Below are 243,793 nucleotides of genomic sequence, written 5' to 3' on the forward strand. Positions count from 1 at the left end.
TGATTTTATGGATGCCACTTGTTTATCTGTTGGAACTTCTGGTTAATCACACAGCTGATGGCACAAGACCATAGTCTAATAGTCAGTAGTAATTAGCTTGAATGGATGCTGGCATTGCATAGTTTGGTTTATAGAGGACACCTCAACTGCTTGTTCTTGCAAGGATTTTCAGAATCTTACTTGCTTTCCACTTTCTGCTGTTTGCTTGTTCCTTGACATTTCTCTCTGTTGGACAATGAAAACAGATGCATGGCTTTCACTTCAGTTTCAAGTCAAGTTTACTTTCTAAATTTCATGCACTAGCACAGTACCTTGTGTTGCGAGGCCCACAAGAGGGTTTGTTTTCCTTGTTTTTAAGAATATTTCTTTCACAGCTTTTTGTTTTGTTTTCTTAAATGAATTGCTGTGCAATTATTTTACTGGTCTGTGACATCTTGTGGGCAGGCTTATTTCCAGAAAAAGCTGTACTGGGGTTCAGCCTTGGTGCGTTCACGCATCTAAAACACTCATCACATGCTTCCTGTTTGCATAATAGAAGAGCAGGTATTGACAGCCTCCTTCCTCTATTTCTGGCCAGCCCTGCTAGGTGTCAGGGCAGCTAGCTCTCCAATTGCCAGATGAACCAAGACGTCTGCACTGTGTGACTCAGAGAGGCGTGCCAGAAGAAGAAAATAGTAGGTCAGCATTGGTCCTTCGGCACTGACCTGGTGATGTTTCCTGCTCAGGCATCAGCCTCATCTCCTGGGTGATATTGAACAGTCCAGAAATGAATCCAAACTCCTCAGGCTTTGCTCTCTCTGGGCTGGTGGTGCATTTCTCCCTTCTCCCATAACTGGTGAAGATAGACACAGAGTACTTGGATGTGAAGTTGAGAAGGGATCCCGGTGAGGCAGGCAACAGTTTGGCAGTTAAATTTACCATCAAAAACACTCTAATGTATTCTAGAGGCATTTTATATGCACTGCATTAAACATGACCGGTAATACAGAGTGCAGACATGCCTTTGATTTCACTGCTTGTGTTCTATAGCTCCACCACGTGCTCTATAAACCACGTGAACGTTTACATTCGGGCTAAGGCATTAGGCGACAGTGCAGTTCAGTGGGCAATGCCTTTACCCCTAGGCAGGATGGTCAGCAGTTCAGATTTTCCTTTAGGCTTACACCTCCTGGTAGGGCAGAAGCAAAGGGCTGGAGGGATATGTTGCTTTTTGGACCAAGCACTAAATGCAGGAACAATGTGAGATGCAACAGGGTGAAAATGAGGATGCACATCACTCATCTCAGAAACATTATAGCACGGTATGTACATCTGACACATAACAAAACTTATTAAAATGACAGTGCAAAGTCAAGTACTGAAAAATTAGGAAACCACAGGCATCTTCAGGCAACTATTTATTTGCTCCCATATGCATTAACTATGTGGCTGCAGTGTTTCCCCTGCAGGGCCCTGCTTTATTCATTGCACAAGGTAGGCAGCACTAATTTAATATATAGTATGTATTTCTGCTCTCCACGGTGCTTGTTCTGCTGCCTGTCTGGTTGGGTTTCTTGCCTTCTCTGCCCCTCTCCCACTTTTGCTCTTTTGCTGGTGCCTGTCCTCCCAGACATGCTCACTGTCTCCTGATGGCTCCTTTCCTCAGACTCAACCCCGAGTTGTGTTCCCACTTCCCATCAGCATCTCCAAGAACTCTGTTCTGTTAGTCTCAGCTTCCCCATATCCATCTTGTCTCCTCTCTTCCAGTCACCCCACTAATCTCCCCAGTCCTTAACACACACCCAAGGTGTTGATGTCCCCATAACATCCCACCATTATCCCCCTGTGCACCTAATGTAAGGGACTGAGGACCCAGCCAGCCATGATCAAGCCCAGATGAAGAGATGGAGGGAAGGACTGAGGAATCAGCAATAGGTCCAGTGACTGGGGGTTAAGAATGTGACATGGAAAGATGTCTTTCAGGGGGTTTGCATGTTATCATGGCACTGGGACACTGTGATGCAGACAGATGCCCAGTTCTCATCAGCCTCTGAAGGCTGAAAACACCCAGGGGATTTGTCAGCTGACGTCCCTCCTGCAGGCTGTGAGGCAGGGCCCCATCTGATCCTACAGAGGTATCCATCTGAGCTCATCATCTGATGAGCTTTTGTAGTCAAGGCAGAGAAATCAGCAATCCTGGGGCATGATTCATCCTAAACAGACACTTAATATAGGTCAGCTGAATTGTTCCCCATGACTGCCACTGACTGCAAATGGAAACAGAGAATATGAAGCTATGCAAGATGAATGTCACAGCGGTGGCCAGGAGAGGGAGATCACACCATCACCAAGATGCTGCTCCTTTATCTCCACAGTCCATGTCTCATTCTCGCATCCCTTCTCTCACTCAAGCCATTTTCCAAGCCAAGAGTCCTTGCTCGCTGTATCCCAGACTTCATTCTTTCACTCTTCTCCACAACCCACTCCATTTCCTTCTCTCTCTGGGACTCTTACCAGGTCCCAGGTAAAGCTTCAATCCCTGTCAGGCTTCTATGCAAATCTGCTCCCCTAGCGCCAGTGAAAAGCTGGTTCCACACAGCTACAATCAGCCTGCAATCTTCTTTGTACAGGAAATTCTGCCCAGCTGAGGGCATCAAACATGCCCAGGACAGGCAGACTGTTAGGGGGACACCACTTTTACAATCAAAGTGATTCCTAATAGGCATGTTGCAAAATGCTATTTGTGGAGGACAGTTTCATGCCAGGTTCATGAGGAGACATATGATGTATTCCTAACTCAGAAACTACTCAAGTGCTCAATTTCAAGTCCTATTTCCACAGCACTTAGGGTACACGGTGTTTGTAGTAAAAGGTCACCTTCATTTTTAACATAGACAAAGGTGCTTTTATTTTTTTTCTTTCTGGCTTCATTTTTGAAAACCGCCACATCATTTTGCTTGAAACAGACACAAATGCACGTACTCCCATAAGAAAGACTGATCAATCATAAAAAAATTATGCCCAGGAAACGTCTTACATAACTAAAATGAAGAGCTTATGATTGGAAATGCTGGACAATGCTAACTGTAGGTGAGGATAACACCTGCAGATCAAGATACAACGGGGTCAGAAATTGGTGTATCAAAGAAAACATGCTAGAATAAATAGATTACATTAAAGTGTGATAAATCACCAGTCTCCCATGGCCTGGGTTAACAAATTCTGAAGAAATAAACTTTGATGGAAAATACATAATCTCTTGATAAAATTAGACATCTGCAAGATAGCAAATGCCAAGTGAATCGTTTCCAGAGGTGCTAGGGTTAGTCACCCCAGGAAATGCAAATCAATAAATATTACTCTGATAACCAAGTTTTCTAATGAAAATTTAAAGCATAATTACAGCATCACTGATTGAGATAATGTAACAGGCAATTTTTCAACACAGCAAAGTCACGTTTCATTGGTCTATTGGACTTCTTTGGATAAAGAGGCAGTAGAGAATTGGTTGCTATAGGTTACTGGATTCCTACACAACTTTTGACAAAGTCTGCCTGAAGACAGAAATGCATAAACTAAGTAGCCAGAGGCAAAGCAACATCATAAATTAGAGCAAAAGAAAACGAAGAGGAACAAATGACCTATTTTCATTACAGTAAAGCACCGTTAGTGAGTTACAACAAGATTTAGTACCGGGAGATCATATTATTTAATATAGTCATCAGCGATCTTGAAATGGAAACAAGCTGTGTAGCAGCAAAATGGGCCAGTGAGGTCCATTTACTTAGCAAAGATCTTGTGAGGTGGGGGAGACCTGATCTGGGTGTCTGGACTACTCAGACCTCCAGTGGGGCCACCACTAGCAGCAGGTTGGGGTTTGAGCCTACAAGGCCTACTGAAGCCTACATGGTTTTCCCAAGCCTGCAGCTGCAATGTTGCATTTTTTCCCACTGTAATTCAAAGCACAGCTGGTCTTTGGGCAACAGCTTCCTTAAAATCACTGGTATTTTCTTAAGTTCAGCCTCTGAACCCTCTGCTCCACACCAGTATAGCTGGCTCCTGATGCCAGTGTCTGTTGTGTATGGTTCCCTAGTGGGAAGCCATTGTGCACAATTCTTACTGCACTCGCTCTGACTGGAAACCTTTGCTTCAACTCTGTAAAACTTCCACCACATTTTAAATAGCATAGTATCATGTATATTTATAGTATTATAAAAATTAAAATAGTCCTTTTACTACAACCAATGCACTCTATCAGGGGGTCAAGCCAGTCCAGGTCCTTTGTCCCGGCCCTTTTCAATATGAGGCTCCTTAACTGCCTGCAGGGTAGCCAAGTTGAAGTCAATTGCTCTGGAGGATGACTGCTTTAGTGTCTCACATATCTCTGCTTTTGAACTCTCTGCTTAAAGTTGCAGAGGACAAGGCACCTCGAATCCCAGCAGCTGGGCATGCATCCACACATCACAGTTTCCATGCTCTTGGGCCTGACTCTACTGTTTGCTGTGGCACAAATCAACCAGACTGTGCACGCAGCAGGTAATAAACATGCCTAGCACTCCCGGGTATGCATCACTGCTGAGCGTGAGGAGCATCTTGTTAGATTAGATGCTGTTTCCCTTCTCTGTTAGGATCGTAGAATCATAAAGATTGGAAAAGACCACTAAGATCATCTAGCCCAACTGCCAAACCATCATCATCATCTCTCTGCCCTGCTACGTGGAACTGCAACACCCAGCAACTTTCAAAAGCTCTTCACCAATAGCAGCTCCCTACAGCACTGTGAAAAGAAATACAGCAAGAGTTGGAGGAAGAAAAGGAGAGACATGAACTTGCCAGAAAGCAGAATCAGAAACAGGAAATTTTTCCAAGCCCTCACCTGCAACGCACCATTCACAGTGGTCAAGCTGGTTAAGTCTGTAGTACCATGAAAAGGTTTGGAGAGCGTTCTGCAAAGAGCTGGACAACTTGTAGTTTGGTCCCTGAAGTATGGCAGCAATATGCTCTGCAACCATTTATCCATGACAGTGACAGCCACTGGGTACATCTGCCCTCAGTGTAAGATGGGGCTGCAAACTGGGGAGGTGCTGCTTTCTTCTTTCTGTGCAGTCCCTTCCTTCCTTGCACACAGTGACAAAGGCAGTGACTGAGGCTCAGCTGGGGATCTTGATGATGTCTGCTCGTAATCACAATCCAGGAGTTGGACTTAATGACCTTTATGGGTCCCTTCCAAATGAAGATATTCTACAACTCTATGATCAACTGTACAAAACACTGTACAACTACAATTACCTCCTTTCCCCTCTCCAAACCTTCTTACCATACAAACTACCAGCTTTTCCCCCTGTATGTATACTGTCTGTATGCTCAGACTCCCACTTAGAAAGTTCTGTTAGATCCCCACAGTGGGCCTTCCCATACACCACTGTCTTAAGAAGAAAACATATCGGTTTGGTTTGGTTGGTTGTTTTGTTTGTTTGTTTTGTTTTTTGCTTTCTGCTAGACAGGAAAAGAAAAAAAGAAAAGAGAAAAAGATTTGCTGTCCTTCCATTTATTAAGGGTTGGCTCTGTCAATGAATAAGTGTGAGATGAAGTGAAAGCCACTCTCCAGGGCTCTTAAAGAAGAGCAGATCCACAAGGATGAATCAGATCACTCTGAGCTGAATTACAGTGAAGCTCCTTGCCCCTCACTCCAATCCCCACCCCCCACCTTTGCCCTTTCATCCCTTCCTCAACATTTCCAGATACACAGAAGAGGGGCACCGCATCATCAAAGGTCAAATAATGCTGTGTTGGCTTGCTGGAGCAGTGGAGCTTGGCGTCTGACTTGTGGTGCAAGGTCATTTTCCCTAGTGCTCAGGGCTCAATGACACAGTATTTCAAGAACGTCACCTCAGAAATGAGATGGATACTTGGGGTGTGAGTTAGATGACAGCTGTCTAACAATGAAAAGAAGTGTAAGAGGATGGTTGTGCAGATTTGGTGGAAAGGGACCAGCTACTTGATTAATAACATCACACAAGAGCTAGAAAGAGAGCTTTCCCCTCCTGTCGTCCTATCTGACTGCTTCAGAGATGAGGGAAGCATTTTCTGGTGCTCTGCTGGCAGAATAACATTCCTTGCAGCAAGGAGATAATGGTCAAAAGCAGGGCAGCTCTAGGATACAATGCACACAGGTCTCCCTGGAGTAATGTGTACAGGGCACTGGCCTGAATATGCACAGCAGAAAAAAAACTCAGCTGCCTAAGAGACAGTGCAAAGAAAATAATGACGCTTTTATGCAACATGTTTTGTGCAAGAGAGAATATTTCTGGGATCACATATGTCTGTGACTTTGTGCCTTCTCTAAATTTGTTGAGGTGTGGGAGAAGAGATGCGTAGCTGAAGATTTTGCTAGATAAAATTCCACTGGAGTTTGCAGGTGAGGGGAGGTGACAGGGAATATTGCATTTCTCCATGCTATGGCTTTCCATGCTGACCTGTTCAGTTGCAGTGATGTGAGTCATGCAGCTCACAAAGTACACCGGGCTATCTGCAGTTTCCTTAGAGTGAAGTGTGAGGAGAGCATCTGCTCCCTCCTGCACTTGACCCGGGGTGGTGCTGCATCTGGTCATCAGCATATATGCCTGCAGGCGGTTTTATTCCCTGCACTGATCATCCCTGGAGATGGCAGGTATTTCAAAAATACTCCTGGCCTCAGACAGCCAAATGAGGCCACCCAAGCCCACACCTCAGTTTGGGAAAAGGGTGCTCAAAAGGTGAGAAAATGCCTCAGCAACGCATAGGAAAGTGAAGGAGAAGAAATCAGAGACAACAGCGAGAGAGATCCCTCTCCTCAGTGGTAAATTAAAGTTCTTTGAATCCATTTACTTGGGCTTACTTTTTGGAGGGGTTGCTTTTAAATTAATGCATTTGATGATACAAGTAATTGAGATTACTGAGAGATAGAAACTGAGAGCAGTTCCTACAGATTATTTTTCCCCCATACTTTCCATTGAAAATAACAAGAACTAAATATATATATAGTTAGATCTTTCTGCATTAAGTTTATATGTTTGTGGGGAAACCCAAAAGCAAACTCCACTCAGCACAAATGCTGGGGCTGCACACATGGTCAGGTAAGGATCACGAGCAGAGACAGAGTGATTTTCTTGACAGTATCCTGAATCCAGAACAGCAACCTCGGGCATCTTTGTAAAGCAGCAGTGCCTCTTTTCTTTTAGGGGTCAGGCTGCCTCTTCATCCTGCTCTAAGTAATACCTCAGGGGAACTAAAATAAAGTTCCCAGATAGGCTCTGTCAGGCTGTCTTCTCTCCAGCTCTGCTGAGACTTTCAGCCCCGCTCTTTAGCCATACACAGCAGTCTTAGCTGGGCAAAATGTTCTGAGTGAGAAAATGGGAGAAGGTTTATCCCTTTTCAAACCATTTTGTCAATTGTTTTCTCTATTGGACTTTTTCTTCAATAGGAATTGTTTCAATTTATACCTCTAGGGATAGTCTACGCATAATTTTTCATATCGACTTAACTATATTAGCTTCAAAGCCAATGTAATTAAAGTAGTATTCCCTTCTCCTCCACAGTCACACTTTAACTGATATAAAGGGACTCCTAATGGCACCGCTTACATGAAAATGAACTGCATTAATTCTTCCAACTCTGCACACCTGTATTACCATCTGGACAGCTGCAATATCGCCAGAGGATGGACAGGGGATGAAATACTGAGAACCTTCTGACAAAGTTAAATGGATCCAAATGTAGGCAGGCAATACTAACAAGACAGAATATCTTACACTCTGGTGTAAGTTACACGTAGTGGAATGGACTGAGAATCAGCATCTATGGATTTGAGAAGACTGGGGGATTGGAGCTTGATGATCTTTTAAGGTCCCTTTCAGCCATCCTATGATTTCTAGAAAAGTTTGGTTTGTGACACTGCAAGGACAAAGCCCCCAAAACTGATAGTTCCAGCTTCTAGTCTCACATTAGGATTGGAATCTCTGCTCCTGACAGTAGAGGAAAATGTGAGGGGTTCAGCTACTGCATTTGACTGTTTAGTCCTACACACAGTCCCTTCAAGTCTCATAACTCCTTGTTTCGATGCTGAAGTTGACAGCCATCCCTCCACCCTCTCTGTCCTTTTCTTCCACCTCCCAGACTCCAGGTCTCCTTCTGCAGCAACGAGCTGCACCTCTGAGCCACCACAGCCATCTTCCCTGCACAGACGCCAAACAAAGTGCAACATCATTTCATATTTGTCACTTCCCAGGCTCCTTCCCAGGCTCCCTGATTTGTGATTTCTATTTCAGGAGCTCTGCAAAGGCGCTCTACTGATTAATCCTCCCTCTGTGAACTAAAAGTAGCTCTAATCCCAGGGCATGGGGGAGGGACCCTTAAACATCCCCGGTGGAAAGAGGCAGTATTAATTCTGGCATGGGAACAGCACTTAGCTTGCCTGCAGAACGACTTAATTTGTTTCTTAATGGACACAATGCTTTCCTGATAAAAGCCCTAAAGTGCCCTTAAAAAAAAATTAAGAAAGTGATTGTTCATTCTTTCCCCATTGGAGATTTCATTTGTAATGTTTATATTCCAGCCCAGAAAGCAGAAAGGGTCATGCTCTGGATGGAAACTTAACACCTGAGCAGGCACTGGTACTTTGTTAACTTTGAAGGAGTAGATCACTGTAGGAATAACTGTCCAAAAAGGACTCCAGAGCAAGTCAGGAGAGATGCCTATGATCCAGGGAAGTTTTTTACCTCTGAGAATGTATACCATGGGAAACAGAAATGGGATATTAAACCCAGCATCTAGATTTCCCTAAGCTGTAAGGAACCTGATTCCATCAAGAGTCAAGTTCCCAAAAGCTGGCACTAAACACTGTTCCCTGTGCAGAAGCTGCTTAGCTCTTCCTTCTGATGAAGCCTTCAGGCACTGGTATTTCACCATGGCTGGTGATATCTCAGAGTAATGGAGAAAGAAATCCTGGAGATGGGAGTAGGGAAGGGCTTTTTACATGATGTACTACATCAGAATACTGACCAAATGTTCAGAAACTGAAAATCAGATCATTGCCTGGCTATGGATTGTGGTAGAGCGCTTTGTTTCAGTTGTTTCTACAGACTGACTCTGTGCTGCCGGCCACTGCCAGGAACACAACATTGAGCTAAAAAGACCACTCGTTTAATCTAACATGACAGTTCCTGTGCTCTGTAATGCACAATGACCATTAAACTTCTAGAAATCCCAGGCTTTCACATTAGTCTCAGAATTCAGGTTTTGATACCAGCCTCAAGAACTGGGGGTGCTGCTTACACTCCCTAATGCACTTGCCTGAAGATGCTGTGCAAGTGTCCTTCCCAGCACTTTAATTTCTGCTCACCTCCATGGCAGGCAAAGAATTTCTGATGTCCCCTTGTATGTGCTGTGTGCCAGGCACGTTTCCTGGTAAGGTTAATAGGCCACCCCATTCCACCCCTCCTTGTCTGGGACCCTTTGTTTAGACGCACATTGGGTTTGCCGGAGATTCATAGTTGGTAGAACATACTCTCTTATTTCTAGTAGCCTCTTCTAATAGGATTACAAAGGAGGGGAAGAAACCCATTATCAGACCTTTACCCCTCTCTCCACAGGGGTTGGATTGTCCCTATGGCAGAGAGACACCTCCTTGCCCTGGAGATGAGAACAGAGCAGTGGAGCTTCCAGGTGTGGGGACTAATGTTGATGAAGAGCCAGTGTAAAACACCTGAGGTCACAGAGAGAACCTGATGATCCAGAGTATCAGGAAGATGAGGGAAAATCTTGCAGAGATCAGAGCTATAAGGGGTAATAATGCCAAAGAATGTGACTAGCTGCTAAAAATACTGGTTCTTGAGTCACTCTACTGAGTGTATTAGCCTATTGATTCCAGTAGGAAAAAAATACCATAAACAAAGTACAGAGCAACTAGGTATGGGAATCCAGCAATAGGGGCAAAGCTGAAAGAGAGGGTAGGTGCACAGGATTCTTCGTTTTGGTGTCTCCCTGTCATGAGTGCACACCAAGGTTCAAACAGTAGTGAAAACTGCATATCCTCCCACCCCAGAAAGGGCACTCTTGTGCCTGCAGAGCAGGAAGGATGAGTATGAGAGAGATGCAGGGATTTGGAACCAGGCAAAGTGACGTTCTCTCGATACTGGTCAAATTCAGGATGAAATTGGAATGAGAAGCCCTGTGCTTTCATGGGCTTCCATCCATCTAGTCCAGCAGGGTTCAGTTATACTCTTATTTATCTGTACAGAAGAAATCAAGGAAATTCCATTTCCTAAATGAGCTGCTTGCTGGCACTGAGCACCCAGCCCAAATCCTGACCTTACTTTCACTGGCAGCATCATCATCATCTGAGCATCCTCAGGCTTAGAGCAGTGTGTCGCCATCATCAGAATTGGCCTTTAGTCACTCCTGGCACAAGACTGTTTCTTTCCCACTCTTCTCCCCTTATAGTTTCTGTGGTCTGTAATACCAGTTGCTGAAAATAATGCAATTTGCAATTTACTTCTGGCTGCTTCTTCAGGATCTTCCTGTGCCTTCGCCTCTTCCCCAACCCTGCTTTCCACCTCTGTGAAATCACTGGACTCAAATCACTGCAGGCTGCAGCCCTCAAACATGAGGATATGCATCACCTAAATACCCTGTCCACAAACTGCTTTTCCCCTCAAGGGCAATAAAAGGAGATGCTCCTACAGGCTGCTCTGCTTCTCGCCTTTCAGAGGATGTGTGAGAAAAACTCCAGACGCAGTAGTATATTGATCTAAATTAAACATACGCACACAATCTAATTGAACTGACAGGAAACTGGTGTTTAAAGGCAGAAAATTAAAGCTGTTAATATAATAATGAACAGTTGTGCTTACTGTCTGTGCCTCTGACATTTCATATTGTCATCTCACAAGCTAATCACCGCCTCTCCCCCTTTTGTGGGAGTTAATGTGTTTTCATCCATTCACCCAACAAGGTAGCTCTCCAATTGCTTGACAGTTACTAATATATCCAACCTGCTAATGAGCCATGGAGCGGGTGCTGTGCAGGTGATGCCATAATAACAGCTGTGCATTGCTTGGGGCTGAATTATAGGACTCTGGAAGTGGCCAGCTGTCCTGACTGGGGGATGGCTGTGCATCCCCAAAACACCCAGCCGTGGCTCCACAAGGCACTAAGCAGTGCTGCTCTTTCCCAGAGGAGCCATGGAGGTTTGGAAGGCATCATGAAAAACAGTGATCCTGGTCTAGCCAGCAATTTGGCTCGCCTAGCAGCCATGTGAGTGCTGAGTGGGCTTCAGCCTGCAGATGGTCCAGGTGGCACGGCTGGGCCATTTCAAATGGTCTCTGTGAGTTTACTGGGCAGCTGCCACCTGCCCGCTCATGCTACTGCTCAATAGCATTTTTTTGCTTAGGAATTGCGCTCACTGGTCAGTAAATATCCCTGCTCCACAGATGGGAAGCCCAAGAGGAGGCGAGGACAGGCTTGCGAAATGGACTATTACCTTAGCCCCCAGTTCTGCCAGTTTCCAGCAGTAGAAGAGGAAGAAGAACGAGTCTTATCCATCTTTCAAGAAGACCCGCAAGCTGATCTCCTCCGCTGATTTTCCAATAAACTTGACTAAATTGCTTGAGTGCTTTCTTGACAGCTTCAGCATAACAGAAAGGGCACTGCACTCCCCTAAGGTGACCCCTGTGAGGACTACGCAAAACTCAAAACCAGAGGAATAAAATGTACATTATTCAGGCCAAATCCTGCTTTGTGCTGCCAACCAGTCATACCATGGGTGAGGAGTAATTACCTTGTTAATAGCAGAGAGATGAGTGTGGAGGTACTGAAGTGTTTGTACCTGTGGTTGTTTGTCATCGTGACCAGGAGACAACTGCTTCTGCTTGTTCTGCTTGCACAGTGTGTGCAGAGTCCTCTGTCCCTCTGGAAAGGAGGAAATCCAAAGGAAAGAATGAAAAGCCACTGTTCTCCTCATCTGTCACTGTAACAGACCAAGGAAAAACACTTGACAGACACTTGACATGACAGTCACCATGGAGAAAAGAGACTGCCTGGTGTTAAAGAGCAAGCTATGTGGACTCACACTTTAGACTACTGGCTTGAAACACGGGGCTGAGCAGTACCCAGAACTGGTCCTATAGTGACACCCCTACTGAGAATTCCAGAGGACAAGGGGAAAATCTCTGCAGTGTACATTTATAAAAGCATGTGTCTCTTGGGGAAATTTTCCTCACTACTCATCTCATAGATCCTGCCTTCTGCCTGGGAGCATGGGGATTTATAGTTCATCATATAAATTTGAGGGAATTTCCATTATCCATATTCATGCCTATTTTTTATTCTGGCTCCATTCTAGCTAATTTCTGACAGCAAGGAGTCCCACAGACCTGTAAGTATGTATTGCATAAAAACAATTTCCTAGCTTCTTATGTGCAGTTTTTCAATTTAATGTCTCATCTCCATGAAAGAAAGTAATTAGGAGGATCCAGTATAACTTCTCTAACCCATCTGTTGTCTTACACTTGACAGCCTTGTCCTATTATTTACCTACCTTGTTTGATAAAGACATTCAGTATTTTCCACACCCTCCTGAAGTCTTTCCTATCTGGTTATCAGTTCCTGAGCCACTTTTACTTCTCTTGTGCCTCTCCTGGACAGATCTCCAAAACTGAGATCAGAATTGAAGGTAAAGGCTATTACCAAATTACTGCATATTTGTTCATCACGTTTCCAGCTGTTCTTTGTATTGCTTTACCACCTTCCCACATGCTAGAGGGATTTCAAGGAGCTCTCTGTACTGGAAAGCTCACTTTTTTCTTCCCCAAAGTGAAGACACAGCAATGTCACTGAATGGCTTAAATGATCTCTCCCCACTCATCATTCATGATCACAGTAGAGTCTTTAGGAAATCTTTAGGAAAGAGATTATTGTCCTTGTTCAGGTTAGCAGTTTCCTACAGTCTGTATCTCTGTTTGTTTGTCACATCCTCTTTCAGCTCTTTCTGTGCATGGCTCTGCATAAACTGCTATGTCTCTGAGATATTCCCATATATGCAGACTCACAGCAGCCTATGGGAACAGCACTGATGGAGATAAAGAGACCTTTTGCCCCTACCAGTTCTCCCAGTTTACACAAATCATGCCCTGAAGGCTGGAGCTACTGGAATCATGTCTGAGAGATGAAGAGCAGAATGAATCTCAGTCCCCCCATGAGGGGAGCAGTATTCTTAGGTGATATTCAGGCTCCTGCAGTGAGCAACAAAGCACTCACATGACACTGCTGCCGTGCAGCTCTCCTGCCGGTTGAGCCAGGCAGGTTCACTTCAGTGCTTGAGATGATAAAATCCACAAGGTAGTCAGCAAAGGCCACTGAACAAGCAGGGACAACAGAAATCCTGTTTCAGCAGGCAGAGTGGAAGGATGGAGGCCATCCTGCAGAGCGGGGCTGACTGCACAGCCACCACACCACCGAGCATCAGCAAGCATGTCAGCCACCAGTGATTGCTGCTGGTCACAGGGGTGCTTGGTGGAGATGCTCCATCTCTGTGTGGCCTCAGCCTCTGGCATCACATGCTTCATGGTAGTCAGTGGGGAAGGGGTGGAGGACCAGAAAACCCAGGAGATGATGAATTGTAACTGGGAATCAGCTCTTAGCTTGGTCTAGCCCTCGTTGCCTGTGGGGACTGGCCATACAGAGAGAGGCCTTGTATGTGGCTGCTATGATTGCATTTCCTATCATGACTGAGCCCAGCAACACTCTCTTACAGGCAGCTACTCATAGGTAGCATCCAGGCTTGCTCTGCAATTTACTACTCAGATGCCTCTCTGGGGGCACTGTACTTCTTCACTCAGCCAACAGTGCAACAGACAGGAACACAACATCAACTAGCCCAGAAAAAATGTGTAATTCCCCATAGCCCAGACAGTAAAACAAACTTTCCTGTTTTATAGACACCTGCTGAGAGCCTTTCAAATAGGGGACATGATTTCCATTTTCATGGTGTTCCCTTATATAATATAAAGGAGCTTTAAATTTGAGTGATCTATATTCATCTCATGGCTTCTTTCCGCTACCAAAGTGCTGTAAAATTTGTTGTAGCAGTGTAAATGAAAATCAAGTCCAAAATGTTCCTCCATGGCACAGATTGGTGCTGACCCCTCAAGGGCTTTGAGCAAGGCACTGGGGAAGGGAGGGATTTCAATGTTTTAAAGAGGCCAGGTAGAAGTGGATTGGCATGGGCCTGGAAACAAGCACCATGCAGGCAACACCTTATATGTGCATGTGTATAAATCAATACATGGATAACCTCACGTCTGGGCAAATCTTCTCAAATTTGTTTCAAATGCTGCAGAGATCCAGTGGATTACTGATAATTTAGAGTTATCCTTCTTGTACATGATAACCAGTTTCATATGCAGTGTAAGCAAATATATCAAGCAATTTCTTGGTTCACTCATCTGCAGCTGCCAGTTATGCTAGGATTTATGTATTAACAGTGTTGGATCAAACGTCAGCTCAAATGTCGGATAATTTGAGGGGGATGCCAGTGTTCTTCCAGCTGAAAAGTGAATGTGCTGGAAGATGAACAGGACTGTGAGCAGTAGTGTAGCTGTACGTTTTCTAACTCCTAACAAATGCTTCATGAAGCAAGACTGATCACCTCTCCAGCAAAACGTGGGAAGATGACTGTGGTTTTGGTGTATAACCAAGTTGCACCAGAGTATCCACCACCATGGATAGAACTCCTCTCTGACCACCTCTGCCACTCCTTGTGGGTGCAGAGCAACATTTGCAACCACCATGCTTGAATGGGGAGGTAGCACAGTTGTCAATAGTCAGAGAGATTCAACTGTTCAGCAACAGGTTTCTATAACAACTGTCAGACTCAAACAAACAAAAACCAAAATCCACAAAAAAACAACAAATACCCCATCTTTTTCTTTCAGGGTGTCTGCTGCTTCTCTCACCTCTCATGGATGGGCTGGCACAGCTGGGAAGCATTTTGTTTTTAGGACTAAGATCCCTAAGGGTTCCCAAAACTCTCAATGCATTTAACCTCCAAAGCAATTGGTATACAGAAAGAACAGCAGTGCCCCATCCCTTGGACCAGCACTGAGCTCAAGAGACACTTTCCATTTTGTTCTGTGTGAAACTCTGTGGCCTGGACCAGACCAGTGACAGAATGCTGGCATGTCCTAAGAACCCTACAGCTCAAGAGGCTGAAGGACTGAACACAGGACAACCTCCCTGGTCTCCTTTGGGCAAAGGAGAATCAGCTTTAACAAAACTGCATCTGCAATAGAGCACTAGGGGGAAAGTTAGGTAAGGATTTCTGGGTTGCTGAAAGAAGGAGGAAATAAGGGAGTTTCCCAAGCCAGCAATGGTGAAAGTACATAAGATCTACAAGGAGCCTCCAGGCAAAAAGGAGGCTTTGTCTGAGGAGTTCACTACAGTGAAGAGATTGCAGCCTACAAACACTCAGGCTTCTCCTTTGCAGTGGTATACTCTCACCACAGCTAACATGACTAAGAAATACAACATTTGAACTGAAAGAAAGATGTGCATGAATGTCAGCAGCATGGGACCAGAACTCTCTCCTCTCCTGAATTCCTACTTCAAAACTAGCTGACCACTGGCTTCAGGCACCAGTTATTGAAAGCAGCTTCCTGGATTCTGTCGGTGGTCGTCCCATTGGCAAACAGCCATTGCTCCTCACCGTCACACATTGTCCTTCAAAGACATAGTTATGCAGCTATTCAAGAACAGCACAATTTCCAGACAGAAAACGAACAAGAGCTAAATGAAGCAAGTGGGTTAGGATTAGTGTAGGTTGTTGGTACCCTTTGTTGTACAGAGAAAGGCTATGGCATTTGCCAGGGGTTAAAAAAATTACTAACTGTGCAATTTCTCCAGATCTTGCTGACTATTTTGTTTAGTGTGGATTCAAAGGGCAGAGAGAACTGTCTCCTGCAATTGCAAACATACCAAAATACCAGTGCCGTTACCTGCAGCAGCTAAGTTTCCCATAGTGGAATTCTAACAGAGATTGCTATTGATTCCTTTGTAGGACAGGCCAGAAGCAGAGCTCTGAATTATGCCATGTCCTTGGCCTCTTCCTCTACCTTCCTCCTGCTGAGATTGGTCACATCTCTCTACAGCAGCCATACCCTACATACCCCAAGCAGGGAGGCTGCTGTTGCCAGCTGCAGTAGATGAGACAAAAATAAATCGCAGCACTCATCTCTTCCAGAGCAAGACCTGTCCACAGCCACGCAAAGAGATGAACAATAGTCAGGAGGAACTCTTTCTGAGCTCCCAGGCACAGAGCTCATGTCAGGTTGTTCTTCCCAGAGGACTTCTCTGGATGGGAATATTCCTCCAAGGCTTGCTTTGTTCTCACTGTTTCCTAGCTCATATTTGACTAGTTAAAAGTTTTATCAGCCAGGGCCATAAATTACCATGACAGCTTCTAGGGAAACTCAGCCCTTTCGTCTTCTGCTCATTTCCTCTCCGTCCCTCACCATTGATCAAACCTGCAGTTTTAGGCTTCTCAAAAGCAGAAACAAAGAGAACTCCAACCCTGTCTAATTGAGACGTGGCAAAATTAAAACGCAGCCACCACACACGTATTTGCCACAATTAAATTTGTTCCTTGATATTCCCGATAATCCCTTTTTCTTGTTTCCCTACTTTTTTAAAGCGGCTTTATGATTAATGGCAGCTGCGATGTGCTGACATTTCAGCTTTTCACATATCCCACGCCCCTGTTAAATGGCGGAGGCTCAAGCTCCTATTTGCAAGGACTGAGACACCACAAGTTGTACTATTAATCAATGCGGTAATGCAGCCAGAGAGCTCAGAGCTTAGCTTCTGGAAAACACAATACCCCCCTGGAACCTTGTAAGTGTTCATATCAGATGTGCTTTGTACCTGAGAGCAAAGCAGGCTGGCTGAGCAGAGGGCTCAAGGCAGTATCAGAGTACCATTTGAAGGTCATTAATTTGTGTCTGATGAGGAAGGAAAAAAAAAGCAAAAAAAAAAAAAAAGCAGTGAAAGCCAATGCTTTTCCAATGTGTGGATTGAGGGCTCTAACAGGCCATGAAGAGCTGATGCTGGAGAGCAGGAGTTGTGTTTCAAGCCATTAAGTCCTGGCCTGACTACCAATGTCAAAAAGGAGATGGATGATGGTGCTGAGAGCACAGTTTCCTCACATAGGAGTTTGGAGTCCACACAGTAAACTTTGAACTGGAAGAAGTGTGAGGAATATCAGGCTTTTCTGGGGGCTTTCTATGTAATAAAAAGTTTCAGATGCTGTAAACACTTCTGATCCTAAAGAGACCTTGACAAACTTGGGTACAGGGTTTGCTGCCTTGAGAATGGATAGATAGATGCTCCTGCAGGAGTCAATCCCAGCAGTGTCAGACAGGACTGCAGCCTGGGTCTGTAAGGTAGGACTGGTCAGGATCCTCCCCTGGCTCAGCATTTGTGCCTGCCCAGCACTGACCACATGAAGAAGCTGCCTACTTCAATAAAGCACTAAGCCCCTTTCATCTGAACGAGAACAGAACCAGCTGCCTTGTAGCTGGAGGGGCAGTTACACGATGCAGCTTGTGCAGCAGCAAACAGAAAGACACAGGTTAAAAATAACCCTTTCAGAAATGTCTGGAGAAGCTCAGCTTGATCTTCATAACACAACGCATAGCCCCATGAACAGTGATAACAAGACAACCGAGTGGGCCTCGAGATGTGGTGTGAGGGCAGGAATTCAAGTCTACTTTTTAAGCAAAGGAAAACATGATTACGCTCTGACAGTATGTCCAGTAGCAGCAGGTCTTGGTGTCTCCAGATTTCTGTTAATCCTTCAATGGGTGCAATTATAAGTAAAAGGAATCCAAGCAATCTGAACAGCTGCATGCAAAACAGCCATGGAAACGGCAGTTGAAAGCTTTGTCTACCATGGCAATATGTGTCTTGTGGATGATGTTCCCAGTACTAGGAACAAACAGTCAGAACACCTACAGTCACTGTGTTGCCTAACTAGCATGGAGATGGAAAAAGTTGTGCTTACTGGTAGAGCAGTAGCAGCAGTGCTGGGAACGGGCTACTGCAGAGAGCACTCTGGTTTGGCACCATTACAGTGATTATCCCACACTGGCTGGGCAGGGAACAAATGGCAACAAAGCAAAAATGAGAAACCCACAGCCTATTTCACTTTGCCTTCTCTTTCTGAAGCACCTGCAGAGACATACAAAAAAGTGTAAGAACCCTTTTTCAGGCAAATTGGGTCATACTCCTCTGTGTTTCCTGCTATCTTGTGAAACCCAGTGCTGAGATGGACCAAACAAGCAATCTTCAAGCTATCTGGAAGGAGAGATGAGCAACAGGTGTTCTCTCCGAACCACAGCAGGTCCCAAAATAGCCACAGAGATCAGAAGGTCCAACAAAAAAGAACTTAAGGAAGTTTTGGCAAAGGGTTCAGGGCCAGGAACATCAGAAGGGATGCTCTGAAGGGACACAGGGCTTGAATTGGGCATGTGTCTGCCTGGAGGGAACTGCTACCTCTATTGCAGTAGGAAGGTAGGCAATCAGATCTCATGAGGTCCTTTTTAACCCCATATTTTTGCTGCTGCTGTGGAAGGGGCCTCTTTGTGAATAATAATAATAATAAAAAAATAAATTAAAAAAATATTCTCATCTTAATTCTTCCATGACCAGAAAACAAGCTTAGACAGAGCAAATAGATTCAGATATAAAACCCAAGGGACCGTCAGCTCCACTGGAGGCAGTAGCTTTATTCAGAAACCCCAGCCACTTCCTCCCCTACTGAATAATTCAGAGCTTCATTTTCTTATCTGCTCTAATCTGGGCTTGTACAAACCAGCCCCGCTGTTAAGTAACATGAGCAAGATAAAGAACAACAAGACACATTTTTGCAGGGGGAGCCTCAGAAGGCAGCATACACCTCCTCTTGTGCTGCCACACTGCAAGTGAGGAATTGGCATCTCCCTCCACTCTGGCCTGTTCGCTTCCCTTCGTCTTCTCTCCTTTCTCTACAAGGATTTAATAGGTGACTAGCTGGGAAAGCCAAGCAGTGCCATGGGGGAAAGAAAAAAAAAAAAAAAAAAAAAAAAAAAAAAAGCCCCAAGCTCTGTAATAGATTCATGACATTTACTAAATCTTTTAGAAGTTTTCCTTCTTTCTGCACTAAATATCAGTTGCTTAAGATAATCTGCGAACCTGTAGAATGGCCATTAGGAGCTCCCTGGTGACTGGGTTAATTCACAGTAAATTACAGTCACTGCCAAGGAGATTGCAGGGAGGTTACGAGGAGATTAGAAGTGGCAGGCAGTAAAGTACTGCAGAATTCACAAAATCAACAAAAAAAATAACACCAATAATCAAAACTCTCCTTTTTAAGGAAAAAAAAGGGAGCCCAACAACATATTATGTAGGTTGGCTTATTGTTGTTTCCAAACTCAGAGATGCTGCTAGATACTCTGATCAAAAGCAGGCAAATCCTCTGAGTAACCAAGTGACAGGCCAGCCATAGCCACACCTGGGAAACGTGAGGAACAGCTACAGAAAGACCACTTATTTCCTGACTTTTTTCTCTCTCTTTCAATTTTTTTTTTTAAATGTGGTAGCACCCAGGAGTGCCAGGCAAGAACCAGAACCTCAACTGCACTGTACCTGAGATGTTCTTCAGAGAGACAACTGCCTATTTCACCTTGCTTTCTCTTCCTCTTTCCCTTTGCGTTCTTTCCATCCTCTTGCTTTTCACTGTTAAAATGCTGGCACTGACCTTTCTACAGCCTCATTGCTGGTGTTGCTGTGAGTATATGAGTTATTTAATAGCCCAATAATCACAGCTCGAAGGCAGGTTCTCTGTGTGCCTGGTTCTGGGCATTATCAGGTCTTTTTAAGCATAAAATGGTAAAGTGTTTCCCTATGTAAGCTACATCTCACAGAGCACACTTCACCTTCTCCTAATCAAGTTCATAGCCCATTCTCCTCCTCCCATTTCTCCTCCCCATTTGACTTGCAGAATGTTGACAATATGTACTCTTCTATTATCACACTTAGAGGAGAAAAACCCTTGATCCATGCTGTATTGCAGAAAAAGACCTTTGAGTCATATGCAGCTCCCAAGATGTGACAAAAATTGTGCCTGAAGATGCTAAACAGATGACTCCACTGTATGACCACCTCCAGCTATGAAGGAGCTATGGCGGTCCCCACTGCTAAACTTCTCAGAGCTCCCAAAACAAATGCATACATCAAAAATACCACTAGAATTTTCTCACCACAACTGCCAGAGACAAAAGACTCCATCAACTCACTTGTACAGCATCACATCAATTCAAGAGACCAATGAAGCAAGGACTAACCTGGCACAAAGCACTGATGAGTCCCAAGAACAAAAGGAAATGTGGCAGGCACCACTACCCTACTGTGGCACTTCTTTAGCCTCCTATTCAAGATCTCTTGCTCCAGTTCATGCTCTGGTTGCCAATCAACACTGATATTCCTCCATTCCTCTGCCTGTGGCTGCCTTGCTTACAAAACCCCAGTATTCAGAACAATCCCTGGAAGTAGGTAGTAGGCCATCCTCCAAAGTGCTGTGGACTCCTTCACAATTCAGCTGGATCCATACCTCCACCATCTATTCCAGGGCAGCTGTTTTAGAAAGGCAATGCCTTGACTAAACAACCTCTTCTCTATAATGGACAACAGGCAACAGGGTGTAGAAACCCCTGGAAATTCAGATATCCACTGTCCACACCCCCTTCCTTCCTCTCCAAGAGCCTCTGGTTCTTTGATTATGAAGTCATTTCTGCTGTTAGTAAAATTTAACTGTAGCAAAAACTAATTTGTGCTTTTTTGTTTTCTTCCTGAAAATATACATATTAACCTAACAGAAAAGCTTTCTTTCTGCTGCCAACTGGTATCAACAGTCAATCAGAATCTGTCAACATAGCAATTTTATCATCTCAAGCTCTGGTAGCAATGCAGTCGTCATGGGAACAAAAATAGTAACTATGGAATAGCTGCCTTAGTAACAACAACAAATGTGTTGGCATAAAATTGCATTTGTAGTAAATTTCAGTTAACACTTCAGAAATTAAACAGTCACTGTGTGAATCCTGGAGACTGTAAATCCAAGGGCCCTCTCCAGGGATACGGTGGCTTTCAGAGTTCTCTGAGATCTAATCTCACTGTTGGCCCATTGTGCTACAAGTTGAAAAAGGAGGGACAGAGAGAAACTGGTCTTTATTCTGATATGAGCTTCTGTGCAACGTGAGATTAAGGATGCAACAGCTTTATTCTGCTTGAAGAGGCAACCTGCATCTCTTCCGTTAGAGTGAAATTTGTGACACTGTGAAGAACTACTAACTGCAGAGACTTTAAAGGCAGCTTGCTTTAGTCTGAGAAGATCCGAAAGAACATGACCACGGGCAAGTAGAAGGAAGAGAAACATGGAAACTGATGTACTGCAACAGACCCGTGGCCCAGTACTCTGGGATGTATCAACATTTCAAAGGGAAAAAACGCATATTTTCAAAATGCTTTTGGTCACACATGCACAGATATTCAGCTTTGCAGGATGATGGGTCACCCTCTTACTCCATTTGATGCTCACGCTCTATTCCCAAAAGCAAGAGAATAAAAGGTTATGCCTGAAAGGGGCACTTGTTCAGCTTTTCTTTTCGGAGCCTACGATTCTATACACTCTGCGCTTTTATCCCCTTCAGAGCTTTCAGACCTCGAGTTTCTGTCCTATAACATCTTTGGAAATGGAAAAAGTCAATCCTAGCTCTACTTTGTACATAGCCTCTGAAGATTCTACCAGATCTCTTTGTGTGACACAGATGACCACTACTCTTTTAACAGCAAAGGTGAATAGCTAATTCCCAGGACTGCTTTTTAATTTCTTTGTCAAAGAAATGACCTACAGATGAACACCAAGACCACCCACAACAGCAGGTTAAATTCCCAGCCCTGTCTTCTCTTCCCTGCTTCTGGAAAATAAATAACATTCTCTATCACAGAACTCAATAAGACACTCCAGACAGTTGAGGGAGGGAAGTCATAAGAGTCAATATGTTTTTTACAAAAGGTTTTAGAGTTCTTTTTGAAATGAGAGCATCATTTAATGTAGTCTGTCTAAAATATGGAAACCACATCTGGTACTAGAAATGTTGAGCCACAGGAGACTGAAGGAGTTGAAGGGAAATATTGCTAGCTGCTAACACTGATTATATGATCTTCCTGAAAGGTCCAATTTTTGTTTCTTGACAGAGAAAAGATACTATGCTATATCAATCTTTAGACAGGCAGAGTTTAGGATTTTTAATATTCTTGCATACACATACCTAGTTTGTTATTGGCCTCCGTCCAAGGAACAGTTGCATGGAATTGATGCTCTATTAAAATTGTAAAACCATTCCAATAAAAATGAGACGGATAGGTAGTTAATATTAATGTTTGTCTTTTGAGAATAAGAGGTCATTTAGAAGTTTGTATAATTGATGCATCGTAAGATTATCATCCATCCACTTTACCTCCAAGACACCTCGTTTTGGAAATTGAGATTGTCAACATGTGACAAAGGCCAGTGACCCAAATACTAAACTCCTGTTCCAGCAGATGATGTCTCCAAATAAAGTACAATCAATGAATGGCACTAAAGGAGTACACAACTTAAGTGACCTTTTATTCGGAGGAGTTTTTCCTAGTTACTTGTTACCTAGAGAGAGCATGTCCAGAGAAGAGCGATGGTCAGAAAGGTCAAGAAAACTTTCCACTCCTCTGTTCTGAAATCTTTTTGAAACCTGAAGATGTGAGAGTGCCTTGAGAGGCTCAGGAGAAATCAATAAGAAAATCTGCTGGAAAAGTAACAAAATCTGTGTCATGTAAAGTGAATTTAGACCTAAGGTTTAATGTCATTATCTTAAAAGGGCATCTTTCTCCATTCTTCACAGCACTGTGACAGTACACTGAAGAATGGTCAGAAAAAGTGTTTCTCAAGAGGAGATCTGAGTGCTGGAGGGTTTAGAGGATTAACCTTGCAGTTCTGGACACCAGAGCTCAAATATAAGCTTTGGCATTAGAAGTGGCCATGGGTAAGTGAGGACTGCAACACTACCTGGACAGAGTTGACAAGGTTACAAAACAGTTTGTATGATAGGCCAACAGCCATGGCAGAATCAGCAACATAAGTGAAAACAGATTAGAAATGCTGCAGCTTTGAGGACAGGACCCAGGACCCAGTAAGGTTAGTTTGCTCAGAGGTGTTCCCGTGTAAATAAGCAGTTGCCAGGAGATGGGGAGGGAGGTGGTAAAGCTGATCCAAAAGCTGAAGGTGGGAACGGGATTGACATGCAAGGCATTAGTAGGTTATCACAAGGAAGGTTATTGTCATTATTTCTTTGCTCCACGTTTATACCAGTCTCTCCCTGTCACTTGCCCCTTCTCCCTTTCATCCTCACATACACAACCACTTTTCCAACCACTTTACCGTTCTCATTTCCAAAACAGACAAAAGAAACATGACTCCTTGTTGTGTCAGGGAGTTATGACTTGTTCTCAGTGTTAAAGGTGCCTGTCTACTGCCTACACAGCTCACATCTAATCCTCAAAAGGTTTCTTTAACTCCTTTATGCCACTATTAACATGTTCTACAGATAGATTTAACCCCAAGCAAAAAGAATAGGGAGCACTCCATAAGCCTGTAACAATCCATGAGGATGAGGAAGGTTTCAGGAAGAAAATAAAGCTATTCTAGGAGACAAATGGGGCACAGCATATGCCATGAGAGCCAGTTTGTCTCTGCTCCTCTCTGCCACCTCTGTCTCAGGAGGTCCCGTAAGGCAGAACAGAGGCAGCTGAGGACAGAGCACCAAGGAAGAATCATCACCTGATTGCTTATTTCTGATACTCTTCTCCAGGCATCAGCTGGTGCCAGATACTGGATTCCAAGCAAAGTCCCACTCAGAGCAGCTGTTTAGATGGTTGTGTCCCTACAAGACAGTTCTGACTACATGAGCTGGAAAGGAAATACCTCAGTGCTCAGCCGAAGATGAATCACAACAAGCAGCTCATAGTGACTGCTCTCTGAAAGCGTGTTTACTTTTGACTCTTCCAAGAAAATATTGCTGAAATCAGGTTTCCAACTTCTGACTTACTTTTTCTGTTATAGAACACGTGATTTATGAAGAAACGTGACCCACTGGCAATCATTTTCCCTTATCTCAAAGTAAGAACCCAAACTGGGAAGGCATCTCCAGCACACTCTGCAGCACAGTTGTGAGCAATAGGCCTTGTGCTGCAGCAACACTCAGGTGAGGGGGGAGGGCATGGAGTCTCAGCCATGAATGCTTTCCAGCAAAGGCACTGAGCCCAGCTCCACTTGGGTGACAAGCTTTCTGAATGGCACAGCAAGAGGAAACTCAGGCCTGAAATGATCTCCCTGCCTAGCTTTGTGCAGCACCATACTTATCATTTGATGCAATTATGTCATTAACTAATTTGCAAATTTGCATAGAACCATTAATTTAATCTTTAAATAAATAGTATGGATTTAGCGCTGGTGAAAGCGCTCCAGATTAACTGCTTGGTGAATGAAGCCCTCCGCTTATCTGTGAGACAGCAGCAGGATGAGCTTTATCCACACACTGCCCTGCCAGCACTCTGCAATGTTGATTTGACAGATATACGCACAGCTTCATCTGAGAACTTTGAGGCAGGAGCTCAGTTCCATGGCTCAGGCACCTCATAATCTCTTGGGCCAATTAGTGCACATAAGAGCAGAAAGTCTGTGATGAGGGTGGCTGGAACCAAGCCTCGCCACAGTTACTGCACTTGAATTTCAAGATCATCAGAATTAAATGTATGAACAACTTGTCACAGGAAGCCAGAAACATCCCCTCTACAAAATGATCATTACACAGCTGTGAGCAGCCCCTGCAGAATGCCTTCACACATTCTCCCACTGTCTTATTGTCCTATGCCACCCACCTCTCTGAAGCTGTTTATACCACACTCTACACCAGATGCTCACACCTCCTTAGAGATGGGGAAGACAGACAAGGCATCTGATGACAGTTCAACCAATTGGACTTACCTTGGTACTAGAGAGCTACCCCCACAGAAACTGGTCTCTTCCAGATGTTCTGAGAAGCAGTGGTTGGGTTGAGGAGGAGCTGGATATCCATAGATCTGCCTGCTGGTGGATGGAGCTGGATCCTCTCATCTATATGTAATAGCTGGGTGGAACGGCAGATAACAGCCCTTCTCTGTTCAGCTAGAAAATACACAGGGCCTACTCCATGCAAGGAGGAGGATCCATGCTTTGTGAAATTCCAGGGCAGTGGCATAACCATGACAACTGCTGCTTTACGTGATTGTAACCCTGAGGACTAGGAGACAGCTGTGGCCAGCCATGGGGGATGGCAGACAAAACCAGAGGCAGAAAATTAACAAGAAAGGAGTGAATTCACAGAATGGGATGTAAAGACAGACCTTGCTTCCTCAGGGTTGCACCAGGCAGCAGGGCACACCTGGACCAGACACTTGTTTCTCAGCTGCTCTTGTTATTCTCTGCAACCTTTCAACATGGCTCTTGACAGAAAAATTACCAAATGTAATGCACTTGTGACTTGGTTAATTTGCACCTGTGTCTAATTTCAGACTTGCTAGAATAACAGAGCAGTTCCCTAATCAGAATAAGAGGGGAAAAGAAGTCATGTCTGCTATTCACAAGCATTTGTGGAGGAAACTGCCCCTGCTATAAGCAGAGCCTGGTACAGGAGCTTTTCACTGCTGGTGGATGAGGCATAGGAGAGGCAAAGTGGGAACCCAACATCTGGACTTGGACATGAGCCCCTGGCTGTCCACAGTAGTTGCCAATAGTAGCCCTATCCTTTCTGGTCTCTGAGGGATGATACCTCTGAATTTTCATTCTGGGGTACTGCAGTGAGTGGTTTACTGTGGCAAGAATGTCAAAGCCACTTTGCTTCTAGCAGCTCCCCCAGGACAATCGCCTAGCCCAGTGTCAGGGCACTCAATCAGGCCCCTAAGTACTAGCCCCCAGACTACCTCTTTGCTGGTCCCAAAGGGTCTTGACCTAGCCTCAGCCCAATGGCCACAGCCAGCTTCTCCTTCAGTGCCTGGTGCAAAAGGGTGGGGACAGAAATGTTCTTTTAGAAGAAAGCCAACAAGGATGACCTTTTGTTTCCCCCTAGTCCAGATTCTGTTCCCAGCCCTCATCCAAGTGGGTCTGCCCACCTCACACTCTGCAGCCTCTTACTTGCATGGACCCCCTTCCAGTATTTCCAGACACCCCTTGCATCCCAAAATCCCCCAAATGTGTGGCCACGCTGCCCAGAGGCAGATGTGCCACTGTCATACTACATCCTCTCAGCCTCTGTCCAGCCTTCTTCCTACAGTCCACCTTCCCCCAGTGGCTTCTGTCATTCCTCCATTGCAGCCCCCAAAGAGCAGTGAGTATCCCCAGCCATGTCCTCCCTGCAAGGAGCTGGAGGTCATACAGACAAACACATAGCACAGGGCAGCCCGCACTTTTCACCTCTGAATGACCATTGGCTTACAGCAGAGTAACACAGGGATAGCAAATCAGGACATAAAACAATTTGAGATCTTCTGATGAAAGCGAACATCAATTAACATCAATTTCTTCGCCTGAGACACAAGTTAACCACAGGATTGGGAATGTGTAAGTCTGATGCTTCAACCTTGACTTTCTCACTGACCTCTCATCTCTAACCCTGGTCATGCATTTTAATACCATTGCCTCCATTTCTTGTCTAAAGGAGGCTGATTTTTGATGCCCTGCCTTGCAAGGCTGCTGTGATTCCGTAATTAGGCATGGCCTGTGGGTCACCACAAATGTAAAGAGAAATATGTAAGCATTATCTATTTATAACAGCTTCAAAACTCAGTGCCCCGTGACAGGAGGTGTGCCACTGCAATGTACTCCCTGAGGAAATCAATCGGTCCTTCCACCTCAGGGCCTCGCCTCTCACCACATGAAAGTGCTCATTTTGGCAGTCTGTGCAAGGAATATGCACCCATTGCACCTGAAGCAAGCAACAAGAAGAAATTTCCAACACTACCTCGCACCACAAAGGCATTTATCATGCTGTTATCCAAAGGGCTGTTTCTGCACTAGAATACAGTCCCAGGAGGCAGTTGCTCACTCACTGAGGGAGAGCCACACACAGCATAACCATTGACCCATGCTGATCTTCCCACTGCTGCTGAAATCTCCTCCCAGTCATATCTAGCAGCAACAGAGCTTGGAGTCTTCCAAGGAGTGACCAAGCCAGATCTCACACCAGGACCACAAGAGATAAAGACAAAAGGGAGCAAAGCAAACTCGGGGAACTACACATTGTAAACTGTAGACTTTCTTCATATGGCAGTATGCTCCAGCAGACCCTGCACTTTGGTCAGCTGAAGAACTGTTTCACATCCACAGTACCTGTGCACCAGTTCTTTCTTTTTGTGATTTCTATGCCAAATAGCCTCCACATGACACACTCTGTGTGTGTTCAGAACAACTACACAGAAATATTGGAGTCTTCTCAGGCCGCCATGACTTCTGCCGCAGGAATTACTACAGACTTGCTCTTGTGAGGTGAACACCTACATATCAGTTTGCATCTGTCAGTCCTCCTTCAGTCTTAGCAGAGGCCGGGCCCTGAATATACCAGGGAAACCAAACATCTAATCCCCAGAGGTTGTGCCTCCAGGGTAAGGTTGGAGGCGTATTGGTGATACAGTGTGGGAGAGCTTTAGTTTATCTCAGGTTCCAGAGCTATCAATCCAGCGCTGCGGTTGTGAGATGCAAAATCTTTAATTAACTTTTCCGCACTTGCTACCAGTGCTGGTGGAGGTGGGTGGATGTGATTGTCGCCCAAGGGAGGATTCTCCCCTCCCCCTTCTTTTGAATTCCCAGGCAATTAGCGCTCTGTATAGAGCAACATAAATAGAGTTCCTCAGACCTGGAGGGTTTCATTTGGTTTGGTTTTGTTTGGGGTGGTTTTGCCCTCCTACCCGTTCTCTCAAATACCAAGCAATTTATAGACCACTTTGCATTTATTTGCACACTCTTTTGCATCTTAACTGACAACCTACACGCTTTTTTAATTAAAACTTTATTGGCTTTTCCATAAGTGATATACCTATTGTAAGTGAGCACAGTTGAGTACAGATAACATGTGGTTTGTTTAGCTATCTTGCAGGAGATTATTTCTGTTATCATTGTAAGTTGATTATTGTAATTATTGAAAGAGAGAGGGCTGAGAGAGCGAGCATACAGAAGGAAAATGGGGGGAATTAAAAGATAATAATAAAAGATAATAACAGTCTCATTTGTTCTTATTTCTTTCTCTCGACAATGTACTGTACATGCTAAATTCCAGTTAAATGTTAAGAGTCAATCCCTCCTGTTGCTAACACACCCCCATCAATAACACAAGGTCTTTAAACCCTAGATGCCTGCAATTAACTTCAATAGCAAAGAATGCCTGGGATTGTCTCTCCCCTTAGTACTGCCAGCTTTGCCAGAGTCACAGAATGCTTCCTTTCATCTCTCTATTCTGAATTTACTTGAGTTTTTTAACACTCCTTTTAAGAAATGTATGGCTTAAACATACATAACATTAAAGATAAGAGTCATGTGGGGGGGAGAGGGGAAGAAGAGAAAGATTATACACTGCACCAGTAACCGCGCTATCCTGCCAGCCACTCTGAGGCCAGCGTGTGGGATGGGAAGGCTGAAAACCCTGAAGGCCGGTTGCAACACGGTGGGTGAAACTCGGTGCTACCTTTCTCTAGTCACAAGGGTCCTATTTTCCAGAGGCACCGAACATTCCCTACTCCTGAGAAGCACAAAGCAGTTTGTTGATGCTTGGGATCTCTGAAAGGTAAGTACCAGCTATCCCAGATGAGGAGACTTTTTTTGTACACTTCAAGTCACAGCTGACCAGTGCTTACACAGAGTGCTGGAGAAGGACACCAGAGAGCTGCCCTTTCCCCATCTTACCTTTTGCTGCAGTGGGACATGGAGAGACCCTCTTATAATTCAGACGGTGCTGATAAGGTGCTGTCTTAGAGATACAAGTCTTAGAGATACTAGTCAAGACTACTAGGACTTTCATAGACTGGAAATTTGAATTTGACTATGTGTCCTCTTAAAGCTTGAGGGGAGGGTACAGTACAATGAGCTTATGCTCTTGAAGTGGTTATGACTTCACCACTGTTCCCCACACCTTAGAATCACAGAATCATTAAGGTTGGAAAAGACCTCTAAGATCATCTCATCCAATCATCAATCCACCCCCACCATGCCCAATAACAGTGTCCTTCAGTGCCACATCCACACAACTATTGAACACCTCCAGGGATGGTGACTTTATGCCCAACTGGGTCAGCAGAAAAGGGAAAAGCATTGGGACAGCACCACAGTTAGCCATGAGGCATATGTTCACGACTCCAAACTAGGTATGTCCCACCAAATCATTCACCCCAGATGGCAGCCCCTCTCCTCATGGGGCCCAGCAAGGATTCACGGTCAGCAGAGTCAAATGCTGCTGAGCGATCAGTATCTCTTTGCAGGAGATCTGTCCTCTCGCCCTCAAAAGCAGCTTCATTTAATGTCCTGGCCTGACTCCAGCAGGAGCCCCTGTGTCGTTCCAGGAATACTGTGAGCATCAGGCCTCGCTCAGGTTGGGAGGTCAGCACTGAAGCTATTCAGCCATTCAGATGCTTCTCAGAAAATCCCCCCAGCAGACCTAGCCCTGTGAAAACGACCTGAAAAATAAAGCCCAAGAAATCAATGCTGTGCTCTTTACAATTTCTTTGCGGTAAATAAATGCTGCATTACCTACACCACGCTCACATTAAAGGATTTTCTTCACTGTGGGCTGTTACTCGCTTCAGAATATTCAGCGTTTGCTTCCCCTCTTTGCCAGAGGACCTGATCTGTGATGTCGCATGAAACTTCAATATGCACTGTAGCTCTCGACTCCCTCACACAGAAAGGGAGGCATAACAAGCTGTGTACCCTTGCCCACCTCTCAGGGAGAGGGAGAGCTACAGCCCGTGTTATTGCTTTGTAATGACACCACTATTTATGACAGCAAAACTTCTTGCCAAGGTTCCAATAGTGCGGAGGAACAGGCAGGGCAACACTTTGAAGGTCAAAACAAAATGGGTAGACCGAGACAGTGTTTGCTGTGGGGACATAAGCCCCTTTGAGAGCGTCTGTGAGCCACAAAAAGCGGTAGGGATCAAAACACAGTTTTCATTTGAGGGCTAGAAATCTGGAGATCAGACTGGAAATAACATAAGAAATGACCAATTTTACCATACTTCTTTACATAGCAGTACCCAGCCTGAGGTGCGTGAGGGAAGCAAAGAAGCTGAAGGGAAAATATTTTTAAAGGGAAACTACTTTTAAATTAACTCAGCTTCCTCAAACCATTCCAAATACTCAAACAAGCAAACAGGAAAGCTGAACCGTCACTCAGTTTCTGGATGCCAGCTCACATCAACTTTTACTTTCCAAAATTGATTTGCTTGTCTGTATTTCCTGCCATTTTTACGTCTCTTCGCCCCTGAAAATACTGTGAAAACCAACTAATGGGGGTACAAAATGGGAAGTTTTATGTTCATTGCAGAAACTTGTATATGATGCAATTTGTTAAGATCTTCGCCGCTCCCACGGCGGCGTGTCAGGATTGTCTAACACCCAGCTCTTGAGTTACAGTTTTACGGCACCGATTTACAGCGTTATAAGTTTAATATAGTGGTGCATTGTAAAAGGGCTTTTTTTTTTTAATTAATATTTTAGACCCCAAGGAAAATACCATGAAAGCGCATGGCAGGAGGAGTGTTATAATTTACACAACGCCTAGAGCACAGACATGGAAAATCAGTTCCTAGTGATGGATCGGGATGAGATCCAGGTATTGCTGGGCTCCGCACGGCTCGATTCGACCCAGCTCGGCTCGGCCCGCCCCGGCTCGAGTGCCCGGGGCAGCGCTGCCCCCTGCCGGCCCGGCTCGGAGCCGCGGCTCACGCTTCCAGCGCCGTGGGCCCCGAGGGCAGGGCTTGGCCACATCGGACGCTCGATGGCCGTGGGCAAATACACGCGAGTGGGGCTGCACGCGGATGGGGAGATGTAATCAGCTCCTCCTCCCCCACGTGCCTTCGGGGTACTGAGCTAGAGTCATTAGGAAGTAATAATAATTCAAAACAAGATTGCTCTCTCTCACTAATGAAGTTTCCACCCCCACCCGAGACTATGGCAACGAGAAAATAACAAAAACTTCCAGACACAGCCCCTTAATTCCCTTTCCCAGTGTTAGCATCAAACTATAAACAAGTGCACAATTTAAGATGTGCCATCCTTTGCATGTGGGGCATAAAACAAAAACCTCAGGCTCAAGAGTTCCCTTCTCTATGGCTCTGATGCTCCTGGGAAGAAGCCCTGTCACACACCCAGGCCACTTCTCTGAAGCCTTCACCTCCCCAGTGGAATCGTTTAATCACTGAGGTTGGAAAAGATCTCTAAGATCATCTTGTCCAATCATCTTTACCACTAACCATGTCCCTAAGGGCCACATCCACATGGTTCTTGATGCCTCCAGGGACAGTGAGTACCCTACCTCCCTGGGCAGCCTGTTCCAATGCTTTACTACACTTTCTGATAAAAAAAAATTCCAGTGTTCAACCTGAACCTACTGAACCCGACAGCTCTTCTCTAAGACACCTTGGAAAACCTGCATGACTCCAGGACAAGCAGCTTGCCTTTGAATTCGCCATTCTCCAGTGAGTCGTTTTCCCAACATACTAATAAGAAATTAACAGAATTGCCTGCAAAACTGAGCTGTGTTATCTTACAGCAGAGGTGGCAATGCCAAAGCAAATTGCAAATGCTTTAGCAACAAAGGAAAGAAGAGAGACTTACTTTGGCTCTCACCACAACCCTCTCCCATTGAGTGCCCTTTAGCCCTAGCAGCCCTATCATCAGTGCTGTCTGTTGTTGGAATCAGCTCCAGCTCTCTTCTCTTTGTCACCCTTCTCTATTACCCTAGAACATCAATTTGTTTAATTGTTTGTAATTAACTACTGATTATTTTGCACACAAGTCCAAAGAGGATAATTAAAGACAGTTCTACCAACAGCAGTGGAAAGAAGCTGCTGTTGAAGAAGAGAGAGCAACGCACAGCAAGCTCCTCTGCATGCACATAGGTCCATGGCAGCAGCCTCGAAGCCCCGAGCAATTTCCTCAATAACTCCACCAAATGAGTTGGAGAAACCCTGCCTTCTGCCTTCTCCAGCAGCATCTCTTTTTAGACAAATTGTCAGTGGAAAACCTTTCAAGAAAACGTCTTGCTGTGAAATACATTTTTGTTGCTTGAAATAAAGGACATGGGCAAGTGCCGGAGCTGATAATACAAAGTGCCCACTCAGTCCTGTGTCAACACAGATCATTTTTAAACACAGTAATAGACAACACGGAGCCTGGAGGAAAAGCCTGAGCAGAAGAAATGTACACGTGATAAATTTAAACCTTGGAGGACAGAATACTGAAAGTGGAGTTTTATTGAGGTAGAGGGTTTTTACCTCCTCAGTTACATCAAAAAGAATTGCGGGTCAATTAGAATGAAGAAAAGTCTTTCCAGTTGTATGTGCTAAACTGACTCTAAACCCAGAGCCTCTCTCTGATGCCACCCATGAACAGGAACAGCCTGCAGCTGTGCAAAGGAAAAGAGGGTGAAGAAGTACAGAAGGAAGCGTCTGCAGGGAGGACTGCTGTTTGTCTCTACAGACTTGTCAGAAATAGATAAAACAGGTTTTCCACATCCTAAATGAACCATGTATTCAGGAGGGCCCACTGAACTTGCTCCACCATGGGCAAGTTCAAGGCTTGGTACAAGGGTAGCTCAGGCAAAGCAGTTGTTTCTGGTGAAAAGAAGGGGCATTCTCCCTTACCTGGTTTGTATTTGCTTCTCTCTCCCCTTCTCCCACTCCTGTGGGTGTCTCTTTTCCCTTGAGACAATTCCTATAGCTCAACAAATCCTACAACGAACTATGCGAATCATTCACCCAGCAGGATATGATCCAATTTTCTGGGTTGTTTTTCTGCTATCTTGGGAATTTAAGGCAACTCAAGGTATGACACTGGTAAGGCAAGACAAAAAAAAGTCTTTCTCCAGAGGGTTGCCAAAGCTATGCCCAAACCCAGTAAGACAGTTCAGTATTTCGCTAGATAAATCTTAACCTTGACCTGTATTTGGGTGCCTATCTCATTTCCCTGATAAAACCAGCAATGCAGAAGTGAGCAAAAGAGAAGAATAAAAAGAATAATTGAACCGCTTTGATTTTCAAAGAGAGGTTCAGGGTAGCCCAGCTGTGAATATAATGAGCATCTTTTGTTTCCTCCATAGGAGATCTGTAGGGGTACCCTTGATATAAAGATACAGGCTCAACAAACTGATAAGGCATGATTAGAGGAATGCTGCTGTGACAAAGTAAATTCTGAGACATAGATAGAAAGTTCTTCCTGAAAAAGGTAGAGCTAATTGCAAACTCTTTTGGTTTTGCTGCAGTTCGTTTCTTGGCTTCATATCATAAAGCTGAAGCCAAGGAACTGTGAACAGCTGGGATACTGGGGGCAGAGTGGAAGGGAGCAGAAATTCTGTACCAAAGACAATGCAAAAATTGAAACAGAACAAGGCTTAATACATCAAGGATGAGCTCTGCTTTGACATTTAAAAAGATAATATCCCACACCCTGTAGACGTGATGGTAGGTGCTGTAACAAAATAGCTTTCCTCTGAATCTCAGCATTTTAAAAGAAGTAAGGCTTATAATCCCATTGAATGTTTAAGGACTAACATATTTAGCAGCCGTAAAAACCTAACTATAATGTATGGCTGTTTGTCCATTAAATCACATTACAGTGGGATGTATATTCTGCTATACTCTCATGCCTGTCCTCCAAATCAGTATTTTCTCACTGAATGAAACACTGGCATTGTGCAGATCTTGTTCTAGACCTTGTATTTAGGGCTGGTCAAAAAGGATGTAAGAAACATCTTTGAAAGATCTGACCTCCTACCAGGCAGTTCAGCAAGACTTGAGCTGAGGTAAAAAACGAACAGCTTTTCTTTTGTTAGAATTCAAGAAGCTAAAGGCAACTGCTGAAATACACAGCTGTGGGATTCTTATTGATCCCAGTGATGCAGCGCTTTCCCCATAGGTTACTGCTCAGTGCATCATGGTGTGATGGGAAGGAGAGCTCTGGTCATGGCTGGCACTGTCCTGAAGCCAAGCTCTGGCATCCCAATATTTGGGATGCTAAAAAGCAGCTGCTTGAAGCCTCAAATCTTCAGGTCAAGCTTTTCACTCACCCTGATCACTGACAGTCTTTCATCCCATCCAGAAATGCTGTTCTTGGTGCTTAGAAAGTCGTCATCCCAGTCCAGTCTTCAGCCTCTCTGCTTAACTTCATAGCTAGTTGACAATTTTATAGCTCTGTTCTCTGTGCCAGACTCAGAACTGACAGTCCTCAGTATTGAAATCAATAAGTGGTGCCCCAAAGTCCTGAGTTTTGTCCAAAAGTTGAAGACTCTAACAGACTACTTCGGGGTGATTTCAGTTTGCCTCAAACCCTGTTTCCCCATGAGTAGTTGGCCAGAGATTTGCTTTTTTAGACAGAACAAAAGTATAAAGGCTTTAATTCCTTCTAATCGCCTGGCCCCAGGAGACAGACCTTCAAGTCAACAGAGATCCAGTGAAATCCTGAGCTGGCAGTACCCCAGTTTTGAGGCCTCTGAAGTGCTGCTGGGTGAAACCAGGCTTCGTGGCTCATCAGCATGGAGGAAATACAAACTTTAGTATGCAGTCGTTGTCACTGGAAGAATTATCTATTCTTTATCTCAGTAAGAGTGAGAGAGATTAAGCTTGGAAGCCTATTAGCCACCACTGAAATGCCATTGTTATCACTCACAGTTAATTGTCACACCCAGCTCTAACACACTTCATAGAATCAGCTGACACTTGGGCTCTAAATGAATGTTGGTTAAGTAGGAGAGAGGAGGAAATTGCCCTAGCTGCTACACAGGTCTGGCATCTTCTGCTCAGGGCAGCTTTAATTTCAAACACCCCAATGGCAGGGTGGGAACTCGTGGTAGATTTTTCCACATCCCTGCCTGATCACAGCTGATCTTGGCAGTACCTTTAAATGGCATGGGGAAGTTAGCAGAAGGGCTCCCTGTCACAAAACATCCAACATGGGACTAATAGACACATCTAGGAAACCAGGCCCTGGCCAGAGATAATGCTTTTTAGGGTCTTTTTGGAAACTCCTGCCTGCCAGCTGTTAATGGATGGGGTTGAATTGCAGTCTGAATGTTAATGAGCTCATTATGAAGAGCATTTTATCTTGTGACAAAGGTGGATTTAATCGAGTTGAAAGGTTTCCCAGAGCAAATTTTGAAATGTCCTAATAATGCAATGAAAAGTCCATTAATGTATTTATTAATTACAATGCAGACACATTTCGGCAAGGCTGCTTCAGCAACCCACACGTGAATCTCTGTATTGGTTATTAATATACAGATGGTAGCAAATGTACAGAAAGTATAAGTAAAGGAAAACTCACCAGTGGTGGTACCTTGGCTGAAGAAGCTGGGGCAGTCCTCACTGGTGAGCAATCTCCAAGAGATACTGCTTCAGTGGGAGTCAGCCCTTAAATGAGGTCTCAGAGGGGATGGAGTCGAGCTCCACCCCTCCCGGGAGCACAGCTACATCACTCTCACCTGTGCTCCCACAGCTGACCCCACACTTGCCTCAGCTGATTAATCAGAGGTTCAGGCTGTGATTACCAATCTCCCATACAATCTCCCAACAGAGGAAGCTCGTGAAGAAGTGCCCTTCAAACTGAAGATGAGGATGTGAGCATTCAAATCAGAGCACAAAGGAGTTCCTCATGGTTCTGGGCCTTACTAATGGTCCACTACAGGAAAATATCTCCAAATATACCTTCAAACATTTCACTTGAACAGAGCACAGCAGAGGTTGGAAAAGCCCTGCACCAACATGTGGAATCTGAGGCCAGAAAAGACTATTAAACAGCACAGTATGACCTTCTAGAAGCCCTTAACAAAATGTTTCTTATCTCTTCTTCCAACTCTACTTCTACTCTGCTTTGTTTTGTGATGATTCTAGCTTTGATGTCTGTTGTGAGCTCCTGGTGCTTACCATCTAAATGTTTCAAAGCACTTGCTCAGCTAATCTGTCACTGATAAAGGACTGGAGCTGGATGAGTCCCTGTCTCATTTAGGCCTGCAGGTTAGGTCCAAATCTCACAGCTCCATAAGCATACCCATAGTTTCTCTGAGCTATTTTGTCAAGGCCTTTGCCTCTACCATGAATCCTCCAGCAAAAGTGACAGTGAAGCCAATCTTTCTAGTGCCTGCTTTTAAGAGCTAACACAACACAGATCACTTCTCATTTTGCACAGACCTTGGCTCAGATTCTGTAAGGTTCAGGTCAATCTCAAGGCTAAGAAGAATTCCTTTGCCTCAGGATTGATGCTGTCCTTTTGACCCTGATGGTCAGAGGCCTCTTCTCTCTTAGATGCTCTTGCCTGGTTTCCATTAGGATTGTCCAGAGGATGTAGGGAGCATATTCATTGTTTTACAGCACTGTCAGGTAGAGGACGTCTCTCTTTGTCTTTCAGCTTATGGTTTGGTTTAATAGTTAAGAGTGAATGACTGCAGGCTTTCTGAGAGTTTGCTGGAGTCGAGCTTTTGAACTCTTTCCTCTCCTAGGAACTAGCACTCTCAGAGGTGAGAAAAACAAGGCATGCAATTAACATAAAATTCTGGCACAATATCATGATTCACAGTATCACCCGGGTTTTCTTTTGTCCTCGTCACCTCTGTCTCTTACTGAATGCTTATGTGCACAGAACACCTATGTTGTCAAGCTGTAATCCTCATCTCATTCGGCAAACACAGACCAGTTAAAAACAGCAACAAGAACAAAGCCAACAAACAAACAAGCAAAAAACATTTTCAACTCAGCTTTTTCACTGACAAGAAAAATGTGATCTATCTCACTTCAACCAAAATCTCCAGTTAAACAACTCTACTTGCTGTAAAAGGAGTTGCACTGAACTATAGGAGGCACACTCCTTCATGTCAAATGGCTCATTAGTCACTTCAAAGTAGGGGTTTTAAAGGCTATTGCAGTTGAAAAAGGGAAGTAAATAGTCTTCTTCAACCCAGTTTCACTGCAAGCTCTCAGCTGCTTTGTAATTACCTTTACTATCTCCAGCAATCAAAGGGCATCTATTGTCAAAATAAGAAATAATACTTTTTCTTACTTCTGAGACTGCTAATAACCCTGAATTATTTCTCATAGCATCCTAGTAGCTATTGCATTCCTTTTGGAGTTAGAAGAGCTGGTACTGCTGAGCAGCTTGTATCCACCGATAAGGAACTGTGGCGGGGGGGCAGTCAGACTCCAGTTCATTGGCCTGGACTCACTTCCCATTCCTGCACACTCACTCTTCTGCCTCTCGCCTGAAGACACCGTGAAGAGGTCATGCACTGCAAGCCCATTTTGTGGCAATTTTCCAGATCTCATCCAAGCCCTAGCAAATATTAATATTGTAACTAGAAGAAAAACAGCTGCATTTTGCTTTACCAATAGGAAAATCAGTAATATTGGTAGACTCATGCAGTCCTTTCTTTACAATCTGAACATGAAAAGGACTGTTCAGACAATCTGACTCGCATGCCATCGCACAGGCATGTGATGAACTTCAACATCATTACAGAAGGATACAATTAGAGGAGATGTTCCTGTTTAACACAAGTGTCCACACATGTCTGAGAAGCAAAAGGGCTATGACACATCTAGGAATGTCTTATACAGTGCTCCAGGCGTAAATCACAGGAGCACTGGCAGATTTCATGAGGGAAACTATAAGCACCATGATGTTTGTCATACGTGGCCAGAGAGGCACATAAAACCACAAAGTCATTTGCGTTGCTGAGTCCTGAACACGATGTGGTGTTTTTTTTTCCAGAAAACGCAAATAATAGAAATTAATTTGTCAGACCAAGTTTAGGGCCCAGCCTGTTCCACAGCAAACCATGAAAAAATCTGGTTGAAATAATTATTCTTGATTTATGCAGTCATTCTTTTCATTTCTGAAGGCTAATGGAGTGAAAACACACTTTCCAGACCTTTGTTAATGACAGAGTCAGAAATAATGATCGGGGACCCTTATGTTCTTTTCATAATGAGGAAAGCAACATGAAATGATAGGGATGCAAGTCCTCAACAATAATTTGTTCTTTATTTAAAAGGCAAATGGAGCATTCAGACAAGTTCTTTAGGTTAATGGAGCCACAAATAAGCTTTGGGGCAAGTATTTTTCATAGGTAGCGCAACACGAACAATGTCTTCTCTAGAGGACAGAAATATTTACAGAAGTTGAGGTTTCATCAACATAGAGAGACAAAGTAGCCCCTCAGGGTGCAGAGGCACTGTGTGCCCAGGCTGGGTATCAGGACCAGCCTGCACAAGATCCCTGTCAAGAAGAAACAACCTAGTGACTCCCACCTCGATGGTGGTTGCTAGAGGTGACAGAATGGGCTCATTAAGCCCAAGAGGCACCTCCAGAGGAGACCCAGTGTCATGTACCCAGGTAGCAGCTCAGGCAGTTTTACCCCAAAACTGTGAGGAAACACAGGCAGTCATCCACAACACATTCAGTTGGTGATCAGTTAGCAGATGCTCAGATTGGATATGTATGACATCTGCTATAATAATAATAATAATAATAACAGCAACAACAGGAAGGAGAATCAAGAGCCCAAGAATACTTGTGCCTTGCAAGGTCCTTTTTGCTAAAGGAGACTTGTACCTGTTGCCTTCCTACACGCTGGTGAAGACAGCAGCAGAATGGAAACCCCCCAGCCTCGTGATGGCAGTTCAGATCCAGGTCTCCAGAGGGTTCTATTTTTTCGCTACATCACCACATGAAGCAGGTTCACATTTCCCTCCTGATTCTTTTCATACTCATCAGTTCTCCTGTAAAAAAAAGATCTGGCACAACAGCTACACGCTGAGGACTTTTAGACAAAGAGACTTTAACTCTTTTGTCACTACCACGTAGATTTACACCACTGCTTTTACTTCTGGTGTTGCAGTCAGGCTTAGGTATGATATTTGCCATGCAGTCCTGAGTCACTGCTCTCTTAAGGAAATATGAGAGGAAATACAATTGCTTCCTCCACTTTTACCAAAGCTTATCCCATGGGAATTGCCACAGCCCTTCCCAGCCTGCTGGTTCAGATAGCTAAAAATCCAAATGCCAGTACACAGATATCACTAATTACTCAGAAGCAGGAAGCAGATCATAATCCATCAAATAAGTTCTAAAAGACATATAGTTAGTGCACTTAACAGCACTTCATTCCTTTCAATATGAGATCAACACAGGAAAAAAACAAAATAAATAAATAAAAAACACCAACCACTACGATATTTATATCACAGTATGCATCTTGAAGCAGTCTCCTGGAAGGAATCAGACAACAATTCACATATGCATTAGCTGCTTTCTCAAAGCCTGTGCAACATCTATGCATTATAAAGAAATTCAAACACATTAACAAATTTCAGAAATTGGTTTTGATTCTCAGTCTTTATTTTAATAAAGCTAACTTCTCTCTTAGGCTACAGTCTCACCAGCTCTCACAAAGCCAAGGGCAGGAGCATTGCCAATGTATACATGTCTTGGGAAGAACCTTATAGTGACGGAGGAAAAGTGCCTTGTCCTGCAAACCAGGACTAGAGCCCAGCACCTGAGTGACATTTGCCTGGTACACTCATCCATCAAAACAGATGTGCAAACAATGTCCTAAAAATCTGTGACCATAAAAGATTCCATAAGGCTCGTTTGGGTAAGTGCTGTTAGTTTATAATGGGCAAAAAGAATCTCTCCTAAAATGGAGTATTCTATCAGTGGATTCAATCTTCAAATATACGAGTTCTCCATCAATAGGTTTTGTGGTTATTTTTCTTCCATTGGGAAATTCCTAGTATTTAACTGATTCTCCTTCTATTGCCTTTACATTGTTCTATAGAAATATGAGTCTTTGATACTGCAGAACAAACACCTGCTGCAGATACTATGTCTTTCTCTCCCTCTGGCCAAGAGGATATGAGATGCTAATCATCCTTCAGACCTCACAGCATGAAGATGGACTCCTGAGAGTCTATTAATGAAGACCCAGCTGCAGTAAGCTGGACTTGTCGTTAGGACAGATGGTATAAGAATGCCCAAATAATGAACTGGAAAGGGCAGTTGTCCAAGAAAGTACTTCAAGAAACTTCAACTGTACATTTGACTATGTGTAATTTATCAGCCAAAACATGAATCTTTAGACACAAGCAGAGCACCAAGCTTGGTGAAGATATCAGTCACTTAGATTAGCTTGCCCCTGGGCAGAAAAAGCACACAAGGAAAAGGGTATGAGTAGCAGAGCGACACATAATGAGCATACAATAGGTCTCAGCAGTCACCTACACCCCCATTAAGTCTGATTCACTGGTACAACACCTTCAGCCTCACCTGTAAGAGAACAGCAATGACATACACATCCAGTGAAAACAACCTGTCCTGGCAAAGACCACTGGAAAAACTATCTGTGGTAAGATCCAAATGCGTCACCCTCATGTAACACATATTTCAAGGGGGAAAAAAAAGGGAAAAGTTATGTTAGGGCTGTAATGAATTAGAGTTGCCCGTATACGAACAGCTCCGTGTTCCTGGAATTCAGGTAGATGACTTGGCATGTGGCAATTAAACATTAAAAAGTGTTTCATTTAAACAGGCACTGTGCCATCCTATCACTCTGCGCAACCACTCTGTTCCCATCTTTATTCACTACTCCATCAGTTTGTGTGTCATCCTCAGATTCTATCAGCAGCAATTTTATATTTATTTCCAGATCACGGGTAGAGAAATTGAAATAACACTGGACACAGGCTATTTTATAACAACCTTGCTCCCAGCAGTCAGCGTGCGCTCCCTCTTTTGACTCAAGCCAGTATGTTGTGCTGGGCTATGCTGAACACATTGCAAAAGCATATTACCGCTCTGCAGTCACTGTTGATAACCAAATTTGTAAACAGAAAAAAATTGAAGTTGTCCTTTTTAGTAAGCCTTACCTCCTTGAAAGCTACGTTACCTGGTATTAATTATATTTCTAGCTAGCAATCAAGTCTCATACTCTTCTGTGCATTATTTTGACAAGCACTGACATCAAGTTGCTCGGCATATAATTATCCTAAAAACTGTCATGCCCTTCTGTAATACTAGCAAAACCTAAGACCTTTGTGGTCCTCTGTAGTAACACCAGCAATTCCAGGTTCATTAAAGCCAGACGTTTCCTGAGCCAACTCTCTTAAGACTCTTAGGTTTATGTTATCCTAATAGATGATGTTTAACAGACTCTTTAGTTAACTCTTCATGGAAGTAATGACCCTTATCCACATCCATATGCTGTAGCTTTTAAAATACAGAATGGAAATCATGACACAATGCTTTTGACTCCCTGGCTTCATTATAATATCTTTAATTATTGCTGCCTGATAAAGCCAGAGTTTCTGCTGTTCCCAAGCCTACTGAAAGTGCTCATTGCCTTTACACAATCTTGCATTTCTGTACCATGTTTGCTGCCACCCTCTCCAGCAATCCCTTTTCATGTGTGTAGTGGGCAAGGAGCTCAAAGCACGTCCTGGAGGAGGATCCAGGTCTCCAAATAACTGCCTAGAGATCTGGAGGCTTTCCCATAACTCACCTAAAGGTTAACAGGGCCAAAAGCACTTCCTGCAATTAGAGGAAAATTGCATGAGGAGTAAAATTTGTTCCCTTCCTAAAAGTCCCCAGCCTGTTGTACAGTATTTGTACAGTACTTCTCATTTTCCTGACCTTTTTGTGAAAGGAAAGGCAAGAGTTGGCACAGAGCCCATAACAAAGGTAGGGGCAGAAGTGTTGTCTCTAAACTACTAATTTTGTGCCTTTTCCTCATTCTACTCCATCTTTTCTTCCACATTACCTGCCCCGTCTCGACTGTGCTGCCACACAGACAACTGAACTAAAAGCCTCACACTCAGAATAAATACCTACTATGGGGAGAAGCTTGTTATAGTAATAACACATTCACTGCACACACACTGCATTCTAATAACTATGGTTGTGCAGAGAAATCCTCTTAAACCAAAGAAATACCACAATGAATAATGAGAATGTTCAACAAAACTCTCTGAAGCAAACAGGGAATGAAGGGATTGTTTGACCTTTTAATACTGTAAATATATCTGTAGTGCCCAAGGAACGGCTGCATCCCACAGACTCCTGAACAAACCCTGGTCCTCCTAATAACACTATTTTCAGGCACATCTCTGTAACAGCCACACAACTCCTTTTAGAAGCAGAACAAGACAGTTGGGGCTGTATGGAGCAGCATTTTCCAGGTGTGGGTTTGGTGGGATTGTTTTGGTTTGTTTTTTCTCCTGCAGGAATTCTTCCCATTGAATAGACAAGGTCACCACTTTTGGGCAGCGTTTTGTGGAGCCCAAAGTTGGACTCAGTGATACTCATGGGATCCTTCCAACTTGGAATATTCTGTTATAATTCGATGAGGTGGAGTGTCCATTTCCTTTCTTCCCAGCTGCCTGCAGAGTCTGAGTTCTTTAGAGCTACACCAGTGGTTGGTGCTGAGCTCAATAACAGATCAATAGAGTTAGGCAGTAGCAAGATCCCAGCTATCCACATGTACGGCCAAAGTCTGCTTTGTCAGTAATAGACAGCATGAAGAACCAGTTGCAATGAAACACATCCCACCAGACAAGTCACACTCCACTAGGAGAAGCAGGATTAATGGCCTGATCTGAGAGATCTAACATTCCTGAAGGTGACAGAGGCTGTGAGAGGCAGGAGTAATTTTGATGAGTGCCTGGGGCACTCAGCATCTCCCTTGGCTGACAAGTGAAGCTGCCCATCTGGGGGTTTAATCCATGCAGAAGAGGTTGCAGAAAGACGGCTTCTCATTGTCTGATATTGGGGGTGAGCCTGTACACCCCCAAAAGCACTTTCTATGAGCTTCCAGATCACAGTAATAGACATAATGCATAAAGCTATCTGTTCCATGAAACCATGAACAGGGCAAAGATCATGCAGTTAATTCTTTTCCAGCTATCCCCCAGACTGCAAGGAGAATAGTGGTGAAGCGGCCTTGCTCTGCAGCAGAGCTAATTTGCTGGGCTCTGAAAGATCTATCGGATCTCCAGGAGCTGAATGTTATCTGCATAGAGCCACACTGTGCCATGAAGACTCACCAGCTTGTTAAGAGGTGTCACCGCACAGCCCTGGGTCAGATTTCCAAACAGGTCTGTGAGACTCTACTCCCAGGTACGAGTACTGATCTGTTTGGCAAATCAGCCCCTAAGCTCTTGAAATCTGCCCTTTCTCATGTTCTTTCAATTACTACCGATCTCATTTAAAAGCCTGGTAGTGCTAAGGGATGGCGTGATCAGCACTGTAATAGGAATAGGTTTTTGGAGTCTGCAGAGCTACCTCTGGTCAGAATATATTAGCCATTCTTTCCTGAAAATAACATTAAGAACAGGAAGAAAATAGAGTTTAGCATGATGCCCACAGAAAGCAAAATTGTTTCACTGATCTCTCAGAATTTGCTGTGTTAATAGGAAAGTCATGACTCCTTCAGACTGATAAAATGCTTTTGAGCAAACATGGCACAGAGAAACTAGAGAAATTAAGACATCACTAGGGAAGGGGTAAAATATATTTTGGATGTGACTTTTGGAAATAAGGAAAGTCCAAAGAAACGTGCTATTAAACAGCCTGATTTTCACCTTAGCAAACATCATAAGCCTCAGAGCTCCACCCTGGATCCCACACTGTTTAATTTACTTGTGTTTGTGAACAGTCTCAAAAGAGATCGAGCTGAAGTAACAAAAACAGCAGCAGACAATTTTGGAGATGAGTGAGTTCAGGAAGATCTTAGACAAAGAGTTGACCGGCCAGTGCAAAAGAGCAGTGCTGAAACACTGGGTGAGAGATGGGAATTTCAGATGCTATCAAAAGGCTGTGCATTACGATGTATCTGCCTTGGCCTCAGCCCTGCAGCATGCTCCTCCTATACCTGTAAGAGGCAACTCACAGTCAGTGCTCCTAAACTGTCATACAGCTCACCTCCATTGCAGGATGTGCCTGGTGCCTCTGGTGCAGAGTGCCGCCATAGTGCCCCCACAGCAGGACAACACCTCTCTGGCCCACCTCCCTCTTCCCCATGGCTCACAGTGCAGGTTCATAATGGGAACTCCTCTGCCTTTCACACATACACACACAGGCCCTACCTTGGGTGTTCCTCAGCCCCTGTCCCAGCCCAGAGCACCAAGAAGGAGAGAAAAGGCCATATGAGGAAAGAGATAGGTTGCAATTTTGTAAGAAGGAAGAGAAGAAAGGACATAGAGCAAGAAGAAGGAATGGTGAACAGATGGGACAATGGAGAGGATGCTGCACAGCAGGCGGTACAGAGATATAATGTAGGTAACACTATGAAATAGTCCAGGACATCACCATAGGTATATTCACATATACTATGCGCACAAATGATTGTAGAGAACCAAATGGAGCCAGAAATAAGAAAAGAGAAATGTTTGAGCTGTCCCATGCAAGCACTGAAGACCGAATTGAACTGACACGCACAGCATCTCTTCAGAGGCTCTAAAGTGCTCCTAAAATGTTCCTTTGAGTTACTGCACAAAATAAATAGGGTTATGACAAGCAATAAATAAATAAATAAATAAATAAATCTTAAAGGAAGATACTAAGAAGGCACTCTTGGAAAAAAGCAGCACATCCAAAATGCTTGAGGGTCTTCGGGAAGGCTGTGCTAACAAATTGGGAGAGAGGCGAGAACTACTGCTCCAGTTGGATGGGTGCAGGAAAGAGGCTGCCAAGGGACAGACTGCAAAAATAGCTCTGCTGTGAGAGCTTGGTCATCATAACTATGAGTAGAAAAGCTAGGACAAAAGCCAGCTGTGGTCTGCAGCCTGGATTAAGGTGTGGGTTAGGGTTAGGGCTGGGAATGGAGCAAAGCCTCTCTCTGTTTTTAAGAAGTGATGCTTAGGCTGCTGAAAGAACATACCCCCGAGATGTGTTTTTTCCCCACACTGTGATGAAGAAATGTGTTATCTTTAGAGTATATTGTTTATTCCTACTCCTTTCTTCAAAAGGTTTGTAATAGGGACAGACACACAGTGAAGAATAATCACAGGGAAATTATCACAGATATAAAGGAACATTAAATACTTTATGCAAACAGGTATTTAAACCTATGTACGCATTGCTGTAGCAGACCAAGGACACAGAAAGATTCAAAATGAAAACGTATTTGTGTGGGAATAACATTAGTTTCCAGAGTCATGGGAGTTAATGATAACAACAGTTTTCAGAGTGTATTAAATACCATACTGCAAGGCTTAATCCAAGCTTGAACTATTTAGGGATCAGGATGAGATCTAATGGGGCTTGAGAACAAGGCTGAAAGGATTGATTACCCTGCATCTGCCTGCTGTGAGGTTCTTACATCTCCCTCTGAAGCAGGTGGAGCCGGCCAGGGTCAGAGGCAGGATGCCGAACTGGAAGGCACCCTGGATTAGCTTGTTTGTTCTCCCTCTGCCTGGGCTGCGAGCTATGCAGAGGTTTTATGCCTGTAATCCACAGCTCTCCTTGAGGAGCACAGAGGGCCTCTGAAATGCTAAACAATCTGGGGAAAGAAGCTTACCTGAAGCCATGAGTAAACCCAGCAGTCAAACCTCTGGCACAGATTTTGGCTTCTTCCTCTTCTATTTAGCTCAAGGTTTGGACGCCTTTGTTTTCAGCCCTGTATCTGAAAGATAAAGGAATTAGTGGGATTTCTTTAATCTTTGTGTTCTCCCAGATAAGTGTATTAGAGGAATTCTGTAGGCGACAGAAATAGTTATTTTGAATTAAAATTAAAGCTGCACCACGCTGTGTTTTATTGTATCTCAGTGTAGGACACAGCTGAGTCATGCCGTCTCCCATATCCTGGCTGCAGCAACATCACTCCTCTTGCCCAGACCCAGATAAAGGAAATAAAGATGCTTTCTGTTCAGCAAAATCCAGTTTAGATCTGTTGTGGTGAAGAAAACACGAGGTCCAAGAAGTCTCCTTAAATTTGTATTTTTGTTTTCAAAATTTCATGGGGAAATTGATTTTGGCTTTTGAACAGCAAAGAACCAGAAGCATAACCTAGGGCACTATGGAGTCAGCATGCCCAGTTATTGACAGAGGAGAGCAATAATTGTATTTCTCTATAAACTTCTTATAGGGAACATAAAAATATCTCAATTGGTTTTATCCAAGCTCTCTCCAGCTACGGTTTCCTTTGACTTAACTGGTGGGAAGGCTGCTGTTTCCTTCTACCTAAAATAAAGAAGAAAATAGAAAAGGCGATAGTTTAAATTCAATTACCAGACAGATTCTTCCTCACTGCAATCAGAGCTGGTGCTAGTGCCTGCAAGTTTCACAGAATCACAGAACAGCCCATGTTGGAAGGGAGCTCAAAAGCTCATCACGTCCACCCTTCTGCAGGGAAAGTGAGCCTGGATCAGATCCTTTCCTTCAAAGAACATTGTGCTCAGAAAAGATCCAGCCCACAACATGCTCTAAGCCTCACAGGCAAAGATTTGTGAATGGATTGGATGCGTTTCTCAGGTACAGGGGTCCTACTCAGAAGGACAGAGGGTAACGTGGAAGCTCTTTTTGAGCACAGTTGCCCAACAGACAGCTCAACTTCAGCACCAGCTGAACTACTTACCTATACCCAAGCAACACTACCATAGCTTTCAGTGGACCTCCTTTACTCCTAGCCCACTCAGGGCAATTCAGTTCCATTAAACCTTTCTCACAAGAACAGCATTCAAATACAGCACCCTGATATTGACTCAGGTCCTGTCGCAGAGTATCTCTATTCTTTTTACGCCTCAGTTTCTCCTATCACACTTATTTTTCCCCTCCCTTCTGCCTTCAGTAAGCTCTCCAGATTCAAGCACTTACCTCAGGCCAATTTCTTTTTATTATTTCAAAGCTGGATTACTGCGTTAACTCCCTCTTCCCATTTTTCTACCACTTATCTCAATGCTGTCTGACTGTGAGGATGTAACACAGCAACAAAGAAACAGGAAAAAGACAAGGGATTAAAGTATAAATGGCCCTAAATACTTAATAGCTGCAAGGAAGAAAAGTGTGACCTACATTAATCAGAGGCAAAATAATAATGGGCTTCAGCCGGTTGTATACCTAACTTTAAAAAAAAAAACAAAACAACTTTTTTTCCTCTAAGAGGCCACATAGCAAGAAAAAATACTTGAATGTTTCATTTGAATTCAGACATAATTCGGAATTTTTCTACACTTTGGAAACAATCTGACAGCATTTGAGGTAAAAAAACACAAACAACACAACAAAACCAAACTGGAATTCAGTTATCACTTTTATAAGGACTGGCATTTCAGGTAGGAGACAGCAGAGAGTTGCAGATTTAATCCTCCTCTTTGAAAATTACAGGGATTTCTGTTTAATTTCACTATGAGAACCTTTACTGATGGTTCTTACAACTTTTCCTATACGCTTTTCAAACTGCAGCTTAAAGCACCAAGCTCTGTAGTCAAGAGATGCTATGAGTCTTTGCTTCCATTACAAACTAATTTAAAGCCCGGCCCTTGTCATAGTGAAGAGAATGTTGAATGTAAGAGAGGCTCAGAAATCAGGGAAAGCAACAACAAAAAATCCCAACATGCTCTTTCATCTTTTTTGACTTCCAGTTCTTGAGTCCATAGGCCAAAGGGATGGCATACCCACTTTTCATCTCAACTCACACAAAGCTGCTATAAGTATTCAGATCTCAAGGATGTTGGCTGTATCTTTGTATTTCCCTTTGCAGCTACTTCTGGGAGGAGAGAGAAGACACAGATGTCCAATGCGAAGAGCTGGGTATGTGCCATCCATTCCCCTATGGAAAGACTCTGCTGATGCTTCTTGCCTGGCTCAAAACAGTGTGTCTTTTTAGGGTCCCCAAGACTGAACAGTTGGAATGATGCATTAATAGCCTTAGCCTAAACCTTATTTGCTTTCCCCCTTGGAAACATTATGACTTGACTAGCTGACTGTACTCTTGCCCCAGCAGCCTCTCAAGCACTGAGCTGGATTGGGTTTCCTTTAACAAATCAGCCTCCTAGCTCCCATTTTAACATTAATTGATTGGAGATGCTTTTAACTGTTCCTTCTGGGTGTATTAATTTTTTACAGATTGAATTTGGTTTGATGAGGCAGGAAACATGAAACTATTCCTGGCATCTCCTGCATACTCAGAATAGCCACTCTAATGCATTCAGAGAAGCACACAGCAGCAGGGTGGTAACAGAGCGGGGAGGGGAGCGAGGTAGGGGGGGTTAGGTAGTCACCTATCCATTTCCAAAAGACATCAGTAAGTGATTGCTTACGCGTGTCATCTTTTATATTAAACATTTTTTCCCAGCAATGCAGGTATTTCGATCAGGCTGGGGCTGCTGACATTAACAGATATTAAATACACTCAGGAGAAATATGATCAAATGTTTGAAGTGTCTAGTAAATGTGCTGTTAGCTGCCCGCCCAGGGAGGCTTAGTGCAAGCTATTGTGTTTTGCTGAGAGAGAGAAAGGCTGGAATATTAGACAAGGAATCCAAAGGCAATTTTATCAGCAGTGTTATGCAGCTCTGGAACACATTGCTAAAGGACTGGAAGCTTTTCCATTATAGCCATCAAATTACTTGCTATTCTTAAACATTGAAATGCCATTTTGCATTTTAAACCCTTCCAGTTGGCACCTGGAAAGAATTGCCATGCCCAGCAACAATAAAACCTCCCTATTCTGACTCTGTGACAAGGCTCTGGATAGGGCTGGGCTTTGACACCCTATTAGACCAGGCAATGGCTTCATCCTCCCCAGACAGGAATGGAAGATGCACTTGGCCTAGCTTCACTCTCTTGTAACTCTGCTCAGTAAAGCACATTTAACCCATGGATAAGGTTGAAAAATTCCATTCTTAGACAGATGTCCTGAATCATCTGACAGGCCTTTTCCATCCTAGAGAGCTTTCATTTCTTCCTCCAACAAAATCAGCTATCACTGCACTTCCAGAGATGTCATACCACCAAATCCCATTGTCACAGCTCAATTGCTCTTCACCTGGAGCAGAGTAAATATCAGATGAGAAAGCAATTCACATAGAAGAACAAGAGTTGGTCACACTGAAAATTATGTGAAAAATCATCAGGAAAAAGGACTGAGAGCAGAACCTCTCTGAAAGTCTTTCACTATATTATGGCTATTTTTCTTCTATTTTTCAGATTTTGCTTTTATGAGAAGGAGCTTTAGGTTGCTCTTTCCTCTTGGCAAACTGGAGATACCATGACTGAGCCTGTGAGACTTCTAAAGCCTGGGCAAAGTAAACGTTCCCTTGCAGAGGTTTACTTATTCTTAAAAGAGCCTCTTGATCCAACAGAACTCTTCCAAAGGCTCATAAAAAAGAAACCAAACAAAAGTAAAAGGCCACTTTCTTTGGTAAAAGACCATGTTCCCCTGGTGAAAAATGGTTGTGGCCTACTGAAGAGATGCCATTTATTGCTATTAAATATGATATATATTAGTGGCATACATAGTATTTTTTTTTTACTCTGGAAGCGACATCAGTCCTTTAAAACTTATCGATAAATGAGAATCCATTAATCCAAAAACAGCTTTGTTTCAAACAGACAGAGCATATCAAAACACTCTTCTCCAGCCAAAAAGGGCTTTCATTTCAATTCAGCCAAATTAAAGTATCAACTTTTTTTAGTAAAGAAATTGAGTGACACGTTTCTAGGATACATCCACACCTTACCACAGGTCACTAATCCCAGGAGTATTCTTGAGGCCTAGCGCTACATATTTAAACACCCTTGCACATCATTTCACTACAGCCTGAACTCATGCTACATACAAATGCCAGCTGCCCTTCTAGCAGACAATGTTAGCAATGTTTTAGTGAGAACTATTGGTGACAGGTGGATGGTTGGACTGGATGATCTTGTAGGTCTTTTCCAACCTTGGTGATTCTGTAATTCTGCCCTGCTGGAAAGGACTTGGATCATCCTATCTACCTAATCCCTTATGTGACGCTGTCACAAGACAGAAGAGATGCATGAGGACGGCTGGACCATGATGGGTTCTCCAGCACTACTCACCCTTTAGGTGCCACATTGCCTTTCTCCCTTGCTCCTGCAGCTCCAGAATAAAAACCTGGATTACCTCAGGAGTACTCCAGAGTAACAGTTCAATAGGCTAAACAGTCAACACATTTAGCTTCTATCAGGGCTTTGAAACAAGTCATTAATCAGCCACGACAGTCAAGAGGTAATCATCCAATGCACTGCAGAAGATTTTAGCCTACTGTTGAAGCACTCAGTGTCAACTGCTGCTGGCTTCAGTGAACCAGGGGTGTCATCTAGCAAAGCAAGCCCTAGGCCCTCCTGCTTGTTAGAGTATCATGATTATTTTAAATTCAAACTTGCTATCTTTTTCCACCCTTCTTTTTCTATTGCTAAAAATGGTTTTATGACAGATCTTGATGGATATGAATTGTCTGCCATATGTTGTTTCCTTTCCTGACTGTTATCTCCATATGTCAAATGTACTTGCATCTGATGATCTCCGTACAAACGATAGCAAAACAAACAGACAAGAAGAGGCCAGACTGGAGGGGAAGCAGAATCCCAATCAGAGAGCTGAAATACCAGCAGACAGTCTTTCTACTTGAGACTGAATGGTCTATGTGCTGTCATTCAAACACAGTGATGAGCTACTCCTTCCAGGCATTCTTGCATATTAGCTGCTCTCTGCCTGCTGAGAAGGAATGTGTGTGAGGGGGAATTCCCCAGGGATCCACCACCCTGAAAAGGACATACATAGTCTAGCAAGAGACCTTGTAAATAAGGGCTGTTTTGCCTACAGTCAAATGAGTGCCAAGCTTTTTTAGAATGTGTTTTGTTTTTGTTTTTGTTTTTTTCACTTGGTAAATTGAGTAAATTATGAGAATCACCCCAAGTGTCTTCAACCTACAAGAGAGTTGATTTCATAAGACCTCTAGACATTTAAGAAAATTGGCTCCCATCTCTATTACAGTGATTGCCTTTCTCTTTCGTTTTCTCCTCACTTCCTTCACATTTTTCTCAGCCTCTTTGAGGCTTCTTTCATACTCAAAGAGATCCAAAATTAAGGAGTATTTAGAAAGCAGAGATTCATAAATGGCTGATAATCCAAGGTCACTTTTTTTGTATTGACTCCAGTTTTGTATTTTCAAACCAGACATGGTAATTACTGCTCACACTTCAGGCTGCTCCCTCCTGCAAAAAGCATCTGTGAACATGGGCGCACTAAGTTGGGCCAAAGGCTCTTTTTCAAGTCTGTTGGAAGGAGGCTGTTCCCAACAAGGCTGATTACAGTGAGGACAGGTGAAGCTATTCTCTACTGAATTCTCATCCTTGCAGTGGGCTCACCATCTTGGCACAGTATGCAGGCTGGAGACCTTCACAGAGAAACCACCTATCAGGAGGAAACTTACTCTAAGGCAGTGAGGATCCCAAGTCACACTATGAAGCCTCTGTGATAGTATCCTTGGAAAAGAAACATCTTCCAGGTGAAAAGTAAATTTGCAGCCCAAACTCCTCAATCGTCTGTCCCCTTCTGCATGAGAGCAAAGCTCAGTGCCATTGATCCTAGCTGAATTCACTAGGAGTGAAGTTCTTCATTACTGGCTAAGGTAAATCTGTACAGTTCCTGAGAATGAACTCACCAGCAATGTAAATATTAAAACATCATATGTTAAATATTATAGTTTCTCGCTTTCTCAGATTCCCCTTCTATGAATTCTTTCTTCTTCCATCCTAGAAAAAAAAAGCACTTTTCTTCTCTAGTTATTCCACAGTTACTGCCCTGCTAAACTGCTTAAAAAATGAAGCAAAGTATTGGAGTAGAGATCTCTGCAAGGTTAAAGAAGACACCTTTTACTTTAACAAATGATGGTCTCTATCTGCTTAGTATCCCTCTCATGTGTCTGTAACAGATACAGGCAGAATTGATTATCTTTACTTCAGGTATACTAATTAAAGCCCTTCTCTGATGTAATGGTACTACTAAAATTTCCACTTGGGTCATCTGTGTTATTCTGTGGATCTTATTATCTTCTCTATACTTAAAAAAATGTATTTGAGGAGATGCATTTTTTTTTTTTTTTTAGATCATTCGGAGAAGAAATATAAGAAGCCAATAAGTCAAAATAATCAAGACAGAAAAGAAGTTCCAAGATTTAGAAAAAATCAGGTTGGAGGGATTTCAATAGCCGATCTAATCCACGCGTGAGGTCAAAGTCAGCTTCAGAAATAGATTATGTCATTCAGGGCCTCATCCATAGGAGTTCTGAAAGCCTCCACAGATAGAGATGCCCTGGCTTCTCTGTACACATGTTCCAGCAAGGCAAAACACTGAAAGTAGGCTGGGTGTTGTCAGTACTTGCTTGGAGCTCAGCGTTTACCCAAGAAAACCAAGGCTGACAAAGGAGCCAGTAATGTGTTATTTCAGCCACCTGTTCAACTGCAGAATGCCCGGGATGACAACTCCAGGGAATTATGTACCAGCATTTGGTGAGCAATACTGGGAGAAAAAGATCTGTAACAAAACTTACATAGCGAGTCTGACACTTCCCAGAGTATCCCTCACTGGGGACTGGCTGCATTTCCCCTCCAAGCCAAGAGGATCTGTGAATTCCTTTATTCCCATATCCCTGATGCTACCAAATTTTCTGTTACTCTTTTAGCATCACACACTCTCACTTTGCCAATGGAAAGCACCTTAAGATTTCCCAGCATCTCCCACATTATCTTGTCAGGATTTTACTGAGAGGTTCAGGGCTACAATACAACCAAGGAGGCAGTCAGCTTCCAGGCAGAGAATGTCAGGCACTCTCTGAGGAAGGCAGAGATGGAGGGCCCAGACTGCAGCAGACTTCTAAATGCCAGGAGAAAACTGGAATTCCCCTAAGAATATGCAGTATGCATCTTTTGCTTGTCAATGTGGTAACACCTGAGATAACAAAGAGCTTGTTGCTTCTCTAATGAAATCAGACTTTAGCTGTTGCTTTAGACCAACTAGACTGCTTGGATTGGCAATGAACATTGCTTTTATTTTTATAAAATGAATATGATTCACACTTCCAAGCTAAGTGAAACAATGCCTTGAGCCAGACTGATTAGACAGAACAGCACCCTTGGACACACAGGAGTTTTCTTTTGTCTTAGTAATCCCAGCATCAACCAAGCCTTAGAGTCCAGGTTCCAGCAGTAAAGCTCTCACTTTTTAAAATTCAAATCTTCTAGGTCACTTGATCATTAGACACAAAAGTGCTCCGCTCAGAAATGCAGTATAAATAAATAAACGGTAATGCAAGCAATTCAATTTCAGCTCAAGAAAAATGAACCTGAAGAGAATTTTTCCTTTTAAAATCTTTCAGCTTTCCGAGGCTCTTGTCTTCTGACCGTGCTTTAACAACTGCAGTTAAAGAAACAAATAGTTTAGCAAAAGACATTGGGATATGGGAAGGATTGAGGGGAAGCGATACATTTTGGGGAGCTATGACCACTTCAGCATTAGCAGTGAAAGAAAGCAGCAATTTCAAACCCTCTTCCACCACAACTCCAGTTACAAGAAGCCTGTCTGTTAGGATTTATGTAGTAAATAACTCTTAGTTTTGTCTCTTGTACATCTCTGACCATTAAGTATCAGTGTTATTGCCCTTGGGGAGCACTTAATGTCTCCATCTATTTTAATTTCATATCATTTTGCACTGGTTCTTTAGAAATGCAATTGTATGCATTGCTTTGTTTCAGTCAATATCACCTAGACAGCTTGAAGTCAGTGCACAAACTCTTTAAAGATAATAATGCCCTGAGATGAAAAGAAAATATTTCACTGCTTCATACGCTTGAATAGGAAGGAATTGAAAGGATCTCTACCAACATCAGACAAGCTCACCATTTAATGTTATATTTTAAGAGTCTGATTATACGTTGTTGCCTCTTGTAGTTCAGATCAGTACAATTTTTCCCGACATACAGTGCACTTCCAAGCTGCTAGCGCAATTGTTTCTATTTAGATGATGCTCTTTAATTAACATAAGATTTAGCACTGCAGACAGCACGTATGTAGAACTCATAGAAAATCAGAGCGCATGAGCTTCTGCAATCCCCAAAACAATAAGCCTATTTGAGACTGGCAAATAATAGAAATCATAAAGCCTCCCTAATTAGTGCATTCAGTTTTGGTGCCATCTAAAGACTGAAGCACGTAAGTCTCTTCATTTAAAATTAATTCCACAAGACAGAGAGAAATCACAGAGTAGTGCACAATGCAGAATCAGAAAAGATGAGGGAGGAGGAACTTGACCAGCAAAATGGCAATTGCAATAGTGATTATGGCTAATGACAAGATGTCACAAGAGTTGAATTGTCCAGAGTGAGTGAAGGGGGTGTGTGTATGCAAGTGCATGGAGATAGGGGAAAAAAAGGGTAGACAGGCAAATCTCAGGGGAGTAAAGCAGATATTTAATGTACATAACTTCCCGAATTAGGTTTATCTCTTAGTCTATTTATTCTTATGAAGTGTGTGTTCACTGATTTGAGATTTTTCTGAAATGAGTTCACTGTCTGAAATTGTACCTGGAAACCTTTTAATTAATTCAAATGATTTGTAGTTCATTCACAAACTGTTGTAAGAATTCCATGGCTGAAATCGTGCTGGCTTAATTTAGACTTCTAAAGACCTTAATATTCTTGTCTACTCCTAATTCCTGCCCCTTGTTAGCTGTGAATGCAGGCTTTCAAAGTCTAATTCTATTACAAATTCAAAATTCATGCTCTTTAGAATATTCACACACCAGTAAAAATTGTTAGTAAAGTATATCCAAGGAAATTATTCTCACCAAGCTTTCTTCACACGTGCTCCTGGGAACTGTTGCTTCCAGCTTCCCTCAGGAGAACATGGGAAGAACAATGACAACTGAGTCCTGTATTGAGGAAGAGCTCTCAAACATCGCAGCTAAGAACTAGGGAAATCAAAATGAAGAGTACACTTGGGAGGAAAGCAGATGTTTGAGCTTACAGTGAGTGATGTCTCTTGGAATGGGAGGCATTTCAGATAGATGTTTTAGATACCCCAAAGAGACATTCTAGAGCAAAGACAATTCCAGTAAACTGATTCAAAACTACAAAAGTTGACAGCAAGTTGATTAAGGGAATCCCTTAAATTGTTGATTTTGCTCCTGCAGTAATGACTGGAGTCATAATAATACAACTACATTGAGTTTACTTTGTTTGTTTCTCTTGTACAAGAGAAGGATGATCAGATCCTCTCCACCTAAAGCAATATATCTCTGGATGATATGCTATCTGGGATAATTACATCAATAGAGATACTTCAGCAAGTGGCCACAACCCTGCTGATGTTGAGGTTTTTTTAACTGATACCGAAGGGGACCAAAATAACTGCCTGCATACACTCGAAGATTATTTATAGCAAAGTTGAAAAGGGACAGTATAAAATGTACCTAAATGTAATATATGATTGTTGTGCTAAGCCAAATATGTTGATGAATCCAGTTGTGACCCAATGAGGACTCATGCGTGCCATATGTTCTAGAAGCTTTACGGATGAGCTTCCTGACTCAGCTGCTTAGATGGGTTGTAAAACTAAAGTATGAAAATCCTACAGAGGATATGTAAAATGAGGTATCGGGAAACAAAGAGCTTCTAACAACGAGATCTGCCAAGGGACAGAGTCACAAAAGAAGGAATAGGAGCAACATTTTTTGAGATACAGACAGTGAGTTTGATAGCTGCTGTGCACGGAGGTGGCTGGAAGGATACTGAGCTGTTTTTTCCCATGTACAGCTGTGATTTTGTTTCTAGCAGCCATCATGAATAAAAAACTTCTGTTTTTCTCAGGATTAACCATTTCAATTAAGCAACCAACCATTCATTAATCAAGCAATTAACCATTTCAAATTCCTTATCTATGGCGACATTAGGGACTCCCAGTGAATGGGGGGGGGGGGAATGTATTCCCCTCCTGTCAGCATCCATTCATTAGGCAGTGCTTCCAATGCTGGACACCTAATTTTGGTACTTATTGCTTAACTGCTCCTTGTCACTGATAAACCTAAATCCGTTGCTGCTGCAGCTGGATACGTCAGACATCAGGCTGGACTCTCAATACGAGAGCTAACACATGGAAGCACGACTGACAACAGGCAAAAATTTGAATTAATTGAGATTTCCTTCCTCATTTGGAAACAACTCAGCAAAAATATAAACCTTGTCATGCTGAAGGATGGCTTAATACTGCACTTCTAAATGAGATGTGACTGAGTCTTAATCCCTCTGAGAGAAACTTGACTAGTTCCTATTAATAGTTTATTATTATCTCTGATTATTCCCCCCCCACCCCCCGCCACTTCAAATCCTTTGTGCATCATTTACATGGGATTTTTAAACAGCAAAGCAAAACCCATTTGGAGAGACATTTTAATAACACTCTCACACACACCAACTAAGTCAGTACTGTTTCAAACTCAGCCTCCCTGTGATCAAAATTAAATGCCAGCTGTTTACCAGGGAGGCTACAGGCTTATCCAAGCACAGCAAGCTCCTCTAGAAGAAACGGATGCTCTCAGTGAACCCACTCACTACTTATTAATGTGTTTAGTGGTAATTCAACACTGCATTTTTACACAAATCACAGGATCCCAGCCCAGCATCTTGAGCTGAGACTGTTTCTCTAAACTCTCAGACTCATCCTCAGGCTGCCTCCCTCCAACTTCATTACTTCTCAGTGTAAAGTTAGGACCTTTCTCCACATTGGATTAGGAAAACAAAAACAAAAAACAACCAAACAAAGGCTCTAAAAAGTTAATTCACAAACTTACAGCTAAACCCCATACACTTTCATTCTGATGCTAGCAGACAAAAAAAGATGTCAGATTCAGGCCCTGCTGTTGTGTGGACAAGCTTAATAGGAAAACTTCTCTTTTTCAAGGATGAACAGAGAATAACTGCTCTACTAGTGTTTATTTCTGCTCACTGAAAGAAGAGATGAGGGCAGAAATCTCCCTTTATTTTACCTTCCTAAAGAACTGCCTTCTGGCTGCCTCTGCTAGGAGGAGCTGAAAGAAGAATGAGTTAACATCCCTAATAGCCACCACCAGAACTATGTAGGATAATTAACCACAGCTGGCCAGGGCTCATCCAATAGGGCTCTGGGGGCTGTTAACATCAGCTGTGCCTTTGTGAAGGTGAAGTCTTTCTTCCTAAGGGCTCACTTAGATCACACTCATTTTCCTAAGGATGGTGACACGGGACACCAAATGATTCGAGAACCTGTGATTTCAGGACCTTTAAGCTTGTACTGGCAGGCAGTGTGTACTTGTCCCTCCGAGGACACCAGAGGGAGATCACCTCACTTGCAGAAGGAGGAAGTACGCTCATTCCAGAGGTTCTATATAGCCTGAGCCCAGCCCCTGTGCTGCTATAACAAAGAGTGCTCACCATGAGTGCAGTTCTTAAGGGTGGGAACGCTGTTGTCAGCACTGCCATCACCCAGAACATTTTGCGGGGCTATCAGCCAATCAGGAGAAAAATCTAGTGGGACTAGAGAATAACCAAAACCCTTAGTTCCCTTTTGGGTATGAAGTGAATTGGTTATAGAGGGTATTTTAATGGTAAGTGCATCATTTGCTGTCCATTTTGTGCTGCAATTACAGGTGATCACAGGACACCTGAAAGCTATTGAGGGAACAAACTGGCAATGCTATAATTCCCATATGGGCCCAGCTCTTAAAAAAATAATTTTATTTCCAGTTTGCAAGTGAGCAAGGCAGCAGGTAGTGCTGTTTTGTACTTAGCATTCCGATTTTGTGCCAGCTTTATAGGGTGAGGATTATGCCTAGATTCAGTGATCCTGTTTTCAGACAAGAGGCAGAAGAGCCAAGGAAATGTGCTGCTCTGTTTTACCATTTGCTAGTAACGTTCTCTGACTGGGACTATTGTAGTGTTTGAGCTAGTCTTACTTTGCACCTTGCACAGGCATTCATGCCTGAACAAAGAACATATAAAAATGCTGCTCTCTGGATTTGGCAGCACGTTTTAAGCATTTGGCACAGCCATACATTTCAGCGTAAAGTGCAAGAAAACAAAGAATCCAGTCCCATTCACTTCAAAAAGAGGAAACAAACAAATAAATAAATGAAAAGAGTATTTTGCACTTACCTAATGACAAAATTTGCCAGGTCTGACGAGTCCCTTTTTTTTAATGTTCCCGTCAGCCCTGCTTTTAAAACAGGAAGAATGGCAGCCGAGAGCAACTAATAGCATATTAGGGGTCAATCTCAGGATTTGAATGAAGGATGAAAGAGGTCTCAAGGGATTGAAATCTCCGGCCACAGAACTATGATCCTTTTGGGAATCATTCCCATGGGGCCACTTAGCAACAGGTCACCATCCAAGCACAATAGCCCCAGGAGCAGAGGAAAAACTTTCTTCTTTCTATTTTGCCCTTTCCGCCAAAGATACTGTTTCAGACTCATTCCCTGGGGAGTCCGTGCCTCATCAAGAAGAAATAAAGCTGGTCCATCTAAGAGTGATTGTGTCTCCTGCTCTGCAAAGGCACGCATTTCTCTTATCCCCAGGAAGAAAATTGTCTCATTTCATATTCAGAATCAAATGTACTGAAATTATAAGCGGTGGAATAATTGCGTTCAACACGACACACTGCATCTGACCTTAATAAGACAGCCTGGTGGCCTTAATGGTTATGGGACTGGCAGCTTCTATTCGTAGACCTGGGGACTGTTTCTGTATTCTCCCCGCAGTAAAAATAAGTTATGTGCTTCTTGCATTATGTCCGTGTGCTCTGTATGACCCTAGGGGCTCCAGCAATAACTTGTTTTGTCCTGCTGCAGCTCAGCGTTGACTTGGTCAGTGCCACTGACACAGAAACAAAGAAAGTAAACATTTACCTAGAGAGAGGAATAGACATGGCCGTGGAGTTGCTTTTAACCTTAATTTTTTGATGCTGAGTTTTAGTAATTCTGGAAGAAACTTTGGCTTTTCCGACATAATGAAGTTACCCCGAGTACTGGTGACACCAGTGCAGGAAGGACATGCTTCTTTTATAAAGGCATTTGGATCCAAATCTGACACAAAACAAAATCTGTTAGCAGCCCTCACTTCTGACCTTCAGGTCACATTGGTACTCAGGTGCCGCCCCCATACATCTCTGCCGATGCTTCTCGGTCATAACCTACACCCCCTACTATTAGAGCACCGAGCTAACCGTGCCATCCAGAAAGCAAATTTTTCTGATGGGGTAACTATATCACAAACCCATCACACAAGTTAGAGTTATTTGCCTTTTCTCAGAAATGTCCCTGCAATTTGATGATGGAAACCCACATGATGGGAGGGGAGGATCAGCCCCGTCCAGGACGTATCCTTGGGAGCCTCCAGATATGGTTTTTAATTCCTCTTTTCCTTGGGGATCAGTTAATCAAAAGCACATAAGAGATGAAAAGAAACATCCCACCTTTCTGCTGAGTAACAGCAGCAGCTGGAGAGAAATGTGTGGATATAACTGAGATCTAACAACTGTGTGCAAATTCTATTCTCCAGAGAGGTGCAAACACGAAAGCTGAGTGGGTACTTTGCCTTCCTTCCCTGGCAGAGAATGTATTAAGGTTTCTGCATCTAAATATCCAAGATCAAGTTGTAACAGTGCTTTCTCACAGAACTTATGCTATCATTATTTATTCTAGTTCAGCTTTCTCTGTAATCTTGGATTTCTACAAACCAAAGGCAATGGTGCACACCTTAACCCCTTGCATTGCTGTTCCTCAAGTCAAGAGACTTTCTATTATTTCCTTCATGGGGGTTCTGGAAAGATAGCGCTCCAAATGCTTGGGAAGGTGTTCAGGGCCTGTGGGTGTAGACACTGTACAATATATTGACATGGAAAAAAGAACCGATATGTGTCTTAATCAGAAAATAGTGAAGAAAACGCAAATGGGTTAGACTAGGAGACTTGAAGAAAAGGAATCTGCATTATTTTCCCAGGTCTGTCCTTGATCTGCTGTGTGACCCTGTCCATTTCCCCATTTATGGTACAGGAACAGTAATATTGACCTTACAAGTCTGGAAATTGGGAGAACTGAATTCACCTGCAGAATGGAATTGCTTCACAATTTCCATCACAGACTGTGTCTGAGAATTAGTAACACCCTTGTCCTCATGCAAACCTGATGCAGCTGTTTTCGAGCCTCTCACATTCCAGAGCTAAAGCAAGAAAAGCAGAAGTCATTATTGCCTTATCCACCCTTGTGCTGCCCTGATACACTCTCTGATACACACCTTGGATGACACAACACGTTGTAGACCATGTGTTGAGGGCAATCACACAACATGTCTCTGTAGCTACGCTAAGCCACAGCATACACATGAAGCCCCATCCTTGTTCAGTGAGCTCTGCAAAACAAATGATAAGCAAAACCAAAGGCTTTAAGAGAAACCAAAACCTCCATCTTACCTTTGTGCCCCTGAGCTCCCTCCACTGGCTCACCAGGCAGAGGTGAGCCTTTGAACTGCTCTGGAGAACCTGGCATCATAGCAGACACCTTGTGGCAGTTTGTTGCACGTCAGGGATGCACATTCACTACTCTGCAGAATGCCTCTGCCAGGAACTTTCCAAGCTGAAGAGAGTCCTTTTTCACTGAGGAAGATCCATAATCTGAAGTCAGAGAGGATCTTCAAATGGCAGGAACAGGTCAGTGCCACTTACCAGGGACAGGGTTTTTGCTCTTGGTGTTACTTAGCATGGTTGCAGCATTTATGGTCCATAGCCTTCTCTACAGCCCCCTCTTTGCATTTGTGGGAATGCCTGTGTAAATGTGAATTTCAATAGCCATTATACTCCCAGCAGCAGCAATCCCCGCTTGGTACCTCAGAGCCTGCTAATCTGTGGTAGTCATAAGGCTACTTATCTCCTGCTCTTTTCATATGCCTCAGCAGTGGATACAAAAGGCAAATGGCAGAAGCTATTCTTATGTGGAGTCTGAGAGGATTTTTTTCTCTTTTCCTTTTTTTTCATTTCCTTTATGCTCTACTATTGCTACATTACTAAATGTCACATTCAAAACTGATGACAAAGTTTGACGAGAGATAAGGGATAACAATCTTCCCAGTTTCTGCTCATGTAAGACTCCTAGCCTAGAAGAGCAGCTAGTTACAGGATGAGGTTGTGAGGGTACAGAGCTTTCTTCTCTGCTCACTAATCAAAGCACTGTGGCCTAAAAGCTTTGAAAGATTTAGTTCAGATCACCTTTGTGCTCATTTTTAGCTCCACTGTCTATTTGCTGGTGAATCCTCAGCTCCAGTCTACAGATGTTGAGTTACTAAAGGATGGTGGGGAAGGAGAGCTTGTACACTGCGGACATAGGCATTGTTCACAAGACAAAGAGAGGTAAGGCTTCAGAGGGAGTTCTAGTGAGGATAACAAGAATGAAATCTGTAATATTTATTGCCCATCACCCACTCTTTCCTCTGGTAGCCTATTTATCACAAAGAGTTAGTGAAAATAGCTGGTTCTCTGACCGCAGTAGAAAAAGATTTCAGGAACATATGCTAGGAGCACCAACACAAACAGCGACCTTTGCATCTTTCTGCTTGGAGCTGCAGGAACACTTTGGCACCGAGAGACCACCTTCAAACTTTTGGTGCTCCTCTACCTTGGAAATAAATTGGTCTTTCTCCACCTGCATGTTTTTTTCTAATCGTCCTGAAAGTAAATGGATCCCTTCACCAACAGCTGAGGAGAAAGATTGATTACTTGTACAGCTGGAACTGGAAATCTCCAAGACCTCATTGCTTGGAATTTGCTGTGGCAGAGAAAAAGAAGAGGCCAAGGCCAGTCAGTTGGTAGTGCAGCAACAGGCAGCCTTCCTGCCCTGCCTGATGTAAACAAGGCATTGCTCGAATGCTCCCATTTTCTCTACTTCTCACAGTTTTACACACTGTAGAAAATCTCATTCTGCAGCTTTTGATGGAAGGTTCAGTCTTAGAAATAAATCCTAGATTAGCAAAATGGGAAGTTTTTCAAGCCCTGATTGCCAGAGGCTGGGGAGGAGAACCAGGCAAGGCATGGACACTCTGTTCTGACATTTACACTGAAGCATTCACCACTGCCACTCTGCTAACGGCTGCTGGGCTGAGTGGGCTTGTGATCTGATGCAGCGTGGCTGTCTCCTCTGTTCCTCTTTATGGAAGGGTTCAATAAGTAAATTTATCTGTTAAAAGTTAATAGCTTGAAATTTCATTCCAATTTCCCTTGCCAAGACAGCTAATGATAAATTTAGCTTTTAAGAAAGAGAGCAGGCATATAAACCTCTCCTAATCAGAGGAATGGCAAGGCACGCTGTTGCTTCCACTTAATCCAATCTGCAAATCTAAACAAATACTCTGCCTTTCACAAGTGAGGGTCCATGTAGACCAATATATTCACAGAGCTGCAATGATCTTTATTTTTTTTTTCAATGTCCTTCACTGCTGTCACCTCTACAGTCCTTCCAAAAGCATCAGTGGCAGGGCTATCACAGACAGAGCAGCAGTGCTGCTGATGTCCTATTACCATGCTGTTTAGGCCCTCACAAATGAAATTTGGGTGATATTGCAGTGCAAATGTCAGCAGCTAAGGCTGGATTGTTGGGAAGCTTTGGAGAGAGAAAGCATGGGTTTCTGCTGAATTGGACTGGCATTTTACATCGGGGATAATAAACAACAGGATCATAGAGTCATCAACATTAAGGTTAGGAAAAACCTCTAAGATCTTTTCATCCAGCTGCCAATCTACCCCCACCGTGTCCACTGACCACGTCCCTCAGTGCCACATCCACACGGCTCTTGAACATCTCCAGGGACCGTGACTGCACCACCTTCCCAGGCAGCCTGTGCCACTGCCTCACCACTTACTTTCTGAGAAATTCTTCCTAATATCCAAAATGAACCTCCTCTGGTGCGACTTGAGGTTATCACCTTTAATCCTATCGCTAGTTACGTGGGACAAGAGGCCGGCCCAAACCTTGCCACATCCTCTTTGCAGAACTTATGTTCTAGACCCTTCCTTCTTCTTTTCCTTCTGCCTCAGGTGCAAGAATATTCAGTAGAAAATGCAACTGGGCTCCTTGGCCTGTATCTCTAATTCCTATTGAATTTTTTCAGGCACAGCCATACATAATAGTCAGGACAAAATAAAAGCCAAGACCACAGCCCAAAAAACTCAGATATTTAGGTTTTCTTGATATTGATAATCTTGATTCAGTGCCTTTGTTCCTCTGATGAAAGCAACACAGAGAGAAACAACTGCAAGATTTCTGAGAAAACAGGGCAAGTGCTGTATGCCTTAAAACAAAACAAAACAAAAAAGCCAACAGACCAAGAGCAAAGAAATAAGGTTGAATCAGAATTTGTCTTTCTTCAAATATACTCACTTTTTTTCTCATTGCTCCACTGAGCTGGAGGCTTCCAACATTACCTGTTTGTGGAAAGCAAAGGCTTCAGGCACCTGCCATATTCTATGCTCAATCACTGCAATTACATGAGCAGCCAACAGCATAGGACAAAGTCTGATACTCTCTTCATCGAGCTGGCCTCTTTGTATGTGCTGGAAGGAGTGTCATTTTGGTGCCTTTCCATGTACATTCACATGCATGGCACACTGTGTCTTTGCTGTCATTTGCCTTCCCTGCCCCATGGGAACAAATCTTCAGGAGGAAGTGGGAAAGTGCCCAAGGCACTTCAGAACATGTTTAATTTGCCTTCTGTCTGATTGCTGCCAGAAGCTGTGGAGCATTTCACCTCAGAGTTTGTCTCAGAAAGCCAGAAAATCCATTTGTTTTAAGATTTTCCACATGCCTGTCATTGTGGGCATGGTTTATCCAAAGGAAAGATCAAACATAGAATCATAGAATCACTTGAGTAGGAACGGACCCTTACAGGTCATCTAGTCCAACTGCTGCAATGAACAGGAATGAGATGTTCTTTTTTGGTTTGGAGCAGCCACACAAAAGCAAAACAAGCTTTTATAGAAAACAGGAATTTCATTAGAGTGAATGAGCCCAGATTTGCATTCAAACTTAACTTGCCATCATCAGAACAAGGAAAATTCAAGGTGATCTTCTCAGCATGTTTCCTTGATGCCTGTTGTCAGTTTACATGCATAAGTGCAATTCTGTGGTGCATGTACAGATTTGTATATATCTGCTGATTATTTTTGTGAATTCTGGTGTATGTTTTTATGCACATACCCGAGGCTTACTCATATCCATTTAACAATACTAGTAAACCTACTTTCCAGTGTTTACCTATGCAAAGTAATAATCCAATTGTACTCGCAGCACTTTGCAGCCAGGACACTTGGGGCACTGTAGAATAACAATAGAAACAATTCAGAGCACGATACAAACATCGTATTAAAATCATCTTAGAATTCAAACAAAGCATGCTGAGTTCCTAAGTGGCAGAGCAATGGAGATGTCAGAAAGAAATAAGAGTGTGATTGCAATGGCTTTGTTTCAAAGCACACCAAGAGAAAAATGTGTTTTAGATGGTTTTAGTTCTGACCTGACAGTGGGGTGAGCCCCCAGTGCCAAAGTCCTTCCTGACAAAGACTGACTCTAAAAGATGAGCTGTGTCTGGGCACTCATGCATAGTCACATTAAGCTTGAGGAAAGCAAGACTGGAGTATTGCAGGGACCTGTGTCATGAAGGGCTTTCCTGCTGCAGCAAGTGACAGTCACTCTGCCCTGTGGAAATATGACATTGCAAAGGGCATGGGGAGTTTCACCCACCAGTGGGGCAGGGGGAGCGACATCCTAATGAACAGTGAGGGTTGCTCCACCAAACAGCAAAGCATGTGGCCTGTTGTGGGCACAGAGTAGATGCCCTCCCTTCTTTTCATTATACTTCACCTGTATGTCCCCATAACTTTGTCTATGGGAATGCCAGCTGCTCAGCTTGCCTATCAAGGTGTCCCAAGAAAATGCTGTGGGAGCTGTTGTTGTTCCTCATGAGGTTCCAGAAACAGCACAGAGATACCAAGCCAGCAGGAGGCTCGCAGATGAGAGCCCTGTGATTTGTTGAGTGCCTCCTTCAAGGCTAATACTTTGCAGGGGGAGCTGTGGCTGATGATAAGCGCCTGGCTTCAAGGCTACCAAGAGCTAAACAAATCTGTGCTAGTTTTGCAGAAAGCAGAGCCAAAAGCCATCCTCCTACTGCATAATGCCCTGTGCCTTCTCCATGTAAATCAGGGATTTCCTGCTCAGATGACCAATGTTAGAGCTGCCTTTAAGTGCCTGACATTGATTGCAATGGGATACAATCAGTACAACTTGGTTCTTGGCTGAATAGAATGAAAGTCCTAAGCAAAGTCATACCTGGTGGATCTGAATGTGGTGTAGCCAGAGGAAGGCTAAACACTGCCCTCTGCCTTTTCAGCTCTGTGCAATAGGCGTTTTTCACACCCCAAAATCCAAAGTTTCCCATAGCATCTACAGTGGTATTTCAGGAAAAATTCCAGAACACTCACAAGGATGTGGGGTGAGGTATGAGCCCTGCTGGTGGTATGCAGTGAACTAGGAACACTGGTGGGAAGAAAGAGTACTGAAGAGGAAAAAAGCACCAGGATAGAGATGCTCGTGCTGGTTTGCTCTGGGAGGTACTGGGAGGCTGTGGATCATGCTGGCTTTCTGACAGAAGTCCCAGTGCCATCATAGCAAAAGACCCCATAGCAACCTGTCTGACTGTCTTGACAACTATGTCTGAGAGTTCCACAGCATGTGAGACTTCATGTAGTCTAAAAATAAAGCCAATAATTTAATATAATCACTGACATAAATACAATCATGGATTTCTTGTACCCATTCAATCATGAATGCGACATACATATTTCCTCTCTAATTTCAAGAATATCAGATGATCTTGGTTCAAACTTTAATTTAATATAATGAAGTAGGGAAAGAGCCTTCAGTGTATAAATAAAATTACTTGTTTGCTATATCAGAGTAGAACAGAATACAAATCAGTTACCAATATTTGTACAGTGCTTAGACAATACGGTAACTCAGTCCTTGGGTAAAAGTCTTCTTGGAGTATCCACTTGAGAAGAGGAGGCAAAAGATACCATTGTACTATCCTTGTGTTATTGTGTGATGGGTTATGTGTTTGTGTGATGGGTAGGAAGTGGATCTGGCTGGCAGGGGTCATAACACAACCTCTTTTCTTCCACAACTGTACCCCAAAATGCTTAAATTTTACAGGAAAGTGCATTGACCAGAACTGGTACTCCCAGTGAGGTCACTGGTGATTGAGAGAATGAGACCTTAAGGTATTATTGACTCAGAAACCAGAATATCTTAAAATTTACAGTATTGGAGTCATTACTGAGATTCTCCAGAGAGTGCTTTAGCTAGAAAAGTTGCTGTGGCAGTAAAAACAGCATCCCTACAAGACTTAGACAGCCTGAGGCTCCAAGATGACCAACCCTATTCTAAGTTTATTGGGCGAGGCCATACAAGAACAGGTAAAGCATCACTGTCCTTTCAAGGTTAAATGTTTGAAATGACCTAGTATATCAAAGGAAGTGATATATCAGGATAAATTAGGCCAATTGTTGGAATTAACTCCCAAAGGAGGACTGAATTTTGCCTGCCCAGAATCTCTTATGTGCTGCTTTTCTTCTCAGAGACCTCCTGGTATGCTGCCTCATGTATTATTAGTGACATTAGACCTACATCTGTGGCCTCTCCCTGTCACAATTCTTACACATCACACACTGACATTGTCCTTTCCTCACAGCTTTCATAAAGAATGACATTTTTGACATCACCCTATGAGGAAGAAGTAAAGAAGCAGAAGAAGCAAAGAAGCATGCTATTTCAGGATGAAAACATACAGATTCCACTAGATAGTGATCTAAGAGTTTAGAAGACAGGTGATGTCTCCTGTAGATTCCTTCTTGTAATGGAAGGAAAAAGGCAGGTGAAGGATTGCCTCTCACCATCCAGAGCACCCGATGAGAAGGTGACTGAGAACTTCCAAAGTTTGTTTCATTCATGTAGGGCACACTTATATTTTGGGGATATTTGAATTAAACAACCTCCTGCGGCTTCCTTGCTCAGTTTGAGAAGGTCCTTTCTTCTTCTTCAGGTATTTAAGAATGAGGAACTGTGGAAAATGTTCAGCATGGGAGAGAAGACCAGAAAGGCCAGCTCTTCTAGGAAGAAGTTTGAAAGTGCTGGAACAGACCACTTATATCTCAGTACGGATAATTCTGCCTTTCTCTTCTTTTAGTCTCTTTGTTGCCCTCGTTTTTCTCTAGAGGAAAAAGGGGAAGGGAAAGGGAAAGAGAAAGGGAGAGAAAAGAGAGGAGAGGTGAGGAGAGAAAAAGAAAGGAGAGGAGAGGAGAGGAGAGGAGAGGAGAGGAGAGGAGAGGAGAGGAGAGGAGAGGAGAGGAGAGGAGAGGAGAGGAGAGGAGAGGAGAGGAGAGGAGAGGAGAGGAGAGGAGAGGAGAGGAGAGGAGAGGAGAGGAGACATTAAAGTTTAGTGGCCAGGCACTGGAATGACCTGCCCAGGGATGTGGTGGAATCGCCATCCCTGGCAGTGTTCAAGAAGTGTCTGGATAGGGATCTAGGAGATATGGTTTAGTGGTTTTACTGTAGGTATGGTAAAGGGAGGACAGTTGGACTAGATGATCTTGTAGGTCCTTTCCAACCTTGTGATTCTATGATTCTATGATTCTACAATTCTATACTGTTCAGTAATAACACAAATAGCACAAGATGATGATATCCAGAAACTAATATAGGAAGCACTCTTCTGGGACTGATCTGCAGTCCATAACAGTGTTGGAATTCACTGCAAAATCTGACTGCTATATTGCCCAAATCTCTTGATGTCACTTTCTCACCTTATTTTTCCTTGGTGTCAGCACTATAACTGCGTGATAGTATTATGTGTAGATGAATAAACAGAGCATATAGTGCTGCACGAATTTCTGAGGTCGTAACTCAGTTTTGACTCAGTCTTTTCTCAGCCTCCTTCTGGAGAAAAAGCTGAATCATGTAAATAAGGAGCATGTAAGTGGCTTCTAAAATAATGGAATTTCTCCTAAAACTTTGTTCATTCTTCAGCCATTATTCACCATCTATTTACAAACAGGTATAAGGGTGTGTGCAATTGTCTTCCAGGTTAGACAAAGTAAAACTGATGAAGACTACAGATGTCAGAGAAAAGGAGATCTCTGAAGGGTCCAAAAGAAACTCACTGACACATCCATTCAAATGATCATGGCTGCAGGGGAAAACAGATCTCAGGTGAACTCAGAAGTGTTTTTCTGTACTTGGCAAGTCTAGGTCAAAAGAGACATAACTGGACAAGGGATGCAATTCATTATAATGACACCTTCTACAACTGATGTTTTGGAGGACTCCAGCTTAATGATGTTCATCTCTCATAGTTACACCAGTGATGCAGTGTTAACACTTCAATAACAGAGATTTACCTATAAATGCAGAATCCCACTGACAAAGGAAACGTTTGACTCTACCCGCCAGCTAATAACAATTAGGATATATTATGGTTCTGGTGACTATAAATCTGGAATAAATCCACAGAATTCCTTTGGCTTCTGCAGACTTCCAGTAGCATAAACTGTTTCACATATTCAGTTGTGGCACTGCAGATTTATATTGATATCATATAGCTTATGTCCATTTCATTTGGAAAAAGAAGGTAACAAGCAACTAGAGTCAGGGTTATCATCACCCCCCTAAACATGCATAAAAGCTACAGTACAAGACTGACTTTTCTGGTGAAGGTGAAGCAAACAATGCCCTTTGCATTATAATTATGAACAATGCCTCACCTCATCGTACTGAGCCATATTGATGCAGTCAATGGCAATAATGTCTTACATTTCTGTAGCACCTTTCATCCCTAAGGAACCTGTGAGGGATCCAGTGTAGAGGTTTCAGTGAAACACTTTGATTCTCCTTCACTGCATGGAAGCTTATTAATTAAAGATTTCCAAATTGGTATTTGTAACCTTACTCTGCCTGGGGCCTACACAGCTCAGCCTGAAGCTCTTGACAAGACCAGCACCAAGTGACCACCCAGCCAACAACTTCAAAAGGAATTCTAAATAAATGTGAAGGACTCTCAGAGAAGAGCAACACTTTGTAGGTAAAAGTCCTAATCTCAGACTAATCCCACTGCTAGAGCTTCACTGTGAAGTATGAGGTGGGTGACAAATCTGCAGATGATGAATATGTAGCCTGACCTGTCAGAAACAAAATTCAAAGAAGCACATTCAGACACTCAGTCTGAGAGGGAATCTAGGAGGCCAGGCAAAAGTTGTGCATTTCCGTAACACTGCATTCTCACATAAAGCCATGAACTCCTGGCATGGAAAATAATCATGGAATCATAGAATTATTAAGGTTGGAAGGACTACTAAGATCATCTAGTCCAACTACCAGCCTATGCTTGTGACTGCTCTAGATGATGCTACATGCACAGGTTTCTTCAACATCTCCAGGGATGGTGATTCCACCACCACCTGGGCAACCTGTTCCTCACTACAGAAAACCTTTCATACAGGATCTGGCTGTCCTCAGGCTCCATTTTTGGTAACAACTCTCATGGCAGTGAAGGCAGAATAACAATTAAGTGGATTTGATATCAAACTCTGGAAATAAGAGAATTAGAGCCACTAGTAAATATTTCCACCTCAGAACTTATACAAACAAGATGAAATTGCTATGTGATGTAATCTAATTGAATTCTGTGAATTTACAATCAGAGACAAATTTAGCCAATAAAGAAAAGAATATAAATGTTTTATTCGACATTTGTGACATCATAAAGTTAATATAGCTATGCAATGAGAGGAAGATTTTCTGAGCACATTTCTCTAATTTAGGTCTCTTTTATAATAGAAATTAATTAAATACATTCTATGAAATTGGAGAAAGCAGAAGAGAATGCTGAAGAATGTCACTTCACTCTTGGGACTGAGACATTCTTTGTTATTTCCTGCTGTTTATCTCTCACTTTGCAAGCAGGAGATCCCATTTACATCCAGCTATCAGCTGCCAAAACAGAGCCCTCTGGAAGATGCATGACTTTTCCAGAAGGATCTTAATAAACACCACCAGTAGAGAGACATTTCACACTTGACAGTTTATATGTCAGAGCAAGAAATCAAATAATTTCTATGAACATTCTGCAAGTATTTGTGGAAGGAGGCTGAGAAGATAATAATTTTGGAAGACGCAGGTTAAGGAGAACTCATTGGCTTGATTAGGAAAGAACACAATTCAGCGAGCTCGAGGGTATTGCTCATCTCCACCACAGATCTACTGCACCAAGTTCATCAGGCCAGTAAAGAAAATAGAAATAACATGTCACTGTAATACACAGAACAGTACTAACAGTATCCCAGAGCTTTTGAGTACCACTGCCAAAAGTCCCTTAACAAGGAGCTGAATCACATCACAGAGAGCAGAACGTCTGTAGGAGGAGGTAGGACTCAGATAAGTGCTTGCATTGTGCTAGAATGCTAGACCTATTTCATCAGATGGGAAATGCAGCTCGTACTCCAACAACACGTGGACAGTGAGGATGTTTTGTTTTTCTTCTGTTCTAGGAAAATGATCTTTCCACCAGCTTGCCCAGCTCATTTCACTTTTTTTCTGGACAGTTCTATGAGACCCATTCCATTCTACTGAGAGTGGAATAAGTACAAAATATATAGACACGGGAGGCTGACAAACCTGGAGGATACAGAGCAATATCTGCTCCTGTGAAATAGGAATCTTCTGTACTTTTTGCCCCATAGCTAATTCTTGCCCTGAAGACTCAGAGACTGGTAGAAAGGAGAAGCGCAGGGTCTTTGAATGTGTTAAGGTCAGCAAACTGCAACAAATTATGGCTCAAAGGGGGGGGGGGGTTTGTGTTCCTTCCTTAAAGTCAGTGCTAACCATGCTGAAATGCAGTGTTATTATACAGCCTGGCAGGATTTCAGTGATTTTATTGACAGGGTATTTTGTTATGTTTATTAGATTTGTCAAAAAGGCATTTTACCATGTTTATGAGATAGAATATAAATTTATAGAGCTTTAATACTTTTGTCAAAAATAGCCTTTACTGAAAATCAAATAATGCAAATAGTGAAACTTCCTACCAGACAAATCCAGGAAAAATTTCTGCCAACCAACCTATGGACTCATCCACAGAACAGGCTGCAAAATACTGTAGGCAAAACCTGTACTGCCAATCACTGGAATAGCTGCTGGGTGCACCCAGCAATGCCATGAGGCTCCCAGGTGGGTGCTCGAGCACTTCTTCAAGATGTGTCAGTTCTATCTCATGTCTTTGCCTGAATAGAATCATTGGAGTCACAGGGCATTGGCTGGTTTTGTCGCTATAGCTTTTGCAGGAGGAAGGAAAAAGCTTCTGGATTACATTTTGGGAAAAGTACTGCTGTTCTCAAGAAGAGCTTGTCCCTATGGACTCTAGAGCATAACAGGGCAGGGCTGATGTACTGCACAGGAAGGAGCCACAGGCATATCCTCCTCCTGCTCTCCATTTCTGTCTCCACTCCAGAGGCTCCTTCTGCAGGATTGTTTCATTGTTGTTGTCGCTTTTAATTTTCTGTTGTTTGTTTCTGTCTTCCCCACCTTTCAAGCAAAAATAAATAAAAAAATAAAATAATAATAATAATAAAAAAAAGCCTTATATTTCTGCTCAGAGATCTTCCCTCTGCTCCTTTCCTTTTTCTATTCTTCATCCTCTACAAAACTGTCAAGAGGATGTGAACACACTGGATCTCTTCCCTGTCTCTTTCTACCTAGGAGATTTATCTGGCAGTTGATACTCTCTCCATTCTTGGGAACTGTGATTCAGCAGCAAGAAAGGCTGGAGAACTAGGTCATTTCTATGTCAGTTGGGATCTCTGCATCCTCTGCAGCAGCTGTGATGACATTTCCAAGATAAGAATTCTGGAATGCAACCTCCAAGTCTCTTTCCCAGTCTTACTAGTAATTAAATGCTTCCTACATTGCTTCCCTTTTGCTAAGGAATCCTAAAAGGATGGAAAGGTGAAGGGGATGAGAAGCATTGGGAAGTTAGGCAGGAGAAACCTGTAAGTAAAGGGCTGGAAGAAGAGTGTGTGTTAAAGCAGGTTGTCCTTATGCTGGAGGAATTTACTCTAGCATGAAAGGCCCTAAAGAGCAGAGAAAGGATCAATTCAAAAAACAAGACAGGTGACTGAGAAGCAGTGACTCCATTTGGCAGAATAGCCTTCCCCATATAGGTAGCACCACTGTACCAACAATCTTCCTGGCCATGCTTTGTCTTGTGCCCCTGGTGAGAAGCAGCAGCACTGCCTTGGCTTGCTGCTCTCCCTTATTGTATAAGGGGATGTGTTCAAAGCACAGTGCCAAGCAGGGTGCTGCAACAACCTTGTTACACATAAGCCCTGATGATAGCAAGAGTGTGACTGTGACCAGCCAAGGGGCATTTAATCTCCTTCCATTTTCACATATCTTGTTTTGGGAAACATATCTCATAAAACTCTGTGGGAGCTGAAAGCTGATAAAGCCCATCAAATAGCAAAGTGTGTTCTTTATTGCCCAAATCGCCCTAACTGAAGTATCAGTAGACTTGGACGCCTTTCTTAAGCATTTATCTGCAAGTGCTGCACTGTCATTAGTTTAATTGGGGTGGAGGCATGTGCTGCGGTGATTGACTTGGATAGCACGAAAATGAAAAAGGCTGGGAGAATGGAGATGGTGTACAATTACTATGCAAATTTCAAGGGAATAATCATCACCAAACAAAAATTTCCATTGTGTGGATGCTACTTGTAGCAAATATAGTAACAAAACTGGAGATACAAGCGAACAGATTGAAGAAACTTCCTGACACTTGTTCATCTAAAATGACATCAGCTTCAGGGCTTGCAGAAGGCATTTAAGTGCCTTCTGTCATCCATCTCTAACTCCAAAATGCACCCTAGCACAATGTCTGCTACCACCCTCTTTGGAACTCTTTTACTACAGCGGTTGAGCAAGTTTATGTTGTATTCATGGAGCACCACTTTGTCTAGGTCTGCACTGGCCTAGTTACAACAATTCTCCCCTTTACTGTGAGCACATGCCACAGCCTGCACACCCCATTCTGTACCAAATATCAGATCCAAAGCCCTGGAGAAGGAATAGGTATATGGAGAATTGCCAGAGACCTTGTATATGACCTTGGGGTTTTTCTGCCGTTTATGAGATAGTTTTGTTCCTTTATTGTTGCAATGAGCTAAATCTTAAGGGGATCTTCTCCACTCATTCATTTTGGTATATACTCCTGTATCTTCAGATCACAGGGATTAAGATTAAGGCAAGTCTGAGCAGCCTGCTCCTCTCCCTGGTCATAGGATGACCTATGACTTCTAGACAGCACTCCATGTACGCTGTGCAGTGAGAGCATAAGGCACAATACAGTATGTAGGAGTATTTATTTATAGCCTGCTTTTGGGTAAACATACCATTAGCTGAATCCCATTAGCTTCACCCTTGATCTGGAGAGACCCTACAGGTAAGCAGATGAATCAGCCTTAGTATGAATCAGTATTATGTGAGACATCAGCAAGATGCCATGTGGAAGGGTTCAAAGTATAGATATATCCACACGAACCTTAATACTCTGTAGATCATTCAAAGATTTTCACATAAGCCATTTTTGTACTGAATCCAATCTATGAAAAATGAACATTGACTTTCTGTAGTTCACTGTGAGAAATCAAAGTGCTTCAGGTTTGTAAGAAGAGGTTAGTACAAAAGCATAAATAGAATAAACTGGCCATTAGGTAGTGTTTGTCATGTGCCTGTGAATAACTGCCGAAAGCATACGAGCAGCACATCCAAGATAGCTGTACAACAAAGGATTTGGGAGAAAGGAGGATTGGAAATAAATGCTAGAGCTTAGTCCTCTTACAAATTTATTTAACCCACTGAATGCTTGTTTTTTAAATCAAGATTGCTGAAGGACATCCATGATTCTTGAATGATATATATACTCAGGATACCCCAATCAGCCCACTCTGTGCTGGACCCATTGAACTGAATGTGGTCTTGATAGAATCCTAGCCCTACTTCCCTCTTCCTTCCTCATGTGCTGCCCAGATATCTGTCCATCCCTTCCCCGAGTCTGCTGAATCCTCTTTCTGTATATGACAAAGCCCTTGGTATAACTGTAAATAATACAGAATGAGTATGCAAGAGACTGGAAAGGCTCCTAACTACTTCCTGGGCTGGCAGCTTGAAGCAGAGCAGCTTGCATGGGAACAGACAGCAGTGTTCTCAATGCTTGGGTTCCCCAGGGCCAGAGGTTTGAGTCCTCGTAGGGCCAATACAACTACTTGTTCCCACTTGCTTTACTGCAGTCCGCATATCTTCCTGTACCTAATGGTCCAGATAAGACCTTCAAATCCCGAGACTCTGTCTAGTTTGTGTGCCTGCAATACATATTGTAGTACTCTTGATGAAGGCTGGGGTTTCCCCAGTGTTTTTGGGTAATGTTTGCATCAGAAATGATCCAAAAATCTAATTGGCAGGAATCCTAGACCTTCTGGGGAATATGTTTCCTGGGGAGGCATTCAATAGATAAGATGCTCTGCAATACATATATCAATATTTACAATTTCTAGGACTGCATCTGAAGTCTCTTCCTGCATAATTAGAAATCACACATATTTTGACAGTCCTAAGTAAGCACTTTGGGCCTCAGCTATGATTTATAATGTGCTTTGGGATTAAAGGTGTCCTATAAATGTAAGATTATTATTAATAACAATATCATTTCAAATCCCAGAACAGTGAGCTGGGAGCAGATATAAGGTATTTTGCATGCTTGTTAAACCAATACAACCACTACAGGAGACCGAATTATTCTCACCTTTTATTATACTGAAGCAGAGAAGCAGTGTGAACAAATATGATTAAAAAGACCCTCTGGATTAAATGTACCCTTGATTGCTCTTGCAAGCCAGATATCAAATTTTGCGATGTTTTCTAGAGGTTTGTTTTATGCTACAGTCTTCAGCTGATTTTACAGTCAGCATTACTTTAGGCTTATTGCATTTGTAACAGGATACAAATAAAGCACCATCAATTTAATATTATTTACATGTCAGAGTTATTCAGATAGAATAAATTGAACTGGATTTGATTGAAACTGTCCTGCAGGACTGACTTTGAGCATATTCACCAAGAGTGCTCTGTAAATAATGGGAGCATTTAGTACACAAAAGACACCCCCTTAGACAGAAGGATTTGCAGGAGTCATTAACAGATGAGAGAAAAGAAACATTGCCAAGAAGACAGCTAAGCTGAAAGCTTTCCTTTTGAAGTCCAGTTTGCACTGCGGCTGTCTTTGGATGAGAATTCTACATATATATGACTTTCCACATATAGCTCTGTCTGTGACCTGTATAAAAGCAGTTGCTAACTTTGGTATTTCACCAGCACAACAGCAACAGTACTCAGGTAAACTCAAGTGAACACTGATACAAAATGAATGAGAAATATCAGTACTTGTTTTGCAGTGACTCGTGGGAATCCTAGTCAGTGATGAAGAAGCTGTTGTATAGACATTTGGCAGAACCAAAACACATTCCTGACCCTCTCGATGCAAGAATCAAAGGAGCGATGGAAGAGTCTGGGCAGACATGGAATTGGAAAGGAAGAATGGGCTTCTGTTTCTCAGCATGAGGTGGAATGGCCAAACCACTGCCAAGCACTTCATAGGCAGTGTGGTAAAGATAGGGCTTTAGCAGAGGTTTGGAAAGAGATAATGAGGGGATTTCACAGCTCTTTACCAAGATTCCTGCCAGTAGCACCAAGGACTAGAGCACAGAAGTGTTTCTATAAAAATGTTAACAAGTGAGAAATAGACACTGACAGAATGATGAGAAGGGAAACGACATTGTCATAGCAAAGGAGAGCTCTTTGGCAGGATGGGAAGTGCTTTGACAGGAAAGATAAATAGGTTGTGTTTGACTGGGTAAAGAAGAGGAATGTAGTAGAAGAGCAAAGAATGTGTAAAATCCTCGAGCTGATGGATTAGGAGGATGATCTTTACAGCAGTATTTTGCAGGGATGTGCACAGACTGAAACTGCACTTGGCAAGAACAAAGAGAAGGGTGTTTCAGTAATCAAGATGCAAGACAGTTTAGTTTTACCCAGGTTAGATAAGGCCTTCTGACGCATTTCAACAGGATGATTAGGCTACTGACAGAGTCTTTCCTATCTCCTCTGGAAGTTGAAGGCAGAATTCTGATATATTTTTTTTCTTCTGATTATGACTGTTTTATTTTCATATGAGTAGGTTTTCTTTCAGCTCCTGACAGCCTGTAGCATCCATGGGATAATCCCAGTCACACATGTGGGAGAGGGATACGTTCTCAAAATCTGTTGGCTGTGGAGTCTTTGATGTCCAGCCATCCCCTCAAATTGATCTCATGTAAACCCTGCAGGAGAGTTTGACTGTGTCATAGGTAACATAGATATGTGAGATTTGTTAGTGACTATTTGGTGGTGCTTAATAGATGGGCACTCCGAGGTCAACTCTCTTATAGAGCTAGTGACAAAAGAAAGCATTCTGTTGTAGACTGCTGATACTTTCGTGATCTGTCATAGGAGGATGTCTGGTTATGAAGAAACAGGATTGCCTTGACATACCAAACAAATGGTCCATTCAGTTAAATAATCCCTATGTGAAAGTGCCTTGTGGAATTGTTCATATTAAACATAAGAAAAGTAGCAGAAGATGAGTAGGGAATGAATGATTTGCCAGGAGGGGAAGTCTCTTTCTAATTCTTATCAGTTAGTAACTGGCCTAGGTCCTAAAGCCAGGGTGTTTATATCCTTTCATAACAAAAGAAAATATGTATTCTATTTAATAAGAACATCCCCAATTATATTATCCGCACAAATGTCTAATCCTTTTTTTGAATCCTACTAATCTCTTAGGCTTAACGTTATCTTATGGGAATGAGCTAATTAGGCATTGTATAAAATGTATTTCTTTTTAACAGTTTTATATGTGCTGCCTTTTATTTCCTCATCCTTGTATTCTGGGAGGGTGGAATAGGAGTGTCTATTTTTCTTTATTTATACCACCTACATATTCCACATCCCACTGGGACCAGCCTCATGATTTACAACATTCAGTGTTTTCTGACCTTCCCCATCCAAAAGCTGCATTCATTCACATCCTTCAGCAATCTCTGCCCCTTCTATCTGAGAGCATTATTAAGTAAACTTACTGAAACAGGAAAACAGAGCAGGACAAGATGATTTCATCATTGATTTCAGCAAGAGTGTTAGCATGATTGCACACTCTGTCCCATGCTCTGTATTTACTTTATTTGTATATCTGATCACATCATCATGCCCTGGGCAAGTGAATTTGCTAAGCTCTCCTTAATGTCAGTTTGTTCCCTAAGGCATTATAGCTCAAGCAAAACTTGGTGACATGCCTGTGTGGTTTCCACAACCCATCCTGGAAGTGTTGCTTCATGCCTGCTGGTGTGGGAACTGCTCACCACCATTGCTTGCTCCTGGGGCTGCCTCTGCCGCTCCTTCATTCCCTCCAAGATGGAGGAAACCCAGTGGCAGTGCCAGATCCACCTCTCACACCTCACATTCCCCTCCCTTTTCCAAACCAGTTAAGCAGTGACCACAGCAGGGATTCAGAAGGTGTCCTGCTGTGAATCATTGCCAATTTAAAAACCGATCGCTTGTTCCTACGCTTTGCTTCCAGCTCTTTTGAAGGTGTCTGATGGCTCCTCCTTTCACCTTTCACATATCTTGCTTTTTTAATAGTGTCATGGTAGGGGTTTTGAAATGTATTTTTAAACATCCAAATAAAAACTGACAGTTTGTTCACATCCTATAACTCTGCAGTGTTGCTGGAGTCATGATAGCAAAGCTTAGTTCTCACTGGAATATAAAGAGACTGTATGGAGCGGAATACAGAAATAGTGAAAGCTTTCTATATTCTGGGTTGAGTGCAGCAATTCTGGCTTTCATCCAAGCATCCTCACATCGATTTTTTTTTTTTTTCCAGAGCTTATACAGGATGCCAAACAACCTTTCCATTGAACCTGGGAGTAAACTGATCGCAAGCCAAAGATGAGTCCTCTCTCCGCAGTTATCTGAACCATTACAGCAGCATTTGTTGAGTGTGCCTTTATTTTTCTGGTTTTAATCTGCAGTGTGCTGACAGCCTCAGAAAGATCCTTCTTAATGGACTTTAATAGCAATGCGTCACTAAATGTATATAGCAACTGCTACACCAAGGCATCCCAGTAGACTTCTCAAATAATGGAGTTTAAAGCTCCTGTTTTCATGAGCCAAAGGCAAGGCTCAAGAGAACAAAATTAACTTTGGGTTTTAAAATATTGACAAGCTTGCCATTATTAATTTCAGGAGGAGAATTCATCACCGGTGGACTGGATTGCAGGGGAAGAACCAGAGAAGGATCAGCAGAGACAAGTGACAAGAATCTGAAGCTGTCCTCATTGTATGTCATTTTCAGCTTTCATGCAATACCTTCCATGTAATGGAAGCATTCTACAACAGAGAGGTTATGCTTCTCTGGTAGCAAAAGAATTATAGCTATTGAAAACCAAGACAGATAAAGACCAAATGATTTGTGCAAATTAATTCATAGTAGTACCATCAGTGAGAACCTGGGAGCTCTGGTTCTATTTCCTTAACTGCCCATTAGATGATAAAGCTTTCTGAAACTCCAAGTGACACACGCATGACTTCCCTTTCTCTTTGATCCCAATCCCAGGAAAGGTTCTGTTGAGGCTATTATAACATAAATAATGGTGTAAAACGAGGTTCATACTTTCATCACTAGAATCTTGTGGTTTTAAAGCCAAAGAAGCAGAAGGATCAAAAATTGTGCTTTCCTGATCTGCGTGATCCTTCAGCAATAAATTAAAAAATGTTGGAGATATCTCGCAGACTACCTGTAACAAGAATATAAGGGGATGTTGAAACATTTGGAGCATTTATGAACACTATTTAACAAATCCTGGTAAGAGATTTTACCCTTTTCAACAGAATAGGCAATCTATTTCTTAGCTATCTGCATGAGCTGATGAAAGCTGCTTCTGAACTATGGCTGCAAAGTTTAAGACAGGTTACCCTTTCCAATGGGAAATAGGGCTTTCTGAACATTACAGTGAATATATACACTTTTTGGTTCCATATTCTTAAAAGTTAAATGCATCTTCAAATGATTACAGCTATCTTCTTATTCTCAAGCTGCTTATCACACGTCTAATAAATCTGTGAGCACCATTCAGTGCATCAAGCTACAAGTTCCTATTTGAAACTCCTAAAATATATGCATTTTTATAATGGCAATAAATGATTTTGATTCAGGCAGCATAAGTAACTGCAACTTATAGATAGTATGCAGAACCGAGCTTGGAAAAAGGCATTTTTATTTCTCTGCTATAAGATTGCCCTCCTTGATTTTCAAACCATTCTCAGACATTTTGCTGCCAGGCAAAAGGTGACATGTAAAATAAGTTATTGGAAGGAAAGGGTATGATTGAGCAAAAAGCATGCACAGGAAAGGCAAAAAGATCCTTCCTCTGAAAAAGTTTATAACTAAACTCAAGCAGTACAAAAAACAACTGTTCTGTGGTTCTGATTCAGACTGTTCTTTTCATCTGATAGATGAACTTCACCCTTCATCAAGGTCACTGTCCTCTTCAGTCCCCTCAGAAACCCATTCACATCCTTTTCTACAGCCACTTAGTATTTCTTGTGAGGAACAACATAGCTCTGACTGAGCTTTCTGGATAGGGACCTGCTAGTGCCCTGCACCTTACAAACAAATCTGCAACATGGCTTCCTTTCACCTGGAGAACATTTGACTCTGGAAAGCAAAATGCAGAATAGATGCCCTTGGGCTCTGCTGAAGTTGTTTGGTGTCAGGTGAATCCAGCTGGGTAAATCAGGTAATGGTATCAAGGACACACACCTAGGACTTTGAGTTGGAAGGAGATGATTTTTGAGGTCCAACCCAAGTCATTCTATGATTCTCTGATTCTGTGATCATTCATACTCACTTCAAGGAAATACAGCACTGTCAGTGCTGTTCAAAGAAGAAAGTACTTCTTTGAGCAAAACGGACACAAAATAGGATGTGTTAGTGTTAATTCTTTCCAGCATTCAGATGAGAAATTGGTGATAGGACATGTGTTTCTCTGAATGCCTCATCACCACAGAGATTCAGCACAAAACATGAGGCACACTGCATGGCAGGGCTCCCTTGGTTCATGCATCAACCTGCATGATCCAGGAAACAGCCAGAAGCTGCAGACTGTCCTTTCCGTAACCACCACATTCAAAGGTGGAGCAGACATTGAGAGCAGCTGGTGATGACACTCAGCAAAGCAGGAAATCAATCTGAGACGGACTGCAGACAACCAAAGGGATTAGATAGCAGAAAGGACAAAGAAAACTCATAGGTATTGCATTGGAGTAACATGTCTGGTTGGCTGGCCTTTCCCAGGTGATGCTGGCCTTTGGGCAGGTGGCTCAACAGAGGATTGAGAAGCAGCTTTTGCACCTTGAGAGAGGAAAAGAGATTCTCACCAGCTTCCCTGGGGAAAAGCTGAACTTTTTTTTAAGGCTTTTCCATGGCTAGTATGGCATGGGAGGGGAAGAGCAGGAAGGATGAGTTTAATAAGTGTGTGCTTTATCCTCTTTTCTTTGATGGTTTTATACATGTAGAGGATTGTGTATGCTTCATTCAGCAGCCCAGTACTGCCAAGCGCTGTCAAAACATAAAACACCAAGGCAGTTTTGCCTTGATAAAGTTACCAGCCAGGAACAGGGAGCACAGAACAGATCAATATATAATGTGGGAGTCATCGGCAAACCACCTGCTTAAGTAGCATCTGGCAGCCTGTCTCCAGAAATAGACTACATGAGGCAAACATGGGTGTGAGAAATTCTGCAGTAAATAACTTCAGATGCATCTAGAGCTGCCTACTGAGAGTTTGTCCCTCACCCTCTTTTTCTACTGCCTCACCTATGACTATAGTCCTTACGCATTTTGCTTCCAATTTTGTTCTCATCCTCATGAAAAAAGGGAGACGTTTTTCAGGGGTATAAATTAGCTGAACTCAAACTGGACACAGCTGAAACTCAGAGAGCAGAGTTTAATTTCAGTTGTCCTTCAGTGCCACCACACAGGCTCCTAAGCCTGTATTTTCCCATCCCTCTATGGGCACTGCTTCCGCACACTAGAAGCCACCTGCCAGTTTCTAGTTTGGGTTCTTCTTTAAACTCAAAATATCACAACTTGCTCCAATTCTACACTGCTCAGCTCTCTACAACAGCCTAGAAGTATGGCCCTGAATGGGTTGCTTGCTAGGCTGAATGCACAGCTCTGGGCAACCGACTGGTGAGAGAAGGGGGAAAAGCATGGCTGGGGTGGTGCTGTGACACCTGCACAAAATCAACAGTGGAAGGCTGGCAAAAAGAAAATCCTGGTGGATGGATGTATCGCATGGAGTAAGTTAAATACAGTAAGTTCATCCCACTATCTGCTTTTGTAGCAGCAAGAGAGGCCACCAGGCTGTCCCACAGCAAGAGGCTGACAAGGGGTACAGCCAGGTGCAGATATGGGATCAAAGACAAGAGAAAGCAGACTACCTTGAGAGAGACCTTGGCAACAGGGGGACCAAAAAAGCAGGAACAGACCTTGGGACAGATTGTGTGATTAAGTGGAGCTGCAGATAATTGTATTTTAAAGATCTCCTGGGGAATCGGCTTATAATAGAAGCAGCAGCAGGGCTAGATCTGTAGCTACATAAATAGCTATAGCCACATTTGTTAGCATGGAGAAGGAAACAGAGAGCTAGGGTCTACGTGGGGACATTTGTTTTTAACAGGTCAGTGCACTGTTAGACAGATGTGCCAGTACCAGTGGTGTAACATTGTCCCACTCAGGCTGTTATAAGTCCCACAGCTACACTCCATGAAAATGCTGACAGAAATACTAGTCTCCAGGGCTTATTTGTTCACAGCCTCACAGTTTGGGAATAATATAGGAAGCTGGAGAAGACATAATTTCGTAACCATCTTCTGGTATATCAGCTCGACGCCATCTGGACATTCGTGCCAGTTTTTCCCTTTTTCAGACTGGATGCTTCAGATTTTATTTTTATTTTTGCAGAGGAGAGGCTTGCTGCAAACTATGATATCCATAAGCAGGAAAAAAGCCCCAGCAGCTGCCAGCAAGCTCTCCCAGTTCATTCACTCAACAGGTGCCAAAATCTCCCCCTGGAATTAGTAGGTGGTTTTCTGTCAAATGCCCAAGATAAGTCATGGAATCGCAGTCAGATGGGATTTTAAGCCCATCCAAATCCAACCCCCTGCCATGGGCAGAGCTGAAAACCACCAGGTCAGGCTGCCTGGGACCCCATCCAACCTGGCCTTGAAAACCTACTGTTTCTTCTTCAGGGTTCTATGTGAAGATGGCATCCTGTAGGGTTTCCACAGGCTGGAGAAGCATTGGAGAAGCAGTGGTAATGAGCCTTACATCTTATTTCCAGCTGCTTCCCTTTCTAGTTTTCCTAAATTTTTTAAGGAAACCATTTGAAATCATAACAGTAGCATATATGTAACTAGGTTACTAGTACCTTTTGAACAGGCTAAGCAATTAAATGAAGGCATGCCTAGCAGGCAGAAACACAAAATAGTATCCAATCTATGCTGTTGAACTTAAAATAGGACATTCCTTATTTCTTTGGACAAAAAATAGTATCGCCTTTCAGTGTTTTTGATAGAACTTGTCACCTCAAGCAGGTGGAAGTCCTCCCTCAGTGCCCTTTCACCTTCTTCCACCACAGGAGCAAGCCCTGCCACCACCCTGCAAGCCCAATGAAACATCACTTACTGTCACACAGGTTTTCACACCAGGAGAACTCTTCTGCTCTTTTTCGTGGGTGTTCCCACTATTTACTGTCAGATTTAAAGATTTTCAGTATCACACACGTGTGCAAGCCAGCATGGTTCTGAACTGCTTGCTGGAGGGCCCTTCTGATCTCCACACAGATGTCAAACAGATGCAGTGCGCAGCAGCAAATATGGGCTGCATGCAGCAGGCTCTGCAGGCAGCACGGCCATGCCTTCAGTGCACCAGATGTGTGCTTCAGTGCTGGCCCAGCACATATGCTCTGCTTTCTCCTGAACGCCTTGATGTCAGAGTTAAACCTCTTGAACCACAGCAGCACAGCCCAAAGGAGGGAGGTGATGTGCCCACTGCTAAGCACGGTGATGGCTATCATGGCCTACTCAAAATCTGAAGGACTTTTCTGACCTCCTGATCAGGGCAATAAATGAGCTCAAGGCTCAACTCTTCTACTAATTGCAGGTAATGATAGCACGTCACTAATTAGCACAGTTGAGTCTGCCTCAGTGCTGTTGTGTATAAATGTTCTCCAAAAGCCAGCATAAATTCCTGGATAGGGTTTTTTAAGTTCTCTTTAAAACTAAGAAAGCGGAGTACTTTCTTGCTTGCTGGAAAACTGATTAAAAATAGGCAACAGAAAAGGAAAACAAAGCTGTTTGACTGAAATTCCATCTCAGGGTGTTAAAGAGAAACTGCTGTACTGGTTCAGAAATACACATTATTACACACAAAGCCACTGTTCCAGCTTTTCCCTTGTCCTCCTTGTGCCTCTCACATCCCTGCTAACCACTGCGAGGTGGGGGAGGTGGGAGGGGGGTTAATAAAGCAGTGAGTAAATACAGCAGCAGTCCCAGGAACGCATATCAGCGTCAGGAGGCTAATTGCAACAGCAAGGGCTTGAGGATCCCTGCTCAGAAGTCTCTCAATTTCTGCATTGCTTACCAAGCACTCACTGATATCTCTACTTTTCCTGTCCTCCTGTGACTCTTTTCTCCATTGCTGTGGTTTCTGCCTGTGCTATTTCACCAAACTGTTTTCAGCTTGTTAACCAATGACCTGTTCCTATGGCGCAACTCTTCCTGTCTCCTCCCTTCAAGATTTACCTTGTAACCTGTCCCTCTGTTTAAAAGTTGCCTGTAAAATACCAGAAACCTCCCGTGAAACCCATTAGCCTACCCAAACAGTGTGACTCATGTTCTCTGCTGTACAAGGGAGAAAGGTAGCTAGACATACATAACCTTCCAGTTTGTCTTTCCTGTGCCAGCCCTCAGCTCCAGATACCCTAAGTGAGGGTATTTTCACCAGACTCCTGGCCAAATGTAAAGCCTTACTCTCCTCACACCTCATTTGTCCTATGAATCTACACACTTGTAGTGAACACAGCCTGGAACCACTGGCCTGAAATCTCTTTGAAGGCAAACAATGGCTTGGGAAGCCAGAGTGTTGAGTGCATGCTCAGCAGGAAACGTTAAAAATTCAGAGTCCATTTCTGCCTCCTCTCTCACTCCAGGACCTTTATATCCCCTACCCATGCACAATCACTTACTGCCACTTTCCCTTCCACTTGCTTATAAACAATCCCTTCACTTGCTGCATCTGACCTTAGAATCACAGAATCATGGAACTGAGTTGTGGGAGGCTCTAAATGTCAGCTGGTCCAGCTTCCCTGCAATGAACAGGGTCATCTACGGAAACATCAGAGTGCTCAGAGACGTGTCCAGCATAACCTTGAATGTCTCTGGGGATGGAGTTTCCACCACTTCTCTGGGCAACCTTTGACTCACTGCCCTTTTACAATAGGCCCTTGCCTGTTGTAAAAAACTTCTTCCTTATGTCCAGCCTAAATCTCCACTTTTTTAGTCTGAAACCATTTTCTCTGTCCTATCACAACAGACCCTGCTAAGGAGTGCGTCTGCTTCCTTCTTATAGCCCCCCTCTGGATACTGAAAGGCCGCTCTCAGGTCTCCCTGGAGCCTCCTCTTCTCCAGGCAGAACAGCTCCAGCTCTCAGCCTGTCCTCATTCTCCCTCTTCACCCTCTGCCCATGGCAACCTTCGAGAGTGCCCAGAGCCTGCCTAGCTGTTTGCAGCCAGCAGCTGCTCAATGCTTCTCAGAGGTGACCCGAAAGACAAGAGGGCTGAGGACAAATGTGGCTTCTCAGTCGTATGACATAAGGGAAAGCTTTAAGCATGCACATAGCAGAGGAAGCTCTGTCATGGGTACAACTGTTAACACTTTAAAGTTGTTTTATAACAGCGTCAAACAAATTTGAAACAGCTGCTCTATATGCTATTCATTTCCAGAGGCGATGTCTGTTTTTTTTTTAACTTGCTATAAAAGAAATTGGTGCTGCTGTTGTTTACAAAATTACACAGGCTGCACTTATGACTTCTAACTACCGATCTTGCTGTGCTCACATGGACACCAGAAATTACAAGATTGGGATTTTCTCAGCTAATGTTGGTGCCACGGCTCCGAAAAAGCTAAATGTTCAACATGTTGTGGAGTGGAGTGAGCAGGGGAAGAAATGGAGAGCGGTAGGCTCCCAGTCCTCATTTTCCTCAGACCTTTTGTCATTGAACTAGCGGGCACTTTCTCATGCCGCTAAGCAATTAAGCCTCCCTGACACTGTGGCGTTTATGAGGGAATTACTGCTCGTCTCAGCTGTGCTCAGAAAGCAGCAGGTCAGGAGTCAGAGAACAGATAAACCCACTGAGATGCCTGGAAATGTGTTCAGATGCAGATTCCCCCATCTGACATCTTCTGAGTAGCTGAGGAAAGAGCAGAGATAGCTCATCTCCAAATAGATTGCCAGGGGCAGGCACCTTCCATTTAATGAAGACTGGGTTGCCCTATATGCTTTATTATGCTTGTTTGTCTCTGCTAACATTGGACCTAGAAGACCTTGGTTCTGACAAGGACCCTTTGGTCTGATATTATGAAAATGCTGGAGAGAAGCCAGGTAAAGGAAACAAAAGAAATACATAAATATCACTAATCTTTCACCTTTGCATTTAACTATATTATTTTACCTTAAGCTCCATTTTAAAATGGAAGGATGTTTGTAGTGCTCTATTTATTTTTAACTCTTTAATTTATAAATCAAGGAGATGGTTTGGGATGCCACTTTTAAGTGATCCTGTACCCAGGACGGAGGAGGGAGGTCGTGGGGGCAGCAAAGGGAGACCCATGACACAAGCTCTGAAAGAAGACTTAGGCCCTGGGTGAGCTGCTATACTGGGAGCTCAGTGATGTGACTGCTATTACTAGATCTGCAGGTGACTTCTTGCGTGACCCCAGGCAGTTTGCTTCACTTTCCAAGTCCGATTTTATCCTGGTAAAATTGCTGTGACAATGCTTACCTTTTTAAAAAAGTGCTTGGAGATCATTTGCTAAAAGGAGCTCTCGAAGTCTAAGAATGGCCTTTGCTGAGTCTGCTGCCCATCACCAGGAAATGCCTAGCACTATGTGATCATCATTACACATTCATGAGTCTCACAGTTTATCATAAGAAAAAAATAGCTTATACAGAACATCTGCGGATTTATTTTTCTGTGAATGGTTTCAGTCTTAGTCACTGTCACATCTGTGTGGGGTTACTATCCCATTTTTGTCCTAGGCATCCCCTCTTCCCTTATTAAGTGATGCCAGATGTTTTCCCTGTTTAGTTTTTAGCATTTTGTCTGGCTTTTTTTTCTTTTTTTTTGGATTAGCCTAGAGAGTTTTAATAAAAATATAAGTATTATTAATAATAATTGCCTCTGAGTTAGTCATATCCTTGCAAATTGCAACTGGCTGTTTTAAGAGTTATCACTTTCACCTTGGACCCTTCATCCAGCCATGAATTGCAAAAAAATGTCACTCTTTCAGTTTCAATAATAAGAACAACAGCAATTTCTCTCTCTCTCTATCTTTTTTTTTTTTTTTTTTTTATTTTTTTTAATTTTTTTAATGCCACCCAATAAAGGTTCTATTTCCAGGCTGTCCATGAGTTGCACAAGCATTTCCATGTCAGAAAGCAAAACTGAGTTGTGGAGAGATTTAAAACGTCAGAAAAGAATGTCAAAGTCTTGACTTCAAACTCTGTTCTACAACTGTTTACTTCTCCTTTAGTGTTTAAATCTCTGTCATATGTTTTAAAAAGATGTGCCAATGAAAAGATTCTAATCTACATTACTCATAAGTTGATAATTCACAGATGATTCTATTCCTTTTGCTTTGTCAACACAACCAGAATCAGAGCCAAGATGAACTCAGCATGCCTACTTTAATTTGGAGGCCTTTGGAGCAGCAAAGAAGCCCATAGTCAGATTCATTGCGGCCCACACCCGAGGCTAGGGAGTGGGCATTTCTGCCTACAGGTTGCTTGCACTAACACCTAACTCAAACTAAATGAATAAGCAAATCTTGAGGCATTCAGCTGATCACACTTTGCTGTGCCAGCTGCACACAAAGAACCAAGATATGATTTTCAAATGCAGAAAATGAGGCGAACTAAGCACCAAAGAGCAGGCATTTGAAAGGCTGACAGCCCTGGTTCTCATTCAGCCAGAAGAATATGTGTCAGTCCTGGGCATGGTTCAGTAGCCTCCCTTGGGGATCCCACCTGTGATGCTGACTTGCTGCAGGTTAGTTTCTTCACAGACTACAGCCTGTGCTCCTAGGCTACAGGGAGTCACCATAACTTTTCACCTTTATAGCTAGGTACAACTGCAGCTCAGATGTCCTCTCCATTGCTCTCTTCCACACACCCATTTTATTTCTGAACCTCAGTAGAGAGTTTAACAAGAATGATCTTACAAATGAAAAAAAATTAACTGTGAAGAAGATCAGCCTACTGGAGAGGAATAAAAAGGGGTGATTATTTCAATCAGCTGAAGAGTCTCTCTAACAGATTGGCACCACATGAGTCACTTCTATCATTTTATGGTAATTTAGACCTCGAAATGAGAAGGAAGATGTACAACACTTGTGACATTCTCCACCTGCTCCACTTCATGGTTGTGCACGTGTATCTAAATCAGCCAATCGTGTTTTTAACAAAATAAACAGCCCAAAATGCTCTGATTATACACAGGTACAACTCTTTCTAGTATATATGAAGACAGGGAACACTTGAGAAACAATGGAACTTAATTGTCACTTCTAAATCTGGTAGGACTTTGCCTCTCAATCTTGTGAAGTTACCTCATCTAATCCTGCAGTGCGGCCCCACTGAGAATGAGAATGAAGCACCTCAGTGAGAGGTAAAAAATCAGACTCCACTGTGAGAACATTTTCCTTATTTGACTTGCGTATGTGTCACTTTCCATAGAAACACCTCTCTTACATCTTTAACTAAACTCAACATCTTGCTGGAAAACACCTCTCATTTTTGTTTATAATTTTCAATACGAATAAATGGTTGTACCTTTTCCCAAATGCAACTGTTCACTTGCCAAACTATAAACATTACACTTTTAAAGGTTTTCATTCCCTGCAGACCGTATTTTGCTCTCCTCTGGATTACTCTGGATTACCACCCTCTCATCCATCCCCCTTCTGCCCATAGAATTCAAGCACAGTTGAATTCCAAAGATTTTCTACCCTTCAGATTATTCCTCCACAGGGCATCAGTACTGGACAGAGCTGAAGTTGTTTAGATGCCTCCACTGCCATGTTAAATATGCTTAGACTTCCTGTAATAATAGTAATAAAAAGCCTAGTTTGGGGATAACGATGTTTAACTTTGAAGTGAATTACCACATCACCATAGGCTTTCAGTGTTCATTCTTAATGAACATCAAAACCCACTCCACGCATAAGATAACAGCATAAGAACCTGCTCAAACCCTGCCTGTCCTAACTGCCACAGCAGTATTTTTCCATATTCCATTTTTTCACTCAGAGATCAGACAGCAGTTTCTAGCAGGGGCTCAATACCACTCTGACTTCACAGACTAAGCCATGGTACAGTAAGCAGGCTTGTTAAACTGGCTGAGGGCCATTTGCTAAACCCACGGCAGAAGCACGGTCCCCATTACACAGCTCTCAAGGCAAGATGCTGGAAATTCCCTTCTCCTTTCCTGTCTGTAGGGCAGCAGCCTTTAGGCCTGCATGAGTGCCATGCTGCAGGCCTCTCTGCTCACCACGTTTTAATTCTTGCATCTCCCCTTCTCCAGGGCCCAAAACATGAGGCACAGGCCTGTCAGCCCTCAGTGCTGCTTCCTCAGTGCTGCTCAGCACAGATATAACGCCCCAAAGAAGAAAACTCAGCGTATTTCAGAAAAACAACCGATTTTATTTCATACTGAGGAAGGAAGAAAACCAACGCCTATTAAAAAAAAAAAAAAAAAAAAAAAAAAAAAAGCAGGAAAGCAACAGCGCTGTTCGCAGCGACCTCCAAAGCCCGTTCCCAGCGGAGGTCCGGCACGGAACCAGACGGCAGGGCCGTTCCGCCCCAGCAGGGCTCGGCCGGGCGGCGCAGGGGAGATCCCAGGGGAACCCCTCCGCCGCCGACCCACTTCCGCGTCCGCAGCCTACCGCGCATGCGCCGCCACCGCCGACAACCACCCTCCGTCGGCTGTCCCGCGGCGGTACCAACGTGTGTGTAACGCGCGGGTAGAACCGAACGAGGGCGGCGGGCGCAGCTGGCTCTGCCAGGCCCCGGACATCCCTTTGCCCCTCCTCAGGGTTACTCATTACGTCCTCGAGTCTGTAGGTGCCTTCTAAACTTGTTTCTGTCCCAGTTCCAGCCCCTTCTCAATCCTACGTCCCCCCGAGGCTGGACTATGGTACAGCCCGCTCCCAGCTGATCTGGCGGCTCGGCGAAACCATCCCGCTCAGGACGGGGGGGAGGCGAGGTGCCGGCGCAGCGGGGGGCGCATTGTTGAGTCACAGGCTGAGCGGCGCGGGAGGGCGGGCGCGCCTCGAAGCCTCAGCGGGGTCGCCGCAGGAGCCGGCGGGCGGGAGGGGCTGCCGCGGACAGCGCCGCCTCGGAGCGGGCCCGGCCGGTAGGGCGCGGCCGTCACCCCTGCCGCGGCCTCCCCTCCGCCGCTGCCCCGGTGGTCGCGCCCGGCTCCAGCTGACCGGCCTGGAATCCCGGCTCGAAGCCCCGAGCCCCCCCCCCGCTCGCCCGCGCCCCCGCCCGCCGCTGCCGCCGCCCCGCGTCCCGGCCCCGGCCCCGCTATGGGAGACGCCGGCAGCGAGCGCAGCAAGGCACCCAGCCTGCCGCCGCGCTGCCCCTGCGGCTTCTGGGGGTAAGCGGGGCCCTCGGGCGGGAGGGGGCCGGGCTGCGGGGGGCGAGGCGGCGGGGGCCGGGGGCAGGGCCCGGGCCTTGCGCTGCCCTTGGGGGAGAAGGGTGGCCCCGTCCCTGCGGACGAGCGGGGGAGGCGACGACGGCGGCTGTGGCGCTGGGGTTGCGTTGTTCTCCCTCGGGGAGCCGGGTGTGGGGGGCCGCACGGCCTGGGCCTCCCTTGGGCTCAGCAGAGCAGGCCCGGCCGCCACCCCGCACGCGGGGCTCTTCTGAGGCGGTTGCCGGGGCCGAGCGCTGCGCTCCGGGCCTTCGGCTCCGCAGGGGAGTGGCGCAGGGGGAGCAGGGTAGGAGCGGAGGGACCCCCCGCTGTGCCTCGGGCGGGCAGGCGGTTCCGTGCGGGTCAGGGAGCGCGCGGCGAGAAAATGCTGCTTTTGTCACCTTGCGGGATGGGGAGGGGGGGAGGGTCGCGCTGGATGAAGTCCTGTCGTTTGGCTGAGCCTCTTCTGGAGACGAGGGAGTAAGGGTCATGTCCGTTAGCTAAAAGGTGGTGGTGGTGGGGGGGGGTATATCGGCCTGTCTCCTGCTGAACTCCTGTCATCCAGGGTTGTGTCTGCTGACTGGATTTCCTTTTTTCAGAAATCAGATGTATCATGGCAGATGGTGTGCTGGCAGACACACGTGATCACAGAATGCCTGCAATGTATATTGCAAAAAAATATATCAGTTCCCAACCTTCGTATTTATGAGGTGTTCCAAGAACGTGTGACTCAATAGGCTTCTGAGGGCCCACCTGAGCTCTACATTGTCTGAGATGGTTCCTTCTTGAGATATTGGTGTCGCACAGCTTATAGTGCCCTGGGGGAGTGGAGGCTGAGAGGAAGGAGATGCAATAACAGTGATTGATGTGCCTGAACATTGGGGTGTTTTATTGAGTGGCAGGGTTTTAAATGAAAACCCAGTTTTGAATTATGGTGGAAACCTGAACTGCAATATGTGCAGTGGCACTGTTGGGAGTGATTAGGCAAAATATAGTAACAGGATACAGCAAATGATTTTGCTAATTTTTGTTTTGTTTGGCTCCCATCTTTGGTCCTGTTGCTTCCCACAGTACAGTGGCAAACAAATTGCTGTTATCTGTAAGGCAGTGTACTGCCTGTGTAACGTGACGCTGGCATGAAAGTCACAAAGCAAGGAAAGGGAACTTTTTCTCTGGGCTGAACTTTTTGACTGGTTCAGCATGTTGTGCTCATGAGAAGGAAAGCTGGTGCCTCGTGTTTGAGGAGCTGCTTCATGGTGACAGGAGGCTTTCCAGAAAACCCTCTGCCTTTAATGACTCCACTTCTTTCCTAAAACGTACATTTCCTTGCACAAACAACCATCATAATAAAAAAGTGCCCTGTCAGCTTGCATAGTCTTATTGTGCTTCTCTGTCCTGAAGAAACTCAAGTGTTGCCTTGTCATGGCTTACTTGGGTCCTGCCACTGCTTGAAGAGATGTGCAGGTAAATGTGCTTGGACATGTCATTGTAGTGAAGCTGCGCTGGCATGAGTTTTCATGAAGTCGCGGTTTTATAGCAGCTTTCTGAAGAAAACAAAGAGTGCTAGGAAAAAGATTGGTGTGCATGTGAAGCTGGAATTCTGCCCTCGTTGTCAGAGCTATGCCAGCAGTGTATCATACAAAAGATATCGTTTCCTTATTGATTTCTGTTTTGCTTTCACAGTTTAGAGGCTGTATTTGCCCTTTATCTGCAGGTTTATAATATTCAAGTTGGGAATAATAATTCGTATGAAATTCCTGAATAAAGTTATGTAAAGGAATAGTTTTCCTTTATGTATCAGTGCAGTGATTAAGAGTTCTGGAATGCCTGCTCTTGAGTTCCTTGAACCACACAGGCATCAGAAGAGTTCCTTATCACTGAAACAAACAGAAGGGCCTAGGTTATGCTCAGTAGGCCTCGGCCAACTATAAAAGATAATGTTGGGATTTGTGATTGTTTTTTGTTGGTTTTGGCTTTTTATTTTTTTTCCTCTAAAGCTTAGAGGCCCCGTTTGCAGTGAGGTGAATATTTTGCACAGATAAGCCACAATAATAGAAAGCATTCTGGAAGGTACCAAGGGAAACATTAAAATTGAAGTGAGCTGTGAATCTGTGGGCTGAATTTTACCTACTGGTGCCTAGTCCTAGTATAGCTCCTGAAATGTACCCTGGTATAGTGCTGGAGTTCAAAGAGTTTACAAGAGAGGACTGTATATGCTATTGCATTAAAGTTGGAGGGATTCTTCTTTTAAAATGCTGAGGTTTATATTAGAAATTCAGACCCTGTCAGTTGCAGGAATCTCTAGTGACTGGAAAACTACTAAACTCTTGATGTTTCAAGATCTGAGAGACTGAAAAATGAACAACTGAAAGAAGGGACTCGAGTGAAACTCTTCAGAACTTCTGTAACATCTCCTTAAGGTCAACAACTAACGTTTTCTTACCTTTTGTGGGAGATCATAGAAGCCATCTTTAAACTTCTGCAGACTTCCCTTTCTCTCCAGAATGTCCAGCCTGCTGTTTTTGCTCTAGTCAAGTTCAAATGGAGCACTGGATCTCTACATTTTACAAAAACTTCTTTCACAGATATTGATTTATTTATAAGAAACTCACAGAACTTACTGTGTGGAAATATTTTACTCCTCACCCCATCCCTTCTCTTTTTATTTTTGCGTTTTAAACTTCAGTCGCTTGCAACTATCTCAGTTTTTCTTGGAATAGTCTTAGTGTACAAAGGTTGGAAAGGGCGCAGAATGCAAGTTGTTATTTTAGTTTACTTCATTTAGAGTTTCTGCTGTGCTTGTCATTCTTATGATCTAGAAAATTCTTTCTTTCCTGATTAACAGACAGTGTAATTCTTTTTTTTTTCTTAGATGAGTGGATTTCAGAAACCCATTTTACTTTATGGCATATATAAAATCTTCAGCTCTAAGTTAATAAATACATGAAAATATTGCTATATGCATGTATTCCAGTTAAGCCACTTTGCTTATTAGAGATGAGGCATAATCCTTTAATGAACTTCATCTTGGCAGTTCCCTGTTGGCTTTTGGAGCACTCCACAAAGGTTTCACTTGTGTACAGCTCATGAAAGGGCTGAGGTTTTATTATTACGCGTTATATGCATAGGTGAGAGTTGTAAGGTAAAATATTCCTTGGCTGCTAGGCTGTGGAGGGGTAAGTCAGAGAAGGGTAACTTCTACAGTGGTAGTGAATGCTGTTTGGTGGTTTCTTTGTTGGGTTTTGTTTTTTTCCTTAATAGTCCAGACTGAAAGCAGAGCATTGCATTCAGTGACTTAGAACAACAACAAAAAACAACAACAACAAAAAAAAAGGAAATATGTTAATAGACATAAAAACAAATGAATTCCACTCTTGAAATGGTGGCAGCCAGCAGGAAGTTGATTGAAAACACAGTATGATTAGTTTCATCTCATCTTATTTCTGGCAACTCTAAGGTACTGTAGTCAGCTAAAACTGATGGCAGTGTTGTTTGAGAACATGCCAGCAGGGTTTTGTAGGGTAATGCCATTTGTTCTGCCTTTCTCTGACACTGCATACATCATAAACGTGGTGAGACATGGTGCCCGAAGCACTGAGTACTGGCCTAATCCCGAGTTTATTTCTGAGTCTGGATTTTCCAGTTACTTATGTATCACCAGGTTCCTGCCATGCCAATCTAACTCTTCCCTCAGTTTTGTTTACTAAAATTATACACTCGATCAAATGGTGAATCATTTAATGCAAGTGCGATTTGTTTGTGACTGTATATCACCAAAGCTTGCATCTAGCTTATAAACAAATAGTGACTAATTTCTTTGTGCCATTAGCAAGCCTCTTCTTTGGGTAGTCGTCTTCTTGGTGATTGCAGCTGGTTGTTCCATATGTACTGTCAGTGACTGCCTGTGTCATAAACGCTTTATATTCTCATAGGCCGTGTACATTGTCCTGAATGAATAATACCTTCATAAATCTAATTTTGCTGTTGAAACAGTATTTAGGTGTTCCTAAGTAACATCTCCAAGGAGGCTTGAGTACACTGTAGAAATACATGAAATACCTTTCCCTCTGAGAATTAGTTTGTCTCTTTGCTTGGATCATGCACTTACTTAGCCAGGGTTTCACTTACAGTAGCTTTGGAGCAGGTATTAGAAGAAGCAGTGAAATATCAGTTTATGCATGACAATATATTTTCTACCAAATAGGTTTTTGTGGATTAGACCTCGGTGTTCACTGAGGTCCTCGAGCAAGCAGTATGTGATGAGGTAGAAATAAGGTGCCTTAGGATAGTGCTGTGTGAGGGAGCGGCAGGGCTTCTGTGTGGATGGCAACAAATGTCAGGTTTTTTCCTCCTTTGCTTTAAATCAATAAGGTAATGATGCTTCTGTTTTAAGAAGGATAATTCTTACAGCGTTGTACAAGACATAAAACATTTTCAAATATAAAAACTTAATTGCTTTTGTTACTTTCAAATTTGCTGTAATACAATAAAACTAACCGTTGTAGAATTACATTTCCCTAGGAAATGCTATGGAGGATTATAAGAGAATTGGAGAGTCATTGAAATTCTTGGATTTAAGTTCTGGAAGATATTGAGAATTGTGAGACATGGAGTAGCTTCCATCTAAGGAAGGAGTAGGGAGAGAAATTGGGCTTTGTCATGTTCACTGCTTGAATAAGAAGGTGCAGAATAAAGAAAGATGAACTGGGAGGTTCTTGGGGATTCCCTCAGTCATAATACAAGCTGCAATGCTTCTCTACTACTGTCAAAAAGTAGACTTCTTTTGTTTCTGAACTTTTCTATACAGTGAGCGAGGAAGGTTGCACAGTTGCAATGAAGGTCTTGCATTTGGGATCAGGGCTAAGCTTTCTGTTTGCTGCAGAAGCTGACCTTTAGGAACAGGGGTTATTGGCACTTGAAGTAAAAGCAGATGAATTGGATTTAATATTTTAACAGTAATAAACTCTTTTCTAGGAATGCAAAAACAATGCTTTCTTTTGTGGTACTTAATAGAATAGGCAGGACAGAAAGGAGATTTTGTTATTTAATAAAAACCAGCTGTTCTGGATCATACCAGGGATGCATTCAGCCCTGTCTTTGATTTGCGTGATAAGCAGTGCTAAGGGAGTAAGTGTAGGAACAGAGCAAGCATGCAGCACTGCTTATCTCCATACAGCTCTTTTGCTTCTGGCAATCTGACATAAGGTTGTCCTTTGCTTTATAGATTTATGGCTTAGCAGAATTAATTATATTTTTTTTTTATGGATTTGTGTAATGATTTATTGAATCCATATGCACACTTGACCCTCACAACATCCTGCAACAAGTGGTTCCATAATTTAGCCATGCTGCTTATGAAAAAAGTAATTGGTTTTGTTTCCTTTAATCTTGCAGTGTGATAATTTTAAGGAGTGAATAAATTCAAGCAGCTGGTGTGTGAGGGTGTTTTGTTTAAGAAGATCCAAAAATAGGCCTGCTTGATTAAAACTGTCTGTTTACTTCTTCAGGGAAGCCAGAATTTGGGAAAACAAACACTTGCTTAAACCCGTGAATTTATTCAAAATCTTTATATAAAATATTGTAGAAATACTTTCTAATTATAGACAGATGCAGTGCTAATTACAGGCAGCTGTACCCAGCACCTTTTAATCTAACTGTAAGTTCCATACTGGTCAGAATGAAATTCAATTTCGTAGCTGCTCCTACCGGTGGAACTGAGATGAACGGAGTGGATGTTGTGTGCTGCTTTTTGAAGCTTGCAGGAGTTGAGTAAAACGTGACGTGTGTGGGTCACCGCCCAGGTTTCCTTCAGTCTTCCTGCCTGTCAGTACCTCCTGCCTTTCTTTCGTAAACTGTGATTAGTGGAGGCATTGCAGTTTGGTCACTGCTAATGATTCCAGGTAGTGCTCCAGAATAGCTTTCAGGCTATTGAAGTCTTCAACTGTTGTGCTGCAGCACAGATGCATTGCGTTTTGTGTATTGCTATGTTTTACTGACAAAATGCTTTGGGTCCTCCTCAGTTTCTAGTCTGGTCTGTTAAAAGGGTATAACACAGGTATCGGTTTAAAGGAATTACTGCTGTTTTTGATTGCGTTTCAACCATTTCATCATCAGGCTTCCACAGAAACATTAATGTTGTTGCTCTGTGAGCCTAATGTGTAACATGAAATCTCAAGGCGATGGAAGCATTGTAACTCAGTATTTCCTTTAGGATGTTGCAATCACAGTGCAGCAAAGCATTAACTCCATGATGGATATATTCATGGGAGCTGTTTGGTTTTGATTTACATATTTTCATTAACGTGCTATGCCAATTATTAGTGGATTTTAGAATATTTTAATATAGTAGTTTGTGCATAAGCATAGGCTTTAGAGGCAGTTGGTGGACATTATCAAAGTGATGACTTCTCACAGTAAAACAGTGCTTATATTCTTTGAAGTTTAAAATGTCACAGTGTTCTTCAGTGTTTCCACAAATATACAACCTTTGGCGGCAGGCTTGGGATCTTTAAGACTTAGTTTTGGACAGTATTTGATCTTGACTATGGTGAAACACTTATTTGGTTTTCAGAGATGGATGCCCGGTTTAGCAGGTCAATCAGACCAATCTGTTCTTTCTCCCCTTTTGCTCAAATGGCACTTTATATCTGAAGTGGTTCCTGTCTGTTCAGGGTTGGCAGAGCTCTCTAGCATGATGTCTCATCTTTGTTTCTAGAATTAAAAATCAGTCATATTTGCAGCATGAATTTACTTTTTTAAATGCCAGATTTGTGAAGTAACTTAGGTTTAAAATGGGTATAAAATTGGTATATACCTTTTTTCTTTACCTGTACTCAGGAAAATGTCCTGGGTCTACAATTCATGGAATATTAAAATCATTTCAGACAACTGCACTTCAGTTTCTCTTCTGATAACATCTGAGCAGTAGCACTGTAGCAATTGAGGTAATACCTGTACAGAGAAGTTGGAAAAAACCTCATCAATTATTTCCTATCACATCTGATGTGCAGCAGGGACCGCTTTGCTGTATGCCTTGTGCCAGGATCGAAGGTGTCCTGTTTGCTTCCTGCTGCTCAGTCTGCCCATCATACAGATGCTGTGAACTTTAACGTCATAGGTCAATGCGAGGAAGGTGAATCTCAGTTTCTTAATGACATAAAATTTTTACTTGTGCTTTAGGGAGATTTATTTTTAAAATGGCTTCTACTGACACTGTGTCATTTGGCTAATGTTTGATTTACAGTGTTTATTTGGTGCAGTTTAGGGAGTAACTAAGTAATGAAAAATTTTGGCAGGAGATAAAAACTGCTTCTCCTAAAATTTTAGTGAGCAGTCAGACAAACTGTGAGAAAAGGAGGTTGTGTGATGATTACTATCTTTAGTTCCTAGCTTCAGTGTGTATGACGTGGTACTGGGTGAGTTGTTTAATTTGAGGGCCTAGTTTTGTAATGTACATATTTAACTTCTGTTTGTTTGAATGTGGAAGTTCTATTTAATTTCCAAGCACTTAAGAGATAGGGAGAAGAAAGGAACAAAATACCAGATTAGAAGCAGTCTTGATAATGGGTTTTTGAGTGTTTTTTGTTGTTGTTTTTCCTCATGATGGCTCCCTAACTCCTTTGAAAAGCAGAATCCAAAGCCACGTCATCATGGACTTTCTTTGGCTGAGATCAGCCCTGTCGCCAGAACAGCAGCATGTTGATCTCTAATTATATGTTGCTGGAGATGTCTCAGAGGAAGTTGCTTATATTAGGTAGGTAAGTGCTGCTTTTTAGAAAGGAACCTTCGACACTGGAAACTGTATTGGCCTTCCAGCTGTCGGTTAGATTGCTTTTGGTCAAAGATGCTGTCCATACTAGTCTAGGTTGTTGGTAACTCATTTATGTGTCTACAGAACTTTTCTTTACTAATATCCAGTGCTGCTCTATAAAATGCATTTTTAGCTGGAGAAAGGTGAGTCTTAGGTCAGGTATTGCTGGTAACATGTACAAGAGCAGGCAACGATGCAGTAATGCTTGCCTGTTGTTTCATATCCCAGTGTTATCTTTTTCCTTAAGTCTCCTAGTAGATATTAGTGACTTCTGAAATAGTCTAGGTGTTGCCAAACGCTTGCTTATTCTAGTATTCTCTTGAATTGCTGACATATTAATAAATTAGAAATCTAATATTCTCTATTTTTAGAATCAGCTTTTGACTGCATGCATCTTTGAAGGAGTAGAACTTGTGTGATTCAATTATTAAGGTTCTCTCTATTTTATAAGTGTGTAAGCCTAATTCAGTTTTTAATAGCAACGTTGTTGTGGAAAGTGGTGTGATTTCATTTCTTAAAAATGCTCAAAATGTTAAAAAGTTGAAAATACAGTCATGAAATGAGCCATGAATTGTGCTATAATTGATAAAGTGCTTTCAGGAATAATCCATATATGCCCATAACTTACCTGACTAACTTAGGCGTTAATTCATTTCTGAGCTTTCAAAAGAAAGCAATTAACAATAGTATCTGAACACTTCAGATATCTCTTCTTGGCACTGGGTCTTTGTGATTAATACTTCATTGCAGAGTAATTGAAATTAAAGTTGCCTTGCAAATAATAATTAACTGAAGATGGAGCAAATTGACTCCTCATTTGATTTAAGGAAATGACTGATTCTGCTCATAACTCCTAGTGCTGTCAAGTGCACAGAGTATTTGTGAGACTTGCAGTGTATGTATTTTATATTTCTTCTCTAGATTAGTTACTATAAATGAGAGTGTGGAATATTGCTACATTCCCTCTTCTTTTGCCTGTAGTCTTGAATGGCCGACCTGACAGCAAGGAGTATTTGCAGGTTCCCAAGCTCCGTTCTTCATAGAGAGATGTTTGTTTTAAATCAGAACTTGCCATAAAACAATGTTGACCTATTAACATGTTGTTTCCAAGGGTATTCATGTTGAAGGAAGTGCTTGTGGTGGGTGGAGGAAGTTTCTTTCAATCATAAGGGTTGCTATGCAATTAGCAGAGCAAGAACCGCCTGCATTACACATCTGGAAGTCTCAGGTGGTTTTGTAGCACTCTCTTGATGAAGATAGGAGCCCATTATTATCCATTATTCTACGATGCAGTATTTCCTTTTATTATTAATGTTCTCCTGTGACTAATTCAAGCAAGACCAGAAATCTTTCTGGTGAATAATTAACACTTCCTGTACTGCTCAAGTGGCTTGTAAAGGCAGATTCAAGTGGTAAAAACCCGATGTATAGAATAGTATATAGAATTGTATGGCAAATTAACTGGTGTAACAAGGGCTTTAGTATTAAAGATCAGAATTCAGTTGCCTGAGCTCTGACATGTCCTCTGACATGCATCCAAAATGCAGATAACTGAAATCCTGGTTGCTTTTCAAACTACTGTAAGTGGAAACTCAAATAAATAGCGTTAGTCCAAGGCTGTAAGAATTGTAAGCCTGCACCTTTCAGACTGCATAGCAGAGGTTGCTGTAATTGTATTTTCTTGGTGTGTGTCCTCAGATCAGTTTGCCAGCATATTGCCAAGTTCTAGATGCCTTTGAGACAAATAGTGAATTAGTTGATCCATGTTATTTCTGTCATTATTTCCATTATCCGAGTTGGTGATAAGTTTCTGGCTTCTGTTAGTGTTTGTTGCGTACTTTAATGCAGAAGTTCTACTGAAACACAGAATACTGCTCAGGTGCATCTATCTATTTTGAGGATGGAAATAGCTCTAGAATAAGTTCCTTTTGTTTGAGCGCAGCTTTGACTACCTATTGTAATAATGTTTTTCCTGATATGAGTAGCATAAACTTGTGAAGCTTTGGGGGTTGTTTTAGTTATTTGAGAGCAAAAGGAAGGCCACTCAACTTGTAACTACCATACTGAATTGATGCTCCAAGCACATTTGAGCTGCTAAGTTTTCTCTGAGATGGTGATGCAGACAGGGTTGCTCTAAAAGCTTGTGTTCTCTGGGTGGCTGTGAGGGCAGATGGAGAAGAAGGTAGGGGGAATGGTGTAGATGGTCCTTCTCTTAGGTTTTATTGTTATCCAATTAATGAACAGTGCCTTCCCTTCTCCTGCTTAGCTTTCTTGTCCCTCATCATCTGCAGGGTAGATAACTCTGAAGGCAGATTGTGCATTTTTATTGGATCAACTGAATGCCTAGCAGGCCAGCTTTTGGATACACAGGCTTCCTTCAGTGTACAGGGAAACTTTGCTTTTTCTAAGTGTTTATCTAGGTATTACCTCTGTCTCCAAGATCACTTCTGTGTGTATGCCTATCTCCTCATGGCTAGCAGGAATCCGAAGATGTCTGTCTTCTGCCATCTATCTGGACAAATGACCCCAGTTAATGTTTGTGTGTTGGTTTTCTGTTGTTGAGTTGTGGGTATGGTTCAGAAACTGTTGTTTCTGCTGAAGTCATGTAGCAAGTGCTGAGTGTAGTATGATCTTTATCACAAAATATGTGCTATGTATTGAACTGCAGACTTGTTTAATTCACTTAGATTCTGGTTGAATTAGTCAAATATAAATGTTTTCTGTGGATGCCTAGGTAGCCTTTTCCATTCCTGTAACAGAGAGAAAACATCTCCCTATATTGTGTAAAGGAAAATTGGTGCTTTAATAGCTGGAAGATCCAAACTGTTTATTTGCCAGTCTGGTGTTGAAAGGGGCAGTGCATCAAGTACAAGTAGTGAGAAGTAAGATGAGGAAAGAAAATCATGTCCATGAAGGCTGTAGACTGTGTCTGCTGTTCATAAGTTTCCTAGTTGATACAGGCCAAACAAAGATATCTATAGTTCCTCAGACTACTGTGGTGAAAGTGGGAGGATGGTGTGGTCTCCTTATAGAAAGGGCCCTCTGAGAATAAAGAATGCAGCTGAAGAATGTTCAAGGATATATGATTAAAAGCTGTAATTAAGTCAAGCGCGATCTTGGTGATGTTTTTTCTCTTTTGATTTGATCTTTCTCAGAGATATGAGATGACTGCAGAGTTATGGGTCGATACTCTCCTTGCTTGCTTAAATTTTTAAAATGCCTTTTAACTTCTGCTCCTATTTAGAATTCAACATCGGCATAGTTGATGGAGCAGTAATTATTTCTTTGAAAGGATAAATAACAGCAGGACAAGGGGAAATGACTTTAGGTTGAAGAAGGGAAGATTTAGGTTGGGTATCAGGAGGAAGTTCTTTACTATGAGAGTGGTGAAGTGCTGGAGCAGATTGCCCTGAGAGGTTGTGGAAGCCCTGTCACCGGAGGTGTTTAAAGACCATGTTGGATGGGGCCCTGGGCAGCCTGGTCCAGTATTAGATATGGAGGTAACCCTGCCTGTGGTGAAGGATGGGAGGGGAAGGGGGGGTGGACCTTTGTGATCCTTGAGGTCCCTTCCAGCCTGTGCCATTCTGTGATTCAGTAGGCTTGCAGTGTGTAGCAGAGTCACAGTGGTGGTTAAAACTTGTGTCTTCTCCTTGTGTACTGACCAAGTTACGCAAAGCTTGGATGAGTGTTCAGAATGAGGTAATGGTATGGGGTTCTTTCTTATTACCTGCTGTTAATGACCGCTCAGTGCTTGGTTACCATGCCTTTGCCTGAGATTACCTCCAGAAATGCATGAATAGCTGATCGAACGAAAGGGCCTTTGCTGTTTGCTCTCTGCATGCGTGTGAATGAAATATTTAACTTGGCTCTGATTTCCCACAGCCTGAATTAGATGCAGTAAGTGCTGATTGTGATTTTTCCCTTCGGTACCAATTAGCAAAGGAAAATACTAGGAAGTTGGAGCACTTTCCCACGTTTTCTCCATATAATTTCAAAACAGGAAAATGATGAGGATAACATGATGGTGTCTGAGTGCTGCACTACTCTCATTTTTGTTCATGTAAATAAATATATGCTGTCTGCTTTAAACGCTTAGAAAGTAAAAGCTACCTTGTGAAAATGACAACTGTGAAGATTACAGTTTGTGTTTGCATTAATCTGGATCACTGAAGATGGAAAAGCCAAAATACCAATCTGCGTAAAGGTTTCCTTCTCCTGTCACAGGATGAAGGATTGTTTTTTCACTAGGTGTTTAAAACCCCTGAACTTTAGAGCGGAACACGTGCACTGAATTCGTTCTACGCTGGTAATTGAAATTCAATTGCCTGAGAAGTGGGAAGTGTGCTGTGTGAGATATGAGCAAGGCTCAATGCACTGAATAGGGGGTCTCATTCGAACTTTACATCTGGCACCCTTTCTGGAAAGCGCTGTTCCTGGCCCTGTCATCCATCAGCATGTGTGTGCAGCAGTTCATTTCTCCTGGCTAGCATGCTGGTGTGTGGTGCCAATTTATGCTCTGTAACCAACATGGAGTTAGTGGGGCAGAGTGTTCAGCGGGCCCACACTGTCTGCTCCAGCAGTCACAGCCTCACTTAGGGGGCAGCTCACTTCCAGTGCAGCTGCAGTGGGATGAGAGTTCCTTACAGAGAGCTTTCAAGGCACAACGTGAGAGACTGCTGGGAACGTGTACCTTAGGGAATTAATTGAGGCTGCGATAAAACTTTGAAGGAGGTGAGAAGAGGGGAGAGTGAAGCACGTTCACATTTTGATTATTCATTTAGTTTCCTCATTGCCATTTCTCTTAAGTGCTCACCAGCAGGGAAGAAATAGTAGGGTTGTTCTTTTTTGTTTTGCTTTTTTTTCAGATAATAAAAACTTACTATTTTAGGATGACCTTGTTCTCTCTGTCCTCCAGCCATTTTTTTTACATCTGCTGTGCTTGCATAAAGGCTTTAGTTTTATAAGGAAAGTGTCAAGTGGCTAGGCACAAAATTTCATCTCTCTTATTAATTCTATAGATGCTGCAAACTTCCCCACATATGGCTTTAAAAATAAATCTCACTGCATATATGTAATTGTATTATGACAAAGTGTTTGGATTTGAGGGAGCTGGCAGCAAATTGAGGGTAATGCTTAAGATTTTTGTGAGATCCTGATAATTAATTTTCCTAAGGTAGGCTGCTAATTGACTTCATGTAGTAGAGAAGAGTAGGCTAATGCTTGTCTTGAATTAGTTGTAAGAATTAAAAGAAGTTTCATGTTTAAAATGCAGAAGGGGACTTACAAATGCAGGTAGCTAAATTTGGGAGTTAAGACTTGCCGCTCACTGATTACCCCCAGCGGATTTGTTCTACCAAACTTGTATCCATGCAAGACTTATTGCTGTTGGTAGCATGTTTGTTATAAAGCTAAACACTTCATTAATCTCCCTGTGCCGTAGTATGCACGTTGGTTACTTAGTTGCATTTATCATTAGTTAGATGCTGGAAGTAGAGATGAGCAGGTTTTGTGTTGTCAGATTATTGTGTAATGGTTTCTCATACTCCTGCACTGCTGAAGTTATAAAATCAATGGGATTTTTTTTAAAGGCTTCCTCTGATTTCTCTGGGCTTTACCTGTTCTGTTCTTTGTTAGTGCTAGCCATGTACACCCTGCCTTACAGAGCTGCCACAGAATGAAGTGTAAGATAAGTATGTTTTAAAGTAAAACTTACACTTGAAACAGCAATTGCATGAAAATGTTAATTTGTATCTTACAGATGCAAAATGCCCCATAAATGTTGTCATTATGCAGTGTTGTCATCTGTTAATTCAGGATGTTCAGTGCTAGAATTAGTTTAAATCCCCAGTGGAATTTTTCCCAAAGTAATTGGGTAAAAGAAAAGAAATGTGACATGGTGTAGACCAGGAAATAGCTGGTGCTAGGAGGGGTTACAAGTAAGTTCAACCACAAGAGCCTGCTTATATTGTTGGGGGGAATGAGCAGAAGATTGAAACCCAAGTGCCTTGTTATCTTATAGCAGACTTAGAGATTTATGACTGAAAGGTGTGTATGGAACATGCTGAATGCTCGCTGCTGATTGTGCCACTTGCTGCTTGCAGGAGGAAATTCTGAGTTGGGGACTGGGATAGAGCGCTGGGCAAAGGTTATTTGTGTGCTGTGTGACCCAAGTGTTATTCACTGGAACCAAATACCGGGGAAGTGTGGAACAACTCTTTGTGGCAGCAGATAGGTACAGGCAAACTCCAGCTTTCTGGGTGCAATCAGACAGAAAGGACTTGGACCTTATCACTCACGTGCCATCAAGAGGAGTGAGGGTGATACTGAAGTGCAGGAGGCTGAAAGAGATTTGTGAGAAAAGCAGCAAAAACAACATTCTGTACCTTACAGCATAAAAGTGGATTTTTGTTGCTGGTTTATTTTTATTTTTAGAAAAAAGATCATGTGTCAATAGACATTTTCAAGCTAGGGAGTATTTATAGTCCCAGCTTCCTAGGTTTCACTCACTGACAGGTTTATTTAGACTTTTTGTAGGCTTTCAAATATTGAAAAGCCTTGGGAATGAATTCAAACCATCTGAATTATCATCCAATAACATTGGATGGAATCTATTTCTTTGTGAAAGTGGAGTTCTGGTTTGTTCACTGGTGGGGCCTGTTAGAAGCCCTGGAAGCGATACGATTGGGTTAAAAACAAAAAGAACTCTTTATCATTCATGTAACAGGGCAAGCATAGTTCCTGTAATGGAGTGTCCTTCGCTGAAAGTACAAATATAGGAAGTGATTTCAAAGCATTTAAATGAGTTCTGTATCAAATCCCACTGAGCTTTTGAAAACATTATGTTGCCAACCGTACTTACATAATATGATCAAGCGGTGTTTGCGAGCTTGTAGGACTGAATCCAAAGCAGAAATGCTGTATCTTAGTGGGATGATTGCTTAGTCAGCATATGATAGGGTTGTGTGTGCTGACTTCTCTTAATTGCATTTCAGATGTAATTGCTTAGTTCTCTTCTTCTATAAAGCATATACACATTTAACAGTGCAACAGTTGATATCAACTTTGGAATGAGTTCTGTGTTGGAATGAATAATACAGTTTTACATTCAGATATTTTCACCAGCTGGCAGGATAACGGAGCAAACTGCTCTTTATTTAATCAGTAGTTAGCTTTCAGTGATGTAGTAAAATTTCAGAGCATTCAAATGAGAGGATGCCATAAAACGGGATGAATAACTAACCTTAGCTTGATCTGTAGTTCACAAATGGGAAAATGGGTCATAAACACACGGGCATTTATTAGCGTTCTAAATATCGGTGTGAAATGTTTGTCTGTGGACAGAAATGTAACTATTTTCATTGTACATCTACACTGACCACAATGCCATAGCGCAGTGGTCTTCTTATTGGTAACTCTCTTGTCTGTGTCTGCATCACTTCACTTCACATTACATTATTATTGTTCCTGTGCATAACCTGTTTGGGGAAAACACGTTCTCGGAATGACGTTGGTGCAGCATTTGTTTGGATTCTGTAGCAGTATGTTGCATTTTCTTGTGCTGTGTGACCTATTTCCAGACAGCTTTCAGTTGGAAATAACTGCTTTCAAGTATTTGTTGTGCTTTACAAAGGTGGCACCGTTATTTTCCATAAGGGACAGACTTCTTGCGCAAACATTTTTAGAGCACGCACAGTGATTTACAAGTGTAAGGAAAAACTGGGGAATCCTGAGACTTATAGGACTGTAATCCATGTGTTCTCCTGTTTCTGTGCAGTTCTGTTGTGCAGCGTTTAACTTTCTCCTGCCCTTAACTCCTTTTTATGTGCCTCAGGAATTATGCTGCATTTGTGTGTCAGGAGCTTTGGTGGCAATAGGATTTTCCCTGAATAGAGTGATCAGGTGTATTGCTTTAAGTAGGGAATGAGATAGGATTGCTGAGCACACTGGCGGTACTGTGGGGAGCAATTTAACTGTGGTAATGTTGGGGTGGGAGTGATATAAAACTGAAGTTCAGGTGCCCTTAGTCAGCATGACTCAGATTCCCGTACTTTCCTGTTAAATTCAGATGAACTTGGCAGAGCAATAGCCATCATTGGTACGAATGTTTAACATTCAACACTTGAACTCAAAATTGTAGTATCGGTCCTTTTGCCACCAGTCTGTCCCGTAATAAGCAGTTGCTCTCGCACCAAAAGGAGCTTTGGTTTCATAGATATCTGAATGTGTATGCTCTGTAGGAAATAAGCAAGCCCTTAGTCCAGAACAAGCTGTAAGCTCTCAAATTCCAGGGCGTCATGTTTGGTATAGGACAGTTTCAGCAGCATCAGTGACTTGGATGATGAGTCAGTAATGAAAAACTGAGCTATTCCATCCACACAAATTCTACTTTTATGATTATATGCATTGTCAGTAAGATGTAAAGCCTTCATACAACGCATGAAGTAGAAATGGTACGAGGAAGGACAGAGATGGTCTCCCATTGGAGCTGAGAAGAGAGAGGTGGTTTGTTCAGAACCTCTTCTTCTCCCCATAGACCGTTCTGTTCCTGCTGTTGAGGAGGCATCTGGGCTTTTCTGGATGCTGTGGGATGAAATGTCCCTGGTGTGTTACAGAAACAAGCCCTGCCACCAGAGTGCGAACACTTTTATTATAGATGGTGCCAAAAAAAAAAAAGAGAGAGAGAAACAGGAATGGAGTGTATTCAAAAGTTTCTTACATGCTAAAAAAAATATAATACAAAAAGGAATATATCCTTCATTCCTTTGAAACTGTCAACACAAGGGTGGTTGTGTTGCTGTAGTTGACTGGAAAACTGAGTTACTTAAATGAAAGAATTGTGTTTGTCAAGAAGCTGCTAAGAAAGTGTTATTCACATATACAGCGAGTGAGAAAACGTAGTCTTAAAAGTAGTGTGAGATGAATGGGAACGTAGGAGGATTTAGGGTTTTAGGGAGCATATAAACAGGAAGGGGAATGGCTGTTGACGAGGATGGACAGTGTTAGGACAAGAGGGAATGGTTTTAAACTGAGACAGGGGAGGTTTAGGTTAGATATTAGGAGGAAGTTTTTCACACAGAAATTGGTGACCCACTGGAACAGGTTGCCCAAGGAGGTTGTGGATGCCCCATCCCTGGAGACATTCAAGGCCAGGCTGGATGTGGCTCTGGGCAGCCTGGTCTGGTGGCTGGAGTCCCTGCACATAGCAGGGGGGTTGAAACTGAATGATCATTGTGGTCCCTTTCAACCCAGGCCCTTCTATGAGTTTATAATGCAAAGGCGTTTAATTTCAATGTGGGGGGTTTAAAAGCTCCATTGTTTTGGGAAAGTGATGTTTAGAATGTTTAGAACTCTGTCTAGAGCACAATTGTAGAGTGGTGTATCTTTCCTTTGTATTTTCTGCAAAGCCGACTGCATGACTTTAATGGCTGCAGTGTGTTAGGTCTCTTGTGCCACTCCTGTGGCGATGTGCGGGGGCTTTCAGACAGCTTGTTTCAGAAGCCTTAAATTGATGATTATACCAGTCTCTGTTATTATTGCACTTATATCGAAGCAGTGAGCCTTAGCTTTGTATTTTATTTTTTTATCAATTCAAACAATTAATTTGTATAATTGACTTGAAAGAAGGTAACATGGGTTCTTTGCTAAGCTTTAGAATTTAGATAGGGTAGCAAAGTTTGATCATTTCATGCGTGATGCATAGAAAATGAAAGCTTGAATTGGTGTTCAGTGGACTTGGTAATTCTACTCCTCTGACAGTGTACAACTTCCTTTTGAGGAAAGCTTAATTCTGAAGTGTGAAGTTGCAGCTCATTGAAAGTCTGAGGTCTTCACTTAAGTTACGAAGGGGACTTGTGGAATAATAAATCTTTTCTGTGCTTTTTCCTGTTGCTGTTTTAACCTTTATAGAGGAACTTACAAGCTTTGGAATTTGTTTCATCAATAGACCTGTTGGGACTGTCAGGCCACTGCTTGGTTTGGCTGAATTTAATAAAGTCTCAAGAAGTGAGAGCTCTCTTCAGCCTTTACTGAGGGATCAGGAAGTGAATTGAATTACACAGTATTGTTCGTTTTAGCTTTGCTCAAGCATTCTGAGAATGCCTCTCTTATTCCTTTAAATAGATTAAATATTCATGTTGCCTTTGATTTCCTGGGTTAGTTTTTTTTATAATAATACTTCCCAATGTGTTCATTCTCCTGTGCTGTAAATTACTTATTCTTATGCTGAAAAGAGAAGCAGAAAAAGAGCCCAGAATTCCTGTAGTGTAAAAAGGAAGCAAACAAACACATTTCCTCATTCATTACTTTTACTTTAATTGCTATCAAAGTGTTCTGGGTTATTTTTCACATATGACACTGAATAAGATAAGACTTATTTCTGTTATCAGAGCAGTCTGTTTCCCCTTGTGTAAATAAGACAAGACCTGTGCATCAATAACTCCGGTTATTATACATGACTGATACGATGTCAGTCATACATTTCATGTCTCGATGAGTAACCTATGTTCCCCGTAGATACATTTTCAGATCTCACAGGATGGATGGTGATTAGTAGTGCCCACCACAGCTGAATTTCACTGTGGCCTTGCAATACAACTGTAAGCAGGCTGTGATTCAGATTTTCCAGAGTTCAGGGATGGTCTTCTGAATATGAGGCAAGACTTAATGTGATTCATCCGCTGATACTGAAGCGTGGTAATGTGTTCCTATGAAACGTTTCCTTTAGGTAGTAAATTCTCACCAGTGCTGCTACTAGTTGAGCTGATTTGGTGTTAACAGCAGCAGGAACCCTTATGCTTTGCAGATGTGAGAGTACCTGGAGAGTTACAAATGTTCAGTTCAAACTGGTAGAGCCCCGCAGAGTACAGGTTCTGTAGCACTGTTAAAAGGCTACGAACATTTTTCCTGTGCTGGTACTGTTCTGTAATGTCTTATCATCTTAGTGGCCTTGCACAGAGCCTATTAAGTGGTTCTATCTGTGGTATGCTTTAAGGTATACAGTCATCAGAGTTCTTATTGAATGAACGATTAATTTAGTTTGGCTTTGTGTGTGTGCAGACTTTGGATGAGTGTGAGACCTGATGGGAGGTTAGCATCACCTAATAAAAGACAAGCAATCTCTTCTTAACTTCCTTTCCTACTTTCCTGTTGCCATGTCTATTGTGTGTATGTTATATATATATATATATATATACACACACACATATTACTTTCTTTTTTTTTTTAAAAGTTCTGCAGACGATTTTGATGCCCAGAGCTAACCTGAAATGTGGAGAGCAGAACTGAGCTTGTCAGTTATACAATGGAATAAGGGACCAGTTCTTCACAGGATGCACTCAGGAAAAGGAATAGGTGGAATACTGACTGTCACATACCCTCCTGTTTCAACTCCAGCTTGTAGATGAGTGGTCTAAATATGGAGCTGTGCGCAGTGTTTCAGTCCTTTCCAAAGATAACAGTAGTGACATAAAAGCTTTCACTGTGATGAGTGTGAGATAAAATTATTTTCAAATGGGGAATCTTTTAAGGCTTTGAGATATCACACTAAAATGGTAGCTCTTCATTTTTGTGTTGTTTTTTTTCTTTTTTAATGTCCATAGTTTCTAACTTTTAATTTTGTGCCCTGTTTAGAAGATCATACGTAAAACTTGAATGGAAAAGTGAGCATCCCAGTGTTAGTTATGACCTACTAAATCTTCAGTTTGCGTGATCTCGTTAGTAAATAATTTGGGAGCTATGTAATCTGGGGTGGTAGCACATTCAGTGTTCTTGTAATTGCTTATTTTGCAGTCTCTCAATCTTCAGCTGGTAGCACGGGGCTTGCCCTGCCTCTGTTGTCGTCATCCACCTACACAAGCATGTTGGATAGGTGAAAGCAACTTCTGAACAGTTTCATGTGATGGACTCATTACATACCAAATTTGAGAAGCAAGTCAGGTTTAGATTGAGGACAGAATCCTTTCTGTAGTCATGATGAGGGCGTTAAAAGCAAAGCAGGAGTGCTTGTCTATGATAATCTATTTAATTTTAGGATTCTCCCCTTCCCAGTCATTTAGTTAAATAGTTGTCCAAAATGTGTAGACTTGAATAGTTTTTTTCTTTTGCATACTGTATGGGAGATTGGTAATCACAGCCTGAACCTCTGATTAATCAGCTGAGGCAAGTATGGGGTCAGCTGTGGGAGCACAGGTGAGAGTGATGTAGCTGTGTTCCCAGAAGGGGTGGAGCTTGACTCCATCCCCTCTGAGACCTCATTTAAGGGCTGACTCCCACTGAAGCAGTATCTCTTGGAGATTGCTCACCAGTGAGGACTGCCCCAGCTTCTTCAGCCAAGGCACCACCACTGGTGAGTTTTCCTTTGCTTATACTTTCTGTACATTTGCTACCATCTGTATATTAATAACCAATACACATACTGTTTAATATTTTGTCTTATCTTTTCTGGTAGTCAGACTTGTGAGTGAAGAGCACTAGAAGTAGAGAACATTCCTGATTCTTATTGCTATGATGAGGAAGACAGGCAGTAAGGGGAAAGATATCCTGGGTCAGTCTGTTTCCTCTGTTCTTTTCTACTCTTCCCTAGGAGCTTGTGCTGATACTGGAATTATGAAGCATTAGTTTTCCTGCATGCTGCAGTTGAACATGCAGAGGAGAAAACAGCTCTTGGTCACCATCAGAACAGTTGAAATTTTTGCCATGGCACAGCTCTTGGACATTTGAATGATGAATGTTATATTGGGATTGCTAGAATAACTACGTTAACTACCGCATCCTGAATATTTAGAAATGAATTGTTACTGTTTCCTTTTGATGTTTTGAGAAGTACACTGTTCTACACCTTTTGAGGAGATGAAGGCAGCATGAAAGATGGGGGGAAAAATCAGACAGTGTGGGTGTTTTAAGACTAGTGTGTAAATGCCAGTGAAACTCCATAAGGAGCAAACATGTTGGATTTAATTCAGCGTGGGTGTATTTGGTCTGAGCTGATTTTTGTGTACCGTGCTTAGTCTGTGAGAGTGTCAGTGGAAGATAACCTCCTACTGTGGCCTTGTTAGTGTTAGTAGCAGTGTTAGTAACCATGCAGTTAGTAAGGAACTAAGAAATTGATGTCTTGGAGGTTGTTGACTTTCTAGACTAGAAAGAATACAGTTTGAAACTCGTAGAAATATGGCCTGATAATTTTTTAGTTTTGATTGACATAATGAGGAAAGATTTGTCCTCCTGTGTGAAAGAGAAAAGAGGAAAAGCGTCTGTATTATTGTTAATAGCATTTATGTATTATGACTCAAAATACTTTCATTTAACTTTATCCTTTCACTTTGATTGTTTTTGTTTTATTTACACTTAAATTATGCAGACATCCATGTAGACAGCTTTCACATTACTGAAAATTATTCTTTTATCACATGGTTTTGTTATTTTTCCAAGAGTTTGTTTTCTCTGTGGAGGAAATTCTTAATTGAATCAATTTGTTCAATGAATCAGGATACATATTGTCTTGCATTAACTTGTAAGAAAATAAAATGCCCAAGACCAGAATGCTGTGTTCTAAAAGAATGCGTAGGGTGCCCTTCATCTGGTTTTTGGAGCAGCTTTACTGCTCCTTGAGTCTTCTCTGTTTGATCTCAGTTGCGTCGTTACAAGTAGACAAGGACTATTAGCTAGACCGCTGCCTATCTATAGTAATGAGAGGATTGAGGATAACTTATTATTTGCTCTCAAATCAGAGAGGGCCAGATTTTAAATGCATATTTTGAAAGTAACTTTTTTCCTGGGATTGGGGCATCTATTGTAGTTCTTCTTTCTGAAGATAGTTGATTACTGCGTCTTTTATTGCATTTGCTCTCGGAGATACTACATTTGCATCTCGAGCGCTTTAAAAAATTACTTTGACATCATGAAGCACTAAGTTGTTTTAAAGGTGTTTCCTGTTTTAGGTAACATGAATTCTGGACACGAAAGCTGTTTAATTTCAGAATGATTACTATGGAGGTTTTATGCTTTTTAATGTATGCTTAAGGTGTTAAATTAAAAAAAGGCACAACCAACCAAGAACAGTGAAAACCTACGCAAAAATAGCAGTTAAGTGTCAAGGGGGGGAGGCTCTGCTGAGTGTGTTGATCAGAAGTGACAGGGGAGGCGGTGATTCCTCCTGGGGTTATCAGGGAGAAAATGAGCATAGTGATGAACTGTGTGCTCTCTTGTGGAAAGCATTCAAAACTTGTATGGTTGCAATGTTCCTTTTGCTGCATGAAATGGAAGTGCTTGAAAGGACATTTAGTATTTCTTAACTGTGCAGACTTATATTTTGATTTTTCATTTCGGCATTTGTCTTTAACGAGATGGTTTGGGAAGGCTTATAGAGCCATGCATCTCATACAAGTGAAGGGTTTGAGGGGTGGCAGTAGTCATGAACATCATCCACTGTCACAGAAACACCGGAGAAGGGAACACTGAATAGAGTGATTCTCTTAAAAGAAGGAGCTGCTTCTATGTGCACTATCAATTGATCTGTAGTGGACAACTTGTGATTGTGCCTGGTTGCACATTTATGAAAAACATCTCAGCTTCTAGGAGTAGTTTAATACCTTGCTTAGCATGAGGATTTCTGTTGATCACTGTCAGCCTAACTCTTGCTCATAGTGTTTTTTATTTTCTTGAGGGCTTGTTCTCTCTTTTTAAGTGGTGTTGCCAAAGATTTATGTTTATATTGGTTTGTTCCTTGAACTCTTTGTTGTTGTGAGTTTTACCTGATTTATTTTGTTTTTCAGAAACGTCAGAAGTTGAGCGTTTAACACAAACATCTCTTAAGGGCTATGTTTATACGCGGTTTCTTCTGATTAGAAAATGTGTTCCTTTAAATCACACTAAACTCTGGCTCCTGGTTTTAAAAAGAAAGAAAAAAAACAACCAACAAACCAGAAGTTTGACTTCTTCTCAAGTTAAAATATCCAAAATGTTCATCTGGACTAAAACTTTGCATAAGGTGTTCAGCATGGGTATTATGTTGCCCCTTTGCTGCAGTATAGCTAGCAAGTGGAACTCTGTTTCTTTACTCCAGGACAGTTTTTTGAGGCTGAGAATCTCTGTTCACATTCCAAGAGATGAAAAAAAATGATAAAAACTTCTTATCTGTGAGCTATTAGAAAGTGAATCAAAACTTCTGGGGGACAGGGTCGTGAGACCTGGTTACATTTTCCCAGGTGAGAACCGAAAATGACTGCCTCTCATCAGGTGCAGAGACAGCACTGATCTAAATAAGAGCGGTGTTGCTTCCTGGCTGATGATTGGGAGCAAGGTTTGCTGGGGTGGAAGAATGTGGGTTTCCCTCAGCTCACCCTTTGAAGATTTCACTAAAACCTGGTTTCAAAGAGGAGGAGGAAATGTGCCCGTGAGCTTGCATACTGGTGATTTCTTTTAGACAGTTTATGAACAGTAATAAGATAGGATTGCAGGCACCTCATTGGAATCATACATGTTCTTTTCAAGAAGCACTTAAATTCTGCCCTGATATGGAAATCTAGATTTAGAAACATAACAGAAAGAAAAGGTAGAGTATTTCTTGAACAAAGCAAGAAAGCATTCCTTTTCCAAGACTGGTAGGAGCTACATTGTATCTTGCTCAATGATAAATACCTTGTGTTCTGTGCTTTTTCTTTTTAACTTGTAGAAATAAATCATAAAAATAATTCTTGGGGTTCTGACTCTTCTTGTCATATCTTCTGTGTATAGCGAACCTTTAAGTGTTTTCTCTTTTGGTGCTTGGGATGATTAATATTTCAAATGTTTTTTTTTGCCTGTGTAATGTTAAGTATTAGAAGTATCAATGCAACAGTGGTGTTAGTGTACTTAACAAAACGTGTTTATGAATTCTGGCCTAATGCTGTGCAACAGCATTTTTAAGTAGTTTAAATAAGCTGTCTTTGTAAAGGTTATTTGTGCATTTGTACAAACAATCAAGGTTTTTGAAATACTTTGCAAGGCATTTTTTTGTTGTTTGAAAGTTCTACTAATTTCTAGGGTATTATAATACTGATAAGCATTTTCAATTGTCTTCAGTCAGAAAAATAATTCTGGTGCAAACATAAAGGTACCAAGAAAACCTCTTGCATGTGAAGATCCATTTCTTCTATTCTCTTGCTTTCTTCTTCTGTCTTCCCCTGTAGTGGTTCTACATCCTTTGTATTGTGCTGCTGTAGTAGTAGTGCTGTCTAATAACAAACGATGGGTTAAACCTGAACTAGTTTTATATGTTGGGTTTTTTGGGGGAGGATGGGGTTGGCTTTTGTTGCTTCAGGGTTTTGTTTTGTATTCCATGCTTAATTTTGACTTGGTAAATAACTTTCTTCACTGTTTTGAAAATCTAGGTAGTATCATGTTTTTTGCTTAATGCAATAAATGTCAAGTGTATATATGATAGCTAAGGTGGATGAGATGGTTTAAAAGCAAGGCCTCGTTAAATTACAGTAATTTCCACAAGACTATTCAACTACATAAATTCTGGAAAAGAGCTGACTAGAAGATAGCAGCTCTCAGGAAAAGGATATGGGAGTTAAAATAGAGAGATGAACATGAACCGTTATATCATCTTGACTTAAAAAAAAAAAAGAAAGAAAACAAAAAAACAACAAAAATCACAAAGCCAAAGAAAAACCCAAAATGAAAACTGAAAAACAAAACTAAGTAAGGTATGATTTTGATTTATAGCCAAGAATACTGGTAGGCATACTTGCATTAAGGTTTCAGTTATCCTCAGCTTCGTTAAAGCTGCTGTTAGGAATTCTGATTCAGTATGACAATTGTAGTTGGACGAGGAATGGATGTGAATGGGAAGAAATGTAGGAAAGCTCAAAAATGGTCAAGGTGTTAGAAAATTGACATAGCTCATTGTTTTGGCCTTACTCATGGTGGATGACTGTGTCTTTGAGTCTGTTTAATAGCTTTGCATGCTGAAAAGATGTTATATCCTTAAAGTGAACAAGAAAGGGAAGGTTTTATATTTTTCTTAATCTAAATAGAGTTGTTGGAGTTGCAGAGTGTTGGAATAACTGTCTTACGAACGTTTAATGTATCGGTGTGATGCCTTTAAGTCAGGGGATGAAATAGATGCTTTCTTGATGTGTTTTCCAACTGATTTTTTTTTTTTTTCTAAGAAAGTTCTGATACTTATTACTGATCCCGTGATTTAGGTTTTTGAGTTCTGCTTATCAGTGGAGCCTTGGAATGTCTGATCTGAAGAAAAAGATGTACTTACTACAATATAATATTGTAAAATCTGAGGAAGGTGCTTGTGTTGTCATAAGGCAAATTATTTATTACTGGAAGTGCATATAAATAGTGATATTATTGAGGAATTGGTGGAAAGTAGGTGGATCAGAACATTCTAATTTTATTACTTTTTCTATTGATGACCTCTCAGAGTTGACTAATACAGAATCACAGAGTGGTTGGGGCTGGAAGGGACCTTTGGAGATGATTTAGTCCAGCCCCTGCTAAAGCAGTTCCTTACAGTAGGTCTCACAGGTGGGTTTCCAGGCAGGTTTCGAATATCTCCTGAGAAGGAGACTCCACCACCTCTCTGGACAACCTGTTCCAGTGCTCCATCACCCTTGAAGTAAAGAAATAATTTCTCATGTTCACGTGGAACTTGCTGTGCTCCAGTTTGTACCTTTGGCCTTTCTCCTGTTGCTGAGCGCCACTTAGTTTTTCAACCTTTTTACTGTCCTTTAAACAATAGACGGTACATCTTTGTGAAGAAGATCCAAAGAATTTCTAGGGGAATGTTTGGTGCAGGGTTTTGCTGCTGAGGTGTTTTTTTTATTCTTTATTTTTTAAGTGAATGTAGAGACTTGTATTTATGGAGCATTTATCTTTGACTGGAGAGCAGCAACTCTGTACGCTGAGCTAGAAACTGAAATGAATCTGTTCTGAGTTGTTCCAACCCTTCTTACCTAGTTTAAATGCATTAGATTCTTTGCAGTTTCTTGTATGAATTGTTTGGATAAGGCTGTAAATTGAAACTCCATCAGTGCTTTTGTCAGAGCCCAAGATACATTTTGTAAGAATAAGGAGCTGCTTTGTTGCAGTGTTTTCCCTGTTTTCCCTCTTGTGTATTGGTGCTGTGCTCTGGCATTATTGTAAACAAAGCATTTCAGTGTCCCTTTATATTTAAAATATAAAAAGTGCTTTGGCCATGGAGTTTTAGAAGAATTCTTTAGCGTAGCCAGTAATAAATCAGAGTTCAGGTACTTCATTGGGATGCACTGGCATATCTTTTGACTGTGGAAAGTTGCCAAAAGGGCAACTCTAATATTCTGTGCTGTGCATAAAGTTTCTTCTCTATTTCATTTCAAATTGAAGTAGGATGATGAGGTCTGTGCTGGCATGTGACTTAACTTTCTGCTGCTTACCAAAAATCTAGCAATGGTAAGGAATGCTGTGTTGCTTATGATGAAAATGAGGAATCCAGGAATCAGAAGCAGAATATTCATGTATTTTCCAAGCTAGAGGAACTGTTGTGGTAATAGTAATAACAACAGAATCTTACTAATAACACTTCCTAACTGAGCTGGTATTCTTACAAGTAAATACCCCAAGCATAGGGATGTAGAACAGCTCAGGAAGGAGAAACATTGACTGCCTTTGGGAGACGTTTGACTTCAGATTTTAATTGAGTAAAAAATCAGTTTGAGTCTGTGCGGACGTTTGTTTGCCAGGTTCGCTGCGAGTTCATCTGCATTTGACATGCTTCACTTCTGCTCCTTTATGTGAAAAGAATTTGGCATACATAATTCTAAAAGAATTACTGAGCCGCCTCAGTCTAAAAGCATGAATAATTGTTTAAACTGTCCAAAAAAGTCTTGTCTGTATCCTATTAGCAGGATTATAAATTAAGGAGGAACCAAAACATCAAATATGCACCGTATACTAGATCTATGAGTTGGCATCAGATTTAGAACAATGAAATGGCTTTCTTGAGAAGCTGGAGGATATACAGAAATTTCAAGAGGATGATTGAAAGTCTTATTAACTCAGTCTAATTAACCTCCTTTCTGTACAAGGTGAGGCGTTCTATGCTCCGAGCAAATGATGAGAAGTGTAAGGGAAGTACCGAATTGAATCAATTTTCTTTTAATGATAAATAACCCTTCTAGTCTGGTTAGATAAAAGTAAACACATGTGGACTGCGGTTCTGCTTATACTGTGTGCCAGGACTCAGCTCAGAGTGAATTCTTCAGCAGAGTTATAAACCTTTGAAAATTGCTTTATAATGGAAACAGTGACAGACCATTAACTACGGTAGTATAAATGCATTACTTTAACATATGTTACAGTTGTCCTAAGTTGCCAAACACATGAAAAAACAGCATGCGCAGGAAATTCAGGGAAGAGGCTTCTGTGTAGTTTTAACTAATGAATGGTGTGACTGAGTGCATGCTAATGTTTCTCAGACACACAGACCTCGACATGCTGGGCAGGTATCGGTCAGGGACTGGGAATGATTTGACTGTGGTGACACTGACATCCCATTCTGAGTGCTGTACTGGAAGAGGACCAAGAAGGGCATGATGTGTTTAATCACCAGTGCAGTTATAGTGCTACTTGAAGCAGATACGTTTTCTGACTGCCAAATCATAAGAACTTCTAAATTGGGAAGATATGCTGGGTATGCTGGAAAGTCTTGTTAACCAATAAAAATGCAAAATCATACTTAAGCCACAAGTGCAAGCTACATTCAAAATGAAATGTCTAATACATGTGTCCTATATTAAAGCTTTTTTCTCCAAATTCCTTATTACTCCAGTTCCAAAACACAACCTAGAAAGAATTATTTCCAGAAATTACTGCTATTCTTGTTTGTTTGTTTGTTTTCTTTTATAGGTATACGGATTATACGCCTGTGCCAGAATTAGTCTTTGGTATAGTGCAGCTGTATGAATCTGCCCATTGGTGGACGTTTGTATTCATAATACTAGTTTACTATTTAAAATGTGAAGGAGTTCACATACTATAGACCAAACGGGGTTTTTTCTGTCGCCCTTTAGCACTTGTGTGAGGTATTAGTTTTTAGCGTTTCTGGTTTGCTTTTTCATCTTTCTTCTTCAAAATGCGATTGGGGAAGCTGGGAAGTGCCTGACTGCTGGAAAATGTAAGGTTTTGTTACAAAACCTTTGGTATTTATTAGGTAAGCCTATCCAAGTTTCTTGGCAGAAAATTGTTTTCATTAGGAAGTCTGAGGATGCTGAGATGAAGTGGATTTTTGTATAATGCTTTTAAACTCTCTCCCAGTGCTCTGAGTTTCGGCATGTAATTTATTCTAGAATCTTCAGGCTGAGATTCTCTTTTACATTCTGCCTATTAGAATCAAGTATGATACACCTATCAGCCTGAGATTTTGGGGTAAAACTCTATCTTTGTTCTCTAGCTGTGGCTTTGTATTGTTTACTAGGGGAAGGGAAAGGACTTGAGTGGAGACAGAAGAGTAGAATGGGCAGTACCTCACAGTTGTATACTGCCAGATGGCAACAATTAAAAGGAATAATTAGAGTAGGGTATAGAATTCAAGTAAATAATTTCCAGTGCTTTCAGTGGAATAGGTGACACCATGCCTTCATAGGAACGTAATGAAAGTAATATATGAAAAGGGAAGCAGAGCAGAGTGGCTGAATAAGAATTTTAGTTCTTTTGATTTTGCCAATTAGATGCAGTGTATCAATCTACAGAAGTGGAAGAATGTTATTTTTGGTAGTCAGTTCCTCTCACTTTCTGTCATGTGCATTTGATCTGAGGTGTGGTTGTTGATCATGCTGAAGTTAAGCCCTGGTGGTGGCCTCTGTGTGCATCTATTGATTCAAATAGTTTCATTTGCTTTGGAAATTTGTATGTGCAATAATCCAAGTGAGGGATGATCTGAGTATCCCGAAGTGAGCTTTTTTATTTTTACCTTTACATATGATTTTTCACTTGAAATATAAATGAATTCTGGGATGACCTATTTCTGCAGTTTCTTCCTTTTCAAAGCCTGTGTCACTCACTGTTACTGCTTTCAAGGCTGTGTTTTTAAGGCAGGTTTTTTCTGGCTTTTTGGATTTTTTTTTTCTTTTTTTTTCTTTTTGGAAGTGGAAGTATTTTTAAATAGCTGAGATTTTTTCAGACCGAGTTTTGTCAAATAGTTGTGTGCAATACTTCAGAAGCCTCTGGGATTTTCCAGCTGGTTTGAAGCTCCCCTGCCTATAACTTGCTCTGCCACTTGACCTTCCAAGCGTTGTTTCACCTTGTGGTTTCCAAATCTACATAATTTTTATCACCCGTTAGTTAAATGGTTTCTTTTTGGCAGATGGAAGTACCTTCAAGTAAGGTTTAGCTTACATCCTGCCTCTAAGATAATGCAGTTGTATTTAACTTGGTTTATCCATAAATATGAATGTCTTTCTGAATACCAGCTTAAATTATGTGCAGGTGGAGATGGTAGAGTACTAATACAAAACTGACTTCGTAGGGAAATTGTTGATATAAAATATATACTGCAGTAGCTCTGAACTAAATGCTGTTAAGCGTGAAGCTGACTTTTATGAGGGAAATTCTGGGAATTACCGTAATATATCTCATTAAAACCAGTGATTTGATGACTAATTCATAAGCATGTTGAGTATCCCCAACCTAACTGTAAGAGGAGGGTATGAAAGCGTTGGCTATTAGTCCGAAGGCTTTCAGTCCATTCTTGCCAGGGTTAATTTGGACTTTAATCTCTCTGTGCCTTATTTACCTTTACTCTCATCATTGTAATGAATTTTCCTAGAAATCAAACATGTTCTGCATTTCCTAGAAATCATCTGCTTCTGAGCTGCCTTTTGTGTCTGTGAAGTGGAATTAAAGAGGCCTGTACCATGACCACCTTATGGCATGACCCTTTTCTGATATGAGCATTTCAAATGAAATTACCTTGAGAAATAACCTGTATTCCAGATGTATATTTGAAAAGACTGTCAGGAACATAGAGATAAATAAATCTATATGATTAATATAAAAGAACAGTATGGATAGGAAGATTTACATGGGGAGAAATAGCACATGCAGGTTCGCTCAATTTTAAGGGGCTAGTGAGAGCAAGGAGGAAATCCTAGGTAAGAAGGGAGGGATTTGCAGTGTAACAGAACACCATTAAATGTGTGCTTTACTTGACAGACATTAACACGTCTCTCATGTTAATACCTCCTAAACTTGACACATCTACACTGCTTGATGTTTTTGTTGTAAAACTTTGGCTCTAATTAAATAGTGCACTTTCCACAAGGGGTGATGGTTAATCAGCACTGTTACTATCTTAGTAGTGGTTTATCTGCAGCGACCTCTGTGTGGAAGAAACTAAACAAAAAAAGCAACAAAACAAGACTTTTCAAGGAACAAGAAAAGCAGTCAAGGTTCTCATCCAATGTTGCAGCCTCTGACTAATCTGTATGCCTTAGAAAATAAACAAATAAAGGCATCTGAAAATGAACCTTGAAAGAGTAACAGTGAGCTGAAGTTGTTTTGCTTGCCTGTCCAATAGCACTGTCTTTAAAAAAAAAAAGCAAAAAACCACCCTGTGTTTTTGTATCGAGTAAATGGCAGCCCTTTTTATTTCTTTTTTGTTTTGGCACAGCTGTATGTTATATTTGTGCATTTGTGTGTGGTTTTTCATTGTTGGTGTGTGGTTAAGTAAATATTATTACGAGGATTTGGATTGATATTTAATGGCTGAGATGGCTGATGGAAACATATGTCGTTGCCCGTTCCGATGTCATCAATATGAACCATCTGAACTCTACCTTTCTTTTTCTTTGCTTCCCCTGGGGTTTAATGGCTTTGCAAAGAAGCTCCTGCGTGGCATATTGAGCTGCTCCAGAAGCAGTGAGTACTAATCCATAAGCAGTGCGTACTGAACTGCAGCACACTAATGCTGTAGGTGTTGACTCACCGTGCTGTTCTTAATTGTAGTTCTTTTGAAGGTAGAAAGTCTGTGCAGACTGTCAACATAGATATTGAATCTTTGGGTATACACCAGTATGATATGTACTTATATGACTACAAATGCTGCTCTTACTTAACTTTTCTCATGTGCACATACTGTGTTTAAAACTAGCTTTTATGTGTCTGTGGCTCTTGCTATAGCTGGCAAATGCTTATGGTCTCATATCTGCAGTGTACTATGTTTTCCTAGAACTCTTGAGCTTGATGTAAACCAGCTTTCAAAAGTGCATGAATTGAAAAGCATCTGTAATGTTTTCATGTGACTAACGCTAAGATCTGATTGATTGAGTCTGGATTTACTTTTTAACTGGGAAGTCGTTCCAAATGTTCATTTGCAAGCTTGGGGGAAAAACGATATAGTTCTAATAGGTGTAATCTTTTGTGGTTTAATTCCTTTGGAGAAAAAAGAAAACAAATATTTTTGCTTTGACTCTTGATTCTTAGAGTTTTGTATTGTTCAGTGCAGATCTCGTCTCAAAATTTTGTCCATGTTTGGCTGGAATTGGAAAACGGTGTAGGTAGTCTCAGTTGTTTTTAAGTATACATGTCTTTATAGATAAATACACAGCTAATTTGCCTAAGTGAGATCTTCCTGATAAGAGGCTGTCCTGAGGAGGGTTAAAAAGATCTTCTGAACATGAATGGCTTTGGTAGAAACTTACCTGCCAATGTGTGCTTTCAGGCCTACTCAGGATGATGCTAATACTTATCATGGCATTTAGGGAATGTTGAATGAACCAGATATTGGGCAGTGTACACAAAAAATGGGCTGTACTTGCCTAAAAACGTTTCAGTGCTTAGAGACTGTGAGCATGTTCTCCAGGTCACTTTAGTAAGGGAGGTGGGATATTAGAATTCTTTGTAAGCTGCAGGAAACTTTGTGCGATTTTGTTGTAGTTCTTGAGAGGGCTGTTGCCTTAACTTTGTTTTTGAGCCTGCTGACTTTCTCTGAGGTTGAACACTTGTGGCATAATTGTGCGAAGCTTTGGAGACATCTGGGAGACTTAAGATGTTGCTGTTATTCTCCAGCTGTTTTTCTCTGAACTGAAGGTTACTGCCCTGAAAGTTGAGCCACATTAACGGATCGTATGAACTGTCCTGGTCCATGTCAGTGCAAAGTTAGCCAGGTTATTTTAAATTACTGCTGGGTGCAGCTGAGGGTGGTGATGAACAGCTTGAGGTAATAACTCCTTAAACCATTCCAGCTAGAATTCCAAGAGCACATCTGTCTATGTCCTTATAAGTTCAGCATTTAAATCTCTCTACTGTAATACTGTATCCAAGATTTGTCCCGACTGCAAAGCTGTTGCCAAGGAGTGCTTTAATATTAAAGCAGAATGTATCTGTTCTTCCTGTCCATCATTATTGTCATATAGCAATAGATAAGTTTGATAAGCGTGCAGTATCTACCTTAGAAGGTAAACTTAAATATGAAGTAAATAAATGTAAAAAATCTGTTTTAAAAACTCTGTAAATTGGGAAGAGGTTGTCAGATGAAATCTCTTCCTCATCCCTGTTCCTAGTTTGGCTACTTCTAGCCTATTGTTGTTTTTGATTCCTAGCTGTGTAAGTTACCCTGTCTGAAATTCTCTGTATTGATTAGAATGATAATGAATATGTTAGCTCATTATTTATTTATTTATTTTTGCCCCAGGTCCAGCAAGACTATGAATCTCTGTTCCAAATGCTTTGCTGGTAAGTGCACTAAAAGGCTTTATGGTTTTTGTTGGGTTATTGAAACCACATTATTGATGTCTCCTGCAGGGTCTTTGCATGGGTTTTCCTTCCTCTGATGTATATGCATAATCAGATTTTCCTCACTTTGGTTCTTCATTTATTTGCCGATCAAGAACCTCTTGCGTAGATGCACCAATCAAACCTTGCTGTTGAAGGTCATAGAAGTCAGGAATAGCTTTGAACTACAGTTCCACTATTAGCACAGCACCTATATGAATAATACTGCTCTCAAAAATGCATATCTGAATTGCAATTCAGAATTTTGTAGCATTTGTTTTGTAATATCCTCTGAAATGTGATACAGATAAAGAGCAAAAAGTTGCTATAGAAAAGCTCACTTCCTTTTTATTTTTATTTTTTTTAATTTGTAGCCTCAGAAAATTAAATCATCCATAGCTCATTAGTAGGCTACTTACCATTGGTACATATTATTTTCTTTTATTGCTACCATCTAAGGTGTTAGGAATTGCTATTGACCTTTTTCTGTTAGCATCTGCTGTCTTTGTCTTCCAGATTTTTTTGTGCTATTGTTTAGTAATGCAAGCTTGCTTTAAATTGTAATTAAAGTGGTATCATTGTTCATGATTCTAATTTCTCTTGGGGAAACAGACACAGTATTAAAAAGATGGGGAAAAAGAAATAATGAAACTGCCATTGGCTTGTCTGTGAAAGATTTGCTTTTAGAACTGAAGTTCTAAATATTGAGCTTATGCATTTTGTGAATTTATTTTATAAAAGTCATTGATTCCAATGCAAAAGTGGCAGAATCTTTGCCCATGCCCTCCTCCTTCTTACTCTCATCCTTCTGCCAAAATAAAAACTGCTTTTACAGAGGTTTGGACAAAAGTGTATTTTGACTTGTGGATTTCAAATCTTGGATTAAACATCACTTCCTCAAACATTGACATAGAATATGAAGATTGTCAAAGATTGTTCAGCAAAATGTTGTATAAATTCCTCTGGCTGTTTCCTAAAGCCATGGATCATGGGAAGAAATTGTGAAGAAAGTGCAAGCCCTTTCATATACTCTTTTCCTCCACACCATAGAGAGATATAAATTATTAGGTCTTTGATTTGACTCAGTACTGTAGTGTTCTTCCCAGCACTGGAAAAAAACTCGTTTGCATAACTCAAAAATGTGGATTTGCTGATTCTGACATAACAGAATGGCCCATTCTTCATATTTTGGGTTTACTAGTGTACCCAAAACTTAGTAACCATCAAGCCACTCATTAAACAAAAGATGTTTGTTTTATTGCTCTTTATTTGCTTTTTGAGAATCAGTTTTTGTTCCCTTTTTTTGACTTTTATAATTCTCCCGAAAAAGCTGTTCCCTCTAATCAAATTTGTTTTCTGCTGCAAAAATACGAGGTGATATCTAAACGTGTGTGATTTAGGAAAAAAAATCCTGAAGTTCTTCAAGATTTTATTTGCATTTATTTTAGCTTGTTTATAATGAAAATATTTTTAGCATAGTTTTACTGAGTTTCCAACCACAGTATTGAAATAATGACACATACTGTTGTTTCTGTAAACTGAACCACCACAGATAGCAAGAATTCAGGCAAGAAAGCTATTGAAATATGTTTTGAACCTTTCCAGGCTCTCCGAGAATATAATGTGGAAAAGAAATTCTGTTTGTTTTTTTTTTTTTTTTTTTTTTTTTTTTTCCTTATAATCTGATATTCATTCAAATGCATTGTAGTATATTTGTATGCAGGGTAAAATTGGGAATTATTTCTCCTGACCATCGTTTCCTTTCTCTTTTGTTGTAGAAAAAAGAAATCCACACAACGAAAAAGGTTAGTGACTTCACTAAATGGCCTTTTTACTTTCCTATTGCAGATGTAAGGGATCTAATCTAGCTCGTTGTTTTGTTTTAATAAATTTAGGACATATGTAGCAGTAAAGCCTTTTGCATTTGCGTAAGCTTTATGTTCTTATATAACTTATGAGGAAAAAGGTCAACAGGTCAGCATTGGGTGAAAACATTGTTGGGTTTATATTGAAATATGAGTTATTACATGGAACCTTCCTGTCTTTACTGTTTTCTCAGACCTTCTGAAGCAGAGCAAAGGGCTGTCATGGGCTGTCAGCGTACCTTCTTGTTTGACCAAGTACTAGTGATGTCTCCTTTCTAATCAAGATGAATTCACTAGAAGTAGCGCAGAGACTGGAACTCTTTGTTTCAACTATTTGTATATCTTAAGTGGAACAGGAGAATACTTTTAAGGTGTTTTTACAGAGATAAAGTTGTTAAACTCCTGGTGACAAGAGGGAGCTGGTTATTTCAAATACATAGAATCATTTGTCCAGAAGGCACCAATGTATTGGTTTATATCTTAAAGGGGCATTTAGCTCTTTCGTACAAGGACAAGTCTGTTGTTCCTTGTCCTGAATTGGCTGGTGCATAAAGATACTTAAGTACTGGAGAAGAGCTTGAACTTAACTGTCCTGTTCAGCCCTCTTTGTTTCCTTCACTCCATTTGTCTGTTCCAAGAAGGAATAGCTGATTCGTTTTGTTTAAGAGCTTTTCTTAACATCATTTCAAGTTAATTGTACTTCTGCAAAGTACAGTGTTCTGTTGAATTCTGTGCTGAACATGTGCTATCAGTGTTTCAAAATCTCCAGGTACAGTGCAAATGTAATCTTGCATATTAAATTGCATCAATTAAATTTACTTTCAGATGGTTGAGACATAGTTGTTTCAGACTTCTTGCACATTCCAAATACAAACACAGTAAAGTGTAGGTTTTACTTAATCAGAATTCAAGCTGGTAAATGGAAAAAATGGAAATTACAGACAGAGCATCTGCTTTAGTGACACACTGCCTAGTAGTGCAACCTCTGTACTTTCAATACAGGCTGCTTAATATGAACAGTTAAAATGCAGAACAGCAATGAGTGAAATTTTTCAAAAGTGTTGTCTATTAATCTAGTTTTATTCCTGTTATGCTTAGGGAAGTTGTGGTATCAACTTCAGATAGGGACATTGAATGCTTATGAAAAGCCACTTCTGTGAGGCCTACCTGCTTTCAGGTAGGAATTCTGCAAGCATTCACAAAAACAGCACCTGGTGCTACAAGAACTCAATTTTAATTGGAGCCTGTGGGAACGGTTACAGAATAAACTATAACAGAATAAATATTTAAATACAGAAAACTGTAAAACTAGACTTTCTTCTTCAGTAGCTTGAAAAGAAACAACAAACCTGAGTTCTGACTTTAATCCATTTGATCCATTGGGAATCTGGAAAGTTTAATTTTTGTGATGGTGCAGTTGGCATTGGCCAGAGGGATGCAAGAAGTAGGGTTGTTCAATAACGTGTGAAGCCAAAGGTAAGTGCAGCACTGGATGGCTTGATGGGCAGATATGCCTGTAAAACTGGGAGATTGTGAAATGGTGATTAGGATATTCATGGATTTGTGAATCAGTTTCATAACATTCCTATTTTTATGTGATTGAAACATTCTAGAAGTGTATGTTCATGTCTGTCTTAATCCAGCTGTGAGTTATGTTCTGTGAAGGACTTGTTAGATAAAGAATTTTAATCTTCCTTCATCAAGGAAGGAATCGGTATTGCTGACAGTCAGCCATGTGCTTGTCTCCATGCCAAGTTTTGTAACTTGAATGGTATATTTTTTCTTGTGTTTGGAGATCTAATGGGAGGAATAAAAGTGAGTACTGATATCTCCGATGGATCATCTGATTCTAGAAGTAACGCATTTGCTAATCTCTCCGGATCCTGAGCGCACTCAGAATGAGGAGTTACTGTATGCTTTTATTTAATCCTTCTGTTTTGATCAGCAGCTATTTATTTTGTCATACTCAAGTCATACACAATTTTCAGAGCTTACAAAATCTTGTTTCTTTTCTGTGACTCAGAGTCACTTGAATAATGGAGTTTCTTCTTTTCACTTTCTTTGTAAATCCTGGGACGGATTCAGAGTGCTGTATTATGTGGTGGTGACAACACCTACTCTTAAGGATGATGTGGCCAAAAAAAACAACCCCTAAACATTCCTGCCTTGCTTTTAATGAGCTGCTAACTTGCAGTCAAACTTTCAGGGTACTGAAAACCCTTTCAGAGCTTGCATGTTGTATGTTGCTAGTTCATGTTTTGTAATCTTTGCTGCATGATCAATTATACTCATTCAGCCCTTCTCTGTTAATTTTTTGCTCCTAAATGAATAATTAATCTGTCACGCTTTCATTTTCCATATTCTTGTTCTATCATGTAGTACTTTATTGTTGGAAAAAGAGTAAGAATTTTCAAAAGTTTAAAACAAACTCGAAAGAAGCGCACAGTAGTTCTCTTTGCCTGTAAACAAAATGCATCTTTTTGCAAAAAGGCAGCAGGATGTTTTTTTACCTTTGCTGGTTCCTAATGGAAGCTGGTGCCTAAATCTGTTTCTTCATTAGGCTAGAATTTGTTGCTGTAGCCATTTCTGGCTTTGTATTTTGAAGTACAGAGACTGCTTGTTACAAACAGCAGCTCTCACTAACACTTGAGACTGGTAAGGATGCATCTTTGAATTTTATTGTATGTTCAGGCTTGAAGCTGAACAGTTCTTTGGAAAATTGTGTTGCTGTTTGAAGTAGCAATAAAAACACTGCTAATTTCTAGAACACCTGCTGGTAAAGAACTGTAGTGTTCCAGATACAAGCATAGATGATGCTTGGCGTGTACTTAATTTCCCTTACTCTGTGCCCAAGGAATTTTTAAGAGGGGGAAGACTGGTAAGACATCTTTTCCCTAAGATAATTAGTCAACTTGACAAAGTCAGATGTATGCCGAACATTTGGATTAAAAAAAAAGTTGTCATTAAATTAAGCAAATAATTGGATGAATAACTTCAGTCTTCAGCTGGGCCTCACATATTTATAAGCTTGATTTACACTGCTGACCACAAAGATTATTTCTACTGCATTATTCTGCAGTTTTAAGTGTGAAAATCTGAATAATAGCTGTGTTTGGGTTTTTAGAACACAGCAATATTTTTATCAAGGAATGGGAAAAGATTTTGGTCTTTACTTCTTTTGCCATATAAATATACTAACTTAAGGGGGTTCACCCAATGAGAGGTTTATTTCATTTCCATCTGTATCGACGTGGCATGGAAGTATCAAAGTTTCTAAGTTGTCTTGTGTCGGTATTTAATTTTGCTAGGCATTCAATGGAAGGTCTTTAAAGGCAGCCTCATGTGCCCAGCACTGGACTACGTGAAGATGTTGTGCACAGTGTTGGCTGTCAGTAGGGCCGATGCTTCAGCTGCTGGTTTGATTTCCTCAATTATTATCTCCTTGGTCTTCCTCTTTCATCTTCCCCTATATAAAGTAGTGGGAGAGTTAGCACTGATGGAAGACAGAGCCATGAAGCATTTTCTGTTTCTGTGTTTACAGAATGGTCAGTGGAAGGAAGATAATTTCTTCTGCATCTGGCACTCAAATTGTTTCTCAAAATAGTTCAACTTTTTCTTCTTTCAGGCCGCTACTAACGTCAAGTTAGTAGAGCTTTTTCCAGTGACATTTGAAAGTGTTTTCACCATGTAGCCTAGGAAAATTGAATGCATTTTAATTAAGAATTTCACTGTTTTACAGACAATGAATCCTGTCAGTAGACTATCCTGTAGGAGATTACGGGCTGTTCCATTGGATTGCATCTTGCTAATGTCATAGCCCAGTAATCTGGGGTTCATTTACTCCCTATATATACATGAATTACAATCAAGAATGCAACATCTCAGTGCTGACTACCTGAAAAGACTGCCGAGTTATACCTAAGTAAAATTTTTCCTCTAATTTGATTAGCTAACATTGATATTTTCTTTATCTCAAAAGGTTGCTAGGCCCATTGCACAGACTGACAAGCAGACAAAGAGCTCAGTCCATTATTTTCTTGAACTTCTGTTATTTTTTGTTTGCTCTGTAGTTCTGTTTTCTCTTTAGTCTACTTTCCTCTTAATGGTGAAGCTGGTTTCTTTCTGTTTCTTTAATATCTTGTTCACCTTCTAACTCATAACCTTTCCAAATGACTTGTTGAAAAAACAGCTGTAATTTAGTCCCATGTGTATAGGTTCTCTGATTTAATATATATATATATTTATAAAAAAAAAGAGATATGATTTAAGTGCCATGATGTTCACACATTGTCAGCATGAAAACGGAGTTACCTATACAGACTGTGCAACCCACAGGTTTCATTTATTAAACCTGTGTAATTCCATTCCCTCTCATATATTATGTATGCATTTATAGGAGAATATTTTTCTTTCTTTCCTTTTTTTTTTTTTTGTTTTGTTTTGTTTTTTGTTTTTTGTTTTTTCCTTTCCACACTTAGCAATTTATTTGAGTTATAGAAAAGTCTGTGTGCTGTTTTGTTCATTTGCTCGTTTGGAAACCTTCTGTAGTTTATAGAGACACTAGTGATTTGTTCCTTAGCCTCCCTGTGGAGTTTGTTCCATATTACAATCTAATTCCATGTCTGTGTCGTGCACTCTTGAGCTGTTAATTTGTACATTTCGATGCAGTTTGTTTCATTGTGTTTTTGTAATCCAAACTGAATGTAACGAGCTGTGTGCTTTGGGGACCCAGCCTTGCCTTGCCAATTAGAACAAGTGGTTACTGAGAGAGTGCATGTTTTAAATAAAACATGGCACTGCTGCGTGAGACCAGCAGGCTTTGGGGAATAAGGGAAGCAATTTAACTCTTTCTCTCTGAGAAGAGAGGTCAGTATCAGTAATCACATTTTAGAAATGTTCAACTCATTCATCTGAGAAGTCTGATCCAGATTCATGTTTTGTCTTGCAAATAAAATATAATTTGTCACCGGAGACAGTGTTGTGCAGTACTGCATATGGAGTATTTAGAAATGCACAAGGACAGCTGTTGAGTTTACTGCATGTTTTTTGTGTAATCATTAATGCCACAAGAAAATAATACAATGCTAATAGCTAACCTTTCTATTTCCCTTTGTACTGCTACTCAGCAGGCTGAGGTTTTGCAGGAAAACTGCCAGGTTGTAAAAGAGGTAGTTTAAAAGGGATTTTACAAGTGAAGTAGAAAATATGCATACTAAGGTTATATGCTAGGTTCGGTGACCATAAGGGAGGGTTCAGTGGTGTTCTACCATTCCAGGGTGCTGTGGGAAGGGATACCGCTATGACCACCAACATTAACGTTTGTTACTTGTAGAAATTGCCCACCATTCAGTTGTTGTTTACACAAAACTTGATGAGTTCAAGCTAAATGCAACAAATATTATGTATGTTCATTTTATTTTTAAATACTCTTCTTTCACACATTCCACCCCAACATTTTCATTACTCTCTCTTCACTTGAATTGGCATATCCTTTGTGCTTGTACACCTTGGAAGAAAGAAGCTGCTGTTCAGCAACAACCTTCAGCTAAGGACACTGAGGAAAAAATTTAGGTGAACAGTCGTGGTGGTTGACTCAGACAACATTTCAGCAGTCATTGCATACACAAGCAAGGCAAGGCCAAGAAAAACCTCCCTTGTGAAAACCTTCTGGCTCAGCATCTAGATGCAAGGGGAAGTACAGCTACTTGTAGAGACAATTTAAGCTGTTAGGTAAGCAGACATACAGGAAAAATGTGATCTGGGTAATAGAACAATATGTAACTGATGACTTCTAAATTGTCTATCCAATTTATAAGAAAGAAATGTAGTTCAGCAGCTATACAGCTAGCCAAGAGCTCGAGATCTGATTTCCTTTTCACAGCCAATGATCATTTTGTAGGTAATAGTCATAAGAGGCAAGTCCTTTTGTTTTTTTTTTTACCTTCCACTTCTGTGACTCCATTCCTCATTAGTTACTGGGGGATGGTGATATTTCATTGCTTTACTGAAGTGGTCATGAAGTTTAGAAAAAAATAGTAGTCTAGTGTTTGTTACAGTAGTAGTGTTCATCTAAGGTTTGTCGAGAGCTTCATCTTGGGAAGTAACAAGTGATTTTGAGGAACAATATTTTTATTTTCCTCTTCCAAATTGGCTTGAAGTAAGCATGCCATTAGTAGATATTAAACTGAAAATTGGCTGTCTTCAAAGTTAGTCAGGCCTCTCACAGTGATTAAATTGCTCGAACTGAAATAGAAGCTCAATCCTTCATTCCTGCGCTGCCACTCTACATCTTAACTCTGAGCGTAATGCAGATTAGTATAACAGAACTCTGTGTCAGATGTTATGGAATAGAAAGGCAATTTGATTGCACAAAATCTGTAATTAGATTGATTTGGTCTATTTATGCTTTCACATCCACATACTGGCCCCAAGATTCATGTCCAAATAGTCTGGCAAAGATAAGCTGTGCGCTACATGGTGAGTAAGGTGTTACGGCTGTTGAATCCTCGCTGTGATAACAAATTGACTTTCTTTTAATACCTTTAAGGAATGGATGCTGTGTTGGACCTTTTGCTTCGTTATTTTGTCTTAACCCATAAGATGCTGGTGAGGCACTGCACTGGAGCAGGTTGCCCAGATGCCCCATCCCTGGAGGTCATCCAGGCCAGGCTAGATGGAACCCCAGACAGCCTGATCTAGTGGGTGACAGACCTGCCCACGTTTGTCAAGGTTGGAAGTGCGTGGGTGATCTTGAAGGTCCCTTCCAACTCAAGTCATTCTGTGAGTCTGTGAAAATTCTGGAACTTCTGTTCCTTCCCTTCAGAGGCCACCCTATGGTTGCTGTTCTGATCTTCTTGACACTTTTTATTGAGTATTTTTTCCTCTTTATTTGTGAAATCATGTAGCACTGTTAGAATTAACGCACACTTTTAACTCTTGTAAAACTGCTTCATCTGGAGCTTTAAATGTTCTACTCATTCTGAATTCGTACCAGTCTTCATATGTCTATTACAAATCTTGTATGTTCTCAGAGTTAGTCAGCACAGGGAGAACTGCTCATGCAGTTATACGTATGTAATTCAGCAGTAACCATTATTTTTTAAAAAACATTGTTTATGCATGAGTTTTTACTTAATAGTGCATGTAAAGTAAAAAGCATAATCACAGAATAATTTAGGTTAGAAAGGACATTTAAGATCATCAAGTCCAACCATGCTGTAATTTGTGAGCAGGCTTAATCTATGTGAAAATCTTCAGAGGTGTCTCATTCTGAGTTGTGGTGTTTTCCTGAAAATGAAAACATTTGTAACCACATGCAGCTTAAATGATACCTATCAAGGAATTTGTGTATGAAAGACACTTGGGGTTGGTTGATTTTCATTCCGATGTTTGTGTTGATTCAGGCTCAAAGACAAAATAAATAAATATTCAGTAGTGTGTGGGGACAGGACTAGGGGAAATGGGCTGAAACTCCAGCATAGGAAGTTCCTCACGAATGTGCGCAAGAACTTCTTTACAGTGAGGGTGACGGAGCACTGGAACAGGCTGCCCAGGGAGGTGGTGGAGTCTCCTTCTCTGGAGATATTCAAGACCCGCCTGGACGCCTACCTGTGCAATGTGGTGTAGGGAACCTGCTTTGGCAGGGGGGTTGGACTCGATGATCTCTAGAGGTCCCTTCCAACCCCTACAATTCTGTGATTCTGAATTCCTGAAATCTGGCCCTAAAATACCCATGTATCCCACAAAGTGCAGAACCATGAAATCATGAGTCAAGAGTGTTGATTCTGAGCTGCTCTGATGCTGCCAGGTCACAATATTGACCTAAGCCTGCTGTCTCTGTAGTGACCAGCAGAAGTGCCGAAGTGTAATGAGCAGTCCAGTGGCATCGTTGTTTACAGAGTCCAGCAAGAAAATTTTAAGTGTAGCTCTAATGATGTTCTTCAGTGCATAATACAGATTTTTTTCTCTCTCTTCCTTTCATTAAAAATTCCACAGGACAAATTGTGAGGGAAGCAGTGGTTTGTGTAATTTTAACCACAGCACCACTGTAGCTTACTTGTTAATTTCATTTACTCACTTATTCAAGTTTCTTGAACTTAGCATAAGAGAAGACCTGGGAGATTTCTAAACTTTATCTATTTATGCATATTCACATATGTTAGCAGCTCAGCAAAATTAGTAGCAAAGCCACTTGATCTCAGTTCCCAAATAGCATGAGATTTTTCTTTCTTTTGGGGTTGAGGCATTTATGATTAGCTCCCGGGGGAAGTCATAGTGAATTACAAGCAGCCAGTAGATCATAGAATCATAGAATTGCTCAGTTTGGAAAAGATGTTAAGATCACTGAGTCCAACCACAACCTAACCATACTACTCTAACTAAAAACCTTCCGCTCAATCATGTCCCTGAGCACCACATCCAAACGATTTTTAAACACATCCAGGGATGGTGACTCAACCACCTCTCTGGGGAGCCTATTCCAGTGCTTAACAACCCTTTCTGTATAGAAGTGTTTCCTGATATCCAACCTATGGGTGGCTGAAAGCGTAAGCATTAGAGAAGAACAAAAATAAGCTTATTTTAACAAAATGTGTCTCAAGTACTTCTGGTTGGTGTTTGCTTGCTTCCAGTTGAATTCTCTTTATCTCAGGTAAATCTTGTTTTCAGTGAACTAAATCAGGAATGAAAGATTTACTTCTCTGTTGGTTTTTGTGTACATTCTTGGCTTTGCACTTCTATACAGAGTCTGGGTTTGTTTTGCCCTCCTTTTACCTGCAACCCTCCCTCCCCCCTCCCCCAATTAAAAACAAAACAAAAAACCTCCAAAGCAACAGAAATCCTCAACAGACTCCAATCCTATAAAAGGTGTCTTTAGAGGTAAGTGTGGGTGTCTCATGAATTTTTAGGCTGAAATTGAAATATACTGGTGTTATTTCTCACTGTGTTTTATCTATGTTTAGTATAGTTTTATATGCCTTAATAGATGAGCTGTTGTTCACCTTTATTAATGTGTCCTGCCCTGTAGTATGTGAAGAGATAGTTGATCTCAGTATAGGTGAGTGCACTATTTCACAATGGCATTTTGTATGTCTCAGCAGATTCTGTGCATCACTTCAAGCCCTCGGCGTAACTTTCTACTGAAAAGCTTTGAACAGCAATTTAAAGCTACATTTTGACAGCTGTGTTTTGTTTGTTTGTTCCTTTCTTTTTAATGGGACTTACTAATATATAGAGGAACTTGTGATATGTATAAATAGTCCTAGAAATCTGGAAGGCTTTAATGGGTGTTTACATCTATCCAGTTGACAAATACGGTGTTTAGAAATATTCAAGCATGCATTATTACTCAGTATTATTATTTGTAATTACTATTTTTGAAAAGCAATAGTTCTAACTGTAAATATTTAAGTTGATATAGAAGCTTTTTGATCATCAGCATGTGAGAAAATCAGAGCCTGGTGTGCGATTGTTAGTCATAGGTGACTGGATGTGTACCAGAATTAATAACTTTTTCTTTTCAATTGGGTTCTTGAATCCATGAGCACCTGAAACAAAGGTCATCTCTAAATTCAAAACAAAGATGGCTAGCACTGTTTTCCAAATCAGTAAAGCTGGTTGCCATGGATATCAATAGGTCTCTGGTACATTTCAGTGTCTTCTTTCCCCCCCCCCCCCCCCCTTTTTTTTTCCCTTTCCCTTCAGAAAGTTCTTGTTGGGTCTCAGATGAAACAAAAATACATAGGAATATTCATCAAAAGGGTTTAGAAATGTAGAGTTCCTGGAAGCTTTTGTAACAGAACCTGGTTTTCTTGGTGGTAACCCAAGACCTTTTTTGATGTAAAGGTCAGATTTCATGTATTTGTTCTCTTGAGCTTTTTCTGACAGAAGGAAAGCTATTTTGCTTGTGATTTATAAGATATTTACTGTGAGTTAGTACTGCATAAATGGCTGATGTGAGCAGCTCTGTTATGCTGACCATACTCCAGAAAATGGGATTTTAAGGTATTTATTGGGACCTTTTCAGTAGGAGAATAGCAAAGTACAGTGTATCTGTTTACAGGAGAACAGAAATAATTGTTTTGTTTTTAACTTGGAACCATTTTCTCTTCCAAACAGCAAGCTGCAATGACCAGATCCCTGTAGAGGGCAGATGAATAGTCAGTTATGATTCTCTCTGCACATGTACTTAAGCCTGAGAAATTAAACCATACTTCAGCCTACGGGGAAGGAAAACTTGCAGCTAGCTCCCTTTTGCTTCTGAACATGTTATCAGCGGTACTTGAAATTGTACCTCTTTCTTGAAAACATCAGAAAAAGCCAAACCGTAAGCCTTATATAATATTATGGCATCTTGTTCTGTAATTATGCCTGCAGAAGTATTTATAAGGAAGTCTGGCTATTTAAAAAAGTTAAGCCAATGGTCTTACTGGTGTGAGGGCACTTACTTTATGTAGAAGTCCCTGCTTAACTCTTCTATGGAAATTCTAAGCTATCTCTTGTCATAGTAACCTCTTCTTGGAGGTATGGAGAAAGTGTTTTATTAATTTTGGTTTGTTTTGTTATTTTAATGGTAAACTTGAAATTCTGAAACAGAGAAAATGGGAACAAAAATATCTCCCTGTGAATAGGTGCTTGGGGAAGGGATCAAGAAATCAGTTTTAATTTCTTTCTGAATTTTCTGTTGAGTTCCAGTTTACATTCAAATGTGTTCCTAAACTATGACTAGAAGAATAACCTAGCAAACGAGAAATGTCCAAGAAAACAGGACAAATTCTAAGGTGAATTACTGCATGAATGCATGTAAATATTCTTTTGTTTCTTGGATAACAAAAGGAAGTATCAACCTTCATATAAAACCAGTTTTTCTTGCAAGTAGGTGTTTAAATGCAAACGGTGACTAGAAATCAACCTTTAAACTCTGACCTCCATTTTAAAAAGCATTTTGCTTTCAATCTGTCTTTTGTGAAACAGGATTAGAATAACATCTGCTGAATTTAAGATCTCACAATCCTTGCTGAAGCTGCCAGGTTAGAAGTAATTTGTTTCTACTTTTCCTTTCCCAGTGGAATGTTAAGGAATTCAGGAACAGAATATGGAAGAAAAGCATAAAGTATTTTGATGTTGTCTTATTGAGCAGGTGAACCAATCCTCTGTTTTGTTCACTCTGCTTTCTGCAAAATCTTAAGCCAAATGGCTGTTCAGTCTGTGTAAACATCAAACTTCAGGGTTTGAGGAGTTCAGTGTTCTCTACTTAATCTTTCTGTTTGCTTAGCTGAAAGGGGTTGAGGATTTTTTGCTTTTAAACTTTGGATGGCATCCCTTGAACATGTAGCTTTGGGCAGTCTGGGGCACAGTCATCTTCCCTATTCTCAGACATGGTGAGGGCTGGATAGGGGAAGAGGTTACAGAGGCATGGCATTTGTTGGATCCACTTCACACAATTAGGTAGCTCTTCTTCCCTTTTATATTGTGTAATGCAAATGGCTGCAACCTAGTAAGGATATGGGCACCTCTATCAGTAACTTTGTGCATAATCGCATTAGTAAAGTGAAAGTTTCCAGGCTGAGCTGTTTGAGTGAAGCTGAGTAGCAAGTTACTGTTACCAGGTTTTTTTGTTGTTTGTTTTTTGCTTTGTGCTGTTCTGACTTTTCTAGTTACAATTTTATTTTCTGAAACCTCTGATAGTACTTGGATCATGTACAGTACTGTCTAGTATCATTTATTAGATAGCTTTTTAACATAGAGATGAATTTACACTCAGTTTCTGCCTTTTGCTTGAAACAAAACAAATAGGAGACCTGCTGCATTTTCTTCCAGTTTAACCACTGATTAGAAAAACTGAGATGCTAAAAGCCAACTTCAGCATCTCTGTAACTTGATGAGTTTGCATAGCAAGGTCTTAGCAGACCTTCAATTGTCCTGCCCTGTTACCAAGAAAAAAAAAGCACAGTGAAATGAGAATGAATTTGTTGAGAATTTTATGCCTCCATGACCTATTGTAGAACATGATTGTGCTGCAATATTATAAACTGATTTTACATCTCCTCTTAAATTAGCGTTGACATCCTATTACTAGATTTGTTCTTGTCTTCTGATTAGAAGATAAAGGAAAAAATCTTACTGCTTATTAAAGTTAATTGTTTGATAAGCCGTGTCTTGCTTGAAGTAGAATTCTCCTAGAAAGATGATAATGTAAATATCAATCTGCTTTCTGTTTGCTTTCATATATGGAAAAAGTGCTGTCAGGTCATCAGGAGAATGAGGGAGGTAAGGATATAAGAAAAAATGGTGAGAAAGTGCAAACTGCAGAACAAAAGTGTGTCCATCTATGGTGGTATTACAAGGTTTTAGAATCTTCAGAGACTTTTGCCTTTAATGAGCATTATAATGCTTTTTCAGAAACTGCATTGTGAGAATGTTTTTGATTCAGTGATGTGAATTTTATGTGGCACACTAAGAAATGGGAACTAAATTACAGTCCTGTTTGCAACTGGGCTTTTTGTGTTTACAAGCAGCTTTTTTGCAAAACTGGATGCGGGTTTGTAACTGATGTTGTTCAAGTGCTTTCATTACAGCTATTCAATCTCCTTCAGGTTGGATCAGCCCTTACTAGAAATTTCTGTTGAAGAATAGCTGTTTTTCCTGTGGAAGACAAATTGGCTTTATAATCCAGTTCCTACTTAATAATTTTATCAGAAGTTTCAGAATACTCCAGAGGAGACATTTGCTTCTAACCTTGGGAAAAAGGTAGATCTACAGAGATGGAGTGGTCAGCATAACCAGTAAGAGGCAAGGGAAAAGTGGAAGGAAATTCTTTGTTTTGCTTTTAAAGTAATTTCTGCACCCTACTTTTGGGGACTTATGTCCTTCAGATAAAGCTGAGGCATGAATGTAGGTAACCTGGTATTTGATAGAAGTGGAGCACAGACTTCTGCCAAGAGGAATGACTCAACACTTTCACATACTGGAGGGAAAAAAAAAAAGAAGTAACTAAGTAATTAGCAGACCTAGACAAAAGAGCTCGATTTTTCTAGGAGACATTTCTTAAGACTTACTAATTTAGAAGCTGTTAGGTTCATTAGGCAATTAATGGTTTATTTTTCTCTTGGTGCGATGGCCGGTAAAGTGGTAACTAAAAGCATGCTCAGTTCTTTCAGGGAGATGGTTGTATTATTCCTGATTTATTTTTTTTCTAATGTCTTCTCTACTACCTCCTCTAACAGTAGAGCCATGTAAGACATGTGCTTTTAACCTATTAGGATAAAGTTATTGTCTTCAAATTACGTTCATCTGTCTCATGTGCAAAAATGAAGCTGGTCTAAAGGTGATTTTTCTGCCAGTCTTCAATATCTCAAATGGATGTGCTCCGCGCTACCAGAAATGAGTTGATACATGAGAGAATTGGCTTCTTTTGACTCAAGTTGTTGAATTTAGATTGGTAAAGGGAAAACTGGACATCTTTCTACTGAAAGTATGAGTTGTGTGTCCCACCAGGTAGGACTGACTCTTCCAGTAGTGGTACTTGAGGAAAAAAGAAAGCTTTGGTCTGCCAGTAACTGTAAGCTGGTGATGTAAAACCAGTTTGATCGCTGAGTTCCATCTACAGATGATCCCAATTTTCTGATTTACTTCCAGTGTGTAACATGGGCTGCAGAAACGGCTTTCAGCATAGAAAGCAAATAAGTTAATGGAATTGTTTCATCTTTGCAAGGAACAAGGGAAAAATACTTATTTCCCACATATACCAAATGAAGTACCAAGAACTGAAATACACGTACTTCATTGTTCTTCAAGTAAATAACATTTTTTTTCTTTTCTATTTCTCAGCACCTCAAATGTCATAATATCTTTACACTTGAGCTAAATTTGATCCTAGAGGTTTCTAGGGAGTTTGTGAAGTAAAAGCATTATGTTTGTGTGTGTATGTTAGCATACCAAAAAATGGTGCAAGGCAGGAGTGAGCTTCCTAGGGTTGCAATAAGTGCGGGTAATGCTGATTTCTTTTCATCTGCTTGTTTCTCCTGAGAAATGAGGCTGTCACAGGATGTCAGCTGTAGTTTGGCTATCAGCAGATGTGAGGCATCTCATAGGTGCTCGTTGCTTTGGAGCATACTCGGGCAGTGTTCTCAGTCCAACCAAGCATTTCTAGCAGCGCATTGTAAGCTTCAGACAGTCCTTGTGATTGGACACAACTCAAAATGAATTATTTATTATTATTATTTTATTGTTGCCATTTAAGGTTTTGGTGAATATTCAGATAATAATACTCGTCATCTACAGAAATGCACAGAAGAACGTGGGGGAATGCTTTGTTGTTGTTATTGTTGTTTATTACCATCTATCATGAATAGAAATTGTGTGCGTGCTTTGCTTGAAATTAATCATAGTAGTTCACTATCTTCTTTAGTATGTGGCGTGGCATGTTTGCTGGGATGATTTAGATATTCTTGAATAGGGCATTTGGAGTTTTGAAAGTATTCTAAGAGCTCTATAATTTGTCAGAGGTCAAACCAGATTATAAATTGTCATGGCTCTTGCTTTTTAGGCAACCATAAAGAAGAATACCATATCTGTAGATTAATCAGGTTTTATACTTTTTATAGTATTTCTTTGGACTGTCTTTAGCAGTGAAAGCCAGGAACTGAATAAAATTAGGCTTTGGTTTAAAGCATACTACAAAACTCAGTATGAAGGGTATCTGCAAAGTAGGAATCCTCTTCCATGCCTCAGCACTTGTTTACTAAGAGCTTTGCTGTATAATGAGGAACCACATTGGATATTTCTGTGTTCCAGATGCCAGTGATTTGTGCTGCCACTCTCTGGGTCTACGGGTGTTTGCTGGAAATGGCTTCCTATTAGTAGAGAGTGCTCTGGCTTTTTTTCTCTTCCCCTTTCCCTCCCCCCCCCCCCCCCCCTTGGCTCAAAAGATGAGTGAGAGATCCGCATCTGTCTGTGTTGCAGTACCTTACAGAAAGTACAAGAGTGTTCAAGGGAAGCGTCTGTATCTCTGATAGCTTTTTGAGAAGCAGCTCTAATCCCTAGAGTGTGCTTCGTTGCCTGTCTTGTTTTATCAGCAGTAAGTGTTCTTTACCAGGCAGGTGTTCTGGGGCAACCTTTTTACATTCCTGAAATCAAACCCGAAGTGTTCAAGAATTGTAAAACCAATATCATGAAGCTTCCCTAAGAAGGAGATGCGTATTAAAAGTGTTAAGTGACATGCTCCTAGGTGTCTTTCACTGAGAAAAAATAAGTGAAACATTAACAAGTCTTATTCTTTGTCAACGTAAAGTCATTTATGATGATGCTTTTTCTCTTCCTTCTGTCATCATCTCTAGTATATATATATAAATAGTGAATGTATGCTACATTTTAAAGCCATTTTCTGCATCTGTGCTGTTTGGTGTTTAAATTGATTGGGCCTCTCCTTTTTGCTCTTATAATGAGGTTTCAAAACTGTTTTAGTTTGTGATCAAGGTTTTCAAATACATTCATGGTTGAAGTGTACTGGATTACGAGTAAGCATTTTTCTATATATATGCTTATTACCTTTTCAAAGGAACTGGAAATAAATCTTAGCTAACTTGGCACATTCGTGTGATTTTTGGACTCTTCCATGATTAAAAATTCAGAATAAGGTTAGGTTACTTTATAGTAGCAGACAAATTGTGACGCGGCAGCTAAGTGGAAGGGAATCCATAGAGAAACCGCTCGCTATTAATTCTCCTTTTTATTAGGAGCGTGTGTCTGACTCTCCTGTGCAGTAGCTTCTCCTATGCATGCGATGGCCAATGAAGTGGACATATGGAGCTCCATCAGTGGGGAAGAAGAAATGATCAGTGTTTGTGTGAAGGAAGGATATGAGTTTTGAGAGTTCATATTACATCTCCTCAGGGTTCAGTCAAAACATCTCAACAGAAGTCTGAGTCGCTGTTTATTTTCTACATGTCAGTAAGCCATGCCTCTCCTATCAGATTTCTTGAAAGCACTTAACAGGAGTGCTGCACTTGCTTACATGCAGTTGTAGCTGTGTTGAAGAAATCACTGCTTCTTTGGAACCCATTGAAGCTATTCAGTAGTCAGTAAATTTTAAAATAATAGAATCTGCACAATGGTTGTACCATGTGGTGCCAGTGATGAAAAACATATTAGCAAGCTTGAAAAAATGCATGGCTACTTTACTCCCTAATGCTTTAGTCACTGCAATAAATCTTCTAGATGATCTACAGTAAAAACAGTTCTAAAAGCTGTATGCTAATTGCAATTTAACTTCAGTTTAACTTTGCAATAACAATGATCTTTGTGGAATTTCATTGTGGGTTTTCTTTTTTTAAATTATTATTATTATTTTTAGACCATTTCAACAATTGGCTTTTGTAATTTTTCTGATTCAGTCAGTTTCTTCACCTAGAGATCACCATGTATGGTATATTTTGTATTCTTTGAAGTAAGATGCTTTTAAAAGGTGTATCTTAATGCTTGCATTCTGAACACTGTGCCCTTTAGTATGTGTTTGAATTCTTTTGCATGGACTGAAACAAGAAATTGTTAGGGAAATGGAAATGCTCAGCATAGGTGATGGTAAGTAATAATTCACTGCCTGAGGCAGCAAAAGGCTTATATGTATATGTGTGTGTGTGTATGCGTGTGTGTGTGTATATATATATATGTATATGTATATATATGTGTGTGTGCATGTATATGAAAAATATATTTTTTGCCCCTGGCAAAAGGTTCCTCAAACACAGTGTGTCATGTAATTATTTAAAAAGAGAGGAGAAAATGCATTGGGCATGGCCTGAAATAAATGTCGTCTACTAGTCATTCCAAGTGAAAAGTTTCTCGTGCTGCGAGTGAAATAAGAACTAATCAGCTTCGTTGAATGTAACAGTGAATGAATGGGACAGAGAAAGGTGAAAACAGCAGAGGAAAGGTGACAGTATCGTAATGCTGGAGATATTTTTAAAAGAATAGTAGGCCTATTGATGTACTGTGCTGTGTCAGGGCCATAGAGGAAGCTATTGACTCTTGTGCAGATTCCATTAGCCAGATTTTGCTCAATTTAGGAAGCTTCTCAGTGGAAATTTAATTTGTTAACCTGGCATAGACCTTTCCCTTTGCCTCTGTTGAATTGGTGTAAGAAAATTAATTTATATCAGATGCTTTATTCAGAGTTTTTGTTCAAGTTCTTGGAAATAAAATGTCTATTTTAGCTGCATTAGGCAAATCAAGCTAAAAATTTCTTCAGTAAATTCTCACTGGTGCTGTCTCTACTGTCTATTTGTTCTGCTGTGCATAAATGTAGGTCCTAACTGCTAACAGGTTTTCACTTCTGGAAGTCATGTTTCAGATGTGAAATGCAGAGAAACGTACTCATCAGAATTGTTTAATCTATCAGAATTGTTTAGTGAGATAGTAAAACCAAGCAAAATACAGTTTTATTTGTATAAGAAACATGCAGTATTATGGTTACAGTACAATAAATTGGACTTTCATACTCCTTTATGAAAACTACAGACATAGAAACATGCATAGTTAAAGCTGTTTTTCCATAGATGATGATATAATTTAAGCTGTGCATTTGACTTCTGATTTTGAGCTACACGTTTAAAGACAGAACTTATACAACTTTTATAGCGTTTAAATCTATTTTGTTTCTTAGAGTCTCATACATATAGTGTGTGTTTGGTTTTGCACCTTTCTTTTACTCCTTGTATTTCTAATCTAAATCATCTACCCTATTATTATTAATAAATATGTAGCTCTTATACTAGATGAACAATACAAAAATGTTAGCAGATTAAAATTGCTAAAAAGCCAAAAATATCATCATTTTAAAAGTGAAATGTGAAAGCGGTGGTGGGAGAACATGGCATCAATCATTGTCACCACAGATGCAGAAAATCATAAAGCAAGATGGCAGCTACTAAGAGTGATGATGAGCTGAGTCTTGCTGTGTGCTGAACAAAATCATGTGTGACTTATTTTATGGATATACATAACATAATTTCTATGCTACAATGAAGAGTAGAAGAAAACAGAAGTTCTTGCCTGTTTGGAAGACCAGAGATTCTTAAATATAGTTTTGCTTCCATTTACCAGTTGCCATACCCTATTATTAAATGCGGAATATGGGATAGAGTGTCTTTTGTCATGATATATATAAACAAGCAAATAGTTGGCTTTTGAGAAAGCCTTTCAATTCTTACTCTTACACTCCATTCTTACTCTTATACTCCATATGTTTTTACTTCTTGTCATTATTACAAAAATGGGAGTTAAATTAAAAAGATACACGTAAAACCCCATTTTAACAAGAGAGCATAAACCAAAGGAGAACAACAGTTTCAGATTTATAATGAGAAAACGTAAATAGTGTAATGTGTGTTTCAGAGTATTCCAGATACTTTCTTTAAAATGAACTCTGCTCTTCAGTACTGAAGCAGGTGGATTTTTTTTATGCTGTCTTCCTTTATTTATTATGGAGTATTCTAGGAATTATAATACTCTTCCCTGTAGTTTTTGAGTGTGTGCATTTAAATATCTACAGAACAATGCTTCCAGACTGTTGGCAGTCATTCATGCTAATGTTCTACCCAGCAAGACCATAGGTACTATCTTAATTCTCTGTGGCTTTAAATGATCTTCTGGAGGATATCATATTCCTGTGTAGCTACTTGTCTGCTTTGAACATAGAGTTTTAATACTGCCCAGACCTGTTAATTTTGTTGGCTCTAATGGGGCATTTTCATATAAATTGTTCTCCTTGGTCTTGGTTTTTGTTTCACACAGTTTTCCATATTGCAATGGCTGGATTTAATTAAGCAACACAATTAACATCTGCTAAAAATATTTCATTCTTCCTTTCCCTGAAGTAAATCCTGTAGGATTGTTATTAAATTATTTATTCTATATGTTCCTGGCAGCCAGATCACAAAAGAAAAGCTGATATTTGCAGTGGTTTTAGTTTCAGTAGAAATTGATTATGCAGCCAAACAGGATTCTCTTTAGATGCTTCCTGGTACCATGTTGACAGATAATACCCATTCACAAAGACAGGGTATGAGATCTCACATGAATTTGTGTCTCTGAGAATCCAGGGTAGAGCTATGGACAGTTTCTGTGTGCTGTTTTGTGTATGATGACAACTGTAATTCCTTGTGTGTTTTCACTTTCAGCATTGCTGTAGTGTGTCAGAATATGACAAAACTGAATGTAGTTAAGGCCAAGTCCCACCAACAGGTGGGATGCAGCTTTTCCCTGCAGGCGTCTCTTAGGTATATTTACCTGTAGTTGCAGGCATACAGATCACAGTCTTCTTTAAGCTGGCAGTGAGACCATCCATAGTTCTTTGTTGGGCCACATTTTCACAAAATCTCAGAATGGCTGAGGTTGGAAGGGACCTCTAGAGATCATATTATATTTCTCAAGCAGGGCAACCTAGAGCCAGTTACCCAGAACCATGTCCAGACCACATCCAGGTGGCTTTTGGATGAAGATCATTTGCTAAGGATGGGAATGCTCCATCATCACTCCGAGCTTTACTGTGCCACTGCTCTGTCACCCTCACAGTGAAAAAGTGTTTCCTAATGTTCATATGGAGCATCTGTTGCTTCAGTTTGTGATTGGAGAAACACAGTTGTTATGAAGGAGAAGAATGGGAGAGTGGCCTGTCTGAATATCCCTGCTCTTCCAAGCCAAGTATTTGCAAAGTAGGAGGAAAAAATACAATTCTTAATTGTTCAGGATTGCTTTAAGGAATGCTTATTGTTTCCTTGGGCTGTTAAGTTTTCAAGCCATTATGTGGAAAGAACATAAGTATATCGAACTTCTGTTCGCTTTGATGTGCTCATATATCTAAATGAATAGAGGTATACCAACCAAATACCCTGAATCTTTTTTTCTCTGTTCTATGGCAGTTTTCCTTTTCTCCTAATATTCTTTGTCTTGGAGCTCAGTCAAGAAGAATGGAGCTCTTAGTTGCTGGAAAGTAAGTAATTTCTTGAGATTTCAGATGCTAGAGGCCATTTAATAGTAAGCATAGAAGAAGTTTTATCCGTAGCTTTTGGAAAGCAGTCACTGAAAGCAAGAGAATTTTTACTTGGGGTTTTAATAATAACGATCAGTTTCAGCCCCCATACTTTATGGAGATCTGAATGTATTAAATAATCATTCTAGCTGCAATATTGAATTTCAGAAGCCATTTTAATTTTCTTACCGTTATTGTAATGTACCTAATTAATGTTGTGGCTCACCTTAAGGCAAGCTATTAATTTTTGGAAAAATCTATGTTTGAGAAAGTTCTCAGTCTTTAGATTTTTTTCCAGGCAGAGGATTAAAAACAGTGTCCCCATTTTGTGTGCTGTCATTTCCAGGAGCTATTGAACTATATTTAGAGGAACAGGCGAAAGATGTCATGTGAATTGCATGCAACAGTTCCTTATGGCAACAGTGTAAAACAGTATGTCTGAGTTTTTTTCCTGGTTTCACACTATTACTTTATAATGCCTTGATCTGTCAGTCAGCTTTTTTTTCCCTCCTCTCTGTAGCGTCCATTAACTTCATAGTGATGGTAATAAAGAAACAATAAGGTGGATGACTGACACTCGCCAGCTCACCTATTAAAGATATAACTGTAAAATTTGACACTAGAAGAACAGCTAATATCCTTTTAACTTTGTGTTTGAATGGCTTTGAGCAGGAATACATCATGCCCTAGAGAAAGGTCAAGTTAATCCTCTGCATTGGTGGGTACTGTGTAATTTATATAGTGTTTCCAGTAGAAAGGCAGTTTAATGGAGCTGCAGGTAATGTTGAATAACTGAGGATGTAAGTTAAATTGACCATCTGTTACATGTCTCTGCACTTGCTGCAGTGGCATGTGAGATGATAGAAGAATTTCACACTCATTTTGTTTCAGATTGTTCTAATTGTTTCTTTTTCATGCAAAGCATGGAAAGGATCTTGCAATTAAGAAAATACCCTTTGTGAATTAAATGGAAACCCAGAGTTTTATTCAGACGAATTGCCTAAATATATTCACTTCTCTTCAGTGATAGTCCACGTAAGGATTGCATGTAACTTTCTATCTGCATTGAAACGGGATGTCATTGCGTGTGATGCCTTTGAAGTCACGAAACATAGAGGTTGGAAGGTATGTCTAGGGATCATGTCCAACCCCCTGCTAAAGCAGTTCCCTACAGCAGATCTCACAAGTAGGTGTCCAAGCAGGTCTTGAATATCTCCACAGAAGGAAACTCCACAGTTTGGAACTTCTCTTTTTTTGACCAATTTGCACTGAATAGCATATTACATCTTGTCCTGGATTGTTTTGCTTGGGATAACTGCATCACATGTAGTGTTGTGTGGTTTGTTGTTTTTTTTTAAATCCTTTTAATTTCCCTTTATGTGGGATTTTTGGACCAATGTTTGAGGTCAGATGGCTAACGAAAGACTGAGAAAGAAGGCAACAGGAATTAGAGTTCTGAATAATTCTGTCCATGTACAAAAAAACTGTTATGAATGTCTTCATTATGGGGAATTTAGGTAATTAGAAGATAGCACCATCCCTTAGGAGTTCTGTGTTGCTCAGTGGGCAGCAGAAAGGGTGCTCTGAATGCTAGCAGAATGAATAACACTTCCTTGTTATGAGAACCTGTAGTGTTTCAGTGGCACATAATTTGAAAAATAGCCCGAATGATGTCATACACCACAGGCAAGAACCTTCTTGAGGTGGCTACAAACTGCAATACAAGAACAATTTTTAAGATCAAAGTTACTTCAGGGTCAGATTTGTAACTGAGAAAATGGGGTTTTGTTAGGAGGTGAGAACGCAGTTTGTTTTTCTGTGTCGTGGAATCAGGGTCTGAGGAGAAAAGGGAGGAACAACAACCGAAGTCCATATTCTTGGTTAAGTATTAGCTTTTATAAATTATTTCAATGTATTTTTCGGTTGGTCAGATGATTATTAAATTGTCTGCATGATACAGAAAACTGTACCCAAGTGGGTGAAATGTCAGCTGTATTTGGTTCAGAAACACTGATATTACTGGAAGTAAATAATTTTAAAGCAAGTGGGCTGTTTTATTTTTGTTTGTTTGGGGATTTTTTGGATGAACAAAATAAAGCTACCCTTCATTTAAGGATGCTGATTAGGGCGTTTGTTTCTATCAACGTTTTTTCCTTGCTGCTCCCCTAGTCCCCACCTTAGCAGCCTGTCCACCGAAGGAGCAAACAGAAGTCACAGTATGTTGCTATCTTGGTTCAGAGCTTAAAAGCATTAAATCCTGGCTGCTTGGCATACTTAGAAGCACTTCAGGGTAGCAGTGCCACCAAATAGCCACTGGTCACAAATGGTGTGAAGTGCTAGCCTTGTTTCTGTCCAGAGGCAAGCTGAGGTTGTGTTGGCCGTTTGTCAGAAAAGCTGATGATTGTGTTAGTCAGATGTAATGTAGAAGGAACAGGGAGCATTTCTGCTGGTTCCCAGAACGTGCTGAGTGCTGTGAGAAGGAAAGTCTGCTTCATTTCTTAATTCGTACTCTGATGATTTATATGTTTGTTTACCTCTGATGTCTTCTGACTGAGCAGAACTACGGTACAAAAGAATCTTGAATGTATTGGACTTCCTGTATGTGAAGAACAGAAAAACAGGAGGCTTGTTTAATACCTGCCAACTCCTTATTTTGAATACTCCTTTTCTGCAGAGTGATATGAAGCAATTCTCAGATGTGTCTCCCATTTTTATTTTTTTGACCTTAGAGAAGACATGTAGGTGCTCCAGAAGCTGCCTTTTAAGGCTTTTGTCAAGAATGAAACCATGTTTATAGTACTTGATTTACTAGAGCCAAGATTATCAGCTCCTTAAAGCAAATTACTGTTGTTTCAAACCTGTCCAAAGTTTTTCTGTTAGTGCACGTAATATCATAATACAAGAATGAACAGGAAGCAGCTGCATCTCTACCTTCTGAAATGAAACAACCAGTGAGCTCCCATCATTGGTATGAGAATTCTTATTGTTTATTTGAATTTCTTTAATATTATGCCAAGAAAGGGAAAATATTTTCCTATACCTGGTGTGTAAATGACAGAAGCGATGTCATGTATACTCTTTCTTGCACACACTAGAATTTATCAGTTGCAGATAACATTTCCCAATCCATTTCTATGGAGCAGTATCCCTTCCAAAATGCAGCCACGCGTCTGCTGAGAACAGCATGCATCTCCCAGCTCAGGTATACTGCAAAATGTAACAGCGAGTGAAGCAGTATAGCATTTCTAAATCTCTATTTACATCTGTTGGTTTTACAGCAGCCTGCCAAAACAGTTTTCTGTGCTTTGAGGCTTCTGTTGTGGTTGTTAGTGTCCCGTAAGCTTCTAATTCCATTTAGGAAACCCCAGCTTTCTCATCTGTCATCATTCTTGATACTACTAATGCAATAACCGTTTGAATGGTTAACAAAAACTTGTAACTCACACTGCTTTCCTTTCATAAATTTTTAATTTCACGTTTTGCTGAGCGCCAATACATTTCACCAGCTATGGATAATAACAAATCCTAGAATTCCTGTCACTGCTTGAGAAGACGTGTCCTGTATGCATCTGAACCCCACATTTTCTCCTGGAAAATGTACTTTTAAATTTGAGTTACAGCCAGTGCTGCACTTTGTTCCAGAATTCTAATTAGCATGGACATGTTCAAGAGATTATCCTGTTGTTTTCCCTGCTAGCTGCTAATTCTCTCTTCTCATATGCCTTCTCATGGCTGCCCTTCACTCTTAAGCACTATGCATTTTTTGAGAGCAGGAATGTTAAGGAGCTGAGACATGTTTAGGGTTCTGCTGTAATCTGTGCAGTATTGCATCTCTTAATTCCCACTACTCTGCAATAGTTGTTTGAAAATGCTTTTTGCTGATACAGATACAGACTTGATAGTTGGAACGTGGGGTTTGATTGTTTCTGATTTTTGTCATGTAATGCAGTCAGGATTGTGTGATTGACTCTGACTGGCAACGAGCTGGAGTGGTGGACTCGCTGCACTGTACATAGTTACAACATGCTGTGATGTAGATATATCCCAGATTGTTCTTCAGACTGTGAAATTCAAGACTGCATCTGTGATTGATGACCCATATGAACATGGAAACACTAGAGGAAGGACATTTTGACCTTTTCAGACACAGGGAGAATAAAAAGCAAATTTTTACTATAGTGCTTCTAAATTTAAGTAAATGTGTTTTAACTGGGTTCATTTCACAGAGTGGCTTAGGTTAGAAGTAACCTTAAAAATTATCTAGTTCCAACCCACTGCTATGAGCAGGGCTGCTGCACACTAGATTGGGCTACCCAAGGTCCCAGCCACTCAGCCTTAATGCCATCAAGGATGGGGCATCCATAGCTTCTCTGGGCCTCCTGCTCCAGTGCATTTGTTCCATGATCTTCCCAGGCTCAGAGGTGAGATTCCACCAGCCTCTAGCTCCATTGCTCTTTCTTTCCCTCTTTCTTAAAAATGGGAATGTTTTCCCCTTTTCCAGTCACTGGGGAACTTCACCTGACAGCCATGGCTTTCTGCATATGCCGGAAAGTGGCTTGGCAACTATATCAGGCAAGTTCCTTTCAGAATCCTGGTGTGGATGTTATCTGGCCCCATAGGCTCGTATACTTTAAGTCTCATCAGGTGGTCTTGTTCTTTGCTTACAGTGGGAAGGATTTTGCTCCAGCACCTGGAGGTTCAGGGATGTGAGACATGGGAAGCCTAACTGCCAGTGAAAGATGAGACAAAGAACTCATTGAGTACCTCAGATTTCTCAGTCCATTTCTCCTATCTTTATTTATCAGAGGGCTACACCCTCCTTTGTCTCTTTCACATTTCTTGCCAGATTCAGTTCCATCTGTGCATTGTCTTTCCTGATCCTATCCCTGCATGTCTCCGTGGCATACCTATATTTTCCTAGGCCACCCATCCCTGCTTCCACTGCCTGTACTTCTCCTTCTTTCCCTCAGTTTGACCAGTAGGTCCTTGTTCAGCCATGCTTCCTCAGCATGATTTATGTTAAGGGGAGGAGAGCTCTTGTGCTCTCAGAACAATGACCTTAAAGAGTAACCAGCTCTGTTGTGTTCCTTATGCCCCAAATGACAGTTTCCTAGGAGATCCCTCTCAGTAATTCCTTAAACAGTTGGAAGTTCTCTCTCCTGAAGTACAGGGAGTTGACTCTGCTCTTTGCCAGGCCCATATTGCTTGAGATTGTAAACTCAATGAGGGTGTGGTTGCTACAGTCCAGATGTGACTTTATTTTTGAAACAGTGGGTACCGCTTTCTAAAGCAACCAAAACAATGCAGTGCCCTAGAGTACTCTTTGAGATGTATAACCCAAGTCATTAGCCTTGTACACTGAATAATTCTGTCCTCCAATTACGGAAAGTTTCTGTATATGCTTTCAATATGATAAATTAGGTAGAACGCAAAGAGTAGAGACTTCTATTGTGGGGTTTGTAAACAAGGAGTAATGGCAAAATAAGTTGTTTTTCCTGCTTGGCATTCATTTAGTTAGGCTGTCTTTCCATTATAGAGCTACTTTAGCTAGTATTTGAAGTTGGCTATTAGTGTGCCCAGTCAACCGTGTATTCAGTGCTTTTAAAATATAGTCTGAAAGCTTGATCTGCTTAGTTCCACTACATCAGTGATCCTGTTTTTGAAAATATTTAACTGTCTCTCTTCACTTTGTGCATACAAGGAATCAAGATAAATTCCAAAATGTATTTTTCTTTTTAAAGCTTTTTCTATTGTCTAGAAGCAATAAGACCAAAACAAAATTCCACGTCTTCATGTTTATAGCTTAACCTTCAGGGAAGTACTAAATTGCATAAGCTATGGAACTTACTGCTCAGATTTCTCCTGCCGTTGTCCTTTGTGATGGACAGATGATGAGATGCAGATTTTTCAGCTGATTCAGGTGATGCTATGATGTGTTCAATGTTTTCGTTCTGTCTTAAAGGTAAAACCATTCCCTCAAGGCATAATGTTATCTTTCAGGTTACTACTTTTCCTAAAAATCACTTTCAGAAGGCTTAAGGTGTTTACAGATTTAATAGTTGCTTTTATCTAGTATCTTTCCACTCTATGCTGAATTTTTTTGAACTTCTTCTAATTCTGGGTATCATCTTTTCATGAAAAACTAGACATTCAGACTACTTTATTAGATCTTATTAATTCTATTGCTCTTTTACCATTTTTTACCTATCAACCAGTAACTGTGCCTCAAACTTTTGGACCAGTCTTCCTTTCTTCTGCCCACAGCCCTCACCCCCAGGTTGCAAGATACAGAACTATAGAATCACAAGGTTGGAAAGGACCTACAGTATCACCTAGTCCAACCAACCTCCCATTACCATAGCTACCACAAGCCACTAAGCTGTATCTCATAGCTCCTCTTCCAGATGCCAACAGGCATAGTATTGGGAAGTTTCATCCAGTGTTTATATTGATACGTGAATTAATTTTGGTCATCTAAACACAGAAAGCTTAAGCTAGCTCAAATCTGACTCAAAATCAGAGTTTCTCTTCAGAGATCCGCCAGTAATATGAACAGGTGTAAATAAGCCACAAAGTAATCCATCTAACACAAACACCTGTAGGGGTTCTCTGGGTCGTATCACTGTGGTCACAGCACTAGTTGTGAGGTGGTAAAAGGTAGGGACGGTCATGTATTGGTTGTACTGGAAAGGTAGTGGAAATTAATAAACTAATATCAAACTAATGATGTATTGTCAAGAAGTCTGAAAGTCAAATCAAGGGTATCTAGAGATGTCTTGATTTTTGTGATGTCCATATTACAGAAGAAAGGAGTCCATATTGATTACATGTACTAAAATGTTGTTTTGGACAGGGTGATGCTTAGAGGTACTTAAGGGATGAAAGAAAGAATATAAAAACAAATTCATGAATTCCCTTAATCACTGCTGAGATAAATTTGGGAATGTCATGGAAATTACTGCACTGCATCAGACTGCATTTGTTATCTGGAATAGGAGGTGTCCAGGACTTTCCATAGGAAAAGGAGTAAAGAAAATGACCCAGGAGCATGAATGGACAACCATCTAATAACTGATAGCAAAGGAAGGCTTATTTTTTTTGACCCTTGCTGGTGGCTGATTTCCCTCTGGAGCAGCAGGGAATTGCATTTGTAATTTGTTTATTCTCTTAGAAGCAATGCCAGTGTTGCCTCTTTTAAATCTTTCTAAAACTTTGGTTCCCTTAATACTTCTGGCAAAGACATGCATGGTTACCAAGAAAGGAATTTTGTCCTTTAGTTAAAAAAATGGAAGAAGGGATATTTGTGGAAGGTGTGTGCCTGCTTTTAGAATGTTTGTTGCAAATACTTAACTCTCTCCGAGAGAGAGAAATACAAGTGTTTTGCAGTTACTTCTAAAAGCATATTGAGATATTAAGATGTATCAAAATGTGAGTGGATTCTGAAGTTTTGTTATTAGAAAGCTGATGGAGCTAAATGGAGATGGGACAGAGGGGGGCAAGTGTGAAAGGTACTGATGCATTATTTCAAAGTGTGGCACATTCAAAGATAATAAAATTTGTATGCCTTTACAGGACGAAAACTTTTCCATAAAGATGTTGAACAAAAGATATTAAAAGAAAGGTAACTGAGTTACTGGATTTTGTATATGTGGCTAAATGCTTAGAATGTGACTGCTCTGAAAACTGTGGTGGAGCTCACTCTAGGATATGTGCAACTAAAGCTTGGCTCTCAGGTCCACTTGTACGATGGATGCTGTCTTGAGGGCCCGTTGCTTGCTCCCTTGTTGGCATTGCCCCTCAGTTATGATGTGCATTTGGGCTGGGAACTCTGTGCTGCTCATGGGAGTGAGTTTGACAGCAAAGCTGTGTTTGCTCTGATGTATGAGGTTCTTTGGGGTGAGAGGGGGTGTTGTATATTTCCAAATTCAGCCCAGTCTTTGGTGTGGCTCATCGCACCACTGATTGGCACAACTAAGGCACAGTGTGGGCTGGTTGACTGAGGAACAGGCAGCAAAAGCTGCTTAAACTGTCACAGCTGTTAGAAGAAATGTTCTCCCAAATGTGGTGTGTTTCTGCCTTCAGCATGAGATTTTTCAATGATGCAGTCATCTTGCTTTGGATACGTTCTAGTTGGAAGGCGCTCAGGTTATTTTTGCATTGGACAGTACTTTAGAGTTTTGGCTCATGGAAGTAATTGAGTGGAACAGGTTGAGGGTTCTTTTTTTCCAGCTTTTGGAATAAGAACATCCTCAGCTAGAGGTCAGAAGAACTGTAGTTGAAAAAAATGAGAGGAAAAAAAAAGGGGGGAAGGGAGTTTTGTTTTTGCTAAGGTTTGAAAACGTTTTTCATTATTGCAGCATGGAAACTTTTTTGTGTGTGTGTTTCATAAGACGTTGGAAGAAAATATGGGTGCGTAACTTGAAAATTTTGCAGAATGCTGGATCTATGTACCATTATAATACTTGTGGTTGTACAAACTTTTTCCTAGCTCTTGCTATGCAGCTACTTCAGAGAGGAAATCTGGAGGAGGAGAGCTTGCAGTGGATATACAGGTCGCTTCAGGTGTTTGTGTTCTGTGGTGGGAAATGTCAGATTCCAGAAAACAGGCAGCTTGACATTTTCCTAATCTCAATTAACTGCAAAGGATTCGTGAGCTTGAAATGTTATTACTCGTTAATAAAAAGTATGCTCACGGTGCCATGCACAGAAAGATGCTTAAAAATGCACCGATTGCTTTTATTCAATCATAAAATAACGTAATCTGGTCTTTTAACTTAGCCACTGAAACAGTGCAATCCTTCAGAAGTTTTGTGGAAGGTCTGGACCTTTGTGATCTCATGACAGTATTTGAATTATGCTGTAATAATCCAAACACACTTTTTGTGTCTTGTCCCTGCATGTTCTCCTTTGTTTGCACGGTACCTTACTCTGTAGCCCTATTTGTACTGCTGCGAATTGATGCAGAATGAATAGATAAATAATTGTGTTCTTCTTTTAAATGAGAATGAAGTAAGGATCTTTATTATTATTATTATTATTATTATTATTATTATTATTGACAGATCTTCCTGTAGTTTCCCACTGCCACCAGCAGGTATCAGTTTGCTGTTCTGCCAGTAACTTCAAGCAGTAGGTCTGACAGTGGTTGAAATTTCGATTTTGAATGTGAGAGGGACCATCATTTAAATTACAGCCACGTTCTGAAGTGTCTGAAGAAAACATGGTATGGTGGTGGTGTTATTAACATGAAAATCTCCTTTAGACTCAAGGAAGCCTGTGACATGCTCTATCCAGAGAGCTTACAGATCCGTACAAAAGCATTTGCTTTGCAAAGCGGAGGCAAGGGTTTGTGCACTGAAGCAATAAGGCTAAATAAAATGACTTGTGGAATTAAAGACTGCCATCTCCTTGAAGAAATGCATCTTCTTGTTTTCCCTCTTCCAACCTTTTCAGTCTTATTTTGTCCAGATTGCTGTGGGTTTCTTTGTTAAATGAGCTTTGTATCTCAGTTAATTCTCTGCCAGTATTGCTTTGGGTTGATGACTGGGGGTGTTTGTGTATCCATTAAGCGCGCTGCCAGGACATGTCCACTGCTTTCTACCTCTCTCATTAAACAGCTGTCAGCAGGTTTACAGAGCAGCTTTCTTGCTTTGCATTAATTGCTGCAACTCACTACATGCAGTGAAAAGCACCTATAAGGAGGGCAGACAAAGTGTTATTTGAAATTTCTGAAGGTAAATAGAAATGCTGTGAGCGCTTAAGTCAGATTTCATATGTAGTCATATCAATGTGATTAACAAGAATGAAGTGTCACTTCTGCTAATGTTCTTTTTTCAACTAACCTTTCTCCTTGTGCTCCCACCCCAGTAAGGAAAATACTGCAAATATAAACAAGTGAATGTCTGTGATTCACAGATGAGGCTGTCTCATTGAAGTTGTATGTAATCCCATGCTGAGATTTACAATTGGTTCTGAAATGAAAATATGCCAGAATTAGATCAAACGTTATCCTCACTGCACTAAGCGATGTAGGGAGGATTGATGATTTGTCCATGAAAGGCAGGCTAGAGCAGTGTTATTGGTGAAGGCTTTCCCAGACAAATACTGAAATAGAGGAGGAGTGCTGGGTTGATCTGTTGGGCTGCAGCTAGTTTGCCAGTCCTTTAATTAAATATTAATACTGTATGTTTGTGCAGAATAGGAAATTCTGATTCTAATTCTTTAGATGATCTTTCTGGAAGAAAGGGTGTTTTTTTTTGTGCTACTTCAAGCAGTAAAAGGAATAATTAATAAGTAATGAAGCAGTTTTGTTTTGTTTTAATATCTAGGTTTTTATTAAAGCAGTGTTTGTAAATCTGTTGGTATCTATGCACAGAAGGCCAATGCAAGACATGGGAGAATTTTAAGTGTACTGACTGGAGGTTTGAAGTTGAATCTAAAGATCTGGTATCTCTGGATGAGAAATTTATGCGAGGCTTTGCTGTACTTAGCTTTATGCTCAGTGACTCCAAACTGATAATTTGACGAGACCAGCAAATGGAAGAAGTTGAAAGGAATTCAGCTGAAGTGACTTGTGTGACATCACCCAGAAAGGTGGTTGGAAGAGAGCAGGACAGGTCTTGAGTGCTCCGACACAAATCCGTAGCCTGTGTGCTGAGCAGTGCAGTCTTGTGAAAACAACTGCAATCAAACATTTCTTCTGTTCAATTTTCTGCTCATTCTGCTTTCTCTGCTTTCCCACACTTTGTAGGGCCATGAATTTTTCACCCAGCTCTCTTCAGAATCTGTGTTGTGTTCCTCATCAGGTATCATCAAATTGGTCTTCTGAGGGTTCTTTTGTGTTGCTTTTCAGTGTATTGGTTTAATAAGCACTTTTTAAAGATCATAAATGTATTTAATACTTGATCATATTTTTGTTTTGTCCCAGTGCAGTGTTTATATCCACCCGTGTCTCTATGCTATGTGCAAATACAGAAATATAGACCTAATTCCACTGTAGGAATAAAATCAGCTTCGTCACCAAGTATTGTTCTGTTCTCAGCAGTTTCAAAGCCTCTAGGGTATGCCAATTTAAAGCCATGTTCATCATCAGACTTAGATATTTTGAGTTCCTTTCTGCTCCTTGCTAGTTTTATACAGAGTTTAGATGAAAATTCTCACAGTTGACCTCACTGCTGCATTGGTTGGTACGTTTAAGATTCACAGAGAAAAAGAAAATACTCTTCCTTTTGAACATCATCCCTTCTGAAAATATCCAGTCTCTCCTCCTTCCTTCTGTACCATCCCATCAATTCTCCCCTTTCTAGTGGGGCTGGTTCTGCTAAGAGAAAATAAATATTTTCTCCTGGGTATTTTTCGTAATTTTTCTTGGTACTGTGGGTGAAACATGACAGGTAATGAAGAAAAATGTTTTTGCAGCATGCACCAATTTGAGCATCTTATGAATGTTATATTTTGGTTTTTGATATAGCGGAAAAAAAAAATCCACTTAAGTTTCTAGATCCTGTTGGACTTGCTTAAAAATGGTGATGTACTCTACTCCCATGCAGATGAAGAACGAAAATACGTTTAAGAACTGATTGTGTAGGAACTTTTAAATGATCTGTATTGCATCAGTCTTTGGTGTGCCTACTTTGTCTTGTGAGCACTAGTTACAATTAAATGAGCTGTAAAACATGTTAGGATGACAATTTATTTTACACAGTCTTCTCGCTGTTTCCTTGTCTTTTTGGGGGGAGTAAAATCACGCAGGTGGTGTAAGCAACTTTGACTTATGTTTGAAAGGCTTTGAGGAAGGTGAAGCACAGTGCTGGGCAGACAGAGGGTTATATGTGTGTATTACCTCCAATTGAAATGAAAAAGGAGACACTTTGTATATGCTGCATATGAAACTAAAAGGTAAAGGTTTATGGTTTCTGAAGGAATTCGTTGTGGATTTTGGCCCCAAATTTTCCCCTTCCATTTCACGTGTCTGATTTTTTTATTATTAAAATACACATGCAGGAGGGGACAAAGGATAGTGGTGTGTAGTAGGGAGAGAGAGAGATCCAGTGCCGAGTAAATGTATAATCACAACCAGGACTGTTTTCTGCTGAGATTGGACAAATTCTGCTATCCAGTAGAAAATTAAAGCAACAGTAACAGTTGTTTCTTGTTGAGATCTCTCAGAGATGAAAGCAGAGCTCTCCTAAGTGCAGTCAAATAGTCGATTTAGAATTGAAGAATCATATTTTTAGAAATGACCCTTAAATTTTTAATTTTTTTTTTTTTTTTTTTTTTGCATAAGAGATGCTGGGCTGTGGTTTTATAGTCATTTGGGGTCTCCAATTTTCATTTATTTATTCTTTTACTTTTGATGTGAGTAATGTGAAGGTGCGTGTGTGTGTGTACTCACTAACTAGGACATGATCAAAGCTCTTAAATCTTTACAGTGATGTTAAACTCATTGTAGTAGAAGGAAGAAATGTGAGTAGGAAAGGAAAGAGATTTGTAGATGTAGAGTCAGAATTGGATTTCCCATAAAAGGACTTCAACCTTGATATATATATGTTCTCAGCTATGTGGAGATTGCATCATTTTTTTGAATGCCATTGGGGCCGGAAGCATTTTAGACCTTTGGAAGCTGTAAGGATTAACAGGCCATCACATTACAGACATGCTAATCAGAGATTCTTGAGACTCTAGCACAAGGAAGCAAACTACTTCATGAGTACAGTGACTGATTGTGAAGTCCTGATGAACAAACTCAAGCTGAGCCTGCCTTTGTTTAGGTGCTTGAACAACAGTGGTCTGAATGCTGAAGTGATTCCAGTAGGGGTTTACTGATCAAGACTTGAAAGATGATGTCAGATCTTTGAGCAAAGTATTGGCTCAGAGTGGGTTGGGTGCATTGTGTAATCTGTCCATTCAGAGGCTTCTGTCAGTACAATCACTGTTCACATATTGTCCAAATTGTGTTTTCTTCTATTTTACTTCTTTTCCAACAGACCATAACTTGTGAAATGCTGTGAACATGTTACGGCTATGCTAATTGTAAACATTAGGAGATGTTCTGACTAGTTAAGTTATTCTCAGATTTCAGATATCTGCAAGTGAACATTGGTTTTTAATATGTAAAAATGCATAGCTTTTTTTATCTTACTGTTAAGTATTTTAGTGTCAATGAACATAAAGACTAACATCTTGGTGGAATCTTGAAGCTATAGTCCAATTTATTTAATTTGGGTGGAGCCACAGAATATCAAAACAAAGTTCTGAAGAAAAACTGTTTGTCAAAGCTGGCTGCCTTTGTGGATACAAAGCATTAATATTTATACTAAGCGCTGCTGTTCTCAGTGGGGACTATCTAACTGCTAACTGGTATGGATAGCTGAGGGAAAAGATTCTTAATCAGTGAAAGGAAGATTTCATGAAGTTAGCTCAATTAGTAGAGCCTTCTGGATCCAAGCAGAAGTTGCTACTGTCCTGCATGTTTTGCTGCTGCTTCTTCTTCTTATTATTATTATTGCTCTGCCTTCTTATCTTTTTTTATGGAGACATTTGACGTTTGCAGTTAAGTATGAAGGTGGGTTTAAAAAAAGACAGAGTAGCATCTCTTGTTAGTTGTACTTTGTGTGGTTACTGAGAGTATGGCTTGGAAGCATACTGTGCATTGCAATCTCTGACAATAACTGCCATCACAGTACTGGATTAAAATAGCTTGATTGTTTTATTTTGTTTCTCTTTTAATGTGTGGATTAGAGGAAGCAATGCTGCACTGGCTGGAGAACTCAAGACTATTACTTTCTTGCTTAGTAAGGCCTTAATTAGGATGAACAGTGGTGGAAAAAAGATGATGAAATAGGGAAGATAAAGGTAATAGTGTGCCACAACAGAAAATTTTTTGTCATTGTGACCGAATTCTGGCACATGAAAAACATTAAGAGGATTAAGCAGGGGAGCGACATTGTTAAGTTGTAGTTCTGTTCCCAAGGCACCCTTCCCATTTGAAAAGAGGGACCATGGGTAGACTAGGCAAGCAGAGCTGTCCTGGCCAGCTTTGAATCTCCACAGGGAAAACAAAAGATTAAGGACCAACTGGACCTTTTCATACAAAAATTTTTGCTTGCCAAGTCATTCTGTAGGAGAGCAGCAGATATGCACAATCTTAATGAAATTTGAGAGATTTTGTTATCAATTGAACTAGCCAAATTAAATGGTTTTTTTGGAGGGGGTAGTGTAGTGAGTGCCTAAAGAGCATACTGTTGTCATAATTTTCAGTCGTACTTAACCCAGCATTTTTTAATGCTTTCTTAAAGATATCAAATAATAAAAGCAGGATGTAAGTTGTTGTATCCACAGATTTGTTCTGGGTGAATATTTAAATCAGAGAATAATCAGTAATCTGAGTGGTGCCGTTAAAGGGTATAAGGTACCTGCTCTGGACACTTTCAAGAAATAGCAAGTGTTCTCAAGTAGCTGTATGTGTGTTGCAGCGTTCTTTATTTTTCTGATGTGATTTTTAGTTATGTGCTTGAAATAATGCTTCCAGAAATCTCTTGTGCATATGTTTCTGTTTTGCATCTGTTGTTTGCAGTTGCGTACAGAACAGATGTTATCTTTTGCCTAAAAAAGGCACGTAACCTCAGTTGAAAGATTTCAGAAATTCTCAGCTGTGGATTTCCTACTTCCTGTTCTTTGCTCCAGCCCATTCTGGAAGAGTGAGCGAGTGCAAGCAGCAAGCACAGGAGCTTAGAGGAACTCCTAGGCAGCTGCGATAGGTCCGTGACATAACCTGCTGTAGACAGTTCGACTCTTGTGAAAAATTGCAATGTAAAAATAACTTGTAGCTCGTCAGTGAGGCAGAAATTTGCAAAGTAGCTGTAACTTTGCAGTTTTGGATCAATTTCATTTGAACTTCAATTAGACAGTCATTTTGTGTTAGAGAGTTGTGCTTCTAACTTCTATTTTTAACAGATGATGTTTTTGAAGATATTTTAGTGCTAATCAGACATCCAGGTGAGAAGCTGCAGCTTCATCATATGAGATTTGATGAAAGCCTTTCAGTCATCTGTCATTGAGCAGGTAGTGATGATAATAGAAACTCTACTTTTTCAGCATCAGAAGAGCAGATTGTGATTTGTTCCCGTGTTTGATTTTTAAAGAAACCATAGAGATGATTTCAGAATAGCAGAGGGGATAACTCTGTACCTTTCCCAACTTTCATATCTTCTAAAGTTGTTACTGTCAACATCGTCTGCTTTTGACAGCATTCAGGTGCATTGGGACTGCTTTCCATTTACCCAGATCTAATACACTTTGTCAACACGGCATAGTAAGAGTAAAGTTGTTTTTACTTGCTTCTAGCCTTCTTTTTTTTACTTCTGAAGGCAGAAGAGAGTAGAGTTATGTTTCAGTGAGAAGACAAAGCAGATACAGCTATGAGAAGCATGCCTTGCAGACTGACAAAGGCAGTCTGGCAAGTAGGTAATGCAGAAAATCATAAACATGAATCTTCAGCCTAGAAGATGGTGTTGCATCATTCGTGGACATACAATTACCACTGTCCGCTGACCTGTGCCTGCATCAATCTGTAGCATGAATTAAACAAAAAGCTTCTGAGGGTTTAACGTTACAGTGAATTTGACACACCGGTCTGTTTGTAGCATGGTCCTTGTGACTGTAATGCATTCTAAAAAATCATTACTTTTCTGCTACTTACTTTTGATGTGGGAACCACTCTGAAAACCCTTCAGAGTAGCGCCTCGTTTTCAACGTGAGGGATTGCTGTGAATTTTCAGACTCGTGCAGTTATTTTCCTGATATTGCAAATCGATATCATTTTGCGGTTTTCTTGTAAAGCAAGTTTGAGGAATACATCCTATGGATTAAATCATCTTTGAGTTGTTTCTGAAGCTGGGTTGTTGGGTTTTTTGTTTTATTTTTTGAGGGAAATGGAAAAGAAGGGGACTTAACATTTCTTAATTAAGCATAAGAGTGTGGTTATTTTTGCATGTCTGATGCACTAATTTGGAATCTTCTGAAAAAGAACAGAAAAAGTTGAGGACTGAAAAACTCCCGTAAGCAAAATAACAGGCTGCTTAAGTGTTCTGGAAGTTCTGTTTGTTTTCTAGAGGACTGGATGATTTGTTTTTCTGAGATGGTCTTAGAAAACAAGTTTTCATTAGAAGGGTTGGTGATTAAGCAAGATGCAAGTGACAAACCTTGCAATCTGCAAGTAAAATGGCTGGCATCAGAGTATTGAGGTTAATTATTTGTGGCATTAAGTTCTTCACAGAGATTACTGTATTCATTGCTGATTTTTATATTTTATTTTTTGTTCTTTCTTCAGTTCTGTTCTCTCTACAGCGTTCCTTGATGTCTTCAAGTGTTTTCTTAAGCACAAGCAAACTATTCCTAAGTAATTCATGAAGCTGATTAAGAGAACGTCTGTACAGGGCCAACCAAAGCTCTGATGGAGCGGCATCCTGTCACCAATAATGGCTAAGAGTGCAAGACTGTAAGAAAGCAGGGCAAAATGTTCTCACAGCTTCTAAAAATACTTGTGCACACACACACAAAAAAAAAGCTTCCCGAATTTGAAATGAATGTAGGCTTCCTGACTTCGTCATGCATCTCTCCAGCATGAAATTGGACAAGTGGTTTAATTTTCTTCACACACAGCTTTTTCCTATCTCTAAAGACAGTTGGATACCTTTACAAAATGGTTATGAAAATGTTACTAACAGTATTCAAAGTCTATTTGCAAATTCCATAAAGATAACTTGACAGTAAACAGAGCTTTACCTTCAGACATAGATTACATGAGACGTTTTGCACTGTAAATGGTGTACAGTTCAGTATAAAACAGCTTGAAATATTCCAATTGAACATACTACAGAAGCTTGGATTTCATCCACCGCCTCTGTCACCGTGGTCTCTTTCGAGTCACTGATTTATCTTTGTTTTTCAGAACTTCTTTTAAATGTGCAAATTGGAATCTGCTATTTCAAGCGGGAAGCATCACAAGCAGGGCTGAGTTTAGTGGTGATTTATTAATGCAAAATTCAACTCAGGACAGACCAGACAGAATTAGCACAGCTGTGAGTGTAAATGCCTGCAAAATAAAATGTATTCTTCCTAATATTAAATATGAGGTAGAGAAATCTTGTAATTGAAAGCTGGGCTTCTGTAACCTCACTGTTTATTGCAGATGTAGCTGACAAGGCCTAATATAGCCTGGGGAACTTGGAAATGAAAGAATAAGCAGGAAGTCAGAACAGCATTGCAGCCCAGATTGAATTATGTTCTGAGCTGGGAACTAGAAGAGACTGTGGATAGATGTCCCACTGTGTGTTGCAGGGGTCACAAATTAATTAGCAAGGGAGTATCTTGATGAAATAAAATGCATGGTTTTCATATCAGACTGTTTGTAGAGCTGATGTGTTCTTAGTCATTGCTGAATTTGGCAGGAAGAAGATGGGAAGTAACTGAGGACACTCTTGGATCTCTGTGAAATCGGATGTAGGAGACTTGAAGTAGACTTGCCTTTGAGAAACAAAATTTAAGATTCAGATTTTCATATTCTGATATATTTGAGATTCTGCAAGATATCAGCATGGCTAATACATAAATCTACACATTAAATTCGTAGTTAAAATCTTGGAGAGCAAAAAAAAATCAACACATTAGGCTCCAGATGGATGTAATAACCTGGAATACCTCCATTTTAAACCACTTTTCAGTTGAGCTGCCACTGTTACGAGGAAAATCTATATTAACTCTTATCATCTACATAAACATTGGACAAATAAGAGAAACTCTTAAAGTTGACTTTTAAAATATTTAGTGTTGCCCCAATTTTCTTAATAAATAGCGGGTTTGGTTTGGTTTGGTTTTTTGTGCAAGTGGTTTTTCTAGAGATAATGGAAGCCCAGAGTATGAAAAAAAGAACTGATTCTAGTATTCCTTTCTAATATAGAATGAAATGCTTTTCTTCCAATGCAGCCTGCATTAAATAGACTTATTTTGTTACATTTTATTTCATACATAGGCATAAATATGTAATGCATGTAGTATCTCACCTGCCACAATGGTCCTAAAGTGATTAGGAGAATAAAATCCATCCTTTAGAAGATCTTCTGAAGTTGCTTGCCTCAAAGATATTTCAATGTGAAGACAATTTGACAGCATTAAAGTGGTACCTTAGAGCATTTTAGATGAGGGAGAAAGTCATCTGCAAAGTGTTACCTGTTAGATTTACTAATGCTGTTTACAGGCAAAACACACTTAATAGGGAGCACCTTTTTTCTTAGATACATTTTTGCTTTTTCAGCAAGATCAGAGCATTGGCACGGGTGCATTTAACATTAAAATATGCCCCTTAAAGTTCTTACATCGAAGAACTTAGACTTCAGTTAGAGATGGCCAGTGCAGTGGATGACACAGTTGTGTTTTTTTCCTGAAAAATGGAGTTGGTGCACCCTATATTTATAGTGATATACATAAAAAAATAAACGGAAAAACACTATTATTCCTTTTTTCTTGAATACTTCCACTTACTGTTGTTTAGTCTTGCGAATATCAACTGTAGGAAGCCTATATGTCTGTTCTGAAACACAAGGGATTTGTTTTTATTTCTCGCCTTTACAGAATGGAACTGTGGAATGCTTGTGGAATTTTTTTCCCATGCATTACTGAGTTGCTCAGTATAATCAACAGAGGCATTTCAAGAGAGTGATTTAGATACCTAATATCGCAGCAGTTTTTCTCCTAATGTTTGTACTCTGAATCTTTTCCCAGAGCTGTCCGTCTGCTCACAGTCACGCACAAATTAAATATTAGGCATTGTTCTCACCACTCCTTTGTCTTGTAGAAAACTAATACTAGTACTGATAATTTCCACATATTTTTACAGCAGAATGTAGCAAAGATGAAAGGCATTAGTAATGCTACTGCAATTCTCTCTTTCCCTTTTTTAATTTATGTGTATTTTGAGCTTGGTGGTTTGCTGAACTGATCATGCAAGAGTGCAGGGTGATGCCATTTCATTATCTTCTTCCCCACTGATGAAAGCAGAAGTATCTTCTGTTTTGGAAGAATTCTCTTTAATATCTCCTGATCGTAGGGAAGATGAAAATTTCTTTTGTGTTCCCACTATGGGTCAGAAAGAGGATGAAGGGTGGGGTTTTCAGCTGATAGTTTACTTGAGATGGAAGTGTTGAATTAGGGACTAAGTTGCTTCTGTTAGATAGAAAATCAAATTTTCCATAGCAGTAATTAGTCTAAAGTGGAAATGCATAACAAGAGACACTTGAAAGTGTATTTAAAGAAAGAGGGAAGTTTGTTCCCCATTGATGATGACTGAATAATTTTGAAATCGGTGCTCAGGGAAGGAAGATTTTGCAAAGTGCAATCTAGTAGAACACCTCCCTCTGCTGGTAGACTTCACGTTGTTTAATGTGCTGTGTTACACTTTTTACTAGTAACTTCGTAGTGGGTGATACCTCTTAGACTGCTCTGGAAGACCAAGTCGAGCCTGCCAAATGATGATTGGGTTGTATGAGGCTTTCCACTGTTCTCACTCTTTGAGTACAATGGCAGGAGGTTGGCTGCTAGTCCCAGGTTTATTCCAGTGTTGTCAGTTAACTAGATTTTTCTTCTACTTCCTCTCTTGCTGCTGGAATTGATTGCACTTTGCTGTTCTTGCTTGGCTACTGGAGATAGGCTCTTGGATGTTTGTGCTTTAATCAGGTAATCAGAACAGCATGCACAAAACAGTTATTAGCTTCCAGTAATCATTCATCTCTTCCTGAAAATTTATGTATTATTTAGTTTATTTATGCTTTCTTATTTGAACTGAATTTTACGTGCTGATCCTCAGTTTCTAAAGTAGTGTCTGTAATTACTTGCTCTTGAAGCACAACTGGCCGCCCTAACTGGAGAAGCACGTTACCGTTAACTATTTATCCTCTAGTTTACTAATACCACAAAGCAGAAAACTTAGATATTTTCTCTACAAGCTCTTCAGTATGGGTTGAATCTGTCAATCATATGCCATTTCTGTACAGCACAAGCACCTGAAGAGGCTATACTGTGTAACTGCTATTTCTAGCTCTGTTGAGGCATAACAAAAAATCTCTTGAAAGAATGCTTTCAAACTCTCCTAGAAAACACATTTTAGTTCCTTGCTTTTCTTGAGTATTGCACTCCAGAAGTGAGCAAACTAGCTGAGTATGTGCAGATAGCATTTTTGCCCTTGCTTTCCTTCTTTTGGGGGAGGACTTTTGGCATGTTTTTTCCTGTTCTTCCTCCTGAGCATAATGAATATTGCTCTTTCGTCACCTTCGCCCCTAGCTGAACACTCAAAATACATTTTTCTCTGTCTTGCGTGTTATTAATAGAAGAACTTGTGTACTCCTGTAAATTTTCTCTAAGGCTCTCATCTAGAGAAAGCAAAACAGCTGGAGCCTTTATGTGAGGAGGAGTCCTGGTTGTTAAACTCCTTGAAGCAAGTCTTGGAACATGAAGGATTGGCTGCAGGATCCATTTTCATTTTCAGGATCTTGTTATTACCAGCATTTAATTAATGGATTGTTTAAGGACGAAACAGAGCTGCTGTGATATAGACTTTTGTTTTTTGTTTTAACTTTGGAGTCTTATAACCTCCTGCAGCTCAGCCACTGGAATCAGTGCTGGCAAGACTAATTCTCACGTGTGAGTAATTTTCCAGTGGTGGCATGAAAAGTCAGAAATCACAGATGATGGATTTAGGAAGTGAAAGAATTGTTCTTTTTTTGTTTGTTCTTTGGTCATTACGCATCATTTCTGTATTAGGTCATAGATGAGATTGTTTTAGCCATTTTCAGCAGTGCTCTTCTGACACTGAGAAGTACAAGGATCACTTCATCATGGCAAGAGATACTTTAAGTTCACATGTATTTTGCTGTATAAAAACAAGTGTACTTATCCATTTTTTCCACTGGGGGGACCGTATCTTACTAAAGACAGCAGTCTTTTTTTCATTTCTCTTCCTTTTCTGCCCTTCTTTGAATGTATAGAAATCAGGGAAGCATCTAAATATTGAAGTAGTCAGCATTTGTAAGGGGAAAAAAAAGTTGAGAAAAATCCCTAAGCTTTAGATATGAACTCATTAGGTGACTTATCTTTGCAACCGGCTTATACTAATTCCGTACTTTGAAATGTGTTCCAGCTATGTTCTTTGGGATTAACTGGCTAATAATGAAAATGCCTGTTGCCATTTACTTATTCAGAATTTCTCTATTCTTCTAGATGACAATTTTAATAAGTAGGAATAAAAAGAATTGTTTTCATTAATTCAAAACTGTCACGTTTTGTTACTCACTGAAAAGCCGAAGCAGTGTTTATTTTATGAAAACAGTTGTCTGATACCTGCATATTCATACACTTTTTTTTTCCATGAAAGACTGCAAAGGAAAATACATATGAACTTCAAGTACATACAGAAAATATGCAAAGGGAATGTGGTGTTGTATTCCCGAGCTGTTGTGTTCCACATTCAAAATTTAACAATAACAGGGCAAGTTGTAGCAAGTGCATCCAGTGAAAGTCTGCTTTGTTTGACCTTTTGGATTTGTAAATCTAGATGGCTTTTCCTTTCCTTGTTCCTTGATCAGCCTCACTTTGGCTCTTTTTGTTGTCGAACTGAATGCTGCTCTTGTACATTTCAGTAAGATTACACGATAAGATAGAGAGGATGATCAGGGGGTACCTAAGGGGGGCCTACAGGAAAGCTGGGAAGGGACTTATTGTATATCGTTACAGGATGAGGGGAAATGGCTTTAAGCTGGAAGAGGGTAGGTTTAGACTAGATATTAGGAAGCAGTTCTTTACTGTGAGGGTGATGAAGCGTTAGAACAGGTTGCCCACAGAGGATGCAGATGCCCCCTCCCTGGAGGTGTTTGCAAGGCCAGGTTGGATGGGGTTGTGAGCAACTTGGTCTAGAGGGAGATAGCCCTGCCTGAAGCAGGGGGTTGGAACTACGTGATCTTAAAGGTCCCTTTTATGAGTGGGGAGCCTCCAGCTACTTCCTTAAGCTTCCAAGCTGCTTTGGGAAGTCATTCAAATCATATCATATCATAGTATCATAGTATTGTGCGAGTTGGAAGGGACCTTAGAGATCATCAAGTCCAACTCCCGGGATTCGAGCCCTCTGTGTAGCAGAGCGGCACTTCTACCCCCTGCTCCCACAGGGGGGATTCGAACCCGGGCCCCCTGGTGTTGCAAACGGGAATTCTACCGCTGCGCCACCGGGGCACACAATGTGGAGCTTTCTCAGGTTGTGGTAAAACACCTATGGTTGGCTATTGCCATAGAATATTGCAATCATAAGCTGCTTGTGTGGGCTCCAAACCTAGCAAGGTTTATGCTGTCACTACTGAAGGCTGTCACATTTCATGTACCTCTCTCTGTCCATACTGTTCTCCACTGCTGTTTGTGAAAGACATGTATTTATTGCAGTGAGAAGCATCAGATTCTACTGAGATTTAAAGGAGAAGAAAGAAACTCCTGATGCTTTACTTTGCAATTTATAGGTTTGGTGGTTAAACCTAAATAGTGATAAAGTATTAAATCTTCTTCTCAGACAGATGTTTCAAAAAGGGAGAGAGAGAAAGGCTGTAAAATATAGGATGAGATCTGCCTGGTTTTCCATCATGTAGTGACTGTGGTGGCATTTTGGAGCCTTTAGCTCTGTGCTGCTCAGGATGTGGATGAGTTAGTGGGATGGAAATGAGACAAGGGAGTGAGAGCTTCTTCTTGTTCTTGGGAGAGCTTTTCCGGAACAGCTTCCCAGCAAGTACTGGGGAAAAGGGTCCAAGAAATGAGTAATTCTGAGGATTGTTCTGATGATGGTAGCTTTTAAGATGCCTTCAACAGAGATGAGGGAAAATGGGACTTAAGGGAGATGGACCGTAGACTAGTGCTAGAAAGATTTAATTTGCTGTAAAAAGCCTTCCATCCCTGGTGAAAATCTTGGGAACTTGTAGGCAAATTCTTGAGAATGTTTCAGCTGTACAAGTGACTTATTGACAGAAAATGAGACGTACACACAGTTTGATTGGAACCACATAATGTGGACTGAACGAATTAATTAAAAAATAATAGACACGTTTTGAAATTGGAGGGCTCTCTCTAGGTGTTGGAAAGGGCGCGATAAAATGTGTTACAGAGATAGCTCCGGTACAAGAGAAACTAACTGAAGTATTTCTTTTATTAAAAGAATATTAATTCCTACATGCCTCGTGAATGAAGTGTCCAAAATAAATGTGAGTGGGAATTAAAATCTATTTCTATCAGTTAACAGTCATGTTTTCAAGATCTCTCATTTGAAATAAAAATGCCTCAAGAAGTTCACTTCATTAGTTTACTTGTTTTATGGGTTTACTTAACAAAGTGAACATTTCTCCCCCTTTATGAGCATGGTAGATTTTGATGTACCATCAATCTGAATTTAGTTTGAAGTGGAACATTTCTTACTTGTTCGCTCAATTTCGAAACAAGGTTCTACTGCTAAAAATTCAAGCCATGAAGATGCAGAGGCTCAGGGCAATCGCAGAGCTGCAATGTTTTGTTACTGTTGTTCTTCTCTTAGGCAGTTCAATACTTACTTTTATGCCTTTTCTAGAATTCTGTCTTGTCTGTTGTTAAATGTTCATGTTGCAGATTTTCCAAGCCTGCTTTGGGAATAAGCTCTGTAGATCTGAGCTTCTTAGATGTTTTCCCCAGGTACTTTTCTTCAGACTCTCTTATATTTAATCCCCACTGTTGTTTTACCCTCAGATTGCGTTAAATGATCGTCCTCCTTAAGCAACACATTGATCCTTCAAATAACTGCGTCCATTTAGTTTCACAGACTCATTCTGTAACTTGATATCTATTTAATTGTCCTGGCTGTAGGATACTGGGCTTTCTCATGCTATTTCTCCTTAGAGGTGCTCAGTGTGTCGTCATTGCCAACTTCTGCAGTGTCAGCATGCAAGGCTCCATGGCAAGCTGCCCTCTGGGTGATTTCCTAGCAGTCAGTTTTGGTAGATGTTCATCCAGATAAATGCACTCTCTCCACGTGTCATTAAAGAACAAAATATTTCTCACGGTGATGATCGAGGAGTGGTTGCTTTATGTTTCCACAGTCTATTTAAAGCTCATACTTTCACTATGGGTTGAGTTAGTACAGATATCCTTTGACACAGGCTCTAGAATCCGTGCAGTTTCAATTAGTCAGGTAATAAATTTTCTTAATCTCTTGGTTACACTGTCAGGTGCAGGTGCTACATAGCTGCCCTCCATTAGCTACACTTCTAGCAATGCAGTGATGTCTTTATTTAGTACTTGTCCGTGCTCTGTACTGTATTAAAGTACAAGTGCTAGCCACAGATGGGAGGGATTCTGTAATAGGAAACTTAAGGGTAGATTGTTAAAATAATCCTTTACTTTTTTATAGGTTCAGTACTTTGGATCCTGTAATGACAGGCAATAATATTTGTTCTTAATGTTGGCAAGTTTTATGAAATAATGAAATTTTATGTGAAGTAAGGTAAGAGTGCTACTTAAAGTAATAGTAGGGAATGTGACATGAGGGTTTTGTGGGGGTTTCAGTGACTTGGTTACTGTCCAGCAGTGAAGTAGCTCCAATAGGTAAGCTGTTAGGTCAGTTCAGTATTTCACAGCTATTTTGGGGATAGTGGGATCACCTGCTGCAGAAATGGTGGGTTTGTCCATAACATCCTGGAAGGTGTTGTCAGCCTGGTTAACAGAGTTGTTGTGCATTCTCCTACTCGGATACAAAACTGCATTTCTCTTAAAAGATGTAAGCACGCGCATTCATTAACAACTTGGATTCTGAATTGTAGATCGCTTATAATAATGCTATGCTTGTTATCTAACTAGCCTTTGTTTATTAGTTCCTTTTGAGTTTTCTTGATAAGTAGTGGGCAAAGTTTGGTCTAATCCAGACATCCTGTGTAACTGTGGGAGGGAGTCCTTTGCAGCCGGAAGGATGGCCTCCTCTGCAGTGTCACCTTTAAGCAATGGTTCATCTCTTTTGAGGTGGGACCTAACTGAAAACACAATGTTGATCGGGTTTAATTAAAAAAGAAATGAACGGAAATCAATCACGTTAAATATCCTAACCGCTTTTCAGTATGAAAGGTTGTATGTGCTTTGATTCTGGTTTCTGAATGATAAATACAGGCAATTGCTGCTATGATCTGTCTGCTTCCTGCCTTTGTAGAATCTTTTTTTTTTTTTTCCATTTAATTTACCCTTTTTCTCATATTTCTGCTGATTGAAAAAGAAAATGAGATGTATATGAAAAGCCCGGCTTCTGTAACGTGCAAATCACATTATCTGAAACTGCTGTTAATAATCTGTTGGTCTTCTTAGAGGTGCTCCCAATTCTAAAGTTCAGTCGTAGAGAATATACTCTTTTCAGTATTTTTCATAGATTGTTAGTTCTTGCTGTACTTGGGGTTTAACTGTGAAAGCGATGAGCTCTGCTGATAACCTCTGTATTTTTACACAAACTATTTCCTGTCATCTCCAGTCGATGTCTCAGTTCATTCACATATTATTGCTATTATGTACTTATTAAGAAATATCTTTCTGAATGTGTATGCATTATATTTATAGATAAATATTTGTACAGCTCTTAGCTCTGATTCTATGTTATGGTTTTGGTTGTCTTCTCCAATACAAATGCTTGTTTCAGTTCTGTAGTGTATTCCCCGTAGGGCAGAGTCTTTACAAGTGGGCTGCTGCATCTTTGTTACCTAAAAGAGGAAAATCTTCTCTTCCATGGAGTTTTATTCAGTCTGTTGTCAGAGCTTTAGATTTCATTCAGGTATCTACTTAAGGGAAATGTTTTACCCATTTCACGCTAATTATGCAAAATGCAGGTATAAAGGAATGGCACTTGCAATGCCTGCAGTAGGCTATGAGCCAGAAAAGTCCAGTGAAGAGTTTAAAAAGGGGGTAGGGGGGGAGGGAAGTAAATAAGATCTTTAGGACTTGGTAATATACTGTGGTTGTCATGTATGAGCAGTCACACAAAGAATAAGAATGATCCAATAACTCAAAACAATCAGTTCACTGTAATGCTTCCAGTGTCATAATATTTGTGTTACTCCTCACAGAATACTCTCCAAAAAGCACTTTCTCTGAAGCGTGAAGCTGTGCTCTGCTTAGAGTAAGGTGAAAATCTCTTGTGTGCAGTGTTGTGATTCTAATGAACATCTGATGTAACACTGCCATGTTAATTTATAGTCTGTATAAGAACAAGATGCTCTCATTAGAAGAATGTGCAGCCTGCACATTTAATGCAGTGTACGAAGCAAAAACTCTCCAAACACCATTTTTGCTACTTTACAGTGCTAAGTTATGGGAGCTGCAGGGCTGGAAGGTGACAAAGAGGTGTATTATAGGCTGTCAACCAAAATTACTTTAAGGACTCTAATTTTTTCCTTAGCATTCTGTTTACTTTGACACTTCTTACAACATCCATCATTTATTTGAATGAACCCATTCTTTATTGATGACAACATCTGTTATAGACCAGAGAAAAAGAAGTGTTTGTAACCTTGATCCTTGAAATAAGCTGAGAAGAGAGTTTAGTTTTAAGACCACTTGTGAACGTCATAAATTGGATGATTATTATGCCATAGCATCAGTGCGAATGGAGAAAAAAAGCTCAGGCTTAGTATTAAGTCATTTTGTGTAATATTCTGAGAAACTTGTCTTTTTTAGAATTAAATGCTTAATGATACATTCATACAGCTCATATTTGGTTGAACCTCAAGTTTCCAGTGATTGTAATTACAGGAGTTACTTATCAGGAGCTATAGGGATCTTCCCAGTACAGTTATAGACCCTTTACACTTAAGAAAAAAAGTCAAGAACTCATTATTATCTTAGATATTTTGTCAGATATTGATGGTTTTAATATCAGAAGATATAAACAAATGGTTTTCACTGTCAATATTATTATGAAAATACAAAAAGGCAAAAGATTGTCTTACAAAGGAATTTGTTCTGTCTTTGAACATATCTAGTTTCTTCCTTTCCTTTCCATCAAAACTATCTGAATGTACTGTATGGAAAAAGCATGAAATGTTTGTATCAGTTCTGTGTGTGCACATAGGATTTGCTTGTAAACGGCACAATGACTAAGAGCCTTATTTTTGTTTTGCTACTTATTAACATCCAGTGCATCAGAGCTCTACCTGAGGTTTCCACCTCTGTGAATTGGGATACTGGGGGCAGCCCTTTATCACAGCAAGGCAAAAAGATTTTGGAACTCAAAAATTATTGTTGCTTGCTACTAGCAGCTTCTCAGTCCATGGAGTAAAATCCTCCTTGTTTGATTTCTTGTGTTGTTTCGAGAGCTCTTTTTGACTGTTAATCCCCCATGTGAGAAGCAATTAATTGTCAAGTTGCATTTGGGCGCAAGCTCCACCTGGTAACAAATGAAGCCAACAACAGGAGAGAGCATTTTTTGACAAGTGGAGAAACCTTCCTAACCTGTGTGCCAGTGTAAGGCTGTATAAAGTCGTAACACTGCATTGTGTTAACTAGGAAAGCGGAATGTTGAGTAATTTCATGTATTTTTTTGGTCTGTTGTTATGCGTTTTGTCATTGGTTTTGCTAGCATAGTGAAAGCCTCAATAAAAAGGAGACTAGTTAATGAAGGTGTTTTGCACGGGTCTGCGGTTAAATGAAAAACTTCTGGAAATGATAAATTACGTGCCAACTCTTGTTCTGCTTTGGTTTCTTTCCCACTGAGGCTGTTATGGGAGGTCATTGTTCTCTCAATAGAATTTACATTCTGATCTTAATCGGAGTGAAACCTCCCCTTCAGAACTTGCCAGGATCTTGCCTGTTATTGTGTTCACATTTTTGTTTTGTTTTATTTGTTAAGCAGCTAAGGCTTAGCTGAATTCATTCAGACACAATTGCTGCTGTAATTGTTGCCTACTCTTACTGCCTTTAAGGGAGATGAAGGTGGTCTGCCAGTTACATGTGCTAACAGGTGTTCTGGCCAAAAGAGGCCAAATGCAGTCTGCTCTTACTCAGGAAAGTGTGACACGGCTAATGCATCATGTCATTAGGTGCCTATTTGCAGCAGTAAAATACTGGACCTCAAATTGTAAAGCAGTATTTCAGAATTTTGTTGAAAATGTGAGTCAAAGTTCTAATATAGATTATACTACTGAAGAGGTTGCATATTGCTGTCAAAATTGTGTTACTAAGACAACTTTCAGTAATTTTCAGTAATACAGCCATATTTACTAATAATTCAGTGCATGTAAATGGTACAACTTCAGTTCCAGCTGTTGTGTCATAGGCATTTAAGAACAGGAGTTTAGATATTTTCCTCAAGTACTCTTGCCTGCAGTGAAAAAGTGTTTAAAAAGAGGGGTTGGGAGATGTCCCCGGGTCCTCCCAAGCATTCAGGTTGAAACATTTTTGAAAGTTAATTGATCTGCAGACTGGGTAAAAGTCAGTTCTGAATAGAAAGTCCTGGAGAGGGAAAGGCAAAAGGCATTTGGGTACCATGGTGGATTTTGCTTTCGTGTTGCCACTCAAGTTATGTTCCTAGGAAGCTTGTTGGGAAATGCAATTACAGCATGATGACTTCTGACAGCCTTTTATGCCCTTTCGAGTTGGTGAATTTATCCACAGGTTGATAAAGTCAACAGTTGTTCAGAAAAAAGATAAAGTCAGTTTATGTGCTTATTAAAGATAGAGCTTTAGGGGGCACAACTGTAGCGCTGGTATCTACTGCACTGTCTTCAAAAGGCTGTCCGGACTTTTGTTATTTAGGCCATTTACTTAAAAAATGTTCTGCATTCATCTGTAAATGCCCTTAGTGGATGACACCGAACTAGTCTTACCTATGTATTTGCATCTATCTAGGAAAAAAATAGCATGTGAATTTTGAGCTTACCAAATTTTAATAAACTCCATAGCACCTATTGCTGTTTCTGTAATGCTGCACTCACTTTTTTTGATGGATTTTGTAGATTCCTCGTGATGTATAATATTAAGCATAAGCCTTTTTTTGTCTACTCCTTGAAAATGAGGTTACTCCCATTTCTGATACACATACACAGTACAGCTTTGCTTTTGTGTGCTGCCTTGGATGCAATCTCATATAGAACATTTTGTCTCTGCAGTCACCTTTGTAGGAAAGTTGTACAATTTTCACTTATTTTCTCAACTGTTATTTGTAGACCAGTAGTTCTTCAAGTGTCTCTGGCTGCGAGCTCTCCTGCCAGAACTGTTGTCTCACTGTAGGTGTGAAGAACTGGAGAATTTCTAAACCGATGGTTCCAGGTCACATTGGTACACCTATTGGATTATAGCTGGTGCTGAATTCCAAGTACTCAAAGCTTTCTTGATTTTCACAAGCACACGAATAATGATCCTGGAGCCAACTTACATGAAACTTTGTAGATAACTAGTGAGGCCCAAGTTAGGTCTGTTACCCAACCCTGACAATGAGCTTCCCACCAGACTGTTGTCGAGGCAGATGAATTCCTGTCTGCTGCCACCTACTCTTCCCTGGCTTTGAGCTTGTGCTTACCCAAGCTCAACTTCTGGCTGAGGCTTCCGCAGCAGAAGTTACAGCTTAATTTTACTGGCAATTTACTCTTGAATCTGAAATCAGCAATTAGGGACTGTTCAACTGCAGTGCTTCCCAGTCCCGATGAGTCATGTTGGAGACCTGCTTCTGATGCATCATCGTCTGCAAATATTTATAGACTGCACAGTTTCTCTCTTTGTCATAACAAGCAACCTTCACTGATACATGTATTATGCTTGCAAAATGAATTCATTCTGCCTTTGTGGTGGTGGTGTTGTTTTGTTATATTATTATTACTATTTTAAAATGTATTTAAGAATGTCAGCAAGTGAAAGCAGCTCATCCTTAGCTGTCTTTACTAGGAAGAAATGCTTTGCATTGTGGGAATAACTGGATACTAAGCAAACCAAGAGCCACTTGGCTGGGAGAGGGGTGTTCTTGAGGGGTGTTTGAGGATGTCAGGCTGAAATTAGTGGTATGGCTGGTAGGAATTGAGACCTGTGCTATGGCTAATCCACTATTCATGGGATATGGAAAGCCCTCAAGAGGGGCTTTGCACTTGAAAAGATTTCACCTGAATCTGGTTTGGAGGTGAGGTAAGCCTGAGGATGGGACCTATCCAAGATATGGAGTTCGGTATTGGGGGCATAGCTGTAATGTTGTACATAGCATAATGTACCATAGTGATTTACTCCCCTTGTCTAGTCTTACTGCCATGGATCAGTGAGCAGCTTGGAATGCCGGTGCTGGAGCAGGCAGTTATATTCAGGCATCCTGCCCTCCCCAGCTTTGTTCTGTCATGTGCTGAAGCAGAAGGGGTTTGGAAAGTGGAGAGGGAGCTGCCTCAGTTAGCTGGAGAAGTACTGCTGCTAGCACTTGCGTTTAGCTGTCTGTTGTAGTAAAGGTCTTGTCTCCCATGTTGCAGGGCTCCTAGAATTACCTGTCTGATAGGGCTGATGGAGGAAGCCTTGATGGCTGGCACATTTGAAATGCTTTTTAAACTGTTAAATCAGTGTCTGGAAACTGGTAGAAATGTGTTCCTTTTCCCAGTCCAGGGAAGTCTTATTTACAAATAGATGCTAAACAATGCTGCAGAACATGCATTGGCTTAGATTGTGGCTGTCCAGCCTTTTGGCTTACCTGGTCTGCGTTAGGCTGGTTTGATGGCAGTAGTTGCAGTTCTCAGTGAATTCTCCAGGTGTTCCTCTGAGATTTTTGCTGTAAGTTTACTCTTTCTGTACTTCATCTTTGAAAACAGTTGTTTACAAACGTATGTACTCCCTTTCTGGAGAAGCTGTTGTGGCTTGAGTGGGAACCTGGGAAGGAGTTTGTCCTGTGGTTGGTATGGATTGCTGTGTTTTCCTGAACCCACTGCTAAAATATTTGGAGATATAATTTTCTGCTCATAGTGCTCTGTTCTTTCTCTTTCATTAAGTCATAATGTACTGATAATAACGTATTCTATTGCTTAAATGGTGTGTGAAGTATTATTTCATTTTCGGTCTAGCTTTAAGTTAAGAAGTACGAAGGAGAGAGCGGCTTTTCATAAATAACTGCATTTAATACTAAAGGCAAATATGACAAACTGGAAAATTAAAAATTATAGCTTTTCCCACAGTAAGAAATTTGTACTTATTTTAACAGAAGCTACAAATGTTAGCAAAGAATTTTCGCTTTCAGATAACTTAGTGGGTGATTTAACTAAAAAAAAAGCAGACATTGCGATGTTTGTGGTGTTTGAGATTAGGAACAGTCAGAATGATAATACTTTTGACAGTGTTTGGGGGTGATTTTCATTGTTCTGGTATTTGAGTAAAATGTATTAAATGAAGCAAATGAGATGACTTATGGAATCTTGTTTTTGATAGATTTCCAGAAGAAGCAGCCAGATGATGACTCAACTCCCAGCACAAGCAACAGCCAGTCAGATTTGTTCTCTGGAGAAACAAACAGTGACAACAGCAATACCTCTCTAACCACGCAGGCCGCTAACTCCAACCAGCAACTTTTGACAGAACTGAATGTAACTTCACCGAGCAAAGAGGAATGTAAGTGCACAAGTCCTAAGTGAGAGCAAAGGAAACAAATATGTTTTGCACCGTTCTCAATGTTATGTTCTATTGACTGGTGTCAGGAGATGTGCCTTTTGATGGTAAAGGGGGACATTAGAAGTGATTCAAGAAAGGCATATTGATGGTTTTAACCAAAGAGCAAAGGAAAAGGGAGTCACATTAGTTTTTGACAGTTCACATTGTGTCTGTATGTTTAGTTTAAAAATCTGCATTCTTTAAGTTAAGCTCAAATGTATAATTTATAGTTACATGTTGCTCAAACCATAGCTTTATTTTAGAAGATTCTCTCTGTAGAGAGAATACCAATTGAGCTATGCTCACCTATGCATCATGTGTAGTAGAATGATGTACTTGTTGCAAGAAACACACTCATTTTTTATGGAGAATCTGCTAGAGTTGCATTTATTTTTCTACTGAAAATAAGAATGCTGACAAAGCACAAGGATTGAGAGGTCTTTGATACGGCACAGTTGCTTTCAATTGCGTTCAGTGTTTACATAGGATGATTTTACTGAGTTTCAAAAGTATTTATTCTGTTTACAGGTAGTTAGACTCTGCATTTATGTTCTTCTTACTTATTCAGAATGGCTGTGGACAAAGCAGTAATTGTTTTTGTAGGATTGCAGTTGCTTAGTAGACTAAAATGCTTAATTTAAAATTAAATTAAAAATTTAAAGTTAAAATTAAAATTAGTTTAAAATTTAAACTAACTTTTCTATCTGTGTATGAGAATATTTTCCGAAATAATAATAGGTAATAGTAATAGTAATAGGTACATCCCATTGTTTAAGCTTGAACCTTCTGATTCCAGTCTTAAGGGTAAATTTGCTGTGTAACTTGTTGCTCCTTCACACGCACAGTTACTGCAGAACACCCATCACTTCCTTCTGTCCAGCATTTGTCCAGGGGAAACCTGTAGTATGCTGTAAAAACAAACAGCAAAGCTTTAAAACACCCTTCCAGTGAAATGTTGTGCTGTAGCATCACATTTGGGCATTCACAGGACAGTGGGATTCAGCATCTCTGCTGCCTTATTAGCAGAGATCTACTATCTGGCATTATAGGGTGCTTTTCTGGTGCTTATTGGGTCAGATTTCATGAATTGTGTACAGTGACGAATTAAATTGTGTTAAAGTGTTTCTCTTGTGGCTGAGAAGGACTTGGGGGTAAGTAGGAAGGTGATTACAGAGAGGGAAAGAAGGGAGGAAAATTAAATCATGTCCTTCACCCTGGATCGCTGTGTGCTTGTGAACATACACTCAAGGTGATGGATATTAGGCAGTACAGCCTGCAGAGCATTTGAAAATACTACCTATAAAAAATTCTTTATGACTTCCTGCTGGGGTGATTTTAAGTGAAATACAGCGGAGAGATTTATTTAGAGCTGGAGCTCTTTCTGTCTTCTCTCACATCTCCACTACCTCTTTAATGAAGCTTAATACCATTTATCAGAAATAATTATGCACAGATGGAGCTTTTCTGATGGGTAATGGTTCCAGAGTGGAGGAGTCTTTCCTGTAATGAAGAATGCAAAAACTTTAAATGTCTTCTTGATTTTAATTTAAGGGCATTCTTTTCTGTTCAATATTTATTTTTCAACAAGTTCTATAAGGCATGCGCTGCTCTCATTGTAGCTGTGTCCTTCAAAGACTGATACTTTGCATTGCAGTGTGATGATGTACAGCTATGGGCTGTTCTGAATAGAATTGCAGTACTTCACCAGAAATCAACATATTGGGTTATTAAGGTAATCCCCATCAGAGAATGGAAAGATGAGAACGCTCAGGAAGGATTCTCATGGTGTCCCCCATTTCTGTCTCTTCCCTGTCGTGCTTCTGAGGAGAATCTCACTTGGAGGCATTTCTTATACTAGTTTAGTTCCCATAGTAAAGAATTTGGATAAAATTGTAGCGGGTTGTTTAGGCAGTTTAGAAATTCCACTCATGTTAAGACATCTAAAGAGAATCATAGAAAGCTCATGTGGTAAAATTTATATTCTGTGTTGGAAAGACAGTAGTTTTTTTTTATTTGTTATTTCTAGTAGTCATTTCCTTTTTAAAAACTCAGTGAGTGATGGAGAGGAAGTGTTCCCTGCACTGAGTTTTGCAGGAGTTCAGTGTGACAATCATTGAGCTTCTGCATACATGCCCAGGTTACGGTGACTTTTTTGCCCAAACCCTCAGTTCTGAGTAATGGCTGCTTTGCTGATGAATCTTCTACATGGAAGGCAGTTCTCAGTATTACAGTTGCAGTCAAGAAAAATGCATTACAGATTTATGCCAAGAGATGGTGATGCAAAGTTCAAGATGATTTTCCCCCCTCACTTATGTTTGGTTTTATGAAGTATTGCATATCATGGTTTGTTTAATTGATTCTTAAATGCTCTTAGGGAAATGAGGAGCTTTAGGGGAAAAGACTTCTAGGAGTATATTAGTTGTTTTATTTTCCATATATACTACTCAAGTTGGTTTTTTTTCCATCTCAAATTTTCCTGTCTATTATATTGTCAATGGCAGTAAGTTTTCTGAAATGAGCTTTTGCAGATAAGGAATATATTGATGTTGGTATTGCTTTACTAAATCTAGATTTCCACGGGTTTTAATGATCTGTTTCTTCACAGATTGTTAAATCAGTCTAATTTTTTTCTCTGCTTATTCACATGCAGATAAGTTTCCGTGTGTTGAAGTTCTGCTTAGTTCTGATGTATTCTTACCTTTCACTTTGGCTCTTTTCATTTAGGAAGTCAAGGCAGAAGTTAGTTTAGTGTTAGTCACAGCATCAACTGGGTGCGTTGGTAATGGTTTCCTTTTTTATTGGGAGGGAGAGCTGTTTATTTCTAACAGAGGAAGAAGGTATTTGTCAAAGGCCGCCTGCTTCTTTCTAACCCTTGCTCCACTTTAAACTACCCACACTTTTAAAAAGGAAAAAAAAAATAGGCTTGTTAAGGAAGGTTTCTATGTATTTTGGTAAGGAAAAGGTCACACTGAATATGGAATAATTTTACTTAGTTTCAAGTCTTCATTGCTTTCTCTGGGGCTGTCACATTATTTTTCTGTCACTGTGTGAGTAGACCTAAAGTTGACACTGTGCAGGTTTAAAACTAACCGTGTTGTTACGTGACAGGAGAAATGTCAGCGTGAACAACTCCAATTCTGGCAGCTGGATCAGATTTGATATTTCAGTAGTTCTTAGCTTCAGTTGACATTATTTTATTTTAATTATGCGCTTAACTCTTCCTGGCCTCCTCAAATTAGCAAAAACCACAATTGAAAAAGGACAGAAGGAATATCTGATGCTTCTAGAACAGCTAAATGCCCTGCATTTCTACAATGAAGACTTTGTAAGAAGATACACAAAGACCTGAGGTATTGCTGTAAATGTCACAAAATAGATTGAGATTTCAGCATGGAAAGGGTGACAGTCACTGTCCACACCTTAACTCTGTGTGTACTGAGTTTCTGAAGCCTCAGTGTGATTGTCAGGGCTAAATGCCTGTAAATTTTCTCTAGTTATTGTATATCTTCCAAGATTTGAACTGTTGCATATCGAGCTTAAGCATTTTCATCAATTTATTTCAAATGCTTAAAGATATGATATGGAAGACAAGTTTAAAGAATGCTTTAAAACGTTGTTGATTTTTATTAAATGTTTGCATGTGCTGCGAGCACTGAGTTGCAACCAATTATGAAGTTATTTTGGTGAATGTACTTTGTGTGCATAAGGGACACTCCAGCTGGCACACAGATGCAGCAGGCTCCCATGAGAGATTGTTGGCAGAAAGGTGAGAGATTGAGTTTGTTTTGTTTTGTTTTGCTTTTTTCTGCTGCACCTTTTGAATGTTTATCCTCTAAATTTCATGGCTTATTGAGGCACGACTGTAAAAAGCAACACAGCCTACAGTACTAGGAAAGTAATAATTTCTTTCTGATCTTCCTAGTAGTAATAGTGACAAAAAAAACCCAATTATTGTAATTTTTTTTCAACATAACCTCATCAAAAGTGGATAAACAAGCACGCACATATATATATATATTTTTTCCTTTGTTGAGTAGTCTTTTCTCTGGCAACGTGTGAAAGATTTCTTCCAACTTCAAACTACTTCAGGTTTTGTATTTTGCTTGGACTTGTTGAGAGAGTCAGAGAGGTCAGCTTTCCTATGCACACTCTGAAAATACTTGAGAAATCACCTGTTCATTGCCATGCAACTCAGTTTTGTATATCCTGTCATTTATAGTTCTGGCTATGGGGGTGTTCTTCTGGCTCATCTTTGATTGAATGTTACGTATGTACCTGCTTTTCTAATATGCTAAATATACAAACAAACCAAGCTAGAATTTATTTTTGTCTTGCTATAGATGGTTGTAGAAATTAGTTTGCTTTGCTGATGACCTTTTTTTTCTGATACCAATTCATAGGTGTTTCTTCCTATCTGAAAGAGTACAGTAACTGCTGAAGTTGTGCTGGACTACAAAACTAGCCTACTTGACCCATGTGATTTTAATATTGCAATTAAACTCGTATAACTAACAAAGATAGAGAGTTGTGTCATAGCTAGATAATGGTGATGAGTAATTCTGTTTTTCCTTACAAACTCACCAGATCTATGCGTTCTTTCTTTTAATCACGTTTGTCTTGTATCAGAAAAAAAGAGAACATGCACCTCCACTACAGAAAATGCTTCTGGTTGTTGTTTGATGTTACAGTCATCTTTGGATCTATATGTTACAAGGACTAACTGTTCTCTTAGCTTTTTTATATTATTGTTAAGTTAGGCAACAGTAGATGCTTTTCATCTTATGAGATTATTTTTAGCTTTATTTTCTTTAAAGGTACTCTGTACAAAAAGAGCCTTTTGTTACCGCTTAATGTTAAATTAACAGTAATTCAGTTTTTCATTCTGTTTATCAAATGTGGGTTTTCTTGAACATTTATCACAAAAGATGCTTTTTTATTTTTAAGTATCAGATTCAAGCAAGTTTTGTCTGGAGATCTACAACAATTCTTCAAAATACAGAACTGTTTTGAAATGGATGCTATTGGAGTTAACTTCTGAGAAAGGCCGCTTAAAATTTGATGCCAGTACAGAACATTCAGGAGTTAGAAATTTGAAAGAAAAAAACACACCATGTCTGGTAGAAGAGTTGCCTTCAGCATTATTTGAGGGTTTTTATCTAAGTTTTAATCTGATCCTTACAATCCCAGTGTCATCTGTAGAACATTTCTTAAACATACAAGTTAGAAAGATGTGGCACACAGACTGATGAAATGAGCACTTTTTTCCCCGTCTGTGACACGATAATTTCAAAATGTAATGAAAATCAGCAGAATAAGACCACTGTTAATTGTTCCCTCTGATTTACAGTCACTTTGCACTGCAGAATAGACAGTGCATCCTAGGGCCCCACTTATTAAAGTGAATGGACCTCTTGGAACATGAAACAGAAACAGCCAAATAATACAAATGTGGCTTTAGAACTACCTACTTATCAAGGTTATATACAAGTATTTTTAATAATTTAACTGCCCATTTCAAAAGCACATTTTTACACTTCAAATGTTATCCACGAAGGAAGGAAGTATCACGTCTACTTTATAAATGGGGAAACTGAGGAAAAGCAAGTAATGGAGCCTGACAACTGTCAAATGGAATCTGAATCATGGCATTTTCCTTAGGTTCTGTTGTTAAGTACACCAACAGCACCACTCCAGTTTTCATTTCCTTTCGTGAAAGCTGCACATAGATAAAAATCCACAGAATAAATAATGGCACGTTTGTATGTTTGGATGTGGCATAATCCTCTTATCAACTTGGTGATGTCGTGGCACAGATTACATGTTCAGCAGCAGCTAAGTAGTGAAGTTCTCTAAAATGTCTTGTTTTTATTTCCGTAGAGACTATCCTGTCTGTGCAGACCAAATTTAGAGATTTACATCCCCATTTGTTTATGTATTTGTGTTTGTAATCAATGAGTGTTTTCAAACTCAATTGTGTAGATTAATTAGATTAGATTTCTACCGATTCAGCAAATGTACATTACCATATTACTGGTTTTGACAGATTTTCAAAGATATTTCTTCCTGTATTGCAAATAGCAGCAAAATTCTCCTTCTCCTGGCAACAACACTGCCTTTCAAGAATATTCTGCTCTTTTATGGTCACCCTCTTCATCCCTGTTGCGTAGGCAAAGCTGGTCTTCTTTTTCTGGAGAGGAGGAGCCATTGCAGTGCTGAAGGCTCAACAAACCTTATGAAGCTTCGTGCTCTTTCATGTTCATTCACTATCCAGCTTACAGATTTTGTATTATCTGTAGTTGTTTCAGTGTATGTTACTCTTACTTAAGCACAGTTTCACTCCATTCTGCATCTTTCCTCTGGTCAGTAGATACCATTCAGAATGCTGTGAAGTACTGTACACCTGGCTTAAATACTGTGGGAAAGTTTGCCCAAGTATTTTGCTTCTTTTCAGTCCCAGGAAAGGCTGAATCACTTCACTTCCCCATTTCTGAAGGTTCTTTAACAGGTTATGCCCACTCAGAGTATGTCCTGCAAGATGGATGCTGCTTGGTAGTTGTTAATCTTTCAGGAGGGTAGGTAAGCAATGTGGAAAGGCATTCTAAAGGCTGATATAAACAGGGATAAATAAATTAGAACAGACTATAATTATTAATAAAATATATCGAAATATAGGCAATACATAAAATCTTACTACTTCAGAGATTTTCCGGAGAAGGCTTGTTTTTAAATGCTTGCTTATTCATTGAGTTGCAGTTCCTAGTAATTTGACAACCTGTTTTTCCCAATTGATGTATTTAGTGCACTGTTAACAGTACCTCACAGAAAGCCAGTTGTATGTGAAGCCAAAAACATAGCAGCTGCATTAACAAGACCCTTTCTGTGTCATATAGTGTTCAGTTTAAAGGATTTTGTTTTGTCCTTTCTTAATTCTGTGTTTGAATTTGCAGACTCGGTGACTGTCACAATTATTTCTTCAGTAGCTTTTAGTATTTTTGCATTTTTAATCATCTGCTCTCAGAACTACATTATTGCTCGGCGGCAGCTGCTTTTGTTTGGTAGAGGAGTTGCAAATGTCAGAAGGCACGTACTGGAAAAAATAGGGGCAGAAGCTATTGTTTAATCTGCTAGTTGGATATAGAATAGAAAGGTATCTTTATTCTTCCATTTTAATCTCTTGGTTATACTGAGAAAAATAAATCTACAGCCCTGTGGGTGTTATGTTAGAAGTTCAACGTGTGGCCTTTCGCTGTGCATTGAAGTGTTTTGTATATCAGAGTCAAATTCCCTTAAAAAAGTTATTTTTCAGAACAAAGGTACAGATCTATCCTGGAACACATGAAGTCATAAGCTACTTTTGGGTATAGCCAAAAAGCACTGGTGCGCTGCCGTGGCTGACTTTGCTTTGCTCTCGTGCAGAATTTTTATCAAAGCTATGACAAACGCACTCCCCTATTTCAAATAATATTAAGGTATCCGTATTGGGTGTTATGTATACTAAAAGATTCAGTATAATGGCTTCCACACAGAATTGCACAGTCTAGCCCATACTACATAGCATTGAATTATGCATGACATTTTTAATGATGCAACAAAAACAGTAGCAGAAGGAAGCACTGCAAAGGACAGGGAGTCTTCACTGTTTATTAGGCACTGTGCGTGCCTGCAATTATTAAGCATGTATGCGTTCAAATCCCCACATGTTCTGTGTTGAAACTAATGCTGTGCTGTACAAATTGTAGATATATGAAGGTAATGTCTAATGAAAGAAGATTAAGTGAAAGAAAAACTTAATACAGGAAAATGCAGAATAGATACTAGCTTATTGTATTGGGAGTGGCAAGAAAATATGTTTGGTTGGATGCTGTAATATAAACATATGTAAATATTTTCTGGACAATAAGTGCAAGGATTAATCTTACTAGATAATCCACAGGGACGAGCCTGCCAGTGCCTGTTCAGTGAAACTGGAGAAATGTTATCATTTAAAAAGAGCTGCTGCTTCTACAGGCAGTTCACAATCTCACATCCTGTTGTATATTTTGTGTTTACACAACCACTCAGTTTGGTCTTCAAAAGTTCAGACGAATTTAACAGATCAACAGCGTAATTTTTGGAGTCAATATCTAAAAGATTTCAATAAAAAATTTTGTAGAGATACTGTTGCAGTATTGATGCAGAAAAACAGGGCAGTACCGTTTCTTCCTTGATACTCTTATCTAGGCTGTTTTTTTCAGCTTTTTGCACAGCAATATTGCTAATGCAGATCATGGAGATGTTTTTGTTTTGTTTTGTTGGTTCTTTTTACATTCTAGCTTAGAAGGAAATTATGAAAAATGATTTGAGCTTTCTTAACTGCTTCTAATGGTTACAGAAGGTTGGTTGGCAGTGCGGTCAGGTCTGAAATGGGCCCTAGCATAGTAATACCACAATGCTTGCTCCATCCATTCTGGATGCTTGCCTGTTGTTGAGAGAGGGTATCCAGTGTGTGTCTCCCCATCCTCCAGACTGCAACACTGAGTTTGATTATTCTTGTGTGCTAAGACAATAGGCATATTTGTTGTCCTATGCTAGTTGCAGTGATCTGGGCTGGGCTGCCCATCAGCCCTCACACAGCTTGTAAAAACTGAGAGATCATTGCTTCCAAATGCATTGAAGTTAAATCAAATGCACCCCAATAATTCCCATATGTTTTTCCCCCATTGTCTTCCTTTCTTTTCATGTTGTTACAACACCACGAGTTTTACAGAGTAGATTGGTAACCGAGGCCTTTTACTTGGAGAAATATGTTGAAATAAAAGAAAAACTTCAAAGAAGAGCATCTTGGGAAGGGGTAAAAAGAAATAAGCACTTTACAACCAGATCAAATTTTAAAATAATTAAGAGGAGAAAAATATATTTCAACATACATGATGTTTCTACCAAAATATACAAAACATGAAGGGGAATAAGAGGGGGAATAAGTATTTTCTGGCAGTTGAAGACTTAGATTAAAGCTTATCCTGCCACTGTACTCAGTTATGCTGTATTGACAGCATGCTATTACTTACATTGCAAGAAATTCAATGCAAACTTGATTATTGGTATCTTGATAGCCAAACCTCTACTAGATCATAGAATCATAGAGTCATTTGAGTCAGAAGGGACCTTTAAAGGTCGTCTAGTCCAACTAGCATCATCCAATTTATAATATCCAATTATCAAAGCTATGATATGTCATTACCAGTGGTAATGCTACTGTCAGGTTGTCTTGGCTTCACTGTGTAGGTTTTATTTTTATTTATTATTCCTGCCAGTTGCTGAATGCACTGAATTGGTTGCTATTTTAACAAGATCTCTGGAGAACTCTTCAGCGATGATGCATGTTGAGAAAAAAGCCAGAAAGTAATTTACAACCAAGCAGACACCAAATGAATGGGAACAGACCAGAGCTCACAAAAAAAAACAACAACTTAACCATGGAAAGAGTTTATTAATGTATTCTTGTGCTGCACTTTGAAAACATAATGAGAACAAGATAAGAGGCAAAGTCATTATCTCACTAGAGTCAGTGTCAGGGTTTCTGTTGACATCAAGGAAGTGCTCAGTTCTTCCTGCATGTTAGTTAGATTGTTTAGCTAAGTTTCTGGCTTTATTCCAACGTAATTTAATACGTAATTTATTCCATCTTTGTCAACAGTGGAAAAAACACAATTACAATGATATTTTCTTAAAACTCTTTAAAATATTGAAGTATAATTCAACTTATCTCTTTGCTCCAGCTTCTTATCTGTTCTTTCAGTAGAAGACGTTCAGATTTGACTAGGAAGGAAATGCTGAGAATAGTAGACTACTTCCATATGTTCTTCCAAAGACAAGTGTTTGTCAGCTTACTTTATATTTCTAAGTGTAATCTTGATGTGGTTTTACATGTTAAATATAGATGGCATTTTGAGACTTAAAATGTTCTCTGTTTGCAGGTGGGCCATGCACAAGTACAGCTCATGCCTCATTAACCACACCTACCAAAAGATCTTGTGACTCAGGTATGTGTTTCTGGGGGGTTAAGGAGGTGGATTTTGCATAATATGTAGCTGTATGATTATAATTTAATAATCAAAGCCAGTAACTAAACCTAGAGAGTGCCAGATTGAAAGTAAAAATTGTTGATTTGTTGACGTTTTATATAAAGTATTTGTGCAGCAGAGCCCCGTTCAATGGAAGTCCGTAAACACAGTATGTTTTCAGCTAGCTTTGGCTGCCTCAGAAATACAGAAGTAGCTAGTTTAATTGTAGCAAATACTGTATTATTTTGGAAATCCTCCCCTTTGAATTTGAAATGACAAATATAAAGCTGGAGTTTTCTGGTTTGAAGATGCAGTATAGAAAGCTGATGTTTGCTCTAATCAAGACTAAATTTTTCTTGCTTTGAGTTCTTAACAGTGATTTTAATTCTACATGGAGGATATAGATTAGATAATCTCTCACAGAGCTAGTGTTAGTGATGGGTTAGGTCACTGCCAGGCTGAAGTTGCTGCATCTGCAACATATCTGTCATAAAGAATCATACCAGTACTTGTTCAGGCAGGCATCCAAGCTATCTGTGTTGGCTCAGACATTTTTCAGGCTTTGGTTTTGCAGTGTGTTTTAAGAGAGCTCATACAACCCTTTCCACTAGCGCTGTTGTGGAAAGCCTTAAGCTCCTGTGGGGAAGAATCTAGATAGTGGTGACATTCTAGCTAGGTCTGCTTCCAAAATAGATTTTGCCTGTATTTCCATTTATATATTAGTTTAGCTGTATTGGATGCAGAAGGGAAGAGTTGTCATAGTTAATAAAGGGCTCTAATTCTTTAGAAGTATAAGATAAATTTCCTCAGAGGCCATTCTTTCAAAAAGTCTTTCAAGCTATCATACATCTGGCTGAACTATGGTTATTCCATGTGTGCATGTTATTAACTGACTCGGTATGCAGCAGATGATTCAATTTAAGAAAAGCTGTGTTGCCCTGCGCTTGCTGCAGGCTCAGAGTTCTCAGATGATTCATGGTAAGCTGTGCCACTGTTGTGAATATTGTTTGCCCAAGAACTTTTTAAGTTTGGCATTGGAAGGTGCTGGATACAGTTTCTCCAGAGTATGGAGACTGGGTTTCCCTTATGTAGACATGGGAGCATACATAAATAAAAACAACTGTTTGTTTCTATTTTTCTTGCAAACTAATTTGCTTCAGTCATGGTATTACTAAATTGTATTTTCTTTGTATGTTAATGATTGTAGTATTTAACACCAGTTTTCATCGCAGGGTAATTAAAAAGCTTTCTGTGATGTTATATACAATGAAAACAGAGGACTGAGTGAGTGTTATTTGGAAAAAAAAAAAAAAATAGCACATATGATTAGCAAAAAGGCAAATCAGTCCTTTATTTGCAGTGCCATATGGGAGCAGTAAGAGCTTTTTAGGACAAAGCCATTGAAGTTACTAGATATGTTAGAAAATATCCATTAAGTGATCGGCAAACTTTTCTCAGTAGATTTCTTATTATTAGTTTATGCCAGCGTTTGGCATCTTGCATGTCCCTGTGTTAATCATTTGATTTTGTTTTTAACAAGAAATAAGGATATCTTAATCTGATGCCACAAATTTCAGTCAGTGGCTTTATATTGTTTTATTTTCCTTTGTTTCTTCATTAAATACTCAGTAATCCACATATCTTGTTTGTAATCCATTATATTCATAAACCTTTTACCATGAGTTACATTTTGCTACAGAGCTTGCCTTTTCAGTCTTCTTTTCAGTGCCATCTTAAAAGGAAATAAGTCTTTTCAGAGTCTGCTTTTAGGAGTCTAGATAGGGGTGTGGGAATTGAGAGGAAAACATTGGCTACAATATGTCTGCCAGAAATTGTATGACATCTTCAAGCGTAGGCAGCAGACGGTGTGGATGGATGTCTCACACTACATTCAGTTCCATACAATTCAATAATACAATTACATTCAATAAGTCTCCCTTCGTAGGACATTATTTAGATGAATAAGAGCAGCATATTTCAAGACCACATATTGCATATAAACCTCTCTTCAGTAAGAATTCAACATTTCTTCTGCTCTGGAGCACTTTGAAGGAAGAATGTTTTGGTGCAATTCATCTGTGTGATTTTTTTTTTTCCCTTCAAGCATAGTTTTTCCCTAAAGTCTGCCATATATCAGCACTTGAGACAGAAAATTAGAAACCTGACCTACATATGTTGCATGCAGGTTCCCATCAGGAGGATATTAAGGAAGGCATAAACCTTTCATATTTTATTAGCATTAATGTAACCACTGAAGAAAGATCAAGACAATAAATCTGTCAAGACATGGGGAAAGTTCTCTTACGAAAAACAGTTTTTACCTCATGCAGTTGTCAGCTTGCGTGCTGGAGGAGTGCGCAGATAAAAAATGGTGTTATGACACCAAATAGCGGTGCCTGTTTTTGTTCTTTTTCTTTCATCTTTGCCAGAATCACTGCTGTGGTAAAAAGTATTTATATTCCAAAGTTTGCCCATAGGACAAGGATTATAATGAAAAGAATGAGTAAAGGCTTGCAATTATTAGTTCGGATGGTGCCTTGAAGGTTTTGGAGAGTCAGTAGTCTAAAGGTTTTGTAGGAAAAAAAGATGGGACCATGGCCTGATGTACAGCTTCTTATGTGTTTTGACTTGTTTCTTAATGGCTAAGTGCTGTTATGATTGATGAAAGGTTCTCCGAGGCTTGCTTTAGTTGATAGGGCATCCAGATTCCATTTGTAAAGGATTCCTGTGTTGTGAAAGTGAGCACTGAGTAGCATGTTGCTCTTCTTCTTCTGCTGTGGAACCTAAAGGTGATTTTATGCACAATTCAAAAGAGCCAGATTTTAACACGATATCACACAGCATAAAGAAACCTGAAAAAATCAGTGGAGCTGTTGCAAATTGTTCAAGCTATTTTTAATTCTGTGGAAGAGAGACCAGTAGAAGCAGACTGTTGAAATGCAGTGATAATAAAGTCAATTTGTAGATTGTATCCTTAAAGTTGGGGAGTTTTCAAATACTTGGTGTCTCACTTATGGCTCATGAACCATGCATCTTTAATACTCTATGCAGGTATATGGGCAGCAAACTCACGTTTTATTAGGGCATCTGTCCTAGATGGCTGTGGTGGTATCTGTTTTGTGCAAGTTCACAGTATCTTCAATGCTCTGTGTCTTTTCTAGTATGAGATTTGGGTCTAGAAGATGCAAAGATTGCATTAACAGTCATGCAGATGCACAGCCCTTTTTTGAAGATTCAGGTTTATTGATGTCTTACAATAATGCTTAGAGACTGAACCTCAACTACCAACACAACAGTCTTTCTGGAGTTATAGAAATCACAGGCTGTTAAAGTATGGATATTACAAATTTTCAACAACAGACATCCCCAATAAGCCATTAGTTCATTTTTTTTTCTCAATTAGTATGCATGGAGTAAGTACAAAAAGACCCGGTCCACCACTAATTAGCTTTCTTTTATTCATCTCAAGTGCTAAGTGCCTGCGTAAAGACTGTACAAAAGATTAGCGAAGAGAGTTTATACCATTAAAACAATTTGGAGGCATTTTGCTGTTGTTGTTTCGAGGGACTTCTAAGGTATTCTTCAGTGGTTGACTTTTGGAGGGCACTGTGTTAGAAATCCAACCTTCTTAGAGTTCTCTCTCCTAAAGAAAAGCGATGATAGAACAGCCTTCAAGAAGCACTATAAATCACCCAGCCCTGGCAATAATAGTGTCCATTAGAGATGCTCTTTTTTTCTTCTTTCTCCTGCTCAGTTTCCAGCTGTACTCTAATAGAGCAGCACATCAAGCAGGGCTGTAAATAAAAGTTATAACCTAATAGGTGAGCTCTGAAGTGGAACGGACAGGAGCTGAGGCATGGAGGCCTTATTATTGCTCATCAGCAATTATAAACAGGATAAAGTATCTGGGACTTGCACTGATGCAGCAAGAGCTAATAGAGGCTTGGAGATGACACCGTACTGTGATCAGATGATGTATGTTGATGGGTTTTTACTGTTTCATCTTATTGCCTATTTCTGTGATGTGTTGTAATGTCTGTTCTGTGCTTCCATATGCATCTGGATAGACAGATCCGTTTCCCCTGCTGTTTGAAGAAGCTTGATGGCTTTTGTACATACACTTTATGTCAGTTTCTAGTATTGGTTATCTCAGAGTCTTCTCAAATTGTTACAATTACTGTAGATTAAAATCCATCTAATGGTAAGGATCGTAGTAGTCGCATCAGTAGACAACTTTAAAGATTTGCTGCAATTATAGGATTTATTTTCAGTAACACCATCCTCAATTTTTAAAAGTTGCCTTCATTCATTAATAATATGGGTACGGTTGTCTTTTCCACTGAACATCTCACATGTGTTTTTAGATTAAATTGGTTATAACCGGTGTGGCTGGAGAATCTGAAGAGGTGGATTTGGGGTCAATATCAAAAAGTTTGTTAAAAGTCAGCTATAGCTGTGATGATCCTTGCCTATGAGTTACAAAAACTTCAGCTGTTCCTGGGAAGGTTTTTAAGAGCTTGTTAGCACACGGTAATTGGTAATATTCACAGAAAGGTCTGTCATGATCTTTTATCTGTCACAGTGTCTAGCACACTTCTGTCCAGACATCTAAATCATCTCTTTACAAAGCCGTGGAGAAAAAATGCCTTGAAATTTAGCCGGTACTTCCTTTAATCTAAGGAGAAGTTTTGCAAGAATCTTCATAGTTCATACATTAATCACTTACGCCATGTGCTTCTGAATGGAATTTTCTGCTAGAGTATTGGAAAAAGTACAACATTTAGAAATGAAAAGGTGTGCACCAGCATGACAGCATGTGAAAAACACTGGTTTCCAGCCTCATCTACTCAGTACAATGGGATAAAATAAATAGATATGTTTTTAAATGCTCTTAAGATTTTAGGATGGGAATATTTATAACTGCTTATGTCAAATTGCACTACACTAAGGCAAATTGGAAGCTTCTTCTGTTCGTGGTTGGCATTCATTTGAAATTAACTTTCACACCTGCTGGTCCTTTGTGTTCCTGCTTTTCTGTGCGCTATGTATAAGGTGTGTAGCTGCTTATATTTACTGTCTGACAATGTCAGTGAGCTTCAAGTATAAGTGTTCCTTGTTTTCTATGTAGAAGTTAAGTTTCAGGAGGACCTTAAAATATATAGAATTTTAGCGTCTCTTTGAAGGAAGCTGAGCATGAACAAGGGGAAAAAAAGTGAGAATTTCCTTAAAATTCTGTGTTAAGTAATTGTTATGCAAAGAAGTTACTTTTTTTCCTATTTAATTTCCAAGTAGTTATTCATAAAATAAATGTCAGGAAATAACTAATGAGACCAGTATCTTGGAACAAAAGAAGAAACTGGATGTAATATGCAAGACAGTGTATGTGCTGTTGCATCTTATCTTCTGTGGTCTGTTCAGCTTCCCTAGTGGATATGTGGTCTTCAGTTCAAGTTAGTTGAGATGCTTGCTAAACATCCTCTTCCAAAACAGTACAAGTTTTCCACTAACACAACCTGAGTTCTGGTATCCTGCAGACAGCAAAAAGGTCTGCAGAAATTGTATTCTGTGCCAGGATGGATTGCATTTTTCCCATGAAATTGCTAGAATAAGCTAACACAATCTACATTGAAACTGATCTGTAAGTTTTATTTAAAATACCTGAATTGAAAGTGAATTTGGCAATACGTTAACTGTATATTTCAGAACCCACATTTAATGCATTGGGTTTTTGTTTTTTTTCTTAATCAAAACACAAGAGCTCTTAGGCATTTCTCTTAACATTAATCAGATCCAGTCCTTGGAATGATAGTCTCTCATTGCAAAGTTTCTGTTGCTAATGGCATCACTCGGGTTCTACAGTTAATGACAAATAAGTTTTTTGAAAGATAAATATTAGAAATATGTATTTTTTTCACAGCTGGCAGGCAGGAGCTCTTTACAATTCCTCTTCTGAATCTGTGTTTTAGCCTTGGAAAACCCTCGTTATGCCAGTGGGGGGAAGGGTGTGCTTGTGAATGAATAATAACAGAGCAAGTAGTTTTTATATAGAACTACTTTCTGGGCTATTCGTTTGAAGAATTGCCTTCCTGAGTACTGTGCACCATTTGATTGATGAGGACATAGTTGGAGTATACTACTCGGATCTTGAAGCAGAGCAGCTCTGCTTACTTATGGAGTCTTGAATTGAGTAGCAAATCTGCAGCTTTTGTAGCGTTATCTACTAATGTTATTCCAATTTTAGAGATTTCCACGAAGAGTAAGAGGGCTCTCAATTAATCCAGAAAAATAAAAGTTACGGTGTGGGTGAATGCTTTTGAATTTCCCATATTTATCTGATCCAACATCTATTTGTATGTTTTTGCAAGAATGTATTCATATATGCAAATATGCATATTTGAATATTAGTGCGTAGTCTTCAGGTGCTGTGGAATGGCTGAGATGTTGGCAATTGGCCTTCATGCTTCCTTCATCACACACATTCATGTATTGTGGATTTTTCCTTCCTTTTTGTGGTTCTGTTTTTTTGCTTAGCTCTCAGTATTTGTGCATTATACCTGCACTTAATAATCCGGTTCTTATGATTCCGAGTTGAACTGCAACTGCCTTTGTCCCTCCCCTAACCCAATGTTGCCAAGGTGTATTTTCTAAAGCGCATCAAATACAAATATTTCACTCAGCTGTTCATACACCCAACAAGAGATGGGCAGCAAGCACTAGGCTCAGCAGCACTAGCTGGCTTCCTCTGCCTTTGCAGACTGATCAGTTGTTGAGGGCTCCAGAAGTGTAGAGGCATCGCGCTTTGATGAGACTCGGGGAGTGATCCTCTCTGGCCTCAGCTTTTAAACAAACAAGGAACTGGACAGTATGAGTGCCCAAGTACATTTAAATATGTATTTGTTTGAATTGGCGTTTAATGTTTAAGAAATAAATTACTGTTTCCATTAGATGAAGACATACTGACATCGATGATATATAAGGACGGTAGTAATGCAAGAATTTAACCATGAAACAGACATAGTACCGAAGCATACAGATAAGTTGAAAAACTAGTTCACTATTTGCTTAATTTGGCAATTATGAAATTTCTTGACAGGAAAGGATAATATGCATTTTCACACTCTAATTATAACTTACATAAAATGCATGCAGTATCCTGTGTAGCTCCCTGTTAGTCGTACTATTTTCAACTTGCATTTCATTCATTTATGTTGCTGGCACCAGATGAGTCTCTTCCGTTTCATTAGAGATGGCAGTTAACGGCCTCATTAAGTTACACTGCAGTACAGCGCGCTTCCTTTTGACTGATGATAGTGCCAACAATACAGGAGGAAATGTAAGAGAGGTAAGAAGGAATTAATGCTTATATTGGAGAGTCCACAGTATGGCCTGGGTTGGAAGGGACCTCGAGCGTGATGAATCTCCAACCCCACTACTGCAGGCAGGGCCACCAACCTTCACAACCCTTCTGGTCAACCTGTCTTAGTGCTGGACCTCACCTACAGTTAAAAAAGAAGAAAAAAAAAAAAAAGTGCTTTCTAATGTGTAAATTAAATAGCTAATAGAGTTGTTTAGGTGCCCACATTCCTCTGTTCTCCTTATAGTGTATGCTAATAGTAATAGATTGGTGTCAGGGAGGAGACGAGTTTTACTGGCATGCTTGTGATGTTTCACATTTGGAATATCTTAGAGTAACTCTTCCCATTGTGTGTATCCCAAACAGCTAGGCTAAAATTTGTTCATTTCATCATTGTTTTTACTTAAAAGAGCTGCAGGAAACAACAGCTGTTGAATGGTTTTGTGAATTGGTATGGAAATCGTTTCTGTAACGCAGCTTCTTGGGGTTACTTGTAGTCTCTGTGGTGATTTCATTAGGAGCTTTCTGAAGCAAAGAAGGGGCTGACAGGACTTGGCTTCCATAGGGGCTATTTCAATAGCCTCTCAACAGTGAGCTTTATTTCATCCCCATTGCTTTAAAGTTATGTGGAGAGGGGAAATAAATGAATGAAACGGTGATGCTAAGGACACTGCAGTGATACTAGAAAAGAGATTGTGTGGCTAATTGTTATTGAAGGCTTTGTCTAAGAATTTGAGACATCTATCTGTAGTGTTTTAAGAAAATCTCAAGTGGATTTCCAAAAGAAATTTAAGCACTTCCAGAGAGGTGTGCACTCAGCTTTCTGACAGTCTGAACATGCAGTCTTGATGGCGCTTGGGAATAAGATGCTTATCTCAATGCAAATACCAGAGTCTGAAAATAAAGGCTTTCACAGCATTGAACAACAGCAGGAAGGAATTATAGTGGTCCTAGCTGTCGAATTTGGCTTCTAAGATGTTAATCTTGAACTTCTCACTCTTCATTAGTAGTCAACAAGCATGTAACTGTGGTATAACTGTGTTAATTTTAGGTTCAGATGAAGTAGAGGAGATGATTTTATATAATGATTCTGGTAAATGCAATAGGAAAGATTTGTAAGGAGGCAGTTTCCTCTAGATGTTTATAATGCATAGTCAACGTGGCAGGGAATTAAGTAATTCCTTATCTAAAAATGGAATAATGTGGAAAAATGGGGGAAATAAACCTACAAGCTGGCGACAGAGCATTGCTCAAACTGGACTTAATCCCTGTTACGTAGTTACTGTCTCTATCTGTGTGAGGCTCTTCATGGACAGAGGTTTTAACAGCTCAAGCTGCTTCTAAAATGGCTTCAGAGTAGATGGCAGTGAAGTTTGAGGGTTCATTAATTATTGCTGTTACTGGTGTTTGGACAGGCAGTTGAGATCGTAAATGTCAGTCTGTCAGTGGGATGAGTTCTTTATGAAAAAGAGAAAAACTGATTGAGTGCCTCAAAAGCTGTCATCAAACCAGAGATTAAACAGATTCATCTCATTCTTGAAGCAAGCAGCAACAGAGGAGGGCTGCTTCTTCCCGTACAAGTCTCCCATCCCTTCTTCATCCTGTTATTTTTTCTCAGCACACATCTCTGCTGGGTTTACAGCTCCCCACCTGCTTCCCAAAATGCCATGAAAGAGCCACCGAGATTGTTAGTGAAGCCATGTGGGTGCCAGTCTGCACATTCAGCCATGACAGGAGATTGAGAGACACCGGGACTGGGCTCTGACAGTCATAACACAATTTATTTGGAAAATATCGAGGGGAGAAGGAGTAATGAAGACAAGTACAATGACAGTGAGGAGCAAATGTGAGTTTGTGTCTGAGGCACAACAGAATTTCTACGAACGGCCCTCGTCATTTCAGTCAGGCCTCCTGCTTAAATCCTGCTCTCCTGCATTGCTTCGTTCTCTCACTTTAAATGGGAGCTTGATAAGATGCCACAATTAGGAGAATGCCTTTAGATATAAGTTAGAAGAACCCTAATTAACAGTAGTAGAGTTGCTCTGAGAAATCTTTGTGAAGTTTCTCATCTCAGTCTAGAAAGAAGTAATTCTTGTTGCACAATTCATCCTTCTAAAGCAAGCTGTAACAGCAAGAATCTTTGCTAGCCATTTTTGGTCGTTAAGTAGCTAATACTGAGAGTTTACCCTCAGATTTCTCATCTGTGCTTTCTCCTCACTCCTTGCACATACCTCTAAGAAGATGTAAGCACATGTACAATCAGTCCTTATTGTTACAGCTGTTAGCTTGAGCTGGTGTGCTCAGGGCATTTTGCAGTCGGTAATGGGATAGCTGGAACTGTCTCTCCCTGTTAGGCTAAGTTAGCTAAGTGTTAACACTGTTTAAGTCACGGCAAAAAGGTATGAGCTTTAAAAATTAGATATGTAACTTCCATTTCTATCCTATTAGTCAACGTATGTTCATATTCAGTTAGCTGTTACCAATTAATAGGAAATGAATAATTGAATGTGTAATTAAATTAGTACTAGCCTGACTTGGATTAGCTGTTTTTCTCACTAAGGCACGTGACTTCATGAACTGAGTAGACACCGGATGGCTCATACACATTGAATTCCTTATTTGGACTTAACAAAAAGCAGATCGCTTTATTCCGTGTAGACCACAAAACTGCTTTTGAGAAGTAGCAGAATGGCTCTTGTTTCCAAAAGCTGAGGTGTGTGGGAGGCGGCTGTTTCAGAATAGCAGCGAATCTGTTTCTCTGAGTAATGAATAATTACAGACTGTGTGGTGCCCATCTGTGGCAAGGAGGTGGGTTGTAACAGATTTGTACTGAACTCTACATCAGTGCAGTGAGAGCGTACAAGGTGTGTGTTGCTGAGTGCACCCTACTACAGTGAAGCTCACTCCTCTGGGCACTCTGACAATCAGTGCGTGTGTGGTAGGGTGGATGCCTGGGAGTGAGGGCTGAGATCTGCAGTCTGGTCTGAGGACATCTCTCTGAGATCATCTTCTGCAGAGATCTAATTTGGGACAGGACGACTTGTTCCATAAATGTGTCAATTCATTAGACTCTGCTTTTCATTGTCAGTGTTCCTGCACAGCCAGGCACGCAGGGATGGAATAATTGCGTACTGAATGTTAGCTTAGTCCTCATAGATATATCTTGTAAGGTGTAAGTTGTACTCTACAACACTGATGAGAAAAGCTGTATTGAGACACACATCAAATAGAATTATTGCAGCTTAATAAAAACTTATTATCTGTGTGCTGTGCAGGAAGCCGTTCACTTTTCTGTGAAATGTGAGATGCGGGGAGTTTGTCTGTATTGAAAACCAAGCACATTTTCAGCATATCTTAGCGATATGACAGAAAGAAAGAAGAACTAAGTGAGGCAGGTTGCGTATTTATGAAGGCTGTGATATTAGAATCCAGCTGCTATATAAACACTGAGACAAGATCTGAAACATGGGGTGAGAAAAGTGGGTTAGTTCCTACTGCAGGGAAAGAAACTAGGGAAAGTTACTGGAGCGTGCCTTGGAGAGGCTAGCAAGTGTTACTGGTCCAACTGGGTTATGTGTTTGGCAGGGAAGGGCTTGATACAGTAGAGCAGCAGATCAGATGAAATAGCTGGAATAACGAGGATATGGGCAGTGGTGTGGCTGCAGCACTTATCTCTGCAGAAAGCTACTTGCAAAATTACTTCTTTTCAGCTGCTGCACTAGAACGTACTTTATGTAAGGTATTCAAGTTAGCCTTAGGGAAAGTATTAAACAACTTTTCTGGGATAAGCTGGGACAGCTGACAATAGTAGTCATGTTTTCTGTTTTCACTTTTGATATAAAGGCCAAAAGATGTTTGATAGAGTAGAGCCCTTCCAGAAAGAGAAAGCTATATTGTTATTTGTCCTTTTAAAAATGGGCTAAATGAACTAATACTTGTATTTTTCCTTGGTCGCTGTCTTACTGACTCATTGCAGTAATGGCTTTCCACAGCTGGTCTCCTTGCAACACTGCTACAAACAACATAATTCTTAGTATGCTTGGGATTGGTTTCCTCTTCTTCTGTTTAAAAGAAATACATATTTGATTCAGCTGTGCCCAACCTTGGGAGAGAGGATGCCTGTCTGAGCTGACCCGAGTCAGACTGCAGAGCAGTAGATTGGGCAAAGGCTGCTCCCTCCAGTATGCCACAAGAATAAGACTCGGGCATTGCAGAGTCCCAGCAAAATTCCCTTCATTATTAAAGAGAGAGGGGGAAAAAAAAGTACCATGTTGCTTGAAATAAACTCTTTCCTAAACTTCCACTTTGTAAGGAAACCTGTTTTTAAATGGCTTTTCTTAGTTTAAAAGAGTAGGGTGGTAGCAACTTACCTTGATCTCTTCTGTAGCACCTGTGTGGCAGCTCCAGCCCACAACAAAATATCCACCATCTCATTGATTTGCTTGTTCTTAATTGAAGCAGCGCCTACTGATGTGTGTCTTCTGAGTGAAACATGTTTTCCAGAAACAAGCAGAAAATTATATGAAGGTGTTAATGCAACTGGTGTTCAGACTGATTCTTTTTAAATAGCTGAGCACTTCGGATTTATAGCACGCTTGTACAGGTTGGGCGTAGTTTGTGTTGTCGGTGTCTACTGATTTGCATTTAAATTGTTCTACATGTGGAAAGAGGGAAGCACGGTATGGTGCTTTCATGTAATGTCTTCAGTCATAAGAGGCAGTTTACACGCTGTGCCTTAAAAGTCTTCCTTCTGCCCAGGGAGGAAATAGGTCGAATCTACTTTCCATTGTTTTTCATGACAAGCCTAGTTCAGTTTGTTTGTGCAAGGAGAGCAAAGACACACAGCAGAAACTAAATGAGATTACAAATGAAGCCTGCGATTGTTCGGGATGGTGTGTGCTCTACGTGCATCTGTACACAACCTGGCTGTGGCTGGGAGGAAGTCAATCAGTTTGCTTGCTACTGAGTATTGTCAGTAGGGAGAGGTTTTTACAGAGAACAAAGATAATTTGTCTCTAACTTGATTGTGAATGTTAAGAAAATGTATATATACAATAGAATGGGAAGTATCGAGCTGCCTGGTGGTGACCCCAGCTGAAAGCAATATACCTTCAATCTGCCCAAAGGGTTGCCTCAGCAAGGAAGTTCTAATGTTTTTCCTAAAATATTTGTTGTGAATACAACAGATTCACAGTCGGAGAGTGAGGCTTCTCCTGTGAAACGGCCACGGCTACTGGATGACAGTAATGACAGGCCTGAAGAAACCAGTCGATCCAAACAGAAGAGTAGACGCCGATGCTTCCAGTGCCAAACAAAACTGGAGCTAGTACAGCAGGAACTGGGATCATGTCGCTGTGGTGAGTACTGTCTGTCAGTAACGTCCGGCTTTCTACCACAGTGGTGCTCGGATCCGTGTCACAGGTGGAAGTATGGAGAACACTTGCACTATGTAGCTTTCAGACATACTTCAGACAGAAGCTATGTCTTCCACTGGTGGCAAAAAGTTATAACTAGTTCCTGTCTGTCTGATTTTCCCTTTAAAACTATGCCCCCAACACACTGTCTTGTCTGAAGAGATCCTTAGATATTAATGAATTTAGCTTCAGAAGTCCGTGTAAGGTGGGAGAGCGTCACGCTCACCTGACAGAAGAAACACAAAGCACATCAGAGAATATGTAAAGATGACAAGCTTTTTTCATAGATTTTATAAGCATAGGTCAGCACTACATTCTGCATTTCATGATGATGTTGTTATTGAAAAGATGAAACAAAAACAAGAAAAACCACCATCTAATTGAAAATGGTCTTTCTTCTCACAGTCAACTAAAGGGATGGGGAGGGAGGGGGGAATTGCATTTGATTATACACTGAATAGTGTCCAGCCTGATTTTTTCATAGTTGACGGTATTGTTCAGCTGACTGAGCTGAGGTTGATGATCTCATGCAGGCAGCTAATGTGGGGCTTCATGTTACCTGCAAAGTAATAATAGCAAATGTGACTGGGTTCCAGAGGAGATGCTCTCTCCTTCGTGCAACAATTGTTGGTGACCGATTATTGTAACCTATGATAATGCACATGGTAGTTCGACCTGCTGCTTTTTTCCCCCCTCTCTTCTCCCTGTAGTCACGTATTGCAGGCTTGCGCTTTCACTCTCTGGCTGTGTTTGTCTTTATAGACTTGGAGAGTTTGTAGTTGCTTTATCATGTCTCCGCAAGGGGACGCTTACCAAAGGATTTGCACAGGCAGTTACAATTCATATTCCATCTGCAATATGTAGAATATTTATTGTATTAAAAGGTAATTCCGTCTGAGCTGCAGTGAGAAAAGAAAGGGTTGGTTAAGCTGGTTACAAAGACTGAAATAACAAATTGTGTTCTGAATAAGTAATAACAAATGAGATAATAGAAAACTGAAAAAATTCCATGTCATCCTTTGTTCTTCACTATCTGCTGTGTACTCTTTTGGATACGAGACAGGCTTCATTTCAAATATTGGAGCACTGCTATAGAATAACACGTTATCTCTGAAGCCACCAAACATGAAATCAGTGGCTATAATGAAATTTTTATTACGGAAATAATGTGTTGGGATACTTTGAAGTATCCAGTAAGATATACGTGTCTCCAACTGAAGAAATTCAGCAGTGTCAGGGACAGCTTGGTGTGGTTCTTTCTGCTCAGACTTAGGGAGTTTCTGCACCTTGTCCACTCCTGTCACATATCCAAATGAATGAGGGTGCATGCAGGTACCTTATGACAGATGGAAAAATCTCCCCTGATGCTGTAAGCAAGAGAGTTTTACAGCTTTGGGAAGAACTGGTGAGAAGATGACTGATGTTATTTTACATGTCACATCATTAATTTTTCCTTCGTTCCACAACTGGAGCTATATAAGAGCACTGAAGTTGAAAGCAACTTCTAAAAGTGCATCCATTGCTTAATAATGCTTTTAATCTTCGTAAAATAAGACCTGCCTTGTTCTGTCCAACAGGGCACAAGCTTTTTGAAATGTGGCAGAGAGCGTATACACCTAAAGCTGTACAGCTGCTCCTGAGATCTTTGGGAAGCTGCTGTGTTGATTCTACCATCTCTTGTAAGATCTGTCCAGAGAGGGCTGGTACTGTTCAACTTGTTCCCTTGACACTACATGGAATTTTAGACAGATATGACAGTCCTGCAGGGCTTTGCCTTAAAGAAAAACAATTTACTACCGAGGAGGATGTTCCTATAAGGGCACTTTAAATTCAAACTCAACGTTTTTCAACTGTAGAAAAATTTGTTTATTTTCACTCTCACGTACTTGGAAGAACTCTTTTCATTCTGCTCCCACTTTGTACAAGTTATTAACTGCTGACAAGAAATTCACATCTCATAAATAATGCTTAAGAGCTATTGCTATATAAATTGAATGTGTTATGAATTGTGATAGGCCTTTTTGTAGTGTTCTGTGCCTAGAGCAGGAAGAACAGAGGATGTCATTTTCATTAATTTCTAATGAGGTGCCAATTAAAGGCAAGGAAGGAACTCAGAAGGGAAGAGCCACAGAGCTCCCCTGAATCCTGTGCCCTGGAGCTGTCAAACGAGCGTGCTGCCAAGCCTTCCTCTGAAAGTTCCAGTAAATTACCAGCTCATCTAGAGCACACACAGACAAATTCAGCTTCCCTTTGATCTTCAAAAGAGCAATTTGTAAGACGAGTTCTGAGCCTTTTCACATAGCGAAGTGGGAGAAGTGATAGGAATTGTTAATTGCTGATGCACTTTGCAAGCTTCAGTGAGAAAGAGATTTTAAAATGAATTCTCATTTTGTGCCTCTCTGACTGGGTAACCTTTAAATCAACACTACCAGAACAAAAACAGTTCCATATGAATCGTTTCTGGATGACAGTTACACTAGGAACGCTTTCCAGACAGCCATATTCTTCAGTTTGGGTTGGATTCTTGATAATTCGGTGTCTTATCATTTATAAAGATTGTATCGAGATGATGTATGTATTTAATGTTAGCTTTAGTGGGCAATTTTTTTCATTAAGGAACTAAAAGGACTGTATTCTTACACTTGTATTCTATTATAGCATTTCTATTGGGAGTGTAAGCAGGTTGAAATCAACCATCTAATCCTTGATTGCAAAATTGAGTCATCAGTTCAGCAGTGTGATAAGGAAGCGTTCATCACGGGCTTGCTTTGAAACTAGCCAAATTGCTGGTAATGGCAGCTATCCAACACCTTTCTGGAAATGCAGTTTGGGAAAAGGAAGCTTTATTTGTTTGCAGATTGCACTCTGAATTTATGGGCATTATCTTAGTTACCAGACCTGTATTGCTTCTCAACAAAGCTGTGTACACCTTTAAAATATTTTGAGTTGTAGAATTAAGAGCCATAGAAATTATTTGAGCAGAAAATACTGCTTGATTTTATGGCAGAGGCTTAGCTCTGTTGTGGTATCCCTTGCTATTTCAAGCTAAAACACGGGAGTCATCTTTAATAGTGTTGGAATTGCATGAGACACACTGAGGGTGTTCTCCTAGCTCTTTAAAGGTGTTTCACATGTGTCGTGTTAGATCCAGTCCTGGTCAGCAATTAAGCAGTTAAAATAATAGGGTGTCCCCATGGGTCTGTATAGAATGATTTACTGTTTACAGGCCATGTCCTGACACACTGTAAGTCAGACACCGCCTATGCAGGATTGGTTTTAGTTTTGTCTTCTTGCAGTCAATGGATTGGCCAAGATAATGCGCCCTGGGAAGTACATGCATCTGCCTTCTGGTAGTTAGAGAGATGCCACTGCTATGACTGTGTGTGTCTCTGAAAGGAATGTCTATTTTGTGTGGGTGTGTTTTTGGGAGCCTGGTTGAATCTTTGCAGTATGAGATGTGTCAGGGTTGTCAGAGATGGCACTGAACGTGACTTTAATGCAAACTGGATACAGTCCGTATGAAAGTTTTATTAGAAGTTGGTGAAATGCCTCATCAGAATGTGATCAAAGCAGATAAGATTGCCTTTCTAAAATGGTTTCTAGTTCTAACTTGTTTAATAGCGAGGTGCTCGCTGCAGCTACAGCTTAGCGACACAGAAAATCAAAAGATGCTTGAATAGTTTATAACTCAATTTGTACCAGAATAATTTGTGGCTTGTTCCATACAAGGTTACTGCATGCAAACACTGAAAACTGTGCATTTTTCTTAGATGAGAGGAGGGGACAGAAAGGAAGAAGAAAGGAGGCCACAGTGCTACCAGGTGCGCGTGTTTCATTATACAGTCAGCTCATATGATAAATTCATTCATACAGAAAAATAAAGACATAAAAGAGAAGCTAAAATCCATGTCAGGTTTTCAAATGTATGTCCGCACAGATACTGATAGCTGAACATGAGGTCAGGGAGGGAAGAAACCAGTGGGGAGCACAGTTAGCTTGCATCAGAGCAGCATTAAAAACAAACCATCCTTGTGGCTGTTACAGAACATCCTCCATCCTGAACGTCTCCTGATTCAGTCTGATGGGGTTCTAAGGATAATTCACCAGTTGCCAGCATTGAAAAACATATACTTTATTAATGATGCAAAGGACTTAATTTGCATTTACTCATTAATGTTTTAAAAAGAGATCCAACCACCATAAGAAGGCATTAGAAATGTTGTACAAATCTGTAATGCTGGCAGGGACAGGAAACAAAGCTCTCAGCTGTGGTTTTTGTGTTACCACTTCTTCTCTTTTTAAAGTATTTGGTAATTTGGTATTTGGCTTGTCTCATGTATATAAATTCATTCCTATAGGCATATGCACATATGTACACTGAGCACAGATAATAGGTGTACAGAAGAACATTCTGGTTTGTAAATAGGCTTATTTTTCCACATCCTTGTTCTCAGTTTAGCTCAGCGCAGCTGTCCAATGGCCTGCTAGAATTCTTTTCTTGAGGTGGTTTAAGTGTCTGTTGCTTCACTTCTGTTCAGCTTTTCTGCTAAGCAGAGGGGTAGGAGGATGATGGGAACAGACTGGCACTGAGCATTTCTGTTGGCCATCAGAAGCAAAATGTGTTCATGGAGAAGAGACTCAAGTGTTGCTGTAGGTAGTATAGCGGCAAGACTCACTGTGATGCAGTAATAAAGCAAATGGAAGACAAACAGCTGCAGATTCTTAACTTGTGTAACAGAGCTGCTTGTTCATAAACACAGGAGATGAGGCACTTGCTTGGATTGTGCCAGAATAAATTTGGAATGATTTGATTTACTCACTTAATTTAGAAATTATCTTCAAAAGAACAGGAAGAAGAACAGAAACGTGTGTAGATAAGCAAAAAAAGAAAAGGCTGACAACTGCTTGAAAACAGCCCAACGTGTATTGAAAATAAAGCTTCTCTTATAACTTGGTAAAACAGGAAGTTTAGTTCCATTTCTATGGAACCTGATTGTATGCAGCAGAATTTGTAATGGTACCGGTCAGTTCACTTTCCAGAAGGGTAGGGTTTATCTGCTACAAAGCAGAATGGCTCCAAACACAATAATGTATCGGTATAACAGATGTACTTCCACTGATGAAAATTAAATACACACGGTGCTTCTGGAGACTGAGCCAACCAATTCAATAATAACTAGTGCTAAAGGAAAAAGAAATCTTATTAGGAACTGGTGACATCATGTAATGCTGGCAGGACTTGCTGCCATGCCTGTACCATAATTGGCTGTCTTATGGGAACTCTGCACCTTGGGTATTTATTTCCAAAAGAGGACTTTAGCTTCCCCCATTCCAGCAATGCCCAGCACCTCAGCTTAAATTGCAACAAATATCAAACAAGCAAACTAAAATGTCACCATCAACAAAAGGATTCAAACTCAACAAAAGGGCTTTTTGTTTTGTTTTACTATGATGTTATCCCAAGACTGTAATTGAAATGATAAGGAAGAGGAGCTGTTAACTATTATGGATCTGAGTAACATATGTTCTGACAATAGCACAAATGGAACAGATGCAGTGAACTGACTGACTGGGTTCCAAGGTCAGGACTCAGAAATAAGGCCTTAGCCTGTATTTCAGAAAAGCTGTCTGTAGGTCTACAATTGTAAATGGGGCTCGTGGTCTGCTTTGTAGCTAAGGGCTCATAAGGTACGTATGTAGTGTAGTGTATTCCTCTAGTATACCCAGCCAGCAGGGGCTGGGTTACAGTGCATACCAATTTCTTCCACCATGCTACTTAAAGCTCTGCAACAGATAACTCTTCTCACTGCTGACAGGACAAGGGGAAATGGCTTCAAGTTGCACCAGGGTAAGTTTAGGTTGGATATCAGGAAATGCTTCTTTACAGAAAGAGTTGTTGAGCACTAGGATAGGCTGCCCAGGGAGGTGGTTGAGACACCATCTCTGGATGTGTTTAAGAGCCGTTTGGATGTGGTGCTCAGAGATGTGATTGAGTGGAGGGTTGTTAGTGAGGGTAGTACAGTTAGGTTGTGGTTGGACTCAGTGATCTTTAAGGACTTTTCTAACCTGAGCAATTCTACAATTCTAGGATTCTTATGATTTAGTAGTGTTTAAGGAGCGTGTTGGTTACCTTCCTACAGTCCTAATCAGTAAATGTGATTGAGATGGGTCAGTTGAGCTTTTAAGCCCACCTTTTTAATAAATGAGGTTTTATTTTAATGCTTTTCATACAGCGAGTCCTTCAGCACAGCACTTTCAGGGAGCTCTGGCAGAGGTGTTACAGTGTTAGGGACAGGTAAGCATTTTTTGCTGTGCTGTTTTAGGTCTCTTCTTCTATCAGTACCCATACAAAGAAGAAAGAAGCACTCACAGCAGGTAAAAAGGAATCCCCATGGATTCTTTCTGTTGAAAGTCTAATTTCCTAGTAGGAAGTGGGGAAGAAAACACCTCACTTATCTCCTTTCACCTTTATAAGGTATAAGAAAGTGTTAAAGCCAAATATTGGGGCTATTTACTTCTCTGCTAGAGTTCTTAACTGTGGAGATTGCTGTGAGGTGAAGATCAGCGTATAACAGTTTGCACAACAGTAAAAAATAACACCAGTCTGTGTCAGAGCTCTCAATATCAAATATTTGTGGCCCTGAGGAAGAGTTTTTTAGAGTTGAAAGACTGTTTATGAACAGTATAATCGCGATGGTGTAGAATTCTCTCTAGGGAGTTTTTTAAAGGAGTAACATGCTTATGTAATCATGTCTATATATGTATTGAAATGAAGTGAAAATGTTCACCTACAGAGCTGCTCACAGCCATTAAATGTTTCAGACTTTCTGAAGAGTTGCCCAAATAGGTGAATAAATGTAGCATGGGGCAGCCTGCCATACTCTGAACAAGCAGGAGCAGGAATTGTGTGCAAGTGTTCTCAAATAAAAGCAAAGAAAAAAACAGAGGTGGGGAAGGGGGAAGATGTGCATCCACCCAAGTCTTGTGTATTCCTCTGTGGTATAAATACAGCTTCTGAATGGAGCTCTGGCTTTCTTTGAGAAGAATTACTCTTGATACAGACTGTAAGAGGATACAGGAGTAGAAGACTTCAGTGGAGCAGTAGGGGTAGTCTAAGAGGCTCTGGAAGTAACTTGTAAGAGGGGGGATAAAAGCCTAAAATAAATTTAACCTAAGTATTAAAACAAGAGAGCTGCATCTCTCCAGTGATTTGGACAAGTCCAGCAGTCAGACTGGATCAGTATGGTGCAACCTCTAGAAAGCTGTTTCAACCTGAGGCATAAATAATATCATTCGGGAAGTATCCTAAAATTCAAACCTGGAATCATATTCAGCATACGATGATGTGAGGTCAAAATATGTCAAGGATCCAGGAGAAGATTTAGAGTTAATACAACACGTACAATATGTTAGTACTGAACCATTCATTATTTATTCCAGTTCCTTATTAGTAGCTCTGCCTTTTTTGCATTTTCATTGAGCTAACCAGAATGATACACATACATTATTAAATCACTCAGTATTGCTTGCTATTATAATTAAATTACTGGATACACTTTGGCTCTTAATTAAATCCTGAGTTTCTGGGATGAGCGCATTAGCTCTGATGGGCTTGGTGTGCAGACGTCTACAAGTATCACTACTGATCTATCTCATATGAAAATGTCAAACCCTATACACAAGGCCCCGTTACCATCTTAGGGTAGCTCTACTAGTTTGTCATTTTTCCATTTTTGCTTTTTGCTGTTTGTTGTTTTTTTTTCCCCCTTCTCCAAGGTCTCACATTATTCTGGATGGGAAACAGATATTTGCGTATATGCTAGTACAGTCTATGGAATTAATGTCTTAGAATACACCCATTTGCAATAGTGTCACCTATTTTGATGGCTTATGGTTTCAAGAGGTGTCTATTCCTGGGCAGCGAGATTCCTTTTTGGCACAATTCTGCCTTCCTACTGCGTATCTCCCAACCTCTGTTCTGTTCTTTGGAATCGTTCTCCCACACCCTACAGGATGCAGTGAAACCAGGAGTGATAGGGGAGGATCTTTGTGCACTTTGTCCTTGGGCACGTGGGCATGGAACTGAGTGCTCCTTTCATGAGCACAGTGGTGGTGTTACGTTCTCCAGAATGCATCCTTGCAGGATATCCCTGCACACAATGACTCAGAAAAGGGAAATGCTCTTCACCTACATGAGATTTAACCTCTTAATTTTGTACAGTACTCCCTTCTCCCTTTATGTGAGTTGTACAGTGGCGTTAACTGCTTAGTGCTGCTGTTGGGAACAAAATGTTTTATTTGGAAATGGTCTTGTTAAATTAAACCAATTTTTTAGCCTCAACAATTGGCGAAGTCTCTTAGAGAAAAATATTTCCTCCAGTTACACTGAGAAATAACGCGACTTAAATTACGATGCTGATTTTTATCAAGTTGCATCTATCACTGTAGCCAACTGGGATCCAATTCTTAACACGTTTCACAACAGTGGCAACCTGCCATTTGTGCTGGCTGGTGCATCAGCTTGAGGGGTCACAGCTTCTGCTTGTGCCTGGCTGCACTGGATTGCAACTTGGACAGTGGGAAAGGCTGGAGGGAGACCCTTAAGATGAAATGTGTAGGTGGGTTGTTACTGTTTTCTTAGTATAAAGCAGTCCAGAAGCAAATATTACGTGTTGTATCCATGACAATTACCACAACTCTGAGTTGCTCAGTTAGTGTGTCTATATTTGTTCCCTTTTCCTAAGTGTAAATCCCACAGCAGAAATACAGAATTAATTCGCAGTACCTCACAAGCATCCCGAGCCTCAGACGTAACAGTTCATTTAGCATCACAGATGTCCCAGGTCGGTGTGCTTCTTTAGCATGGAACCTGAGATAATGACTGACTTCAGCACAGAATAATATATTCAGACCCAGGGTATACTTCCAGAGCCATGCACGGATTGGCAGACTGAGAAACATTTAAGGTATCTCCTTGGTTCTTTTCTTGGTGTTTGATTCAGTTTCTGATCATTTTGATAGTCAGGGAATCGGGAGGTTAGAAAAGACCTCTAAGATCATCAATCCCAACCATGCGCCCAACACCATCATCTGTAGATGATCTGTGTAAACCAGAAGGTAGTGAAAGGCTGGGTGCAGTGACCACAGAAGGTCTGTTAAGGAACATGGAACCAAAAGGCCTTGAGAGGTCCATTTCAAGGCACTGCATGTATTACTATTTGGAAACCTGTCACTTGGTGCACTTAGCGGTTTAAGTCATATTTTCTTGGAATGGCAACATTAGAAAGGAATGCATCAAACTGTGCTTTGTGGGGTTTTACTAAATACATCTGTTTGGTTAAAAACCTTCAGCACAGTAAGACGTGCTGCTCTTTCCCCACAGGAAGGAATGCCAGTGTTCCCAGCCAAGTTACCGTGACCTGAAGTCTATGCCATGTTGCAAAGCAGGGGAAAAAGGAACACGAGGAGTTTAGTTTACTTAATCCCAAAAGCTTGTTGTTCAGCTTGTTGGGGTTGGGTCTGCTTGCTTTTTATAGGAGATGTCAAGAAAGGAGAATGTTCCTTGAATTGTGTAATGCAAGCTGACGGTGCCGATGCAGAGCATTCCCCCACAGGAAAAAGAAATGTTCTGAGTACGTGCAAGAATGGAGCTGTGTAGAGGGAGAGTAATGGGATCTCAACAGGCTGGGATACAGAATAGCAGCGCATACAAATAGTGCTGGAAGTTTTGCCTGGCTAGAATGTAGCTCAGCTTTACTTGCTTCTCTTGCTTGAACGCTCTTTCCAGCAGCCACCAAAATACTAGAGGGATAAACTGGACTACGCTGAGATCCAGGGAGCTGGGCTCTTGTCAGGTATTCATTGTGTGGGTCTTCAGGGTCTTGATCTTCTATCTTTGTAGCCAATGGCTGTACTTGCACATTTTTTTTCTTAGCAATTTCAAGTGTTGAAAAACAAGGATTTCCCTCCTGCACTTTTAAAACCAGCCTTTTTGCTTGTACGGTTTGCAACAAACTGAGCTACCTTTCCAGCTGGAGTGGATGAGGGCAGATGCATAAACGTTATTCTGGGGATTACTGCCCTCAATAGGGGAATGATGTCCAATTATTCTGAGCAGTGCAGCATGTATCACTGCATGAGCTAATTTGCTCTGCTGGCTACAGTGTGGCTTCACCATGTCATATAATGTATCTTGGAGATTTGTTTGCCTTTTGAAGATCTGTTTTTTGTTTGCCTTTTGAAGATCTGTTTTTTGTTTGCCTTTTGAAGATCTGTTCTTGCACTTGGTGTGGTACACAGCCTTGTAGAAACCTGCATATACATGTATTTGTTTAGGGATGCAGGAATGTACCTCAACATACGTGGGGTTCGGTTTTCTTCAGTAGCTGGATTGTCATGTTGAATGCTGTTCGAAAAATGCAGATATCAGGCAGTTATTAAGAGGTTATTGTGGGAACACGCAACTACTTCAGTAACATACAGTAGGATCTTTCAAACGGAGACACTGTGAAATGTTTTTAAGCCACTCTGTAAGTATGGAAGCTGTATAAATATTTAATAACATTGCTTGGCACTTCCACCCCTTTTCAAAGCATTCTTGCAAACAAGGAAAAAAACCAGTTTTCCTTTAGCGGTTTTCTGAATGTTTCATCAATGAGATCAAGACCAGAATTTTGGGGGAAGAGGGAAGGAATTTCCTTTCTGCTATGGCACTGTTTGAGTGCCAGGACTCATTGACCTGTATCTCTAAGACCCGTATCTTATGTAACAGCATCATGTTCTTCAGCAGCATTTAGAAGACGCAGCGTCTGACCATATAGCCCCACCTGAGTGATCCCAGCAGCGCACTGTGCCACGCTGGTGGTGGTTTGCAGCAATCTGCCTAATGGGCATTTCTGTTCCAGAAAGCCTGACCGCATTCTGTGAACAAAGAGAAAATATTGAACAAAATGGGGCACTCCTCCCCCAGTTACAATTTGCTGCTTGTGTCATGAATTATTATGCCATTTACTTGAATTATTTCTGATGCTTCATGTATTTTGCTGATACTCTCACAGTTGACCACTTTGAGAATTTGAAGGCAAAGATAATAATTAAAATGTGGTTTTTGTTTAAATATTTTTCTCAGCATCGTTCCATGCTTCAGTTCATCACTGCTCTTGAATACAGGAAAATGTGGTCAGTTTTCATTGCACACACGGTGAACTAGGTCTGCTCTATTCTCTGCTCTTGAATAGAAGCTGATTATGTTGTCTTTCGTCTCACATTACCTTTTTTCGGCAGTTTCCTCAGGAATGATGAAATCAGCTTCACAGTTGCTTGTGTGCAATTGCAGACTTCTTTGAACGTTGTTTTAGCATTCCTCTGCAGAAGAGTCACCTGTGTGGGTGCCAGTAAGGCAGAGCCGTAGCACACTCATGGCTTCAGCCACTGATGCTCTAGTGATGAAACAGAAGTGAAATGTTGACTGATTATGATGTAGTTTCTGGGCTACTTAAAGGAGCTCAAAGGTTTTGATGCAGTAAGTAATGTTTTTTCTGTGATGTTTGCATTAGAGGTGTGAGTAGGTGACTCATGGGTTACTTCTAATATCGGAAAACAACTGCAGTGCTCTGAGACGTATTATTGCATTTAGTAGATCTACATCTTTTATGCTTGGAGTGGAAGTCTGAACTATTTTTGGTTGATGACCACAGTAAACTTACTTCAGTTGGAAGATAGATTCCTTTTTCCACTGCTCTTTTCTGCAGCAGAGGGTTTATTTATTTTGCCTTTTAGCTACAATGTGCTAAAAGGAGTGTTTCTGCAGTAAAATCCTTTAAAGGAAGCAACTTGTATTTGATGTTTTCCAATAATCAACTTAACAGTAAATATACCAAAAGAGCACATTTATCCAACTCTGCTTTATAGCCATAACAGGCGAGCTGCTCAGCAGACAAAGCTTCATCTCTAAATCTGGATTGGTTTTAAGGACCAGAACATAAGCACATTTAATGGCAATACGTCCCAGTACAAGTAAGTTAATTTAACTGCTGTAGGAGCTGATGGTACCAAAACTACATCAAGCATTAGTGTGCGTAGAGACTGCAGAACGCAACCCCTGATGTCCAGACCAGAGAAGAGTGAGTATTGCATTATAACTTAATTGAAGAAATCTGCTCTGAACTTATGGCAGAAATGTTTGGAAGTGCTGTTACTCAACTAGCTGCCATGTACCGTTATTCAAGTCCTTTAAATTCTAAATAAAACCTTAAAGAAAGAAAGAAAACAAAAGTTCCAGTCTTTAAAGTGACTGTCTCATATAGAAACAGTTGCTCTAAAAAGAACTAAAATGTGTTTGATAAAGATATGACAAAGTACAGAATAGACTGTGTTTTCTTGGGGTGAACAAAGGAGAAAGGAACTCCATGAAGTTAAGCTGGTCTACAAAAGGCAAGAGGCTTTGTAGAAGGAGAAGAGATGGTGTGAAAGATGGTCATGTTCGAAAGTGATAAATCATCTTCTAAATGTGTTTCTTCTTTAGCTTTATCAAACTTGTCCAAAGGGTGCTTTTTGAAACTGTGCAGAGGATTGTGTACGTAGTTGGTATTGCTTTTAGGTCGTGCGAGGTGGTGTTTCTACATAGACTTAACTAACCGTGTAGACAGAATCTGTTAAACCATTAGGACTTAAAACCAGTCTTACCTAACTGGGAACTGAAATGACTTCAGCACAGTCTGCTGAAGAAGGGTTTTCTGCATCTGCTTCTGTCACTTCCATTGCAAATAAGCTGGTGGACTTTGACTGATTATTTTTTTTTGGCTGGTCTCGTCAGCTATTTATGTGTCCTTGCACCTACAGTGACACTGGTTCCTTAACTTGAACTCTTAATTCAAGAAATAAGAAGGGAAAACTTCAGTCCTTGCTTTCTGTAAGAAAGAATTGGATGGAATTGCCAATTCAGCATTAAAACTGTACTCCAAGGTTGTTCTCATTTTAACAACCAAACCTTGAATTTTTGGCACCTGGAGGAAGATATTCATCACATCTCAGTGTTGTGTGACCAGATTGAGATTGAAGTAGAGGCAGTGATCACAAGGGGAGAGCTGTTAGATCTCGATTTGGTCTGGATCATTTCTGTATTGCTGAACTCCATGTGCCAATATGGAAAACTTCTTGCTCTGTTCCTATTACTGGGTTTCAAAGCCAGCCACAGATAGCGGACACGTGTTTTCCTAGTTGGTGCTGTTCAGACAATGAGCAAAGATAAGTCAATTTTCCTGAATTTTTTAAGAACAATTCTGTGTGTGCTACTTTTTCCTTTCCTGTTTTCATAGCAGTCACCTTCACATAACAGTAGCCTGTTGTTCTCTCCTATTATTAATGTCTTATAGTTCAGGAGTTTGAAATACTTGAACTGCACATACATGCACACGAACACACATGCACACATTCTTGGTCATTCACTCAGTTTTATCCGTTACCATCCATCAAATATCATCATTTTGTAGTTTGAATCTCTTGAGCATTCAAGGACTGGCAGCAACATAAAGCATTCTGTGGGAGGCAAACTGATGCTCTTTGTACCCATTATTCAGGGAAAACGTTGCAGCTCAGGCAGCATCAGCCCTCATTTCATATACGGTGGACTACGTGAACCCTGTGGCTGTGTAACTCTTTTTACTGCTGTATCATTCCAAAACTACTTATCACTATATCACATTCATTTTAAAGACAGGAAAATTGAGACAACGACTGTACTGTTGTATGGCAAAAAACCACTCATGTGACTTGAGCTTTGATACTGTGTTGATAAACACGGAAGAAATGCTGTAAATAATCAGACATTTATTAATGCTTTGAAAGGAAGATAAGTAGAAGCGTGAAGCCAGCACTGATTCTTGGCGGCTGAGTAATTCCTTAGTAGGCACTACTTCGCTTGTGACTCGGGTAGGATTCTGCCACTTTAATCAAGTCCTTAACTGTCCTTTTTTCTTCCCTCTCTCTCCCTTTCCGTGGTAGGTTATGTGTTCTGTATGCTACATCGCCTTCCTGAACAACATGACTGCACATTTGACCACATGGGACGTGGACGTGAAGAAGCCATTATGAAAATGGTTAAACTGGATCGGAAAGTAGGAAGATCTTGCCAACGCATCGGCGAAGGATGTTCCTGAGTGCAAGACTGCAACCAAATGCTGTTCTCTTAGTTCACTAATGTTAGCCTTATTTAGGACAAAGTCAGCCAGACACCTTGTACTAGGCAAGTTTCAGACTACAGCCAATCAGTTTCCTTTCTTTAGCCAACCGTCCTGGTACTGTAGTTTAGGGGATGATGGTGGGTGAAATTGATTTCTGGCTGGTTACTAAGGTGCCTGCTAGCCACCGTATAAAAATTAAAACATGAAGAAACATTATTTCTGAGCATGGCTAGTGGATTTAATCAAAACGAGAAAAATCCAAAGGCTTCTGTTATTGCTGGAGTCACTCTAAAAGCCTTACGCTGGGAACTTTCCAGCTGCAGAGTTAACACAAATAGTTGTATAGAAGCTGGTGTAAAAGTTTGCTATGCACGTGGCTTTCAGACAAACTGTTCAATGTGCAGCCTTTCACTTCTTCATGCCTGGTTATTCCTGAGGAGGTGAAATACTACCACGAGCAGCAACTGCAGCTGCTTAAGCCCAGAAGACCTGACTGGTCACTCGTGCCTTCATCGCGTGTGGCTTTTGAGTTAGGCAGTGTCACCAGCATCAGGGATTCTGTTGGGGTAGGAACATCTTTCTGGTTCTTCCCAGGAAGCCAAAAAGAAAGGGGGACAGAGATTCTTATGAGAAATTTTTATATCTAACTAGAAGGAACCTATCAGGGTTTTTTTGTTTGTTTTTTGTTTGTTTGTTTGTTTTTCCTCCTCAGTTAAATTAAGATCACACTTTAAAGCCAACTCCATCCCAGAGCAGTAAATGGTGCATACATTTTACATGGCATCCACAGAGATTCTGAGGGTCGTGTGAAGATTCCACAGACCCACCACAGAATGGTGCAGCCATTCCCACCGGCCGAAACCTGATTGGCTCTTGTTTGCCTTTTGCTAAGTGCAGGTATCTGATAATTGATCAAATAAGGCTAATTCACAGCACAGTAGCCATGGCTGGATTCTACAGACTGACTTTCTGTAGCTAGACTTATATATTGGGGGGAAAAAAAGGACATTTTGTAGCAAACGGAATTCAGTAACAGTATTGGGGAACAACCAGTGAAACACCCTGAATCAGATTGAGCTTGTTTTCCTCACATCAGAGTGTCAATGAGATAATCACATGGGTTACACCAGCCCTGTCTCTATGCAGATGAACGCTCTCACAAACATCTCTGCCCGAACCTATTGCAAAGACGGTATAGAAAGTGAACATGAAAAGCATCACACGGAGTAGAATGCTTGGGCTCTGCTTAGACCCGTGGGTCTGTATTACGGTATGTCACACTGAGCTGAACCGAATGGCACCGGTCTCGTCAGTTGGTGAACAAAAAGCAAAAAGAATATTCAGCACGTCTCCTGCTGCACACAGGGCTTAACGCAGGTAAAAATGATTTGTACTGAAGTGACCCAGCTTAATCCTAAGCGAAGGGTAACGATCAGGTACATCTGTAAGAAAACCTGAGGGAGGGAAAAGATTTTGTCTCATTTTCAAATACTGGGCAGGTAGAGAAAACAGCAGAGGGGTGAAGTAACCATCACTTGGAAAACCCCAGCGTGGCGGGAGAGCGCTCGGATGAGTCATCCTCCATTCCACTTGGTGCAGGTAACTAACTCCTCATAGGCCGAGTCACGTTGTTACTCCGGTAGAAGCATTTAACAAGGAGATAACTGATTTATAAAGATAAAAATTAAACATATCTCCACCCACGCGTTCAGCATCTGACTGTATTAGCGTAAGTTAGCCAGGAAGCAAATCAGAAGTGTCCCATCGCTATAACACGCAAGCTATCCAAAAGGCGAGCGATTTTTATTTTTATTGATTATTGTTATTATAGTTATTATTCGAGAATATGAAGCCAGCAGCAAAACCTTCAGTAAAGTGCTGCGTTTTCAGGAAGCGGTCCTGCTGAAAGGGGCCGTCCGAGGATATGATTTACATTTGCCGTGAAGAGTTTCTAAAAGCATGGATTCCAGCTGCTGCTGTGATACGCACTTTCTTTTCCTACAAAACCCTGTTCATAGCATTTGATGGGCATTCTGAATGACGCACGAGACTTCTCTGCATTAATACTGAAGATGCTATTTTGTTCCTCCTTAACGTTCTCTTTAAACTCATTGCAAGTGCACAGATGGTTTCAAGGTGGCTCTCGCGAGAACGCTACGTAAAAGTTTGTGTGAATTATGGACAATGTTCACTTTAAACAAAGAAGTTGGGGACGGGGTTGTTCCTTTGCAGTATCTGTTCTGTGAAGTTTGTTAAGCGTAAAGAAAGCTTAAGTTCTTGTATCTTAAAAGAAGATCTTATTTAACCCTTTTGTGTTCTAGATTTACTTACACATGTAGCCTAGAGCTCAGTTTTAGTTTAACATTGTGAAAATATTAAAAGAATCTTGTAACTTTATTCTTTTTCCTCCTGCTAAAAAAAAAAAAAAAAAAAAAAAATTAAACCAATCAGATTAAAGTTTGAATTCCTTTCTGCCTATTCCAACAGGTCTGGCTATTTTGCACTGTAAACCTGCTGCAAGCTCATGTAAGAAATATCTGAGCGGGGATAATACCAACGTTAAGCCGGTAACTTAGAGCTGCATTCACGGTTGGTGGAAGGCAAACGGTATTTTCTGCCGTTCCAAAAGGGGAGAATTGTGTTTTTGCTTCATTCCAGCTCACTTAGAGATTCTGTTTGCATGCAAATCCGGCTCAGTCTCCTGTAGCCTGACTATTGGTCGGTTTAATGTTGAAGTCAGATGAGAAGAGCAGGTTGGTTGTGCTACTATGCAGGTCAGGTGCCGGCTGTGTGCCCTGCCGCTGCCACGGAGGTTGTAAAATGTCCTCAGTGTCCTTTCATGCATTTGAACAACTTCTGCACATGCAGTCGCTGTACAACTCGTTGGAAGACTCGAGGAAGAGCTGTTGATTCTTAATCATGTAGAAGCACAAAGCTAATAGACCTGTATTGAAGAGGAAGAGAACGGCAAGGTGATTTATTTAAAACAGCTTTGAAAATTGTTTGGAATTGAAATTGTGCCTCATTCCTGGAGTGTGCACACCTTTATTTCCTCAAAGATGGCTGCCGTACTTTCAGTTAGCAAACTGTGTGATTCTTGCACAACGTGGCTGTGTTGTAGGAAAGGTAAGTTGGGTAATACAGCTCTTCCCTGTTTCCAAGTGTCAAACCTATAGCTGGGTGCAAGCTGAGGCTTTCAGGAAAAATAAGAATCACCTGGGAACGTTGTGACAACAGCCTGTCCTTAATTACACCTGATTTCTGTTTTGAGTCACTTTTGTGTCTTGAGTGAGAAGTGATGTGGCTGTTAAATGAGAGAACTTGAGCTGCTCTTCAGTAGTGCACAGGCAGCACCGTAGGAGAGCCCTGGTGCAAATATAGCAGTCCAAAAGTAATACTAAGTACTTTTAATCTACTCTGTTGGAAGGTGATGAATAGGTTCAAATCTTGCATGATTTTCTTCTTTTGGCACATCTGCAATCCACTGACTTCTTGAATACTTCTTGAAGCCTGTTTATATTCAACTCATTGTGTTGCTCCGTTCACGTTGCAGTCCTTGCAGTTCCTTCTGTGGGTGCGCTACCAGCTGTATAAAAATCTCCGAGGTGTAAGAACATATTTTTTAACTTACGGTGACTGTATCAGTACAAAGACTCACCGTGGAAGAAAACTGATATTAATGGCATCATTATAAACAGAGGTTTTACACCAGAGCCTTAAGAACTGCACCAGTGCAATAACTGACAGCACCCATTCGCACTGCCTGCGTGATGCACACAGTTAGAAGAGCCAAGACAAATGAATTGATAATCTCCTTGTCATATTGTAGTTACTGCAGTCAGTCGTCAGCAGAGCAGCAAAGAGAGGGTCTAATTGAAGTAATCCCTTAATGTCACAGAGAGATGGGAGCCAATTTGTGCTGGAAATAATTTTGCATGCTCCCGGGTACTTTTAAACATAGAAAACAAATGGAAACGTTTTTAGACGACGTGATTTAAAATGAACTGTGTTTACTGGCACCAGATGTTTATTTCATCACTTAAATACCTGGTTATAATCCTCACAAAACACAAGTAGTGTAAGCATTAAACAGCAGCTCAACACAAAAGCTGCTGTGGCAGAACTGCTGTATGAAGGTACAGTCGTAGTGTAAGCAGCTCAGAACCTTACGTGAGAGTGCCTCTGTGTCTACTCTATGGAGATCCACACTGGAAAAGATAGTGACTAAGAGTAAACTTGGAAAATATTCACATTGCATGTTTGACGTGGCGAACTTGTGCAGCAGTGGGTTTACATGCAGCTTTTCAAAGAAACCAAACTAACAGCGCTGCAAAGAGCCACTCTTAAATAGCAGTTCTTGCAGCCATCACAAGGATATGTTTTCCATCTCCTACTCTTTATTCATTTTCCTTTTCATTGAGGTGTCAGTGTGTGCAGCTGGTCAAGTAGTTTGGATTGAATGGTTTTTCTTCTTGAGTTCTCAGTATGCACCACAGAACAGAAGGTGCCGGCTTTGTTCCTTTGGAAGTCGTCCCCCCTCCCCACACCTTGCTTTAAGGAGACTGAAAGCTGGATGTTGGGCCATAAAAGTGATAACCTTCTTGTGCTTCTGTACTGCAGTGACAGGCTGTTTTGTCACTAACTGAAGCTTCATGCAGACATCATTTCACTTGTTCCGGATGTTCTGCTGTTCCTGAAACCTCTGAAGGGAAAAAGCCCACCATAGTCCAAACCCACCGTAGTTTTATTATATTGCTCATATACAGTTTCCCATAAACTCTCTGTGCTTCATCCTGCAACGTGAAGTTGTGTCAGGAGGAAAGGAGGCATGAAAGCAGGAGGCAGAGGCTGCACGCTGACAACTGCATACTGATCACATCCACCACCTTGTAGCTCAGCACAGGGACTGTGTAAGTAATGAGAATAGAATTACAGAGATGGACTCTTGTCCATTGCCTCTACATTTACACAAGAGGACAAAAGATGATGCTCGCTGTTTCCTGACTGCTTCATCCCTTTTATTCTTTTCTGAGTTGCCGAAGGCTCCTTCCTTCCCCCTGCAGCTGTTCCCAGGGAGCTCAGCAATAGCACCAACCAGAACGTGGAACACTTGGTTTCTCTGAAAGCAAAGCATCCCTCAGTCTGAAATGCAGCACCAGAAGGACATCTCTTCTGGGTTCTCACAACACTTGAAATCTTGTTTGTGTTCTTCTTAAGGTATTCGGGGACTGTTTGAAGTACAGAAGCAATCCTTTCAAACAAACAAGCCATGGCATTTTATCATCTTCGGAAAGGAAAGTCTGCACGATCAGCATTTCTGCATTACAAAACCTCATAAAAAGGTTCACCGTTAACTCCTGAAATGCTTCCTCTCATCTCTGCTATTCCAAGGAACAAGTGCAAGACTTTCTTGGATGGGGCAAAAGAGAAATGTCTGAGCCCTTTGCTAGATAAGCTGAATTTGGAATTTATTCTTAACTCCAGCAATAGCTCATCTCTTCTTATGCAGCGTTCCAACTACACTGCATTTGTTTAGATTCCCATGAGCTTTAAGCAGACCTGTTTCTAGAGCCGAGCTGCAGCAGCCTGCAGTTGGCAGCAGCATGAGCTGAAGATGATGAGCTCCAGGAATAAGCTAAATATTGAATTATCCTCTGTTGGTGAGCACAACTGTTCCTGTCTGCATTAAAGTTTAAAATGATGGCTGGCTAGAAGTGTTTGAACCGAGCAGCCTGTATCAGACTGGTGTAAGTCATGCTTCTTTGGCTAGTCTGCCTGGTGTGCACAATAGCCAGAGGTGTTACCTTCATTCCAGCTGCACGCAGCTTCTCCTTCATTACCTTCCATGGTTATATAAATGAAGGTAGTGGTCAGTTAAGCAGCAGTTACTTGTGAATCCTGCAGGTGCCTTCAAGTCGCACTGCTCACTTCGGGTTTTCTGGTTTTGATTTTCAGCCTCAGGTCTTGCCATCATAGTTCCAAACAGGCACTTTCATACACCGTGCACACAAATCTGCTGGCAAATCAAATTACATTTTGGGGATCAAACACACCCATGTGCCTTTTATCAGTCCTCTGGAATCGCAGCACGTACCACTGCCTGCATTTGCTGGACTTTCAACATTATCAGTAATTACGGACGTAGCCCTGGCAGCACCGTTATGCTCACCCACTGCTCTGTTTAAAACACTCTGCCTGCTCCAAAACAACAGAGGAGGTTGAGGGCACGCTAAAAGCTGTGGAATTGTGAGCACTGCTGGGTCACCGGTGCTTTTCAATAGCATTTCTTCTGCTCTTCCTAGCATGAGGGTACATGTGTGTGTGTAGAGATACATGTAAGGAGTTTCCTGTGTGTGCGTATGTAGGTAGATACACGGTCAGATAAACAGGCATTGCTGATTTCATTCCAGCTGTTACCTCGATAGCAGTATTTCAGCTCAGTCTGAGGCAGTGGCTCCTGCTGAATTCAGACAGCTGTGTCAGCCTCTGTTCTAGCACACGTGCAGGCCTTCATTCCTCTACTCCTCATTCCTCTACTCCCTGGCTTCTGAGCTTGCCGTGATTTCTAGAGGTTTGCTCCACCCACCCTGTGCAGAATCTCTCTCACCAACTGCTCTGCCCAGCAGCCCTCCCCCCACCGCCCCAAACCGTCATGTTCAGAGTCTGGGCAAAGGCAACAGAAAAGCAGAGATGATCACATCTAAAGCTACTGAGGCGTGTATTGCCAGTAGCTGTTTCTGACTGCAGAGAAAAGGTTATTTTTAAGTAAGTGTTAAAGGGCTGCTGCTGCTTATTCTACACAACTCCCAGAGCTGTGTCTTAGTGCACTGTAAGGCTGACTTGTATTTCCAGTAATTCCCTTCCTCAGTGCTCTTACCTTTCTTTGTGGACTCCACCAGTACAAGGAACCCAAAGGCTACGTGGATGCTACAGCCTCTAGAGACACGCAGGCAGTGTTTGGTAGCACCCCTGCAGGTACTGGACATCAGTATGGATCGAGCATCCAAGGATACATTTTTTTGTCTGTTCTACCTTTATTTTTCTGTTAGTTATCCTAATGTTATTATTCTATAGGTAAAATATAAAGTTCTCACTCGTTTGCTAGGTAATATGGATTCAAAAGTATCAGCACAACGTGATACTGTGGGTTTGTTTGGTTTCTTTACATCGAGCTTCATGGAAGCAATTCTTAACTGCCACAACTACTGAACAACTACTGACTGACATGGACACCACGGGTCAGGTGGACCCAAAGCAGACATACCCTGTCAGTCGGAACCAGTTCCTTGCCTTTGCTGTTCTCGGTCTGGATGATGAAGGTAAAGCCAGTTCCACTGCCTAAGCTGCACACATGCAGGAGTCGCCCACTTGCTCCACGGCTGCAGCAGAGCTCTGTGCCTGTATCCCAAACCCTGCAACACCTCAGGATTCACAGGACCGATCACCCACACATCCCAAAGCAACTCAGTTGTATATTGTACCTGCTCTTTCTAATCACTTTTGTTGTGTCAAACAATAAAGCTGTTTATAAAGAGTTGCAGTGTATTAAACACAACAGTGCTGGTCTGTGATTGAATTGTGCGTTCTGGGGGGGTTTCATCAGCATTCGCCTGATAGCAGAGAGGAAATTAAACAGCCTATGGAACTTGTGTCAGTTCACAGGCACTGAAACTTGTTAGCCCAGTGCAATTTGCATACATCCAGCAAGGCACAAAGCTTGGTGCAGCACTGACCTTTTGTTTCATAGCAGCCTCGATTCGGTCACTTAACATCACCACGGTCTGGATTTCTGTAACCAACTTCTAGCACCTTTCTGGAGCAAGGAGGAGCTCTTATCTTGAGAGCAGCCTGAAAATAAAACCTGTCAGATGGAGCTGAATAAACCATGAAGATTACACGGGATTTTGTAGAAGGCAGCAAAATGTAACTCTAGTACTGAAATGTATTTTGAATACAACCCTTCTGATTTCACTGAGAGCACACGGGGAGCCGAGGCTGAGGCTTTAACAGGAGAAGGAACAAAAGGTGACGGGCATCCCGCACCATGTAATTCTTCACAGTAGGACAGCCTGACCCTCGCTGTTCTTAGTGCTTATGGATTTCTTGGTGCAATTTTCTGTCTTAGAGGGCTTAACTGTGAATAACTGCTTGTGGATACTGCAAAGGAGGAGTACTCGAGCACTGCTATTCCAAAGCACATAAGAATGACAGCATTAGTCTTAGAACAGCTAATTTGTGTCCTCTATTTGAAAGCATGTAAATAAGAAATTGAAACCCCGCATGCAGAAAAAAACAGAGAAGTGAGAAGCAGCGATTTCTGCCCATGAACCTGTGTACGCTTCCCTGCACATACTCCACCAGCACGTTAACTTCAAGCTAGCAGGTAAACAGTCTGCATTTTGGAAACATTAACAAATGATTTGCTCGTTTCAGCCAGAAGCACGTTCGTCCTGCAATGTTGCTTGCAAATAATCGTGTCTGCTGCTAGTGACCGCTGGGCCCCGACCTGTGCCAGCACAACTGGGCACTAACAGTTCGCTGCATGCCAGCTCCTGGAGTGATGAAGGCGGCAGAACTTCAAAGGTTCACAGCAGATGAACTGCACAGCACAAACTGTTCTAACCAGACTTTGTGTGACATCTCTCTGGTGGCGTGTAGGTATTGCAGAGAAAGCATAACAGCATATTATGTGTTGGTGAGAAGCCCCTAACTAAGACTTAAGACAAACACAGGGGGAAAAAAAACCTACCTTGAGGATGTGGAAGCTGATCTCAGAGCTACAACAGGAGTAGGGAACCCACAGCGTGGTCTCACTCACACAGGTTACAGAGCATGCGACCTTCATCTGCAGGCAGTTCAGCAACTTGTTTGCATAATCTGGCAAGGATAGAGAAGTCGTACTCTGCTCTAAAGCATGCGTGTATCCCCAGTGCACTGAAATGCCACCTCTGAGAAGGAGTCACCGCCCAAAGCCACCCAAGAAGAATCACGCTCTGTTTGTGTATCTGTACATACTGAATATGCCTGACACACGGGAGAACAGGGCAGTGATGTGGACTACGCTACCAGCACAGTGTGTAATGCTGGAGATAGATGGCATCTCCTAAATTAATTTTGCGCTCTCCCTCTATGCCACCTGGCCATGATCTGCCTTTACTCTGCAGTCCCTTTCCACCAGCAGTAAGAAAAGGCTTCAGACCAGCTTCTCCCTCCTCCTTTGCAGTGCCATCCCCCCAGTTCATCCCTTCAGACAAGCAGCAGATCAGCACTGTGGCAAATTCCAGGTCAAAAGCTGTAAAAGAGAAGGGAGAAGTGCAGGACTCGCCAGGCCACGCTGGGCTACTCAAGTCTATGACAAAACTGTCCCTCATCCAACCAGGGCCTCAATAGTTGACAAGCAAAGGTCACTAAAGGGACGCACATGTCCCACACAAGCCTCCTTCATACACACCACCCCCTCTAGTCCAACGTGCCAACAGTGGCCACGTGTTCCATGGCACTCAGAGACTGAGTGGTGGAGACTGAGTGGGTGGAAGGGGATGATGACTTGGGTGGGACATCCTCCTGGCATCCAACAAAGGCAATGCTTGGCTGCTTTTTAAGACGAGTGCTGATCAGCCCCTGCAGGAAGCCAGGCTGTAGGCAGAACACAGCTGAACTCTGTTGATTCAGTGAACTGACAGCGCTCGTTCACTCATCTGGGAGGCAGAGCTTCCTGCAGAAGCCAGCTTTCATTAGAGACCCAACCTGTAGGTACATGAAAATAGATAAACCCATTCTCCACAATCAGAAACAACAGATCTCTTTACCACAGTTTTAGTCTCTTCCTGCTCAATAGGAGCCCTGGGCCATATTATTTCATAGGTTACACCCTGCTAATCCAAGTCAAGCGTAGGATGGGCCCTGTATCAGTGATCGCCCAGTGCCAAGATGTGACACAACTTATCTGCCTTCACACTGAACTAATGCTCTGGCTCAGTATTTGATATTCACAAGACATGGGAAATAGACACGTATGATTTCTAAAAGGACAGGTCACTAGATGGGGACATCAGACCAACTTCTCCAAGCCATTAGAGTCCTTAGGGTTAGCTGAAGTGCTGTTCTCCTTCTCACACTAAGAGGTGGTTTGGCTGGCTGTGACTCTGAGCAGCCTGGTCTGGTGGCTGGCAGCCCTGCACATAGAGGGGAGTTGAAACGAGATGATCACTGCGGTCCTTTTCAACCCAGGCCATTCTATGATTCTATGAAATGCGTCTGTATTTCCTCCAAAGGTATCTGTCCTTTGGGAACAGAATCAAAGCATGCAAGTACATTTGTAGAGCACCAAAATACTTTAAAAAGCATTAGATAAATACAGACTATTCAGAAGCCTTCTGACAGTATTAGTTGCAGAATAACCCCCACACACAAATAAAAAACCATTCCAACCAGAAATTAGCATCTGCCTGTGTGTAGGAGAGTGTCACACATTGATTCATTTCACTGAGTGTAAATAAAGCCAGTATGTGGCTCCTAGAAGAGAACACGAACAAAGGGAATCCAGGAGCTCAAGGTCGGGGTTTAAGGGACTTTTCTTTCATTTAAGTTCTAGCAGCCTTGAAAGCAGAAATTCTCCTCCAGCTCCCATGGATATCTCCCCTTCCATAGCCCAGCTCCTCGGTAGCAAATTAGTTTCACATCTAGATTTATCTAACGATTGATGGATAAAAAGTATTGAACTGCAGCATTTAGAGCTGAGAAGTAAAGCCGAGAAGAGAAGCATCAAATACATAATGTAAACACTTCTGGTATCCGTCTGCAATGAAACTTGTTTCTACATAATCTAGTAGCTCCTTCATTTTGACCACTGAGATTCCTTCCCTTTCCATTGGCATTTAAAAGAGCCCCTCTGGAAATGCCATGGTATCAGAGAAACACACAGGCTTGTAACTGTTTGGGCTGCTAATGAAAACCTCAAGAAAGAAACACCAAACACCTCAATGCCATGCAAATGAGTTTGCTAGACCCTGTATGCAGCAGATTGCAGATGACGCTCTCCAAGAAAACTTTTAGTCTGATGCTGCTGATAACAATTCTGCAGACAAATTAAATGCACAGCGTTATGCAACTGTGTCACAGTGCTTCAGAGCACATCAGAATACCCCAAGAAACCGAACCAAAGTATGTTCTAGTTACCAGGTTCTAAAATGAGCCCTCTCCTTAAACAGAGACAAAAACCTGAGCTGTGCTTGGGAAAGCAGTCAGTAGCAAAGTTGTAAAGCAAATCCTTTTTCCCTCCTTACACTGTCTTTATGGAAGAGGAGAGGGACTCTGTCTCTTCTGCTGGAGACTCCCTACACATGTCTACCCCCTCTACAAGGTTTCCCTAACTGAGAATATAATCTGTTACTGACAGAAGGTGCAAGGTCCTCATCCTTCCACAGTAGCTACAAGAAGACAAACAACCAGAACAAACCAGCCCTACCCCTGGTTACAAAGCCCATCCACCCAGTACATCTCACCAGAAAAGGAAAACAACAACTTCCTATCATAGCTCAACTGACATGCCCTGAATCTGCCTTTCCGCAGCACCCCCAAGACACTGAATTTCCTGCAGCCAAGTAAAACGTCATTGAGCATGAATAGAAGACCAGGGGACAGTGGGCTGCCTGCATTCCATTCAAAGGGCGTTAAACTGGTCCTTTTGTTGCCTGATCTGATGTGCAGCCAAAACATAAGCCACAAAGAGCTACAGAGACAATATTCTTCCCTTTACAAAGAAGCAACTAAACAGAAGGCAGCTGCCAATAAAGCAGCATTTGGTTTAGTCCCAGAAATAACATCTTTTCTAACCCCTAGTCCTTGATGTCAACAAATGACAGTAATAGAGAAACCGAGCTCCTAGCAGTCCCCATGAGCCTAGCAGGAGCGTGGGGCCTCAAGTGATGGACAGCTGAGCACTGTGTGCCACATGGCCTGCAAACCTGCACAGCAGCTCTGCTCTCTCTGGGTGGTTTGTCTGGGCAGTGGGATGTGTGGGATGTGTGAGTTACGCGCTCAGTAAGCTGTGTGGGAATCAGGAAGGCGCTTTGTGCTACAGCTCTGGGTTTCTTTGTTTTGATTTTAAATGGGATGTGTGAATCCGAAATCAAAATGTTTTTAAGGAGTTCTCCCTTTTTGCAGCTTCCTTTCCCGGCTGCCAACATCATTTAGATCTACAGGCTTTGAGAATTTTCCTGACTGCAGTGCTGGGGTTCTTTGCTGTTTGCAGATATACCCAATTAGTCAGCATGGCGCTGGTGCCTCATTTGTTCTCTGTCTCTTCCCATACACTTCCTCCAGAATATCAGAATACAAGAAACAGACTTTGCAAGCCAATCAGTGCTGTCAGAGACTGAACCCTGCAGGTTAAACTGTAAGAAATGCCTCCTGAACAATAAAAATAGGGTTGTTGTTGTTGTTTTATTAATTACAGTTATACTGTGCCCCTCTATCTCACAGAATCACAGAATGGCTCAGGTTGGAAGGGGCTTCAAGGATCATGAAGCTCCTACCTCCCCCCCCACCACCACAGACAGGGCCACCAACCTCCACATTTAATACTGGACCAGGCTGCCCAAGGTCACATTCAAGCTGGCCTTGAACACATCCAGGGATGGGGAATCCACAGCCTCTCTGGGCAGCCTGTTCCAGCACCTCACTGCTCGTTCTGTAGAGTACTTCCTGCTGACATACAACCTTAATCTTCCCTCATCCAACTTAAAAACCATTTCCCTTTGTCCTGCTGTTATCTACCCTTTCAAAGAGCTGACTCCCCTCCTGTTTGTGGGCTCTCTTTAGGTACTGGAAAGCCTCAATGAGGTCACCCCGCAGCCTCCTCTTCTCCAAGCTGAACAAGCCCAGCTCCCTCAGCCCATATTCATAGGGGAGGTGCTCCAGCCCTCTGATCATCTTTGTGGCCCTACTCAGGACCCACTCCAACAGCTCATCTCCCTACTACCCAAGACAGCGTATTTTGGCTAAGCTGCTTTTCTCTTGTTTGGAAACATTTTGCTGCCTTTGATTTACCCAGCAGTTAAAACAATTACCTGTGAGGCTTCCTAGGCAGAGGCAGGATAGGTTACAGCAGTTAATCTGGGGCCCCCACCCTCTGCCCCTCAACATTTCATCAGACCATTCCACGTGCATCAGCGTTTGCCACAAGAAGCTTCATCCATGCAAACTGCTTAAGTAGGTAGAAATTAATTGGTTTTCACTGTTTTACTGCAACAACCAAATTAAACAATGATTATAAAATAGGGAACAGTCCCATACTGTGCAGGTTTTACAAGCTGGGCAGCTATGGAAGCTTAAAAACATTAACGAGGCAAACTATCCAAAAGCCTCTAAGTTCTGCTATGCACATGTCTACTTTATGCTCCAGGGCAGGAAGATCATCTGCTCCAGCAACAAAAGCTCAAATCTCCATCAAAGGAAACAGAATTGCCTGTTAGTGTAAGGACTACCATTAAAGCTGCATTATCTTCATGATCATTAAGTATCTTGAAAGTAAGAGAGGTTTTTTTGGCCCAGAACATCTGTAACAATGCAAATTCAGACTTGCAATTTCAGCCTTGTTTACACAAAAGGAGAGGCACAAAGGAAGCACGTTTAAGATCCAACCTCTTTTAAGTGCACACAGACCCACGCAGACAACACTGTAACACCAACACACTCTGCTAACACCCAGCTGTCACACGTGGGACGATAAGGAACTAATCAGGCAGGGCACCTGAACTCCACAATCAGGTGCTGTGCGATTCTCCAAATCCACACTCAAATAGCAGGAGTCTTCTTTCAAGTGCCCAAACCTTCCCATGCTGCACACAGATGGCCATGTGTGGACCAGGGGTTGCATCAAGTGTGAAGGCACTTAAAAATCAACTGCTGCTCAATGCGGTGATGCTCAAGTCATTCTGTCAAGCTAGATCAAGGTGAGAAATTAATGCAGTTAATGCACAGTTCACAGTGGTAACTGAACTGTCTTACACTGTTTATGATGTTTTCCTCCTTGTTCCAAATGCACGGCAGTATCTTACCCTCAGCAACATAAAGAGAGGATCAAATTAATTAGTAGCGAAAGAAAAGGAAAAGAAAGCAGCTCCTCTCATAAGTGAGAAGAGTAAGAACTGCACAGATAAGGCAGCTCATTACGTTCTTTTTCATCTTAGATTTTATAAAGCAGAAAAAAGCTAAAACATCGTCAGGAGCATTGGGTGCGAGTCTCTACAGCAGTCACAAGTACGAATGTAACGAAGAAAGATTTCTAACGCTTCTAATCCAATGTGAAACACTGGTACCCAGCACTTCCAGGCCAGAGAACTGAAGCGCTTCACACAGCATTCGGAACACAGTGAGTGCCTGAGAGCTGCGCTTTGGAGGTGCCACCAGGCAGCAGGACAGCTCGTTATCCTTTGTGCTACAAAAATCCAAGTGTTCTCTATGAAACGCTACTGCTAGACCTCGCCTCGCTAGCAGCTCTCACTACACAGCCTGATGGGGAAGAATTTGTTCCTAAAGAAAGAAAACCTTGAATACGAAGAGCGCCTTCCCTCTGCTGAGTATCCTACACTGTAGCAAACAAAGCCCAACCATTTTCACACAGAACAATCTGGAATGTGTGGATTAAACGCAGGTCAATCACCGCCCTCCCAAGCACACTGGCAACGCTACACATTTCATTCAAGGATGAAATGTGGGAAGGAAAAGATCATATCCAAAGGAGACTGTCTCTTTACAGAGCTGTAAGGCTGTAAGTGATGGAGTTACCAGGGTGTGCAGTGTGTCAACTGAGCAGCAGTAGCCAAGGCCACGAGTGTCTTTAACCCACTGCAAAGTAACACCACTTTCATGTTGGTATAAACTCAAACCTTGTATTCTAAGTAAGCTACTATTTATCACCAGCACTTCAGTAAAACTTGAGACACGCTCATCTCCTCTTGCAAATATAGTCCTTCACACACAGTGCCTCAAACACTTGTTACCATATGGACATAGATTTAGGGAGGCAGCACTGAAGCTGTTTACATGGAAATGCAGGGAGACCATGCAGAGTAAGAATCCCGGTGCTTTGGGATGTTTTAAACTGCAGAATAAACTGGATGCAATCTTCATGTCGTGCGTGAATGATGGCAGTTCCAGAAGGACAACATCCCCTGTTATCACACTGAAGTACTGAGGTTGCCCTTGAAGAGAGAGGAATGCCACCTCCTCTGTCAACAACAACAATGACAAAACACTCCTTGCAACACCTGAATTTCCTTAGCAGCCCCCCACCCATGAACTGACCAAGCCTGAACTTCTGTTCCCTCACCAAAGTTAGGAGGATCGCAGCAGCCTGCCAGCAGGCAAAGGAAAACACTGCTCTGACATGCACAGTGTGGTTCTTCTGGTTGGTTTTTTCTTCCCCACAGGCTTGGCTGACTGCCTCTGAGCTGGATTCTCAGCTTCAGTGACATCTTCAGGGAGACTGACAGCTACAAGGGATTGCATCGATGACTGCAACAGACCAGCACCAAAATGGCTGTGAAGTCTGACTGCACCAGAAGAGATGCAGACGCTGTAGTGTAACATGGAAGTGCGAACTGGAATGCACAAATGGGAAATGCAAAAGATTCTAGATAGAAGCCAGGACCAGCGTGGCAGAACACAAGGAACACAGTCTTTGCAGAAGGAATTTGTTAGGCACAGCCATTTTGTACAAATCACAGACCACAAATCCCCAACACAGCAACCACCCCACACAGCCCACTGAGGGTTCCTGCTAAGGAAGCGCATACAGAGCTGGAACTGCACAAAGACTTAATCAGGTTTGTTCTGCCAGCTCACAGGCTCCAGCTACAGAAGCAAGCTTCAGCAGCAAGGGGCTTAAAACAAAACGAGCTTTAGGTTAGATGTTAGGAAGAAATTCTTTACTCAGAAGGTGGTGAGGTGCTGGCACAGCTGCTCACAGAAGCTGTGGTGCCCCATCCCTGCAGGTGCTCAAGACCAGGTTGGATGGGGCCTTGGGCAGCCCGAGCTGGTGGTGGCGGCCCTGTCCACGGCACAGGGTTGGAACTGGGTGGGCTTTAAGATTCATTCCAACCCAAAATGGTTCTCACATCAGGGGATGACCTGGGCCTGCCCACACTGCTGACAAAAGCTGGGCACTAGAGGTCATCTACTCAAAAGGCAGACTGCTGTCTTGGACAAAAAAGCAAATCCTGTTTCATCTTTACCAAAAGCAGCCAGGAGACTGGAGTAAAAACAAGAAGCGCAGAAGTGGAGTGACAGGGTGGAACTGGACAATGGAAGCTCTAATGCAATAGAAGCTGCATGAAGGAGTCACAAACACTCTTCTCTACAAAGTGGTTTCTCCACTCAGCAGCTTAATAACTACTGCATGAAGGTGCAAAGGGTTAATAAGACTTAATAACTACTGCACCAAACCCGACAGATGTTGCCTCCTAAAACTGCCTCTTCAGTTGCTGAATCACCAGAACTGCACTCTCTGCACATGCTGCAACTCACTGTCCGACCTCAGGTGGTCAGGCAGCGTGCAGGGTTCCACACACAGCCATACAGTCTCAGTACTTCCCTTCTTCTGATGTCTGGGAAAAGGAATACCAAATTGAGATTATCGCAGGGCACAGACAAGAGCAAACTCTGTTGTAACACCCACTATCCACGTTCACTCTGTTGAGGTTTCTGTACAGGCAAGGAGCTGACCACTCTTCTTCCCCCCTGCCTCAACTCACTGGTTCCATTTTCATTCCTACCATGCATAGTACTACCATACATAGTACATCACTCCTCCACGGTTCAGTTACCTCCAGCCTACAATTTTTTTCTTTCTAATATTGACACAACCTTTCCGAGAGCACCTTAGGCACACATTTCCTCAGGTCTCATCTCTGCTGCATTGCCCAGAAGGTAGACGACAACAGCTGGGCAGATCGTGCTGCTCCAACACTGGTCACTTCCGTATATATTTAATTTTCTTTCTCCCGTTATCCTGTGTTCCTTCAGCCCCTTGTATCTCGATCCTATTTTTCTGCCTTTACAATTGTTCAAAAGGTCTTTGGGATGGGGCTTAGCTTTTCACTGTGTACATAGTAAAGTCTTGAAGCTGATGTGGTGATACAAATTAATAATAATAGCTGCAGAACAGCAGTAATACTCCCCCCAGTTGCGATCGGCGTGCTGGAAAGATTACTTGATGTTTATAAAGCTCTTTGAGACTACTGGATGAAAGTCAGGCCAGTGATGCACAGGATTTATTGTTCTATTCAGCACTTCAGTATCCAAGGCTAGCATCTATTCTGGTTGAAAAAGATTTTTACCGTATTGTAAAATGGAAACAAAATGAAATATATACAGTGCATGGTGCTTCATATATAAGGCACAGGCAGCACAGAAACAGAATCTCATTATTGAAATGGATGTAGCCGAAGCTGTTACACACAGTAGGTTAAAGACCAGATTCAGTGACCTCTTATTTCATTTAATCAAAATTGTTAGTATATTTTTTTGGCCTTTGGAAAACTATATATATATATATTTTCTTCATCGGGTATTTCATCAAAGGTAATAAACCTTTGTAGTTGCTTATGATGTGAGTCTCAGAGCAGACTTGACCAGCAATGAAATGAAAATAAAGTGGATTTATGTTTAACAAACAAAAGCACAGTTCTTCCGTAACACTCTGTGCATTTAACCACCAGCTTTTAACCATTCAGAGGCTGCCCACCCTCCTCCCCATCATGAGTGTCTGTTCCTTTCTCAGCATCCCCACTGCTCTATTTACCAGTGTCCCTGGCAAGCTCCCCCCTCCAGCTCTGTTCTTGCAGAGCACAGAGGGGAGACGATGCTGTTTTAATGGTGCTAGTTATGCTATATGCGGTCTTGCTGTTTCTAGGAATAGACATGTTCAGACATCAATTAACATCTAATTGCTGAAATTAATCTTGTTCCTCCGCTACAGATGCCACAGAGATCAAACCAAGCCCATTTACAGCTCTATTTTTAATTTAGTGGAATTACAGCTTTTCCATCCAATGAAAAATAATTAAGTGACATGCTGTCCAGAGAGCATGCAGTGCAGGGATCAGGATGTTTATTAAAAGCAAAACAAGCGGGAAGAGATCATAATTGCTTGTGCCCATGCAAAAACATCTTTGTTTCTGCAAGCCTTTCCCCTTCCTCATGCCTTCTCACCAGTACTCCACTCCTTCCTACCTGACTTCCAACCTCTGCGCCACCCACAGTCCTTACTCGACACTGACCAGGCTGCCTTCTTTGCCACTACTCCTACTGCCTTACTCCTGGAATTTTCCCATCCCTTCTAATTGCATCCTTCCAAATAACCCCACACCAACAATTCTGGCTGCCAGCAACCAGAGCACTACAATGCAGGGCTTTTCTGAAGCATGTGTGACCCGGTGGCAGTGCTGAAATAACCTATTCCATGCCGTTACATTCTATCCTACAGAGAACACGCTTTCTTTAAAAGACAGACATCTCAATACAACAAGAACACAAAGAGAAGCGAGGCCTTCCCAGCACCAAGGTCTCAATGTTCTGTACAGCTTGAAGCCCCACAGAACACAGAAAGCAAAGACCTTTCCAATCGGATGGCCAATACCTTATTTGTAAATTACACTGAACGTTCTGCTATAGGAAAAGCACTTGCCACCACCACTGAAATATATCCTGTGGTACACAAAGTACAAAACTAACCTGAATGTAAACCCTATGCATAGAGACAGGACTTAGAAAAGCAAGCCCTGCTCAAACACACTGTTACATTCAGACATCTCCCTTCTTCCTTTCCGTCACACACCTCAAAGGCACAGACAGAGATAGCGGCATCCCAGAGCACGAGCTTGCTTCTGTGCCAACAGCTACAGACTGAACTCAACACTTAAATAACAGTTACAGTTAAAGCAGTGCAAATACAGGGAAAGGATTCAAACTGCAAAACACAGCAGCAGTTTGGGGAGCACACCACTGGTGTGGAGCACACTAGCAGCTCCTGCAGAAACGTGCATTGGGTTTTCAAGTCACTTTACACATTATTTGTAATAACAGCCAACACTTTACTAAGCAGGAGAAAGGGTGTTGCCATGGAAGACTGCAGTATCCCACTTCTGTCTTTTGTATTAAGTTGCAAAGCAAACTGAAGTATGATTTACGTCCCCACCTCAGTTTCCCGTTTATATAATGATGATACTAACATCCACACACTTAAAAAAATATTTTACTGTTTTTGTTTGACGAACGCAGCACTAATTGAGTTTGTTCATGCTAGTCACTCCTGTCATACTCATTATCTCTACTTGAGGCCATCACAGCCTTATTAGAGACACCAAAACTGCTTCATAAATTTCAATTACCCGGTACAAATCATTACCACTATTTTATTAACTCTTGTGTAATTGCCTGTTGTGCATACAATCCCAAAGCTAATGTATGTAAATGCCACTTCAGAAGCTCTTTCTGTACCTTTCATCTGCACACCTCGCACACGCGTGTGCTGACATCGTTTGTTCCATTAGCTTTGAAATCTCCATCCTGCCATTTTCACAGTACTTGCACACGGCGGCATGGAGTTAGACTCTAAAACACTGGGCTTCTTCTGCTTATACCCAAAGCAGTCATTTGTGTTTCTGAACGGATATACATCTATACATTACTCACGCCATTTAGATGTATACAGAAATAGTTAAATTGACAGAAAATGTTAAAAAAAAAAAAGAGGATCATATCATAATTTCTCCAATTGTTGTTGTTTTTTAAAGGAGAAGTCTCAAGCATCAGTAAAGCACTGAGATCCCAAATAGGAAAAGCCTTCACTCAGCTGTTGCCCATTGTTTTAACAGTCTCCTCTATTAGAACACCTGAAGACTTGAAACATGCACCTGGGGAAGGCAGCATTTGGTACTGAGCATTTCCCAAAGGACCGTTACTAATGGCTGTAACAACTGTGTAGTCTCTGAGGCAGGGATCAGAGCTCTGGGCACACAAGTGATTGAAGGCGCTCATGCAGGAGCCAAACTCCCTTTTCCCATGTGTTATTTTCTGCATAGTGACAGAGGTAACAAGCACTCCAGCTCTCTCCCAGTAAGCTGCAGGCTTATTTCTAGGAAAAGGGAGACAGAGATGTGACTTTGGAAGTCACGAGGTTGCAAAGAAAGCAATCTCTCTTTCTGCACAGTGTCTCTAACAAGGTGTTATATACCGAGGTGACACCTCCATCTCCTCTCCTATGATGAGGATATGTAAAGGAAAGAATAAGAGCTCGCTTTTGTTTGCAGGCATTTCTGCTCAACAAGGAATTCCATCCAGTCTGTATCCCAGGAGCATGGAGGCAACTGTCTGAATTAAACTTTCTTAAAATTAAGGAGTACAGAGAAGTTGTTAAGATGCGTGGAGAGAAAATCAGAAAGGTAAAAGCCCAACTTGAACTCAACCTGGCCACTGGGATAAAAAGGAGCAAGAAACTCTTTTACAAATACATCAACAGTAAGAGGAGGACTAAGGAGAATCTCCATTCTTTACTGGATGAGGCTGGGAATGTGACCACTGAGGATAAGGAAAAGGCAGAGGTTCTGAGGTTCATGCAGGACAACCAGGGGAACAAGCCCAGCCAGCATGGGTTCATGAAGGGCATTCCTGCTTGACCAACTTGATCTCCTTCTATGATCTAGTGACCTGTCTGGTGGCTGAGAGAAAGGCTATTGATGTGGTCTACCTAGACTTCAGCAAAGCCTTTGACACTGTCTCCCACAGTATTCTCCTGCAGAAGCTGGCAGCCCATGCCTTCCACAGGTACACGCTTGGCTGGGTAAGAAACCAGACGGAGGGCCGGGCCCAGAGAGAGGTGGTGAATGGAGCTAAATCCAACTGGCAACCGGTCATGAGTGGTGTTCCCCAGGGGTCAGTGCTGGGGCCTGTCCTCTTCAATATCTTTACTGATGACCTGGATAAGGGCATCGAGTGCACCCTCAGTAAGTCTGCAGATGACATCAAGTTGGCTGGGAGTGTCGATCTGCCTGGGGGTAGTGGGGCCCTACAGAGGGATCTGGACAGGCTGGAGAGCTGGGCTGAAGCCAATGGGATGAGGTTCAACAAGACCAAATGCCACGTCTCCTGCACTTTAGCCACAATAACCCCAGGCAATACTACATGCTTGGGGCAGAGTGGCTGGAAGACTGGGTAGAGGAAATGGACCTAGGGGTACTGATTGATGCTGGGCTGAATATGAGCCAGCAGTGTGCCCAGGTGGCCAAGAAGGCCAATGGTATTCTGGCTTGCATCAGAAACAGTGTTGCCAGCAGGAACAGGGCAGTGATTGTCCCCCTGTACTCAGCTCTAGTGAGGCCACACCTCAAGTACTGTGTCCAGTTTAGGGCCCCTCACTGCAAGAAAGACACAGAAGCCCTGGAGCATGTTCAAAAAAGGGCAACAAAGCTGGTGAGGGGTCTATAGCACAGACCTTATGAGGAGAGGCTGAAGGAGCTGGGAATGTTCAGTCTGGAGAAGAGGAGGCTCAGGGGAGACCTTATAGCTCTCTATAACTTCCTGAAGGGAGGTTGTACTGAGCTGGAGGTTGGCCTCTCATGTAACTGGTGATAGGACCAGAGGGAATGGCTTCAAGGTGTGCCAGGGGAGGTTCAGGCTGGACATTAGGAAATATTACTTCTCTGAAAGAGTGGTCAGGCAGTGGAATGGACTGCCCAGGGAGGTGGTGGAGTCACTGACCCTATGGGTGTTCAAGGAGCATTTGGAGGTTGTGTTGAGGGAAATAGTTTAGTGAGAACTATTGGTGATGGGTGGATGGTTGGACTGGGTGATCTTGTAGGTCTTTTCCAACCTTGGTGATACTGTGATTAACACACAGACTCCAGTGAGGATGGATGACATACCTTTCATTGAATAATTAAGGTTGGAAAACCAAAGATCATCTCATCCAACCACCAACCCACCCCCACTGACCATGTCCCTCAGTGCCACATCCACACAGCTCTTCAACACCTCCAGGGACAGTGACTGTACCACCTTCCTGTGCAGCCTGTGCCAACACCTCATGGCCCCTTTCAGATAAGAAATCTGATCTAGAGGCTGTGCCACGCTCAGAACACTGCCTGGCAGTCCTGCTGACTCACCTAGCTCTTCCTACACCTCAATTGAGTGCTCGCTGGGTTTGATCCAGGCCTCAGATGCAGCTCCAAGGACAGCTGTGATTAATGTTTTCTGGCATTTAACAGTGCCACACTTAATTGTGCCAGTTGTTTTTGGTATCTAGCTCTCAGAAACTGACATAATGAAGCTGCACCTGCCTTCCTCAGAAATTAACAAGCACCTGAAGGTAAACACAGCAGAAAAAAAAAAAAAAAAGAGTTGCAAACTTAGAACAGAAGCAGCAAACACTTGTGGCATTAGAATCTCTGAGGAAATGTCAGGTAGGGCTGCAGGGGTGAGCAAACCCCACACTCCATCCTAGCACAAACGGCAGCACCTCAGGAGCTACAGCACAGGGCCGTGCCCAGGAATTACCCAGCGACTTACGACAGCGTGACTGGAAAAGCCAAGAAAACAACCGAGTGGGGACTCAGCGCCTCGCAGGGCATCTCGTAAATAAGCATAATGACCATGGAATTGCTGTCAAATCGAATTATACAAATTGCAGATCGCGAGCTGCAGAGCTGCTGGCCGTCGCGGCTTCATTACAGACCCCAGGACCCCACGCCAGGCCCGTAGGGACGGGCTGCGGCTGAGCCGCCCGGGGCAGCGTGACACGGCCGGGAATACCCCGCTGCCAGCTCTCGGGGCTCCACCACGCACGGCTACCTCTCCTTACCTCAGCCGCGGGCTGCCGGTCTCCGGCTCCCTCTGGCGGGGCCCAACCGTCCCTCCGGCTTTGGAGTTGCGGCCACATGAGCGAGCTGCCTACGGCCGGGCCGCCCCCTCCGCCGCCATGGCGGTGCGGCTCAAGCTGCTGCGCTGCCCCTCCTCGTGCCGGAGTAGCCGCGAGCTGCGCCCGGCTGGCTGCGGGCGGGCCCTGCCCTCCGAGAAGGGTCACACCCAGCAGGCCCGGGGTTATGGAGGCCGCCCCGTGGTGAAGCCCCGTCTGCCGGTGGCAGCAGCCTCTGAGCCGCAGAGCGTTCGGCTGTTCCTTGCAGCATTGTTCCCTGCTGAAGCTCCCTGACTTGTTTGTACCTTGCTACCAACGCGAAGAAGCAATAATGGACAACACCCAGAGGGCCATACCAGGCTGGTGACTTTTCTGTTAGCATCTCTCATCCAGGCCCTGCTCTGGGCTCGCTCAGGACAGCACACCCAACGGGGCCTTTCCAGACCCTTCTGGGCACGACCTTGGTGCTGCTGCTGGAGCTGTGAACAGCACTGAGATGGCCGCTCTGGGGAATTCCTCATGGTTTGGTAGCAGCTGCCTAAGGAAGATCTCCAAAGAGATGCTTCTTTGTTGTGCCTTTCAGGGCGATATCTGATGAGAGTAAGGAACCTCTCCCTGGGACAGATAAGCCACATTTCCTGTAAAGAATAATCTCATTTTAAATGTGAATGGTCTCCTTTAACAGAATAAGGTGTTTTATCACTTATTTTGTCTGTACAAAACACACCAGATTTGTTGCTAGAGATAAAGCTCTAGCAAAGGACAATGTTTAACAAAAGTATCAAAGGATTTCTCACAAAGCAATACTCAATATACACTTCACATTACTAATACCAGGGAAAGAAATACAGATAGCCACTGTAGATCATCCATCTCCAGGGGAAAAGGACTCTCTGCAGTAGGTTGTGTAAAACTTCTGGCGGCCCAGAAGTCCCTGTGTGTTATTTCAGCTGTGTTTCACTGAAGATCACAGTATAAAACAGCGAACCCTTAAACACATGCTTGCAATTAAGCTCATGGTGTCAACCAGTATGCCAGCACTGCACACCTGGATGAGTGTATGGAGATCAGAGAGTGTTAAATAGTTGGTAGATTGCTTTCCTTTCACTCTTTGCTTGCCCAGTATCCCAGTGGCAATTGTTTGGGTAAGCTGCAACAAATCACATTGCAGAAGGAAAACAAAATACTGCCTCAGCTTCCATAACAGCATCAAGCTCATACTGTAGCTCAGCTAAATCTTCCTTTGAGGTCTTGGCCAGACAAATCGTTATTTAACACACCTGCTTTTATTTTTTTTAATAAAATTGTCTTTAAAATGTATGGGGCGCAACAGAGGGTATAAGGTATACAAGGACGGACAGTGCACAGTCAGCCAAATAAGCAGCTAAATGCAATAAATAAGTAACGAGAGGAAGCAGAAGGTCCTGAAAGACAGGCCCATAAAGATGCAGGAATGCCCGAGACAGCAGTCTCACAGATGGGCAAACACTAAAGCTTTGCTGCCAGACAGCCACCCAGCACAGAGGACACAGAAGACAAAGCTGCCACCTCTCCAGGCAGGTGTGGGAAGGCCCCAAACACAGGCACAGTCACTCCCAGGGCTAGAAATAGTAATGCTCTACATGGGAGTAGTCAGAGAGATGCTAATTGAAGGTCACAAGGGTAAGGAGAATCCATTCCTACTTACAATGATAAGCTCAGTGTGACTGTCCCAGAGGGATTAGATAGCCTGCAGTTTCCATTCGATGAATACTTGGCATTGTGTGGTAATGACGGTGTGACCCATTCGAGCAAATCTGGAATTGATCGCTCTTCTTCTTTTCTCTTTCCCTGAGACAAGAAGGGCAACAATCACCTGGTTCCACATGTCCAGCAAATCACAGAATCATAGAATCATAGAACTATCCAGGTTGGAAAAGACCTTGAAGATCATCAAGTCCAACCGCAGCCTAACCGTAGTACCCTAACTCTAACAACCCTCTGAGGCAGGATTTCTACACCTTTGAAAGCAGGGCAGTAAGTAACGTGCCCAGGCTGCTTGCCTGCTCAGAAGGATAACAGAAATGAAAATGGAGGTTGGGGAGGGAACTGGTAAATACAGAAACACATGAGGAAAAATCCCAACGTTCGTTTGTTGGAAAGAGACACTGTTGTGAAGCTGTTAAATCCGAGTTGATGCCATTATTCCCAAGCGTTTCATTGATTCGTTACGTTGCCAAAAACATTATTAACTACCCAGATCACTGTGTGCCCTTGGCTTCTCATTTCTCCATTTAAATGGATGGAGACTGGAGGAGATACTTTCAAATAGAGGAGCTGTAAATTCAAGCAGTACTTGATTTTTAGAGGTGGCATGATTTCTTAACTGCCAGTGAAATGAATCAGAGGGGCATTTGCTCAGCACTGCTGAAAATTAGGGTGGTTTTGCTCAGATAGTGCATTAATGTGAAAAAAAAGGAAGGAAGAAAGGAAAAAAAGCCTAGCTTATGCACCTGGGTTGAAGATTGACCATTAGTTTTTATCAGATGTCAGTCTGAGGCCAAGTGCCTTAGTGGTACGTGAAGAAAATCCTCACTTCATCCTTCACAAATGTTACAAGCAGCGATTTTGACTCAGCTTTTCTTTCTTAGTAGCAAACTGTGGTCTGGAGATTCATGGGTCTGCTCTATTACTATTTAGATGCTCATTAATTGAGTTGTCCCCGTTGGAGCACAGGCAGGGTAGCAGCAGGACCGATGCCTAAAATTTCTGACCCTGGCAAAGGAAATCCCTTTTCACTGTTCCTTAGGTGAGGAAAAGCTATAAATAGATTTGTTTACCATGAAAATGCAAAGGGCCTGTGGTATATTAATTTTTCATACGGAAAAAGATATAAACAGGTTGCAAGTTTAAATAATTTACTTAGAAGAGGTAATAGCCTCTCTTTTATCTAACTCATTCATTTTTCAAACACAGATGTTTCTGAGAAACAAGCATTTGCTGGCTCCTCAACGTTTTGCAGTAGGTGTCTTTTTAGTGGCTGAGTGCAAACCCCAAGTGATCAACCCAAGGGATCGGCCTCAGTGCTCCCTCTTCTCGCCACAGCTGGATCAGGTGAACAGCAGTGTGAGAGGAGGAAGCCCCTGTTGGTCAAGTAAAATGCACGGGTGTAACACAGTGAACCATTCACCAGAGCAGACTTAGTCTCTGCAGTGATACTTGTAGAAATTTATTCTCAAGCCTCTTGGGAATACTCTTTCCCACTGCAGTTATTAGATGAACGGCAAGCCTTGCTGGGCTTTAGTCATCCTGCTTTCGGGAGTTACACTCTATATAAGGAAGAGGAATGGCTCCCAAACCTTTTCTGGCTACATATTACAGTACTGTTGAATCTGATAATTATGATTAATGCTGTGCAGGAGGTTATGAATACAACAGTGCTAAATACAGAACTAGAACAGAAAATGTTTTGAAACGCACCCAAAACATTCAAAATACTTCACAATACCAGAAAAAAGCACTGTAGTCTTTCCTTACAAACAGGCCCATCTTTCAGAAATCTCCATTCAAGTATCAATGTTGAGAGCATTTATTTGCCAAGCATTAAGTTTAGTTAGAAACTGAATCAGGAAACAAAATCTTCTGTTGCTTTCAGCTCCATTGCCAACATGAAAGAGCATCAGAAGCACAAAAATAAGGAGTATGTTATAAGGTATTGCTCTCACACTGGGGAAAGAAGCTTTGAAAACACACTGCCTCCGGTCTCCAAGGCCTGTCAGGAATTGCATTAGCAACAAAACTGGCAAAAGAGTGTCTTAATCTCTTCTGAGCAGTGGTGGGGTGCAACCAGTCATGAAACACTTTCTACCGTGCAAGGTCTACTGATAGGAAGCCAAATCAGTGTCTCCTCTCTCACAACAGAATGGCCCTTTTAGAATAAAGTATAGTAAAATAACTGCCTCCAGAATTCCACATTGTGAAGCCATCTGACAGATGGCAGCTGATGTGAATGTTTTGACCTAAATTACATATCTGAGGGACAAAGAGCATTCTGCACTTTGGGTGGATAGCTAAATCATGCCTACGCTATTTGTTAATGATAAGCTTAGGAGAGCTGATGATACTGGGCAGCATCTATTTTCCTACAGCGATACGGCTTCATGGAACAGTCCCATATCAGTCTGATATTAGATTGCAAATATTACAGTGCCAAACAGCGAGGAGTACGAGTGAAGTTCCTCTGCTAACATTTCTTCGTGCGAAATACTCAACAAGTAGCTCTGGGTGTGAGATTCACTTACAGAAGCTGTTATCTATTCAGACACAAAATTTGAGCTCAGTGGGTAAATAATTTGCTGCAGACAGCTTGGGTAGATAGACTGTGGCAGGCTGGGCATGCCAACATTGTTCTCTGTACCCACAAAAAGCACTTCTAAGGTTACGTGCTGCAGATCAACGTAATGGAGAAGCAGAACATCAAACATTTTCTGTATGGAAAAAGTGAATGTGGTGCTTTTGTCAGCTGCTTCCAGAAGACAACATGAATCTGTGAGCAGGAAAGAGGAAGCTCTAATATAGCAAAGATTTTCTAAAGGGCAAGTCAAGCAAGCATTCTCTGAAATTTCCAACAGAACAAGCACACGTATTCCAGGCAAATCTGCTGTCCAACTGGATCTGTTTACAACCTGCCTTATCTCGGAGGCACAGCTGAAATAATAACAAGGATTTTGATGCTGGTGAGTTACTTTACATATGGCTTATCAAAACTCAGGGTGACTTGGGAACGTGAAATATTTGCTGTAAGACACAATAGTGTCAGAATCAGAGACTGACACAAAAGAATGCCCTCATTGCTGGCCAGCTTATGGCTGTGTGCTCTGGGGGGCAGTGGAAAATGACTCGTTTCACTTTGAGGAGGGGGCTTGAGGAGGCTGTGGAACAAAGGGGAATATAGGTACAAATCACAGAAGTTGCAGGTCTATATTTCTATCAGTATTACTGTCACAGGAGATGGTAGTAAAGATATGATTTATTCTTCCACACTTTTGTAACATGCTGAAGCCTCAAAGCAGGCTGGAGAAAACTGCAGTGGGACTGGGTACGACGTAGTGCTTTCCTTGTTAAAGACACATGACTAGCCTCCTGCTTCCTGCACTTCCTAACCTTGGTGATCTGAAGCCTGTTTGGTGCTGACTGTGCCAGGCTGTGGTTCCAGTGCACAGATTCTTGTGCAAAGGCAATCAGCTACCCTGTGGGGACAGTTAGTGGCTCTCCCAGAAGAGGACAGTAACTTAATGTGAAGACTGCAGAAAACCCAAAGCTTCCAGCAGACTTAACAGGTAGATAGTGAATCAGTAGGAATCTTGCCATAGGCATCCCTGGTCCACTCCTACCAGCCGCTGGAGTACACTTGGCTTCTGCACCCTCCAAGGAACACTCACACACTTCCACCAGCTCCTGAATCATCTTTGTGTTGTCAGAGCAAATGGTTATTCACTGAAGCCAGGGACTTTTAACCAGGTCTTACCTATTAATATTCACTTTACTCACAAAGGTGAGATATCAAGGGGAGAAAGGGCTCATATTATTTACTGCTTAAGTAGAACAATTGATTCTTCATGGAACAGAAATACTGGCACAGAGGTATCAATCAAAATCCTAGTCGGTAGCCCACAAGTGTGTTAGAATGTGTGCACCAGAAGAAAGTGGCAAAAAAACCCACCCCAAACAAACAAACAAAAAACCCTTCACCTTTATCTTTCATTATATGGTAACAAAAGATTGTCTGGTATCCTATCTGACTCACCCGTCTGCCTTTCTTTTTGTCTCTGAAGGAGGATAGCAGGACATACTGCGTTACCCTTATTCAGTATTTAAAAACATAGAAAACTGATGATGATACTGTGCTCTGTCAGCCCTTTAGAGGTCTCACAATACTTCATAAATGCTAATTCAGCCTTAGAAAATCCAGTAAGATAGGCTGAAGTCATAAATAAGAGAAAACCGAGGCCCAGTGGCAGGCTATGATTCACACAGTATTGCATCAGGAAGGGATCTTAAAAACATGGAATTTTTGCAACAGAGCAAACTGATTGGTGAGGGATAGGTCCCCATTCTCACTGAACTCCTAAACAGTGCATCTGCTTGTCTTACAGGTGTCGACCCCACATTAGCTATTGCCACCAGTGGATAAATCAGAACATTCCAGGATTCATAATTCTCAAGGTAATCACCTTTATAGAACACTTCATCTTCTTTCTTACTTGCTGCGTGTATCTGATACTGCTAGTTGTACAAGCTTTAAGAGGACAGGAGGTGCTTTCTTCCTAAAGCTTTCTTGATGACATTCTCTGATACTCTCCAGGGACTCCTGAACTGTGAGAGCTCTTTAAATGGAGAAGCTGCAGCCATGGAAGATGAGCATTTTTCCATGCTCAGATCACGAGACCTTTGCAATCTGTTTTCCTCTCTTGCACCCCCAGTTCATGGTCACCCTAGCCTTGCAAAGCTATAATTTGCAGAGTTGCTCCACACATTACTCTTCAATCACCTCTATATTTTCTAGGATTAAATTATCCTAATAATGGTTTACCCCACACTATAGATACAGAGGTAGTCAGCTCTGGTACACTTTATAGCTAAGGTGCAGTGGTGGAGAACAAGGACATACTGCTTACAGGCCTGTAAATCATAGAGATGTTCTGCGTGGCAAGGAGCCCCAACTATAAACTGTGGCAGATCCAAAGCATCTCAGTGTGTGTGCCACATTGGCAGGATCTTGTGGGCAGGCAGGATAGCATGCAGGAACCATTTCCAGAGCTATGAGGAGTAAGCCAGAAAACAGCTGTGAACATGAGCTCTGCTCATGCTGGATGTGAGCTAACCACTTTGAGCTGTGATGTAGCTGCAGACCTAGGTCAAGGTTAGCACTGCACTGCATAAATGAATCCTCTCTCCAGAAGAATGGGGAACACCCAAGTGACTCAGCAAGAGTCAGCCTGTCTCTGGCATGACCAGAAATAACAAGCTTGACAAAGCTTAGACCTACGTTTGGCACAGACATTGAGTACATCACAGTGTGCTCTCAGGTGCACCCAGCA

The 243,793-nt window shown here is 41.2% G+C and overlaps 1 protein-coding gene and 1 long non-coding RNA gene across 4 annotated transcripts; one reads left to right on the top strand and one right to left on the bottom strand.

Annotated features, from left to right (window-relative positions):
* The first annotated feature begins 89,953 nt into the window (after positions 1-89,953).
* ZFAND3 (zinc finger AN1-type containing 3) lies at positions 89,954-216,276 on the top strand. Of its 2 annotated transcripts, none has more exons than XM_072332717.1 (7): positions 89,954-90,105; positions 123,152-123,192; positions 125,010-125,036; positions 176,590-176,769; positions 186,765-186,830; positions 199,392-199,562; positions 213,621-216,276. In XM_072332717.1, the coding sequence occupies exons 2-7, from the start codon at positions 123,165-123,167 to the stop codon at positions 213,773-213,775; spliced, it is 627 nt and encodes a 208-aa protein (XP_072188818.1). In that variant the 5' UTR covers positions 89,954-90,105; positions 123,152-123,164; the 3' UTR covers positions 213,776-216,276. The 2 variants fall into 2 exon arrangements, with proteins under 2 accessions (XP_072188818.1, XP_072188817.1); XM_072332716.1 differs by lacking the exon at positions 89,954-90,105 and adding an exon at positions 90,185-90,647.
* LOC140250187 (uncharacterized) lies at positions 210,930-236,931 on the bottom strand. 2 transcript variants are annotated; one of them, XR_011903117.1, is made up of 4 exons: positions 236,661-236,931; positions 222,549-222,644; positions 221,533-221,647; positions 210,930-211,057 (listed from the first exon to the last, which is right to left on the bottom strand). It is a non-coding gene; the product is annotated as an uncharacterized lncRNA (long non-coding RNA). The 2 variants fall into 2 exon arrangements; XR_011903118.1 differs by lacking the exon at positions 210,930-211,057 and adding an exon at positions 218,108-219,812.
* Between the last annotated feature and the right edge of the window lie 6,862 nt (positions 236,932-243,793).

Source organism: Excalfactoria chinensis, chromosome 3, assembly GCF_039878825.1.
Source record: "Excalfactoria chinensis isolate bCotChi1 chromosome 3, bCotChi1.hap2, whole genome shotgun sequence".
NCBI lineage: Eukaryota > Metazoa > Chordata > Aves > Galliformes > Phasianidae > Excalfactoria > Excalfactoria chinensis.

Excerpts from the sequence above, each read along its gene's own strand:
- ZFAND3 (XM_072332716.1), top strand. The coding sequence starts at position 90,577 with ATGGGAGACGCCGGCAGCGAGCGCAGCAAGGCACCCAGCCTGCCGCCG. Across the intron at positions 125,037-176,589 it reads AAATCCACACAACGAAAAAG|ATTTCCAGAAGAAGCAGCCA; the intron begins GTTAGTGACTTC and ends TGTTTTTGATAG. Across the intron at positions 186,831-199,391 it reads CAAAAGATCTTGTGACTCAG|ATTCACAGTCGGAGAGTGAG; the intron begins GTATGTGTTTCT and ends TGAATACAACAG.